The 288,358-nt window shown below is 41.6% G+C and overlaps 9 protein-coding genes, 1 long non-coding RNA gene and 1 other non-coding gene across 28 annotated transcripts; 8 read left to right on the plus strand and 3 right to left on the minus strand.

The window, feature by feature from the left end:
- Positions 1-29,718: 29,718 nt before the first annotated feature.
- On the minus strand, positions 29,719-54,877 carry LOC124139747 (endoribonuclease LACTB2-like). 2 transcript variants are annotated; one of them, XM_046507059.2, is made up of 7 exons: positions 54,722-54,877; positions 52,077-52,240; positions 45,760-45,883; positions 44,367-44,469; positions 38,731-38,955; positions 33,827-33,908; positions 29,719-30,181 (listed from the first exon to the last, which is right to left on the minus strand). In XM_046507059.2, exons 1-7 carry the CDS (start codon positions 54,841-54,843, stop codon positions 30,123-30,125), a joined length of 879 nt encoding a protein of 292 aa, XP_046363015.1. In that variant the 5' UTR covers positions 54,844-54,877; the 3' UTR covers positions 29,719-30,122. The 2 variants fall into 2 exon arrangements, with proteins under 2 accessions (XP_046363015.1, XP_046363016.2); XM_046507060.2 differs by lacking the exons at positions 29,719-30,181; positions 33,827-33,908 and adding an exon at positions 36,903-36,956.
- Positions 54,878-55,071: 194 nt separating this feature from the next.
- LOC124139748 (serine/threonine-protein kinase 3-like) lies at positions 55,072-89,618 on the plus strand. 15 transcript variants are annotated; one of them, XM_048400691.1, is made up of 15 exons: positions 55,084-55,196; positions 58,351-58,434; positions 64,059-64,239; positions 66,021-66,083; positions 68,941-69,105; positions 70,450-70,555; positions 71,017-71,078; positions 71,632-71,769; positions 72,010-72,120; positions 74,169-74,250; positions 80,800-80,925; positions 81,827-82,029; positions 82,339-85,346; positions 85,492-88,910; positions 88,962-89,618. In XM_048400691.1, exons 1-13 carry the CDS (start codon positions 55,183-55,185, stop codon positions 82,495-82,497), a joined length of 1,494 nt encoding a protein of 497 aa, XP_048256648.1. In that variant the 5' UTR covers positions 55,084-55,182; the 3' UTR covers positions 82,498-85,346; positions 85,492-88,910; positions 88,962-89,618. The 15 variants fall into 15 exon arrangements, with proteins under 15 accessions (XP_048256659.1, XP_048256648.1, XP_048256646.1 ...); XM_048400689.1 differs by having other exon boundaries at positions 85,492-88,553; positions 88,758-89,618; XM_048400692.1 differs by having other exon boundaries at positions 85,492-88,349; positions 88,401-89,618.
- Positions 89,619-91,977: 2,359 nt separating this feature from the next.
- LOC124139749 (vasopressin V1b receptor-like) lies at positions 91,978-104,420 on the plus strand. Its single transcript, XM_048400703.1, has 2 exons — positions 91,978-92,068; positions 101,049-104,420. Exon 2 carries the CDS (start codon positions 101,060-101,062, stop codon positions 102,362-102,364), a length of 1,305 nt encoding a protein of 434 aa, XP_048256660.1. The 5' UTR covers positions 91,978-92,068; positions 101,049-101,059; the 3' UTR covers positions 102,365-104,420.
- Positions 104,421-122,187: 17,767 nt separating this feature from the next.
- LOC124139750 (homeobox protein dve-1-like) lies at positions 122,188-174,791 on the plus strand. Of its 2 annotated transcripts, XM_048400705.1 has the most exons (6): positions 122,188-122,579; positions 133,983-134,277; positions 165,324-165,533; positions 167,014-167,140; positions 169,005-169,110; positions 170,004-174,791. In XM_048400705.1, the coding sequence occupies exons 1-6, from the start codon at positions 122,496-122,498 to the stop codon at positions 171,525-171,527; spliced, it is 2,346 nt and encodes a 781-aa protein (XP_048256662.1). In that variant the 5' UTR covers positions 122,188-122,495; the 3' UTR covers positions 171,528-174,791. The 2 variants fall into 2 exon arrangements, with proteins under 2 accessions (XP_048256662.1, XP_046363023.2); XM_046507067.2 differs by lacking the exons at positions 122,188-122,579; positions 133,983-134,277 and adding an exon at positions 157,139-158,095.
- Positions 174,792-196,803: 22,012 nt separating this feature from the next.
- Positions 196,804-199,858, minus strand: LOC124139752 (activator of basal transcription 1-like). The gene is made up of 2 exons (XM_046507068.2): positions 199,645-199,858; positions 196,804-197,350 (listed from the first exon to the last, which is right to left on the minus strand). Exons 1-2 carry the CDS (start codon positions 199,832-199,834, stop codon positions 196,821-196,823), a joined length of 720 nt encoding a protein of 239 aa, XP_046363024.2. The 5' UTR covers positions 199,835-199,858; the 3' UTR covers positions 196,804-196,820.
- A 700-nt stretch (positions 199,859-200,558) lies between these two features.
- LOC124139785 (uncharacterized protein ZC84.1-like) lies at positions 200,559-207,044 on the plus strand. The gene is made up of 5 exons (XM_046507111.2): positions 200,559-200,661; positions 203,769-203,822; positions 204,811-204,898; positions 205,292-205,468; positions 206,221-207,044. Exons 1-5 carry the CDS (start codon positions 200,617-200,619, stop codon positions 207,042-207,044), a joined length of 1,188 nt encoding a protein of 395 aa, XP_046363067.2. The 5' UTR covers positions 200,559-200,616.
- A 2,801-nt stretch (positions 207,045-209,845) lies between these two features.
- On the plus strand, positions 209,846-232,508 carry LOC124139753 (endoplasmic reticulum-Golgi intermediate compartment protein 3-like). Its single transcript, XM_046507069.2, has 13 exons — positions 209,846-210,070; positions 211,200-211,358; positions 212,274-212,393; positions 215,588-215,619; positions 217,354-217,427; positions 218,731-218,896; positions 219,147-219,204; positions 220,758-220,789; positions 221,931-222,027; positions 227,782-227,846; positions 228,635-228,771; positions 229,985-230,040; positions 231,218-232,508. Exons 1-13 carry the CDS (start codon positions 209,974-209,976, stop codon positions 231,295-231,297), a joined length of 1,173 nt encoding a protein of 390 aa, XP_046363025.2. The 5' UTR covers positions 209,846-209,973; the 3' UTR covers positions 231,298-232,508.
- Positions 223,352-225,952, minus strand: LOC124139754 (reactive oxygen species modulator 1-like). Its single transcript, XM_046507070.2, has 3 exons — positions 225,825-225,952; positions 224,721-224,894; positions 223,352-223,631 (listed from the first exon to the last, which is right to left on the minus strand). The coding sequence occupies exons 2-3, from the start codon at positions 224,855-224,857 to the stop codon at positions 223,523-223,525; spliced, it is 246 nt and encodes an 81-aa protein (XP_046363026.1). The 5' UTR covers positions 224,858-224,894; positions 225,825-225,952; the 3' UTR covers positions 223,352-223,522.
- Trnap-cgg lies at positions 226,111-226,182 on the plus strand. Its single transcript has one exon. It is a non-coding gene; the product is annotated as a tRNA-Pro (tRNA).
- Positions 232,509-258,754: 26,246 nt separating the features above from the next.
- LOC124139757 lies at positions 258,755-259,951 on the plus strand. The gene is made up of 3 exons (XR_006861812.2): positions 258,755-258,968; positions 259,121-259,232; positions 259,856-259,951. It is a non-coding gene; the product is annotated as an uncharacterized LOC124139757 (long non-coding RNA).
- A 3,519-nt stretch (positions 259,952-263,470) lies between these two features.
- LOC124139756 (vitelline envelope sperm lysin receptor-like) lies at positions 263,471-277,368 on the plus strand. Of its 2 annotated transcripts, none has more exons than XM_046507072.2 (10): positions 263,471-263,578; positions 265,222-265,268; positions 267,398-267,449; positions 268,347-268,528; positions 269,476-269,630; positions 273,863-274,014; positions 274,847-274,934; positions 275,128-275,281; positions 276,506-276,548; positions 277,168-277,368. In XM_046507072.2, the coding sequence occupies exons 2-10, from the start codon at positions 265,233-265,235 to the stop codon at positions 277,317-277,319; spliced, it is 1,014 nt and encodes a 337-aa protein (XP_046363028.1). In that variant the 5' UTR covers positions 263,471-263,578; positions 265,222-265,232; the 3' UTR covers positions 277,320-277,368. The 2 variants fall into 2 exon arrangements, with proteins under 2 accessions (XP_046363028.1, XP_046363029.1); XM_046507073.2 differs by lacking the exon at positions 263,471-263,578 and adding an exon at positions 263,695-263,714.
- The last annotated feature ends 10,990 nt before the right edge of the window (positions 277,369-288,358 follow it).

The raw sequence follows: 288,358 nt of genomic DNA on the forward strand, positions 1-288,358 counted from the left end.
GTTCCCTGTCTGACTGACCGCGTGCGTTTCTGATGCATGTCACCTATTTTCGTGATACCGATACGGCGTGGTAAATCTACTGAACTGTGTCATATTTCGTTGTGAAATTTGATATATACTCTGACTGTAAGGGATTTCAACCAGTAATCTAAACTGTTTCTGATATGATCTATGAGAACAACGGTGTTTTCTATCTGAACTGACTGAATACTATTCTGTGTGTAATTGAATCTACGGAAAGCCATTACGCCATATTGCTTGATTACTGTTTTAGACTGATCATGGCAGAAGGTAATCAGGCTGCACTCCAAGTTGTTCACATACCAGTTAACATTCCACTGCCTACTAGATTAGATCTGAAAGGTTATCTGTCTAGAAATTTCAAGAAATTCAAACGAATGTGGGAAAATTATGAGCTTGCTTCTCGCACTAGGACTGATAGTGAGGAATGTCGATCGGCTACCCTATTGACATGTATTGGTCCAGATGTCTTAGACATTGTAGATGGATTAGAATTTGAAAATGAAGCAGATAGACAGAAGGTGGACAAAATACTGGAACAACTTGAACATTATTGTATAGGGGAAACAAATGAAACTTGGGAAAGATACAATTTCAACAGAAGGGACCAGGAACAATCCGAGTCCATTGATTCTTATGTTGCAGTATTAAGAAATCTTGCAAAGAGTTGCAACTTTGGGGATTTAGCGGAGTCATTGACCCGTGACAGGATGGTAATGGGCATCCGCGATAATGCAACGAGAAAGAGATTGTTACAAGCTTCAAAACTGTCTTTAAAGGACTGCATAGATATTTGTAGGTCGCATGAAAGTGCGACGAGACGTCTGAAATCACTATCGCAAGCTGAAGATGTTCAGTTTGTAAGTCAAAGGAAACCCAACAAGTCACAGAAACCTAATGCTAAGCAACCGATCAAAACATCTGAACTGCTCAAATGTAAGTTCTGTGGAAAGAGGCATGAGTTTCAAAAGAAAGAATGTCCGGCATGGGGTAAGACTTGTGCAAAATGCAAAAAGAGAAATCACTTTGCTGCTTTGTGTCCTGGAAAGAGCAAAGACAGGGTTCACATGGTGGATAGTGATACTGAAGATAGTGAGTCTGAAGAGTTTGTAATGTCTGTAACTTCTGACTGTGTCAATTCTGTACAAGTTGATGAAATGAACTTGGTCAATCAGAATTACCCCAAAAGGATATTTGCAACATTGGTTGTGAATAGAGAGGAAGTTGAATTTCAACTTGACTGTGGGTCAACTGTTAACATTCTGCCTTCTTCTGTGCATACTCAAGTGTTCAGGGATGACAACTTCAGTAAATTGGACGCTAATCTGATTTCCAAACTGCGAATGTACAACGGTGCTGAGACAAAACCTCTTGGGAAGATGCGTGTGTCACTACAAAACCCCAAGAATGGCCGCAGGTACAGTGTTGAGTTTCTAATTGTGTCTGAGAAGGGTTGCAAACCAATATTAAGGGCACGAGCTGTTCAACAGATGCAACTGATCACTGTGAACTTTGACAATATTCTGTTGATGGAATCACCCGAGGTGAATCTAACTGCTGACTCTTCACTAGAGCCTGGGAAACTGGAAATGACTGATATCAAACAAAATTATCAGGATTTGTTTGATGGTGAGGGAACTCTGGAAGGCTTTCTACACTTGGAGGTTGACAACACTGTAACCCCAGTACAGTTACCATGTCGCAAGATTCATGTTGCTGTACAATCTCAGCTGAAATCTGAACTGGAAAGAATGACGGAGCAGAAGATTATTACACCTGTTGACATACCAACAGACTGGGTGTCAGCTTTAGTGGTGGTGCAGAAACCGAGGACAAACAAAATCAGGATCTGTATCGACCCGAAACCGTTAAACAAGGCACTTAAGAGAAACCATTATCCGATAATGACTATAGATGATGTGTTGCCTAAGTTGGCCAAGGCCAAATGTTTCTCTTTGGTGGATGCCAAAAATGGGTTCTGGCATGTTCAGTTGGATGAACAGAGCAGTTACCTGACAACGTTTGAAACTCCCTGGGGAAAGTACCGTTGGCTCCGTATGCCATTTGGCCTCTCACCAGCTCCTGAAGAGTTCCAACGATGACTGAATGATGCCATATCTGGACTGGATGGTGTTCGTGCGATTCATGACGATATCTTAGTTTACGGCGTGGGAGAAACTGATCAGGATGCTGAGGTCGATCACGACAAGAAATTGATCGCCCTTTTTAATTGTTGTCGAGCGAAGGACATCAAACTGAATGAGTCTAAACTGAAGTTGAAACTGCCAAAAGTGCCCTACCTGGGTCATGTACTCACTGCTGATGGACTCCAAATTGATGAGACCAAGGTTGAGGCTATCAAGAAAATGCCTTCACCTACTGACAAACAAGGTGTGCAACGCATCTTGGGGATGGTCAACTATGTGCAAAAGTTTGTACCCAATCTCTCTGAAATCACCGCTCCACTGAGAGATCTGCTGAAAGGTGAAGTGAACTTTCGATGGGACAACACTGTACATGGACAGTGCTTGGAGAAGATTAAGCACATTCTGTCAGAACCTCCAGTTCTGAAATATTTTGATAATGAAGCTGTCACATATCTCCAATGTGATGCTTCACAAAGTGGCCTCGGAGCATGTCTTATGCAAGATGGACAACCAGTGGCATATGCATCCAGATCAATGACAAGCACAGAGCAACATTACGCTCAGATAGAAAAGGAAATGCTTGCAATAGTCTTTGGACTGGAACGTTTTGACCAGTATGTGTATGGACGCAAGGTGACCATAGAGACAGATCACAAACCTTTAGAGTCCATCTTGAGAAAGAGCCTCCTGAGCGCACCTAAAAGGCTGCAACGCATGATGCTACGGTTGCAGAAGTACGATTTTACAGTGGTGTACAAGAAAGGAAGCCTGATGTTCATGGCTGACACATTAAGTCGTGCGTACTTACCACATGACAGACAATTGATCACTGACGAAGGCCAAGTGTTGATGATAGACATGAGGAGCCCAACAGCTATTGACATTGAGACAATTCAAATGGTCGAGCATTTATCCATATCTCAACAGAGACTAGCTGAACTGAAACAAGCCACAAGTAAAGATACTTGCATGAGCAAGCTGATGCAGCTCATACAGAAAGGCTGGCCACCGTCAAAGGAAGATGTACAACACTCAGTACGTGAGTACTTTACCTTTCGGGACGAACTCTCTATGCAGAATGGCGTAGTATTCAAGGGCGAGCGTGTTGTTGTACCTGCAAGTATTCGTGGCAACATCATGGAGAGAATTCACTCAAGCCGGTGTGCAAGGGTGTATACGACGAGCAAAAGAACTTGTCTACTGGCCGAACATGGGACAGGAGATATTAGATCTTGTAAGCAAGTGTGAAACCTGCAACACCCTACAACAAGACCAAAGCAGGGAGCCTTTGATCAGTCATCATATTCCTACTCGTCCCTGGGAGAAACTGGGATGCGATTTGTTTGAGTTTGATCAGAAAGACTTTTTGATTACAGTGGACTATTATTCCGACTTCTTTGAAGTTGACAGACTCCACAGCAAGAAAGCTCCTGAAATCAACAAGAAGCTCAAGTCACATCTAGCTAGACATGGGATTCCAAATCAGATTATCTCCGATAACGGTCCACCGTTCAACTCTGAAGCTTTTCGTAAGTTCTCAGACAACTATGAATTTGAGCATGTTACGTCGTCACCTCGTTACCCACAATCCAACGGGAAAGTTGAAAGCGCGGTGAAGATAGCTAAGAAGCTGATGACAAAGTCACTACATGCCCAAACTGATCCTTACTTAGCTCTCCTGGACTGGCGAAATGTTCCGACAGAGGGAATAGGATTTTCTCCGGTACAGCGACTCTTTAGCAGGAGAACAAAGACCAAACTCCCAACAGCAAGTACACTTTTACAACCAAAGACCGTTGATGGTGTGTCAGACAAGATAGCTTGTAAAAAATCTAAACAAGCTTACTACATCAATAGAGGCACCACCGAACTTCCTGCTCTGAAGGAGGGAGATGTGGTAAGAGTCAAGCCTACTAAGTTCGACAAACAGTGGAAGAAAGCTGTTATAGAACAACAGGTGGATGTGAGGTCGTATGAACTGCGTACAGAAGATGGCAGTAACTTGCGCAGAAACAGATGACATTTGAGAAAGTCTCATGAAGCTCCTCCATTGTTTGTGGATACAGATATGGCTGAAAGGAACCGGTTAGAACCAGATCTGTGTGTGGAAAGAACTTCCGCTGAAACTCCTATGAGGAACTGTACTGACAAGCCTGTAGACCAAACATCAAGCAAAACTACAGAGAGAGTTCAGATTCCTGCACAGACAACTAGACAGTCAAGTGAGACAACTGAGAAGAGAACTTCTCGTGGTCGTGTGATCAAACAACCGTCTAGATTCAGAGGTTATCTTACAAATTAAGAACTTTAAAGTAAAGCTGTTTTGCAGTAAAATTGTGTTATGGACTGTAAGCCTTTTTGAAAGGACTAAGAACTGTTTAGTTTTTATGTTATGAACTGTGTGCCTTACTAAGGACGAAATCAATTCATAACTGTTATTGTGTTGAAAGTTTGGGAAGTGTTTCAAATATGCTTTCGGTGTTCAGCAACTGAGCTGTTAAGAACTAAGACTTGTTTTACCATTAGTATTGCATTAATGTTTCAAGACTTTAAAGGTTACCCTTAAAAGGGGAGATGTTACGTATTGATGGCTTGAGAGTTACCTCCCTTACTGTACGCAGATAGGCATGACGTGACGGTGAGCGTTGTCTGATGGCGTTCTGGAGGCTGAGAAGTAAATCCAATGACCAACCACTTCTATCTGTTATAACTTGGTAGTTATGAAGTCTGGTAGCATCAAACACTTAACATGTACCACCCTGAAGACGTGAAAATCAACAAACTCAAGTCTGCTTGCATGTCAGTGACAGCTTCGAACGATCGAAGGGCAAGGTCACCACCGGAATAAGAAAAGACAACCGTGATCTACTCCCAGCGTTTTACGCTAGAGATAGGGAATGTTATTGTTCACATTTGGAATGTCTGGGGCCACAAAATCAGAAGTCAGGCACACTTCCACGGAGTTTTCGAAGGATTTGTATCAGAACTGTTCACTTTTAGTGATCTGGTCGTGCAGTCGTGTACGTTCATTCATGAACAACGCCTCCCGTAACAGCGCCACAAAATACGCTTCGAAGGGGACACTGATGGCACAACCGGATCATCCCAAGTAAGTCTAAATATCTGTCCAGATAGTTTAAACAGACTTCATTTCACCACGCCTATCCTTTTACGTTAAATCAAATTGAAAGTTGCGAAAGTGGTCGGGTGCGTCACGCTCATGGGGACCCTCGCTCTAAATATTGATCGGTAGTCGTACATTGTAAATGGATATAGCTCGATTATATCATGTCTGTAGAAGCTCTAGGCATAACTTATATATAATGCAAACCGAATTTGATGCGTGTGACTATTTTGTTTGGTTTAATAAAGTGTTTGTAAATATCTCTCGTTCTCATTAATTTCTTCAGTTCTGCCTCTTAGTTGCAAAATGAATGCCGTCTCGCGATTTTTGTATGAATGAAAAAAGTAGTCCCGGTGTGACAGAGATCACGGTTATCCAATCAAAACGAAAAAAAACAAGGTCAACCTTGTACGACACACGTGTGACGTACGGATTTAGTATCTTACCACCTGTATCTTCACCACGTGGGTAATAATTATTGTGCATATCTCCACTACGTCTGTATTGGGTCCACCCTCATTCACACTGCATATAAAACTCCCCATCACCTATCTTATCTCGCCCACCCGTCGCTGGTTCTACCACCTCCCGTTACCTAGTGTCATGGTAACGAATGTTCGTCCAGATTAGAAGGCTGGCTTACGGCATCAGTCTGCAACCATTGATTTACTGTGAAGCGCTTTCATCACGTAAATTAAGATGATGTTTATTAAATTAAAGTAACTGTATCAACACGAAGCCGTGTCCACGTAATTCTGTTTCAACATGCAACCTCGTATAAAAAAGCCTTTCCCTACTATTAAAGGTTAATAGCGTCTATATCTATGTGGCGCCGAATGAGACATAGTTGCAATCATTCCAAATATGGATACGATCCAAACCGGTATGTTTCATGCGCATGACTTCAAAAATTTGTCATATAGACCTTGAATACAGACATAAAGACCTTCGAATCCCGGTTAAATCCGATTGTTTCTAGGTTTGTCAGCACCACACCTGTGCTGGTGGGTTTCAACAAAGTGGTAAACGTCTGAGACCTGCATCACTTCGGGCTTTCCTCCCACGTTTAGCTGACACGCCGTGATATGCTGGCATACTGTTCAAAGCGACGTTAAAAAAAACTCACTCACTAAACGGTTATGTGGTCGTGTTAAAGAGCAAACCCGATAGTTGTGGTGCAAGTGGTACAATCCCTACTGCCATTCGTTGTGTGTGTAGCAAGGGGGGGAAGCCTGGTGGTTAGAGCCCAAACACCAAAGCACAGATTTTCGATTCCCGACATGGTTAAAAGGGGTGCCTTCGATTCTTGATATCCCTTGACTTTCTATGGCTGGAATAGTTCTGATGGAGACGTAAAATAGTACTCACATCTTGGAAGAAGAAGAAGAAGCGGAAGAAAAGAAGAATTGATCAGGAGAAAGAAGAAGGAGAAAGAAGAGGAAATAGGAAGATAAAGATGAAGAAATAGAAGATGAAGAAAAAAAGAGAAAGAAGAAGAGTAAGAAAGAAAAAGAAGAAGAAAGATGAGGAAGAAAAAGAAGTTAAAAGAAGCAGAAAAACAGAAGAAAGAAGCAAATAGAAGAAAAAAGTAAAAAGATAAAGAAAAGAAGAATTGATCAGAGAAAGAAGAGGAAATATGAAGATGAAGAAATAGAAGATGAAGAAAAATAGAGAAAGAAGAAGAAAAAGAAAGGAGAAGAAAGAAAGAAGAAAAAGGAAGAAAAAGAAAAGGAGAAGTTGGAAGAAGAGTAAGAAGAAAGATGAGGAAGAAAAAGAAGTTAAAAGAAGAAGAAAAACAGAAGAATGAAGCAAATAGAAGAAAAAGTAAAAAGAAGGAAAAGAAGAATTGATCAGAGAAAGAAGAGGAAAGAAAGAAGAAGAAGAAAAAAGAGGAAGAAGAACGATTCATTTGTATGACTTTTTTCCATGCTGAACATCCTGCTCTCAGCATGATATCAATCAGTACACAGAACCATGGGGGGGCGGTCGGGTAGCCTAGTGGTTAAAGCGTTCGCTCGTCACGCCGAAGACCCGGGTTCGATTCCCGACATGGGTACAATGTGTGAAGCCCATTTCTGGTGTCCCCCCGCCGTGATATTGCTGGAATATTGCTAAAAGCGGCGTAAAAACATACTCAGTCAGTCAGAACCATGTGCTACATTATACCATGTATATCAGCCTACAAGTTAATTATGACTTCTATTACACTCAGCCATCCACATACGTCAGTTTTAAACAGGTCACTAATTACGCCAAGACGCCGGGCCAGCCGCATTGTTCCTCTTTAGATCTACTCGTTCCAGGTACAATCGTAATAGCGAAGTGATGAATCATACATTGATGCCATTACCTGGTAATACAGATATCGATTGTTGATGACCGGTTTCGCGTTTCCCGGGGACTAACTGATTCGAGCTGTGCGATTCTCGAAAAGTTGGACAATGCCAAATACATTCGTTTCGTGGAGAAATAATGCAGTGTTTTAGATAATATGTCTTCCATGGTCTACTGCCAATTTCTAGGTCGCGACGTTGAAGTTAGTGTCATGTGACTCTCTTTACATTTGTAAAGGGGATGTGTTAAATGCTGAACTAGTATAGATTGTACAATTTGAGATCAGAAACAGAGTTTATTTTACAGTAGAACACGAATATAACGAACCCGGATATATCGAACAAACTGATACAACGAACTGTTAAAAAATCCCCGATTTATCTCCTATATAATATCATATAAAATTTACGTATATAACGAACTCTCTACAGCGAACTAACGGATATAGCGAACTGATATCTGATCACCGACAAGCCCATCTATCACTAATTAGTGACGTGTATAGCGAACTGAGAAATCTCACTCAGTGTCAAGTGTCACTGACAATTGGCTGTACGCAATCAGTGGCGAATCAACACAATGGCGGCGAATCAATACAATCATCGATGACGGATCAACCTTGTTAAATGTGCATTGTGTTAATCTTACCTGTACATGTAATCTTGTCTGTAAAACAAACATTAAACATATACATTTTACGAGATTGTGTCCAAGTGACCTAAATTAATAAATCAAATACTTAAAAGCTCCAACGACCTAACTAAGGCAGGCAAACAAATAACCTTCTTGTGGATACCCGCCCACGTAGGAAAATACGGTAATGAAAACGCCGATAAAGCAGCTAAACTATCCCTCAAAATCCCAGAAATAAGCTTAAACTTACCCATCTCAAAATCAGAAATTAAAAGTGTAAACAAGCAAAAAATCACACAAAAATGGCATAACCTATATCTAAACTCAAATAGCCAAATCAAAAAAGTGCTCAGCAAACCACTAACCAAACCAAAAATTCTCCATCCATCCAAAAAAATCGACAGAGTAATCACTAAACTCCAAACAGGACACACCAACCTAAATAACCACTTTAAAAAATTTAAAAAACACACTACAGGTAACTGCCCACACTGCAAACAACCAGAAACCCCAGAACACGCACTCATCCACTGCACACACTACCTAACACATCGAACCGCATTACAAACCACCCTCAATCTAAACAAGGCTCTAACTCTAGAAGCAATACTAAACCCACAAAATAAACCTGAAAACTTCAAGGCCTTAGGCGTATTCTTAATAAAAACGGAACTAATAAAACGCATCTAAAAACTCAATAACCTACCAAATCAAAATCACATAAACAAACAAACATCCACCATACCCAGCTCCCTTAGTTCTCCTCCCCAATCCCATCGGCATCTATTCCAAATCTCAAAATTCCCAAATTCTATATAAGCATCCCCTAAAATCCCCCTCTTGGGTTGCACAGACCACTTTCGCCCCTTTCGGAAACACATGAAATGGCCTGGCCGGGCCCGTGTGCGAAATACGTATCAGTCGGAAAGCGCACGTTAAATCTCCAAAGTAAGTAAGTAACCAAGTGTCAGTTCACGTGCATATGCTATCATGGCGGGCAATAATAAGAGGAAAGCTATAAGTTTAGACACGAAATTGAGAATTATTAATGCTGTTGATGCTGGCATAAAAAACAAGAAAGACATAAGTTGACGAACTTGCAGTGAAATTTGGCCATGAAGATTTCACGTGTAACACTGCAATTATGTGTATTGTGTTTTGTCTTATCCAAGATGGCGGACGTTTCCGAGCGAAAACGTGTATAACGAACTGATTTCTCTGGTCCCTTGTAGTTCGTTATATCCGTGTTCAGACAAACACGACCAACTGATCATCTTGAAATGCCATAAAGGTAATGATACCGTTATAGGAGTAATTAAACACACTGTCCAATACTATTGACGGATGGCCACGAACAATCGACCAGACACCATGTCACATGCCCCTAGTGGGTAGTACGTCGATAGCATGGTGGCGATTTACAGTTGTCACCATTTCAAAAGACCTTAGGCAGTTCAACTGCTGTTGCAGTTTCGAAAGACCTATAAGGCAGTTTTACAGTAGTTGCAGTTTCGAAAGACATATAAGGCAGTTCCACTCATGTTGCAGTTTCGAAAGACCTATAAGGCAGTTCTACTGCTGTTGAAGTTTCAAAAGACCTATAAGGCAGTTCCACTGCTGTTGCAGTTTCGTAAGACCTATAAGGCAGTATCACTGCTATTGCAGTTTTGAAAGACCTATAAGGTAGTTCCACTGCTGTTGCAGTTTCGAAAGACCTATAAGGCAGTATCACTGCTGTTGCAGTTTCTAAAGACCTATAAGGCAGTTCCACTGCTGTTGCAGTTTCGAAAGACCTATAAGGCAGTTCCACTGCTGTTGCAGTTTCGAAAGATCAGAGGCAGTTTGACATTTCTTACAATTCCAGAGATCTAGGGTAGATTTACCATTGTCACTGTTACCACACGTCTACGGTTTGGTTTGCGTTGTTTCAATTTCCAAATATAGTTTATCAATTATTGTTGCCATTAGAGGCCTGAAATAGTTTTGCAGTATCCATAACATCAAAAGAACTTGTATTGTTTCATAAATGTTCAATGATATGGTGTACGTATAGCAGTCCTTCACAAAGGCTAGTACATTAGCTGAACTACACGTGAATAGCCAAATTATTGTGGTCCATTGTGCACGCCAGAAACCTATGATTATGGGTTCGAATCCCGGTTTGCCATGCTTATGTTTCTAGGTTTGTCAGCACCATACCCCTGCTCGTTGGTTTCACAATTTGTCCGTCTGAGACCTGAATCTCTACGGGCTTTCCTCCCACATTTAGCTGACTACCCGTGATATAACTGGAATACAGTCCCAAGCGGCGATAAGACCAAACTCACTCACTCTTATCAAGACCGCCTCCGTGGTAGAGCGTCCGCCCGGAGAGCGGAAGGTCCGGGGTTCGATCCCCGACCGCGTCATACCAAAAGACGTTAAAAGATGGTATTTGTTGTTACCCTGTCTGGCGCTCGGCATTAAAGGGCTAAAACAAGGACTGGTCGGCTCGGAGTCAGTATTATGTGTCTGAGTGGGGTATTCGTGTTAAACTGCGGCATGGTATCTCAGTGGGCTAGCACTATAAATCGGCATCAGTCCGGTCTAGTACAAGCAGACACACACACACACACACACACACACACACGTACATGCACGTCGCTATATAAGTGCAATAATCTTGGAAGCGACGTTAAACCCCATTTCACCTCACCTCACTCTTATCAACATAGCATTACACAACGTCAAATGTACATTAATAGCAACATTCGTGACCAGAGATCTATGACTGGCCATCAATTACGGATGAAGCTATCTACGTTTCGCTAAATAAAGCAGAATGTTAACATTATTAATAGCAAATTAATGGATTCTTTTATTACAAATGGGCGGCTTCCAGAGTCACGCTGCCACGTAGCGTCATGTGTTTGGTCTCCGTGGCTCCGATAATGAGCTTAAATGCAATCCCTTAACATGACACCGATTTAACATTCTGGATCCAAAGTTACTAAACTGGTTCGAGTTACCTACCCATGCGCATGCCATTCCATCATGAGGTTCCATGTCTGCACATTAACCGGAATGGTGTATAGATTTTCTGTGTGTTCGGCCGTCGTCAGATTGATAGCGTTCGCAGTGTACCTGGTTTCATTGACAAATTCCTCCGTGCCTGTCATAAACCTCAGATGTGAGCAAGACGACCCTTGATTGAAAGCATAATCAGAACCGTTTCCACTTTTCCAGCATTTCTACGAAGCAGCATCATGTCTGACAAAGGTAAGTTACAGCTTTTCCTTATTTCTTATCCTGTCACGGGACGGTTCTAACTAGGTTAACGGAACTGTGAGCAATCAGTGCAGTGTTTTTGTAGATGTGTCTTGCTTTTGGTCGATGTTGGTTGCTATAATGTCTCTCCGAGGCGTGTAACGTGTTTATACCAAAGTATCAACAGCTGCAGTTAGAATATAGACAATGACGTAGCAAGCGGAGTTTGATCACATTCAGACTCATTTCGTGAATTCCGTAACCACGATGCAGTGAATTAATGAAATAACGATGGCTTTTTGCGCTAACCAATTTCTCATGACCAATGGCAAATTAAAAATATACCTTAGATTATGATATTGTGTGAGTCACGTACAACTGGTACAGTAATTTGTTGGGCTTTGTATATTCAGGAATGAGACTGATCATGGTGAAGAGAACATGTGCAAAAAGAATTTTGTGCATGCTACCGGCCGGTGGCTAGGTCCGCCTCCGTGTTTATCGGGTCCGCCCGGAGAGCGGAAGGTCAGGGATTCGATCCCCGGTCGCGCCCTGTCAAAAGACGTTAAAAGATGGTACTTGTTGTTACCCCGTCTGGCACTCGGCATTAAGGGGCTTAAACAAGGACTGGTCGGTTCGGAGTCAGTATACTGTGTCCGGGTGGGGTATTCATGTTAAACTGCGGCATCGTATCTCAGTGGGCTAGCACTATAAATTGGCATCAGTCCGGACCAGTACAAGCAGCGTGCATGCACGTCGCTGTATTAGTGCAATAATCTTGAACGCGACGTTAAACCCAATTTCACCTCACCTCACCGTGTCCATCGGGACAAAGCCTGCTTGGATGCTTTATTTGTTCAATGTCAAATCGCAACACCTCCGACGCCCGGGTAATGCGGGAAGCAGTATTTCTGACGAACGCCTGCGATGATGGTGAATTGTTATTTACATACATGTAGTATAAACGCTTTGTGTCAGCTCTAGACTACAGCTTAGACGCTGTTACCAAGACAACGATTACCCTGCGTGTCAGATTAACGTTACAGTGAACCCATTCTTATAGATATGCCACAACTCTTGTAGTCTTGTAGACATGGTCTCTGTTGTATGAATGTCTACATGTTCTCTGTTGTATGAATGTCGACATGTTCTCTGTTGTATGAATGTCGACATGTTCTCTGTTGTATGAATGTCGACATGTTCTCTATTGTATGAACGTCGCCATGGTCTCTGTTGCCCCTCCGCCGCACAGGAATGTCGGTTTCCGTTGTCCCTTGATACCCTGTCGGGGCGGTCGGGTAGCCTAGTGGTTAAAGCATTCGCTCATCAAGCCGAAGACCGGGGCTCGATTCCCGACATGAATACAATGTGTGAAGCCCATTTCTGGTGTCCCCCACCGCGATAATGCTGGAATATTGGTAAAAGCGACGTAAAACCACACTCACTCACTCACTGACACCTTTCCACGCCATGGACGAGGAGTGATGGAACTATGCCTGCGCCTCTCTAGGTCCACACATTTCTGCCAACCTTTGCTGGAGTGCGTAGATGCCACTGCTACAGAAGGCCCCTGCTGGTCATGTAAAAGTCCTCCACACCAAAAACGAAGTAATCAACATTTGCATAATGCTTGCCAGACTATTCTTTCTTGAATTTTTGGAAGAGGTGACAGTGACAATGTGGTGAATACAGAGGATGTTCAATGAGTTAAAAGCCACAGTCATGCATTAAAGACATTGCAGGTGCATTGTCCTTGTGAAACAACACACGTGTTTTCAAAAGTTTAGCCTTGATATTGTCACGCAGTTACCGAAGAAGATTAGCAGAATATTAGCCATTAATGGTGTGATGATGGAACAGGGTTTGGCTTGTTCGAAGTGGGGGGGGGGGGGGGGGGGGATGTTTCTAATGTTTGACTGTTGTTTATTCTCTGGCTGATTGGTGATGAACTCAAGACTCCTCCATAGTTACAAATCGCTCAACAAAATCTGCTGAGTCTGCTTCAAAACGTGAATTCTCACATTTGAAGACACTTGGTGGCAACAAGGTAGTCAATTTGTCCATTTTCACAGTGAAAATACCATGTCTATCTGATGCGTGCAGACATATGCTGCCTGGTTGTGTATTTTGTTCATATTGTACAGTAGACTACGGTTATAACGAACACGCTTATAACGAACTGACGGATACAACGAACTTACTTTCTTGGTCCCGACTATTTGCTGTAGTTATGCTGTATATATGCTTATAACGAACTACGGTTATAACAAACTAAAAATTAGTAGTCCCTTCATAAATGCAAACTGGCAAGCGTGTACTTCGCAGTTACGCTCAGAACGTTTCAACAACCTATCAGATGGTCTTCGCTCCTTGGTTCGTTGCTATGAACATTTGGATGGAATTGTCATAGAAATCATATGTAGAAGATCACGTGCCTTACCCGCCAGGATTCGACCTGTCGTCGTCGTCGTCGTTGTCGTTTTCGTTGTTGTTGTTGTTGTTGTTGTTGTATAGCAACCCCTGAGCTGCCCCTCAAGGCAAATACGACTGGATTAATAAACTAAAAACTGATAGTTATAATAATCAAGCTTCAATCACACTTCGATCATCAGAATCCTATACTGGTGTTTAACTCGACCGACATGTTTCCGTCGTCATTTGTGACAGGGCGTCGGAAGCGGCTTGCAGGCGGACATCAGTGTTCATCTCATCAAACACTGCTTCATAGCATTGTTCGTGGCGTGGTGGACCGCCGCGGGGTGTGTTACCAAGAATGACATCAGGGACTGTCCCACCTGGCGTTAGGTGCCCGTAGCCTGTAATGACGTCACACACCGTAATATGCAGTCTTCTCGTGTTCTACTCAATAATACGAATGTTGACTGTGAGAATGGGCCCCGTGTGCGAGGTAATGTCATAAACCTCCGGTGACGTCATCCCACTGTTCCATATTGTGTTTTGTCCTATAAGCAAGTACAAGCCGGGAGTGACTTTGAACATACGTGGGGAGGTTTTACTTCCAATTAAGACCTGCTTTGAGGTTTCCTTTTTGAACCGAATCAATTAATTGGCATTTTAAAGTTGATTTTCGACTGGTGAAAATTGCATGATGTGAATCGAACCTGTAACCAGTTTAACCCTAAGTTTCCCTACTGGGCAGGTGATGAAGTTAAGCTTCACTGGTTTGTGACAGCGTGCGTTGTCACGTGCACGCACGCACGCACGCACGCAACACACACATACACACACATTCTATCCCAATCCATGCTGACATGGCCCATTCATTTTTGGTATAAATTATGTATGGATGTCGGTAACACTATGTCACATATTTACGATTTTATTACTCTTGCGGGGTTTTTTTCAGAGTTTATTTCTTACAAATATTTCTCCATATATATTATATTTATTGAGTACATGTGAACTGGACACGGTATTACCTCACGGAAGCAATGAACAAGCAGCTTTAACCCTAATATGTCAATACCTTACGTTTGTTACTGCCAAGGAGAATCCGCCGCTTTAGATAGCTGAGGTGCCGCATGTGAAGAAATTTCAAGCAGCATCAAGTAACGTTTATCTATCTGGCCTGATGACATGGAATTATCCTGAAATGCTTTGTTGTATGTTTGTGTAAGCGTTTCCATTTGTAGAGATTTCAAGAATGTTGTCATTGTCCTCAGGATATTAAAATGTTGCACATAAATGGTTGGTCTGACGGCGGTCTGTAAATAATCGAGTCTGGACCAGACAATCCAGTGATTGGGATCGATGACATGCATCAACCAAGTCAGCGAGCCTGACCACCTGATCCTGTTGGTCGCCTCCTACGACAAGCATAGTCGCCTTTTACGGCAAGCATGGGTTGCTGAAGACCTATTCTACCCCGGCCCTTCACAGGTCTGCACGTAAGTGAATGAGAGAGTATGGTTTTAGGCCATTGTTAGCAATATTCACGCTAATCACGGCGGGGGACACCAGAAATGAGCTTCACATTTTGTACCCAAAAGGATGATTCGAACCCGGGTCTTCTGCGGGACGAGCGAACGTTCTACCCACTAAGTTATGCCAAGACCACTATACGACTTGGCATTTAGTTAATAAAAAGACATCTACCTCCCGAGATTTTGGCAAGGTGCGCGCAACATTCATTCAGGGGCAGATAATCCGTGTTTCCGCACTTCCAGTAAGTTATTCTATGTATATGATTTTGCCAGTTTAATAAAGAAAATTAAGAAGATTTGGATTCGTGACGTCATAAACAATGGATGACATAATAGTGTACAGTTTGATAAAAAATTGCTGTTACACTCGACCTGCTAGTGTTGACGTACATCTAAAGAAAAGTAGACCCTCTTCACCATAACGACATTCATCTGTAACAGAACTAGCATACACGGCTAACTAGCATCTCATCAATTCAAGTGGTGATCGCATAGCAACGATTCCGTCCATAAGCGAAGCTACCCTTTTCCGATTTGATGAGATGTGGAACTCTGTGAACAAAGCGATATACATATGCCCAGGGTTGGGGAAACAGTTGGTCATTAGTAATACATTGTCTCCTACACAGATCAATAATCGATACTTAAGTGATTGGGCCAGCCATCACATCGCCTCCCTCCACATTCAGTATGATCATTCCACGTTTGTCATGTCAGGTGTTCGGACGCAGTGTACAGGAGAAAAAGCATTGATTAGCCTCCGGCGGTCGTTGACGAGAGTTATAAACGGTTGTCATGGTATTTCTCTGAAACAAACATTCTCATCAAAGAAACCATTTCATTACCTGCCGTGTGTCGTGTAAATGGATATAACGTTGAAAATGTTCACATACACCGTACTTGTAATGTACATCACTTCAGTTAAGTTCCGTTAAATAAGGCAGGTTTCTGTAACTAACTTAAATGTCTTTTCAAAGTAGAGGCCACGTCCCTAAATTATGCATAGTCACACATTGCATGGTGAAGGATCAGACGTCAGTTAAAAATATTTGAATTTCAATATCAGATTACGATATGAAGTATCCTTGCACGTACGTATCTGTACACCTGCACACCTGCACGCGGGTAAACTGTGACTGTATTGTCGGATGTTGCATGGCCATGGTTGTACTTACAAGAAACGACTCTCTCTCTCTCTCTCTCTCTCTCTCTCTCTCTCTCTCTCTCTCTCTCTCTCTCTCTCTCTCTCATACACACGCATACACACATACGCACACACACATATACACGCGCCCACACACACTCCACCCATACTCTCGTATAGCTTGACAGCACATCTGGATTAATCATTTAAAAGGTGGGATCGTGTATCCTAATTGATTCAGCTTACGACGTCCTTGCAGACGCTGTTGCCATGACAACAACTTATAGGATTTTCCAAACATTGTTAATTAAGAGAATATGGATTTTATACCAGTCAAAGCAAATTAAGAAATAATCGCTTGAAGGCTTCATTTTAGACGTCGCACCTTTTAGGATGAGATGCGGTCATGTCATATATTTTAGTTTGTCGTGGGACGCAGGTGTCCGTCTCTTGACTTTAAGGTTTGTGGTTCGAACCCAACCAAATTTACAAAGTTGCTGATTCCAAAGCGATAGTTGAGTTTGACATTCATAGGGTGACAAGTACGCGCCTACTGCCGACCCGAATACGTACGTGCCTACTACCGCCCCAAATACGTTTGTGCTTACGACCACCCCGAATGCGTATGTGCCTATTATAATCCCGAATACGTTTGTGCCTACCGCCTACCCGAATATGTACGTGCCGACGACTTGAGTCTGATTGTGTGTTGCAACCGTTTTGGTTTGAAATAGGACAATGTTTGTTTCCACCCTTTAATTTTTTTAAATATTGTATTGTGCCATTTTATGCAATCCGAAATATGCTTTTGACGGAATACTGTATTAATCTACAACCCTGGGAACAATAGAAATGTTTAGAAAAAAAGAATTAGTGCCTAATTCTGTTTATTACCCGCTCTTAAAATTTCGCACTAATAACCACAATTTACCAGTCGAGACTGGCCACTGGAATAATGTACCCAGAGAACAACGTCTATGTTCACTCTGTAACTCCCCAGCAATAGCAGATTAATTCCATTATATATTTCGATATCAAGCTTTTGATAACAAAAGACTTTCACTTATTCCTAGAAGATATTTAACTTGGTCAAATGTGTTTTCATTAAAAAGCCTATTTTCAACGACCAAACTAAACGAGCTAAAACGTCTATCAAAATATGTATTATTTGTATTTAGCACTTAGAATGCTAAATCTAAATGTACACAGCCGTCTTGATGTACATATTATATGTATCTCTGTACTTTATGTATGTTCTTGTACCACCGGCGGTGGTCTATGGAGAATAAAGAATCTGAATCTGAATCTGAGAGGGGGTCGGAGAGAGAGAGAGAAATCTATTACTTTGGTTTACTGTATATTTAAACCCTCAACGTGTTAGGAACAGGTATCGCTTGACAATCATACATATTTCATAGTAGATATTTTTGCATTGTTTGTTCATACGTTATTTTCATAAGAACAGTTCACTAAATTCACAACCACTACCCACACAACATGACTGTATGTTTTACCTATGCTATTAACATGAATGTATGTTTCCCTAACAAACTGAGTGTCTGCTTCAGTGGACGGGAACCTCAACAAGGACATGGGAGAGGACTATTTGGTGGCTGCGGACCTGACGCTCTACGCAAACCCTTTGAGGGTCCTCCAGAGCACCACCAAGAAGTCTCCCACGAAGGTCAACGAGAAGACAGACCAGAAGGCGGCCACTTCCAAGGACGAAGAGAAGGGTGGGGACATGATAGCGGCAGATCTCACAAAATACGGAAGTCCACTCGACGACCGGAAGAAATGAACTCATCTGGGCAAATGAGAAAATCGGTTCTGATTGGTTGAAATGTGTACATGTGATGCGTGGCAATTTTCAGGATAGACTGTCACTATGAAAGGAGGGCCTCTGTGTATTTTAAATTGGAAAAAAAACATCGGTCAGATCGCATTTTTCTCAACCCATAGTGTTGAGTACCAACATATCTCAAGCACAGAAGTTAATATGGCCGACCAGTGCACCTTAGATACAGTAACACGTCACACATGCGTGAGGATATATATAGATACCCGCAAGAGGTGTGTTTGAGAGATGGGTTTAGCTGTGTTATGTAATAGAAACAATGTCACCTTCTGTCTTATCACGATTACATATCTTTAAAAAAAAACATTGCGTTATTTAACAAGGGGACGCTCATGAGTTGTTTAAGATAGATAGCCTAAACAAGCCAATGTTGACGTGTTTTAGGCTACATCTTCACGTTTGATTATTTGTGTTGTGTTAGACCGAAGTATTGAAGGCCGATTGTGTTGATTTTGTCACTAACTTTACTTTTCTTATCAATAAAATCCTCTTTCACAAACGGCCATGCGTTCGTGAGCAAATGATCTCAATCATCAGATGATATTGGCGTTGAAAGTTCTGATGATATGCGTAGCAGCCTTTGGGTGCTATTTGTATTTTGACCACACTCTCAGTTTAATCAAATGTTATCTTTTCATTCAAGACTTTAAGTAAATAAGTCCATAAAACTGTCCGATTGTATTTACAATATTTTGAATAATATGAAGATCGTTGAGGTTTAAAAGCACTTTACAATGGTCCATTTCCAGAGAAATGTTCTTCAGTCCAAATCACCGTCATGAACGCGTGCGGGAGTAACTGATGTTGTGTGTAATATCACATCGGGCATCTCCAATTCAAACAGTGTCCTCAAATTGTCCCCCTGTTGTTATCAACCCTAGGTGTTCAGTCAGGCAGGCAAACAATGCTATCCAGCTTACCCTATTTGTGTAAGACCGTCTCCGTGGGGTAGTTGGTAGAGCGTCTGTCCCGAGAACGGTAGATCACAGCAAATTGCCTTAAAAGATGGTACATGTTGTTACCCTGCCTGAGTCAGTATACTGTTTCTGAGTCGATATCCATGTTAGACCGCATCAAGTTATCTCACGGCATTGGCCCGGACAAGTACAAGCACACACACACACGTGCACGCACGCACGCACGCACGCACGCACGCACGCACACACACACACACACACACACCACATTTAGGTGCCACAATCTTCAGTGTTTCCGTCGCTTGACACAATCTTTTATCTTTACACGACGCTTTATATGCGCAATACTGACGCGACGTTAAATTGTGTAAGTCAATGATCAACAGGGACAGTCAACTACTGCAGACCCAACTAATTGGTTATCTCGAGAGACAGGGAATTCAACTTACCAAGTGGTCACTTCGAGGAATACCGTTTTCGATACAACGCGATACAACGATATAGTACTGAGAGTGTGCCTGGTCCTGTATGGTCAAAGTTGGCGGCCTGCACAAGGCAACCGGAAGTTTCGACAGCATGTTATAGGCGTTACGTCGCTCTGAATCATCATTGCTAACGACTTACAACACAGACTGATGTATATAATGCTATCACAGATTTCTTGGATTGAGTGTTTACGGGCAGCTTTGCTCAAGGACATTCCATTTACGTATTGAACACATAATGTTATATGTCATCGGGTGAACCCTTCCTGTATCGATAAGGGATTGGTTTGTATGTGTACGGACGACACGCACCGTCAGTGCTGGAAAGCAATAGTAATGTCAGATGGAAACAACATCTCATCCGGTTAAACACATGAGAGATAGGTCAGTACTGAGGGTGGTGTTTGATTATACACATACACGCATACACGCACACTCGAGCATCGGAGAGTCAAGTCAATGCTAAAGTCAATACACCAAACACCACACACACACACAGGCACACACACCACACACACACACACACACACACACAGATATATCACAGACACGCACACCGCGCACGCAGACACACACCACACACACACACACACACACACACACACACACACACACACACACACCACAAGGACACAAACACCACACAAACATGTACACAATATTTAAGTGCCACCTCATTTAGTTTGGTTCAACGTAGCTTCAAACAATCTTTCAGCTTTACCGAATGCCAGCTTTAGATGGGAGGAAAACCCAACGAACTAACGAGTGCGGGTTTAGTGCTGACAAACCATAGCAATTATGGCACCCCATAGTGACACTGCTCTATATATCGTATTGCGACGCCTCAGACCACTGGACCGATCTTAAAAGGTTTGGGGAAAATGTCAATAGAATTGAGTGCAAAAATAAGAGAAAGGTTCAATGTTCTCTTTGTTTCCAAACAAGCGTCTGTCGTTTCACATGCTACCACTTCACTCCTACGGGTTGTTTCAACAGACACTGTACTGATGGGTTTGGCATTGACCAGTACGTTACCTACATTATTTTCCAGTACAATTGGGAATAGATCAGCGTCTCACGACCAGTACTTAGACTGAGACAATGGCACACAGAGCAGGTGCATGGACAGCGGAATCTCACGTCCCAATTGTCGTGATCATTATTCGCCTGGTTCGGAAACAAGAAACCTAAGTTTAATTTCGGCCAAACGGTTAATCATGACTCACGACCAAGTCAGATAAACCATCACAATTTAGCTGTTTGTAAAACTATCCCTCAATCAATACACATTAAGCCGGTGATTCGCCAAGTACCATTTAGACAGACAGGCATACAGTTTATTCAGTAATGTGGGCATCAAGACCCATAGTGCAATGCAGATTGCTTATTAACATTAATTTTGCCACGTGATGTACATGATTAGAGTTTAAAATCAAGTTAAACAAGTCTCATTATTAAGAAATGTTTTAAGAATACAGAAACAGCATGGATCATATCAGGATTTTCAGAGTTTCGCAGATTTAGCATTAACTGACGGTCTTCAAAAGTACCGGTACCCAGCAACATGGGGGAAAGTTTTTACCTTAAATGGGAATACTTTTCACATATAAGTAAGACATGGTATTCATCCTCTTCTCCGGGTGAACAGTTAGTACAAAAAGAGTTCACAATATCATCGTCTTTGGACCTGCGACATACATTTACATTAAAATTGTGCAAAGAAATTCTAAGTTTACAATAAGCTCTGATTAAATTTTTATCGTTTAAACAAGTTAAATATCTTTCAGTTTGAAACAAAGATTTTTACTTTGCTGTCCTTGCTAAGATAAAGTGATACAGAAATACTTTGGTGCCACTGTTGACAAAGTATATCCTTTAGTTTTTAGTATAATTACGTATGTACATGTTCCATGAAATAGTGCATATGTATTTATAAATATATGTCAGAGTTTGATATTTATTATTTTTTATTTCATATCAAACAAACACCTTGTGCCTATGATGTCGGGGCAGTGGGGTAGCTGTCTTACCGAAGGCCACATGTACTAACATTCCAGAAATATTACGGCGATGGACACCAGAAATGGGCTTCACACATTGTACCCATGTGGGGAAGTGAACTCGGGTCTTCGGCGTGAAGAGCGAACGCTTTAACCACTAGGCTACCCGGCAGTCCCTCTGGTTGTTACAGGCAAGCTGGATATATATAAAACGTTTGAAATATCTGTGACGGATGTATGAGGAGAGATGGCTGGAAACAGCATACAAACAGTCATACTCAAGGTATAGTCAATGTAGTGCTTCAATATCGATCGCTAAAATTTACACTTATATAGCCACCAAACATTACAAACGCTTTTTCCCATAAGCAGTTAAAGCGTCTTATTTCAAGACTTCTTACTTTTCCCCAAGCTAGTAAACATCATGTCAAGAACGATTATTGTGTTTGTGCAGTATAAAATCGACGTAATTACCGAGACCTTAACTTGAGACCGAAATCGACCTTTTCCCTCAGTATCTTTGCAGCTTTAATGGGTTTTGGCAGCATAAACAATTAGCTTCTCTAGATTTTCCGAAGGTAGAAATTTGTTAGCTTATTGTAGATATTGATTTCAGTTTTGGTCTGCCGTGCTTCAATTACCATGACAACCGGTCTCACATTGTTCAGTAAAAGCTCACAGTACCATATAAGGCGTGAATAAAAATGGGTATGAACCTAGAATGTAATAACAGGATTTGTTTGGTCTTCTTCAGATGAAGATTATCATGTTACGAGGTGATTCCAAATTGAAAAACAAAGGTTAACCCAGAAACAGTACATACCGAACTAAACTGTGAAAACTGTAAAGACCACACAAGATCAATGAATTATAACCAACAAATTATATTTAAACACATAAGTAGCAGGCCCTATGATAAACTGGTATGTCAGTGCCCGAATGTCTAGAATTTTGACACTGTCGAATGTTTTGAAACAGGGCTGTCTCCATTCTTGGAAGCTGTTCAATCGAATAAGGCCTCGAATAGCCCTCGTGTCGCTCATATTGGTACAGTCAGCCTTCAAGAAACTGTTCCATTCCGAAACCTCTCGAAAGGTCAAGCCTGCCATGTTCATGTATACACAAAGGTAGACAACTCTGATCATTAACTTCCATTATACATATTTGGGAGATTAATCTACCTGAACCATTTTCAAACTTAATGCATGTACGAGGTGAGGTGAAATGAGCTTAAACTTTTGTTCAAGATTTTTGCTCTTATATATATCAACCAAGTCAGCGAGCCTGACCACCCGATCCCGTTAGGCGCCTCTTACGACAAGCATAGTCGCCTTTTTACGACAAGCAAAGGTTGCTGAAGACCTATTTAATATATAGCGACGTGCAGGTGTGTGTATGGCTGCTTGTACTTCTCCGGACTACTTTAGATTGCGAGCTCACTGAGATATATCGCAGTTTAACATGGACACCCCATTCAGTCATAGTCAAATGACTCGGAGCCTACCAGTCCTTGTTTTATGATGTAAATGCGTAGCGACAGGCAAGTAAAAACCTTTTTTTTTCAAATTGTGGGTATGACGCGACCGGGTATCGAACCGAGAAACGCTCTATCCACTGGGCCGAGGACTGCGACGATGATAGTTTATTTGGCCACTCTTTTGATACAGGACAATGAACACCCTTCAATGGTAAGTTTCGCTAATGTTGTACCATGTAAAATACAGGCACGCAACATATGACCTTCTATACGATAAAAGGTTTACGTTAAATACCACGTGACTTTACGTAAGTACAGAGGGTTTTTTCTTTTCGTTTTTCTAATTCAGTCCTGAGGGTACAGTGTCATCGTATCATAAGAGGCATCAAATTACATGGTATATCGATTAAGTAAGCTAATCCGCCTGTGTTATGGTTTTCCCCATTAAACTCCATTTTTTAGTGAAAGAAATTATTGTTCCGTTTCTTTTTACAAGGAACAACTCGACATGGTAAATGTCTTTCAATAAAATTCTATATGACTTAAAACATGGTTTTATTCCTTTAATATATGCTACGTAAATGTGTCTTTTTGCTTATATCAAAAGAATAAGATTTAATAAGAAGTTGGTTGTACCTTCAAAATAGATATCGTGTTTCGTAATAATAACATGACCGAAAATAACATTCATAAAAGCATTAAATTCGCCCCAGAATTCTTTAACATAAGAACATTCTAAATATACGTGAGCAATGTTTTCATTGTATGAATTGCAAAATGAACATAGATAGTTGTCAACCAAGTTCATCGTTAACAATTCCTTTTTAGTGTATATAATTTTGTGTAAGAATTTGAATTGGATTTTTTGTAGTTAGTTTTGTATCTATTGTAGATTTTCCTCCAATATATTTCATTGTTAAATTCCTGTTCCCACTTCTCACAAATTTCTGGAAAGTTAAATGATGAAATAAAGTTATCATAAAATATGCTAGAACCTTGGCTTGTCTTAAGTAAATCAAGCCATGGAGAAGAAATGTTTAAGTGCATCGTGTTTAGATTTTCTGCATCATGCACAAGATCTTTCCATGGCTTAGTGATGTTTAAGAGCAAACGGTTACGTAGAGGGGAATGCCCGAGTAACTCTCCATTCCTTAAAAATAATGGAGCAGAGGCCCCGCAGGGGCAGAGGCCCATTATTTTTAAGGAATGGAGAGTTACGAGGATATTCCCCTACTTAAAACTCATCCCTACTTTTACACTTTGACAAAATATTTTGTAGTTGAAAATATTTGAAAAATTCAAATGCTGCTTCAAGATAATGTACAGTTGACAAGCAACTCTCCATTCCTGAAAAATAATGGAGCGTTCAAACAACAGAATGACGTCACAGATGTGTTTTAACATCTAATAAAGTACCTTTTATGCCATGCATTACTTTCAGCTCAGGAAATGGAATAAAGTCGTTCGAGTCACATAAATCTTTTTATATGGCAAATACCCCTTGTATACCAATTTCTTAAAATCAAATCCGGAAATTAACATTTATGATTGTACCTCAATGGTGCATTAAAATTTCATTAACAAGCGTCTAATGTGTCTTTCCAAAATGGGTTTGTGATATGGAAGTGTTTTTGAATATTAGCGCCCAAACGGAAAATGTCTTGTAAGCTTTTTTATTTAGAAAATAAATCGTTTGATACAGGCTAACCTAAGTGAGTAAAATAAACATTGTAATATCAACCATTCTAAGGCCACCATCTTCATATTTTCGAGGGGGCACGGGTGGCCCAGTCGTCTAAGGCGCCGCAATTCGCTGTGCAGAGTTGCGTCCCTTGGGCACGCCAGAAACCTATTGTTGTGGGTTCGAATCCCGGTTCACCCCAATTATGTTTCTAGGTTTGTCAGCACCGTACCCGTACTGGTGGGTTTCACCGAAGTGGTAAACGTCTGAGACCTGCATCACTTCGGGCTTTCCTCCCATATTAAGCTGACACGCCGTGATATAACTGGAATACTGTTAAAAGCGGCGTTAAACCCAACTCACTCACCCACTCACTCATATTTTCGAACTCTGTTTACTCCTTATATTTTGTCTTTCTTTCCATTCCATATGAAATTTAAAAAAATGCTATTTAATTCTTTTATAAATTCTTTTTGGGGATTTGGTAAATCAGTTAAAATATGAACAATAGTTGACAAAGCCAAGGTTTGTTATTACGGTTATTTTCCCGATTAATGTCAAGTTGCGTTTCCGCCAGTTTGAAAGAATTCTTTTAATTGTTTCCAGTCTTTTTACTAGTGTTGATAACCCAAAGGGTTTTTTTTCAAATCAGCGTTTAGTTAAATTCCAAGTACATCGAAATGAACGTTTTGCCAGTCAAATGTCAAATCAGAACATAATGTGATTGAACTCCCTGCCATTGAGCCTGACCATATGGCTAACCGTTCGCTAGTACAGTTCACGCCATGCTCCCGGCTCTGCAGCTCACCGTAAATGATGAGATGCACACTTCGCTCCACGGATTAGTGTGCAATTTTGATGCGACTGCTCACCAGGGGAAAACATCGCATTACGCCGCCTTCAGGCTTTTATATACACTGGTGAACAGTGGAATAATGGTCAGCTGGAGATGGGCGTTACCCTCGATCAGGGCCCGGTGTACCAGATACCATAGACGGGTATATGATGGTCCCTGGGTGTACATTTCCTCAATATTCTCCCCTACTCAAGTTACGGCAGCAATGGGGTTGTGTTGCTCTATCTGTGTTGGGGTGTGTATGGTAAAGTGGGTAATAAAGTATCTGAGACGAATCTCTGCCAAGGCTATTAATGATGTGCTTTCACTAGCTGTGACCTTTTGCTCGACAATATACGGTCATTGACCTGTTCCGATTCGTTTTGAAACTGTTCCTTTCCTTGTGACAAGGGACCTTCAGGTGCTGAGACACACGCAGCTCTGTATGCAAGGGACCTTCAGGTGCTGAGACACACACAGCCCTGTATGCAAGGGACCTTCAGGTGCTGAGACACACACAGCCCTGTATGCAAAGGACCTCCAGGTGCTGAGACACACACAGCCCTGTATGCAAGGGACCTTCAGGTGCTGAGACACACCCAGTCCTGTATGCAAGGGACCTTCAGGTGCTGAGACACACACATCCCTGTATGCAAGGGACCTTCAGGTGCTGAGACACATACAGTCCTGTATGCAAGGGACCTTCAGGTGCTGAGACACACACAGCCCTGTATGCATGGGTCCTCCAGGTGCTGAGACACACACATCCCTGTATGCAAGGGACCTTCAGGTGCTGAGACACACACAGCCCTGTATGCAAGGGACCTTCAGGTGCTGAGACACACACAGCCCTGTATGCAAGGGACCTTCAGGTGCTGAGACACACACAGCCCTGTATGCAAGGGACCTTCAGGTGCTGAGACACACACAGCCCTGTATGCAAAGGACCTCCAGGTGCTGAGACACACACAGCCCTGTATGCAAGGGACCTTCAGGTGCTGAGACACACCCAGTCCTGTATGCAAGGGACCTTCAGGTGCTGAGACACACACAGCCCTGTATGCAAGGGACCTTCAGGTGCTGAGACACATACAGTCCTGTATGCAAGGGACCTTCAGGTGCTGAGACACACACAGCCCTGTATGCATGGGTCCTCCAGGTGCTGAGACACACACAGCCCTGTATGCAAGGGACCTTCAGGTGCTGAGACACACACATCCCTGTATGCAAGGGACCTTCAGGTGCTGAGACACACACAGCCCTGTATGCAAGGGACCTTCAGGTGCTGAGACACACACAGCCCTGTATGCAAGGGACCTTCAGGTGCTGAGACACACACAGCCCTGTATGCATGGGTCCTCCAGGTGCTGAGACACACACAACCCTGTATGCAAGGGACCTTCAGGTGCTGAGACACACACAACCCTGAATGCATGGAAGGGACCTTCAGGTGCTGAGACACACACAGCCCTGAATGCAAGGAAGGGACCTTCAGGTGCTGAGGCACACACAGCCCTGTATGCAAGGGAGGGACCTTCAGGTGCTAAGACACACACAGCCCTGTATGCAAGGGACCTTCAGGTGCTAAGACACACACAGTCCTGTATGCAAGGGACCTTCAGGTGCTGAGACACACACAGCCCTGTATGCAAGGGACCTTCAGGTGCTGAGACACACACAGCCCTGTATGCAAGGATCCTCCAGATGCTGAGACACACACAGCCCTGTATGCTTGAACATTAATTGGTACTCCCTGGCAGACACACCTGCATGTATATCAACTATCAAATCCCATTTCAACCATCCAATCCATATTTTAGTCAGGTCTCTGAAGCAGCGTGGGGTATTCGACTATTGGTCAACTCAACTCGAAAGGGTGCACGGGAATCACGCACGCATGAATACGGTGTTAGCGTTGGGCGTCTCAACGTGAGTGATTCCCGTGCACCCTTTCAAGTTGAATTGATTGGTTCAACTGTGTCATATGGCCCTGTGACGCAGGGGTATTATTATGCAGATGGCTGTTTCAATGAATGCTCTTTCCACCCGTGACGAACAGGTCTGGTTGTTGATGAAATATGGTGATAGCTAAATAGACAGATTTTTTATTCATGCACCAATTTCTTTAAATGTAATATCCAGTTATGTATGACTGTTTAATAATCTCATACCAACTTTGACTGGAGTAGGTCCAATAGTTTTTTCAGATATTGTAGTAAACGTCGGTACCTTAAATTAACTTCCAGACTATAGATCAAACGAATGTGGTTGAGTCGACTGCTCAAGTGATAATTTCAAGGACTGAGGGATAAGAAGCAAAAACTACATTTCCAACAGTCACTAGCTTGTCATGACGATGAAGCTCACCAACATACACAGTCTACGAATGTATTGGATCCAGGCCCCTGAAGTACTGTCAAGGATAGATATCTAATCAAAGAATTTAAAAAGATTCATTGTCGGACAAATTTATTCATAAAAAAACTGACATATTCTGTTTGATACTTTTATGAACATTCATGTCTGGATATTTCCTGTGAACATAGTAAACTAACAATCAACTCTCTGATTAGATTAGTAACATAATTGACAATCATTCGCCATTCTGTCTTGTTGTCAAACTAGCAATAGAACAATCAGTGCTCCATTATTGACCAGTTACCATTCACTTTAGTATTAAAGATACACCTTGTTCGAAGAGAGAGCATTTCAGTTATATCACAGCCTGACAGCTAAATATTGGAGAACAAGTCAAAGTAGACATTTGCTGACAATGCAAGGATCATAATTTATGTTGGTTGGTTGGTTGGTTTGTTGTTTAACGCCGCACTCAGCAATATTCCAGCTATATGACGGCGGTCTGTAAATAATCCAGTCTGGACCAGACAATCCAGTGATTAATATCATGAGCATCGATCCACGCAATTGGGATCGATGACATGCATCAACCAAGTCAGTGAGCCTGACCACCAAATCCCGTTTGTCGCCTTTTTCGACAAACAAAGTCGCCTTTGATGGCAAGCATGGGTTGCTGAAGACCTATTCTACCCCGGAATCTTCACGGGTCCATAATTTATGTGAAATCTGTGATTCTAGTCAAAGATTAGCAGATCCTGGCATGGCACTGAGCACAACTTTGTTCGTTTGTTGTTAAACGACACACTCAGCAATATTTCAGCCATATGACGGTGGTCCGTAAATAATCGAGTCTGGACCAGACAATCCAGTGATTGACATCACGAGCATCGATCTAAGCAATTTGGATAGATGACATTCTTCAACCAAGTCAGCGAGTCTGACCACCCGATCCCGTTAGTCGCTTCTGTGCACAGCAGGCCTCTAGCCCACCTCTGCCCCCCTCTCTTCACAACTTGTCAAGCAGTCTTCTGAACTGTGAATATGACAGCCACATTAGGCTTAGGTGTTGATAACAGCCACAAGATCTGAATGAGGTAAAAGTACTCAGCATAATGTTGAATTACCATTGCAGTTTGGTAAGAATTCAAGCCAATCTCATTATAATCATATCTTTGTTCTCACTACTGCTAAACAAAGATCTGAGGACATCCCATTCATCAAACCAATCAGAGCGTCGCGTACCAGATCATGAAAGTGACAGTCGGAATGTGTTTTCTAATCATGCAACCACGAAATATTTAACACGGGGTATTCCGAACGACAATTACGGGTTTTATGGATTATACCCATACAATCTGGGCCATCTATAAGCCATTCCAGAGTGTTCTTCTTATCAGTTTTAATTTTTTTAATCGAGAATACGTCAAAATATGTTTCGAAGCGTAGTCGCCAGTTTGATACTAGTATCGTAAAGCTCGAGAAAGCTGCCTCCTGATTTGCTAATGTTGATTTCTTGTCAGTCATTTCATTGGTCGGTCAAAATTTGCGAGAGGACGTTCTGACGTGACCCGTAATGGGATGTCCTCAGATCTTTGTTAAGCGGTAGCAAAAACTAAGATCTGATTTTAATGAGATTGGAATTAAAGCAAGTCTAGTTGATATCGTCAACAACAAAACTGACATGACATCATTTTATATAATACAGTATCACATTATTGATATTAAGAATAATGTCAATAAACACTGTTTCAAATTGGCTGTATCATGTGTTTTCATTATGGCACCCAGTTTATTATACAGGCAGGGACACTGGACATAATGTAGTGATGACTGAGTCAGGACAATCTTGATATACTGCAGTTCTGATTAAAGACACATATCTCACAGTACACTCATATATAATCATCAGTCATTGTTGTCATAACTTTGTTTCTTTCTGTCTAATCCTCCAGACCATTTTCTCCTCGTCGGTACATTCTGAAACAAGAAACAAAGAGATGAAACAGGAGCAGACATGCACCCTCACCGTCACAATACACCCTCGCTGTCACCAATACACCCTCACCGTCACAATACACCCTCGCTGTCACCAATACTCCCTCACCGTCACAATACACCCTCGCTGTCACCAATACACCCTCACTGTCACCAACACACCCTCAATGTCACCAACACACCCGCACTATCACCAATACACCCTCACTGTCACAACACACCCCCACTATCACCAATACACCCTCACTGTCACAACACACCCCCACTATCACCAATACACCCTCACTGTCACCAACGCACCCCCACTATCACCAATACACCCTCACTGTCACCAACACACCCTCACTGTCACAACACACCCCAACTATCACCAATACACCCTCACTGTCACCAACACATCCTCACTGTCACCAATACACCCTCAATGTCACCAATACACCCTCACTGTCACCAACACACCCTCACTGTCACCAATACACCCTCAATGTCACCAACACACCCCCACTATCACCAATACACCCTCAATGTCACCAACACACCCCCACTATCACCAATACACCCTCACTGTCACAACACACCCCCACTATCACCAATACACCCTCACTGTCACAACACACCCCCACTATCACCAATAAACCCTCAATGTCACCAACACACCCCCACTATCACCAACACATCCTCACTGTCACCAATACACCCTCACTGTCACAACACACCCCCACTATCACCAATACACCCTCACTGTCACCAATACACGCTCACCCTCACAATACACCCTCATTGTCACCAATACACCCTCAATGTCACCAATACACCCTCAATGTCACCAATACACCCTCAATGTCACCAATGCACGCTCACCGTCACCAATACACCCTCAATGTCACCAATACACGCTCACCGTCACAATACACCCTCATTGTCACCAATACACCCTCAATGTCACCAATACACGCTCACCCTCACAATACACCCTCATTGTCACCAATACACCCTCAATGTCACCAATACACCCTCAATGTCACCAATACACCCTCAATGTCACCAATACACGCTCAATGTCACCAATACACCCTCAATGTCACCAATACACGCTCACCATCACAATACACCCTTATTGTCACCAGTACACCCTCACTATCACCAATACACCCTCACTATCACCAACACACTCTCAATGTCACCAACACACCCTCAATGTCACTAATACACCCTCACCGTCACCCTTACATCCTGACTGTCACGCATACACACTCACTGTCACCAATACACCCTCACCGTCACAATATACCCCCACTATCACCAATACACCCTCACTGTCACAATACACCCCCACTATCACCAATACACCCTCACTGTCACCAACACACCCTCAATGTCACCAATACACCCTCAATGTCACCAATACACCCTCAATGTCACCAGTACACCCTCAATGTCACCAATACACCCTCACTGTCACCAACACACCCTCAATGTCACCAATACACCCTCACTGTCACCAATACACCCTCAATGTCACCAGTACACCCCCACTGTCACCAACACACCCTCAATGTCACCAATACACCCTCACTGTCACCAACACACCCTCAATGTCACCGATACACCCTCAATGGCACCCGTACACCCTCACTGTCACCAACACACCCTCAATGTCACCAGTACACCCTCAATGTCACCAATACACCCTCACTGTCACCAACACACCCTCAATGTCACCAATACGCCCTCACTGTCACCAATACACCCTCACTGTCACCAATACACCCTCAATGTCACCAATAAACCCTCACTGTCACTAATACACCCTCACTGTCACTAATACATCCTCACTGTCACCAATACATCCTGACTGTCACGCATACACACTCACTGTCACCAATACACCCTCACCGTCACAATACACCCTCGCTGTCACCAATACACCCTCACTGTCACAATACATCCTAACTGTCACCAACACACCCTCGCTGTCACCAATACACCCTCAATGTCACCAATACACCCTCAATGTCACCAATACACCCTCAATGTCACCAATACACCCTCACTATCACCAATACATCCTAACTGTCACCAACACACCCTCGCTGTCACCAATACAACCTCAATGTCACAATACACCCTCAATGTCACAATACCTCAATGTCACCAATACACCCTCAATGTCACCAATACACCCTCAATGTCACCAACACACCCTCAATGTCACCAGCACACCCTCAACGACACCAATACACCCTCACTGTCACTAATACACCGTCACTGTCACGAACACACCCTCAATGTCACTAATAAACTCCAACGACACCAATACACCCTCACTGTCACTAATAAACCCTCAACGACACCAATACACCCTCACTGTCACTAATACACCCTCACTGTCACGAACACACCCTCACTGTCACAAATACACCCTCAATGTCACCAATACACCCTCACCGTCACCCATACATCCTGACTGTCACGAATACACACTCACTGTCACCAATACACCCTCACCAGCACAATACACCCTCACTGTCACCAATACACCCTCATTGTCACCAGTACACCCCCACTATCACCAATACACCCTCACTGTCACCAACACACCCTCAATGTCACCAATACACCCTCACTGTCACCCTTACACGCTCACTGTCACCCTTACGCCCTCACAGTCACCCTTACACCCTCACTGTCACCCTTACACGCTCACTGTCACCCTTACGCCCTCACAGTCACCCTTACGCCCTCAAGGTCACAGTCACCCTTACGCCCTCACTGTCACCAATACATCTCATTGTCACCAATACACCCTCAATGTCACATATACACCCTCATTGTAACCAATACACCCTCAATGTCACCAATACACCCTCAATGTCACCAATACACCCTCACTGTCACCAACATGTCATCAACATACCTTCAGTCACCAATCCTCATCTGAACCAATGGTATACAGTTGCCGATTGGTTAATAGCCAGGTTCATCATACTGAAGATGGGGCACTATTCCCATCATGGGTACAATTTGAAAGCTGTGACATGGCCAGGATATGGAAAAGGGACATTTAGCTGAACTCACTAAGATACCAAGTGAGTGTATTTCAAGATTTTCAAAGTGTTGTTAACCAAATTTAAAATTAACAAATTCAACTTAGTGTGGTCAAATCTACAGGTAACCCAGCTCCATGTAAGAAACACAACATGTTCATGTCCTAATTGACACGGCTCAAATACAGTCAAGTCTCGTTAATCCAACACTTGTTAATTCGACAATCAGCTTTGGCCGACAGAAATGACGGGAACCGTTTTAATCAATGCTATTTAGACCCGTTAATCTGACAGTCTCGCACTCCGACTCCGACACACCTAATTTGCAACGAATTGTTGAAATCACTCATTAATATATCAGTCTCGTGAATCTGAGACAGTGATCAGCGTACTCCGTGGTCATCATTTTTCATTTTCCTACGTGTTCGTATTGTTATCTATTGTGTAGTTGTCTAATTTTCGATCACAAACGTTTATACTACGTAATTTCGTTTATCCGATTTACTCCTTAATCCGACATAATCATATGCAACCAACGATGTCGGATTAACGGAACTTGACTGTATTGTTCTACACTCACCAACTTTATTTTCAGCCTTGAGCTTCTGCAGGTGCTGAAAAACATTTCCTGCTGCTGCCATGTGTAGGTTCTCGGGGGTGTCCTGAAACAGATAGAAACCCTGTACACCCTAGCATACCTCTACACCCCAGCATACCTCTACACCCAAGCACCCTACACCCTAGCATGCCTCTGCCATGTAAAGGTTCTCGGGGGTGTCCTGAAACAGGTAAAAACCCCGTACACCCTAGCATACCTTTACATCCTAGCATACATCTACACCCCAGCATACCTCTACAACCCAGCAAACCTTTACACCCCAGCATACCTCTACACCCCAGCACCCTACACCCTAGCATGCCTCTGCCATGTGAAGGTTCTCGGGGGTGTCCTGAAACAGGTAGAAACCCTGTACACCCTAGCATACCTCTACATCCTAGCATACCTCTACACCCTAGCATACTTCTACAACCCAGCATACCTCTACACTCCAGCATACCTCTACTTCCTAGCATACCTCTACATCCCAGCATACCTTTACACACAAGCATACCTCTACACCCTAGCATTCCTCTACACCCTAGCATACCTCTACACCCCAGCATACCTTTACACCCCAGCATACCTCTACACCCTAGCACCCTACACCCTAGCATGCCTCTGCCATGTGAAGGTTCTCAGGGGTGTCCTGAAACAGGTAGAAACCCTGTACACCCTAGCATACCTCTACATCCTAGCATACCTCTACACCCCAGCATACCTTTACACCCCAGCATACCTCTACACCCCAGCACCCTACACCCTAGCATGCCTCTGCCATGTGAAGATTCTCGGGGTTGTCCTGAAACAGGTAGAAACCCTGTACACCCTAGCATACCTCTACATCCTAGCATACCTCTACACCCCAGCATACCTTTACACCCCAGCAAACCTCTACACCCCAGCACCCTACACCCTAGCATGCCTCTGTCATGTGAAGGTTGTCGGGGGTGTCCTGAAACAGGTAGAAACCCTGTACACCCTAGCATACCTCTACATCCTAGCATACCTCTACATCCTAGCATACCTCTACACCCTAGCATACCTCTACACCCTAGCATACCTCTACATCCTAGCATACCTCTACATCCTAGCATACCTCTACATCCTAGCATACCTCTACATCCCAGCATACCTCTACATCCTAGCATACCACTACACCCTAGCATACCTCTACACCCCAGCATACCTCTACACCCCAGCACCCTACACCCTAGCATACCTCTACACCCTAGCATACCTCTACATCCTAGCATACCTCTACATCCAAGCATACCTCTACACCCTAGCATACATCTACATCCCAGCATACCTCTACATCCTAGCATACCTCTACACCCCAGCATACCTCTACACCCTAGCATACCTCTACATCCTAGCATACCTCTACACCCCAGCACCCTACACCCTACATCCTAGCATACCTCTACACCCCAGCATACCTCTTCACCCCAGCAGCCTACACCCTAGCATACCTCTACATCCTAGCATACCTCTACACCCCAGCACCCTACACCCTAGTATACCTCTACATCCCAGCATACCTCTACATCCTAGCATACCACTACACCCTAGCATACCTCTACACCCCAGCATACCTCTACACCCCAGCACCCTACACCCTAGCATACCTCTACACCCTAGCATACCTCTACATCCTAGCATACCTCTACACCCCAGCATACCTTTACACCCCAGCATACCTCTACACCCCAGCACCCTACACCCTAGCATGCCTCTGCCATGTGAAGATTCTCGGGGGTGTCCTGAAACAGGTAGAAACCCTGTACACCCTAGCATACCTCTACATCCTAGCATACCTCTACACCCCAGCATACCTCTACACCCCAGCACCCTACACCCTAGCATGCCTCTGTCATGTGAAGGTTGTCGGGGGTGTCCTGAAACAGGTAGAAACCCTGTACACCCTAGCATACCTCTACATCCTAGCATACCTCTACATCCTAGCATACCTCTACACCCTAGCATACCTCTACATCCTAGCATACCTCTACATCCTAGCATACCTCTACATCCTAGCATACCTCTACATCCCAGCATACCTCTACATCCTAGCATACCACTACACCCTAGCATACCTCTACACCCCAGCATACCTCTACACCCCAGCACCCTACACCCTAGCATACCTCTACACCCTAGCATACCTCTACATCCTAGCATACCTCTACATCCAAGCATACCTCTACACCCTAGCATACATCTACATCCCAGCATACCTCTACATCCTAGCATACCTCTACACCCCAGCATACCTCTACACCCTAGCATACCTCTACATCCTAGCATACCTCTACACCCCAGCACCCTACACCCTACATCCTAGCATACCTCTACACCCAAGCATACCTCTTCACCTCAGCAGCCTACACCCTAGCATACCTCTACATCCTAGCATACCTCTACACCCCAGCACCCTACACCCTAGCATACCTCTACATCCTAGCATACCTCTACACCCCAGCATACCTCTACACCCTAGCATACCTCTACACCCAAGCATACCTCTACACCCCAGCATACCTTTACACTCAAGCATACCTCTACACCCCAGCACCCTACACCCTAGCATGCCTCTGCCATGTGAAGGTTCTCATGGGAGTCCTGAAACAGATAGAAACCCTGTACACCCTAGCATACCTCTACAACCCAGCATACCTCTACACCACAGCATACCTCTACACCATAGCATACCTCTACACCCCAGCATACCCCTACACTCCAGCACACCTCTACATCTCAGCAAAGCATGTGCACCCTAGCATATCCTGTACACTCCAGCATACCTCTACACCTCAGCATAACATGTGCACCCTACCATACACTATACACCTCAGCATACCTCTACACCTCAGCATACTTCTACACCCTAGCACCCTACACCCTAGCATACCTCTCCCATGTGGAGGTTCTCGGGGGTGTCCTGAAACAGGTAGATACTATGTACACCCTAGCATACCTCTACATCCTAGCATACCTCTTCCATGTGGAGGTTCTCGGGGGTGTCCTGAAACAGGTAGATACTATGTACACCCTAGCATACCTCTACATCCTAGCATACCTCTTCCATGTGGAGGTTCTCGGGGGTGTCCTGAAACAGGTACATACTATGTACACCCTAGCATACCTCTACACCCTACTAACCTATCGTGTACATTCTCACATATCCAGTACACCGAACTACTTGATGATCTGAATACCTATTTTTCTAGTTGATACATTGACACGTCCAGCCGCTTTTCTCCTGGCAGCAGGACACATACACAGATCTCTTATCTGCGGACTTCAGTAGTCTAGTAAAATCTTACGCCATGCTTGAATGCTGAGAGTTACTTCCCTTTGCTTCCCCTCAAGCGCACACGCTGACATTACACTGATATTTCGAGAAGTAGGCAAAGTCCAGTCGAACCCTACATCATATCACTTCGGGGGAACGACCAGAAGATCGATGACAAACTTGGTCAACTGCACAATGAAAATGTGAAAATTGCGATAAAACATCACCAGACATGATGATTTACCATTTCAGTTACACTTCCTGTTCTGCTAGGCATTGTATTCCCTGCAGAGATAAAGATTACCGTGTGTATTTGTCTCGTAAACTGAGCCAGAAACAGCTATCAGTTGTACACTCATTTTCTGCCGGATCTGCCAGTGATTTGATTAAAAAATACCAATAATATAACTATTATATACAATATAAGGTATTTTGATGGAATGATCAGAAGAAATTGTTTCTGAAACTACTATTTTTCCATCAATGGAAAATTCCAATACTGGGTTACTTTAGTAACAGCTTTACAAATTAATAACTTTTATTATAAAAAATAACCATAAATGTAGCACTTTGCTAATTCGATCGCAAAAGAATATGATGACATGTAATTGTCAAACTATAACAAATATGACTTTTAATGCGTCAAAATATGGCATTTTTGATATATGCTATATATGAGTGTTACAGATATACATACCAAAAAATACTAAAAATGAAGGTCATTTCTACTTGGTGAAAAGATGGAAAATTGTGCAGAAACACACGTACCAACATGACATGCACATGCAACAGCACTTGTTAGGCTAAAATAATGTTGGGTTTTCATTTGAATGCCATCACAATCTTACAGCAAGTGAACAGCTAACACATGCCATGACTTGCAGAAGCTCAACGCAACAAAGCCATTTGCTGACTGTTTTTCAATGGGTTTTTTTTCTAAAATTTGCGAAAAATCAGAAAGAAGCTATAAAAATATTTTTTAGCATGGCTGCATGCACAAAATAATGGTCAAATGTTAAAATCTACTTTAAGTTAATTGTAACGATGATTAACCAAGATCCATGTACTGTAAGATGTGGCCTTATGAAGAGTGATCGGCAAAAGGTTTAAGTTATGAGGTAATAATTTTACTTTCTGATGGACGTCCTTTACAAAATACCCTTTACAATGAACACAATTATGATGCCAATACAAAAAAAAATAATAAATCTTCTGATTGGCTCCAGTAAGATTGCTTCATATTTAACAGAGTAATTTGTACTGGAAAATGGATAAATAGTGAATTTCTCACAGGCCGCCATTTTGTTTTTGTACGATGGAACATTGGGATGTGGTACGATGTTTCTGTTCATTACTTCGCATGAATGTCAACTTATACATATAGTTACTTATATGTCATAAAAGTCCTTTAACAAATCCTGCTATCAATCCTGCTGTTAATTAATGTCTTGTGTGTTTGCAGATACACAAAACACATTTCAAATCTATACCATAGATCATACATGTTTCTGCCAAGTACACAAAAGATGAAACTTAATCTTGTCCCTTTCAATTAATTAATCCATTCTTAATTAAATCTAATACTCACAACATAAATTGCCTTCACAATGGCCATGATGTTGGTGCCAAGGGGAAGTTGTGTCTGGAGATGCCCTAGAATCTGATCCTCTCTCTGCTGTCGGTGTTGAATGTAGCCCCTGACGGTGTCGCATGGGTCAGTGATGACGTAGCCGTGCCCGGGGTAGATGACGCTCGGTGCAAGATTTAGGATGTCATGCAGAGACTGCATGTACTGACTCAGATCCGAGATTGTCTGAAGTATACAATGTCATACTCATCTGTTATAAGGCACAGTATTTCTGTGGCAATGTTTTATTGTCTACACTTCTATTGGATTCTTCAGGTTTGGAAGACAGGTCACTTTGGACCCACAGATCACCTCATCCAGGTTAAGCTATGAATCCAGGGACATAAACATGTAGTCCAAACCAATAACCACCAAAAAATAAGTTACACTCAGGGCGCAAAAAAACCAGCATGTAGTTTGCACTCCAGGCCCAGGGACCCAACATGTAGTTTACTCTTCAGGCCCAGGGGCCCAACATGTAGATTGCACTCCCGGCCCAGGGACCCAACATGTGGTTTACACTTAAGGCCCAGGGACCCAACATGTAGTTTACACTCCAGGCCCAGCGAGACAACATGTAGTTTACACTCCCGGCCCAGGGACCCAACATGTAGATTGCACTCCAGGCCCAGGGGCCCAACATGTAGATTGCACTCCAGGCCCAGGGACCCAACATGTAGATTACACTTCAGGCCCAGGGACCCAACATGTAGATTACACTTCAGGCCCAGGGACCCAACATGTAGATTGCACTCCAGGCCCAGGGACCCAACATGTAGATTACACTCCAGGCCCAGGGACCGAACATGTAGATTGCACTCCAGGCCCAGGGACCCAACATGTAGTTTGCACTCCAGGCCCAGGGACCCAACATGTAGATTACACTTCAGGCCCAGGGACCCAACATGTATATTGCACTCCAGGCCCAGGGACCCAACATGTAGATTACACTTCAGGCCCAGGGACCCAACATGTATATTGCACTCCAGGCCCAGGGACCCAACATGTAGTTTACACTCCCGGCCCAGGGACCCAACATGTAGATTGCACTCCAGGCCCAGGGACCCAACATGTAGTTTGCACTCCAGGCCCATGGACCCAACATGTAGTTTACACTTCAGGCCCAGGGACCCAACATGTAGTTTGCACTCCAGGCCTAGGAACCCAACATGTAGATTGCACTCCAGGCCCATGGACCCAACATGTAGTTTGCACTCCAGGCCCAGGGGCCCAACATGTAGTTTGCACTCCAGGCCCAGGGACCCAACATGTAGATTGCACTCCAGGCCCATGGACCCAACATGTAGATTGCACTCCAGGCCCAGGGACCCAACATGTATATTGCACTCCAGGCCCAGGGACCCAACATGTAGATTGCACTCCAGGCCCATGGACCCAACATGTAGATTGCACTCCAGGCCCAGGGGCCCAACATGTAGTTTGCACTCCAGGCCCAAGGACCCAACATGTAGTTTGCACTCCAGGCCCATGGACCAAACATGTAGTTTGCACTCCAGGCCCAAGGACCCAACATTTAGTCTGCACTCCAGGCCCAGGGGCCCAACATGTAGTTTGCACTCCAGGCCTAGGAACCCAAAATGTAGATTGCACTCCAGGCCCAGGGGCCCAACATGTAGTTTGCACTCCAGGCCCAGGGACCCAACATGTAGATTGCACTCCAGGCCTAGGAACCCAACATGTAGATTGCACTCCAGGCCCAAGGACCCAACATTTAGTTTGCACTCCAGGCTCAGGGGCCCAACATGTAGTTTGCACTCCAGGCCCATGGACCCAACATGTAGTTTGCACTCCAGGCCCAAGGACCCAACATGCACTTTGCACTCCAGGCCCATGGACCAAACATGTAGTTTGCACTCCAGGCCCATGGACCCAACAAGTAGTTTACACTCCAGGCCCTGGATGTCAACATCTAGCTTGCATGTTGGACCTAGGGATGTCAATAACTAGCTTGCATGTTGGACCAAGAGATGTCAACATCTAGCTTGCATGTTGGACCTAGAGATGTCAACATCTAGCTTGCATGTTGGACCTAGGGATGTCAACATCAAGCTTGCATGTTGGACCTAAAGATGCCAACATCCAGCTTGCATGTTAGACCTAGAGATGTCAACATCTAGCTTGCATGTTGGACCTAGAGATGTCAACATCAAGCTTGCATGTTGGACCTAGGGATGTCAACATCAAGCTTGCATGTTGGACCTAGAGATGCCAACATCCAGCTTGCATGTTGGACCTAGAGATGTCAACATCTAGCTTGCATGTTGGACCTAGGGATGTCAACATCAAGCTTGCATGTTGGACCTAGAGATGCCAACATCCAGCTTGCATGTTGGACCTAGAGATGTCAACATCCAGCTTGCATGTTGGACCTAGAGATGTCAACATCTAGCTTGCATGTTGGACCTAGGGATGTCAATAACTAGCTTGCATGTTGGACCAAGAGATGTCAACATCTAGCTTGCATGTTGGACCAAGAGATGTCAACATCTAGCTTGCATGTTGGACCTAGGGATGTCAACATCAAGCTTGCATGTTGGACCAAGAGATGTCAACATCTAGCTTGCATGTTGGACCTAGGGATGTCAACATCTAGCCTGCATATTTGACCTAGGGATGTCAACATCTAGCCTGCATGTTGGACCTAGGGATGTCAACATCTAGCCTGCATGTTGGACCTAGGGATGTCAATAACTAGCTTGCATGTTGGACCAAGAGATGTCAACATCTAGCTTGCATGTTGGACCTAGGGATGTCAACATCAAGCTTGCATGTTGGACCTAGAGATGCCAACATCCAGCTTGCATGTTAGACCTAGAGATGTCAACATCTAGCTTGCATGTTGGATCTAGAGATGTCAACATCAAGCTTGCATGTTGGACCTAGGGATGTCAACATCAAGCTTGCATGTTGGACCTAGAGGTGCCAATATCCAGCTTGCATGTTGGACCTAGAGATGTCTACATCTAGCTTACATGTTGGACCTAGGGATGTCAACATCAAGCTTGCATGTTGGACCTAGAGATGCCAACATCCAGCTTGCATGTTGGACCTAGAGATGTCAACATCAAGCTTGCATGTTGGACCTAGGGATGTCAATAACTAGCTTGCATGTTGGACCAAGAGATGTCAACATCTAGCTTGCATGTTGGACCAAGAGATGTCAACATCTAGCTTGCATGTTGGACCAAGAGATGTCAACATCTAGCTTGCATGTTGGACCTAGGGATGTCAACATCAAGCTTGCATGTTGGACCAAGAGATGTCAACATCTAGCTTGCATGTTGGACCTAGGGATGTCAACATCTAGCCTGCATATTTGACCTAGGGATGTCAACATCTAGCCTGCATGTTGGACCTAGGGATGTCAACATCTAGCCTGCATGTTGGACCTAGGGATGTCAATAACTAGCTTGCATGTTGGACCAAGAGATGTCAACATCTAACTTGCATGTTGGACCTAGAGATGTCAATAACTAGCTTGCATGTTGGACCAAGAGATGTCAGCATCTAGCTTGCATGTTGGACCAAGAGATGTCAACATCTAGCTTGCATGTTGGACCAAGAGATGTCAACATCTAGCTTGCATGTTGGACCTAGGGATGTCAACATCAAGCTTGCATGTTGGACCAAGAGATGTCAACATCTAGCTTGCATGTTGGACCTAGGGATGTCAACATCTAGCCTGCATATTTGACCTAGGGATGTCAACATCTAGCCTGCATGTTGGACCTAGGGATGTCAACATCTAGCCTGCATGTTGGACCTAGGGATGTCAACATCTAGCCTGCATGTTGGACCTAGGGATGTCAATAACTAGCTTGCATGTTGGACCAAGAGATGTCAACATCTAGCTTGCATGTTGGACCAAGAGATGTCAACATCTAGCTTGCATGTTGGACCTAGGGATGTCAACATCAAGCTTGCATGTTGGACCAAGAGATGTCAACATCTAGCTTGCATGTTGGACCTGGGGATGTCAACATCTAGCCTGCATATTTGACCTAGAGATGTCAACATCTAGCCTGCATGTTGGACCTAGAGATGTCAACATCTAGCCTGCATGTTGGACCTAGGGATGTCAATAACTAGCTTGCATGTTGGACCTAGAGATGTCAACATCTAACTTGCATGATGGACCTAGGGATGTCAACATCTAGCCTGCATGTTGGACCTAGGGATGTCAATAACTAGCTTGCACGTTGGACCAAGAGATGTCAACATCTAACTTGCATGTTGGACCTAGGGATGTCAATAACTTGCTTGCATGTTGGACCTAGGGATGTCAACATCTAGCCTGCATGTTGGACCTAGGGATGACAATTACTAGCTTGCATGTTGGACCAAGAGATGTCAACATCTAGCTTGCATGTTGGACCTAGGGATGTCAATAACTAGCTTGCATGTGGGACCAAGAGATGTCAACATCTAGCTTGCATGTTGGACCAAGAGATGTCAACATCTAGCTTGCATGTTGGACCTAGGGATGTCAACATCAAGCTTGCATGTTGGACCTAGGGATGTCAACATCAAGCTTGCATGTTGGACCTAGATATGTCAACATCAAGCTTGCATGTTGGACCTAGGGATGTCAACATCAAGCTTGCATGTTGGACCTAGAGATGTCAACATCAAGCTTGCATGTTGGACCTAGAGATGTCAATAACTAGTTTGCATGTTGGACCTAGAGATGTCTATAACTAGCTTGCATTCTGGACATAGGGATGTCAATAACTAGCTTGCATGTTGGACCTAGGGATGTCAACATCAAGCTTGCATTTCGGACCTAGGTATGTCAATAACTAGCTTGCATGTTGGACCTAGGTATGTCAATAACTAACTTGCATTCTGGACCTAGGGAAACCAACATCTAGCTTGCATGTTGGACCAAGGGAAGCCAACATCTAATTTGCATGTTTGACTTTGCATGCCAACATCTAATTAATGCTATGGACAAAGGGATTTCAACATCTAGCTGGCACTACAGACCCCGGGACTACAACCTCTAGCTTGCATACTGAACTGAGGGATCAAAGTGTTTGTTCTGGTTTGTTTGTTGTTTAACATCACACTCAGCAATATCCCAGATGTATGATGACAGTCTGTAAATAGTCAAAACTGGATCAGACAGTTCAGTGACTGACATCACCAGCATCAGTCTACGCAATTAGGATACGATGACATGTATCAACCAAATCAGCGAGTCCGACCGATCCTATTAGTCGCCTCTTATGACACAAATGAGTTGCTGAGGACCAATTCGAACCTGGATCTTCAAAGGTCCGGGCTGTGGTATTTCAAAATATATGTTGCATACTGGAAGTCAACATCAAAGTTACAGTACAGACCTGGGACCTCAACATCTATCTGTCTACTGTATGCAGCGTGTGAAATGTCACTGTCAGGCTAGCTTAACCATGTTAACGTGCACGTTGACATCCTGTCTCGTAATAATTTAAATTTCTATATTCAAAAAGTGCAGCTATTCACTGACAGGGAAAAGAACTAATAGTCAATTGGTTGCCATGTTTAATTTCATCATATTCAACATTGACTTCAGGACATGTCCACAGCCTTACCGTTGTTGTTCCTCCAAGAATGCTGTCCCCGGAGAACACAGCGTTCTCTTCTTCTAGCAGAAGGATCATATGATCATCTGAGTGCCCTGGATTGTACACAGCCCTGAAACACAACAACTAAGACATCTAAATGCCTGAATGCTACTCCTCTTTGAAATTCAGCAAGACAACATTGGCATCTGAATGACCTGAATGGGATACTGCCCTGAAACAGGGAGACAACCGACATCTGAATCTTCTTCACTCTGAAACACAGCCAGAGAACCACATCTGAATGACCTGAATGGGATACGGCCCTGAAACAGGGAGACAACTGACATCTGAATCTACTTCACTCTGAAACACAGCCAGAAACCCACATCTGAATGACCTGAATGGGATGCTGCCCTGAAACAGGGGGACAACTGACATCTGAATCTTCTTCACTCTGAAACACAGCCAGAGACCCACATCTGAATGACCCCGAGATCATCCTAAAACAGACTGACAACCATGACTTACGAATGGCCTGGACAGCTCATCACCCTCCAGCCATACCACCACACTGAGGTTTTCATCTGTACCCTTACTAGAGTATTCTTATACTTAAACCTGTGAAGATACAGGTTAGAAAAGGTCTTCAGCATCCCATGCTTGCAGTAAAAGGCGAGTATGCTTGTCGTAAGAGGCGACTAACGGGATCGGGTGCTCAGGCTCGGTGACTTGGTTGATGCATGTCATTGTATCCCAATTGCGTAGATCAATGCTCAGGATGTCAATCACTGGATTGTCTGGTCCAGACACAATTATTTACAGACCACCGTCATATAGCTGGAATATGGCTGAGTGCGGCGTTAAACAAAAGCAAAACACACAAAAAATCTTATACTTAATCAGAGCAAACCTGTTATGTGGCATACCTTATCCAGTACATCAATATCTGAACTATCTTGGCAATGTAATACCAATGGCCAATATTGATGGGAAGACCAAGTGTTGTCTTATTTTACATAATTGTCCTTGTTTCCATGTGTCGAGTCGACTGGCTACTAAAGTTCATCATAAGTTCAATCTAAACCTAGTTACTTATCAACATAGAACGTGTTCCTTTTTGTCACTTCTACTGCTACTGTTAGTAACATTTCCGTTTTGTCCCAGTTAAGTACAGGAAGTACACCTTTGGTAGACACCATGTATCCATTTACAGCCCGAATAAAGGCAACAAAACCCTTTCCACATTCATAAGAAATCTCATCTGAAAGCAGAATCGATTGTACGATTCCGACAAAACCTAATTTGTATCCGTGAAACATAATCATGATAATCACGAGCATACATTAAACAGCTAAAATTAGATTCTAGGAAAGGACACAAAATTGGATTCAAGATGCAGTGTTTAGATGCAGTTGTTTACCTCAGTGTTGCTCCATCTGTTTTGAAGACATGCTTGTCAGTGATAAAGTTGTAAGGGATGTGCCCAAGGTCAACATCCGGACCGGACACTCGCTTTATCTTAGACACCCTTGGAATCTCAGCAGCTGTGGATATAGTGAATCCACTTCAATCAAACATTCGTGTATAACATCTAGGTTTCATCAGGGTGGGCGTGGTATGACAACCAACTCAGGTTAACCACCAATACAATGTATGTAAAACATCAACGCAGGCATGAAAACCAACAATGCAGGTATGCTAACCACCCACACAGGTATGTTAATCACCAACATAGGTATGTTAACTGCCAACATATGTATGTTAACTACCCACACAGGAATGTTAACCACCGACAAAGGTACGTTAACTACCCACACAGGTATATTTACCACCAACACAGGTATGTTAACCACCTACACAGGTATGTTAACCACCCACACAGGTATGTTAACCACCTACACAGGTATCTTAACCACCTACACAGGTATGTTAACCACCAACATAGGTATGTTAACCACCTACACAGGTATGTTAACCACCTACACAGGTATGTTAACCACCTACACAGGTATGTTAACCACCTACACAGGTATGTTAACCACCAACATAGATTTGTTAACCACCTACACAGGTATGTTAACCACCTACACAGGTATGTTAACCACCAACATAGGTATGTTAACCACCTACACAGGTATGTTAACCACCTACACAGGTATATAAACCACCTACACAGGTATGTTAACCACCAACACAGGTATTTTAACCACCAACACAGGTATATAAACCACCTACACAGGTATGTTAACTACCCACACAGGTATATTAACCACCAACACAGGTATGTTAACCACCTACACAGGTATGTTAACCACCAACATAGGTATGTTAACCACCTACACAGGTATGTTAACCACCAACACAGGTATATAAACCACCTACACAGGTATGTTAACCACCTACACAGGTATGTTAACCACCAACACAGGTATGTTAACCACCACCACAGGTATAGTAACCACCAACACAGGTATGTTAACCACCAACACAGGTATAGTAACCACCTACACAGGCATGTTAACCACCTACAAAGGTACGTTAACCACCAACACAGGTATTTTAACCACCTACATAGGTATGTTAACCACCAACACAGGTATGTTAACCACAAACATAGCTACGTTAACCACAAACATAGGTATGTTAACCACCTACACAGGTATGTTAACCACAAACATAGGTATCTTAACCACCTACACAGGTATGTTAACCACCTACACAGGTATGTTAACCACCTACACAGGTATGTTAACCACCTACACAGGTATGTTAACCACCAACATAGGTATGTTTACCACCTACAGAGGTATGTTAACCACCAACACAGGTATGTTAACCACCTACACAGGTATGTTAACCACCTACACAGGCAGGTTAACCACCTACACAGGTATGTTAACCACCAACACAGGTATTTTAACCACCTACATAGGTATGTTAACCACCAACACAGGTATGTTAACCACAAACATAGCTACGTTAACCACAAACATAGGTATGTTAACCACCTACACAGGTATGTTAACCACCTACACAGGTATGTTAACCACCAACATAGGTATGTTAACCACCTACACAGGTATGTTACTGTGGCACCTCAGGCTGGGGCCTGGATGATGCACCAAGTCATGATAAGATCTGTATCATCATAGTAAGGTAATGATACAATATGTACCATGATAGTAAACTCCCTATATGATATGTATCATCATAGTAAGGTAATGATACAATATGTATCATGATAGTAAACTCACTATAAGATATGTATCATCATAGTAAGGTAGTGATACAATATGTATCATGATAGTAAACTCCCTATATGATATGTATCATCATAGTAAGGTAATGATACAATATGTATCATGATAGTAAACTCACTATATGATATGTATCATCATAGTAAGGTAATGATACAATATGTATCATGATAGTAAACTCCCTATATGATATGTATCATCATAGTAAGGTAATGATACAATATGTATCATGATTGTAAACTCCCTATATGATATGTATCATCATAGTAAGGTAATGATACAATATGTATCATGATTGTAAACTCCCTATATGATATGTATCATCATAGTAAGGTAGTGATACAATATGTATCATGATAGTAAACTCCCTATATGATATGTATCATCATAGTAAGGTAATGATACAATATGTATCATGATAGTAAACTCACTATATGATATGTATCATCATAGTAAGGTAATGATACAATATGTATCATGATTGTAAACTCCCTATATGATATGTATCATCATAGTAAGGTAATGATACAATATGTATCATGATAGCAAACTCACTATATGATATGTATCATCATAGTAAGGTAGTGATACAATATGTATCATGATAGTAAACTCCCTATATGATATGTATCATCATAGTAAGGTAATGATACAATATGTATCATGATAGTAAACTCCCTATATGATATGTATCATCATAGTAAGGTAGTGATACAATATGTATCATGATAGTAAACTCCCTATATGATATGTATCATCATAGTAAGGTAATGATACAATATGTATCATGATAGTAAACTCACTATATGATATGTATCATCATAGTAAGGTAATGATACAATATGTATCATGATAGTAAACTCCCTATATATGTATCATCATAGTAAGGTAGTGATACAATATGTATCATGATAGTAAACTCCCTATATGATATGTATCATCATAGTAAGGTAATGATACAATCTGTATCATGATAGTAAACTCCCTATATGATATATATCATCATAGTAAGGTAATGATACAATATGTATCATGATACTAAACTCACTATATGATATGTATCATCATAGTAAGGTAATGATACAATATGTATCATGATAGTAAACTCCCTATATGATATGTATCATCATAGTAAGATAATGATACAATATGTATCATGATAGTAAACTCCCTATATGATATGTATCATCATAGTAAGGTAGTGATACAATATGTATCATGATAGTAAACTCCCTATATGATATGTATCATCATAGTAAGGTAGTGATACAATATGTATCATGATAGTAAACTCCCTATATGATATGTATCATCATTGTAAGGTAGTGATACAATATGTATCATGATAGTAAACTCCCTATATGATATGTATCATCATTGTAAGGTAGTGATACAATATGTATCATGATAGTAAACTCCCTATATGATGTGTATCATCATAGTAAGGTAGTGATACAATATGTATCATGATAGTAAACTCCCTATATGATATGTATCATCATAGTAAGGTAATGATACAATATGTATCATGATAGTAAACTCCCTATGTGATATGTATCATCATAGTAAGGTAGTGATACAATATGTGTCATGATTGTAAACTCCCTATATGATATGTATCATCATAGTAAGGTAATGATACAATATGTATCATCATAGTAAACTCCCTATATGATATGTATCATCATAGGAAGGTAATGATACAATATGTATCATGATAGTAAACTCACTATATGATATGTATCATCATAGTAAGGTAATGATACAATATGTATCATGATAGTAAACTCCCTATATGATATGTATCATCATAGTAAGATAGTGATACAATATGTATCATGATAGTAAACTCACTATATGATATGTATCATCATAGTAAGGTAATGATACAATATGTATCATGATAGTAAACTCACTATATGATATGTATCATCATAGTAAGGTAATGATACAATATGTATCATGATTGTAAACTCCCTATATGATATGTATCATCATAGTAAGGTAATGATACAATATGTATCATGATAGTAAACTCACTATATGATATGTATCATCATAGTAAGGTAATGATACAATATGTATCATGATAGTAAACTCACTATATGATATGTATCATCATAGTAAGGTAATGATACAATATGTATCATGATAGTAAACTCACTATATGATATGTATCATCATAGTAAGGTCCCCATAACGTTTGTATCGTGATCATGGTGATGTAGAGATTACGACGCGAGTGACTGTAAGATATCTTTTATCTTACGAGTTGTTTCAACAAGTGAAAGCAAGCATACACTTAAGGTCACCTAATACACCTTAGGTCATCACCATGGAGTAGCCAATCACGGCCCTGGAATTCAATCTCACACATCTGATACCAGTTATCTCAAATGGGTTTCTCACCCCCATGTAAGAAAAAGAAAGAATTTAACAAGCTGACAATCACAGGTTATTTTTAGAAAGTTCAATCTCAAAAAATGTATTTTTTGTGCAGAGAAGTATAAAAACATGAAAACAAATGGCCAAACATAAAAAAAAAACGCCACCAACATACTAGTCGCATACTAGTAAGTTTGTGATGTATCATTACGTATTGATATATCAACCTATGATAAGACAGTATTAATGAAAATGCCTTTACCATAATGCATTGATGTATCAGTGAATTGTCCACCAAACCTTACACCACTGACCAACTCGTTTCCCCCAACTGTACTGAGAAAACAGCAGTTGAGACTGACAGAGAACCCAACTGATTTTACAACTGCTTCAATGTCTTGACAATACTGCATAAACACAGTAGTTAACTTTTCACCTTAATGTAACCTTATTCAACCTTTCATCATGGTTGTTATCCAAGACACTGACAACACAAGGAAGTACACACAAGCTCAGTTGTAGAAAGTAAATAGATACAGGGATTTACTGTACTACCAAACTAAGTTCCCCTGGCAGGCAAATTGGGACAAAAATCATCATTTTGCTCCATATATTGGGTGAGGTGAGGTGAAATAGGGTTTAACGTCGCGTCCAAAGTTATTGCACTTATATAGCCACGTGCATGTACGTGTGTGTGTTTGTGTGGCTGCTTGTACTAGTCCGGACTGATGCCGATTTAAAGTGCTAGCACACTGAGATACCATGCCGCAGTTTAACATGAATATCCCACTCAAACACAGTATACTGACTCCGAGCCGACCAGTCCTTGTTTTAGCCCCTCAATGCCGAGCGCCAGACAGGGTAACAACAAGTACCATCTTTTAACGTCTTTTAGTATGACGCGGCCGGGGATCGAACCCCGGACCTTCCGCTCTCCGGGTGGACGCTCTACCACTAGACCACGGAGCCGGTCTTCCATATATTGGGATTTATTATAGTTCTTATTTGCCTATCCTCAGAGGTATTTTACCAATGTATTCTCAGCATTGTATTCAATTCAATAATTTATATTAAGCTTCAAAGCCTCTTCTTCCTTATAATGTTATTGGCATGTAATCAGTGAAATAAAAGTCTCCACTTCAAGACCATAATAGTTAGAACTGTTTTAATATAAATTGGAACATTTTTAAATTCCCAATAGGAAATGTTTTCTGACATTTGCTGCAGACCTGGGGTCGAATATCGGCCTCTGGGCACGCCTAGATACATCAACATATCTGTAAAACAGGATACACGAGAGGTACCTCCAGGGTATTACCGGATGCAAAATATTGCATCCTGGATGTATACAAATTAAGAATTGATGCAAATAATATTAACTGCAAGTCCCTTTTGATACAGAAGAGTTGGGTTTGCTTCTATGGTCTAGTGGTAGAGCGTCCGCCCAGAGAGCAGAAAGTCTGGGGTTCGACGCCCAGCTGTGTCATACATAAAGGCGTTAAAAGATGGTACTTATTGTTACCCTGTCTGGCGCCTCGGTAATAAGAGGCCAAAACAAGGACTGGTTGACTTTGAGTCAGTATACTCTGTCTGAGTTGGGGATTTATGTTAAACTGCCACATGGTATCTCAGTGGGCTAGCACTAAAAATTGGCATCAGTCTGGACTAGTACAAGCAGACACAGACACAAAGACACTCAAACACACACACATGCATGCACGTCGCTATATAAGTACAATAATCTTGGACACGACGTTAAACCCCCTTTCACCTCACTGCAAAAGTGTTGGATGTTGGAATGATTGAAATCAATTCAGTGTGAAGGTTAGATTTATGGGATATTTCTGTTCTCATTAGAAATACAACAAAATCTTACATCCAAACATTGGACAGTCCCTGTAAGATTTTCTTCACTCGTATTTGTGTCCATTCAAACAAGGAAATCACCATCAATTATAAGCATAAGTTATCGCAGATACTCTGTAATATACTTGTTATTGGTACAGTGGTCACCCTGGGATCCACATTTTAATACCAAGGACCCCCAAATCTGGTACCGTGAGTCCTCATGACTTGCAAATACTCCAAGACTTACACTGAATGACACTCTTGCAAATGTCCTTGACCCCACCCACATGGTCTGGGTGAAAGTGGGTGACCACAATCTCCTGTATGGATGCTGCATAATCCGCTAGAGTTGACTTAAGGAGATTGATGTACTCAGGTACATCAGCATCTCCTGTATCAATCAAGATTTTTCTGCAATTGATTACAATACATGTCAAATAATGAGTGAGTGAGTGAGTGAGTGAGTATGGTTTTACGCCGCTTTTAGCAATATTCCAGCAATATTACGGCGGGGGACACCAGAAATGGGCTTCACAGATTGTACCCATGTCGGGAATCGAACCCGGGTCTTCGGCGTGACGAGTGAACGCTTTAACCACTAGGCTACCCGACTGCCCCTGTCAAATAATGCACTGACATATAATCATATCATAATGTTGCACATGTCAAGCATAATTAAATAGTCATGCTCCTATTTTTTGTATAATGGTAAATGAAGGGTAAGTTGTGTTAGGGTCAGGAAACGTTGCCCTCCTCAACCCTATCCTTAGCCCTTGGATCCTTGAATGAAAATTGTGGTGAACATATTCTATATCGGATCAAAAAATGTTTTATGACCCTAGTATCCTCCGAGGATGGAGAGGTGTAGGACATGCATTCTTATCTGTGTTTACAGCTACAAATTTCTATGGCTAGAGCCATCCAAACAGTGGAGTCGGATCATCGAACATGGCTGAAGGGATCACTGTCAGCAGAGGTACTACAGGTAAGTTCCCCCAGGGTATTTCCTGTTTGTTTTTTTCGTTGTTTAACGCCGCACTCAGCAATATTCCAGCTCTATGAAGGCGGTCTGTAAATAATTGAGTCTGGACCAGACAGTCCAGGGATTGATATCATGAGCAAGTGAGATAGGATGACATGCATTAACCCAGTCAGCGAGCCTGACAACCCAATCTCGTAAGTCACCTCTTACAAGCATGGGTTGCTGAAGACCTATTCTAACCCGGATCTTCACAGGTAGTACCTGTGGTACATTTCAGTATGCAGATATGTACCTTAGCCAAATTCAGAATACAGAGCAGTGCCCGGTACCCTCAACCTGAAACTGAAACTGGTTCACGTTGTCGTTCCAGTTCGCCTGATTACGACTGCATGCTGGATAATGCTGTGCATCGAGGAATATAAGAGTACTGTATGGATGCTTATCTTTCATACTGCACGCTGGAATGCATCACATACAACAGTATGACAGTTCCGATCCAGAAACTGAAGAAAATCTTCCACTGTGGACTGGATTCATCCTAGGGTACTGTTCTGTATTCTGATTTTGGCTAGGGTACATTTCTGCATACAGAACCGTACCCCTACCCAACACTCTATTACCCGGCCTTACCCGGGCACCTGCTTTAGGTCTCAGAGTTGGGAACAATATGGGAATTGTTTTACCACAGAAAACTAACTAGATACATGTATAAAGTGATGTGATCCTGCATACAACGAAGTTGATAGACGCTTTTTCCTTACTAGAACACATAAAAGTCGAATGCTTGCATAGTCAAAAGGAATTGTGAACACTAGCTATACTTGCAGTGTAATCATGGAGTTTTATTGTTTATGTCTATAAACAGTATAAGGTGACTGACCACGGGTCTGGGTAGTTCTGTGGGTACCTGGGTCCTAATTACGACCCACCCGACCTGAGTAACCCGTCCCAGCCCTTCTGAGGTACATATCTGTAGTACCCATGCCATCAATGGGTTAAAGCTACAATGGCACCTCAGCAAAATGTCACCGAGCGAAAACGGCATCTCGCCTCAAGTGAAAACAGCTACCATTGCCTGGCGAAAACGGCACCTTTTTTTCCCCCTTGGTACTGAAATAATCTAAATTAAACTCACATGGTCACTTGCAAACACAAATAATTGTGAAATGTTAATCACCTTAAGACAAGTTTGAATTTGAATTAGCCTCTACTCCAATTTACTCGCTGACTCTGATTGGGAGACACAACTAAACTTATTGTGAAAACATCATATGCTTTGAAGTTTTAAGTAGCTTTACTCAAATTAACTCATGGTCAAGCTGAAACAGTATTTAAGATGCATAACAGGGTGCTGTCAGATCACAATTATTCACAATGGCCTTTTGATGTGTTGCATGCGAGAAGAATGTCAGAAAAAAATCAACATGCTGTATCATGTGACAACTGTGACCAGTGGACCCATCCTTATGTGGTACCGGACTTTCTGTAACCTGTTATGGAGAAATTAGCCGGACTGAAGAAGACTTCTTTTCCCACTTTTTAAGATGCATAGATGCCAATATAGAAGAGGTGATTGGTAACATGAACTTTAATATCAGTTTACAATCCGGCATCGTTTATACATGATATTTGTGGAATGATAAAAGACAATAATAAATAAAGAATAACTGTGGAAAATTATGTATATACTACAACACAAATGGTTCTTATTGTTATTAAAAACAGAGGTGCCGTTTTCGCCCGACAATTAGTAGCCGTTTTCACCAGAGAAATCGCTGACGTTTTGCTGAGTTGCCGTTTTAGCCAGCACCCCCGACAACGACCCCTCCAGCTCGAACGTGCGATATTATGCAATAGCCTAACTAGGCCTATTTAACACTGATGTCATTGGAGAGATTCTCATGACTGACTTGGGACCAGTCCCCACGAGATATGTGTTAGTTCCCTGTAGGCGTCGTCCCCCTGGATTACATCCCAGAATGCGAATAACACGCTGAGAGAGTTGTTCCAACTTTGGCAAAACAGTCGCCATTTTGTTTACATCACATGACCTTTAGACTGTCATCATTGACTGGGCTCCTGTCTAAAAGCACTGACAGTGCTGTGGAACCAGTTTTACTTTTATAACAGTAATACATAGAATATTTCCGGTTTAAATTGTTTTTAAAACATGATGTTTAGTTTCATTTCATTCAGTGTTAGAATTATCATAATTACCATCAATGTACCTTGCGAAAGGAAATAGCGGACTTTACCGAGCGCACATGTTATTTCCGGACAGAAACGGAAGTGCCATACTTTTGTTCAAGATGTCTTGCCGATCGTGATAAGATTGACCAAGTAATCAAGATTGTGATATGACATATCGAAAATGTCGAATCAAAGGTAACTTAACTTTACACCAGAGTAATGAACTATGTGATGTATATTTGGACGGGTAGTTTAAAATAGCTCAGTGAACTAGACGAGGATCTTGTTTTCGTCCTCCTCTGTCAACTTCGAAACTACAAAATATTCCAACATTTTTAGTTTTCATCTTTCATTTCACGTTTTATATTGACATGTTATTCATTTATATAATTGATAACATGTCTAAATATTCAGTTGATTAGGAAACTTACTCGGACTTTGAATGTTTGATAAAGCTTGATCGAGCTTGGAAAAACTGGTCAGCTGACAATTTGCAATTTACATCACAGGGCCAGAACCTTTAATTTCATTAGCTAGGCCTACTAAATTATCTTCAGATAGATTGTTCAATTTATCCTATAACTGTTTTCTTATTGTAAGATATTCAAACACCACAGTATCACTATACTGTATCCCCACATTCGGTTATAGATGATAATCAGCTCTAACACTAAGGAATTTGAAGGCTCATTGATTATGAACTTGGCTCCTTGTAAATTTATGTTGGTATCCTCGAGTTATCAGTTTTCATGCACATCACTTTTGGCTCGCAGTCCGATCTCCAGGTATTGTATGTATACACATGAAGTGATGACAACACATGTTCTGTTTTTGGAGCGACTGTCCCGCGGCCCCAGTAATGATAAAATGTAAAGACAAATCGAAATATTTGAATGGTTACTGCATGCACTATTGACATCTGCTGTTTTAACTTTTCCAAATTGCAAAAGAACTTCTACATCTCAGACTGTCTGCAAATACTTAAAAATAAACACAATTGTGCTTTATCATTGTTTATTATTATTCCCATCTCTGCCTCAACCACTTACCTCCAAATATGGAGTCTTGCAATATGGAAGCCTGAATCAAAACTGCTTTCTGTCTGCTGTAGGCCAGTAGGCTCAGCTAATAATCATGATGTTAGTCTGTATGTTCAGATGAATAACACTAAACATGCTAAAATCAATCGTAAATGCTCAAAAGCTTTTGACACATAACTTTCAATAAGATTTTCAAATACAATATAACAACAGGCAGCTGCAATGGATGGAAGGCAACTGATGGTATAAAAGACACTGCAACCAGTTTCCAGTTTTTGAAAGTACTTTATGATTTGTACCCAGTCTGAGATGTAGAATGCTCTGTAAATCTTACAGACTTAAAATGGACTTAAAATTCATTATAGGTTACAACAGTATTTTTCATATTGCCCACACCTTACATTCTAAGAACCGACAGATCAGAACATGGTGTTATGAGACTGTAGGCAAAATGTGATAGAGGTGTAGCCACTTTGAGAGGACACCTAGCAATACTAACAATTAACATCCCAAAAAAGGTACGGTAGTTCATAGTGCTCATGTATCATGTTTATGATCTTGTGACCATTGTAACTATTATAATCTATCATACCCATGAGAGGCAAAGTGACCCCCACTCCCCTGGCCCTGTATTTCTGGAACCCGTCCCACAGGGAGTTTTGCCATTACCGTATTCGACGTAATAAACGCCAAGGGCACTCTCAAAATTAGAAATAGGGGGCTCTTATTAGAATTACAGCCTGAAATGATACAAAAGAGATGTCTCTGTATATGATATACAACAATTTTTGCCAGGATTTAATTGCCTGTAATTAAGGGTGCATATAGCACACAAATGCGTATTGTACACAAATAAATAATAAATGTCTTGTGTACATTGATCAATCGGAAGGGTGCTAATTGGGATTGTTCACTAGCCAATATATGAGCAAATATCCACGTGGGCACTTATTAGAGCAGGGCGCTTATTACGTCCAATACAGTAAGTATTAAATTCTGCCTGAAGCTTTGTTTTTATTGCCTGAAGTTGTGTATATTATGAATATTGTGTTTGATTGTATGAAATATTATTTTTTTTATGACAATATACATGCAGTGTCCCAAATTAAGAACAAAAGCCAAAGGTCCTTGTCATACCAATATTAACAGTTAAGGACTACATAAATGGACTAAGGAATCCCTACACTGATGTGTATTAACTCGAACAGTACAAAGACCACACCACCACCAACCCCTTAATTTCTGACACTGTCATGCATAAATGACTTGCCTATGTGCAGTTAATCATTGAACAATTGAACAAACCTGTTTCTTTTATCTTTTGTTTTAACATGTCTTTTTCTATTCAGCGAGTTAGTGAAATTAAGTGAAGAAACACTTGCCCGCCAGCCAGATGAAGTGTTTGATCTTATTTGTAAAATTGGAAGGGGGTAAGGACCAAATTTTGGATGTGCTCTCAGGGAATGTGGTCTGCATCATCTTACTCTAGAGTAGAAAGCCCTGCATTGATTGATGAAGGACATCGTGAATATATGGATGCATGTATTCTTGTTTCAGTCACATCTTCGTATTTCAAGATATTTTGGATGTAAGGAATGTATTATTACAGTATTAAACTTCCAAACAGGCTTGTTTAGATATTGGACTATTTTCATTGCCAAATTCAATGGACTGATCAAGATTTGCTAAGTATGTTCACAATGTTCATGACCCCTTGAACTGGGTCTTACTTCAGTAGAGAGTGCACCAGGAATGCTATCTTGCCATGTGATGATCAGGTAACACTCAACTTAATAATCAACTTAAATAATCTGAAAGTTTCTCCAACTAGAAGTGTTTGTTTTATTTTGGCTCTCTACTTGCCCACTATATGCATGATAAACAGTGAATAAAAGCATTTTAAAATGCATGAATTGTTCAAATGATAAAACATGTTCCGAAGTCATTGATGATCATATTTCAAGATACAATCACCTGATGCGCTTCTCTGCTTTTAGTTAGGCTCAGAACAGTCCTGTCAGTAACTTACACCCACAGTCACCATAGAAACGTAAAGAACATCATGACCGCTGTCATGGATATTAAAGGTCATGAGTATGATGAGGAAGTAATTGAATGTCGGTAAAAACCAGAAAACAATTATGATTTTTGTAAATAGTTGATACCAAAATACAGTTTCTATTGCCACTCTTTGGATTCTTTCATGTAAGTTTTGTTGACAGGATTGTTGTGATTGTGACAAGTTCTGGCGCCAGAACTAAGCTGTTGCATGCTGTTCCTCTGCTGTCTGACCTCTCTGTTTAATGTAGTGCACACTTAAACCGATTAAGTGAAGAAAGCCTAACCAGGCCGCCTGAAGAGGTGTTGGACATTTTGGGCAAGCTGGGAGAAGGGTAAGCTTCAAGTCCTGGTGGACTAGAAACATTCTCATAGCAAGTTTGTCAAAACCATAAAAGTCGGGTAATCACCTGGACTTATATATAGTATTAGTATTGGTTAACCAATTCTCCCAAACATGAAATATCAAGATTCAAGATCATATTTTCAGATGTTTTTCAAACACTGACTATTGAGAATGAAATTGTTAGCTATTTCAGCATGTTCAGTTAGCTTAATGTTTTATTTTCAAGTTGTCAATGTTCTGTTTGTGATGAAAGACCATCTAATTTCTTTATTGTAAATGATAACCAAATTGTTCATTCTGTTTATGTGCGAATCTATTTTCATTTTCCTGCTAGTTAAAAAAAATCCATCTTAGGCTTATTAAAATTAAAAAATTGGTTCTGAGGCAATGGCTTTTGAAAATATGGTGCAAGTGAGCAGTGGTTTTTTTTTAGGATTTTTTTAGGGTTATTCAAATAAGTATGTAACCAAATAAACAGTTGTGTACAATCAACCTGGGAAAGGGCCTCCCCACATCATCATGATCATGTACATAAGTGTATTCCGTGATGAGTAAAATACTGGAATACAGTATATAACTATCATTTGACTATCAGTGTGTGCATAATACATGCATACAATGACCTTCGATTTTATTTCACAACATAAAGACGTTATCAGTTGGTTATTGTGAGCCTACAACATGCACACATAATCTGAATCTCAAACATTGTCCGGCATCTAGTACACAAATACCACTGAATTTGTATATCATCATGTGTAGTAATATTTTATGGTACATTTCATGTTTTCATTGACCAAATTTGCGAGGACAACCACATTGTTTATCGTATTGCAGCATTTCACTGCCAGGGTCATGTGTTCGAGAGGCAGAATATTTACCAATTTATATTTCTTTTTAACAATGGAAATAAAAACAAAACATGCGGCAAACTTTATGATGATGGGGGCGGTGCCTGAGAACCATGACTATTATGTTTTTAGCCGTAATTATTCCTGGCACAATGTTTCACCAAGTTATGCAGCAAAAAGGAAGGGCATTGAACTGCATATGGTGTTGTAAATCTTGTGTTTCCCAATACACTGTGCCATAAAAAAGAGGTCTGACAATCATGATCACAAGGTCCTGTTTAGAAACATTTAACATTTCAAGAAAGTTGAAGTATCACACAAATGAATTTGATGGAGGTTAGTCCACATTGGTGTGTTTTTGGTTTCATGGCCTGCTTCACACAAATTTGTACATGTTGAAAGCCGAGACAAAAAAAAAGGATTAAAATTATTGATTGTTATTGTGGGTCTTCATAATTCAGTGATACAATTACTCTGTACTAAATCAAGATCTTGTTTTCTAAATCAACAAGTCACAAAAAAGGTGATCTATCATGACATGGTCTGGGTCAAGTTTGTTGTAGTTTAACCTGAGTAGCATTAAATGACTTTCCTTTCATTTTACCTGTTTGTTTGCTAGTTCGAAATGCCTATATTTACGAACATTTCAGTGCTGCTTGTTTGCTTGCTTTTTTTACCTCACCCCTTTTGTTTCTTTATTTGCAATTTTACTATTTTGTCACATTTTCACATAAGGTAAGTTGTGTATCTTCGATCAATCACTGGATTGTTTGGTCCAGATTTTATTTACATGCTGCCGTCAACCCATGCTTGCAGTGAAAGGCGACTATGCTTGTCGTAAGAGGCAACTAACGGGATCGGGTGGTCAGGCTCGCTGACTTGGTTTATGCATGTCATCGATCTCAATTGCGTGGATCGATGTTCATGATATTAATCACTGGATTGTCTGGTCCAGACTCGATTATTTACAGACCGCCGTCATACCGCTGGAATATTGCTAAGTGCGGCATTAAGCATGTTAAGCAACCAACACACACACTCTTTCCATTGTCTACAAACCATACTGAGGTACCTACTTTGGAATCAGTATTCTAACATACATAGTTATAGTAAAGCATGTTCTGTAATACACTGTTGCCTTCTGTTAATGATCATGATGATTGTCATGCATGTCATCTGACTGCCTGAAATTATCATCATGTGTGTTAGCAGTGCGTTTTATTGTAATTTGTATGCTCTTGATGAATTGATTTCATTCTCACCAGTTTTCAATAAACATCAAATGTAGTCAAAGATACTAAGTTGTAAATTTGATAGCATTCTCAAACATGAACAGTGAACAGTAATTATTACATCATATCATTGCTTATGGCTAATATTATGATCATGATAATAATATTACATCTCAACACCTGATATCTATGATGTTTGTAAAGCAATACCACAATGTTCTTATGTTTATCATGTTTATGTTTATTTTGTATTATCAGACTGATGTTTACATGACACATACCCTGATGCTATTCAGACACGTTTGCCTCCCCCCGTTACAAGTCCCATGACTTGAGTCACCAAGAGGCGTGATGTTGGGGATATCTACGTATCAGCTCTCACGGACATGAATGTCAGTGGGGATACAGGTGGCCCAGTGGTTGAGGGTGCAGCAGTTCACTGCAGAGTTTCGTGCCTTAGTAAAACCCGAATCTGCTGTATAGACGTTTGAATCCCAGATTCCTCCCATATGTGAGCCCTCATTATTGTGGGTTTCACAACAGTGGTAAATGTCAATGACCTGCACAACTTTAGGCTTTCCTCACATATCAGACACACAGTGATATAACTAACACCCTGTTCAAACCGGGTTTAAAATCAATTAGGAGCAATAACATACATTTGTCATGTTCTGGGCATACTGTATAAGCCGTGTCACTCCCCAAGCTTGTCTTTACATGGCACAAGGGATTGTCTGGTCCAGACCCAGTTATTTACAGATCACCATCATAATCTAGAATATTGCTGAGTGAAGTGTTAAACTTCAAGCAAACATGGTGCAAGAGTGTCAGAGTGGGAACTGTCTGAATACTACTATTGTGTTCAGGGATTTATCTAGGATTCTAAACCTTTGGCTGGCAAATTGGGAACAAATCATCATTTCATTTAAACAAGTAGTAGTTCTTATTTTCCTAAATTCTGAGGTATTGAAGCCTCTTCCTCTTTAGGTCAGACCCGTGAAGATCTGGGGTAGAGTAGGTCTTCAGCAACCCATGCTTGCCGTACAAGGCAACTATGCTTGTCCCTCATGAAGATCCAGGGTAGAGTAGGTCTTCAGCAACCCATGCTTGCCGTTCAAGGCAACTATGCTTGTCCCTCGTGAAGATCCAGGGTAGAGTAGGTCTTCAGCAACCCATGCTTGCCGTTCAAGGCAACTAGGCTTGTCCCTCATGAAGATCCAGGGTAGAGTAGGTCTTCAGCAACCCATGCTTGCCGTTCAAGGCAACTATGCTTGTCCTTCATGAAGATCCAGGGTAGAGTAGGTCTTCAGCAACCCATGCTTGCCGTTCAAGGCAACTATGCTTGTCCCTCATGAAGATCCAGGGTAGAGTAGGTCTTCAGCAACCCATGCTTGCCGTTAGAGGTAACTAATGGGAACAGGTTATCAGGCTCGCTGACTTGGCGTTAAACAACAAACAAACATAGTCATGGAATCAGGCCGATCATTGTGTTGCAATTACATGGGAATATGCTGAATAACGAGGGGGCATGTGTGGCCCAGTCGACTTAAGGCGCCACAATTTGCTGTGCAGTTGCGTCCAGTAGGTACACATAAACCTATGATTGTGGTTTAAATCCCAGTACAATCATGCTTCTCGGTGTGTCAGCACCATGCACATGCTTGTAGTCCTCACCAAAGTGGTAAACATCCTAGACCAGCATCACTTCAGGCTTTCCTCCCACATTAAGTTGACATGCCATTATATAACTGGACTACTGTTCACTCACTCACTGAATAACATCAGGAATATTCTCAACCACTGTAGTGTTTACTTAATGGACTAAGTACCTTGGAAACAAACATGCCTTTACTCACATTCTTTGTCAGATAGGTGTTTGTTTTGCTGTTTCATAAGTGTACACTGTTTCTTCTAGAAATACTTCCTTCAACAGTGTTTGAACATTATAAAGAAACAAAGTATTTGCTATATTTGTCAAGTTTCAGTTGTTGTAGAGATATGGGTTGACATGTCTGAGGGTCAGGGTGTTTTGTCTAATTAATTATTATCAAGGACAAGTTTCAGATGAAACCTGGAACATGGCTGATGTATCAGGGGCATCTGGGATTTGTCTGGGTCATGTGTGCTGTGTGCCTGTAGTGTCGAGACCTGATAATAGTGATAAGTGAGTCAAGTGTCTGATGTGTCAGAGACCTGATATTAGTGATATGTGAGTCATGTTTGATGTGTCGAGACCTGATAATAGTGATATGTGACTCGTGTGTCTGATGTGTCGAGACCTGATAAAAATGATATGTGAGTCATGTTTGATGTGTCGGAGACCTGATAATAGTGATATGTGAGATGTGTGTCTGTGTCGAGGCCTGATAATAGTGCTATGTGAGTCAAGTGTCTGATGTGTCGAGACCTGATAATAGTGATATGTGAGTCATGTGTTTCATGTGTCGAGACCTGATAATAGTGATATGTGAGTCATGTGTTTGATGTGTCAAGATCTGATTATAGTGATATGTGAGTCATGTGTTGAGACCTGATAATAGTGATATGTGAGTCATGTGTTTTATGTGCCTGAGACCTGGTTCTGATGTGTCCAAGACTGGTTCTGATAATAGTGCATAGAGTATCTGCCTCATGCATCTCTGTCAAACATTGTCAAGGGCATGTGTCCGACAAGTCCGTGGCATGTTTCAGACAGGTCACAGAGAGTGGAAGGTCCGGTGGTTCGATCCTCAGCTGCAATCCTCAGCCGCGATCCTCAGCCGTATTATACCAAAAGACCAAAAGATGGTACTTGTTACCCTGTTATTCCAGTCAGGGAATGTATACATGGCATGTGTCCCATTATATCGGAGGCATGTGGGCTAAAGGAATGTCATGAGAGGCTAAAGAATGTGTCTGGTTTATATGTGGCATGTAGTGCAACATGTCGGAGGCATGTAGGTGACCAGCCAGGGAATGTCATGAGAGGCTAAAGAATGTGTTCGGTTTATATGTGGCATGTATTGCAACATGTCGAGGCATATAGGCGACCAGCCAGGGAATGTCATGAGAGGCTAAAGAATGTGTCTGGTGTATACGTGGCATGTGTCCCAACATGTCGGAGGCATGTAGGTGACCAATCAGGGAATGTCATGAGAGGCTAAAGAACGTGTCTGGTGTATACGTGGCATGTGTTGCAACATGTCGGAGGAATGTAGGTGACCAGTCAGGGAATGTCATGAGAGGCTAAAGAATGTGTCAGGAGTATACGTGGCATGTGTTGCAACATGTCGGAGGCATGTGGGCGACCAGTCAGGGAATGTCATGAGAGGCTAAAGAATGTGTCCGGTGTATACGTGGCATGTGTTGCAACATGTTGGAGGAATGTAGGTGACCAGTCAGGGAATGTCATGAGAGGCTAAAGAATGTGTCCGGTGATACGTGGCATGTGTCCCAACATGTCGGTGACGTGTCTGACCAGCCCTGGGTATGTGTCAAGGACATTTGTCCAATGTGTGATATGCATGCTATTCTACCCAACTTCTCCCCAGGTCCTATGGCAGTGTATTCAAGTCCCTGCACAAGGAGTCGGGCCAGGTCCTCGCTATCAAGCAGGTCCCGGTGGACACCGACCTCCAGGAGATCATCAAGGAGATCTCCATCATGCAGCAGTGCGACAGCCCCTTCATTGTCAAGTACTACGGTAGCTACTTCAAGAACACAGACTTATGGGTATGTGAAGCAGTAGTCACAGAAGAAGGTGTCAATAGTCAGGTTTGGGGCGGGAAAAAGTTCTGCCTTGCTTCTGTTTTTTGAAAAGGAAATTAAATTTTGGATTCACCTGACAAATCAATTGAGCTTTATTTGTGGCTTGGTGTCCATCTTGCGTCCATCAGGTTGTATTTCAATCCATAACTTTTGCATTTTCCACATCTCTTATGGAGAAAAGGCCTACTGAGCTGAAACTATGTATGAATGATCCCAGTTATTTTGTCTCTAAAAGTTGCTCCAGGATTTTGATTCATTGTTCAACATGGCCACCACAGCAGCCATATTTAGAGTATTAATTGACAATCATTTGTTTAAATATATTGAATTTGGCATAGGTGTAGATAGTAGTGGTGTTTAACATGTGTGTTCGAATTTTGGGGATATGATGAATTTTGACCTTCATTCAACCTTGACTGCATAACAGTTGGTGTCCCCAAAGAGAAATTGCAGAATTTGAAAATGCCTCATATTGTTGCAATGGAAACCAAACTTGTCTGAGAAAAGGAGGAGAGGCTGTTGCTCAACCTACACCTTTTGATATAAGGAGAAAATATGAAACCAAGTTCAAGCAGGCCTAAACTGTCCACAGATGGAAGGCCATTGTTTTAAGAAAACAATTAAATAATGTGTCAGTTACCCCTTGCTTGGCCAAAGCCAAACAAGCCTTTACTTCAATCATCAAGACAAGGGATAGAAAGCTACAGCACATCAAAGAGGGGTCTCTTTCTTGTGACAGACAACTTTAAAAGTACATGACCCTGTGACCTCTGGTAACCCTGACACTGACCTTTGCAGCTGACAGACTTAAGTACTTTTACTGTACTCTTAGATAACAGATACTGCTTATCGATGAAGCTGAAATTTGGCATGCAGGTTCCTTTTTATGAAGAAATCTTATCTTGTTCAAATCAATGTGATTTTATTGGAAGCTGTTTTGTTAATATTTTAAAAATCAAATATGCCACAAAAACAATATGAATCCTTTAGGATTAGGTATACACATGATGAAGCTCATCAAGTCACCAGTGATGTATATGAGAAACCCTGACTTATTATAATTGTTTCTATTATTTATATGGATACTGTAATTACCGTATTCGACATAATAAGCGCCCAGGGAGCTCTCAAAATTAGAAATAGGGGGCTCTTATTAGAATATTATTTTGGTGAAAGAAACAGAGTTGAAAGATAAACTTTGTGGTTAATGCTGACAGCCTGAAGTATTTATGTATGACCAGATGACAGATATATTTTTCCAGAATTTAATTGCCCATAATTAAGGGTGCATATATAACACACGAGTGTGTATTATACGCGAATAAATAAGTCTTGTGTACATTGATCAATCGGAAGGGATGCTAATTGGGATTGTTCACTAACCATTATATTAGCAAATGTATTAGAGCTTATTAGAGCGGGGCACTTATTATGTCGAATACGGTATTGTGAATGTTTGATTGAGCTATATTACTGCCAGTTTCTAATGCTGATATTTTCAGGCATCTATTTAAACTTTTGATAAGTCAACTGGCACTCGTTTGAATTTTGAGAAATTATTTTACAACAGATGAAACAGTGATAGTCTGGCAATTAAATTTTTATCTTAAAATACAGATGCTAAAAACACTGGAATCTCTTTTCACATAAGATGATCTTGACTGCATTTGTATGAGCTTACCACTACAATATTGCGTATGTGATACCGATGAGCAGGGCGTGTGACAATATGTTCTCTCCACCAGATCGTCATGGAGTACTGCGGAGCCGGGTCTGTGTCCGACATAATGAGGTTGCGGAACAAAACTGTAAGTAGTCATGGTTGTTGTCATTCTCAGCAGTGTTAACTACTGAGGTTGCAAGTCCTGCGATCCTGGGGTAGTGGAATAAACTAGTTGGGGAAACAGTTGCTGGCCATGCTGAGGAACTGGGTTTCATTCCCCACATGGGTACAACGTGTGTCCCATGTCTATAAGGTCACCTCCAAATCTTCAGGTCTTTGGCATGGATGCAGAGGTGAAGATGTGTATACCTGTCATTGTGGTAGTAATGTAGTGTCCTCAGAGAGTATGCAGTCTTACACAGGGCTGTGACTGGTAGCATTGCAGACATGCATGGTACACACATGCGATTTAGAATTATAAAAAATTAAAAAGAATTCATTTTCAATGTTTGCTTTATTTCCTGTTAATCAGCTGTTGTTCCTTGTTCCTTGTATCGGTCCATGACCTTCAATATGCTGTCACACTGCATATAGCACTCTCTCATACAGCGGTATACAGGTTGTACAGCAGATACTGCTTGCTCACTCACTCACTCACTCACTCACTCACTCACTCACTCACTCACTCATGGCTGTGGGGGGTTGCATACAAGTTGTGTAGCAGATACTGCTGCCTTGACTCACTCCCTCACTCACTGATGACTGTGGGGAGCAGTGTACAAGTTGTATAGCAGATACTGCTGCCTTGACTCACTCACTCACTCACTGATGACTGTGGGGAGCAGTATACAAGTTGTATAGCAGATACTGCTGCCTTGACTCACTCACTCACTCCTGCCTGTTGGGAGCAGTATACTATATGTATAGCAGATACTGCTGCCTTGACTCACTCACTCACTCACTGATGACTATGGGGAGCAATATACAAGTTGTATAGCAGATACTGTTGCCTTGACTCACTCACTCACTCACTGATGACTGTGGGGAGCAGTATACTATATGTATAGCAGATACTGCTGCCTTGACTCACTCACTCACTCACTCACTCACTCACTCACTCACTGATGACTGTGGGGAGCAGTGTACAAGTTGTATAGCAGATACTGCTGCCTTGACTCACTCACTCACTCACTGATGACTGTGGGGAGCAGTATACAAGTTGTATAGCAGATACTGCTGCCTTGACCCACTCACTCACTCCTGCCTGTTGGGAGCAGCATACAAGTTGTATAGCAGATACTGCTGCCTTGACTCACTCACTCACTCACTCACTGATGACTGTGGGGAGCAGTGTACAAGTTGTATAGCAGATACTGCTGCCTTGACTCCCTCACTTACACATGTCTGTCGGGAGCAGTGTACAAGTTGTATAGCAGATACTGCTGCCTTGACTCACTCACTCACTCACTGATGACTGTGGGGAGCAGTATACAAGTTGTATAGCAGATACTGCTGCCTTGACTCACTCACTCACTCCTGTCTGTGGGGAGCAGTGTACAAGTTGTATAGCAGATACTGTTGTCTTGACTCACTCACTCACTCCTGTCTGTGGGGAGCAGTGTACAAGTTGTATAACAGAAACTGCTGCCTTGACTCACTCACTTACACATGTCTGTCGGGAGCAGTGTACAAGTTGTATAGCAGATACTGTTTTCTTGACTCCCTCACTTACACATGTCTGTCGGGAGCAGTGTACAAGTTGTATAGCAGATACTGCTGCCTTGACTCACTCACTTACTCACTGATGACTGTGGGGAGCAGTATACAAGTTGTATAGCAGATACTGCTGCCTTGACTCACTTACTCACTCCTGCCTGTTGGGAGCAGTATACAAGTTGTATAGCAGATACTGCTGCCTTGACTCACTCACTCACTCACTCACTCACTCACTCACTGATGACTGTGGGGAGCAGTGTACAAGTTGTATAACAGATACTGCTGCCTTGACTCCCTCACTTACACATGTCTGTTGGGAGCAGTATACAAGTTGTATAGCAGATACTGCTGCCTTGACTCACTCACTCACTCACTCACTGATTACTGGGGGGAGCAGTGTACAAGTTGTATAACAGATACTGCTGCCTTGACTCCCTCACTTACACATGTCTGTCGGGAGCAGTATACAAGTTGTATAGCAGATACTGCTGCCTTGACTCACTCACTCACTCACTCACTCACTCACTCACTCACTCACTCACTCACTGATGACTGTGGGGAGCAGTGTACAAGTTGTATAACAGATACTGCTGCCTTGACTCCCTCACTTGCACATGTCTGTCGGGAGCAGTATACAAGTTGTATAGCAGATACTGCTGCCTTGACTCACTCACTCACTCACTCACTCACTGATGACTGTGGGGAGCAGTGTACAAGTTGTATAACAGATACTGCTGCCTTGACTCCCTCACTTACACATGTCTGTCGGGAGCAGTATACAAGTTGTATAGCAGATACTGTTGTCTTGACTCACTCACTCACTCCTGTCTGTCAGGAGCAGTGTACAAGTCGTGCCATGTGTGGAATCCTTGTTAGAACAGATTTCAGCAACCTGTGTTTATCGATATATATCAAGTGGTTAAACATGGTTGATAGCATGTCATTGTACCTTGATAATGTTATTTACTGGCTCTGTGGATATTCTGGGTTAGAATAGATCCTAAGCATCCCTGTTGCATTGGGGAAGAGATGTAGTCATGTTAATGGATCGAGAGTGGTCAGTCTGAGTGACATGGTTGATTGTGTGTCTTCGCACCCTGTGGATTGTCATAATATCCATCACTGGCATGTCAGGTCCAGACTCATATGGCTGGAATATTGCTCGGTGCTGTGTTTAGACAAACAAAATTAAAAAGATTTATTACTGGCCGCCATCATATAGCTGAAATATTGCTGAATGCTAAGCAGCCAACAAACAAATGACTCACTGATGATGTTGTGTGCAGCTGAACGAGGAGGAGATCGCCACGATCCTGGAGTACACTCTAAAGGGCCTGGAGTACCTGCACTCCCGCAGGAAGATACATCGAGATATCAAGGCTGGCAACATCCTGCTCAACACAGAGGGACATGCTAAACTGGCTGACTTCGGGGTGGCTGGACAACTCACAGTGAGTACACCCTGTCATTTTCTTCTTGTGCATGCAATCATGGGAACAGATTCTTCAACTTACACCGTCATGCAGACATACCTGCAGGTTCATATAGGTCTACCTGTGAAGATTCGGGTGGGAATTGCTCTTCAGCAACCCATGCTTGTCGTAAGAGGCGACCAACAGGTTTGGATGGTCAGGCTCGCTGACTTGGTAGTGCATGTCATTGTACAGAGATGCCAACCGTTGGCTTAATAATTATGCTTTTTATCCTAAAATTACACTTTTACACATGTCCTCCTCAAATGATATTTTTGACATTTCTTTTTGTAGAATTACTTTCATGCATAAAATATCATGGAGATCAAATTGTTAACGCACCGATCTCATGATGCATTCTACCATGTTCTACAGTAAACATATTATTGCATGCACACCAATATTTCTTCGGAACTCGAAACACCACATTGTCTCTCTGCAAGTTAATAATGTATTGTCACATGATGGATTTTATAGATGTGTGGAGCTTTGACCACATGTTTCAGCAAGAAGGCAGTATGCTGGACATAGTCTAACACCTGCCACAAGTTTTTCTTGTCGCTTCACTAAAATAACAGAGGGAGCTGGGATAACTTCTATTTTCGAGTAATTTCTCAATGTTGATGTCAAATTTTTCCAATGCGTATGGATTGCTTTCACATTCAATTTCGAGGTTTAATCATATATTAAACCATTTAAACAAAAGCAGAGTAATTTCTTCTGCTTGTTTTGAGCTTTATATCGCCCTATTTTTCAAATACTGACTCTGTCCCCTGCGGCTATATTGCTAGCATCAATGCATGTGTACCCTGGTTTCACTTGCGTCTGGGCATATCAAGAATGTTAACTTTTTGAAGCGAAAACCCGGATCGGGTACAAAAAACATTATGCTTTTTCACATGAAAATACACTTTTTTACCCCAAAATTTCAATTAGGATTCACATCTCTGTATTGTATCCCAATTGCAATCAATGCTCATGATGTCCATCACCAGATTGTCTGGTCAAGATTCAACTGTTTATTCACCGCCGTCATATAGCTGGAATATTGCTGAGTGCGGCATAAACAAACAAAAAATCATATTGGTCTATTGACTGATTTGTCTGCTTGTCTGGATAGGGAAAAATTTAATCTCAATATGATTGTGACCTGACCCAGAATCTGGACATCATAAAACATATAATATAGACAATTTTGACTTCTACTTTTCATAATTAAATTGTCTGAAGTTTATGCTAACGATGTGCAAGCTGTGGTGTTGTCCTCTGTGTGTGAACTGTAGCATAATGCATATATCAACCAACTGCCATATATCTCTTCAGGATACAATGGCCAAGAGGAACACAGTGATTGGGACACCCTATTGGATGGCACCGGAGGTCATACAGGAGATAGGTTATGACTGTGTAGCAGATATATGGAGTTTGGGTGAGTAGCCTGAAGCAGGTTCACAAAACACAAGTCAGACCAGATGTAGAATTCCCATAATGTTTTGGACTAAATGGTATGGAGTTTAGACTAGTTTTCCTGACCTTGAACATGTTAACATATTTGACGCTCCCTTCACTCACAAGATATGATCTGCCAAATGTTAACATATGGTTTCGATGAAGTGGAAGTTTCTTTTTGTGATAGTTTGTCTGAACTAGAGATGTCATATTATCAGGTAAATGCAAAGGAAAATATCACATGATAAATTACCTGTTCACAGGTTCTGAAGAATTGTTTCTTCTTTTCTCAAACCTTAAATTGTGTGAAAATACAGCTGGCTTCGAATATTCATCATGGTGGTAATGGTTCTTTGACCAACAGAATGCAGTGTGTGGTTTTATGTGGTTAAAATGGGAAAGGTAGTGTTACAAGCTGCATGTCTGTGTGGATGTTTTCAGGTATCACTGCCCTGGAGATGGCTGAGGGGAAGCCCCCATATGGAGATATTCACCCAATGAGGGTAAGCAAGTCTGGAGATCACCTGTCCGTCGTGCTGGTCACGTGTAAAGAGTGGTGCAGCTGGAGTGCAGTCTGTGAATTTAGCCACTAATCCAAAGCCCGAGTCAAGTAAAACATCTGTTCGGTCAAGTAATCTCAGCTAATGATTGTCCACGTGATACCACTAAATTCCACTGAAAATGATGCCCATCCTCGAGTGAGTAGACTCAATGGATTTTAGCACAGGCTGACAGTGTGTCATTTTCACAACTGTGTTGAGCTTGGCACAAGTTCATGTTCTTGTTGATGAGTGAGTGAGTGATTATTGCTTCATGCCGCATCAGCAATATTGCAGCTATTCACTGCAGCTCTTGTTGGTCACTTGATATAGGTGATGCATTCATGACTCTGAAGACAAGTGAAGTCCAAAATGTAGTTGTTTATTCCACTGTTTTTCTACTTTTTAGGGCTTTGGGTAACAAGTGTTCATCTGTGCTTAATATACACTGCTTCTATTGTGACGGTGATGTGCCAGGAAATGAATGCAGGTATATGAAGAGTGGTGTTCATTTCAGGCGATCTTCATGATACCCACCAAACCTCCCCCATCGTTCAGGAATCCAGACAAGTGGACCCCCGAGTTTATTGACTTTGTCTCAAAGTGTCTCGTGAAAAACCCTGAAACCAGAATCACAGCATCAGAACTCTTACAGGTATGTGACAGATTACCTCCCTTTGTCTGGTCTTCTCCAAAGTAGTGTGTTTTAGATTATGGCTACTTATGGAGCATTGCTTCGTATTATTGATTACGTCACTTTATTTCCATGATGAGTTCTACATGTGGTACTATTGTCCTACAACCTGCCTTGTTTGAGTATTATTGATGACATCACTGTATTTGGGTAATGAGTTCTTCATGTGGTACTATTCTCCTACAACCGGCCTTGTTTCAGCATGATTTCATCAAGCAGTCCAAGTCTTGTGAGGTTCTGCAGAAGATGATTCAGGAAGCCAAGGAGATACAGGATGCTCATTCCATGGTGACGCTCAATGGGGAGGATTCAGTAAGTCCAGCTCATGATTACCGTTGTCTAATGTAGGGATTCCCCTGGATATTCCAGCAGTGTCTCAGCCGATTATGAATATGTCATGCAGTTATTAACTCAAGATGTTCCAATGTAGTTAGTTTTGATTTCAACTTTCAAAAGGTTTGGGCACAAATTCCTCGGTCTTTCCTACCAACCTCTATTTAGCTTTCTCATTCTTATGTTACTGGTGGTATAACGATACAGTGATACAGTTCTGTATCTCAGTGTGAGGCCCGTGATACAATACAACCCATGTGTCGTGATATATGCGATAAATTTCATTACAAGTTATATTGTTGTAAAAACATGTGAATAATAACTTCAGATCCAGCTTACACAGATTCTGTAGTATTTCCAGGTTGGCTATGGAAGCAAAACATTCACAGTGCCCTCTGTCTATATGTTTCTGCCCTACATTATCCCATCTTTTATCTCTGAAGTTTAAAAACAAATGATTACAGGGTTTTATTCACCTACAACAAGAAAGAATATGAACTTATGAAATATAAGTACTGTATCGAGATACAAATTGTATTGCACCCATAGTATCAGGAGATGCGCCGTATCAACCCCACCATATTGTTACAGATGTAAATATTACATATACTCATTCTGTTTTGTTGCTTTATTGTCTAATGAGGGGCAGTGGGGTAGCCTAGTGGTTAAGGCGATCGCTCGTCACGCTGAAGACCTGGGTTCGATTCCCTACATGGGCACATTGAAGCCCATTTCTGGTGTCCCTTGCCGTGATATTGCTGGAATATTGCTATCAGCGGCATAAAACCATACACACTCACTATTGTCTGATGATGATTTAGCTGGAATATTGCTGACTGCGGTATTCTTGTTTGCTCAAACACCCACCCACCTATGAACAGAGATCCTGTGAGAAATGTAGTGAAGAATAAGTCTGACAAATAGAGTGTTTGTTGGCACATAAGGCCAGGGTGCAGGTCACCAGTTAATCTATAGCCAATTCACCTTTCCTGTACTCAGCAGTTCCGTCAAACCAATCTACAGTAATATTCTTCTGTAGAGGCCATTTATTACACAGTTGCTTCACTTATATCTGGACAATTAGCCTTAGGTATTTAACACTACAGTCAGACATCAACTACAGGACATGACAAATCATTAAAAATCTGACAGCACCACAACACAAACACACTGCAGGGTTAGAAACTAACAGTTTTTGTCCACTAGTCCTTATAATGATAACATATAGTAAAACCCTTAAAATGGGCCAATTTCTACTCGTCCTTAGGATACCTTTACTATTGGGCAGTTTGGTAAGGACTACAGGACTAGTGCCAATTTCTAACGCTGCACTGTAGCCCTTTCACAGAATGGGTTGAATAAAAGGGAGGTAAATTCATATAATTCTGGGTTACCTCCCTTGGTGGTATTATGTTTCGGTGCTGTTGTGTCACTGCTGTAACTCCTTGTAGAGCTGTGTGGAGCTGTCTAGATGTGACTGTGTGTGGAGCTGTCTACATGTGACTGGAGCTGTCTAGATGTGACTGGAGCTGTCTAGATGTGACTGTGTGTGGTGCTGTCTACATGTGACTGTGGAGCTGTCTACATGTGACTGTGGAGCTGTCTAGATGTGACTGTGTGTAGAGTTGTCTAGATGTGACTGTGTGGAGCTGTCTAGATGTGACTGGAGCTGTCTAGATGTGACTGTGTGTAGAGTTGTCTACATGTGACTGTGTAGAGCTGTCTACATGTGACTGTGTAGAGTTGTCTAGATGTGACTGTGTGTAGAGTTGTCTAGATGTGACTGTGTGGAGCTGTCTAGATGTGACTGTGTGTAGAGTTGTCTAGATGTGACTGTGTGGAGCTGTCTACATGTGACTGTGTGGAGCTGTCTAGATGTGACTGTGTAGAGTTGTCTAGATGTGACTGTGTGTAGAGTTGTCTAGATGTGACTGTGTGGAGCTGTCTAGATGTGACTGTGTGTAGAGTTGTCTAGATGTGACTGTGTGGAGCTGTCTACATGTGACTGTGTGGCTTGTGCTTTCCAGGGGGATGAGGATGAAACAGATGGGACGATGGTGAAGAAGACTGAGGATGTCGATGGAACCATGAAGGCACAGAGGGAAACTGGTACAGTGACATGTTATTCAGTAGCAGGCAGCTTATTCATGAAAGCTGTTTGGCGCTAAGCTTGTCGTATAGTGTCTGTGAATACACAATACCTGTTTAGAAGGTGGTCATATGTAACAAATGTCATATCTGGGATAGCACTTTCGAAGTAAAGTACAAATTCTAGTATTGTTGGGGCTTAGAATACTGCCTTTATGTGCTTAAGATAAGGGGCCTCATTCTCAGAGTGTGTGTTCGAATCCTGGATGGGACTCAACCCAAAAAAAGAACTAGAATTTGTACTTTGCTAGAGAGTGTTATCTCAAATATTACACTTGTGTCAGAGGGAATGAAAGATCTTGGCTCAAACATCTGATTCTAGAGGCTGTGTTAGTCATCATAAGTTTATGACCATAATTACTGATATAATCAATGAGAATGTCAAATTGACAAACTTTCTTGTGTTAACTACTTCTAGTTCAATATTTATACATTCAAGGAGGATTGTATAAATGTGTTTATAAGGGAGTAGCCATTCTGACTTGAGAGCTGGATTGACATTGTAAAGGCTTCAGATTGGGCCTTATTCTAGAGCAATGACTATTTGTTTTAAAGTTGACATTGCTTGAATGTCCCTTAAAAGAGGATAAGATATAGAGAATCTCACCCGAGTGTCTTTTGATATCAAATATATCAACATGAGTTGATAAAAGTGGGAAAACTCCGAGGTTTGCCGAGGATTTTTGCCACTTTTATCAACGAGTGTTGATATATTTGATATCAAAAGACACGAGGGTGAGATTTTATTTATCATCCAACATCATTCTTTCAACTTTTTCAATTTGTAGACAGTAATTAGCAGTGTCTTCAGTGTAAAAAGTACTGAAAACAGCTTCAGTAGCGGAGCCATTAGTGATGTCATTTGATTGTGACGTCATGGTAACCAGTGATGTCACAATGGTCTGCAAACCATTGTGATGTAATTTCATTGCAGCGATATCTACAGTGTAGATATCGCTTGATCTCATGCAAGCGATATCTCCTTTGGGAGCCAGTTTTGGATGATAAAACAAAAATATCCTCCTGTCATTGTCAGCAGACAAATCATCCGCCCTCATGGTGTAGTGGTAGAGGTGTAACGATACAGGAGGGTTGCGATACGATACGTATCGCGATACAGGGGTCGCGATACGATACGTATCACTATACAGTGTTTACTGGTACAAGCTAAGCCAAGTTGATGTCTTTCTGCTCTCTAAAAGATGTGACAAGTACAGTTGAAGAAGATATAAGGTGTTTATTTACTGTTATAGCAAAGTGTCAGCAATACAGTATGTTTTACTTAAACAACAAACTGGCTTTGAAACTGTTAAACGTATTTCATGTATTTTCTTGAGTATAGTGCGCACCCATCTGTAATGCGCACCCCCCTCTAGTGGATTCACTATTTTGGAAAAAAAGAAATTTGAATATTATGCGCAGACAAAAATTACACCGTGCCCCTTCAGCGAACTTTGTCGGTATAAATTCGAAATTTGAGATAAAAAATCACCAGACATGTTGATTGACCGTTTAAATTGTAGTTTTCGTTCAGCTAGGCATTGTTTTATATCCAGGGATTAAGATTACCTTGTGTATTTTCTCGTAAACTAAGCTGGACACAGCAATCAGCTGTACACACGTTTTCTTGGAATATACCGGTGATTCGGTCAAGACACACCCAATGATATAACTTTACAGGATTTTAATAGCAAGGATCGGCAAAAGTTGTATCTGAAACTATTTTTTTAGCAGGAATAATATGTTTTAGTCTGTTTTCAGTCGTACAATTGGGTATCTCATACCTCTAGTCGCACGTTAAAAGGAAGCCAGAAGCTGGAATGTAAACAATAAACTTGTTTCCGTACGGTTGCGCACGCACCTCCCGATGACATGCCACAAATCTCTGAGCGCGCCTCTGAGCTGGTCGCTCGAGAAGGACTTTCGCGATAGACTGCTAGTTTGTATTCTACTAGTACTTATCGTGTGTCTACAGTTGTTGTTCTAATACAGTAATAATACTATGTCTTACCTGTAGACTCCTGGAATGTAATCATTGGTAATCCATTGTTTGGGTTCAACACATGTTTCACTTGATTATACACGTGGCAACATGTCGGGCATTTGTGCCTCGTGTCAAGGACAACTGTCTAAAGTAGATCCTCTCAAGTATTGTCCTTCCTGCATAAATAAGGACGGGTTTTCAACGTGTTCGTGGAATAAACGTTGTTAAGAATATGAGCATTTGTCTTCTATCAACTTTAACTTGTATCTTCGTGCGTTGGCGAAGCGGGCTACTGACCAGCGCTACAGGCAGAGGAGGTCATCTGGTGGATCCTTGGACTCTGCACCCCCTACATCTGGCCCTGGGGGTGGCGCGTCGGCCACACCCAAGAAATCAGTTGAAAAAGACCCGCCTCAGTCAACTTATGTTTTTGACAAGACACGGGACTGTTCGCCTGCTGATGATACTACCCGCACGACTGATCTTCGTCAATCGGTTGATCGAGAGCGTCACTCAGCCACCCCCGTTATGACGGGACCGGGTGGTGACGAGGACCACGAGGGGACTACGGTCCGTCTCTCGTCCTACCAACGACGATAGGAACGTCGTGCGGGTCGACAGTGAACACAGATCCCTCTCTAGAAGTCGTTCCCGTTCACGGGACGACAGGTCGAGGGCCTCATCGAGTGACAGTAAACGACACGAGGACGTTCGTCGCCTTCGAGGTCGTCGGGAGTTCGATTCGGACGATAACTACGATGGGGATCATAGTACTTCTACAGTTAGAGATCGTAGCCCTCGTCCCCACGGGGACGTGCGACGCCTTCGAAGGGAGTTTTTGGGAGATCAGCGTCGTAGAGATAATGATCGATCGTGACCCTCGTCTCACTTTCATATCGACCCGGCTTTGATAGGCCAGATGACGGCGGCGGTACTCGCCTTGACGGCGTCGACCGAGAAGGGTTCATCTACGTCGGAGGTCCATGGACCATCGTCCTGTACACCGGTTCCTTCATCTACGCCTACACAATCGACGTCGACGATGGATTGTGACGACAGCGCCGTAGAGATAATGATCGATCGTGACCCTCGTCTCACTTTCATATCGACCCGGCTTTGATAGGCCAGATGACGGCGGCGGTACTCGCCTTGACGGCGTCGACCGAGAAGGGTTCGTCTACGTCGGAGGTCCATGGACCATCGTCCTGTACACCGGTTCCTTCATCTACGCCTACACAATCGATGTCGACGATGGATTGTGACGACAGCGTCGTAGAGATAATGACCGATCGACACCCTCGTCTCACTTTCATATCGCCCCAGCTTTGATAGCCCAGATCACGACGGCGGTACTCACCTCCAGGGCGTCGACCAAGAAGGATTCGACTACGTCAGAGGTCCATGGACCATCGACCAATACACCAGTACCTTCATCTACATCTACACAATCGACGTCGATGATGGATTGTGACGACAGCCTGGCTATGGCTTGGCTATCTCACTTTTCTGCCTGAGTTATCATGACGATGACAAACCGACGTGTGCTGGCTTAAAGGTTGGAGATACGCCGCAGTCTCTTCAGTCTCCCCTCCCAATGTCTTCAGAGCCATGGTTCACGATATGGACCAGAACTTGCCTCTGCTCTGCCGGGGCAGAGTTTCAGCAAACCACCTGTTCGATCGCGTTACCCGATCTATGGCATGCCGTTTTCGTCACCCATGAGTAGGGACTTGGACTGGGGGCTACTCTTCAAGAAACCAGCGCCCTCCAAGATTCTTGTAGTAGACAGGCATTGGGGATCCATGGACACTGCTGTTCGTCTCCAGCTACAACCGCTTGCTATGCTGTCGACAGCGAGCCGGCGGGGGAGGTAGTGAGGTCCCTTTTCCCCGCCGTCACCGTCGTAGGAGCCTACTACCTTTAGACGAGCTACCGGTAGGGGGAAGACTTCATCACACGGATCATGAAGACGGTCGTAGAATGGCTCCGTTGGCAGGCGATCAGGGTCGCCTTCTACCTAGACGAGCCGTCTCCTACGGGCGACAGGCTCACTAAAATACCGGAATTGCAGAAAATTCTACGTGCCTTCATGGTTGAAGATGAGTCACATTAATTCCGCCTGCCGGCCTGGGACCTCGATATCGTTCTGCGCTACCTGTCTAGTTAGACTTACGAGCCTCTCGATCAGGTCGCCTTCGACATTGTCTCCGACTAGAAGTACTGCTCGTATTTTTTAGTTACCTTGTATACTGCGAGTTGCTCTGTAACTAAATTCTGCGCCGACCACACTTCGATCGCAATTCATCTGACGTGTGCAGTTGTCATGTCGCATCGATAATTTGTTGTGTGTCGAAGAGCATTAACCATGCTATTTTTCGTTACCTTGGATACGACGAGTCGTTCTGAACCACTTTATATACCGTCCACACTTCGATCGCAATTCAACTGTCGTGTGCAGTTGTCCTGTCGCTTCGATAGTTACTTGTGGGTCGAAGAGCATTAAACATGCTGTTTTAGTTACCTTGTATACTGCGAGTTGCTCTGTAACTAAACTATACGTCGACCGCTTCGATCGCAGTTCAACTGACGTGTGCAGTTGTCCTGTCGCATCGATAATTAGTAGTGTGTCGAAGAGCATTAAACATGCAGTTTTAGTTACCTTGGATACGACGAGTCGTTCTGAAACTAAATTATATGCCGTCCACACTTCGATTGCAATTCGACTGTCGTGTGCAGTTGCCTTGTCGCATCGATACTTACTTGTGGGTCGAAGAGCATTAAACATGCTGTTTAGTTACCTTGTATACTGCGAGTTGCTCTGTAACTAAACTATACGTCGACCACTTCGATCGCCGTTCAACTGACGCGTGCAGTTGTCCTGTCGCATTGATAATTAGTTGTGTGTCGATGAGCATTAACCATGCTGTGCGTTCGTAATAAACAATTTGTCTCGTCCGTGCATCTGGTCGAATGTTCTATTGTCACTACAGGGGTGAGGAACTTGGTACATTCGACGTGCAAGAGGTCACTTCCGGATTACTTTCCAGACCCTCCTTCCAGTGTTCCGTCGAATTCTACCCATTTGTACGACTGAAAACAGACTAAAACATGGGTTTTTCAGATTAAAAACGATGTTTTATTGGTCTGTTTTCAGTCGTACGTTCCCACCCAGCCATCCCCACTGGGAAGTAATCCAGTCCAGTCCTGCTTGATGGCTTATTCTTCGAGATTTGTGGCATGTCATCGGGAGGTGCGTGCGCAACCGGACGGAAACAAGTTTATTGTTTACATTCCAGCTTCTGGCTTCCTTTTAACGTGCGACTAGAGGTATGAGATACCCAATTGTACGACTGAAAACAGACCAATAAAACATCGTTTTTAATCTGAAAAACCCATATTCCAATATCTTGTTAATTTAGATGCAACTTTTACTAAACATATTTAAAATAATAATTATCCTAAGCGAAGCAGCTGAACGCTATTGCCGGGTATTATTTTTTACATGGAACCAGTCTGACCAGTCACCGTCAAGGCTACCGTGCACATGATCGCGTGATCGCGAGAATTACGTGTTGACATAGAATCGTCCAACAAAAACAAATATGACTTTTAACGAATCAAAGTATGGCATTTATGATATATGTATCCATTCTCTGTCAACTAAAGTTCGTTTCAAGGCGTCAATAGCGGTAATCTGACCGTGGTTGCTGTTAATAACGGTGAGTTGTGAGATCTTCCGATCGCTTCACACACGATTTCGCCAAAATTAATTAAAACAATATTAAAAGGAATTTTGAATAATAATAATAATAATAATTTGCGAACTTCAGTATGGATTTGTTGACATGGTATTTCCGGTGTTACGTGCTCGCGGTAATGTCTTTCAATGGGGGAAAAAACATCAAAACTCATTTAACTCGTGTATAATGCGCACCCCCTTCTACACAGCTGTGTTTTTTGGAAAAAGGTGCGCACTATACTTAAGAAAATACGGTAAGTAAAACTGTGTTATGAAAATATCGTATGTATCGCGATACATGCTTTCCAAATCGATGCATCATATCGTGGGCTGTGCATCGGGATACAATACTGTATGTAGTGGATAGAGCATCTGCCTGTTAAACAAAGTTGGTGAGTTTGATCCGCTGGCTGTGTCATACCTAGAGACGTTAGGAGATGGTACCCCTTGTTACCATGCCAGACATGTGGCATTAGGGGGATAAAACTAGGGCTAGCAATATAACTGTTTTTACATCAGCATAAGTCTGGAGTAATACAAGCAGCCACATTTGTGCGTGTACATGGCAATATGGGTGAAATAATCCTGAACTCACCATTATAGCTACTTCACCTCACATGTGTGTGTAGTCCCATCCCATGTGATATGTATAACACCACATGATGTTTAACACCACAAGGGCAATATGTAGCTATATCGCAACGGTCACCATGGTATATGAAGGGACATGGCCAAAGACACTTCCCACAGTGCCACATAGTGGAAGGTATTGTGTTGTATTTTGTAGACACACTGGTCCCCGGGAGCAACAGCGGCACGGTGGTCGTCAACAGCGAGGCCAACACGTTACAGTCGGAGCTCGGCACCATGGTCATCAACGAAGATACTGAGGATGACGATGGAACAATGAAGAGTAAGAGAAAGAAGTTGCATTTTCACAGTGACTACTGTCTACTGACATGATTGTGATGGTTTACCTACATGATTGTGACAGTCTACTGATATGATTGAAAAAATCTACTGACATGGTTGTGATGGTTTACCAACATGATTGTGACAGTCTACTGATATGATTGAGACAATCTACTGACATGGTTGTGATGGTTTACCAACATGATTGTGACTCTACTGATATGATTGTGACAGTCTACTGATATGATTGAGACAATCTACTGACATGATCGTGACGGTCTACTTGAATGATCCTGTCGGTCTAATTACATGATTGTGAATGTTAAGTAATGTGAATGAGACCGTCTACTGACATGATTGAGAAAATCTACCAACATGATAGTCATGATCTACTGACATAATTGAGACTGTCTACTGACATAATTGTAACAATCCCCTGACATGATCATGACGGTCTACTGACATGATTGAGACTGTCTACTGACATAATTGTAACAATCCCCTGACATGATTGAGACTGTCTACTGACATAATTGTAACAATCCCCTGACATGATTGAGACTGTCTACTGACATAATTGTAACAATCCCCTGACATGATCATGTCGGTCTACTGACATGATTGAGACCGTCTACTTACATAATTGTAACAATCCCCTGACATGATCATGACGGTCTACTGACAAGATTGAGACCATCTAGTGGCATCTACTGACATAATTGTAACAATCCCCTGACATGATTATGACGGTCTACTGACATGATTGAGACCATCTACTGACATAATTGTAACAATCCACTGTCGGGATCATGACGGTCTACTGACATGATTGAGACCATCTACTGACATAATTGTAACAATCCACTGTCATGATCATGACGGTCTTCTGTGTCTATCCCCAGGACATGATACAGCAACTGCGGGGAAGGAAAAGTACCGTCCAGCGTATCTCGACCATTTTGAAAGGAAGGAGCAAGAGGAGAGACAGCGCTCCACCCCGCAGCCGACGTCTGCCCCACAACCTCACCTACAACCCGCCCAGCCAAAACAGATTACCCCACCACACCACTTCCAGAGATCATTCATGGATGGAGACTTTGAGTTTGTGAGTAGGCCTTCTTGATGAAAAATCGTTGTCACAATATCAACCACTGGCTTGTATGGTCCAGACTTGAGTATTTACAGGCTACTGTCGTACGGCTGGAATATGAGTGTAGCGTTATACAACATGAGAGGCCGACAGGGGTCTGTCAAGACAAGCACTTTGTGTTCTTCTTACATTCAAATTGCTGATACGGCAACTGATTATGATTATTTTTAGAACAGTGAAATAACAATGTAATCTTTCTGACCATCAAGACGAAGCAGAAGATATATTTGAAATGATGTGAGATTTGCTGAATGTCTATTTCAGCTACGGAACCTGGCATATGAAGAGCTGGAAGCCCGCCTCGCTGACCTTGACCCTGAGATGGAGAGAGAAATTGACGAGCTCCGTGCTCGCTACCAGGCTAAACGACAGCCTATATTAGAAGCTATTGATGCCAAGAAGAAGAGGCAACAAGTCATCTAACTCACTGTCATATCGAATAAGTATCTCTGGGAAATGTGTGACTGGCAATGTACATAGCAATGGGAACTTTTTGATCTGATAAACTGAACTCTTTATCATATCTTTGTTTACAGTGGTTTCTCTATTTACCTTCGTAGTTGTAGCCCTAACTTTATCTTTGGAATCGGATGTATTGGTGAATTGGCATTTTACTTGTCACAAGTGTACGCGAAATAGTAACTATCATGTTTGTAGATTGCACTGACTTCACACATGACGAGCAGTGCTGCCTCTGAAGCCTTCCTTATTCAGAAACACCAATACACCAGTGTCAGTTTCTACACAGATTGAGATAAGTGTCACCAGACCATGGTACTTCTTCAAATCATGACAGGAAATTATTTTTCCCCTTTCCAAGTAGTCCCTTTTACCTCTATATTCTCATCATGTAGATTGCGTCTGATCTTCATGATTTCAGCATTTGGATACAAACAAGACAATATAGCAATGTCTATAAGTCCAACCCAGAGTGACCTCCCAGTACTTATAGTGTCCAGTACTGGGGTCTCATCCTATTCACAGCACATCGGTATGGACCCAGTGAGTAAGATCACACTGTAGGAATTATTAAAGAGCTCCGAATCTCAAGGACACTCTTAGTCATTTTTTTTTATATTATTACTGACTCATATTAATGTTTCGTATTCAGAAAAATCTTGTAATTTCATACAATTTGTGATCGACACAGGTTAATTTTTTTACTTGCTTTAAGGATTTTTTTCTAGTAGGCCCCCCAAAAATTAAAAATTAAAAAAGCAAAAATTCAGATTAGTTTTTAATTTTTCTCATTCACAACAAGTAGGTTGGTATTAAAAAAAAGAGCTTCTTACACGAAAAATCTTGTTTATTCGTTTGTTTATTAAACATTGATGCAAATTTAATAAAAGTGGGTCTTTGTTATATAAATTTTTTTTTTTTGTCCATTTCGACCAAATTTAGTTTGTGGCACCGTTAAGCAAGTGAAAAAAAGTGTTGCCTAACATTTATCTGGGGGTGACATGATAAAGCAAAAGCAATGTCATGATACAATACAGAATGCGATATGCATATTCACATCCAGTCGCGTGGGAAACTAAATATTTCCAAGCAGGTTTATGAATTGTCATGCATCTAACAGTTTGAAGTTAGTGAGTAAATAAGAAAATATGCAATGTTTTGATGTAGATTAAAGAAAAGAAGCAAAATAAATTATTTTAGCAGGTGTATCGTCATGTATTGAATAAGAAAAAGTGTATCACGTATTGTTTCGTGGCATGGAAACTCTGCACTGATGTATCGTTTCACCCCTACTTATATCATTCTATCTTGCTTCATTAATATCTACAAGATCTATGTACATATTTACATGCCACTTACGCTCTGTAAGTGTATGTTAACTGATTGGATCAGAAAGTTCCCGCTTGATCTGAAGTGTATGTGTGGTATCCTACACAGAGATAAATCATGGTCCTTATTTTCAGAACAAAATTGTATGTATTTATTATGAAAGGACAGCTGTCTGTCAGACAGGCTGTACCAGGTGTGTCATTGTTATTGACCCTTGTACCCTCTCCGTATCGTGTATCAATTGATGTATCACCCACTCCTGTAACTTGTTGGGCTGGAGCGATACACCCCAGTCACAATCTTATTTCAATTATGGTACATAGTTCATGATATGAATCATGCCATGATAGCAGTTATGGTACTTTGTTCCTCAATCGAGTCGTGGTACATGTTGTATCTCTATTTACTTCATGATTTGATACAAGTGATACATTTTGTGCCATGGTACCTTTTTGGATGATATTCTACTCAAAAGAAGGTAAGGAACACCCAATTTTCTTTAACCTTTTTTTCAGTAGTATATAATGCAAGTCACAATGAAAAAACTCATACTTTTTAGAAATTGTGATATCAGTACATGCTCAGATTTAATAAATGTTATATATAATAAATATTGTTGTTTGAGGGTAAAATGTTGATCAATACCAGAGAACATCGGACGTGTAGATATTTAAAAACTTCTTTGAAGCATGCACATCAATTCAGAATGAACATGGTGAAGTATGGTGTCGTTGATATCACAGGGCCTTATTTCAGCTGCAGTAGCCTGGTGGTGTCACTCACTGGCAGCGTCTGACTGCTCTAGTCGGACTCGCCTCTCGGACACACCCATTGATGATACCATTGGCAATGTGCAATCTGCAGTCATAGGTTGAACCATGTTTGATGGATAAGAATGATATTTTGAGCCTTTTAACACATCTTGGCAGGTTCCCAAGAACCAAAAGAATGAAATGGTCATTTCAGTTAACAGTGTTGTTATATTTCCAAACAAGTGTAAATATGTAAGGTGCTACACAAAGACTTCTCTACTTGATAATCATGTGATCCCAAAGAACAGCATGACTGGACTTGAAGTGAAGTCTGTATAACCACATCTAACTATCCTTTTTAATCATTTCATTTTGTCAGAATGTACCATTTACACTACAAAATGGTTATTACAGCTGGTTTTGTCATATGCATTGTCTTGAAGTTGTCAGAAGCTGGCTTCGGCATGGCTTATGTTATCTACAGTCTGGCTCCACAGTGAGGTGCCTGTGTCCACGGTCTGGCTCCACAGTGAGGTGCCTGTGTCCACGGTCTGGCTCCACAGTGAGGTGCCTGTGTCCACGGTCTGGCTCCAGAGTGAGGTGCCTGTGTCCACGGTCTGGCTCCACAGTGAGGTGCCTGTGTCCACGGTCTGGCTCCAGAGTGAGGTGCCTGTGTCCACGGTCTGGCTCCACAGTGAGGTGCCTGTGTCCACGGTCTGGCTCCACAGTGAGGTGCCTGTGTCCACGGTCTGGCTCCAGAGTGAGGTGCCTGTGTCCACGGTCTGGCTCCACAGTGAGGTGCCTGTGTCCACGGTCTGGCTCCAGAGTGAGGTGCCTGTGTCCACGGTCTGGCTCCACGGTCTGGCTCCAGAGTGAGGTGCCTGTGTCCACGGTCTGGCTCCACAGTGAGGTGCCTGTGTCCACGGTCTGGCTCCACAGTGAGGTGCCTGTGTCCACGGTCTGGCTCCACAGTGAGGTGCCTGTGTCCACGGTCTGGCTCCACAGTGAGGTGCCTGTGTCCATGGTCTGGCTCCACAGTGAGGTGCCTGTGTCCACGGTCTGGCTCCACAGTGAGGTGCCTGTGTCCACGGTCTGGCTCCACAGTGAGGTGCCTGTGTCCATGGTCTGGCTCCACAGTGAGGTGCCTGTGTCCACGGTCTGGCTCCACAGTGAGGTGCCTGTGTCCACGGTCTGGCTCCACAGTGAGGTGCCTGTGTCCACGGTCTGGCTCCACAGTGAGGTGCCTGTGTCCACGGTCTGGCTCCACAGTGAGGTGCCTGTGTCCACGGTCTGGCTCCACAGTCTGGCGGCACGTCACAGAGACATGTATAATTTACACTACAGCTTAGTCTGTTACAACATATGTTAAACAGTTAGAGGTAACATTCACTGTGGAGTGTCATGGAGTCTGCTGTAATTCTGTGTTTTGTGAGTTTTAAGCAATGTTCAAGTTTGTTAGATTTATGCCGTTGTTCATTTATCCAGTGTTTCTGCACAGTTTTCACACGTAACACTCCATCGTATAGCTAGGAGTCATTTCTCATTTACAGCTACAAATCGGTACAGCATTAGCAATGTTTGAAGTTTGCCTTTTGACGTGGGACATCTTGTGAGACATTTGATCAGATGTGTTGATGGTGAGATTATTTAGACTTGAGGTGTAACAATGCAGCAATCCTGGGATACAATCATTTTGTTACCTTGAACAAAGGATATATTTGTGATGGTCCTGAGGAACTGGAGTTCTTATATGGGTTTCACTGTATAGTGTGTCATAATGACATTGTGGTACGTAGTGTATCAAAGAGACATTGTGGTACATAGTGTATCATTTGGGTACAAAGAGTATCATTGTGACATTGTGGTACCTGTGTATCATTCTATGTATGGTGTATCACAGTGGCATCTTGATACAGGAAATTGTGACATTGTGGTACCTGCGTATCATTCTATGTTTGGTGTATCACAGTGGCATCTTGATACAGGAAATTGTGAACATTGCTGGAATATATAGGACAAACTTACCTCATTTCAGGGTTTGTTTCTCCACTTATTCCATGCATTTTTATGATTTTCTACAGACTGCATTGACTGAGTAAGATAAGAAAACCCAAGGAACAGTTTCTCGTGAAGAATTGATAAAGTAATTGCTAGTCAATTTTGTTCTGAGGTAGTTCAGTTTATACAGAGCTGTAGTCCTTGACACTAAAAATAGAATCCTAAAATATCATGATGATTAATGAAAGAATATACTTGCCTGTGTGCTAATACTTATAAAGTTAAAACAAACCATTCCGTCGAAAACATCATCATTGCGTTTTGGACACGTGGTTACAATCCGGGTAACTCTGGCAGTCAGGTTTACTTTATTTAGGCTATATTTAGCAGCATGTTCAGCATAAGCGCATTACCAGCAGAAACTGAAATAAAAAATGTGCAGATATGGTATTTAAAGCACGATGGACCAAGTTCACTGCTAAATATAACTGCTCACAGTCACCTAACTGCCGATTCTTGCCTGGACTGTAGCCACGTGGTCAAAGCGCATTGATGATGTTTATCGCATGCAAAATGGATATTTCTTGAAAACTTTGCACTTGGCAATTTTTGTCACTACTGTAAGTAATATTCCTTATCTTTGGAAGGGCTTGTTTCGCTTTATGAGTATTGGCACACATGCAGCGATCTTCTTCAATTCATTTCGTGATTCTATTTCAGGCTCAAGGACTATAGTTCACCCTCCTCCAAGTTAGCTCAGTTTATTTAGAGCTAGATTTATTTCTTTATGACTTCCAGCCCATATGATTCAGGTACCATTCATACATGATTGCACTGCAGCCTTGTGTGTATTGTATCCTGTATTGTTCCACCCCTGGTCCAGACTGTTAGGAAAGGGCAACAGCTCTTGATCCACCCCTGGCCTTAAACTTCAAAAGCAATCAGTAAGACAGTGCTGTTGATCTACCCCAGGTCTAGACTGTTGGGAAGCAGTCAGGTGACAGTGCTGCTCATCCATCCCTGGTCTAGACTGACAGGAAGTAGTCAGGTGACAGTGGTGAAGATCCACCCCAGGTCTAGACTGACAGGAAGTAGTCAGGTGACAGTGGTGAAGGCCCACCCCAGGTCTAGACTGACAGGAAGTAGTCAGGTGACAGTGGTGAAGGCCCACCCCAGGTCTAGACTGACAGGAAGTAGTCAGGTGACAGTGGTGAAGGCCCACCCCAGGTCTAGACTGACAGGAAGTAGTCAGGTGACAGTGGTGAAGGCCCACCCCAGGTCTAGACTGACAGGAAGTAGTCAGGTGACACTGGTGAAGATCCACCCCAGGTCTAGACTGACAGGAAGTAGTCAGGTGACAGTGGTGAAGGCCCACCCCAGGTCTAGACTGACAGGAAGTAGTCAGGTGACAGTGGTGAAGGCCCACCCCAGGTCTAGACTGACAGGAAGTAGTCAGGTGACAGTGGTGAAGGCCCACCCCAGGTCTAGACTGACAGGAAGTAGTCAGGTGACAGTGGTGAAGGCCCACCCCAGGTCTAGACTGACAGGAAGTAGTCAGGTGACAGTGGTGAAGGCCCACCCCAGGTCTAGACTGACAGGAAGTAGTCAGGTGACAGTGGTGAAGGCCCACCCCAGGTCTAGACTGACAGGAAGTAGTCAGGTGACACTGGTGAAGATCCACCCCAGGTCTAGACTGTTGGGAAGTAGTCAGGTGACAGTACTGCTCATCCATCCCTGGTCTAGACTGAGAGGAAGTAGTCAGGTGACAGTGGTGAAGATCCACCCCAGGTCTAGACTGACAGGAAGTAGTCAGGTGACAGTGGTGAAGATCCACCCCAGGTCTAGACTGACAGGAAGAAGTCAGGTGACAGTGGTGAAGATCCACCCCAGGTCTAGACTGACAGGAAGTAGTCAGGTGACAGTGGTGAAGGCCCACCCCAGGTCTAGACTGACTGGAAGTAGTTAGGTGACAGTGGTGAAGATCCACCCAAGGTCTAGACTGACAGGAAGTAGTCAGGTGACAGTGGTGAAGGCCCACCCCAGGTCTAGACTGTTGGGAAGTAGTCAGGTGACAGTGGTGAAGATCCACCCCAGGTCTAGACTGAGAGGAAGTAGTCAGGTGACAGTGGTGAAAATCCACCCCAGGTCTAGACTGACAGGAAGTAGTCAGGTGACACTGGTGAAGATCCACCCCAGGTCTAGACTGACAGGAAGTAAGCAGGTGACAGTGGTGAAGCGCCACCCCAGGTCTAGACTGACAGGAAGTAGTCAGGTGACAGTGGTGAAGATCCACCCCAGGTCTAGACTGTTGGGAAGTAGTCAGGTGACACTGGTGAAGGCCCACCCCAGGTCTAGACTGACAGGAAGTAGTCAGGTGACAGTGGTGAAGGCCCACCACAGGTCTAGACTGACAGGAAGTAGTCAGGTGACAGTGGTGAAGATCCACCCCAGGTCTAGACTGACAGGAAGTAGTCAGGTGACAGTGGTGAAGGCCCACCCCAGGTCTAGACTGACAGGAAGTAGTCAGGTGACAGTGCTGCTCATCCATCCCTGGTCTCTACTGACAGGAACCAGTCAGGGCCATTGATCCCAAGAAGGAAAGTACATGGCATGTTTGACCTCGGCTGTTTGATGTGTTGTTCTCGAGTTAATGATTACCCAGTCACAACTGAGACATTGTCTCACACAACACAAGACATGGCCTGGAAATGGGCTCCAGATCATGGAGTTTAGTCCTCACATAACCCTTCGATTGAGCAGTGTTTGACAGGAAGGTAGCTACAGTGACCTCTCACCTATACAACACATTGTTCATCACATTATACTGTTGTGTGTCATGCTAACACTTTGTGTTGACTAACACTTGTTGATGGAACAGTTCCGCTTGTTGAGAGGTACAGGGTCTTATTGTATAGAAATCAGTGTAGATACATATGAATTGTAACAACATATGAGGGAATGTTGAACTGTATTAACATGTATATTGAAATAAAAACTGAAAATTGACCTGAGTTGTATGTGTATTGGAGGGGAACTATTTTGTCGGGAAGCCTGGTAACCAGTATGCGGTGAATGGCCTGTGTTAACTTGGACAAATGTATTGAGTTGGGCTGGCTATCTTGTACAAACACACTGGTCGGCAGCAACCTATGCTCCTCCTAAGAGGCGACTTGATGGATCGAGTTGTCAGGCTCAGTTAGTGGATGGCTGTGTTTGTACCCAGGTGGGTGGATTGTTGTTCACAATATCAATAACTGGATTGTCTGGTCCAGACTCGATTATTTAAAGACCGTCATATCATATAGCTGGAATATTGCTGAGTGTGGCGTTAAACCACAATCAAACGTAAAAGGAGTTACTAGTAACCTTGTCTGGCATTAGAGGATAAAACAAGAACTGGTTGGCTCGGAGTCGGTATGAGTGGGGTGTCCATGCTGCTTTTAAACTGGCATATGTCCGGACTCGTAGAAGCAGTCACAGATACATGCACGTCTCCATATAAGTGCAATGATCTTGAACGCAGCGTTAAATCCTTAATTCACCTCACCCATCGGGGAAGCATGTAAGTCTGGAGTCCATGTGATCCAATTATTTATAGGACCAGCAACGGGATGGGATCCAACCCGGTCCCTGCACTGTCATCTGTTTGTGAGTGAAGGTGTTTCAAGCTTATCAGTGGCAAACTACTCTTGCCATGTTGACGCCGCCACCGTCTTAGCTGCAATATTGCTGAGTGCCGCGTCAAACAACAAACAAAAGAACATTATGCCAACTCATACCATGTTTAAGAGAAAAGTGCCTTTAACACATGCGTGCATGCAGTTTTATTCGTCAGTGTTAACCAAGGAGTTTAGTCTGAGTTGTTTTGTGCTGCAGTCTAATTTTTCAGCCATATTACTATGGTGTCTGAACCAGGCATGTGGTTGACAGCATGAGCAAAGGCTAACGCGACTGAAGCACGATAACACACTGTTTGGCGCTCGGCATTAAGGGGCTAAACCAAGGACTGGTCAGCTCAGAGTCAGTTTTCTGTGTCTGAGTGGGGTATTCATGTTAAACTGCACCTGGTATCTCAGTGAGCTAGCACTATGAATCGGCATCAGTCCGGACTAGTACAAGCAGCCACACACACACGCAGGTGCTATAGATACTCTGGGGAATCTATTCCTAAACATGAAGCATGGGCTTTCCTGACCTTTTCACACACTTTCATGTTAGATCACTGTTAAATGTGTTTGAAAACCATCGGATCCTCATCTTCCAATATCAATATCCAACATCTGACGTCATTTTATTAACCCAGAGACGCAGTAGCTGCCCCTTTATCGTTCTCAGCCGTGAAGATCCGGGGTAGAAAATGTCTTCAGCACCCCATGCTTGCTGTAAAATGTGGTCAAGCTTGCTGGCTTGGTTGATGCATGTCATCGTATCCCAATTGCGTGGATCGATGCTCATGATGTCAATCACTGGATTGTCTGGTTCAGACTTGATTGTTAACAGACCGCCGACATATAGCTAGAATATTGCTGATTGCGGCATTAAACAACAAACATAATAATCAAATAATCAAAATGGATATCGTAATAAAACGGGTCTTACTTCGCGAAGTGAATCAAATCACGTGAGCTCTACAAATCCTGCAAGCGACCGAAATCTGAATGGCAGTCGATTTCGTTTGCCGATTTTGATTGGACTATGCATTGACTCGTCAGTCCAGCCAAAATAAAACTCCACAATGCCAGCCAAGTTCGGCAAGTAGGGAAACTGGACTTATATAGTCAGATAACTCCCTTGACCCGGGAAGATGTGCAAACTTTTGTAAGAATCCGCTACGCGGATTCATACAGTTTGCACATCGGTTTTTCGATTCATACCTCAATGAACCGAAAAAAATAAACAGTCAATCCTTAAATGGTATATATCACAGTGTACGTTATTGAAGATGGTAGGTTTCACTGTGAGGACACTGGTGGCCCAACCGTTATATAGCTGTGCAGAGTTGCCTCCCTTGGGCACGCCAGAAACGTAGGATCATGGGTTCGAATACCGGTTCGACACAATAATGTTTCACCTCCATATCGCTGCTGGCGTGTTTAAACAAAGTGTTACACGTCTTGAACGTGCATTGTGGGTTTTCACTCACTCACTCACTCACTCTGCACTGCCCCCCCCCCCCGCGAAGAATGATCACCAATGTATTAGCCTGACACAGCTTTTGAGTCACAGCACTCCACACGAATTGTCCGGAAGCTGGTTCATCTGATAGCGCCGACCAACACCACTCACAATGAGGATGCGCAGACCATTGTCTTGTAGTCAACGCTATACAACCCTTGACCCGGAAACCCATGGTATGGACCACGTGACCTGGCACTGTTTACTGAAAGAGCAAGCCCTACGCTTAGCTACAGCTGTATTGTTGAAGCGGAGGGAGGATTTGTTTGTTTGTAACGAGGGTAAGTGTAGGATTTACACAACATTATGAATGATTATAGAATTCTTGATTATAAAATAAGTTTTCTTTTTCACTCTCTGACATATTTCCAATCCTAGTTTTATTTAATTTGTGTTTGTATAAGTGTACATGTTCAGTTCACATTGACATACATGTGTTAATATAATTAATAGCTGTTCATACACATGGCATCATGCAGGTATATAATTTTATATAATATCTAATTTATTCCAATGTATAAAATAATACATTGGAATTATAGCCATGTATACGTGTGTGGAAAGTATGATGAAACTTACTTTTCAGGTTTTGATGTTAACAATTTGTCCGACATTTTCATTTATGTTATATTCAACCTAACAAATCCACATACAATAGAGTGGGTGAGTGAGTATGGTTTTACGCCGCTTTTAGCAATATTCCAGCAATATCACGTCGAGCTTCACACATGATACCCATGTCGGGAATCGAACCCGGGTCTTCGGCGTGACGAGCGAACGCTTTAACCACTAGTTACCCGACCGCCCCCACATACAATAGAAAGAAAGTCAACAATAGTATTTATGTCATATTATAAATGTCAAAATATGCATAACATCAGGTAGCACTGGTTTTTTTGTTTTTACGGTCTGTAAATAATCGAGTCTGGACCAGACAATCCAGTGTTTGACATCATGAGCATCGATCCACGCAATTGGGATCAATGATTTGCATCAACCAAGTCAGCGAGCCTGACCATCCGATCCCGTTAGTCGCCTCTTACGACAAGCATAGACGCCTTTTACGGCAAGCATGGGTTGCTGAAAAGCTATTCTACCCCGGATCTTCTTATTTTTAATCAGTGTCAGTGTACATGCATATGTTTTAAATCATTTAAAAAAAAAGAATTTAAAAAGTTGAAAGAAATCTGATTAATCACTCACAACCATCATATACAAACGCGCAACATCATGTTATGATTCTTGAAGATAATAATTAGTACGTACTAATGCCGGTTTGATAGTGCTATCCCACTGAGATACCAGCTGCTGTTTTGCAATGAATGCCAAGCGCTTGGAAACGCCTTTTAAAGTCTTCTTTTGGTCTGACGCGTCCGGGGTTCGAACCACCACTGTCCGGGCATACACTCTATCCAGCAGACCAGGGAGGCGGCCCTCGGAAACAAGACATTGGACCAAGCAGTTCCCCACCAGCCTGTTAGTCTATACCAGGCCATTTCGGCGTTTTGTTTCAATCTTGCGTGTCTCATGAGACCACACTCATAAATAATCCCTCAATATGGCGGTGGCCTGGAAATAATGGAGTCTGGGTTAGAAAAGGAAACTGTTATGATATTTTGAGCAATACAAATACCTGTAATCACCTGTACCTTGAGCTCCCTATCCTTTCAGCCCCCCCCCCCCCCCCCCCCCCCCCCGTACAAGTATAGGCTGAAGGAGGTGTGTGTGTGTGTGTGGGGGGGGGGGGGGGGGGGGGGGGGGGCATTTTCTCACCCCAAACCCCAACGGGGCGTTTTGTTTCAGTTCAAAAAAAAGATTGCGGATTTTATCATCACTGCATTTGTACAAAGAGTAGAACATGATCACGAACGATGTCGTCCCGGTGGGGTATACGCCACTCAAACTGCCATTTAAACTCATGTGTTTCCCATGAGTTGTGATGCCACCCCATACCATTACACGTCCACCCCCCAACTAACGACACTGAGCAACGCACGCATCGCTAAAGTATTATCCTAGACGCCTTTGCACGACCATCAGAGATGTCCAGCTCCGCCACAGCTGTCTGTGAACAGTATTGTTTCCCAGTCTTGTCTTCTGAACCTTAAGTGCTGTCTACAGCAAGCTGGGTGTGTCAGACGGGGACGTGGAAACAAAACTGGGCGTTCCACTAGACGTCGGGGCCGGGTGTTGAGCTCTCTCAACTGGTTGCGTACGATTTTGCCATAAATTGGTCTCAACTCAGGAATTATTATTAATGTGGCAGTATCAGCCGAACATGATTGTCTTGTTGACGTTAGGTCACACGTGGACGACCGTTCGTGCTAAGTCATGAGATAATGATGTGTTTCGATGAACATTACATGTCTGGCAACTTTGTTTTGCGCCAGCGCCGCCTCCTGGTCTAGTAGTAGAGCGTCCGCCCGGAGAGCGGAAGGTCCGGGGTTCGATCCCCGGCCGCGTCGTACCAAAAGACATTAAAAGATGGTACTTGTTGTTACTCTGTCTGGCGCTCGGCATTAAGGGGCTAAAACAAGGACTGGTCGGCTCGGAGTCAGTATACTGTGTCTGAGTGGGGTCTTCATGTTAAACTGCGGCATTGTATCTCAGAGAGCTAGTACTATAAATCGGCATCAGTCCGGACTAGTACAAGCAGCCACACAAACACACACACGTACATGCACGTCGCTATATAAGTGCAATAATCTTGGACGCGACGTTAAACCCCATTTCACCTCACCTCTTCTTGTTTTGCGCCATTCCTGTTTACAGCATACCCACAGCGCGCACACGTTGATTTTCAATCAGCCGTGATTTTCGGTTAAGCAAAAGTATTTTTTATGAGTACCTGAGAGCTAAACACTAATTGTCTGTTGTTCACATTAAGAATTTACAGGTGTACGAGTATCATGCTCCTAACAAACACGCGACACATCCAAATTGTGCACCTTGTGTTAACATGTATGTTCAAACTGTGAACAACGACCTTAAATCGAGATCTTCATGAATAGGTATTTTTTATGAGTACCTGAGAGCTAAACACTAATTGTCTGTTGTTCACATTAAGAGTTTACGGGTGTACGAGTATCATGCTCCTAACAAACACGCGACACATCCAAATTGTGCACCTTGTGTTAACATGTATGTTCAAACTGTGAACAACGACCTTAAATCGAGATCTTCATGAATAGGTATTTTTTATGAGTACCTGAGAGCTAAACACTAATTGTCTGTTGTTCACATTAAGAGTTTACGGGTGTACGAGTATCATGCTCCTAACAAACACGCGACACATCCAAATTGTGCACCTTGTGTTAACATGTATGTTCAAACTGTGAACAACGACCTTAAATCGAGATCTTCATGAATAGGTATTTATATTTAATTTCTGAATATAGGTATTTTTATTGAACTTTATATAAAGCACAGTTGCTTTTGTCCGTTAGTATATGTTCAAACCGTTCATTGGAATATTTGGGACATTTTCGAACTGAATAGACCCGTGAAGATCCGGGGTATAGAATAGGTCTTCAGTAACCCATGCTTGCCGTACAGGGCGACTCTGCTTGTCGTAAGAGGCGACTAACGGGATCGGGTGGTCAGGCTTGCTGACTTGGTTGATGCATGTCATCGTATCCCAAGTGCGTGGATCGATGCTCAAGATATCACTGGATTGTCTGGTTGATTATTTACAGACCGCCGTCATATAGTTGGAATATTGTTGAGTGCGGCGTTAATCAACAAACAATACAAAAAATCGAGCTGTATAAACAAATTTTACCAAAGTGGTTAACGTCCACGACCTTCATTACGTTGCATTTTCCTCCCACAACAACGTCGCGCCGTGATTAACTGACATGAATTTCGCAACGATGTTAAAACCAACTCGCTCGCTCACTCACATAAGAGTCGCGCCACATCTCCATAATTAATGACTTTAAGAATGTTTGAATTATATTATTGTACATTTCACGGTAGTGGCGTACAGTATTATATATCAGCTACACGGATATGGACTCATGACGATCCGGGGTAGAATAGGTCTTCAGCAACCCATGCTTGCCGTAAAAGGCGACTATGCTTGTCGTAAGAGGCTACTAACCGTGTTCAGGTGGACATGCTCGCTGACTTGGTTGATGCATGTCATCGATCTCAATTGCGTGGATCGATGCTCATGATGTCAATCACTGGATTGTCTTGTCCGAGTCGATTATTTACACTCCGCCGTCATATGGCTGGAATATTGCTTTATGTGGCGTTAAACAACAAACAAATACAAGCATTGCCCTTCACACACACACACACACACACACACACACACACACACACACACACACACCGATTATGTTTCTAGGTTTGTCAGCACCATACCCGTGCTCGTGGGTTTCACCGAAGTGGTAAACGTCTGAGACCTGCATCACTTGGGGCTTTCCTTCCACATTTAGCTGACACGCCGTGATATAACTGCAATATTGTTAAAAGCGGCGTTAAACCCAACTCACTCACTCACTCAGTTCAACGATGACCATTTCACAATGTCATGATTACATTGCTTGATTCGTCACCAATGTCATGTGTTTACTTGTACACATATACAACGCTGATACCAACACTTTATTGACAGGAGATGGGACCTGTCATATTAAGCAACGGGAAAGCGCACTGTCGTTTGTCAAGTGTGTGTATGTGCTAGAGGTAACGCTATAGTTTGTTTGTTTGTTTGTTGTTTAACGCCGCACTCAGCAATATTCCAGCTATATGACGGCAGTCTGTTAATAATCGAGTCTGGACCAGACAATCCAGTGATTTGACAACATGAGCATCGATCCACGCAATTGGGATCGATGACATGCATCAACCAGGTCAGCGAGCCTGACCACCCGATCCCGTTAGTTGCCTCTTCTGACAAGCATAGTCGCCTTTTACGGCAAGCATGGGTTGCTGAAGACCTATTCGACCCCAACCCGCTAAAGGCGCATTTACTGCGTATCCCGGTTTATATAATGACGTCAGATGTTGCATGTAAATATTGAACGATGAGTAAGTCCGATGGTTTCCCTTTCCTGAAAGGGCATATATTTAACATGAATCTAACAAATTTAACAATAATCTAGAATGAAAGTGCGTGAAAATTTCGGGAAAGCGCATGTTTCATGTTTAGGGAGAGATTCCCCTGAGTGGAAATGGTGCGTCGATGTGTATAAATGTCAGCGCGTAAGGGGTATCCTTGTTAGTATTTCTGTCATACAAAACAACAACCACATGTAAGTGCACAGAAACAGAATAGAAAGTTGAAGAACCTATACTGACGAGTCACTGTGAAACGACACCTGGTAAGTTTGTGTGTCTTGTGCCCGTGTACTCTGGTACTACAGTAGCTCTTAGTGACGTCCGTCAGGTGGAGCCAAGTTTCTTGTGTACAAAAACATTGGTTCCCAGCTTACAAATGTATCTGGCATCTATATGTCTGTCATATTTATATATCTGGCATCTTTATATATCTGGCATCTTTATATATTGGACTTAATATATCTGTCATCTTTATATATCTGTCATCTGTATATATCTGTCATCTGTATATATCTGTCATCTTTATATATCTGTCATCTGTATATATCTGTCATCTGTATATATCTATAATCTTTATGCATCTTTTTATCTTTATATATCTGCCATCTTTATATATCTGCCATCTTTATATATCTGGTATCTTTATATATCTGCCATCTTTATATATATCTGTCATCTGTATATATCTATAATCTTTATGCATCTTTTTATCTTTATATATCTGCCATCTTTATATATCTGCCATCTTTATATATATCTGTCATCTGTATATATCTGTCATCTGTATATATCTGTCATCTGTATATATCTGTCATCTGTATATATCTGTCATCTGTATATATCTATAATCTTTAATGCATCTTTTTATCTTTATATATCTGCCATCTTTATATATCTGCCATCTTTATATATATCTGTCATCTGTATATATCTGTCATCTGTATATATCTGTCATCTGTATATATCTGTCATCTGTATATATCTGTCATCTGTATATATCTATAATCTTTAATGCATCTTTTTATCTTTATATATCTGCCATCTTTAAATATCTGCCATCTTTATATATCTGCCATCTGTATATATCTGTCATCTGTATATATCTGTCATCTGTATATATCTGTCATCTGTATATATCTGCCATCTGTATATATCTATAATCTTTATGCATCTTCTTATCTTTCTATATCTGCCATCTTTATTTATATCTGTCATCTGTATATATCTGCCATCTTTATATATATATATATATCTGTCATCTTTATATATCTGCCATCTTTATATATATCTGCCATCTTTTTATATCTGTCATCTGTATATATCTGTCATCTTTCTATATCTGCCATCTGTTTATATCTATAATCTTTATGCATCTTTTTATCTTTATATAACTGCCATCTTTATATATCTGTCATCTTTATATATATCTGTCATCTTTATATATCTGAATGAATGAATGAATGAATGAATGAATGGTTTATTTACACACATACATTACTATCGAGTTTATCCATCAGAGATGAGGAGAATAAATCCGTCATCTACATCTATATATATTTGTCAGTTATATATTTCTATTTATTCAACAAACCTTCAATACAATAAAACAGGAGGACGGCATTGTTTCTAAATGATACTGGATGTCATCTAACCATTTATGAACAACGCGTGTATGCTCAGGAACTCCCAAAACACTGAGACCAACACTTTACTAACGGGGACTTATTACTCATGACGTGAAGCATCGGAAATATCCGCTGTCACTCGGGAGGGAGGTAACGTTAATAGCGCAGTTACTGCGCCTCTGGTTACTGATAAAACAGGCCATGAATATACACATCGGAAGTCGAGGTGGATCGAAAGCCTTGATCTCTAACATATCCAGATTCCCTTTAGTCTAACATCAACGTCCGGCCTTCTTAAAGTCATTTTCAAAAATAGCTTTCTAGTGAAGGGGGAAATAATACTGTAAGAGTCCACAAAAATGTTCATAGAAGAAACAGATTCGCGAAATTCACTGTACTGTGACATCGGGTGTTCGCGAAATAGGTGTGCATGTCGGTGTCGGTGTCGGTGTCGGTGTCGGTGTAGCTACGTTACTTTGTTTCTTTTATACCCGGTGTCATCACATGTCACTTAACTTTGACACCCGAGTTTAGTCCTTATCGAGTGAGTGAGTATGGTTTTACGCCGCTTTTAGCAATATTCCATCAATATCACGGCGGAGGACACCAGAAATGGGCTTCACACATTGTTCCCATGTCTGGAATCGAACCCCGGGTCTTCCGCGTGACGAGCTAACACTTTAACCACTAGGCTACCCGACCGCCCCTTAGTCCTTATCGATGCAACCCTGTCTGTTTCCTGTGGCAGTCATCTAGAATACAATTCTAGGGTATTTCAATACTGGGACAAAGTTTCCATGTAACTTACACACTTACACCAAAAACGTATATGTACCTTTTCACTCTTGACATGTCTTTATTTTGTAATAACAACTTCTCTACAAAATAACTTTAAACAGAAAGGAATAACATTTATTACCCATTTTGTTTATCAGCTGTAGAATTGCGTAAGTTACCTTGCGAAACAAGTCAATCCTTCTTTTCTCCTTTGATATATGTAACAAGTTACTTTACATATAAATTATAAAAGCAATAGAATATGTATACTCATAAGTTAAATTGTCAGTGAATAAAACTACACGTGGACGACATGAAACTTACGCAATTCAATTACAGGTGGTGAACAAAATGTCCCGTTTTCTTTGTACATTGTAAACATTTTTTGCGCAAATTTCACAGTTAGATAAATGCATATCTAAGCTTGGCCAGAACAGCTTTAATGACCGATTCTATAGACTTATATTTTTGGATGCCATTGTCACACGTTTGTGGCCCAGTATTCAAATAATGCACAATTACATTGAGAAGCAGTGTGTGGAAAGTCCCCGCTAATTACATTCCACGCCTCTGGGGATATGTTCATACAGGAAACAGGATCTAAACCTCATGCAACAGTAACGTTTCGTTAGATAGCTTGTAATATCCGCATTGCCTTCATACTCTTTAAACTGGGAGAAACATTCACTATACATCGCGTCACGCCGAAGGCCCGGGTTCGATTCCCCACATGGGTACAATGTGTGAAGCCCATGTCTGGTGTCTCACGCCGTCCCCACATTACTAGAATACTGCTAAAAGCGGTGTTAAGCTCACTCTCTCACTCACTTCTAATGGCTACTACAAATAGCTTCACCCACTGTCTGAGGATGTTGTAAATTGTGTAAGAGCGGGTAGTCCAACATGTCGCATAAAGGTGAGCGTTAACTTGTATATGTCTTGTATGACAAGGGGGGATTTCTAGTTATGGAAACCGGACCACCCGGAATGTCATCGTTCTTGGGTGATTGGGAATCTGAAACGGCAATGGTACCGGAAGAAGGGTAAAATCACATCCCCGCAGTTAGAAAAAGCCGACAGGTGAGGTGAGGTGAGGTGAAATTGGGTTTAACGTCGCGTCCAAGATTATTGCACTTATATAGCGACGTGCATGCACGTGTATGTGTGTGTGTGGCTGCTTGTACTAGTCCGGACTGATGCCGATTTATAGTGCTAGTACACTGAGATACCATGCCGCAGTTTAACATGAATACCCCACTCAGACACAGTATACTGACTCCGAGCCGACCAGTCCTTGTTTTAGCCCCTTAATGCCGAGCGCCAGACAGGGTAACAACAAGTACAATCTTTTAACGTCTTTTTGTATGACGCGGCCCGGGATCGAACCCCGGACCTTCCGCTCTCCGGGCGGACTCCGACAGGACAAAATCGCGGTACATCAATAAACAAATTGTTAGCAAGGTCAAAGAGCTGTCCCCTGTGACCTCGACCTGACGTTTAGGACAATGACAGAACCCTTGTCATTTCCGCACTTCCGGACCGGAAACTATACATCATTCATCGCAGCGAGTAGATTTTCTGCGAAGTATAATATACATACGTATATGCACACTATACGTATCAGTACTGCGTTTAACTATTACAGACGTAGATTGAAAGTATAGATTTGACTTCCAGCTCTTTCAGTGCCTTAAACGTGCCATGTGTTATGAAACAGCCATCATCTTACGCTAATATTTATGTTTATAACTTTCCAGAAATCTTATAGATATGTATTTTGTTTTTACAGCTAGGATCGTCATGGAACTGACTCCAGTTATGCAAGACAATTCAACAATATGGCATCCGAGTTCCACACTTATGCCTATAGACAATATATCCGTGTCAATTACCAGTACAGGTGTTCCATATCCAAACATCGACAAATCAGAGTATCTCGACGGTCTAAGCAATGAGGAGGCAACAAGGCTACTTCCGGTTATGGTGTACCTTGGGATACTGATGATCGTTGGCCTGGTGGGTAACTGTCTGGTCTTATACGTCCACTTCCGGAAGTTCAACCCCAGTACGACTAGGACGTACGTCGTGTCGCTGGCGTTCTTTGACCTCCTTAGCTGCCTCATCTCAGTCCCCGGGGAAATTGTAGACTTGAGGTTTTCCTTCACGTTTGAAGCGGTGGCTCTGTGTAAAGCAGAGCGATTCTGTACCACATTCACCTCTCTGGCATCCGGCTTCACGTTGATGGCGGTGGCTGTCGACCGCTTCAGGCGTATCTGTCATCCTTTGAAACAACAGCTGCAGACAAGTGGGGCCCGGAAGGTCGTACTTGGGGCCTGTCTCCTCTCAGTTCTCTTCTCTTGGCCCGTTATCGCCATCTACGGCAAGAGGTCCGTGGACACGGAGTATCGCCTCATCAAAGGGATTGAGTGTTCGACGGACGATGAGTACAGAGTTACAAAGTATCCGGCAATTTACACAGGATCCCTGTCCCTAATATTCATCATATCCTTTGTTACCATGATAGTTGTCTACACCCTCATAGGGAGGAGGGTGTTCCAGCAGAAGAAATTCAGAAAGGTGTCCACGAGCAAAAGTCTTCAGCGGTCTCGGAGTCTGTCTGGCAGCGACAAGATGCCAGCTTCACCAACATCACCGAGGCCTGCACCGGAAATGGACAGACCCTCCTATGACGAAGGCCCGTCGGAGTATTCCACAGCTTCCATAGATCCCCATGTGAAGGATGTCAGTCTCACCCGGAAGCCCTCTTTCATGAAGCGTTTCCAAAAAGGGGCCCAGGACTCTAGGAGCAGGAAGACGACATTCATGTTGTTCCTCATCACCATGGTGTTCGTGTTGAGTTTCCTCCCCCACCTTGTCCTGAAAGGAGTCCAGGCGGCCAAGAGATCCTTCCCGGGGGATGCGAGCACTGCGGCCCTCATCTTCTACAACATCTTCGTGAGGTCCTACTTCCTCAACAGCATCTCCAACGCCTTCATCTACGGGTTCTGTAGTCCACGCTTTAGAAAAGAATCTAAAGCTCTCCTTCAGGCTTTAATGTGTCATAAGAGATGCGCGTCGCTGTCCATCTCGAAAACCAAGGTGTGAGTGGTTTGTTACCAGGTGCGGACACGGATGGTGGATGTGGGAGACTGAGATGGTTTGAGAACGGGTGGACAACAGGAGTACGCGGGAGGCGTTAGAACTGATGTATAGCGTGGTCATATGTGAGATAATATATATCAGAAACACCGGATATATTAAAAAAAACAATTTGCAGGTTTATGTTGCAGGTGTAAGGACCGATATGCAGGTGTGCATGACAGGTGTTACAACACGTATACAGGTACCTAGGTTTGCTTGACAGGTGTTAGAACACATATACCGGTGTGTCAAGCCAGGTGTTAAGAACAGATATGCCGGTTACGTGGCAAATGTTAGAACATATATGCCGATGTGCGTGACGCCTGTTACAACAAAAAATCAGGTTTGCTTAATATTTGCTAAAACAGATACTAGTGTACAGGTGTGTTTGACAGATTTTAGAACAGATATTCAGGTGTGCGTCACACGTGTTAGAACAGATATTCAGGTGTGCATGACAGGTTTTAGAACAGATATTCAGGTGTGCGTCACACGTGTTAGGACATATATTCAGGTGTGCGCAACACGTGTTAGAACAGATATACAGGTGTGCGCCTAACGTGTTAGAACAGTTATTCAGGTGTGCGCGGCAGGTTTTAGAACAGATAATCAGGTGTGCGTCACGCGTGTTAGAACAGATATTCAGGTGTGCGTCACACGTGTTAGAACAGATATTCAGGTGTGCGTCACAGATGTTAGAACATATATTCAGGTGTACGTGGCAGGTTTTAGAAGAGATATACAGTGCGCGTGGCAGGTGATAGAATATATATATACAGGTGTGCGTGACAGGTACGTTCGGTTCACGTGGACAGTCACAAATGGCATCGGCAGACACCATGATGGTTATTCTGTGAATTCAGTTATCATTATTTTTTCGTGTGTTGGACGTTTTGAACAATGGCTTAACGCTAACCCTGGCTCTGCCTTGCGACCATAAATTCATGCAACCCGGGAGGCTGCTGACGTGAAAAGTAGATGACGCATGATGGCACTTGAGTTACAGACCATCATGCGACAGTGTACAGTATGTGGACAGTGGACTGATAAAATCATGCGGCAGTAGACAGTGTGTGGACAGTGGACTGATAAAATCATGCGGCAGTAGACAGTGTGTGGACAGTGGACTGATAAAATCGTGCGGCGGTGGACAGTGTATGGACCTGTGACTGATAAAATCATGGGGCATCGGAGAGTTTGTGGACAGTGGACTGATAAAATAGTAGGGCAGTGTACAGTGTGTGGACAGTGGACTGATAAAATCATGGGGCAGTGGACAGTGGACTGATAAAATCATAGGGAAGTGTTCAGTGTGTGGAAAGTGGACTGATAAAATCATGCGTCAGTGTATAGTGTGTGGACGGTGGACAAACAAAATCATGCGGCAGCGGACAGTGTGTGGACTGTGGACTGATACATTCGTGTGGCAGTGGACAGTGGACTGATAAAATCATGCGTCAGTAGACAGTGTGTGGATAGTGGACTGATAAAATCATGCGTCAGTAGACAGTATGTGGACTGATAAAATCATGCGTCAGTGGGCAGTGTTTGGACAGTGGACTAATAAAATCATGCGGCAGTGGACAGTGTGTGGACAGTGGACTGATAAAATCATGCGACAGTAGACAGCGTGTGGACAGTGTTCTGAATAACATTCATCGTACTCTGGGTGTGATTCACCATTACCTCTCATTGTACTGTACTCATTGTGGGGCGACCTTGACCTACAAAGGCTTAAGTCCACGACGTAGATGTGCTTCAGCTGTGACTCACTGAATATATAACATCCACACTGCTGGGAGGAAAGGCGGAATTGGACACGCGTATGAAGACATCGTTTAAAAAACACGCAAACACGTCTCCTCTTTAAGATATATCCAGTTTGTTGTCTGAGATGGCTAGCCGTACAGTTTCCTTTTATTTCAGGGCAGGTAGCATTTCCGACGACGTCGTTGTCGTTGTTGACACAGGTACTACAGTATTGTTGTCATGTTGAATTAAAAAAAACATCTTTGTTAAACCATGGTGCGTCGTACTGATGTCGTAAGAGGAAGATGCAGGGGTACTCAGGGGTACTCAGGGGTACTCGGAATGTGAAGTGAATTATACCACACCACACCACGCGGGTCACTGTAGAACAACTAGCGATTGAATGTTGTTTTAAACCACAGCTAGAGATACTGTTCCACGCCGTCGGAGTACGATGACACACACACGCAGCCAGATGACTGGCCCTATCGTCGCTGAAGTCTTTTGCGACATTCACTTGACATCGGCCAGGAATCCCCAGTTATCTTTAAGTGTCATTTGGAAGCTGGGGAATATGAATGAAGACAGGTTGACAAATGAATTTCAACTTATGTTTTCATTACATTGTATTGCAAGAATATATCATTCCTGTTTTTATTCATAGAATGGTGATTCCGGCGATAGCTATTCACCAACGTTGGAACTAGTCCCAATGATTATAAAAAGATGTACATTTTCATTAAAACGAACGTATCGGTCGCCATTATTTGTATTATCAATCAGATTCTTTAATTGAAGCAAAGTTTCCAAATATCCCAATCTTCATTAAGTCAGGGTATGGACTACTTGAAGACATGCAATTTTCAAACATACTACAGAAACCTACATTTCGTTTTCTAACTACCATAGCCGCTGTCACTTTCACGTATCGTAAGTCCTTATATCGCATACGCATTCCGTATGGTTAAAGGTCTCTACGTTACCGTTTCATAATAGATTCCCAATCCAATTAAATAACATGTTTTTACACCGATACGATACCTCTCTGCATGCTTGAAGATCTCACAAATAATCAGGTCGCGTCAAGTAATCTTTCTAATCAGCAAGTCAGTACCTACGCTTTTAAATTTCCAAATTACACTGGAAATTCTGAATGGAAAATGATAAAAGCCAATAAATATTCCAATCGTTTTTAGATTTGGCGGTTCACCAAACTAGACCTTCTCAGTGTCTTACCGATCTTCACACAGAGTGATGATGTATCAGAGTGAAAGATTTATGAAAAATTATGAGATTGAATAAAACGTTTACTAAATATTTCCATGATATTAATTGTGCCTTAGTATTTTCCTCTGATCATTTTGTCTAAATAACACAACCACGCAGGTGTCCGGTTTTATTTGAGAAAGATAATAAAACTATCCTTCAAATACTAAATAATATAATTCAACATAATAATCATACCTAATATAAAAAACATTGAAAGAGTATACATTAACGAGAGTGAAATGATAGTATATCGTGTGCGAAATAGGCATAATGATGAAAGCGTACGTAAAATCACCAATTGGTTTGATAATATTGTTAACACCTACTATAACTTACAAGCTAAACATACCGACACGCCACAAAACAGATGCAGCATAACACAAGGCACACATTAACCTTGACGATTATATTCGTTATTATATTTTCATAGGTAATTTGATGTTAATCCAAGAGATATTCTTCGACCATCCCCTCACTTAAACAAAAAATCCGAAGAACATTTTTTTTTATTTTGTGAGTGAGTTGGGTTTGACGCCGCTTTGAACAGTATTCCAGTTATATCACGGCGTGTCAGCTTAATGTGGGAGGAAAGCCCGAAGTGGTGCAGGTCTCAGACGTTTACCACTTCGGTGAAACCAACAACCACGGGTGTGGTGCTGACAAACCTAGAAACATAATCGGGGCGAACCACAATCATAGGTTTCTAGCGTTCCCAAGGGACGCAACTCTGCACAGCGAATCGCGGCGCCTTATAGACGACTGGGCCACCCGTACCCCCTTTGATTTTTTTGGACGTGGCCAATGTATAACACTCGGTTATCCGGTGTATTGTATCTCCACCTTCTTATAATAAATCCTGGAAACCATTGGATCGTCTTGAGCGCAACTCAAACGGCACGACGCTTATAATACCCCTCCAATCAAATTTCTGTCATGAGCGAGATATATGGTCGTCGCTATTTTACGCAATTTTCGAGACCGCGGTAGCGTACCGCTTTTATCGAGTTGTATAGCTCTTCGTTTATGCTGTGCTAGATTGGAGATATAGGAGCGGTGACGGTGACGTCACTTCCGAAACGAAGCTGTGGTGCTGAATAGGTCCATAGTATTAATCATAATAAAATAGAATAGATATAATACCCTTGTTAATCGAGGATGCCAGTTCGTATGGATGGTGATGGTAGGTGTACTTTAAGAGGCGTTATTTTCCTTGAAATCTCCAATGTTTATAAACAAGGAGTGTCCAGTACAACATGTGACCGCGTGGGCCTAAGGTCAGGTAATTCATACAAGGTTACATCTCGCTCTTGGGGCTTCCGGTTTCCGGCGTCATGTCGAGTGCGCTTGTGACTGTAGCTGGGCTGAATCGAGTTGAACACCGACAGAGACAGAGACACAACTTGTGAGTGGCACTCAGGAACAACATCAGAACATGACTTCTCAATTTCCCAAAAATTAATTGTATACAAAATAAATCAAACTACACGATGTTTATGGATTGCTGGAACTGTGGTGGCATAGGCGCTGGAGATGCCTGGAAATATAAAACAGACACTTGTTTGCTGGCCGGGTGCTATACGTGTGTAGCCTGCATCTGCAAGTGCGAGGCACATCACTCAATACAATGCTGAAATATTTCAGATTGTGATCGTGACACACAGACAGTGTGTGTGTGAGAGAGAGAGAGAGAGAGAGATAGAGAACAAGACAGAGTGGGGGAAGAGATATAGAGAGGCCGGCAGAATTAGAGTGAGAGAGTGATACACAGAGACAGACAAACATACACAGAGACAGACAGACGGGTACAGAGAGACACCGGGAGAGATGTAAAGTGAGAGACACAGAAAGAGAGAGACAGACAGGGAGAGAGCGAGAGACAGAGGAGGAGAGAGACCGAAAGACACACAGAGAAACAGGCGTTTTTCTTTTCAACCATCTACAAACACAACAAAAGTCACGACAGAAACTTGATTCGTCTGTAAAAGCGAAAACACATGACCAATAACTTATCTTACATTTGCTGGTGACACTGGATGTACAGACGTTATAGCTGTTTATAAGCATTTAACATTATCACTTGTTTCTGCATAAGTAACCTTTATTCAGTTTTTAACCAAATACTTCCGATTTGTCGTAAGATCGAAATCCGTTGTGTCATGGTGCAGGTGTGTATGTAGTTGGGCCGCGTGTTAGGGCTGACCTGCTGACACAATCACCAAAACTGTCAGCTGTCGCAATATCCCAGCCCAGCCATCAAGCAAATAGCCGATCCCGTCTGCATTACGAGAACTTATTTGACATGTTTAATCGACAAGATGTTTCAAATTACTTTACTAATCTTTACATAAGACACCTTTTTTTTCTTCTTTTTTTTTGGGGGGGGGGGGGGGAGGGGGGTGACTTGGATCATTCAGGCATACTATCTGTATTGTTCAGTGATAACATTGATGAGAATACAGCTTCACACCGAAGTTTGATACATGAGGTGTGCCTGGTTGTCTCTGGGATAGTACTCTAGTTTATAACTATAGAATATTACCATGAATGAAAACCTGGATGGTAAACATTAGTAAAGCCTATTGGGAGACTTCTTGTCCAGTAGACCCGTGAAGATCCAGGGTAGACTAGGTCTTCAGCAACCCATACTTGCCGTAAAAGGCGACTATGTTTGTCGTAAAAGGCGACTAACGGGATCGGGTGGTCAGACTCTCTGACTTGGTTGATACATGTCATCGATCCCAACTGCGCGGATCGATGCTCATGATATCAATCACTGGATTGTCTGGTCCAGACTCGATTATTTACAGACCGCCGTCATATAGCTGGAATATTGCTGAGTGTGGCGTTAAACAACAAACAAACAAACAAAAACCTGTCCAGTAACACTTATAAGCGGCTAAAACGATTTGTTTGGGTAAAATAATCATGTAATTCAGTTATCTTTAAATGTAATGTATATAGCGATTCTGGATTATCGAGCAACAAGGTTATTGTAGTAAAACAGATAGTTTCTTTTACAGAGCTGCTGCTCCAGACCCGTGTGTGGTAGCACCATACCGGTGTGGCCCTCAAATTTATTCACTGGGCTTGCCCACACCAATTTGAGCAAGCAGTGGGGGGCTACTGACTGAAGCGTTCGTAAAATATATAAATCTGCCAGCACCTCACAGATGTATGATGGATATTTTAAAGGGAGAGTCTGCTATAGACGTTCTTGTTGATCAACTTTGTCCAGAAAACTGATTCCGACGGCTTATGCCTGTATGTTCAAGTGGACAAATTATCAAGTATCAAGTAGTTGCCAATATGAAACGAATAATGTTTGTCTACGATTATAAGGGAAACTATTTTGAAGGTAAACACATAGGCCACTTGAATCCTTTCTTCTGTGAAATGTACGATGCTACGAGTATGTACATCCGAGAGTATTGATAAAGTTCAAGAACTGGTGTCTTTATCATAAACATTTTCATAGTCTAAATAATATATTATATCAATGTTATATGTATATAAATTGTTGTTTGTTGTTTAATAAATTTAAATCCTTACTCAGGAATATTCAGTGTGTAGATAGTATATTATATCAACGAATTGTAATAATCCTAACTCCTTGGTCTGAAATATTCAAGCTTTATGGCTGGTCTGTTAAAATATAGTCTGGACCAGATAATCCAGTGATGAGCATCGATCCACGCAGTTATGAGACAATGACATGCAATGAACCAGGTTACTGAATCTAACCACCCAATCCATTAACTCTTACACCAAGCATAGGTTGCGGGGGACCTTAGACGCGACTTTTATATCAACTGATTATAATAAAGGTAAACAGCCACGGGTCATTAGAAGGCGGCCATTACACCTAAAAACATAATATACAAAGCTTTGGAGAACAACCAATGAGAAAAACATTGTTTAGACGAGCAATTATACCGTAAACATATATCTTACGTCAAGAGAGCTTACAAATGGTATGAACACGGAGTCTGACGCGAGGGACATTCTCCATTCTTTCACGATGGATATATTTTGACTAATTCCGAGTAGGTTATTATGTAGGTTATCATGTATACAACTTATTTAAGAAAAACGGAAGGAATGTGTCAACCCCAGAAACTTGGCTGACGTGAACCCAGTTTTCAGATGACGTAGTAGTATCAATTTGTTACGTCATGAACATTTGTCATATGCAGCCTGGTTCCTTGGGTAGGCTGCGCTAGTTTAGCAGAAGCATAGCCTAACCAGGGACCAGGCTGTTGTCATATCAAGTACGAGCTTCTTCTTTGCTAATAGGTCTTTAGCAACCCATTCTTGCCGTAAAAGGCGACTATGTTTGTCGTAAGATGCGACACAGTCAGTTACAGCGTCTTACATAGCGGACCCTGGCATATCTTCACAGTCAGTTACAGCGTCTAACATAGCGGATCCTAGCATAGCTTCACAACCAGTTGCAGCGTCTAACATAGCGTCTCCTTGCACAGGCCTGCACAGCCAGTTGCAGCGTCTTGAATAGCGGATCCTTGCACAGGCCTGCACAGCGAGTTGCAGCGTCTTATAAAGCGAATCCTTGCACAGGCCTGCACAGCGAGTTGCAGTGTCTTATAAAGCGAATCCTTGCACAGGCCTGCACAGCCAGTTGCAGCGTCTTAAATAGCGGATCCTTGCATAGGCCCGCACAGCCAGTTGCAGCGTCTTAAATAGCGGATCCTTGCACAGGCCTGCACAGCCAGTTGCAGTGTCTTAAATAGCGGATCCTTGCACAGGCCTGCACAGCGAGTTGCAGCGTCTTATAAAGCGAATCCTTGCATAGGCCCGCACAGCCAGTTGCAGCGTCTTACATAGCGAATCCTTGCACAGGCCTGCACAGCGAGTTGCAGCGTCTTAAATAGCGGATCATTGCACAGGCCTGCACAGCGAGTTGCAGCGTCTTATAAAGCGAATCCTTGCACAACACTGCACAGCCAGTTGCAGTGTCGTGTATAGCGTATCCTGACAAATATACGTAAATGCGCAGCAAGTTGCAGTGTCTAACATAGGTCAATAGACTACTCATCTTGTTCCGTCATCGCCACAACCCGATTAACGCGTTACAACCCAATAAACTATAATTGTTTCTGCGAACTGTAACCACGAAGGGAGCATTTGTGTCAAAATAGTCTGCAGTTCATAGAAATAGACAGTAATATACATGTTTGCATAGTCTGTCTTACAGACCCTGATACAAATATATATCAAATACAGCCCATGCAAGTCTATAATGTTTGGCAAGTCTAGATCACTGCAGTATCTGAAAATGAAGAGAGTCACTGGGCTCCTTTTTATTATATTTTTATTAAGATAACTAAACAACTGTTTTTTTATGTACGATATGTTTATTTAAGAGACTAGATTTTAGTCTAATCTTTGCATTACTTCAATGTTATGCCCACATACAAAACAAAATCTGAACTCTAGATTTCAGGATTAGATTGTGAGTTTTGTTTGTTGTTTAACACCGCAATATTCGAGTTGGACCAGACAATCTAGTGATTGATATTATGAACATCAGGGTCAGGATGACACATAATAAACCAAGTCACCGAGCCTGACCACCCGATCCACTATGTCTACAGTTGGAAATGTCTGAAACTCAAATGCGAAATAAAGCCAGTACTTCAGTTCTAGATACCTGAAATTAATCTAAATTAGAATGACTAGTTGATCAATGTGTGTATGAAAGAGGATCGCATGCGCGAACGCACCCACGAACACGCCAAATCAGCCGATGTGTATTCGATGCATACATCATTATACAGGCAATGTGGTCAACGTGCGTTATCAATATATGTACTGACTTCAGATCACGAATAATTGCAACGTATATATATCCGCATAAATTCAGTGTTGCTTTTATTTTGCAGTTTTTCAGGATTCTGAACATTTGACCATTGAATGTTTTCGTCTCGCTATAAGCGTCAAGTGTAATCTATGGAATCCTAGAGGGATATTGTCGCGTGGTCGCCCTCACAAAAACAAGTTAAAAGTGTCAGAATTTACAATCCATCAATCAATAATTCAACCAACCTACAAACCAATCAATCAGTCTTTGTTTTATAACGCCACTCACAGTGGTACATTGCGTGTCACAGATGATAGTGGCCAAGGCAGCTCTTAATTAACATCATCAACATCTTATAACATCTACACTTTGTAAGTTTACTGTTTAATTTTTTTTTCATAGCTAAACTTTTTTACAAACAAAAAGTTGCATTTTATAATTATTTCGTTTCATATAATATTATTTCTTTAATTATAATTCGCGTTCATTTATAAAAACAGCACACTTGAGCAAATATCGAACTCATTTCCAAATGACATTTTACACAGAGGAAATATTACTAGTATATCACTATATGGCAGGTTTATTCATCGACCAACCTCTTCAGGTACTCCAAAAGTGATAGTTCTAAATTTAACTAATACATTTGTTCATGAAAAAACGTTATAAATATAAGTTTCAATCCAAACTCAGGCTTTATACAACAATAAAATTTCCACAATTATTAAATATATCATGAATGAAATCTATCCACTTCCAACGATAGGTATCTTTGAAATACATTTGTTAAATATTATAAATATATTTTGTTATTTATTATTATTGGTGTCAATTATACTTTTTATACCAAAATGCAGTCATGAGGTTCTTTAATGACAACAGAAATCGACAGTCTCCCGGTTTCACCATATAGCATATATGATGGAGTACATATCCTCAGATGTAATACCAATTTCAAAAACATTTTAAGAACGTTTTCAAGTCATGTAAAATAAGTGAAACCCCACACTTCGCATCCGAAGCAAATAATAGGAATTACCATATGATCAAAAACAATCTCCAGTGGGAGATATAAATTTCCAGCTTTAGATAACAATAAAAACATTTCCTTTAACGATTGTTCTCTTAAACGTTTAAAAGCATGAGTAAATTATCTACTTATTTTATTAAATACAATACAATACTCCCTATAAAACGGTCTACAGCTTCAATATTTGCCTTCCTAAACGTAAAATCATACTTTCCTTTCTTACCAGTACCAGCACCATAACCAAATACAGCAATCTAAGTGTTTCTTAAATTAACCTTAAATTTCCATTCATCACAATATTTCAAAAAACATTAGTACAATATTGTAATTCGGGCGGATTTTCTAAAAATATTACAGTATCACCAGTATACAGGAGTAACATTAAATTCAAAACTCCATAGACTGTATCGAAAGAAATACCTTTACAGGTATAAACATTCAGATAGGTCTCAACATCGTTAAGATGTTTCTCAAATAACAACGGCGACACATCCCTACAACCTTAATTGACACTTTTTTCTTGTTTTTGTTTTTTTGTGAAGGCTACACCGCGATAATGTCCCTTCGATGGTTCTATAGTAACCTGTGTCAAAATTAATGAGTTTAGCTGCATTCTGGCCGCTGCTTCTAACATCTGCATGCGGTCAACGCCTGAACATCTGAAACCATGAACTATCTCACCTTAATATTCGTTCACACTAAATGTCAATCTGTTAACCCATACGTATGTAATTATAAGTTGTAATAAATAAGAAATGCGTGTGTACGTATACCACACGCGTCAAGGATGGGCTGACTGTGAAAAACGCATTACTTTCTTGCGTCAGCCGATGGCATATTTGCGTCAACATCTTGAGGATAGTCCATCACCAATAATTTTGAATAGTTATATTTGAAAAGATTCTTCAGCATCGGATCATCTCTTTCCTCCATGATCAACCAACAGCAGCATCTTTCAGCAGTAATATTCAACAGCCATCCACAACAACAACCAGGAGCCACATCCAGCCTGACAGGTACACTATATGAAGTCGCTATTCTCTCTGTGATGACGTGTCTGAGTTTTAAAACCTGTCCGGTTCGCCCCGATTATGTTTCTAGGTTTGTCAGCACCATACACGTGCTCGTGGGTTTCACCGAAGTGGTAAACGTCTGAGACCTGCATCACTTCGGGCTTTCCTCCCACATTAAGCTGACACGCCGTGATATAACTGGAATACTGTTAAGAGCGGCTTAAAACCCAACTCACTCACTCACTCATTCACTCATTCACTCACTCACTCACTCATTCATTCAATTGAAACCTGTCAGTTATACAATGTATATAGTTGCTATTTTTCCTCTGATGATTTGGGAGTTTGAAACCTGTCAGTTATACAATGTATATAGTCGCTGCTTTTCCTGTGATGATTTGGGAGTTCGAAACCTATCAGTTATACAATGTATATAGTTGCTGCTTTTCCTGTGATGATTTGTCTGAGTTTGAAACCTGTCAGTTATACAATGTATATAGTCGCTGCTTTTCCTGTGATGATTTGGGAGTTCGAAACCTATCAGTTATACAATGTATATGGTCGCTGCTTTTCCTGTGATGAGGTGTCTAGGTTTGAAACCTGTCAGTTAAACAATGTATAAAGGCGCTGCTTTTCGTGTGATGAGGTGTCTAGGTTTGAAACCTGTCAGTTATACGATGTATAAAGGCGCTGCTTTTCCTGTGATGAGGTGTCTAGGTTTGAAACCTGTCAGTTATACGATGTATAAAGGCGCTGCTTTTCCTGTGATGATGTGTCTGAGTTTGAAACCTGTCAGTTATACAATGTATATAGTCGCTGCTTTTCCTGTGATGATTTGGGAGTTCGAAACCTATCAGTTATACAATGTATATAGTTGCTGCTTTTCCTGTGATGATGTGTCTGAGTTTGAAACCTGTCAGTTATACAATGTATATAGTCGCTGCTTTTCCTGTGATGATTTGGGAGTTCGAAACCTATCAGTTATACAATGTATATAGGCACTGCTTTTCCTGTGATGAGGTGTCTAGGTTTGAAACCTGTCAGTTATACGATGTATAAAGGCGCTGCTTTTCCTGTGATGAGGTGTCTAGGTTTGAAACTTGTCAGTTATACAATGTATATAGTCGCTGTATTTCCTGTGATGATTTGGGAGTTAGAAACCTGTCAGTTACACAATGTGTATAGTCCCAAATCGATTAGAAACAAAGTGAAATTTTGTGTCATCATAAGTAGTCTGTAATGTTGTCTCCCTTGTATACCCCTGGGGATATGTTTTATAAAACAATCCCAGTCTCTCCTATTTCATTCATATTCTTATTCTTATCTATCGTCCCATGCACGGGATCCAAGGTACATATACTAGAATGGAAACATAATTCCCCGATGATATCTTTTTTTGGAATGAAACATCTTCTCCTCTGAAGCCATCTAGCCGAAAAGGTGCAAACTCAGCATAACAGGATTCACCTTGATCCTTGGTTTGTCATCACAATACCCACTGTTTCACCACGGAGGTGAACGTCTAGGACCTGCATCACTTTGTGGGCCGCCTCCGTAGTCTGGTCGACATAGCATCCGCCCGGAGAGCACAAGGTCGGTATTTCGGTATATCCCCGGCGGAGGCATACCAAAACGTTACCAGATGGTACTTGTTGTTACCCTGCCTGACGCTCGATATTTAGGGGGAAAACAAGGCCTCTTCGGCTCGGAGTCAGTATTCTGTGTCTGGATGGGGTATATTAAACTGCGGCATCGTATCTCAGTGGGCAAGCACTATAAAACTGGCATTAGTTGGGACTAGTACAAGCGGCCACACACACACACAAACGACCATGCACGGTCGCTGTAAGTGAAGTTATATTAGAGACGTTATAAACACCTCACCTCACCTCGCCTCACCTCACCTCACCTCATTCATGTTTGCTCGGGTGTAAGTAATTCCCTTGGGTTACGAAGTTACCGCAACCCTGTTTGCTCGAGTATCGTCTTTATCGAATTGGCAACTGTATTGTGACCTAACATATAATTGTAGAATGTCCCCAGCAACCTATCCTTCGTAAGAGACAACTAACCGGGTCGGGTGGTCAGGCTCGGTGACTTGGTTTGTTACAGACAGACAGACAGACAGATCGACAGACAGACAGACAGACAGACAGACAGATAGTTTAATTTCGTCTCACAGCTGTACATCATTAAAAAAACATGCATAATAAGAGACGTTTATGCATAAAAAATAATAATACAGCGCCACTCATATAAAGTTATGAGAGACGATACACAGAACTATATGATGATACACAGTTAAAAAAACGTTTTAACCATAAAGCAATAGCTTTCTGCGTTGTAATATTAAAAAAAAAAGGTTTTGGCAGTGACATATACCTCATGTTTAAAAAGGACACACAATTTCTCATTGTTTGATAGGTTTAAAACGTTGGACATTTTAGCCGTTATACCCGTAAATAATGTAGATCTTAGATCATCGTATTGTGGACATTCGAATAAAACACGTGTTTCAACTTCAATATCATCATTACAATTAAAGCACACTCTGTCTTCAACCTTTAAATTAATATGTACATGTATGTCTGTTTCGATCCTTAAAGGTGCAATACCACATCTAAATTTTGTACAGGCAGATCGGTAACTCCGGGGCATACAGCTCTTGACATAGTTTTCAAAGTAATAACAACCTTTAAAGATCCTATACGTACGGAGTTTACAGTATGAACATTATCTTTCCATAGAAGTTTCTGCCAGCTTTTTAGATATTTTTCCATAAGGACATCGTGTAGTTTGCTTGAAATATATACTAAGCGGCAAAAGAAAGTATAGGTTGGCAATTTATAATTTTCCTAAAAACAGCGATAACTAGTGGAAAGAGGGTATTGGGAATATGACTGCCAAGGAACAGGTACAAAAAAAAACCTCACCCGAACGCGCCACCTTTGACGGCTCTCGTGCGGTGACAAAAAAAATGGTGAAACAGGTTTTCCGCCTATAGCATAAACTGCACGTGCATGTTAGCTGTATAATATCGGGGGAGGTGTCATGGTGTGGGGCGGTATTTGTGGAGATCAGAAGACTGATTTGGTGATTATACAGGGAAACCTGAACGCTGTGCAGTACAGAGACCAAGTGTTGCAGCCAGTTGTGCTTCCGTTCTTACAAAACCAACAGCAGTGGACATTGTTTCAACACGACAATGCCAGGCCCCATACTGCAAGTCTGACTCTCGGAGGTATCCACCCTGTATCCCCATTAAGAGGCAAATTAGGTGCATATCTACCTACCCCCAGAAAAAAAAACTGATGGCACGGTGGTGTGCTGCATTAACAGCAGATACATCACGGTTACCACATACAGATGCGCCGTAGCAAAGGACAGACTGCACCATAGTGTCATATAACTTAGAAAAACCCTGTTTGCTCGAGTATCGTCTTTATCGAATTGGCAACTGTATTGTGACCTAACATACAATTGTAGAATGTCCCCAGCAACCTATCCTTCGTAAGAGACAACTAACCGGGTCGGGTGGTCAGGCTCGGTGACTTGGTTTGTTACATGTCAAATAGCTGGAATACTGCTGAATGTGGCGTTAAACAACAAACAAACACTACTCAGTGTTTGATGACTTTAGTGAATACCCTGTGTATGCATTGTCCATATGCCTATTGCAATGAAAAGTGTATACATATATAGTCAGTGTGTGATGACTTTGTTTGTGTTTGTTTGTTTCTTGTTTGACACTGCACTCAGGAATATTCCAGCTACATGACGGCGGTCTGTAAGTGATGGAGTCTGGACCTGACAATCCAGTGATCCAGTGTGTAATGGATTTATTGAATACCCTGTGTATATATTGTTCATATGCCTATATTTATTCAGTGTGTTGGTTCTCGTGATACAACAAATTGGCCGCCGTGACATGATTTGACGTTTTTTATGTGACCACGTTCTCACAAAAGTTCAAATTTAAGTTGTTTTTTTTATGATTGTTGAAGCTATGCGGAAACTGTCAGATCTCTCAGACTAACCTAATGTTTCTAGAGTGCACGTTATGAAGTCAGTTGTTTGTTTCTTCTGAGTTTGATACTTAACGCATTTCTTCCTCTATGTGAGAGGCGTGGGGAGGGTGTGGTGACTATATATTGCTTTCACCTGTAACTTGTAACAATCAGAAGCGTTTGGTTGGTTGTTGTTGTTGTTGTTGTTGTTGTTGTTTTTAAAAAAAGCATAGATGTTACTTTCTTCCGGGAGCCGTAGTGAAGGGGTGATGGACGTTTAAGCTTCGTTTAGCACTTTTCACACTATAGCATACCAAAATATGGCTTCAAACATTTTACCCACACTTAGCACTCTATAAGAATCGACTGTAGGTCTTTGCCATGACAAGCATACACATCAACCACTGTGCTACCAAACCGACCCTGTACGAGTTTTTCAGCAACATTATTAATTCTTAATCCTTAATTAATCCTCAAAAGACTACAATTATAAACTATAATTGATACAAGGTATCACAAGAAATCTGAGCCACAGCAACTGTGGGAACCAAGACATTCAAATAGCACTGGATTCGTCCGCTTTTTCATTCAAATCAGTCTAATAATAAACAGTTACCCCAACTTCACTTCCTGTCTAAAAATCACACGCGAAATTAAGGTTTAAACTAAGGTTTAGTCCGACACTGAACAAGTACCCGACCTACACTGAACAAATACACGACCTACACTAAACAAGTACCAGACCTACACTCAACAAGTACCAGACCTACACTCAACAAGTACCAGACCTACACTCAACAAGTACCAGACCTACACTCAACAAGTAACAGACATACACTCAACAAGTAACAGACATACACTCAAAACAAAAAGTACCAGACCTACACTCAACAAGTACCAGACCTACACTAAACAAGTACCAGACATACACTCAACAAGTACCAGACCTACACTAAACAAGTACCAGACATACACTAAACAAGTACCAGACATACACTAAACAAGTACCAGACCTACACTCAACAAGTACCAGACCTACACTAAACAAGTACCAGACCTACACTCAACAAGTACCAGATCTACGCTTAAAAAGTACCCGACATACAAAAAACAAAAGCCCTAGCGTGCAGCCTATTGTCCACCTTTAAGGTTGTTTCTAATTCAGCCATATGAGCCAGTGTCTTGTTTTATATCATCCTTTATTCACCATAATCATAATAATTATAAAACTCCATACTCGTGTATGTTCCAAGCCCGAAACCATTTTCACTCAGGTCAGTGGATCAGCGTGCAATCGATTTTCATTCTCAGCTCCCTGGGGAGTATACAATTCAAGCTGCCTGTGAGGCGCTAGTAGGGAAACTGTCACATTATTGTCTTATCCTATCGGGTACCCATTCACTGTTAGGGCGAACAAGGCAATATTTCGAACAGGCAACACCACATGTAGCATGTGCTTCAGAAGCCCTAGAAACGAACAGGAGTCATGCTGTCGAACACAATCATCCATCCAACTACTCTCTCTGCGGCTTCTGAATTCGCCTGATTTGTGATCTGTGCGCTGTACACAAGCGAGTGAGTGAGGTAGGTTAAGCGCCGCTTTGAAGAGTATTCCAGTTACACCACGGCGCGTCCGCTTACTATGGAAGGAAAGCCCGGAATAATGCCGGATGTGTGTCACTGTGGTGAAACCTACACATAGGTATGACAAACCTAGAAACATAATCGGGGCGAAACGGGATTCGAACTATACACAGGACAATGTACCACCACATATATGTTCATCAGACCCCTAATCTTAGTAGGGGCGGTCGGGTAGTCTAGTGGTTAAAGCGTTCACTCGTCACGCCGAACACCCGGGTTCGATTCCCGACATGGGTACAATGTGTGAAGCCCATATCTGGTGTCCCCCGCCGTGATATTGCTTGAATATTGCTAAAAGCGGCATAAAACCATACTCACTCATCAGACCCCTAACCTTAGTGTGCCAGGATCCTCTTCTCTGGAATCTAAGTACAAAATGCATCCTTACATCAATTCTTGGATCGCCACCAGCATAACCGCGTTCGTTGCTTTCATCTGCGACCTGATCACGTCGAAATAATGTTCAAAGGAGCATAAAACCGCTCTCATTAAAGCATGGGTCGCGAGTGGTCAGATGCTAGAAGTAGAGCCTTTACAGAACAATGTTTTATATTCTAGTCTGTCTTACAGACCCTGATACAAATATATATTAAATACAGCCCATGCAAGTCTATAATGTTTGGCAAGTCTAGATTACTGCAGTATCAGAAATGAAGAGAGTCACTGGGCTCCCTTTTATTATATTTGTATTAAGATAACTGAACAACTTTTTTTTGTTCTGTATGATATGTTCATTTCAGAGACTAGATGTTAGTCTAATTATATTCCAATCTACCGGGGATGGGAGATGGGGGATATTGATGGTTGTCTGTTGTCTGTTGTCTGTTGTCTGTTTGTTTGTTGTTTTACGCCGCGATCAGCAATATTCCAGCTATATAACGGCGGTCTGTAAATAATCGAGTCTGGACCAGACAATCCAGTAATGGATATCATGAGCATCGATCCACGCAATTGGGATACGATGACGTGCATCAACCAAGTCAGCGAGCCTGACCACCCGATCCCGTTAGTCGCCTCTCACATCAAGCATGGGTTGCTGAAGACCTTTCTACCCCGGATCTTCTGTACCTACACATGTTCCTATACAGTTCTTACGTTCTTGCATTTTGGCCTTTGGCATATATGAGAGAGATATCGATTTCGAGTATCCATACCCTAGTTCCGTCGTTAAACAGCAGTTGTTTTAAATCCCACTGTGATGAAAAGGTAAAGTCATGCGTTCATCGTGATGTGTGAGTGAGTGAATGTGGTTTTACGCCGCTTTTAACTTTTAGCACGTGGCTATCCTACCATCCCAAATAATGTGTATACAAATGTGTTAATTGCATCAAAACTTGTGAATCAGATGGGATGGCATTCGCGATTACCCAGGTTATCTTGTTTATTACAACAAATACTCAAGAGCCACCAAAACCTCATTTCTGAAGTGACGTCACCATCTCAACCTCACTTATCAATAACTATATAGCACATAGTTTCTCTCGCTCCTGTGTCTCATTTGATTGGACGGCAGTTTCGAGCGTCGTGTAATTTTAATCGGGTTGAAAACAAAGTGTTGGGTCTGGTTTTTTTAAACAAAATGGCTATATTATACCCCGGATTATCGAGTATGGTGTGATGGTGGGCACGAGGTTGTACGTGTAGGATTATAAGTATATTTTAACAACAGTTTAGTACTACAGCACAGCGTGGGAGCCAAGAACTCAAGATGTTGTTTTTTATGTGGAATCGAACCCGTGTCAATTCGCGATAAGCTAACCGCCATTCCATCAGTAGATGGAATATTGCTGAGTGCGGCGTTAAACAACAAACAAACAAAACATTCCATCAGGCTATCTTATCTACTATGGACAGTCCTATCAAGACCAAATTAATTTGTCGAATAGCGCGGATCAGTAAGTATCATTCCAACAATAGCTATTTAGATTTTGTGTGTTGCTTTTTTGTTTGTTGTTTAATGTCCCACTCGGCAATATTCCAGCTATTTGACGGCTGGCTGAAAAATAATCGAGTCTCGACCAGACAATCCAGTGATTGACATCATGAGCATCGATCCACGCAACCAGTCAGTGGTCGAGTCTGACCACCCGATCCCGTTAGTCGCCTCTAACGACAAGCATAGTCGCCTTTATGGCAAGCATGGATTGCTGAAGACCTGTTCTTACCTGGATCTTCATGGGTAGATATAGTGTGTCAGTGTAATAGGGTACGTACACCTCATCAATTCCTTTACGGTGACAGATTACAATTTTGCTAAAAAACACCTTTTTTGGCAAGAATGTGAGCTGGCTTAAAAAAACATGTGGATTACATTGTAGAAAGATCCATATATTTATTGTAACCGAGATTTTCGATATAATTATTCAAATCCTAAAACTTATTGAAAGCAATATGGTAAGAGGGATACATTCACATGCGTTATAAATATGTCCGTTGTCGTTTGGAGAGAAACTAGGTCACTCATTGTCCCCGGATTAGACAGGAAAACTAACTCTTTTGTTAATCATAATCCGCTTAGCATTACCTGTATCATCTTTTGACAAATCCGCTGTCTGTATTATCCCGTTTTGATGGCGGTGATTATGTCTGGTCCCTGGGACCGTCTTTATTCTGTCAAAATGCATGGATTAAAATACAACCATTATTAAACAATGGAATAAAATTCAACTATTATTATTACAACTTTTTGAGTAAAATATCAATGACGCGGTGCGCCGCATCAGCAGTTTAAAAGGCAATGAAAAGCTGTTCAGTTGATTGCTCGACGGGAAACTAATTACACACTTTACGGCAGAATGAATCAAATTAAGAACTATTCAATTTCTTCAAATTTTACATTCGTCAAAAAATTAAACACTGACAAAGCCTGACACATTATCTGTCATGAGAAAGTAGTTCGACCAGCTGCTGCAAACCTAGATATAGTCAACTGGTGCTGACTACATAATAAGGTAAAATGAGACAGGCAAGGGAGACAACTGCTTACAGTGATGACTGATCCGGTACACAGTTCAGCATGCTAATCTTTGCCCCAATTTCTTGGATCAACGTGAATTGTAACCGTCCGCACTTCCACATACAAAACGCCCACCAAAGGCGGCTATTGAAACAATCTTCCACACACATGGCCGTAATGGTTCGAAATGCATGAACATATATGCTGTTGAAAAATCAGAGCATGGACGAACGCTTTAGAAATGTTTGCAGTTGTTGATTCTGGAACTATGTTTCCTGACGCAGGCACATCACTATTTACATGCGCGAGGAGGCCGCTTAATCCTCTTAGGATATGTAGCTTTATCTGAGAGGGAGGGTAGCACTGCCTTGTAATGTCTTCATGTGCCTCTCGCAGGACCCAAATACGTAACTTAGACACTTATAACCATGACTATTGGGAGGCTAGAAATTACGAGGACATGTCAACTTGTGAGTGTGCGTTTCCCGTGATTTGAGCGACCGAAAACGATAATCCATCCCTGCATATTGTGTCTTAGAGGAACTCTTTGTCAAGCGGCCATTATTTCGGCTGCTGGTGTATTTCAGAAAAAACGCCAGCTTCACCGAGATGGACTTCCATGCGGCGATGGAGACTTTTGCCGAGGCCTGGGTCGCTGCTAACACCCAAACGGCGGTAAATTCAGATCCCCAGGTAAGGCATCCAACTTGTTGAAGTTTTCGGTTTGTGTTTACCTCTTGTGAGAGGCAAGTGACAATGTCATCCTTCAAGCATACGACAATGTTTATTTTTGGTGAAGTTCGTAAACATCATTTTGTTTGTCCCTCAAACAAGCACAGCACCTGTTTGTATTCTTAGACTTGTTTTATTTTAAAGTTAAACACATTAACATTTCCATATAAACTTATTTTCAGATGCATTTAAATCCCTTTAATTAAGGTATCAAACGCACGTATTAAAGATACATGGATTTGAGATGTCCAATATTATACTTGAATATTTTTTTATGAAACAGTATTGAAATTTGAATTAAGTCATTTTTAAATATGCTATGAAAAAGGTTAAATAAACAATTTCCCAGTCCAAAGGTCCATTATGCTTAATCCTGGCTGATCATTTTTGCTACAGCTATCCTTCTAATCTATTTTTCAATCAATAAACAACCAAATGTGACCAATGACTTATAACTAGTAAAAATGATTCTGACAACTGAAGCAGATTTCCGCTACATATTACATATCCTGTATGACATATATATTATGATGTATATGGCGGTATATATATTAAATGTGAATATGCACATGTTGCATGTAATATAGCTGTATGTACAACATGGATCATATTGACATACAGTAACCTGGGTGGTATTAAACAATATAACATCCATTTTGACAGATCAGTGCAATATTCTCACAAGTCTGCTATAGTTATTAGTGCATGATCATGCAGTCGCCCTGCAATCCCCATGTTGATGATGAGATGATCTGCTGTGTGTTATCTGCTTGTAATGTGGTGTATATTGTCACATCTGCTAATTAAAGTTGATAAAGATTTTGTCCCATCTTGTGAATTATGTATACACACCAGTTAATTATGAGGTACCAAATGGAATATTGATTTGAAATGCTCTGAAATTAACCATCAATCGAAAGTTAAAACTATATCAGTCTTTCTTCTTCCCTCTAAGCTTTCGAATCAAACTTGAAAACCTATCTGTTCAGAAAAGTGTACTGCACAACCCCTATGAAGCACTGTGAGCAACTACCAAGTAGATGGATGTTAACATGTGACATGGAGATTATTATTGTTATTATTATTATTAACAGATTAAACTAAATAATATTATCAATGATGATAATGCTTGTCATTTGAAAGTGTCTTATGTTTTAACTTTAAACTACTGTTTAACTTGTGTCCGAGGAAGACAGTTGTCATAACTATTTAATGTGATGTTTTTCGGAAGATATATACTTTCTGACAAGTTATTAGTTGTAATATTTGACTCATTTGAAGTGAACCACGAAAACGGATTTGTCCGTTTCATTGACTTGCTTTTCAACAACAAGAGCATCTCTGTTACAATGGTAGACAGTACTAGACCCCATGTGTTACGTGTTACATCCACATAAACATGAAGTATATAAACTATAGTCTTACGTCAAATCACTTGTCTCTAACTAGCAGCCGATTAGTCGTGTATAACCCCTTGTTATGCATGTGGACATTCAGTTGAGTGGTGATGGTCACTTGTGTACTGGACCGTGTCAGGAGCCCTGGTCAGGTGTGAGGTCGGGTTAACAACGTGTATTAGGACAATGTTGAGACCTTCCTGTGCTTAATTGCTTTTGTGTGCCTGGACATTCACTGATACTGACCTCTACTACAAGACTCCAACACCCATACTGTTGCTGAGTTGTTGGCAGGACTCATTATGAGAGGTTAGACTTACTTTGTATTCATGCCCTGGTGCAGAAACAGGGTAGTTAATACCAGCATAGCATTTCCCATGAACCTCTATTGTAGCTGTGCAGTGGGGTAGCCTTATGGTTAAAGCATTTACTCATAATGCCAAAGGCCTGGGTTTGATTCCCCACATGTGTGAAGCCCATTTCTGGTTCCCCTGCTATGATGTTGCTGGCATATTGTCAACAGGACCTTAAGACCATACTCACTCGAAAGTAAAAAAACAATTAACCATGTCAGTGGATCACATGATTTTGTGCCACGTCGTGTCTCAGGAGGTGGTATACAATACACAAAGTTTTATATAAATAAGACAAACATTCTGATGTTGTTATTAATGACCATGCCTCTACAGTGCTCGCAATGTTTGGGAATTAGTTGTTCTTTTGTTCGAGGGGCGGTCGGGTAGCCTAGTGGATAAAGCGTTCGCTCGTCACGCCGAAGACCCGGGTTTGATTCCCGACATGGGTACAATGTGTGAAGCCCATTTCTGGTGTCCCCGCCGTTATATTGCTGGAATATTGCTAAAAGCGGCGTAAAACCATACTCACTCACTCACTCTTTTGTTTGATGTATGTTGTTTGCCTCATAATCTTGTTGGAAAATGATTCATTTTGGTAGAGATGGTTCAACCGAAAGTATGTTAGATGCCATGCAGGAGTTGTCATTGTCAGTGTGATCATCTGGGGATGCAGCAATTGATCAAGCTGTCAATGCATTGCAATTGTCCTTGGCTGTTGGCAATACATCGATGACAGGGCAAAATATCAAAAGTGGCATCGATACTGCACTGGTCCATCGGTAGTTTGAGTAGATTAAATTACTGATTGTGAACATGTTGCAATCTACTGATGTTTGGAAATTGTATTAGGAGCAAGGCCTTGACATCAGTGTTCAAGTTGAATAGAGCCAGCACGTACTTTTGTTAGAGTAAGTGAGTGAGTTGGGTTGAATGCCGCTTTTAACAGTATTCCAGTTATATCGCGGCGTGTCAGCTTATTATAGGAGGAAAGCCCAAAGTGATGCAGGTCTTAGATGTTTACCACTTCGGTGAAACCCACGGGCACGGGTATGGTACTGACAAACCTAGAAACATAATCGGAGCGAACCGGGACTCGAATCCACAATCATAGGTTTCTGGCATGATCAAGGGACGCCACTCTGCGGCGCCTCAGACGACTGGGCCACCCGTAATCCCCCTAAATTGTTAGAAGGTAGATGTGCTCCTCAGTTAATTGCAATTCCCTGGCATTAGTGCCACAAGTCTTAGTCTCCAACATTAGCCACTTGTCTGAGGCCTGGATCTAGATGTCTTTCAGCGTTATAAGCTTAGCTAATTAAAGTCCATATCTAACACCATTTAAAGGATACAGAAATATAGTATGCAGTAAAAATATGATCCCCTTGTCTGATTTGACAGAGGATATAGAAACAAATTATTCCCTGTCTGAATTGACAGAGGATATAGAAACATATTACCCCCCTGTCTGAATTGACAGATGATATAGAAACATATTACCCCCTGTCTGAATTGACAGAGGGTATAGAAACATATTACCCCCCTGTCTAATTTGACAGAGGATACAGAAATATATTATCCCCCTGTCTAATTTGACAGAGGATATAGAAACATATTACCCCCTGTATGATTTGACAGGATATAGAAACATATTATCCCCCTATCTGATTTGGCAGAGGATGCAGAAACATATTATCCCCTGTCTGAATCGACAGAGGCCCCAGTCCCATTCCTGTCATGGGTACAATGTGTGAAGCCTATTTCTGGTGTTCCCTGTCATGATATGGCTGGAATATTGCTAGAAAGTGGCATAAAACTCCATTCCCTTGCTTGTTTTCTTACTGAATTAGGGTTCTTTATTTATTTATATATGATATGTTTTCTGTCTACAGGGTTTTAGTGCATGTATATCCAGGTTCAATAGTTTGATCGAAGCACATGGCATGATCCCAGAGATAAATTTATCACTACTTACACAAAACCTAATTATTGATGAAACATTTTTGCTGAAACCCTCCAGTGACTTACTTTACCTGCTTGATAAGACATAAACAGTATCAACTGTGAACATTATCAATTAAGTGTAGATACTGTGATGCACTATAATTTCCCAGAACCTGGACCACTTCATTGACATTTTGACAAGACATTTTTTTAAAGAGAACTCTTTATGCTGTATTTTCCCTGTAGGACTGAAATGGGTATTGATTGGTCACAATGACTTTGTGTGATAAGTGGGTGACCAGATTAGATGCCAATATGTGACTGACTGATGATAGTGCATCGTACCTTGATGTGCTACAGATAATGTACGCTATAGACTTGATAATTTGCCTGTTTTTTTTATAATGTTTCTTTTTGATAATGGTGTTTCTTTGGCAAAATGTTGGAGACCCACTGTCACAAAGAGCTATAACAATTTGAATTATCTGGGACACTCTGGTTCTTCTATAAATTAGTTTTACAGACCTGCCGACTTGGCATAAACTAATGAAAATTCTCTTTCTCAGATGTTGTTACAATGTTAGAGTCACAGTGGAAGATAGTTACTATGTAAGAGTCACAGTGGAAGATAGTTACAATGCATGAGTCACAGTGGAAGATAGTTACAATGTAAGAGTCACAGTGGAAGATAGTTACAATGTAAGAGTCACAGTGGAAGATAGTTACAATGCATGAGTCACAGTGGAAGATAGTTACAATGTAAGAGTCACAGTGGAAGATAGTTACAATGTAAGAGTCACAGTGGAAGATAGTTACAATGTTAGAGTCACAGTGGAAGATAGTTACAATGCATGAGTCACAGTGGAAGATAGTTACAATGTAAGAGTCACAGTGGAAGATAGTTACAATGTAAGAGTCATGTAGGATGATAGTTACAATGTAAGAATCACAGTGGAAGATAGTTACAATGTAAGAATCACAGAGGAAGATAGTTACAATGTAAGAGTCACAGTGGAAGATAGTTACCATGTACGAGTCACGGTAGGAGATAGTTACAATGTAAGAGTCACGTAGGATGATAGTTACAATGTAAGAATCACAGTGGAAGATAGTTACAATGTATGAGTCACAGTGGAAAATAGTTACAATGTAAGAATCACAGAGGAAGATAGTTACAATGTATGAGTCACAGTGGAAGATAGTTACAATGTAAGAATCACAGTGGAAGATAGTTACAATGCATGAGTCACAGTGGAAGATAGTTACAATGTACGAGTCACAGTGGAAGATAGTTACAATGTAAGGGTCACATAGGATGATAGTTACAATGTAAGAGTCACATTGGAAGATAGTTACAATGTACGAGTCACAGTGGAAGATAGTTACAATTTTTTGAGTCACAGTGGAAGATAGTTACAATGCATGAGTCACAGTGGAAGATAGTTACAATGTACGAGTCACAGTGGAAGATAGTTACAATGTATGAGTCACAGTAGAAGATAGTTACAATGTAAGAGTCACAGTGGAAGATAGTTACAATATTAGAGTCATAGTGTAAGATAGGTACAATGTAAGAGTCACAGTGGAAGATAGTTACAATGTAAGAGTCACAGTGGAAGATAGTTACAATATTAGAGTCACAGTGTAAGATAGTTACAATGTATGAGTCACAGTGGAAGATAGTTACAATGTAAGAGTCACATAGGATGATAGGTACAATGTAAGAGTCACATTGGAAGATAGTTACAATGTATGAGTCACAGTGGAAGATAGTTACAATGGAAGCATCACACAGGGGCTTTAGGAGAGTTGATGAATGTACTCTAGGTTAACCTGAAAAGCAATCATTGTTGAGGACAAGTACAAGAGATTATATAAAAAGTAAAGATTTGGGTTAAGTTAAGAATAAAAATAATGTTGTCCTTGGTTGTTTGCAATCAGTTTGTGTAATCCCTGTGTAAGCTGTAAGTGCATTTGTGTCTAACAGTCCAGCCTGTCTGTCATGTTGTCCTGGGTCAAAGATCAACAGAAGAATACATTGTCAGACTGGGGATTTTAGCTACAGTGGTTAACTGTTTTGATGAAGAAACATTTGTTGCATCAATCATGGGATTTTTATATGCTTATTTGGCATTTTGAAGAGTTATTTTTAAGTCTGATTGGTGTCATACCAATACACTACTCAACGTTTGCTAAGGACCACACCTTTGATTAAAGATGACTGTTAGCAAGTGTTGGTGTAGTATACAATGACTTGATTTGTATTTACTTTCTTTTTTTGTTTTCACACAAAATAATGCAATCTGAAAAAGGCCATCTCAAAAGAGGAACAATAGAAAGTAAATTTCTCATCCGTGATAAGTAGTATAATGATAATTGTAATATCATCATTATATTGAACGTTTAACAGCAAGGGCATACATACAGGTCAACATTAATATCTTCAACATAATTAAAATAAAAGAATCATAGAAAAACAAACATAACCATTCAAGAGTCTGTACTTTGGAGTTTCTTCACCACAAGAGTACACACAGGGGAGATAACTCTGGATCAGGTTTGCACTTTGTAAACATTCACATTATCACATCCATACCCACACAGGTGTTAAAAAGATGTTACTTGTTGTTACCCTGCCTGGCACTGGGCATTGAGATAAAACAGGGACTAGGTGGCAGAGTATGTATACTGTGTTTTTGTAAGGTACTTCAACCAGGGTGGTGCAGTAGCTAAGGGGTTAAAGCGTTTGCTCGTCACACTGAAAGTCCAGGTTTGATTCCCCACATGGGTACAATGTGTGAAGTTTATTTCTTGTGTCTTTTGTGACATGAAACCTCACTCACTCACTCGCTCGCTCGCTAGTACAAGCAGCTACATACACATGCATGCATTTCATATAAGTACAACTGGTGGTAGCAACATCCCTGTATTATCCATATATTTCTAGATAGTCTGTGAAATGGCAACACATTGTTTAAAAGCATTCCCTAAATATTCCCTTAATTCCTAAATAATTTGTGTTCTCTTTTAGATTGTGCCACCAGTTGTGTAATTTATCGAAGTTTTGATCTGCTTCAATATTATCTCTCCGTCCTTGGATGGCAGCTGTTGCCATATGGATCAGCCTTGGATTAGTATGTATATGATTATTGTGCCACTCTCCACAGCACAGGCTGAAAGGAGCTGAATGCATGAGTTTAAAAAAATATGAAATTTATTGATGTTATGCACAGATGCCCAAACGTTATGAGTGTGTCCATTGGGGATGTTAGTTTTGAGAAGAGATATGCCATTGATTGGTAGGTATTTGTAAGTGCTTGACATTATGAAAGGAATCTCGTATCACTGTGTCACTTGGTATATAGACCTGTTCTGGTACCATATGGTTCAGTGTGATGAAAAGGTAGCCAGCTATAAGCCGTACTGATGTATATCCAGTGGGAGTATCGATAGTTAAGTAAGCCCACACACCTTCATGTAGAGGGAGTATCGATAGTTGGGTAAGCTGTACACACCTTCATGTTGAGGGAGTATGGATAGTAGGGTAAGCTGTACACACCTTCATGTTGAGGGAGTATTGACAGCTGGGTAAGCTGTACACACCTTCATGAAGAGGGAGTATGGATAGTTGGGTAAGCCCACATACCTTCATGTAGAGGGAGTATCAATAGTTGGGCCAGCTGTACACACCTTCATGTAGAGGGAGTATCGATAGTCGGGTAAGCTGTACACACCTTCATGTAGAGGGAGTATCGATAGTTGGGTAAGCTGTACACACCTCCATGTAAAGGGAATATCAATAGTTGGGTAAGCTGTACACACCTTCATGTAGAGGGAGTATTAATAGTTGGGAAGCTGTACACACCTCCATGTAGATGTACTATCGATAGTTGGGTCAGCTGTACACACCTTCATGTAGAGGGAGTATCGATAGCTGGGTAAGCTGTACACACCTTCATGTTGAGGGAGTATTGACAGCTGGGTAAGCTGTACACACCTTCATGAAGAGGGAGTATGGATAGTTGGGTAAGCCCACATACCTTCATGTAGAGGGAGTATCAGTAGTTGGGCCAGCTGTACACACCTTCATGAAGAGGGAGTATTGATAGTTGGGTAAGCTGTACACACCTTCATGTAGAAGGAGTATCAATGGCATGGGGAATGAATGGATGACAGGGGGTATGAAGGATTACAGACTATGCCTTGAGTATTAGTCAAGGATGATTGGCTGACGGCTGTTCCTTTTGAACATTTAATGAAACTTGGGATAAATGACTTTTCTGTAATTAAATCGAATAAAGTAAATACCAGTAAGAATCCTAAAATAACATGGCTGATGTTGTGAGCTACAGGTGAGATGCCTGCTGAGGTGGCAACTCTTCAGTAAGTTTAATAACCCCGACGTATGTCAGTGAAGTGGCCACCCCTCTGTGGGATGGGATACATAGGTGGACCTGTAGTAGGTAATATAACTGATATCATATATAGGATAATAGTTGGTGTGCTAGATGGTTAACCTGAGTAGTATGTTTGTCCATACTAATGTTATTTCTAATATTTACACAGTTGGGGTTTACGTTTTGGGTTCAGTGCCCAGTTATTTCTAGATTGGTGATTTATGATCATGTGATCACAATGGCTCTTCACTAAAGCTACTGCTTAGATGATAACCAAGGGAATATCTGCTGTAGTTTGTTGTTTAACTCAGCAATATTCCAGCTATATGACAGCAATCCAGACAATCCAGTGATTGACATCATGAGCATCGATCAACACATTCATCAAACAAGTCAGCGAGCCTGACCACCCAATCCCGTTAGTTGCCTCTTACGACAAGCATAGTCACACCTACGGCAAGCGTGGGTTGCTGAGAACCTATTCTCTAATCGGATCCTCATGGGTCACATCTGCCATAGGCTTCTACCTCAGTGCTGCAGCAATGTCATGTACAGATTTACTTCCCTTAGATGTGTAAGGATTTGCTGATCATGGGCTTGAATCCTTGCCTCTCCCTATTTATATCTGTCATTTATGTTTCTGTATCAAACCATACCCACCTGTTCATGGTTTTCACCAAACGTCTTCAATCTGCACCACTTTCGGCATTTCTCCTACCTCTGACATTTTGTGATATTACTGAAATACTGTACAAAGCGGCGTTAAATCCATCTGATTGACAACTGCCTCATTGATAGTGTCCACAGTTGGTGTGGACCAGTGATCACTGTAGCTGGTGCAGTGTGATCTCTCCCTGATACCAATGTTTTTTATAACCTTATCAGATACCTGTGCTGACATACCCCACTAAACCTGAGCTCATTAATGCCAGGACATTTATCTCACAAATCATGATCGATAAGTTTCTTATTTCTAAGTGGTTTAATTTCGAAAGGTGGTAGGGTTGATTCAGATTGTATACACTTTACAGGCTACTGGTGGCCCAGTCATCTAAGGCGCTGAGATTTTCAGTGCAGAGTTGCTTCCCTTCAGCATGCCAGGAGCCCATGATCATTTCTTTTTATATCACACAGATTCGTCATTTTGGTTTGTCAGCATCATACCCATGCTTGTGGATTTCACCAAAATGGTCAATGTCAAAGACTGCTTCACCTCGTGACTTCCTCTTGCATCAAGTTTCCATGCCATGATATAACTGAAATACTATTTACAGCAGTGTTAAACCTCACTCACTCATTAGGCAATCTATCGTACACCTTAAGCACATTGGGATGATCTAGTAGATAAGGTACTTTCCAAAGCCTCAAGTTTGATTCCCCACATGACTACAATTTGCAAATCCCAGTTCTCTGCTGAAATATTGCTGAAATATTACTGAATGTGGCATACAACCTATCCCACTGATACGTCTGGGATATTGCTGACGACCACTTCTTTAATCAAACACTACTACAAGTGATTTGTTTGAAGATTAAGAAAATGTGTAGTTATTCCATGATTCAGAATTATCGATTTTCATTAAAACAATTTTTTCTCAATCTAAAAGTTGGCAGTTAATTAGTTTTGATTTTATTCAATCTGTGGTGTAATAACAAGATAGTTTACTTAATGGGCTTGAAGGCTGTAATTTACCTGGGAGATGGATAGACGTGTACATGATAGTTAGTATATATGAGTGGTACTCATGGTGTTTGCCTATCAAGAGTTAGAGTCTTGTGATAGAGCACCTGTTCATGACATCAACAGCCACATGGATTATAACACAATCAACATCCATCTTTCACTTCAAGTTTTAACAAAAGAAAGTTAATCATGTATATCTGTACTTAATGTAGCCCAACTGATGAATTGCTCTTTTTGATAACATTTCAGACTCAAAGAAAATTATAAAAAGACACAAAGCTATAACAAAATGGCTAAAAATTACATAAATTGCTGGAATTTGTCATGTTTGTAAGAAAAGTAAGATCTATGTCACTTTATGATCTGACCTAATCTGTTAGTCGATATGTTGCCTTTGATTTGCCGTCGGAAGCACATGGCTCTACTTAAAGACAAAATCTCTTTAGAGCTGGTATTGAATTCCATTATTGTTTTGAGTGGCAACTGACAGCAGTAATACCTCAGTGACAGAAGACTCCAGCTGTTTCACTCTCACAGCTACCTTGTATTGTAGTTGTGAAGTTGTTGGACCTGGGTCGTGAGGTGATGTGGAATTGGTGACATGGCAGTTCCTGGCAGGTGGTTCAGTCTGAGTGACCTCCCCTCTCTTGACTTAATCACGAAATGGTTTTCTTAATCACATATGAATAAGGATATTCATGATCAAATATTTATGACTGTGAAAATGAAACATCAGTTTAAAGTCTTAAAACATTACACCTATCCGACCCCCACCTCTACCCCTCACCAATTATTCAATACCGATGTATCCTTCTGTAGCTTAAAAGCTGACAATGTAATTAGCTCCTTGAACTCTTAATAACACTATAATATCCAATGATATTATGATATACAGAAACACAATGAAAATGTTTGTTCAATTTTTTGCAATATTTGCCAAATGGCCACAAAATAAAATCATGTTGTTCTGCCGGTATTAAAGCATGAGATAATTAAACACAGTGTCGTTGTACGGCTTCATATCTCATTTGATGTGTTTGGAGATGGACTTCAGCACAAAATTGCACCTTTCAAGTTCAAGTTGATTATGTGTTTTCATTTTGTTTTGAGTATAAGGGGCAGTCGGGAAGACTAGTGGTTAAAGCATTCGCTTGTCACGCTAAAGACCCAGGTTCGATTCCCGACATGGGTACAAAGTGTGAAGCCCATTTCTGGTGTCCCCTGCCGTGATATTGCTGAAATATTGCTAAAAGCAGCGTAAAACCATACTCACTCACTCACTGTTTGAGTATAAAATGTTTGAAAAATACTATTTTAGATTTGTATTTCTGGTGCATTTTTGGCAACAATTCCATCTCAAAAGACATGGTGCTACCTGATCTTTTGACCTTTTTTTACATCTTTGTGCTCATGTTTTATTAGCCATGTGTGTCTTTCATAAGCCATTTTTGGTTTGTCTTCCATAAGCCATTTTTTGTTTGTCTTCCATAAGCCATGTTTGTTTGTCTTCCTTAAGCCATGTATGTTGGTCTCTTAAGTAATATTTTTGTTGTTGTTTTATTTACAATGATTTGTTTGTTTCTTGTCAGGCCCTGAAGCAGACGTCTGTGGAGGACCTTCCTACCCTCCTTCCGAAGGACCAGCTCGTGGAACGTGGCCAGGGCGGGAACAGTAACACTGGGCCTGGGGGCGGTAATACGGTACCTGGGGTCGGCACAACGGTACCCGGGAGCGGCAATATGGTCCCAGGGGGTGGCAATACAGGAACAGGGGCAGTCAACACTGGATCCTCTGGGGCAAGTAATGGACCTATTGGGGGCAATGCCAACAGAGCTGAAAAATCTGCGAGTCCCAAGAAACCAGACACAACACAGGCCAGTGGGGGTGAGTAACCTTGGAAACACTTCTTATATAAACTTAGGGATGAACAAATAATCATGGGTGTCCTGTACCAATGCATCACGTCAATCATAAGGACCTTTTATTTCTACCGAATTGGAAAACATGCTTTGATCATGACGTAAACGATGATTCTGACACAAACGACTAACATTGCACAAACGGTTATCCTGACACAAGCGATGATCATGACACAAGCGGTGATCATGACACGAGAAATGATCATGACACAAGCGATGATCATGACACAAGCGATGATCCAAAATGTGATTGGAGTTCCACTTTTTGACTTTATGGTGAGGTGAACTTGTGACACAAGATGTATACTACTCAAAAGAAGTTAAAATACAACCGATTCTTTCATGTTACTATAGTTAATCTGTGATGCCATGAATGACAACCGGCCGCCATTTCGTAATGTTTCCTGTTATAGAAGCCTCTAATAGTTTGTGATTAAAAATGACCATTTCCTGCGAATGTACCCTTTTTGAATGAATGAAGAATTTGGGGTTTGGTTTGTGGTGAGTTGCTGCTGTGCCAGCTGTGACTCGCCTATATGGAAGCCATGTTGTTTGTAAGGCTGAAAGTTATCATGGATGATCCCAGTAGAAATAGTGTTAGCATATCTCACAAATCCAAATTTGCTCTTTGTGACCACAGTTAGAATAATGAAACTGTCAGCTTGGTCCCTGGACGTGACTGCTCCTGATGTGAACATGAATAATTGAAATGCAGTAACCGTGTAGCATTATTAAGAATGTGTGTTACCATGGTTACATGTGTATGACTAGTTATCTTCTTCACTTTAATACTTTTGATATTCTATATCTAAACGATAGCAATGGTACGTTTTTAATGTCTTCTCTGAGACTGTTAATCCTGGATACATGAAACTGGAATGAGTGAGTGAGTAAGGTTTTACATCGCCTTTTACAGTATTCCAGCGAATACACCAGAAATGAGCTTCACAGTGTGCACCCTCCTATGGAATCCAACCCAGGCGTTCAGTGTGAAGAGTGAATGCTTTAACCATTAGACTATCCCACCTTACTTAGCTGAGGTTTGTGGAGATGGTCTATGTATATGGACATATGCTTATTGGGGTAGCTGTGTTGAAACTCTCATGTGGTTACTTCTTCTTTTTTATAAATGTATGAGGTGTTGTTTCTCCGTGCAGTAGGTAGGTGTTAACTATAAATGTATCACATTTTTCTCCTTTAAAACAATTGGCCTAAATGATCAAGACAGTTCTTTTGTAGTTTAATGTGAATGTCGTTCAATATTGCTCTTTGAATTTTAAAAGAATTGCCGTTTCAACCTGTAACCGGCTGGGTTTCACCCCATGTCAATATTTATGTGACTGTTTTGACGTGTTTAAGCATTCACTACATTGAATGATTGATTTGTGAATGTTTTGTATAATTTTTTTAACGGTTTTTTTTTTTCAAATGTGATCAACATGATCAATCGATATGTTTAAGATGATATTGTCCACAAAAATTCAAGTTGGCTACAGAGCTCAACGTTTGGAGTTTTTGAAACGTTCCAGTATTTACGTATTTTCATGTGTTAAATGTGTTAAGTTCAAATCTACAGCTAACATAGATTTTCTTTGAAATCACTGAATGATTATCTTCCCATTTTTTGCCAGTTATTAGTATTAGCAATACTTTCTTATATGCATCTGAGCGACTTGTGGAGTCCCGGTAAGAATATAGGTCCCCAGGTACATAATGATGATGCTTGTCATGAGAGGTGGCCAAATGGATCGAGTGGTCAGTCTCGATGACTTGTCATTGTATGCCAATATGGTTGCTTGATGTTCATGATGTCAATCACTGGATTGTCTGGTCCAGACTCAAATATTTACAGACCGCCATCTTATGGATGGAATATTTTTTGAGTGTGTCAATCGGCAACAAACAAACTTATTTGTCAGCCATAATCCATGAACACATAGCAACACAAGAAGATTTTTAGATGATCTGATTTCACATTACCAAACTCTGTCGACTGTCGAATGTTCAATGTTGTTCTGGAACTGGTCCCCCCATTCCCCCTCTTCCTCCCCGTAGTTTGATCCATGTTTTTCCTGCATCTGTCATACTCTGATGGATTACTGAGGATTTGTGAGACCTAATCCTTTCATCCCAAACGTATACAGGCTATGTAAGATGGTTATAGCCTTGGGATTAGACTTTGGTGACCTGTTTGTGTTTAGCTAATGGATTAGGAGCAGAATATATTAATTCCCTGTGAGATTAGGATGGGACTCCATTAATTCAGGTCAGGGATTAGACAGGCATTTATCAGGAAGGTCTGACACGTTGCAAATAACCACACGGATCTCTGGTGTTGTTGAGTTTCACTGGGAAGGATTTGGGACTGAAAAAATTTATGTATAGGAAATGTTTGGACAATCTGTCATAAGTAGTATGAATTTCAAAGTGTGAAGTAGTTGTAATCTTGTGACAGAATTGCAAAATTAAAATTCCCTTGGGGATTACAAACATTGTCGTGTTGGAACAATTTGATTTCTTTCCTCTTCATCATTGCAGATCAGATTACAGAGTCAGTATGCTCCCAATTACCTTTTAGCTTGGGAAAAAAATCCTCATTTGGGGATATGGCAACCTATATTCATGTATCGGGAGTTTCATATTAAACAGAGACGAGTCATTATTTGCCTCATCACACACAGAAACAATGGTTACATAAAAAAAATTCATTTTAAGAAATCGTTATGCTGGCATTAAAGCATGGACTTGACTTACAGAATACATTAAATATCTGTCCTGTATCAAAACAGAAAAGAAGATTATTTGAATTAATTGTGCAAAATCTGAACAATGGATGTAATATATCTACATCTTCATGCAATGATGAAACAAATAAATATGTAAATAACTGTAAGGAAACTATTTTTTCTAAATTTTCTTAAACCTGTTTCCATGGAAACACTTCACAAAGATCTATGTCTGTCTAGAAAAGTTTGCAAGTTTGGTAAAGTTTGCAAGTTGCTTGTCTGCAAGGAGACGGCCCAAGATCACAAGATATTACGACACATGCGGGGTGATTTTCTTCTCTTGGTGAAAGAATTTGTTTTTGGAAAGAAATAATCCTACAAAGTCTGAGGCAAATCTTCCCTGTCGAGTAATTATCTGGGTTTTGTCATTCACATCAATATCTGCGAGTAAGCCTGACGGGAAGATAGCAGAGGAATTTATCTGCAGTACTGGACGTCTTGCTACCATTATTTGGGGAATAAAAGACTGGGTATTAAGCTGACATTGAGGAAACGTTGGGATGCTAAATTGGGATTTAAGTGTGTGGAGCAATCATGCCAGGGGATTAATTCTAGGAGGATTAGCCGGCATACCCTAAATGTGTTTGCTTATCGCTCGTCCCTCTGTGTACCTTTAATCTCCCGATTTTAAAGCCCCATTTGCCTAATGCTATTCTGCTGTCAGTCGGAATGACGCGGCAAGCCACTCCAAACGTCCGTCTACAGAATTGCCGGGGATTTGTTTTTTATTAAGCTTGCTCAACAAAAATTGCTGATAAGCCTCTTCCTTCAATGGTCCTATTTTGGAGAGATAGAAATCCCATTTTATCAGGGATTGATTCTCCGAGCTGTTTGTCTCTGGGCCTCTCCTTCGCTGGCAGCTCGCCGCTAAATCCCCCATTTAACATTCAAATTACTCTTCAGCAGAGAAAGTCATGCATGGGACAAGTCTTCATGGCTCAAGTAATCGGTAATCTCCTATGATTGGATTTAACCAAATCGACTTGGTCTCTCAGCCCCGCATTCTATCAGGCTTTGTCACAGGAAAGCCGAGTATTTTCTATATTTGAAACGATGGAATATGTTGGGGCTGTAATCCTCGGAATATCCCGTAGTGATGTGACAGCCTGATTGCAACTGAGAGCTTACGGGACCTCCAACTTGGAAACTTACTTTTTTTATACTCTTTGCAACATGCCATAGATGTTTTTAACAGTAGTGTAATACATGTAACAGTGATTAGAGGAGTTGTCTGACCACAGTCTGGTCACTACTAGCCTAACTATGTCAGTGAGAGACTCACTCACTCACTCACTCACTCACTCACTCACTCACTCACTCACTCACTCACTCACTCCACTCACTCACTCCACTCACTCCACTCACTCACTCACTCCACTCACTCCACTCACTCCACTCACTCCACTCACTCCACTCACCATAATCCATGGTATTGTCTCAGTCAGGGCCTCTGTAGGATCTGCATATATACGTAGGTAAAGAGTGCCACCCATCCTAGTGAATTCCATGGCATTTGTAATTGCAGACCAGGTGCCATGTTTCACCTTGGGAATGTGGAGAATTTTTGTTACTTTTTGTTGTTGGTGTTGTGGCTGATTTTGTCCTGGCTTTAATCAGGTAAAAAATGTCTTTCTATTAAATCAAAAATTAAATATATTATGTAACAAAATGTTTCATCTCACACCTTTTCTTGACCTGCTGTCCAATAGAGGAATTTGGGAGACAGTGGTGTATTGTCTCTGTCACAAAGTTGCCAGTCTGTTTTGAGATTAGCTATTATTATTAATGGGGTAAAAGTCAAAAGTCCTGCTGTGGAGTTAAAGTGTGGAATTGAAAGCAGGGTGATTCTGAACTGTGATTCTCTCTGTTATGGCCAGTGGGAACCGATACAAAAACTAGTCCTGTTCGTGGAAGCAGGACACTCAAAGCAATCAGGGGACATCCCACACAGGTACGATCATCAGGTGTGGCAACAGTTGGAAACAATCCACCCGTATTGAAGCCTCTGTATCACAGTGTTAAGAGGCAGAATGATGGCACTTAACATTTGCTTCAAGCGGTTTGCAATCCCAGGACAGGACTATTAGGACTGAGAGGGATCAGGATCCCACCTAGACCCGACCCCATACTGAGTTGTGAAATGAGCTAACTCCATCAGCTTAGCTCCCCAGTCTGTCAGAAAGGCATTAGCCTTATTATCGCAGCAGGACGGTACCCTCTCAGTATAACACAGCATTCAGGACACATCCATCTGCTTAAGGGAAGCTTTGCAAAATAATCAAAAAGAGCTGATATTTGTACAATTAAATATTTCAAATGGGTTGGCTGTGTTTTTTGTCTTCAGAAAGTTGTCCATGCAGGTTTAGTGTTATAATGAGGCAGCTTGGAAACAGGTTGATTCAGGTGTATAGCCCCTCTGTTAAATGGCATGAAATGAGGATATGACTTCATGAGGGCTTTTCGTTTTCTTTATCTATCCCATTGAGGAATTTCTTTAACTCAACTGCTGGGTTTGAATAAAAGTAACGAAAAATCAAAATGGCAGAGTAGGAACATAATGAGATTCAGTCGGGGCCTGCTGTTTGGGAGATAAAGACTCCCCTGATCCCTAGTGTTTGATAAAGATGACCAAATATTGCAGGGGCCCTGGGATAATAGTCTTACTCCAGGGTACCTCGGCAAATCTGTATTATTTTTCAAAATTTTAACTTTTAATATCACCAAGATGAACGGTTTTCGTATTTTCATGCAGAGAGGAAAATTGAAAACGATTAAGACAGGATATTAAAGGCGGGAATGGCGGGCGTAGCATCGACAATGGTGACAGGTCGCAGTCGGGGATTCAGCTTAAAGTTATTTACTTATATACCTGATTTAAATTGTAGATAACATGATTTCGAATTACAGGACACATTTGTGAAGAAAAAAAGATTGATCATATTAGCTGTATGAGATTGTACTTGCTGGCATGGGAACGAAGGTGTTCTTGGTCCTGATGTAATCATGTGTTTAGTAATCTCCAAGCTGGATTTTGGCCACAAAGATTATCAGCCTGTGGTACAGCTTTTGTCGATATTCTTTCATAAGAGTGAGTTAATATCTAACTTCAAATCGGCAATATTTCAACCATATCATGACGATTTCATAAGAATACTGATATACATTAATGGAACTTGATTAAAAATTGTGTTTTCGTTGTTTGGCAATGTGTTTGCTACTTGCTTTACAGTTGGACAGAAACTGTCTATGGATTGACATCCATTTTCTTTGGCTGAACAATCACAAGGTCAAAGTCAATGATCAAAGACAGACTTCCGTTGAAAAGAACTCTCTATTCAAAGTATCTTGAATTGAGTGTTCAGACTTTTGGCTTGGGTTTGGTTTGTCTCTAAACCCCCCCCAAAATTTTTTTTAAAGAAGTATGGTGTATATTGAGAATAACAGTGGCCAGTGAAATACAAACTCTGCATGAACCCAGGCATTGCACTAGCAGGAAGGACAGAAAATGATGACATTACGGTGGACTCACACAATAAAATTAATTAGTGAGTGAGTGAGTCAGTTTGGTTTTACATCACTTTAAGCAATATTCCAGCAATATCCAGAATTGGCTTCAAACATTATACCCATGTGGGGAATTGAACGCTTTAACCACTAGGCTAATCTAACGCCCCTGAAGTTTTTCAAATGTTGTGGTATGTTAACATTGTTCCTATGTTATGCTTGTTTGAAAACTATTCCTGAATTCCAGAATGTTTAATTTTTGGACTGATAAGTAAGGAAGGTAATATGTTTTTTGTTTATATTTCATATAATAGAAGCTCAAAGTTGGTGCTAATGTTTTGATTTCCATGGAAACATTCCTTGTTTATTTAGACCTGCATAGTCATATGTGTTTCCCCAGGTTCATTTCTGCGCAATGTGTGGATACATGTATGCTCTAGTGGCATGAGGGGGCACGGGTGGCCCAGTCGTCTAAGGCGCCGCGATTCGCTGTGCAGAGTTGCGTCCCTTGGGCACGCCAGAAACCTATGATTGTGGGTTCGAATCCCGGTTCGCCCTGATTATGTTTCTAGGTTTGTCAGCACCATACCCGTGCTCGTGGGTTTCACCGAAGTGGTAAACGTCTGAGACCTGCATCACTTCGGGCTTTCCTTCCACATTAAGCTGACACGCCGTGATATAACTGGAATACTGTTAAAAGCGGCGTAAAACCCAACTCACTCACTCACTCTAGTGGCATGACATGATTCGTTACAGTGTGAGATACACGGGGGACGTCTCGGTCTGTAATGAACAGGCAAGTTGTCATAGGAAAGTTTAAAGAACTCTTTTTGACATTATGCAATATTGTTGATGTATATAGGTTGAGTTTAATCAGGATATCAGCATGGGTTAGAGATACTGAGAAATGATTAGTTTGATAAGCCTCGAGTCTGAGGAAGCGGTTTATGGCTGGGATTTACCATGGCTTTGCATCTGGGGCCTGCCAGGGCTGATTATCTCTAATACAGGAGGAATCTTCCTCGGGGAACGCACTCACGTACCCTCCACAGCCTAATCCGTTACACATGAGTCTCGGCAGCAGCGTGGTTATCTGTCCGTCAGTCTTGCAAGATGAGAGGGGATTGTAGATTAATCGGCCTGGGCCCGCTTCCATCTTAATGCCACTGCATCTGCCTTATCTCCTCGCAGTACAGCTTTTCCTGTCTCCATCTAATCCGCTCCAGATTTAATTTTCACCAGTTATCCTACGTAAAGTAGCTCTCTGCCCTAATCCCCCCATCTGTCTTATTTTCAACCCATTTTCTTGACAAAGAAGATTATTGCGGATCTGTTGTCACTTTTGTGACTGGAGGCTAATCGAGGGGCTACACTTTCCCCAGGAACTGGCAGATACGCCGTGGCTATAAACAGTCCGACCGAGAGAGTGGAGTTAATACCCTACCACTCTAGCTGGAATATCACCCCTATCTACCGTGCCTCCATTGCTTGGCTAACAATTCACCATAAGTTGGGGATCTGTGGAGCTCATCAGATTAAGTCTACTCAGATACATATGTTGTGTCTTTCTTTCTGTGAGTCAAGTTTAACAAATAGCTATGGGTTTTTCATGTTGGTGATATTGGGAAGTAAGGTTGACTGTATTTGGTAGGTATGAAATGTCAGTGAATAAATAATTTCAGTGATTATTGATCAAATGGTAGTGGTAGTTATGTAAGGAGTGGAATGGGTTAACAGAAGGTATACCACAAGTAATAGTGGTAGTGGTAGTTATGTAAGGATTGGGTTAACAGTAGGTGTACAAGTAATATATAGTAGTATTATAGTGGTAGTTATGTAAGGAGTGGGTTAACAGTAGATATACCACAAGTAATAGTGGTAGTGATAGTTATTTAAGGATTGGTTTAACAGTAGGTATACCACAAGTAATAGTGGTAGTGGTAGTTATGTAAGGAGATGGTTAACAGTAGGTATACCACAAGTAATAGTGGTAGTGATATTTATGTAAGGAGTGGGTTAACAGTAGGTATACCACAAGTAATAGTGGCAGTGGTAGTTATGTAAGGATTGGGTTAACAGTAGGTATACCACAAGTAATAGTGGTAGTGATAGTTATTTAAGGATTGGTTTAACAGTAGGTATACCACAAGTAATAGTGGTAGTGATAGTTATGTAAGGAGATGGTTAACAGTAGGTATACCACAAGTAATAGTGGTAGTGATAGTTATGTAAGGAGATGGTTAACAGTAGGTATACCACAAGTAATAGTGGTAGTGATAGTTATGTAAGGAGTGGGTTAACAGTAGATATACCACAAGTAATAGTGGTAGTGATAGTTATGTAAGGATTGGGTTAACGGTAGATAAACCACAAGTAATAGTGGCAGTGGGAGTTATGTAAGGATTGGGTTAACAGTAGGTATACCACAAGTACTAGTGGCAGTGGGAGTTATGTAAGGAGTGGGTTAACAGTAGGTATCCCACAAGTAATAGTGGCAGTGGTAATTATATGTAAGGAGTGGGTTAACAGTAGATATACCACAAGCAGTGATAGAAAGTAACAGTTTCAGTCCACTCGTACTTATTATGATAACATATAGCAAAACCTATAAAAATGGCAAATTTCTACATTTTAGTCCTTATGATACCTTAACTATTGGGCAGTTTGGCAAGGACTACAGGACTAACGCTGCCACAAGTAATAGTGGTAGTGGTAGTTATGTAAGGTACTTATATAACTATGGTAGAGCCACATGTGTCTTTGTTGATAGTGAATTTATCACATGCTGTAATAGCTGATTCACATTAAATAGTACTGAATGTTTGACATTGGGCTAGATTCATCTACCACTTTGTTGCTAGTGGATTTACCATAAAGGATATTAGAGAATTCACCATATTGGAAAATAGTGCATGTTTCACATATTGGTTAATATTGGTTAATAGTTATTAATAATAACATTGGTTAATAGCGATTTTACCACATTTGGTACTACTAGCACACATTGTTGTAACTAAGTTACTCTGTAAACACTTCTACATGGGTGCTTTTCTTCAAGATGCTTCGTTAGGTTCATAGTCTGCTTTCCTGACTGATAATACTTTCTTACAACTACTTAATATAAGAATATCTTATGCCTCGTGGCTGTTGAGTGATGAGTATTATATATCATGCTCTATAAGCCTATTAATATATAGGTAGGTTATCTGGTCGATCCATTGCTGTCTAACTCTAAGATTCAGGTGAGATGGAGTGCCAGTGGTGGTGCGGTAATGAGGACTCCCATATGTACCACTTCCTTACTGTCAGTTATATTCTTTTATGATGCCAGTTCAGTCATATTTTATTTATTTTTGTGGATTTTATAAGTCAGTATGTGACAAAATATAATAAAAAAATAGTTTCCTATTAATGTTCTTGAAATAAATGTGTTAGGAAAATATGAACATAAATATGTTTCATGATATTTTTTCAATAATCAGAATATATGCGCATGTTACTTTGCATTACATCATGCCATTGAGTCCTTTCGCAGCAACTCATTTGGAAGAGGCATTGGGTTCTGTGCTAGTCATAAAGGACCCACCTTACAGAAGTAAATTTAGTTTGTTTTTTTGTTTATATGTTGTTTAACGCCGCACTCAGCAATATTCTAGCTATATGAAGGCATTTGGGCAAGCAATTTGGACATACATCAACCAAGTCAGCGAGCCTGAGCATCTATTCTGTTAGTCGCCTTTTATGGCAAGCATGGGTTGCTGAAGACCTATACTACCCTTGAACTTCACGAGGAAGTAAGTTTAGTACTTGGTTGGATGAGTGAGTGAGTGACAAAAATGTTGCAGGTCTTAGATGTCATCCATTTTGATGAAACGCGTATAGTGCTGAAAATGAAGAATCACAATCAGGACAATCTGGGTTCATACCCACAATCACAGGATTCTGGTATACCTAAGGGGGGCAACTCTGCATAGTGAATTGTGGTGCTTTAGACAGTGCCATTGACATGGCTATCTGTGGGTTCTTGTCCCAATGTTGGTTAGTACTCACACAACCAACCACCAACTTCCCTACAACAGGACCAACCGTTTTCAAGACTGCCATGAGGTTATTGACCTATGTTTGGAGGAACCCTACATCTTTCATTGTTGTAATCAAGGCTAACGTAAAACACATCTCCACATTGTCTAAATAAACCACCCACCAACCAACCCTACTACAGGACCAACTGTTTTGAAGACTGCCATGAGGCTATTGACCTATGTGTGGAAGAACCCCACATCTTTCATTGTTGCAAGCAAGGCTAATGTAAAAGACATCACACATTATCTAAATAAATGGAGCAAACGTCACTCTACCGATGTTCATTTAGATTGTTGCCAAGACCGGCATCATGACCAGGTTGTAACTGACACCTGCACCGATTGCTGTGTTAGACCCTCGCAGACTGAAATAAATGCAGAAGTTGTGGATAAGTACAGGGATTTGAAAGAATCACCCATAACCTTTGGAATATTTGCCAACATGGGAGCTTAACGACCATTGTCGTTGGTAATCCCATCACTGGGAGGATTGCCTCTGTGATAGGCTTGGTGTGTCTTATCTCCTCGGACCGACTTACTCTGGGAATAGTATAATAACACCAGCCCATGCGCACATCCTCCACCTTCAACCGCCAATCACACCCAAAAATATTTGGTTCAGTGATAAATTATCATTCTCAAATCAACCATTAAGAAATATATTTTGAACATTTAAAAATATAGAATGTTAGAGATTTAGTCTCACTAAAACAGGTCAACATATGAGTATATCTACTGTTAGTTTACAACAAAAAATATTGGATTAAGGTTTCCCCATCAGAGATGTTTGGTGTTGTAGATTGAAACAGCTGATTTAACAGCTGCATCACCACAGAAGCTGATCCTTATAAGAAAGTACTTCTTTCTCAGAAGGCAGTTTAAAAAACCCGTGTTAACGTAACATAGGTTCTAAATTAATTTTAGTCCCAAAGTCTGCAGGTAACATAGGTTCTAAATACATTTTAGTGCCAAAGTCTACAGGTAACATAGGTTCTAAATTAATTTTAGTGCCAAAGTCTGCAGGTAACATAGGTTCTAAATTAATTTTAGTGCCAAAGTCTACAGGTAACATAGGTTCTAAATTAATTTTAGTGCCAAAGTCTGCAGGTAACATAGGTTCTAAATTAATTTTAGTGCCAAAGTCTACAGGTAACATAGGTTCTAAATTAATTTTAGTGCCAAAGTCTGCAGGTAACATAGGTTCTAAATTAATTTTAGTCCCAAAGTCTGCAGGTAACATAGGTTCTAAATTAATTTTAGTGCCAAAGTCTGCAGGTAACATAGGTTCTAAATTAATTTTAGTCCCAAAGTCTGCAGGTAACATAGGTTCTTAATTAATTTTAGTGCTAAAGTCTACAGGTAACATAGGTTCTAAATTAATTTTAGTGCCAAAGTCTACAGGTAACGAAGGTTCTAAATACATTTTAGTGCCAATGTCTACAGGTAACATGGGGTCTAAATTAATTTTGGTGCCAATGTCTACAGGTAACATAGCATAATATTGACAAAAAATGGATATGTTTATGTCCAAATTGATTGTCCTTTTGTTGATACTGATGTGTGACACATGTCCTGCTTCAAAGTCACAGTTGCATGTCGGTGTCATTAACAAGACAGGAGGGTAAGCCTTGTGATGTCCCCTGCAGCAGGCTTAAGCTGATACCTGCTGCAGCAGCAAGTTTTAGCCACAAACTGCAAACCAAATTGTAATTCCTCTTCTTACTGATATTTAGTAAACCATTTATCTATGAGTTGTTTTCCTCTTGAAAAAAATTAAATGGATGCTATTCAGTGTAGTAGAGTTTGTGAATTTGACTGAATGGAACAAACATGGAATATGGTATTGGTAATAGATCATGCATACAGCTTTATTCTCCAGGTGGAAACTGTCTCTTGTAATTCATTGATCCACTTATATGCGACTCCTCCCACCTCCTTATCAACCAATACTGGCCCATTTTGGAAATTTGTTTGTATAGACAGCGGCGACAAAACATCAAGATATGCCAATATGGATAACTGGTTCATTTTAATGCTTACAATAAGATTTGAATTAACCTTTATGTGCTTACATCATTATTACATCATATTCAATTTCTCAATGAAAAACACCAGTTTTGGACTGTCGGTAGTTAGCCATTTCAGGACAATGGGTAAGAATGGTCTTTTAAAAAATACCTTCTGTATTTCATACATAAAACAATTATATGGTCCAGAAGTCTGTAAAATATCATGAAACTGTGTACATATCCCTGTGTTAGTTTTTCAGGCGCTTAAGAAATATTCATTGTTTTTCACAAGAACAACTGTAAAACATATCACTCAGTTGTAAAAGATTACTTTATCTTAAAAACAGGCTATCATCTGAATATTTACAATGTCTGTGTGACGCCACACCCCCTGCTATAGCGCGAGTAATCGTGATAAACACGACCATCTGAAAACGTATGATGTCCGCAAACCTATGATCCCACAATACTAATTATCTAGCAACCTAGTGTTTATCAATTACTTAATGTCTATGGGAAACATGTATCTACCGGTAGTATATTCTTGTGTATATTCACTGTATTTCCTGTCCGACCTTAACTGAGAGCACTTCCTTGACCATTCAACAGAGCACGCGGTCAGCAAGGACTGACTGCAGGTGCTAAGACAAATGCAAGTATTTGGGTCTCTAGACAGTTAATTCTTTACAGTAATGGTTCAAGCTGAGCGTTTGATGTACAAAGCAAGTATCCTTTACATTATTAATTGATGACATTATGTTGGTCGATGTTTTCCTTCCTTGATGTGTCAGATGCAACTGTGTAAACAATAGCGTAAGTTTGGGTGATACTGAAAATGTTGAAACCACACCTCACTAAATAATGACACATTATATCCATGACTTTTAACTGTCTTTTAATATTTAATTGATAATTTTGAAGGATGAAATGAACTTATTAGTATCCTGAGTATTACCATTTTTATTAAATTATTTGTTTTAATCAATTACTGATGGGTTTAATCTGCCTGTGTGTAATATCTAGTACCCAGCGAGACCATAAAATATTTATGTCAATGCCTGCTCTTCTGCTTTATAGATAGATATTACATCAGGTTATTCACTCATCTGTGATACACTTATACATCTTTAATACCATTAAATATACTACTCAAAAGAAGTTTAAAAAACACCATTTTGTTCTTATGACTGTAGTAATGTCATCGCAGACAAGTTTACTATAGTAATATGAAAGAATCGGGTGTTCTTAAACTTATTTTGAGAGGTATATTTAACATATCAAAACAACAAATTCCAGATGAATGTATATATTATGTATAATTACAATATGTATGCTCTTTCTTAATAAGGTAAGACTTACGCTTTTGGAGGTTTTATTTGACATATCAATATTTCTTCAAAGAATATATAGTTTCTCCCCAAAGTTTCAGATAGGTTAATGTTCTTTGACGTTGAGTGATATTTGTTCTGATCTGGTAATGATATGGAAGAATGTCCTATCAATAGTTGATAAAACAATGAAAATATCCTAATGCCATCCATCTGTCTCTTGAAAAAATCACTTTCCATTGTGGACCAGGTGGTCCAGGGTGTTTTCATGAATACTAGTACATACTGATGTTTTTTCTCTGATTTCAAGTAATTAGAGTTTTGATTATCATATTTTCCCTGTAGATGAGATATTACTATAAATAAGAACTACAGCGTAAAGCCAAATATATCAATCTGTAATATGTTGCTTATAGATCATTTCATCCGTAGAATGAACTGAGGTTTTTTTCAATGTACGAGCGAAGAGAATTTGAATTTGAAGTAATACAATATTTAGAGTGCATTTTTATGTTTGTAGTAACTAATAAAAGCTTTATTTATTTCAAATAAATATGTCGTGTCTAATTCAAAACATCAGATAATCTTGAAATATACAAGGGCGAATGACTGTTATTCACTGGATCTGCAGTATTTATTGGATTTATTTCTCAATAAACCTTTATACTGTAAAAATCAGAAGATTCACACAAAATGTACATGTGTACCTTGTCAAACGATGTTGATATGTCTTCATGACAAAGTGAACACATTGGAAACACAAGATTCCGGATCTATTGGTAGTGAAGTCCTAAATAATTATTAATACAAGGTGCTCTCAGAGTTAAATGCAGGGGAGTTTTTCCGAAGTTGATTGAAGTTGTCCGAGTGGGCGTGGCTAAGGCCGGAGGTGGAGCAAAGTGGATTGGTTATGTTCATTCAGGAAATGTGAGAATAAAAGTGTCCATTTCCTTCAACAATAAGACTCATATTGATATTGATAAATTCATATTGATGTATATTTTGGGATAGTAAATAGCATGCAAACATCCCAAGTATGTTCATGTTGGAGAATATGAATCGTTTTTCGTCTTATCATCCTTCCAACTTCCGTTCAAGGAATAAATGTATTATATCACATACATTGTCAAAGGGAAACCACTCTCACTCTCAAGAGATTAATAGGTTTAAGACCTTGTAGAATGTTAATAGAGGGGATAATTCCATGAATATATAATGTTTAATATACTATGTCTAATGTATTCATTGTTGCAAATGCATGAAATTTAGTACTTTGAAAGACAGGTCAACAAAGTGTCTGAAAACATCCCAATCAACATCAATTTTACCACTTGAAGTGTTGTAAGGTCATAGTATAAGGCCTTATACTTTTGTTGGTTGGCAAAATGTGCAGCCTAAAATTCAATGTAGGTGGTCGATAAAAATAAAAATAATTTTTGATTTATAGATTAGTACTGCTTAGGCTGATGAATGAAAAACAAACTTGACTCCCATAACCACGGAAGTATGATTGAAAAATGATATGGAAAGATCATTATTATTCACCATTTCTTAGGAACAGCGGTGATAAAGTCAGTTGTTTTTTCTTTGCAGCTAACTGTAACACAGTTGAACAAACATATTCTGTCAGAAGTTATTTTATTTATTTTTTCATTTCATAGGGTTTTTTGTTGGTTGGTCTGGTAAACCAACTAAAATAAATAAGGCCTAATGTCAGCAAGTTCCAATGGGCTCAAGGATGTTACACGGAAGTTACTTCAGCGTTTTGATTAGACCATGTGATCATTTGATTGACTGGTGACAGTCTGACTGCATGTATGAATTATTCATTGAAGATCCCAGTTATGAAATTGAATTACAATGGAAATTAGAGAATCACTTTCTTTTGATTCACGAATAAGTGTACTTCCATTAAAATGTTTAATATCATTGTCTAATCCAGAGGCATGCCAGTGATAATGTCAATGGATATGAAGTTGTAATTCTTTCAAATTATGAGACTTTTTGATAGCCTATGATGGAAACATTTTATTTAAAGGGAGACTGAGCCTAGGCTACTAAGCAGTCCCAGCCAATTAGGTTCAGTCCCTAAACACCACTTTCTGCTTGTAAGCATTTTATGATGCATATCAATTCAGCAGCTAATGATTCTCTAATAACATGGAGACAGTGTGTGAGTTTCTTGCATGGCATTAATCACAATGTCTAGGACTGGCCAAACATTGATGCCACACTGTGGAGAGAAGTCCCCCTTAAGAAACCTCAGAGCAGGTGTCTACAACAGTGGTAGTATGTTGGTTACATGAATATACATGCTTCAGGCAGGATATGCTCACCCTTTCTCAACCCCCTCATCATAATTTTATCGTGATTAATAGATACATGCTCATGATATTGTCGGAATCATACAATACACTAATAGAATAATGTTTTTAACAGAGATTTCATATTATTATGGAAATGTTCCCTTGCTTTTATTTATATCTTCCGTTCTGCATAATTAGGAGTGAGAAACCATGTTTACCATTGTTTACTTTTTGTAAAATCAATTGTGAATCAATTTGTATGTTAATGGAATAAGTCAATATATATCCAACTCATTAGGATATGCAGTATCGTGTGTTGATGGTGTGATATAAGTATATAAGTATATATCCCGCTCACTAAAACATGCAGTATCATGTGTTGATGGTGTGATTTAAGTATATAAGTATACATCCCGCTCACTAAAACATGCAGTATCATAAGTTGATGGTGTGATATAAGTATATATCCTGCTCACTAAAACATGCAGTATCATGTGTTGATGGTGTGATATGAGTATATATCCTACTCACTAAAACATGCAGTATCATAAGTTGATGGTGTGATATAAGTATATATCCTACTCACTAAAACATGCAGTATCATGTGTTGATGGTGTGATATAAGTATACATCCTGCTCACTAAAACATGCAGTATCATAAGTTGATGGTGTGATATAAGTATATATCCTACTCACTAAAACATGCAGTATCATGTGTTGATGGCATGATATAAGTATATATCCTACTCACTAAAACATGCAGTATCATGTGTTGATGGTATGATATAAGTATATATCCTACTCACTAAAACATGCAGTATCATGTGTTGATGGTGTGATATAAGTATATATCCTACTCACTAAAACATGCAGTATCATGTGTTGATGGTATGATATAAGTATATATCCCGCTCACTAGGACATGCTATATCATGTGTTGATGGTGTGATATAAGTATATATCCTACTCACTAAAACATGCAGTATCATGTGTTGATGGTGTGATATAAGTATATAAGTATACATCCTGCTTACTAAAACATGCAGTATCATGTGTTGATGGTGTGATATATTAGTATACATCCTGCTCACTAAAACATGCAGTATCATGTGTTGATGGTGTGATATAAGTATATATCCTACTCACTAAAACATGCAGTATCATGTGTTGATGGTGTGATATAAGTATATATCCTACTCACTAAAACATGCAGTATCATGTGTTGATGGTGTGATATAAGTATACAAGTATACATCCCGCTCACTAAAACATGCAGTATCATGTGTTGATGGTGTGATATAAGTATACAAGTATACATCCTACTCACTAAAACATGCAGTATCATGTGTTGATGGTATGATATAAGTATATATCCTACTCACTAAAACATGCAGTATCATGTGTTGATGGTATGATATAAGTATATATCCTACTCACTAAAACATGCAGTATCATGTGTTGATGGTGTGATATAAGTATATATCCTACTCACTAAAACATGCAGTATCATGTGTTGATGGTATGATATAAGTATATATCCCGCTCACTAGGACATGCTATATCATGTGTTGATGGTGTGATATAAGTATATATCCTACTCACTAAAACATGCAGTATCATGTGTTGATGGTGTGATATAAGTATATAAGTATACATCCTGCTTACTAAAACATGCAGTATCATGTGTTGATGGTGTGATATATTAGTATACATCCTGCTCACTAAAACATGCAGTATCATGTGTTGATGGTGTGATATAAGTATATATCCTACTCACTAAAACATGCAGTATCATGTGTTGATGGTGTGATATAAGTATATATCCTACTCACTAAAACATGCAGTATCATGTGTTGATGGTGTGATATAAGTATACAAGTATACATCCCGCTCACTAAAACATGCAGTATCATAAGTTGATGGTGTGATATAAGTATATACCCTGCTCACTAAAACATGCTATATCATGTGTTGATGTTGTGATACATGTATATATCCTACTCACTAAAACATGCAGTATCATGTCGTTGGTAATTGTTGTAAGTACCATATATCCTGCTCACTAGGACATGTAGTATTAAATGTGTGAATTGATATGTAGATATCTCCTCAGACATGCTGCAGTACCACGATATGTTAATGATATATAGATATACGTATACCTCAGATCTACTTGGACACATTTTTCACGAAGGCCAGTATTTTTAACCTGATAGAGCAGGACATGCTTCTCTTTCAGCAAACAACTAGTGTCAGCACTGATTTTCAGTGATTCATTCAGATAATTTTCATCACTATTTGCCTTTTACGCCTAGTTGAATCTGTTTCAACAGATAATGGAGACTGATTATTCTCTGGCGTTGGCGTTTTGAATTAAGGTACCAGTATATGGCCATTTGAGTAGAAAACAATTTTGACAATTTCATTAACCAGTTGCCTCAAGTTGATTCTCAAAAAGTTGGAGGCAGAACTGGAAAATCATTTGATGAGATCTTAGCGTGCCATATAGTCTATGAGTATAACCTTGGAAAGGTATTTTGTAAAGATTATCGTTGCTAGAATGATTTGTTAGGTAACACCATTGATGAGCCGCTTGGTAGGGTTCTCTGAGTAAGCTTCTGTCTGCACGCAGTAGAGTCTTCTGTACACACCATCACACATTCTCCTACACACCATCACACACCCCTTCACACTGTCACACATTCCTTCACACACTATCACACATTCCCGACACACCATCACACACCCCTACACTCCGTCACACATTCTTCCACACACCATCACACACCCCTACACACCATCACACATTCGTCCACACACCATTACACACCCCTACACACCATCACACATTCTTCCACACACCATCACACATTCTTCCACACACCATCACACACCCCTACACACCATCACACATTCCTCCACACACCATCACACCCCTACACACCATCACACATTCTCTTCACACAATCACACATTCCTCCACACGCCATCACACATTCTCTACACACCATCACACATTCCTCCACACACCATCACACACCCCTACACACTGTCACACCTTCTCTACACACCATCACACATTCCTCCACACACCATCACACATTCCTCCACATACCATCACACACCCCTACACACCATCACACACCCCTACACACCATCACACATTCTCTACACACCATCACAAATTCCTCCACACACCATCACACATTCTCTACACACCATCACACATTCCTCCACACACCATCACACATTCTCTACACACCATCACACATTCCTCCACATACCATCACACACCCCTACACACCATCACACATTCTCTACACACCATCACACATTCTCTACACACCATCACACATTCCTCCACACACCATCACACATTCTCTACACACCATCACACATTCCTCCACACACCATCACACATTCTCTACACACCATCACACATTCCTCCACACACCATCACACACCCCTACACACCATCACACATTCTCTACACACCATCACACATTCTCTACACACCATCACACATTCCTCCACACACCATCACACATTCTCTACACACCATCACACACCCCTACACACCATCACACATTCTTCCACACACCATCACACATTCTTCCACACACCATCACACACTCCTACACACCATCACACATTCTCTACACACCATCACACACCCCTACACACCATCACACATTCTCTACACACCATCACACACCCCTACACACCATCACACATTCTCTACACACCATCACACACTCCTACACACCATCACACATTCTCTACACACCATCACACACCCCTACACACCATCACACATTCTTCCACACACCATCACACATTCTTCCACACACCATCACACACCCCTACACACCATCACACATTCCTCCACACACCATCACACATTCCTCCACACACCATCACACACCCCTACACACCATCACACATTCCTCCACACACCATCACACACCCCTACACACCATCACACATTCCTCCACACACCATCACACATTCCTCCACACACCATCACACACCCCTACACACCATCACACATTCCTCCACACACCATCACACACCCCTACACACCATCACACATTCCTCCACACACCATCACACATTCTTCCACACACCATCACACATTCCTCCACACACCATCACACATTCCTCCACACACCATCACACACCCCTACACACCATCACACATTCCTCCACACACCATCACACATTCTTCCACACACCATCACACATCCCTCCACACACCATCACACATTCTTCCACACACCATCACACACCCCTACACACCATCACACATTCCTCCACACACCATCACACATTCCTCCACACACCATCACAAACCCCTACACACCATCACACATTCTTCCACACACCATCACACATTCTTCCACACACCATCACACACCCCTACACACCATCACACACCCCTACACACCATCACACATTCTTCCACACACCATCACACATTCTTCCACACACCATCACACACCCCTACACACCATCACACTTTCTTCCACACACCATCACACCCCTACACACCATCACACATTCTCTACACACCATCACACATTCCTCCACACACCATCACACATTCTCTACACACCATCACACATTCCTACACACACCATCACACATTCTCTACACACCATCACACATTCCTCCACACACCATCACACACCCCTACACACCATCACACATTCTCTACACACCATCACACATTCTCTACACACCATCACACATTCCTCCACACACCATCACACATTCTCTACACACCATCACACACCCCTACACACCATCACACATTCTTCCACACACCATCACACATTCTTCCACACACCATCACACACTCCTACACACCATCACACATTCTCTACACACCATCACACACCCCTACACATCATCACACATTCTTCCACACACCATCACACATTCTTCCACACACCATCACACACCCCTACACACCATCACACATTCCTCCACACACCATCACACATTCCTCCACACACCATCACACACCCCTACACACCATCACACATTCCTCCACACACCATCACACATTCTTCCACACACCATCACACATTCCTCCACACACCATCACACATTCCTCCACACACCATTACACATTCCTCCACACACTATCACACACCCCTACACACCATCACACATTCCTCCACACACCATCACACATTCTTCCACACACCATCACACATTCTTCCACACACCATCACACATTCTTCCACACACCATCACACACCCCTACACACCATCACACATTCCTCCACACACCATCACACATTCCTCCACACACCATCACAAACCCCTACACACCATCACACATTCCTCCACACACCATCACACATTCTTCCACACACCATCACACACCCCTACACACCATCACACATTCTTCCACACACCATCACACATTCTTCCACACACCATCACACACCCCTACACACCATCACACATTCTTCCACACACCATCACACCCCTACACACCATCACACATTCTCTTCACACAATCACACATTCCTCCACACACCATCACACACCCCTACACACCATCACACATTCTTCCACACACCATCACACACCCCTACACACCATCACACATTCTCTACACACCATAACACATTCCTCCACACACCATCACACATTCTCTACACACCATCACACACCCCTACACACCATCACACATTCTCTACACACCATCACACATTCCTCCACACACCATCACACACACCTATGTATATGACTGAGACTTGAGTACGCAGTCAGTGACACCTTCCTGTGCCACCACCTCTGCATCACAGTACAAACAGCTGCATGCTGGGTGAAGTTTGAAGGATTGATTCAGGTTTTCTAGTGATACTGTTGAAACAATTCATGATCAACTATCAGTGTGTTACCTGGTAGAGACTACACTGGTGGTGCTAACAATGGGCTAAGTTGGACCATTATGACTCGTCATGGACAGGGCAGATGACAAACTGTCACCATTACCAGTGTAAAAAATCTGTAATAACGGAGAATTCCTCTGTTGTTGTCTGCAATATGTGCCCAGGAGTTAAAATGTAATTATGGTGAATTATTGGAACCATATGTTGCAGGTACTTTGTAGAGGTATTGACTGGCTATTGGATCAAAGAATGCCCTGGGCTTTATGGTGTATGATCAATGGGGGAAATAATCACCAGCCTCATTGTTGATTCCTAACTTACTTTTGACAGTTGTATCCTGTGGAAAAAACACACACTAACCACTGTGCCCTGCAAATTCATCTAAAGTACACAGCTTATACATCCTATGTGAAACAATTGGTACAAAGTTAACGTTGTACAGGGATTGGAGTGGATATTTTCCTTTTAGCTGAAACATCTTTGCAATGGAGCATGGATCATTATTTGGGGGTGTTTATGGGAGAAACCATCAGATTTTAACAAACTTTTGGTCACTAAAATTTGCAGATCCGTGGAAGATTCTCATCCCTGTTTATAATTTGTTCTTTTCTTATTTGTTTTGATAATTTAAACAAATAATTGGAAAGAAAATACAGAAAGAAATCAGTTGTGAGACAAACACTTGACATACAAAGTGGAGTAAATCTTGGCATTGATTGTCTTCCAGTGTTGTATGTGGCAGCTTGCGAAGCTGTGGCAATGCTCCATACATCATAAGGAATATCATATCTATATATCAGATTATAATGTAATAAAGATTGTCCAATTTGTGAGGACGTCACAGACGGCCAGCACTGGTACCTGAGCTTGCCAGCAAAGCTGTATGGCGTGCAGCAGGTGGATTATTCTCATTGACAAGCCTAGCTGATCAATCGCAGTCGAATTTTAACTTAATGCCACCGAAGAGGTTTACTGTTGCTTCTTTGAAAGAAGATTTCTCAAGCCAATGGAATCATGAGCATTTGTGACGGAATTCCTGCTGAGTGCTATCCCATCTCCCAGCTGGAAGGACAGATTTAAGATCAAATCTGCACCTAGGTTGTACCTTTATCTAGGTGAATGTTATAGATGTACACTGATGTCTACCTGGACAGCTCCGCAGCTCCATCACATGCATGCTGCTTCAGGTGTGAAGATGCTGTGATTGAACACTGAGGGGACAGCTTGGTGATGCTTCCACTTTCACACTACCTTATGCCATTGTACTTGTTTGGAGATTCTGTTATTGGACATTGAGAAGAACGGCTCTATTACTAATACACAACACTACACTAAATGATTGTAGAGTGAAGATACTGTGATTGAACAGTGAAATGAACAACTCTACCGCAAGAACCACACTACGTGATCATTGTGTGAAGATACTGTGAAAAGAGCAACTCTACCAAACTCAACACTACATGGTCGTAGTGTGAAGATACTGTGATTGAACATTGAGAAGAATAGCTCTACCACAAACATCACACTACATGGTCGTAGTGTGAAGATACTGTGATTGAACATTGAGTAGGACAACTCTAAACAAACATTACACTACATGGTCGTAGTGTGAAGATACTGAGATTGAACATTGAGTAGGACAACTCTAAAACAAACAGCACACTGCTCTCTGTCATGATCATTGTGTGAAGATTATACTGTGACTGAACATTCTTTGAGACAGCTCTACCACAAACACCCTACGGCTGTGTGTCATGATCATAGTGAGAAGATGGACTGTCTGATGTACAGCTATGATAAACTCTACTCCACTATCCGGTTCCCACACCCCTGCTACTTGCCGTCCGACACAGACTCAGGTATATTGCCCATGTGTCTGTCCACTTCTATAAACTGTTCTTTTCTGTTTTGTATAGAAAAGTTCACCATAATTGTAAGTCTGCTGTAGGAAAATAGATGATCCTTGTCACTTGTAGGCTTGATTGTGTGTCATTTTCAAAGTTCATTCATTTATTTTTCTCATTATGATTGCGATATATTCTTGAGTCAACAAAAAGACTAAATGTATGTTCTGCCCTGTGTATGTTTGGCCCTGACTGAACATCCCATGGGATGTTTCATACCCAGAGATATCTAAAGACAGAGGCAAGAAGCTTTTCGTATCAGCATGACTGATGATGATATACCGTATTCAACGTCATAAGCGCCCAGGGCGCTCTCAAAATTAGAAATAGGGGGTGCTTATTAGAATATTATTTTGAGTTGAAAGATCGTAAATTAGTGGTTTATGCTAACAGCCTGAAGTGTTTACATACAACAGATATATTTTTCAAGAATTTAATTGCCCATAATTAAGGGTAATATAACACACGAGTGCGTATTATACACAAATAAATAAGTCCTGTGTACATTGATCAATCGAAAGGGGTGCTGATTGGGATTGTTCACTAGCCAATATATTAGCAAATATCGCCGTGGGCGCTTATTAGAGCGGGGCGCTTATTACGTCGAATACGGTAGGTCTTATAATATTGTTCTTTGTAACACATTTCAAAGAGAAATAACAACATATATTGCGCTGTCTGAACTAATGGGATGGCTTTGTGCTGTCAGTATCCCCTCACCAACTGATATCCTGAGGATGCTGGTGGGACCATCGAGGAGGACAATTTACTGTGGCTGGAGTATTGCGAGAGTTAAAATCTACTATTGTAGTACTATTGTTATATAGGTGCTGCTGTTGCAGTAGTGTTGTGATTATACTGAAATAGCATTTTTAACTATCTTTGTATGGCTACAGCTTTGGCACTAGTATTGCGATAGCTAAAACCCCTATTGTGATACTACATGGAAATATAACCACAGCTATTGCACTAGTATTGCGATAGTTACTCAGGGAGTAACCTTCTCTTATTTGTCAACTTTTTCTGATACAAACAAGGTGTTTCTGGGATCAAAAGGAAGAGAAAAGTAAGTGATAAAATGAATGTTAACTTGTTATTTTGACAAGAGGCGACTAACGGTATCGGGTGGTCAGGCCTGCTGACTTGGTTGATGCATGTCATCGTATCCCAGTTGTGTGGATCAATGCTCATGATATCAATCACTGGATTGTCTGGTCCAGACTCTATTATTTACAGACCGCCGTCATATAGCTGGAATATTGCTGAGTGAGGCATTAAACAACAAACAAACATAAGAGGCAACTAAATGGATCAGGTATTCAGACTTAGTACCTGAAATAGTACTGAGTGGTGCATTAAACAACAAAATCAATACTTTTACATTTCAATCATCGATATGCGTCTACATTAAGACAACGAGATATATGGGAGAAGTTCAAACAGTTTGATTTTCGTTATTTTTTTCAAACCATAACACGTATTAAGAAATGTAGAATGAGTTTGAATAAGCCAGTAAATCTTAGCTTTAGATATCAAATATAGATAGCACATGCTTTTATCCTTGCCTCTAGCATGCTATGCGATAGGTCACAAAAGTCAGAAAAGACATTCATCTACAACAGTCAGAGTATTACAATGTAGAAACGTGTAGGTTTGGTAGGTACAACTGCTTGAATTTGAATGTTAAAGAAACCTAAGTCAGTGGGGTTGTCGTATTTGTTGTCTCCCTCCATACATGCCTGGATGGGAATTCTAGCCACATTTCACCATTCAGACCTTAACCTGGAGAATGTGAATCTAAATGTTAAAGCTAGGCCAATAATGCTGCAACATGACTACGAGTCCTACATGGAAGGGGTGGATCCCCACGACTAAGTCCTTGCCGATCTTCATCGTCACCTATGTTTTCAGCAAATATACTTTGTCAGCGAACGTGCAGTCTCTTCATTTATCTTTGATTTAGGCTAATGCACATGCAAGAATTCCCAAGGGGAAAGTGTCACTACGTTTTCTTACTATATTCTGACAAGAATGCAGGGCTTTCGTTTAAAGGACATGAAAGATTGCAAGACCAAGTTAGGAACGTAGAGCTTCGTCCCTCTTTGATAGATAGACTAATCTCCCCTAACCGTGGTGTATCTAAAATAAATATTTGTTTTGCAATGGTTTTGGAAAGTTTTTGAAGCTGGTGAAATGAGAAATAGATCCCCGGAATTAAGGTGGATAAGACCCTGCAAATTTGGAGGCTTCTGAGGATAAAATGTAATAATTGTGGAATTAGTGGAGGGCTTTGTCGTACGCCTCATTACTGACGGTCTTAGCCAGGATTACCTCGCTATTTCAAATATCAACGATAACCGCCACTGATTCAAATCCTATTACCTTACAAAGAGCCTACTCTGGCATTTTCTATAAAAAACTGTTCTAAACTTCAGTTCAGGATTTTTTTCTCCACTCATTTATCAGAATGAGAAATTGCTGTGCGACAACTTTTCTTATGATGTGTTATTTTCTCCTAATCCTAATGTTATCTATTTCTCATTATTATTATGCAGCCACAACTAGGATTAACACAATGAGTAGAACTGCTGGCGTAAGTCTGGCGTAGGCACCGCTGATCATAGTACTGGCGGGATAGGACAGGAAGAGGGCCCTGTAGGAAGACGGCTGTAGAAGGACCACAAGTGTCTTGCTCTTCTTAGATTGAAATACATTCTACATATCGTCATAGTCATAATCATATATTTGCATGATATTATTGTAAGGGGAGAACAAGTATTAAACCTCTTAAAAATGAGCCTGCTCATGGTGTTTAAGAGTAAAAAATACCTGGGATGAAACACTAATTAATGAAAGTATGAATATTTCATTTGTTTCGGTGTGAATTTTTGTGTTTTTGAATTTTGGGAAAGAATCAAGTTTTATTCTGAATTATTGGGTTATCTATTTTTCAGTGTCTATTCAGCCCTGAAAGTATAGAATTTGGCTCAATGTGTTTTGGAGTAATTACATTGGTCTGTCCTGGAGTTAATTGATGTGTAGATTCAGAATTGTTGGACTCAAGGAGGTTATGATTAGTTCTTAATGACACAGGATGTTAATTGTTTCTTCAATTGGATTTCTATTGTATATGTGAACTGTTGCAGACCAGGAAGCAAACATTGTTTGATGTGATCAAAATACGAAACACATACCATGTTTGAAGTTACTGCACTTACACGTCAGACTTTTGTTGGAGAAATGGCATATGTGATAAGTTAATTTACAATTAGGTCAGACTTATTTATGTTTGTATTGGTGATCTTACCCTAAGTAGTTATTAAATAATAAATTAAAAAATTTAAGAGACTGTTTTTAATTGAAAAAGTGTTTTTTTAAACATATTTTCATTTGATTTTTATCATTTTATTTGAAGAAATTGACATCAAATGTACTGAAATAATTTTATATTGGTATTATGACTAGATAAATCAGTAAAATAAGAATGTAAATTGTTCAGGTCATTAAAGCTCTCAGTGCTTCTGTGGTACCTATGCGACAGAGTGTGTCACAAGCCATGCTGCTACTGTCAAACCCATTCAACAGGCATATAGCATGATGGTTATTTTGTTCATAGACAAATAGCAACAAAGATGGAACATGTTTCATTTTAAACAAAAAAGATTCTGGCGTGTTTCTACAGACGCAAAGCAAGCGTTTAATGCTTAAGAGACACAGGTAACAACTGTGGACAGACAAATTAACACAGGGAATACAAGCAGCAGATTACAGTGTTTGTCATTCATTAGCATTAACTGAGGACGTGCCCTGTTTGATGCAGGGTCAGTTGAATGATTGTATACAGCCAGGTCGGTGCTGAACGTGCTCCGCGGGCAGACTCCTGACGAGACACTCTTTGTTGTGGCTTGATCCACAGGTAATGAAGGGTAAACTCTCCTTTAACAGTTAGATTGATCAGCATAGCTTGTACTCCGGCCTTTGTTGTTGCCGATGACGCTTCCTCTTGCAGTAAAATGGAGAAATTTCATTTTGTTTCATTTTGCAGTTCCTTAGACTAGATGTATACTTTGATGACTGATATAGTTGAGTGCAGGTGTGTGTCAAGCAGTATTGTGGTGTTGGTCAATGTGTAGGATATGTCATTATGGAGAGGTAGATTACCGGGGAACGACAGGCTAGAAATGTATCCTCCTGTCTGCTTGTCGCCATTTTACAGACACTTTGGATACAAAACTGGAAATACTTTTGGTCAGTACATGTTTTGTTTCTTAAATACTGCTTTTGATATTTTTTATATATATTTTTTTTTAATATATTGGTTTTTTTTAACTATGTCAGTCGGCAACTTCAGTCACTGGTCTGAAGCCCGAGTCTTGTAAAATTATGTTCGGTCTAGTTAGATCAGCTAATAAAATACCATCTGATAACATTAAAATGTACTGAAGAGGAGTCAGTTTCGTACTAGGAGACTAAATTGTTGGCAGGGACTACTACATGTGATAAGAGATGTTTATGGCTCCGATTTGAATAAGTATATTGGAAGATTTGAAAGTTGTGATCAGCAATATTACAGCCATATCACGTCTACATCATGTCTACATCACAGCCATATCACATCTACTAGTACTACTACTGACCCATGAAGATCTGGGGTAGAATAGGTTTTCAGCAACACATGTTTGCCGTAAAGGGTGACTTTGCTTGTCATAAGAGGTGACTAACAGGAATGGGTAGCCATGCTCGCTTTCTTGGTTGATGCTTGTCATCGTATCCCAATTACGTGGATCGATGCTTATGATGTCAGTCACTGGATTGTCTGGTCCAGACTCGATTATTTACAGACTGCCGTCACATAGCTGGAATATTGCTGAGTGTGGCATTAAACAACGAACAAACAAACTACTACTACTACTACTACTACTACTACTACTACTACTACTACTACTACTACTAGCGCCTTAAAGCCAGCATTAGTTCAGACTAATACAAGCTCCCACGCAAACAAGCACACACACACACGTCACTACATACGTACAATAATCTTGAAGGCGACATTAAGCATCATTTTACCTCCCATACGGTTAAGGTGACAGAAATGCTGTTAAGAATTTTATTTGACTCATTCCCTCGATCCCTCACAGCCTGCCATGCTATAGCATGATTCACATGGTATCAGCCAGACTAGATAGAAAAATGTTTATTACAGTTAATCTTTCATTTTCTCAGCTTGTAGAATTTATGACATACGTATTTCACACATAAAGGTGATGTCTCAATGACGTCTTTTTGTTCTTCCTTGAACTTTACTGAGATACAATGTGTAAACATGAAGTAGGAGATGTAGGATTATTTGTGACTTGGTACCGGACTGATGCCATGGACATCGACGGAGAAACAGGGGAGTAATTAGATAAAAATTGGCACAAAACTGTCCATGTAGAGTGTGTTGTGAGTCTGTATGTAGAGTGTTTAGTGAGTCTGTATGTAGAGTGTGTAGTGAGTCTGTATGTAGAGTGTGTAGTGAGTCTGTATGTGGTGTGTATGTGGTGTGTAGTGAGTGTATGTAGAGTGTGTAGTGAGTCTGTATGTAGAGTGTGTTGTGAGTCTGTATGTAGAGTGTGTAGTGAGTCTGTATGTAGAGTGTGTAGTGAGTCTGTATGTAGAGTGTTGTGAGTCTGTATGTAGAGTGTGTAGTGAGTCTGTATGTAGAGTGTGTAGTGAGTCTGTATGTAGAGTGTGTAGTGAGTCTGTATGTAGAGTGTGTAGTGAGTCTGTATGTAGTGTGTAGTGAGTGTATGTAGAGTGTGTTGTGAGTCTGTATGTAGAGTGTGTAGTGAGTCTGTATGTAGAGTGTGTAGTGAGTCTGTATGTAGAGTGTGTAGTGAGTCTGTATGTAGAGTGTGTTGTGAGTCTGTATGTAGAGTGTGTAGTGAGTCTGTATGTAGAGTGTGTAGTGAGTGTATGTAGAGTGTCTAGTGCGTCTCTGTAGAGTTTATTGTGAGTCTGTGTCAAGTGTGTTGTTAGTCTGCATTGAGTTTGGTATAAATATTCTAAGTTGATTTGTGTAATTTTTGTGTTTGGATATCCATGTCAGTGTTTCTGTATGCTGTTTGGTGGATCTACTTGTAAGGTGTCAGGGTATGACTACCACACACAGTCACCATAATTGTGGCACTGTATGATACATGAAGTCATCATTTCAAACTTTCATGATCCTTGCTCATACTGCTGGTATTGTTATGGCAGATTTAGCATTTTCTTCCATGACAGGCAGGAAGGTGATTCTAGTCTGAGCAGATAGCAGGCCGAGCTAATTGCTAATCTTCATTATTATTTCTTTTTGATAATTGATATAGCATTGGGACTTGTGTAGATGTATCATGATTCATATTGTCAGGTGTAAATGTATCTATACATCAGTGAATTGGGACTACTTTGTCCAAAAAACAAGGCACAAGAAAAAATATTGGTTTTGGGTACAGTAAACTACGGTTATTACAAACTCAAAGGGACCACTAAATTTAGTTTGTTATAATCGTAGTTCGTTATAAGCACATTTACAGCATATATACAGCAAATGGAACGGACCCCCCCAAAAACAGTTTGTTATATCCATCAGTTCGTTATAAGCGTGTTCGTTATAAACGTAGTTAACAGTATGTCGAAGGTACAGTTCCTGACTTACAATGTTGAAGTGTATTTGTCACTGCCCATATATAACTTCCATTTATACTGTTTCATTTTTAGCTTTTGACGATTTCTGTCGGACAATGCATTGGAGTTGGCATCTGCATCAAAGCAGCATCCTACCATGTATACTTAGAGAATAACCTGTTAGCAACAGAGAATTGATCATTATCTGTCCCGGGTGAAATAATTACGTAAGTTCCAAGCAATTAAGAGGATCTTCGACGTTAATTCACGAGACACAAATAATCCATAATTGCGAGTTGCATACAGTGGGTTATTCTTCCTATCACCCATAGCCCTTCATGGAGGGGAGTGTACAAGTGGAGATGATAGAAAGATCAAGCAAGATCTCTGGAAATGTTAACATTGACTATTTGACAGAACTGTTGCTTCTAATCAACACAGAAATGATCTTCCATGTGTCTTCTTATGTCTGCTAAGTCAGAGCCTGTACAGTCTGCTTTGCTCTATGTTTGAGTAATTTTTTTTGCAGGGTCCGGAAAGTCACTACCAATTCACTGTCTAGTGGAACAGATATCAGGTGTGCCGTCTTTTACTGGGGTGACAAGTTCCACATGCACCGGGAGTCAGGTTGAGCTGGATAGCTATGCCATCCTGCCCTGCTCAACACTGCTGGGTGATCTGGTCCGCACTGCACTACTCAAGCTTGGCTACTCTGCTACAGATGCCATGAATGCAAAAGGTATGTACACCATATCACTCACTGAACCACCCACACCTGTGTCTTGTCCCAGACCACCTGTATGTCACCCTTAATCCTACCCCACCCCACACACTACCACCTCTAATCACACCACACCCCACCACACTACCACCCCTATTCCCATTCCCACTCCATACCCTGCCACCAAACACCATACACTCCACCCCTAATCCCCCCACACACTGCCACCCCTAATCCCACCCCAAACCACACACTGCCACCCCTAATCCCATCCCACAGCAAGCACTACCACCCTTAATCCTACCCTACCCCACACACTACCACCCCTAATCCCACCCAATACCAGACACTCCACCCCTAATCACAACCCACCCCATCACACCCCACACACTACCACCCCTATTCCCATTCCCACTCCTATTCCCATTCCCACTCCATACCCTGCCACCCAACACCATCCACTCCACCCCTAATCCCCCCACACACTGCCACCCCTAATCCCACCCCAAACCACACATTGCCACCCCTAATCCCATCCCACAGCAAGCACTACCACCCCTAATGCTACCCCACACCACACACTCAACCCCGAATCCCACCCCACACCACACATTGCCAACCCTAATCCCACCCCACACCACACATTGCCACACCTTAATACCACCCCATCCCACCCCTCCCCATCCCACCACACACACTGCCACCCCACACCACACATACTGCCACCCCTAATCCCACCCCACAAACACACCATACACTTCCTGCCCTAAATCCACCTCACACTATTCTCTACCCCACCCCATACCAGTCTCCACCCCACCCACAATTGTTTCTTTCCCCACCCCATACCACACACCCTACTCCCATCCCAAACCTGCCTCACCCCCAAAACCCTCCGCCCCTACCCCACCATTCTCCACAATACACGTGAACCTATGATCTATAACAATCCTGCCTTTTTATTAAATATAATGTAAGCTTGATTTATTAATCATTGATATTTAGTGCTAATCAGCATCATGAACATGTCAGATTTTTGCAATAACAACCAAATGTTCTTGAGGATGTTCAGAACCCTGAGTAACCACAGACCACTATCGCAGGGTAGACTTGGCACAACACTGTATACCTGGTCTGTCTCACAGCCTCTGAACCATATTATTTTCCCTTCCACCCAGCCCGTACTGTATTGACATAGCCCTAAATGAAGAAGCAACCCTAGACTTTGCACAGGTTTGGAATCTCCCATCTCACTTGGGTCCTTTTCAATATATATATGTAGCTGCTTGTTTCTATCAAAATAAAATATTTTCGAAGCCTAAGTTTAGTCTACTATATACTCTACTTTCCTGTCGTGCTTTTCTTGTACATCATCTGGTGATGGCCAGCTTAATCCCCTGCAGAATGGTCGTCACTCAGTTACCAGAGAATTTTCTTGTCATGTAATGGCAGACTCCCATTATAGTCTCTCATTGTCCCATACCTGTTTACTTTTCAGGTGCCATTCAGATCAAGAACTGGAAACCACTAACATTTGATGCCATTACCGACGGTCCCCAGTCCACTGTGGATGATATTCTCAGTGAACTCACAAATGTTGCCACTCTCAGAATTCGCTTAGCAAGGTAGGACTTTAGAGTTATCTCCCTTGGGTGTGGTTGTGGTTGTGTGGGTCTGTTTGTGTAGGAATGTAGGAATTCAAGATGATTGTTAAATATCTGAGCAAAGATAGTGTGAATATTACATATACCTGTGATTCAGAAATGCTTAGATGAGCATGAAAGGTGTATGAATCATGCAGTTTTGCAGACGATTTTAAGATTTGCAATACTGATTGTTCGTCATCATGCCATGACGGTGGAATAGGTGCTCATGATGTCATCCAATGGTTTACCTACTCCAGACTTGATAATTTACAGTGACTCACTCACCCCAGATAACTGTTAACTCTGCCAGCTATTGATCAGTATCTATAACATCATATAACAAGCCACCCGTGAAGGGTCGATCCGGGTAGAGAATAGGTCTTTAGCAATCCAAGCTTGCTGTAAAAGTTGACTATGCTTGTCGTAAGAGGCGACTAACGGGATCGAGAAGTCAGGCTTGCTGACTTGTTAATGCATGTCATCGATCCAAGTTGCGTAGATCCATGCTCATGATATCAATCACTGGATTGTCTGGTCCAGACTCAATAATTTACAGACCACAGTCATATAGCTGGAATATTGCTGAGTGCAGCATTAAACAACAAACAAATAAACAAAATCATATAACAAGCTCTGGCTACTCTGTGTTCCTTGTGGAAACTGGAGTTAATGATGTCGTCACGAATCTACATTTACTGACTCGGAAGTTGAGCACATTGAAGGATTAGATCACTTCTAGCATAAATCCCTGGAGTAAACTGTAAATCTGTATTGACAACATGGTGATGCCTAGATGCCAGCAGTCAGCCTGCACTCTACTGCTGTAGTGTCTCCAGTATTAGTTGTGTCTGTCACGAGACAGGGACAAGTATCGGGGAAGTACTGGATGGTGGAACTATATTTTAGACACACCAGCTACAATAATCACTGACAAAAATGCAATGACAGCAAGGATTTTTTTTTTTGAGTAAGTGATCTCCATTGTTATATTATTTCAAACACTTAACCCAGAATTTGGTTAGTAGGACAAAAAAAAAAATACAATGCATTTTACAGGGTTTATGAAATTGTTTAAGGCATTTCATTGTCATTTTAAGCGAGCTTTAGCATCAGTTGTATAGAAAAAACCTTCTCATTCTGATTTTTTTTATTCATCTGAATTTTCAAATTTAAATGTCAGTGGATCCATGAACCAAACAAAAAAATGTATGGCCTCACATGAAGAGTTACAAAGAAACTAATGCATTCCTGGCATGTTTTTTATTGTGTACGTGAAATTAACTTTTTGAAAGATAACCCTTCGTAGTCCCTTTATAACATTAACCTAGACTTGAAAGTGGACCAGGACCGTCAATCTTTGTTTTTTGCTTTCCTTAAACACTAAATAAGTATCTGGTAGCGACGTGCTGCTTAGTATTTCATTTGTACCGATCTCACAAGGACTGTCATAATTTGTGAATTCCTCCCAATATATCCTTGCCAAAATTTGGAACCTTGGGAGGGAGGTTCAGAAGGGGTCAGTATTTTTGTACATGGGCTATGAGGAGATTCATCTGAAATGATCAGGATGGCTCAGTTATTTTTCACCAGATTTTCATGAAAACCACAACACTCCCAATCACCTTGCCCCGACCATCCTCCACAGATCATGATTGTTTCTACCTGTCGTAGGTACCAGCTGCAAATGTTAAAAAAATGGGTACAGATTCAAACTCTCCCCTTACTCCCCCCTCCAGGATCCCAGTCACCCTGGACTTCTTCCTCTCCAGTTGTACATGGCGTATGTCCGATGTTTGTCCGCTGCGGTAGTTTTGCGTGTTGACCGATTTGTTTCGTCTTGCAGTCCACCCAAAGCAAGCACGGCCGAGGAAATAAAAGATAAGCTCCTGCAGCTCCTGCTGTCTCACTCACAGGGGCTGCTAAATGAGGCGGGATGCCCCATCGAGAAGGTAGGGACCAACACACTCAACTTTCATACGTTTTCATATGAAGAGTACTTTATTTTGCTATGGTACTGGTGTTTTTTCAGCATCATATCAAGTTTGAACTACGGGAATAATAGGAAATATGCTCAGTTTCCTTACCATATGCTGTGTAGTATATTTAGGTGAAACTACGTTGAATCGGAATGCATACCTTCTCGGAAATGTATGGTGCAACTTTCACAGTTTTACCTTTTACATCTGTGCATCTAACATTACATCAGGCGAGAAAATAAATTTCCTAATTTATAAACGCCACATCCTTGATCCTATCATGTCAGAAAAAAACATGTCTGGCACAGCTGAATGTATCTGTCCTGAGAGCCTGCCGGTGTTCACTAGTGACCCTCTTCTGTATTAGTATAATGTTATCGCCCAAAACAATCAATCTTGAAAGCAGTAATAGGGATATGGTATTTGTCTGACCTTGTTTTAGCCACAATGGACATTGTTTTATTCTGAAAAGGAAGTATTTAAATCAGATTTAGGATACGACTTCATTCTCAATATTTACACTGAAGGATGATGAACTTAACATCAGAGCTGAAAATAAAGTATAAATGTCTTGTTTATGGGCAGCTTTCCATTTTTTGGCACATGCTTGTTTAAGTATTCAAAAATGCCCCCATAGTTTGCTGACAAGGAATGATGCAGGTGACATACTGTTTTGAATCTGCTAAACCCAACTCTCTCACTGATGCCTCTGCTTCCAAGTTCCTACAACGAGAAAGCCAATTCGTTCAAATGTAAACAATTTGTAAATGTATTTCAAATAATTCAAAGCTTTATCAGGATATACTTAAATATGGATAAAATAGTGAATCTGTAACAATGTATTCAGCATTAATCTTCTTTTCCAGACACTACTGTCGTCACTGTCCCGTGGCGAGAAACCTGACAGCCTATCAGATGAAGTACTGAGTGCATTTGACAAGTGGTACCGGGACCAGTTGACGAGAAGGCAGCGCCCGCCTCCATTGATGCAGCAACAGCAACAGCAACAGCAGCAGCAGCAGCAGCAGAAGTCTGTTGACAGTGACAAGTTGATGGAGCCAGTCAAACCGGCCAGTCCCGTCATCCCATCATCCGAGTCCAAGGAGAACCATACAACGTCACCGCTGTTCAATCACTGCCGGACACGCATCCGCACATCGTTTGACCCGGAACACGAGATCCCGAGGCTTCAGAAGTGGTTCCAGGACAACCAGCATCCATCAAGGGAGCAGATGATTCAGTACATGAATGAACTCAACTCCCTAGATTCAAGGAAGGGCAGGAGACCCCTTGACCTTACCAACATCATTTATTGGTTCAAGAATGCCCGAGCTGCTCAGAGAAGGGCGTCAAAAGCTATGGATGATTCTTTTGAGAATGAGGAAAACGGTGATGTGGCTCCCTCAAGTATCCCCTATCTTCCAAATAAAAATGCTGTGTATATGATTCCGTTTCCTTTCAATTCCCACATCATGCCCTCAGATGGACAAGCCGATGAACCCTGTGACCTCTCGGTTGCTAAGAAACGAGAGGAAGAGGTCCCAGAACCCCAGGAGAAATCACAGCCAGTACAAGACAGTATTGTACCAATGAAGTCGTTCAATGGTAATAACATGAATATGGCACACAGTCCTTACGAGGCGACCATTAAACGTGAAACGCCTGATTCTTGTCAGAATGAGCCTGAGACTGAAGTTAAGAGTGACATGAGCTATCCTTGTATGAATGGCTCTGTGCAGAGTAGTGTGGAGAGTAGTCAGAAACAGGAACTGGAAGTGGACACCTACAACAACAACCATGACGACGACAAGATAGAGGACATGGACCAGGATGATGTCGATGACGACGAGTACGAGTCTGGTGACGACATGTCAGAAGTGAGCGTCTCTGGTGACGAGCCTATCTCTATGTTGAAGAAGGAGCATGAAAGTGAACACGACTACCGCAACGCGATGATGATGCCAGTGTCGGTTGCCAACTCGAGCGCAGCCAATATGGCTGCTCTCTCTCTTGCCCAGATGGCCCAGCCACTACATGTGCCCCAGTTACCTCCCCCTCTCATGACCTACTACCCGGTGAATGCACGCTTTTACTCCCCCCAGTCAAACTCTTTACCTCATGGCCCCCCGCCCCACAACTCGCCCCACAAGCATCATGAGACAAGGAAGCGTCGCACGCGGGTCTTCATCGACCCCCTCACAGAGATCCCCAAACTGGAGAAGTGGTTCCTTGAGGACACGCATCCCTCGGCGTACATGATTGATAAATACTGTGAGGAACTGAACAGATCCGAGTATCGGGCCAAGTTCCCTCGTCTCGAACCCAAGAATGTCCAGCTGTGGTTTAAGAACCACCGGGCCAAAGTTAAACGTATGCGTCTTAGTGCATGATTTGGACAGTATTGTGTTCTTCCATCCTATTGGTCAAAAGACCAGTCTCACTTGAGATTATTCTATTCGTCAAGAGGCCAGTCTCTCTTGAGATTATGACGTTGAACGTGCAGTCAATCTGACATCTAACCATTCTTCCAGCCACCTCCATGCTGTGATGAACACCGATCCCTGTGACTTGAACTGCAGCCCTGTAATATCTTTTGTGTAAAAGAACTGAAATCAATTTAGTTATGAAATTCTTGATAAATGATGAATGTGAAGTCATTATTTAATTGGATCTAATTATGTAGTAAACCTGTTTTTTGTTTTAAATTTGAGGATGTCTAACTGTAGATACCTCTTATATTTATTTGAAACGAATGATTTTTATCTTGTTTTGACCAATCAGAATCAAGTGCTCTTTGCTGTCACTGAATTTCCAGTATATACTTGAGATGAAGCTTCAGCTCTAAGATGTTTGGCTCATGGCATGCTTACTTGGCAGATTGATTGTAGGTTTAACGTGATGTGAGTTGTCTCCCCTTGTTGTTGACTGGGAGATGGGGTGGAATATAAGTGTTAGCAATAAATACTACATGCTGGAGGCAGCAGATGTTATAGCAGATATATGATCCATGCTATGGTTTGCTTCCATTGTTATTGTCTGTTGGTATGATCGCACAAGTAACATGAATAATGATATTATAGTCGAACTGATGATGTTGCTGTCAGTGATATTATTCTACTTAATCTCTCATTTGATTTGTGTGTTGGTATCTGAACAGGGTCAGTGTATTTACTATAGATTGTGCCAAACAGCTCATGAGATAATGTTACTGTGACCAGTGCCTCGTGTAATACAACCATTGATTCTGTGCTAAATATCAGGCGACATAAAAAAAATAATATAAATCTCTATTTCCACGTAAATAATATAATATCGATAGTGACCCATCTGCACTGGCAATATGGTCCATTTAAAAATCATCTGCCTTAACTGGCATGGATATGTGAAAGCGAGATTCATTTACTGAGTAATTTAGGGTACTGCCCTCAATCATGTTTCACAGAAGTGCTTGGATGTCATAACTTCCATTGTTTCACGGGACTTCCGACAGTGTTTCAGTCTGACAGTCATAAGCCTAGTACTTAGATATACAGCAGTCATACTGCAACAACTATCATCAATCTCCTAGTTTAACATAGACTTGTGAACTCATGCTGCTCTGCGGAACAGGGGCCCTGTTGGTTTAAGTATTTCATGTCTGAATTATTTTTTAATTCTTGCGCCACCCAACTCCCATTCTGTTTCTGGGTAAAAGTTCTCTAGACTAATATAAGGAGTTGACAATTTGGTCGAAACTAATTAAGTGTGTTTGTTTCCATTAAGTCCATAAAATGTTCATTTTGTACCCACTCCAAGCACTGTCCACGTACATCCGCACTGTGTCATGTCTGCAACATATCTCATCGTACACTTAAACTGATCAGTACTCATCAAGAGGAGAATTACTTAACATCTCACCAGATGTTACATGTGTTAATTTTGTTCTTACATTTATAACATTTGATACCTACGTTTGGTAACTAAATATTTGTGTGTGAATGGTGTATGTGTCTGAGTGTGTGAGTGCGTGCGTGTCACCATCTCACTGCAAGTATCATCGTTTTGCTCCAGGAACCATTGTGTTGGAGTCATCCTGCTACTTCCTCGTCGTCCCACCCATCTTTCTATAATGTTTTGTGTCTTGAATGTACCTATTGTCTAGCTTGTAATGTTAAACAATTTGAGCTGTAAAGATACGAGTTTGAAATATTTCTGTTTCGACTTGCATCCCCTGGTTTGAAGTTGAATGTCAGTGTATGAAATATCTCCAATATGACTGACTATCACACCTCAATAGCACTATCCCCATAACTATATTACCACTTCAAAAGGAAAGCGCTCAAAAGGAAAATACGAAACTAAAATTAGTTAGGGAGATGTGGGCTAGGGATGAAGATCTGGCATCAGTTTGGAACTGTTGAGGGTAGCTGGGTGGACTTCTATGGTGTGGTTCTCTATTGGATGTCGGAGTGCAATAACAATATCATCAGCATATTATCGGTACTCACCACCTGTTATTTTGGTTGGATCACTAGATCTGTTGTTTGTTGCTGTTATTTTGTATTATGTTAAATTAGATTTTGTACTCTACGCAAGCTTTTTGACTATCAGAAACGATATGACTCAGAAAACTACCATTAGAAATTATTACAGTATTGGACCAAATACTAACCTTGACTATCAGGAAACAGTAGGACTGGCCAGGGCAGTTAGAAATAAAAACATCTGTCCAAATACTGACCTATCTGAGATGGGACATTACAGATTTTCTTCACATAAGCATTAGGGAATAACAACTCTTCATCATGTTTGTGTCTTACGTACGCAATCAGAGATCAAAGACCCTTGCTTTTTAAAGTTTCCAGTCATTACAATGTTTTTGTGGTAACTTCTGCAAATCCATATTTTTTTCTTAAACAAACAAAGCCAAATTTGAAATGTGTGTCACCACTGACAGGCCGATATTGATTGCAGAGGTAAGCCTCTCTTTGATACGTGAAAGATCAATGGTAGCTTTTATGTCTGTAGTTCTGGGATTGACGAACAATGCCGCACTGCAGATCTTCTCAGAGGATTAGGTTAAGCCGAGGATAATCACCAGGGAAAATTGTGTATTGATTTCCCTGGCCGTGCTAAGCTTTAATCTGCTAGATTACATGCCCAGTAAGGAGTGACATGTTCACCACACAGCAATCAATATCGAGAGAGGAGGCACGCACACATGGAAGGTTTGGGCTCTCATATCCTGGAGACACAGCCAGTTATTACTTTGTATTGTAGGGGATTTGGGCAAACAAAGACTTTGTTATTTTAAACATGTTGAATTATATCATTTATTTGAAAGGAAATTTATTTTACTGTGGTTAAATTCATAACTTTGTAAATATATATGTCAATTTGGGAAAGACCTCTTTTATTCCCTCATAACGGAAATGGATTCTATATTGTATGCATAGTTACATGCATTTCTGGACCCTTTTATTGTACATAAGTCGTATGGACTATTAACTCACAGTTGCCTGTGAGATACGGTTCTTGAAGCTGTGGAAATGTGCAGTCTTTATACAATGTCTCTCTAAAATCTGTCTGAGGGTGCCCACCACCCTGTATCATGTCTCGGCAATGCTCAGTAGATTCATCCTACCAGGCAGTATTACCTTGGGGGTGGGGCAGAAAGAGGAGGGCGGGGGGGGGGGGGGGGGAAATAGAGAATGTGTAGGAGTGGGGACTAGGTATATATGAGAATGGGATGGGAACATGAGAATGTGTAGGGTGGGGCTGGGGTGAGAATGGGTAGAGGTGCGGTGGGAATGTGTAAGGGTAGGGATGGGAACATGAGAATGTATAGGGGTGGGGCTGGGAATGTGTAGGGTGGGGCTGGGAATGTTTAGAGGTAGGGGTGGGAACATGAGATTGTGGGTGGGTGGGGCTGGGAATGTGTAGAGGTAGGGGTGGGAACATGAGATTGTGTGGGGGTGGGGCTGGGAATGTGTAGAGGTAGGGGTGGGAACATGAGATTGTGTGGGGGTGGGGCTGGGAATGTTTAGAGGTAGGGGTGGGAACATGAGATTGTGTGGGGGTGGGGCTGGGAATGTGTAGAGGTAGGGGTGGGAACATGAGATTGTGTGGGGGTGGGGCTGGGAATGTGTAAAGGTAGGGGTGGGAACATGAGATTGTGAAGGGGTGGGGCTCGGAACATGAAAATGTGTAGGGTGGGGCTGGGAATGTTTAGAGGTGGGGATATAGTGTGGTATCTTTTGGGATAGGGTGAAATATGAGGAAGCATTGGGGGGAGGGCTAAGGAATAGATAGGGGTGGGAATGTGAGGATGCAAAGGGAACTCAAGGATGTATAGTGCTATGACATTGTGTCCCATTCAGTAGACATCAGATGTTGCAGCCATTCAGAACACTGTACACACACTGCATCGTGTTACTGTTGACAACATTTGAAGTAGCCCCAATCTAACAGTGTTTCATTTCATTCAGTGAACTTGTGCAATCCTACTGTCCGCTGATTGTCTGAGGTAAAGTACTTGTGGGGTACAGACAGTGCCTCCTGGACACTGACCAGTCTAGGGGTCCAGGCTGAACTCCCCCTATACTTAATGTCTCTTTATGTTGGTCAAAGGTAGATAACTCCTTTATGAAGTCCTCATCATTTTAGCACCTTTTTGTTATTATTTTCACACTTTGTTAAAGTTTTATACAAATATAAGAATGAAAAATAAATGCTATGTCTGTGAGTTGTACCACAAATATTCTATACATCATGTTGACAAGATGTTTTACTCATAAACAATGCGGCAAGCAGAGCTGTAGTTTCTGTGATGTCCTCATTGCTTCATGTTTGCTTGTATGTACATTCTATTACTTGATGGAAGTCGGAGCCTCTCGTCTGAAGGTGTATATTTCTCTGGCATGACATACATCTGTATCACTGTCCTTGTAAGCTTACTGCAATATTTTGCACCCATATCGTCACGTCATAATTTATTATTGTGCATGCATATTATCATTATTATTATTATTGTCTGCATTATGTAATCTAAGCATATTATTATTATTATCATATTTTGTGTTTTGATTCTAGTCAAATGTAAACTACACAACACTTCCCTCTATTGAGAATTGTCATTTTAAGATTTCCCTTGTGCAAGAAAATTATCCACTCATCAAAATTTTGCAAGTTCAACTCCAAAGTGCTATTAGAAAGTGTTTGATCTTGTACTGGTAGAGTTTGGTGAGTTAATTGTTGGCTGAATTTGAGAGGTGGGACCCTGTGACCTCTGTTCAACTACTCTAGTCTGTCATACCGCAAACCACGTCAGCTATATACACTGAATATTAAACATTTTATTGCATTTTCACAAACAAAGTATCAAATTGAAGGGAAGCTGAATGAGATTGTCCGTGTTTGGTATAAATGGAATTTTCCCAGAAGCATAAATATCAGAAAATATCTTCAGATTCTCATGACATTTATGTAATTGTCTTAGGAATGTCTCCCCTGTGTGTCCAGCATAGTACTCTTCTTGCAAAACATAATATTTTCATTGTTGCGTTTTTTATATGCTCCTAGGTTTGTGATGAATATACTCATTTTCACATGAATATACTGCATAAAGAAAGAAAACTCCAGTTTTAGCTGTTGGTTGGTGATAATCTGAGTAACTTAATGCTTTCTGAAATATGGTATGTTCTCTCTACTTGTTACTGGTCGTTGATATTCAAACAGTGGATAATCACTGAGATGGCTTTAGCCTATTTAATACAACTGTTGTTTATTTTCCTGTGTGGCTACAAGCTAAGATAGTGCAGAACGTCTCAATGATAAACGATGTTGCAAGTTACGTCTCGGTGATTGTCCGGTAAATAATGTTGCAAGTGACCATTCACTGATTGGTAAACAATGTTGCAAGTTACATCTCACTGATTGTCTGGTGAAGAAATTGTTGCAAGTGACATCTCTTTGATTGTCTGGTAAACAATGTTGCTAGTTACATCTCTTTGATTGTCTGGTAAACAATGTTGCTAGTTACATCTCACTGATTGTCTGGTGAAGAAATTGTTGCAAGTGACATCTCTTTGATTGTCTGGTAAACAATGTTGCAAGGAAAATCTCTCTGATTGTAAAGGATGTTGCAAGTTACGTCTCACTGATTGTCTATTGGACATGGTCAACATGATCAGTTGGGTTCCCTTAATATTTCATGATTTTTTATTTAAGATATTCACATTCAGTATTGAAACCCTAATTCTCCTTCCATTAAAAGTTTCTTGCAACTGGCCTGCAATCGACAGTCTCACCTGTCTGTATCTACTCATTTGTGTCTCTTATTTAAGTTGTCTACAACTGTAGCTAGCCTGCACAGTGTCTTTCCCTCACTTTCATTGGACAATCAGGCCAGGTGGACATGGAAGATACGCAATGTACATAAAGTTCTATACAACCATGTCACTGTACTGAGAAGTGTACTCATGAATATGCAATAAAATGGTATTGATATATGTTACATCAGATCCTGTTGTTTGTCAGTCTCATAGAGAAAGGAGGGAGGTATTGAAAGAGTATGAGTTTATTGACATCTAATGTTGTTTGTTGGTGTAGTACTGTCCCCATGCCACACAGTGACCACCACACCCTCAATTTGATAGGATGCTTCAGTGTCTGAGTTGGGGTTAACAGTGTTTTTAACCATATTCCAGTCATATCAATTCGTGTCAGCTTAGTGTTGGAGGAAATCCTGAAGTGATGCAGGTCTCAGACATTTATCACTTTCGAAAAAAACCACGAGCATGAGCATGTAGCTGACAAACCTAGAAACATAATTGGGGCGAACCGGGAATCAAACCCACCACCCAGGATGTCATCTAGATGATTCTGTTGCTACATTCTAGTGGCAGTAAAAGTGTAGATTTGAAACTGGTTTTAAACCAACCCGATTATGTTTCTTGGCTTGTTAGCACCATACCCATTGGTTTCATCAAGTGCTAAACATCTGAGACCTGCATAACTTTGGGCTTTCCTCCTACTTTAAGCTGACACATCATGATATACCTAGAATTCTGTTAAAAGTGACATCAAATCCAACTCACTCACTCACTCATCAACCTCAATGCAGGGTTTAAATCCCACATGGGTACATGTTATGACCTGTATTGTGTTTAGGGCTGGGACGAGTCAAAATTTACGACCTGGGTACTCAATGCCCTATTACCCTACCCTACCCTCTGTAGGTCTTAAGAGTTGGGATGTAACGTCTAATTGGGAATTGTGCATAGTCAGAAAGAAATGCGAACATGAGTGACTTTTATTGTTTTTGTATTTAAACACTATATTACGTCACTAACCACAGGTCCGGGTAGTCCTGTGGGTACCCGGGTCCTACTGAGGACCCTCCAGACCCAGGCAACCGAGCTACCTGACCCAGCCCAAATTGTGGTGTCCCACACCTTGTCATTGCAGGAATATTGATGACAGGCATCAAGCCATACTTACAGATCCCATTATCTAACAGGGGGCATGGGTGCTTCAGTCGTCTAAGGCACCGTGATTCGTTGTGCAGAGTTGCGTCCCTTGGACACGCCAGAAACCTGTGGCTGTGGGTTCGAATCCTGGTTCGCCCCGATTATGTTTCTAGGTTTGTCAGCACCATACACGTGCTCGTGGGTTTCACCAAAGTGGTAAATGTCTGAGACCTGCATCAATTCGGGCTTTCCTCACACATTAAGCTGACACGCCGTGATATAACTGGAATACTGTTAAAAGCGGCGTCAAACCCAACTCACTCACTCACCCATTATCTAACAACTCACTGTAATTACATCAGCTGGAGAGTATGGACTGTGGCATCTGTTCCATGGTCACATTTGTTATTGTTGTATCTCAGTCAAAATCATGATTGCGTGATTATTGCAATAAGCAGTCTTGCTAGTTTGCAGCAACATGATCACTTTAGAAGTGGCATCTGGCATTGCCAATTATCTGGAACTGTGTCCTTTGGTCAGAAGTGATCTCAAGATGACTAGCAAAGACCCATCTTAGATTGTCTTTTCCTGATGAGAACTTCAACAAATATAAATGGATTTTGATGCAAAACAATAACAGCCCAACTTCACAAATCAGACCAATCAAGTTAATATGTTAATAGTAACACTGTTCCTTGGTTTTAGTTTAAAAATATAAAACCTCAACCGTTAGCTTTTTCCAAGGTCAAGGTTTGATATTTCTAACCAAAACCAAGGAGGAATGTTCTAACTAACTTATGAGCCGTCTTAATGCTAAAAATACTGGAAAACATAGAGATACGAAGGCTGGCTGAAAAGTTCTAAGCCTAACTGTGAAAGACCCGTACCAAGTCGATGGTTTTCATTTATTTCTCCACATAGCCCCCTTCCAGGTTTACACACTTTTGCCAGCGATGCTGCAAGGCCTGGATGCCGGTCAAGAAGAAATTTTCTTCAGCCACCCTAAAAAAGTCATTCACAGCGGAAATGACGTCATCATTACTAGGAAATTGGCGATCGGCTAGTTCCTTTTTCATTTTGGGAAACAGGTGGAAGTCTGACGGGGCCAAATCGGGTGAATAAGGGGGATGGTCAATGAGTTTGAAGCCACAATCATGGATCGCTGACATGGCAACCACCGATTTGTGAACAGGAGCTTTGTCTTGGTGGAACAGGACTCCTTTAATTCTTATTTCGCGTCGCTTAGCTTTGATAGCTTCACGCAACTGTCTCAGTAGGTCAGCATAATCGTATCTTCCATTGATAGTCTGGCCTTTATCAAGATAGTCAATCAGCAGAATACCCTTGGAATCCCAAAAGACTGAAGCCATCACCTTTCCAGCAGAGGGAACCGAATTGGCTTTTGGGGGGCTGGTGATTCCTGATGCTTCCATTGTTTAGACTGAATTATGGTTTCTGGTTGATCGTGATGAATCCAGGTCTCATCCATGGTTACAAATCGAGCCAAAAATCACCGGGATCTGCTTCAAAACGGCATAAATTGTCACGGGACGTCAGGAATCTGACCCGTTTCTGATCCGCTGTCAAGAGCTTTGGCACCCATCTTGCAGAAACTTTTGTCATTCCCAACTCGTTGGTGATAATGTGCTCAACCCTCTCATGAGAGATGCCCACAACACTGGCAATATGTCGAGTGGTCAATTGTCGATCAGCCATCACCATGTCATGCACCCGGGTAATGTTTTCCGGAATGATTGCTGTTGAAGGCCTTCCTGGACGCGGGTCATCGTCAAGGCTCTCTCTGCCATGCTTGAATTCTGCAGCCCACTTCTTTACAGTGGAAAAGGAAGGGGCATCATCCCCTAAAGTGGAGACCATGTCAGCATGTTTCATTTGCAGGTACTTGATGACTGCCCTATAGACAGTTTTGTCCATTTCTGTTGATTTCAATGGGTAGGTTCACAAGATGGTCTGGTACAAAGACAATAATAACACTACAGTTGCAGTTCTTATGTCTATGATTCATTAAATGATTGTACTTGGTGGCAAAAGTTTGTTTCAATCCGATTGAGATATCCCACTTAGGCTTAGAACTTTTCAGCCAGCCCTCGTACCTTAGAGTGACACAATACAGTTGTCGCAGTATAAAAAGAAATCGTTGACAGAGGGTGAGAGAAAGACCACATACATCATGCAGACAACTGAAGTCATGTCATGGAAGATTGAACACCCTTTATCACCTGCCCCAGTGGCTCATTTGGAAAACAGTGGGTTACAATACTAAACTTGATATGTGAGATTGCAGGTTTGATTCACATCATGGAATTTTCAGGTAAAAATAATTGACCAGTCAAAAAAGAACAGTAAATGCATGTTAAAAGGCTGTTTATACAATTGAACTGTTAAACCTAGGTCCTGCAATTGAAATGTTTATAGCTCCTAGCAGGTCTTACAATTCATTCTCAGCAGGTCTTACTTAAAAGTAGTACCTCTCATAAGGTTATAACAATACTACAGGCAAAATTGGCAGTAGGTATGTAGCAAGGTCACTGGTACCATGACAATGACAAAACCTGGTCAGAAACTGATTTACAAATGACAATTTGGAATATATTTAATGGATTTTGAACATACGAGGGGCGTTCAATAAGTTTTGCAACTTCAATATAAGACCAAGTCGCAGAATATCTTTTGCACTTTTATTTTTCACTATAATCTTCATTCACGTCAAGACACTTATTCCATTTGTCCTTCAAGCTTTTAATCCCACTTTTATAGAAATCCACAGATTGGCACTCTAACCACGCCTCTGTGGCAGCCTTTATGTCCTGTCATCCTGGAAGCGTCTTCCACATAGGGCAGATTTCATTTGTCGGAACAGGAAATAGTCACTGGGGCCTAAGTCTGGGTTCGAACAGTTAAATCACCGACCCTACAGCCCAGACTTAGCCCCCAGTGACTATTTCCTGTTGTAAGATAGTAAGATGGTTCTTAATACAAGACAACAAGCACATTTGGTCAAGGTTATTAACTTCGCATAGCACTGACTATTTAAAATATCCAGGTGACAACCTCAAGAAATACTGATGACTTTTACCCATTGTAACAGTAGGATAACCCTCACACATGCCCACAGTTGACAACTGTTCCATGGTTCCTGGCCACTGAATCTGTACCCATATAGAACATCTGCAGCTGACTGAAATATCTCAGGCATTGTTCAAAAAACGATTTCCCAGATAACGTTTACGTTAACACGGACATCACATGTTTCAAGACCATCATTGAGATATTCAAAATTATTTCAATAATCTCATAAATTCTGATACCCCGATGTTTTTTTCAAGTTGTTATCAGTGTTCGAAATACCTGCCTGCCCGACCGTCCGAGACGGGTTGATTACAACTCGAGCTGCCAGATTTTCAAATCCCCCTGCCCGACGGTCGGGTTATATTTCATATGTGAAAATATTCCAAATATTTCCTGATGATAAGCATTAATTCACATGTAAAGATGAATGATAAAATGAAACCAAAAAGAAATCCCGTTAGCTTATCCTGAGAAACATATGATTATAGTGGGCAGGCAGGTTTTGGTCAGGGCTGGCAAGTATTTCAGCTAGCCAGTCCTGTTGTCTGGCTGAAATTTTTGGGAGTTTCATACCCTGTTGTTATGCTGTGGTAATATCACATCATGCTCAATATACACCTGCTTACAACAGAATTGGAAATTCATTTTTAACAAATGGCTACCAAAGCAGTACATATTGCTTAGGGAACAATGTTCATGCCAAACCTTGAACCTCATTGAAGGTTTCAAAGTGTTGTCTACTGGGAATTTGAAGTGAGACCCTCCTCATCACACGTGCCTGTGACATCAGCTGAATATTTAACGAAGCTCATATAATATGCTAAGACACCCCGGGCTAACCATAGTTACATGTGTATTTTCTAAAAGCTTTTAGGGAAGCTTGAAAGCTCTCACATGTGTAAAAGTCAAACATTGATGATAATTAACCACTTCTTGGGAAGCATTGTTCGTCTATCTGTGAACTTCTCCGAAGGCATGAACATTTGCCACCATAGTATGATTCAGATTTGATAATGTCATTGAAACAAACAATAATAAAGTTCAAATTGTGAATACCTGTAATTTTCAAGAAAAGTCTTCAAAAGCCAAGAGAGGTGACACTTGGGTGAGAGATGAAGAACTACAGGAGTTTATAGATATTAGAACCATCATAACAGCCTCAGAATAACAGAAAATATAACCTTTTGATGTGTTAAGAACAATTTATCATCCAAAACTGGCTCCCACAGGAGATATCGCTTGGGTGAGATCAAGCGATATCTACACTGTAGATATCGCTGCAATGACATTGCATCACAATGCTTTGCAGACCATTGTGACGTCACTGTAACCATGACGTCACAATCAAATGACATCACTAATGGCTCTACTACTAAAGCTGTTAGCAGTACTTTTTTCACTTTAGACACTGCTTATTACTGTCTACAAACTAAAAAAGTTGGAAGAATGATGTTGGATGATAAATAAAATCTCATCCTCGTGTCTATTGATATCAAATATATCAACACGAGTTGATAAAAGTGGGAAAACTCCGAGGCTTGCCTCGCGAGTTTTCCCACTTTTATCAACTCGTGTTGATATATTTGATATAAAAAAAACACTTGGGTGAGATTCTCTATATGCGGTGCAGTACATGGAACTGTCTCATCTTGAAGGAATGTATTGTGAAACTGAGTCATCAGCAAAAGAAGAAATTGCAGGATATTGACAACTTTCATAAAAATGAAAGTAATAAAAATGTATAACAATTTCCTACCTGACTATTTATGTAAACACAACAAGTCATTACACACTTCAGAATAGTACCAATTTACAAAATATGAACTGTCATGCAAAAAGGAATATTCCGGAAACATTTAAACTCATGCATAACCGAGAGCATATACTTTCACTTCTAACTTAAGAAAATTTCAAAATTTGATGAAAGGACTATACATTTTGACTTGACCTTTGGGTATAGATCTTGTCCATTGTAGTCTAAAAGCTGTCTGCAGTGACCCTGATGCTGACAAATTACATTGTTTTATCTGTGACAAGTCTAACTGTTCCTGTGCCCACCAAACCAAACATGCACATCACTACTTCTTCATGTGTGCTAAATGTGAAGTTAGAAACAGCATGCTCTATTTTACGCATGGATATACATGGGTAACTATTTTGAATGGAAAGGATTCTTTAAGTTACTCACTAAATGGGAATACCAATGATGACTTCATCATGGATGCAGAAATTTGAAATATCTTAATGACATATCATAAAGAAGTTGACTGATAACTCAAGAGCTATCTTGTATGAATATTGTGTCTGTGCCCAAATTTATCCCATTCAGTGAGAGAGTGAGTGAGTATGGTTTCAACCGCTTTTAGCAATATTCCAGCAATATCACGGCGGGGGACACCAGAAATGGGCTTCACACATTGTACCCATGTCGGGAATCTAACCCGGGTCTTAAGCGTGACGAGCGAACGCTTTGACCACTAGGCTACCCGACCGCCCCTATCCCATTCAATGACCTTATCAGGGAGTTTTCACACCTCCTACCTCACTGACACTTACATTAGAGGATGGGTGGTAAAACTTGGTGACTTGGTTGCCAGCATGACTTTGTTCCACAACAACCTTGGCCATTTATCATGATACTAGGGGGCGGTCGGGTAGCCTAGTGGTTAAAGCATTCGCTCGTCACGCCGAATACCTGGTTCGATTCCCGACATGGGTACAATGTGCGAAGCCCATTTCTGGTGTCCCCCACCCTGATATTGCTGAAATATTGCTAAAAGCGGCGTAAAACCATGCTCTCACTCACTCACTCACTCATGATACTGATCACCGGATTGTCAGGTCCAGACTTGATTGTCTGCCAGGAGTATTGCTTTGCAACAAACAAACAATGAACATTGTATGAGTGGCAGGTGCAACCAGCAGAGGACAGGCCTTCCCTGTTTGCCAACACCTGGTGTCATCACTGATTTTCTGTGATACATTCATATATATTCATCACTATTTTGCCTTTTATGCCCAATCTGATTATTCAGATTTAGAACATTGTTGAAAAGCCTACTTGTTTTATATGTGTCTAATAACCCTCTCTTTATAGAAAAAATAAATTTGAGTAGGCTTAAGTTTATCTTTATCGATATTTGATATCAATAAAAAACAACAACTTTCTTGTACTTTTTTTGGGTTTCTTTAAATGGTTGATTACAACTCCAGGTGAGCTACAGTACCATGGCTCTAATTGATACACATATGGAGTTGTTGACTTTTATCAAAATTCTTACAAATCCCAACTGACAATAAAAAAAGGCAATCTTCTAGTCTAGAAGTAGTGTTCCGTTTCAACTATTTAGAAATTCAGGTACTGCAACTAGCTGTGCCCACAACAATACAGCCATGCTGAGAGCGCCTGCAAGGCGATCTGAAAGATGGCGTCGGACTTATCAGCACCCAGTTGACTCGAGTAGACTATGTCTGTCGTAGAGAAGCGTTGGGCGCCCTAATCTCTGCTCCTAGTCACTAAATCATTCCCAGCAGAAACTCCGTTCCGTAATCCGTTACCATGGCAACAAAAACTTAATCCAATCTTTCCCTAAATTGACCCGGGTTCCGTAACGTGACGGTGTAATGACATATTAGTTTTAATCAAATCCGTGATGAAAGCTTGATCTGACTGAATCAGACAGCGTTCCAATCTAATTATCACTTAATCTATTCCGTGGTGCCCGCTTGACTCACCTAACCCAACATAATCCTTGCCAAGCTTCTGACGTGTGCAGATAAGCGAGGAGAATCGCGCTTTATTTTTCTACCCATTCCCTGTATCTAGTATTCAAATGTCAAGTATTATTGTGCTGGCAAAGCCAGGATCAATGTTACCGAGAAGATTCCAATTAAATCCGGTTTAAATCTCGATGAACCTTCTCCAGGAAATATTGTTCTGAACAGTCTTGACACATTTCACAGGAATACTCGTTGGTTTAGTTAACAAAGTTAAAGGTCTACATAACTACAGCCTGCATGTCTGTGTCTTTGTGCCCTTGGCTTGAGAGAATGCGTGGTTACAGCATAATCAAATGAGTCCGCTCTAACTGCGCATGTCATTATTTTGGACATGCGTGATCTTCAATGATCTACGCGTGTCCCACCATCCTTTACAATCGATTCCATGGGGAGACCGGGTGGCGCGGGTGGCCACGTCGTCCAAGGCGCTGCAACTTCCTGTGCAGAGTTGGATCTCTTGGACCAGAAGCCTGTGATCATGGGTTCGAATCCGGATTCGCCCCATTTGTGTTTCTAGGTCTGTCTGCACCATACCCGTGTTCGTGGGTTTCACCGAAGTGGTAAACGTCTAAGACCGGCACCATGTCAGGCTTTCCTCCTACATTAAGCTGACACGCCGCGATATAACTGGAATATGGTTAAAAGCAGCGTTAAACCTAACTCACACACTGAAGCTTCCTATCAAATTAGGGTAGGGTGGTCACTGTGTGGTTTGCTACAGACGGTACTGATTGCTATCACAAAAAGTAATTACAATATACTTGTTTACTCTACCCAGACTTGATTATAAATAAACGCCTTTATTTCAAACTGGTTTGTAAAACAACACTCGCTCATCGTCAATCAGCATATCCCAGCCCTATCACTGTTTTCTTGTCTGTGTGTCGCGGCATCCATTGCTTCCTGTCCTCGGCTAATTTTACAAAAGCACATATCCCCCGCAATCAGGGTTTAATAGCTATGATATAATATCTCGTGAAGGGTATTATTAGCTGTAATATGTCGTCCTCTGTAATCAGTGTATTTCGTTCTAAGGACGGACTGTTTAATATTCTGTTGGGGGCCAAGGATTTTTGTTAATTTTGTTGGGTTTTTTTCTCTTCTCTGCTTTCTGACATTTCTTTTCTCTCAAAGAGGAAGTCAAACAAGTTTTATTTTTTAATACAACACATCCGTTACGGGACAGTCATAACCAGTATATCTAGTGAACACGTTTTTTCTGTCGCAAAACCCAAGGCTAATTATTCTTTCAAGCATTTTCTAGAATGAAAGATCTGTTTCAAAATCAATCCCAGTCATGCTGATTGTCTGAAACTTTGGCACGAGCGGAGCGTTTAATTCTACGCCATTTACTTAATTCAGACGACTTCATTCCTTGTCTTCAAACAGTCGGCTGTCTAGCCAATGAAATGTACGCCTTGGTAAAAAATTGCATAAATCTATTTCAAGCTGATCGATACTGGACCTGTACGTAAACAACCAGTATCGCATCGTTGAAGAGATGCTGAAGGGTGCGTCGCTGAAGCACGACCTTTACACATGATTGGTTGGTTGGTTGGTTTGTTGTGTAACGCCGCACTCAGCAATATTCCAGCTATATGACAGCGGTCTGAAAATAATCGAGTCTGGACCGGACAATCCAGTGATTAATATCATGAGCATCGATCCACGCACTTGGCATCGATGACATGCATCAACCAAGTCAGCGAGCCTGACCACCCGATCCCGTTAGTCGCCTTTTTACGACAAACATAGTCGCCTTTTACGGCAAGCATGAGTTGCTGAAGACCTATTCTACCCCGGATCTTTACACATGATAATGCACGCTGAAACCATTAGCTATCATGTTTCCCGTTCGTCACGTGTGGCGATGGGGTAGCCCTGTGGTTAAAGCGTTCGCTTGCCTCGCCGAAGACCCTGGTTCGATTTCCCACATGGGTACAATGCGTGAAGCCCATTTTTGGTGTTCCCTGTCGTGGTATTACTGGAATATTTCTGAAATTGCGTAAACCCATTCGTACTCGGTATGACCAGGTATTTCAAATTCGGTATTTGGCCTCCTGACCCAGGGTACAAGGTCAAGTTTATATATATTTCAGACATGTATGTGATATCACATGAGTGAGTGGCTTGGGTTTGACGCCGCTGTGAACTGTTACATGTGGGAAGAAAGCCCGAAGTGATGTAGGTCTCAGACGTTCACCATTTTGGTGAAACCTGCGATCAAGGTATGGTGATTACAAACCTAAAACCATAATCAAGGCTAACCGGGATTCGAACCCTGGATCATGGGTTTCCGGCGCGCCTAAGGGACGCAACTGCACAAAAAATGGTATCGCAACAGCAACAGGTCTTTTGATATCAATATTTGTATAGAGTTTAGCAGGCTGATCATATTTAGCAACTGATAACAGGAGGTAAATATTGGGTTCTTCAAGTTGAGCACATGTCACATGAAGACGATCTTCGCGAGGCAAGGGAGTTAACTGACTATAAAAGTTTCTACCGTTGCCGAACTCGGCTGGAATTATGGAGTCTTGTTTTGTCTGGACTAACGAGTCTATGCATAGTCCAAAGAAGCGTACCCGCGTAACTGCCGTGCAGATATCGGTCGATTGCAGGATTTGCAAAGGAAACTCGGCGTCAACCGATATTTTCCAAATCTTTTCATGTTTGTAATCAAGGTGCTCAAGTGATTTGATGCACTTCCCGAAGTAAGACCCGTTTTATTACAATATAGATTTTGATTATCGATCAGATCGTCTTTACTGGGCGCCCCCATTTTGTTTGAAGCAAATGCAAGTGATATGAGAGGTGGAATCTCATTGGTCAGTAGGAGGGACATCGAAGGACATAACTCGTAATAGCCACTGGTGGCGCTACGATCAGTCCCAGAAATTCCAGCCTAGTTCGGCAAGGGTGCAAACTCGACTTTTACAGTCAGTTAACTCCCTTGCCGAGGGAAGATACATGAAGACGTGATGTGTGTGTGCGCGCGTGCGTGCGTGTGTGCGTGTGTGTGTGTGTGTGTGTGTGTATCCCTTTCAACAACACATGTTACAGTGATACATAATGGGCTTGAATAATCAACTCTCTTTCATTTCCGAAAACACAAGGCAAAGAAAGAGGTGGTATTCATTGTTAACCCTGAGAAATAATGCATGCTTCGATATAATTCTATCCAGTCAAATAGTATGTGGTACATTCTGTCACGTTACGGAACTGCTCAACTGGGTCAAGAGCTAACTAATGACATGGCATGTGATAATATATCTATATTGGTCTAATATACAAGGTCAGTTGGAGGGCGATATAGGATGTAGACACTAACTTATATCATGTTACAAGTGTACTCGTGACCGACCAAACAAACCTTCAGCCAACTAAGGCAAAATATTGTTTCGAAGATTTCGAGTCTAGAAAAACTAACAACAGTTACTTAAATAGTTCACTAGCGGCAGGGTTGTGGTTTTTTTCTGGGTTTTCTTTGTCACTCAATATTCCAGCTGTATGAGGGCGAATTGTAAATAATTCACCGGTGATTGATATTGTGAGCCACGATACACGTCATCGCGATGGCAGGCAATCAGTGAAGTCATATAAAACAACCAGAGAGATTAAACTGTGAGGATGATATGAAGGACCAAACGTGTTTAGTTTGTCAGTATTCACAAGCATTGTTTAATAGAGATCATTATATTGTCGGCCATTGTTTGACATAGTTCCTTGTTTTGCCCGTACTAACAACCATTGTTTGATATAGTTCATTGTTTTGTCCGTATTACCATCCATTGTTTGACATAGATCCTTGTTTTGCCCATACCCAACTATTGCTTGACGTAGGTCCTTGTTTTGCCCGTACTCTCAACCATTGTTTGACATAGTTCCTTGTTTTGCCCGTATTCTCAACCATTGTTTGACATAGTTCCTTGTTTTGCCCGTACTCTCAACCATTGTTTGACATAGTTCCTTGTTTTGCCCGTATTCTCAACCATTGTTTGACATAGATCCTTGTTTTGCCCGTACTCTCAACCATTGTTTGACATAGTTCCTTGTTTTGCCCGTACTCTCAACCATTGTTTGACATAGTTCCTTGTTTTGCCCGTACTCTCAACCATTGTTTGACATAGTTCCTTGTTTTGCCCATACCCAACCATTGTTTGACATAGTTCCTTGTTTTGCCCGTACTCTCAACCATTGTTTGACATAGTTCCTTGTTTTGCCCGTACTCTCAACCATTGTTTGACATAGTTCCTTGTTTTGCCCGTACTCTCAACCATTGTTTGACATAGTTCCTTGTTTTGCCCGTATTCTCAACCATTGTTTGACATAGTTCCTTGTTTTGCCCGTATTCTCAACCATTGTTTGACATAGTTCCTTGTTTTGCCCATACTCTCAACCATTGTTTGACATAGTTCCTTGTTTTGCCCGTATTCCCAACCATTGTTTGACATAGTTCCTTGTTTTGCCCGTACTCTCAACCATTGTTTGACATAGTTCCTTGTTTTGCACGTACTCTCAACCATTGTTTGATATAAATTCTTGGTTTGCCCGTTCCCCAACCATTTTATGATACATTACCTTGGTTTGCCCGTACTCCCAACAAATGTTTGATATTGTTTCTTGTTTTGACAGAGGTCCCGACCCGAGAACGACAAAGGACTGGAACGATCATAATGTGCGCTGCGCTGTTCTTTCGCTCTTAAAGGACATCAACCAATCAACCCTTGCCAAATTGTCTCCCCTTTGTCAGTCAATGATTTCAAACATAGCTAACGGGAAATACATCAACAAGTTAAGCAGCGACAAGTGCAAGGAGTTTGGCGAGTGGTATCAACGTTACACTAAGCAGGCTGCAGGTAAATATAAGACGTCAACGCCAGAGAACAACAAGTCTCGATTACCCGACGAAACAGATTCCGCTGGGCACAAAGGGCAAAATAGCAGTGAAAATTATTACAGTAAAGTACGGTTATAACGAACTCAAAGGGACTACTAGTTTTAGTTCGTTTTAACCGTAGTTCGTTATAAGCATATATACAGCATAACTATAGCAAATAGTCGGGAAAAGTAGTTCGTTATATCCGCCAGTTCGTTATAAGCGTGTTCGTTATAACCGTAGTTTACTGTATTTGAATGGATCACTGAAACGACAGTGACGACACCGGGTATTCGGAAAAAGGTGAACATGTCCTGCTCGAAAGGGGGCACCCAACACTCACGAATTTGCATAAAAATGTGTTAATTGTCTGACACCGCACAGCAGTACTCCTGCCAGGCAATCAAGTGATGGACCAGAAATCCAGTTGCACGATGTCGCATTTACTGATTTTGATGAAACTAAAAACGATATGGTCAGTTTGAACTATTATACTTGTCTTCTGTGAACAAGTGCAGAGCTTCTACTGCTTATAAGAAAAGAAACAAAACGTTTAAGAAATACATATAGTTTCTTTTCGCAACTCAGTGAGGGGCGTGTTTTTATGTCTCGGCCAAAACATTTCTTTTGTAGTTGACTCGGTATAATTGATAAATGCTACTGAGCTTATGGTGAAACTCGGGGACTACAGTTTTTAGAAACATTGACCCAGTTCAAGTAAATTCAAAACGTCAATACTGAAAAATAACCAGTCTCGATTACCCGACGATATACACGCTGCCACAAATCAACACATAGTGATTGTCCCTGTCCCTTGTAAAAATAGTGTTCTTATTTACAGATTTCCCATCTCTGGACACGAAGGGTGTCCCAAAGGACACTCGGTTGACGTTTCATCCAGATCTGGAAATTCCTCTTCTAAAGACCTGGTTCAAATCCTGCAAAACTCCTTCCGCCGAGAAACTACGTTTTTATGCAAACGAACTCAACAAGGGCCACACACGCCAGGAGAGACCCAAAATTACCCCAGCTAGGTTGAAAATCTGGTGGAAAAATGAGAAACAGAAAGTGAGGAGACTTCAAAGAGAGCACTCACAGTTGCCAGGGCAACCCGAGTACGAGCAAACGACACGGTTGCCAGGGAGACCTGACTACGAACAGGAGTCACAGTTGCCTGGGCGAGGGTCTCGGTCGGTGATGTTGTCCGGCATGGGGTCGTTGCCAGACAAACCCGACCTAGATGGCGGCGGGGAGGCGCGTGACCTTGTATTCACAGGCGAACTGACCTCCATGCAAACAGACGAGCTGCCTTCATGTTCCTTCCCGGATATGTTGTGATGTTGTTTTCAACTTACATGTATTTTCTTATAATGAACCAAAATATGGTGACGCATTAGGGAGGTTGTTCTCGTGAATTTTAAAACAGTGATGTGTGTTCAAGATCAGTTCCAGATGGTAGGGAGGATACGGGTATCCCAGAAGACTCGCTACCGCAATTTTCTGTGCAGAGTTGCGTCCCCTATAGCCGTACCAGGATCCGTTGATGGTTTCGATTCACCGATATTCCACGATAATGACCCTTGATCTGTCGGGAAAATACCCGTGCTCATTGAATTCACCATTGTGTTGTGTCTACGAACTGTGTCCCTTCGGGTTTTCCTCCCACATTAAGCTGATCTGAACGTCAGAATAGTTCAAGACCTGTGAAGATCCGGGGTAGAATAGGCCTTCAGCAACCCATGCTTGTTGTAAGACGCGACTAACGGGGTTGGGTTGATGCATGTCATTGTATCCCAGTTGCGTGGATCGATGCTGATGATGTCAATCACTGGATTGTCTGGTCCAGACTCCATTATTTACAGACCGCCGTCATATAGCTGGAATATTTCTAAGTCCGGCGTTAAACAACAAACAAACAATACAGTTTAAAGCAGCGTTAAACTCGAAAAGACATGTTTACGTATGTTTGTTTGTTTCAACAGCAATCAGAGGGTAACTGATTGAATTATAGTTTACAGCATCACAAAGGACCCGTGAAGATCCGGGTTATAGAATAGGTCTTCAGCAACCCTTGCTTGCCATAAAAGGCGACTATGCTTGTCCTGATCGGGTGGTCAGGCTCGCTGAATTGGTTGATGCATGTCATTGTATCCCAATTGCTTGATGTCAATCACTGGATTGTCTGGTCCAGGCTCGATTATTTACAGACCGCCGTCATATTGCTGAAATATTGCTGAGTGCGGCGTTAAACAATAAACAAACAAACAAACAAACATCATCACAAACCCTGTTTCCTCTGCCTGACAGTTTCCTGGACACTGTGACATACTGACTTCGCATTCCACCATATAAGAGGGGATGAAATGTGGCTCAAATAAAATATTCTACTCAACTTCTTAGAGGGATAACCAATTTATATTGACAATCAGTTTTGTCTCATGGTAAGGATGGAAAATATTCTTATCGAAAGTGGAGTGGTAGATATAAAATACATGTGTCTGTTGTATAGTATTTTTACCAAATAGTATTTTAGGATTCATTTCACAACATGTTCCATGTCATATTTATGTAGTTTTGTATGGACATGATACACAATGACAAGTTCAATATTGCAGTGCACTAGTGCCCATTAATGAGGATCTGATGGTTACAATGGTTGAAGATCCGGGGCAGAATAGGTCTTCCATTATCCATGCTTGCCGTAAATGGTGACTATGCTTGTCGTAAGAGGCGACTAATGGGATCGGATAGTCAGGCTCGCTAACTTGGTTGATTGATGCTCGTGATGTCAATCACTGGATTGGCTGGACCAAACTCGATTATTTACAGACCGTTGTCATGCAGCTGGACTTTTGCTTGTTAAACAACAAACCAGCAAACCATGATGCCTGGTCCATACCTTTCACAGGCTGCCGAGATGTAGATTGAAAGTGGCTGACTGCGGGCTAAAACAATATTCATTCACTCCTTACCAGAACAAGTCAGTATCACAAAGTATGCCATAAAAAGGTCTTTTCAGCATTGTGTTACTTTCTCATTTATTTAAGAGAAGTAGTTGAAGCTCACGTAAAATACACTCATTGTGGCTGCAGTAGAATCGCCAGATTGTCGTTTTCATTTTCGAGTGAGTTAGATTTAACGCCGCTTTTAACAGTATTCCAGTTACAACACGGCGCGTCAGCTTAGTGTAGGAGGAAAGTGATGCAGGTCTCATACGTTTACCACTTCGGTGAAACCCACGAGCACGGGTATGGTGCTGACAAACATAGAAACATAATCGGGCCGAACCGGGAATCGAACCCACAGTCATAGGTTTCTGGCGTGCCCAAGGGACGCAACTCTGCACAGCAAATCGCGGCGCCTTAGACGAAGGGTTGCAGAAGGGACTGTGCGTGATGGTAGCAGCTAACCCCGTTGGTTGACTCCAAAACTGTGCAATTGCGTGGATCGATGCTCATGATATTAATCACTGGATTTTCTGGTCCAGACTCGATTATTTACAGACGGCCGTCATATAGCTGGAATATTGCTGATTGCGGCGTAAAACAACCAACCAACAAACAAACAAACAAAGACTGTGTGCATTCTACAGTTGTAAGAAAGTTGCACTTTTATGTCACTTCATATGGTTAACAAGGGAGATTCTTGAAGAGTGTTATCATTTTCGGGTCTGCATTCGGGCATCCTCGGGAAGAGTTCAGTTTTGTAAGAGGCCTTTCTCTGTGTATGCATGCAGGGCTATGACGACTAAACAGTAGATATACGAATGTCGTGTGTCTATGTTAAACTATCGGAGGTATGACAGTGGTATCGCCACGTTGATTTGGGAACCCTCGGGTTTGGGGGTATGTGAGTATAAGTGAATGCATATGGCATTCTGCTACACGTGCATTTTGCCGAACACCTATCCAGCGTTAGTATTTGGTACAAAATTGGGATATAATGCTCAAATCAAACAGAAAAAAATACCCCGATTGCATTTGTAATGTTTAAATACGATTAAACTTCGAAATTGAATTTCAAAGCAATTCACAAACATCGAAAATGGACATTTGAAGTTCCAATCTCATTAAAATCAGGTCTTAGTTCTCGCTATGCTAAACAAAGTTGTTTAGCGGTAGCGAAAACTAAGATCTGATTTTAATTAGATTGTTGAAGTTCCAAAATGGGGCTTGTCCCGGAATAACACGAGTTGGGCACGAATGGCGGCATTCGTGACCAACTGGTAGGCTTACGGAAATATGCGAGTGGTGACGAATGCTCTTTGCAGTTGCCAGCATCAATCATTGCTCTGTCAATCGCATCCATATCAATTCACCTTCGAACTCAAATTTCCGCGTTGGATCAGTTAAAAAATATGTGTCCCTCCGATATTGACTGAATACACTGGTTCCACTGTTGGTACGCGCCGCAAGCGCTTTTAGCTTAGGTAGACAGAATCCCAGTCAAAGAACGGAATCAAAGGCTTATGTCGAATGACGTCACACGTCTTATCATGACGTAATGTCCCTTATTACGTGATTCTTGGCCAATGTCACGCTGCCCTTTGTTTGGGCCTCGTGAATATAATTTGTTATATCAACTGTCATCCTTGTTTTTAATAAGGGATGTCGTGTTAGGGACAAATTCTCTCCATTTTAGCTCTACGAATAAGGCTATTTCGCAGGGCATTATCGTTTGCATAATCCGTCAGTCCATTCTCGAGTCCGTTGGGCAGGTAATGGCAGACCTCGGGCTTCTGAAAATGTTTGTTTGGTTTTTGGTTTTGGTTTTTGGTTTTGTTGTTGTTTTGTTTTGGTGTTTTTGTGTGTGTGTGTTTTTGGGGGGGTGTTGTTGTTGTGGTTTTTTGGTTGTTGTTTTTTTGGAGGGGGGTAGGGGGTGGGGGGGGGGGGGGGGGGCAATCCAGTGATTATCATCATGAGTATCGATGTACGCAATTGGGATACGATGACATGCATCAACCAAGTGAGCGAGTCTGACCACTCGATCCCGTTAGTCACCTCATGCCACAAGCATAGGTTGCTGAAGATCAATTATACCCCGGATCTTAAGGGGTCGACCAACAATATGAGTGAGTGAGTGCGTTGGGTTTAACGCCGCTTTTAACAGTATTCCAGTTATATCATGACTTGTCAGCTTAATGTGGGTGGAAAACCGGACGTTTACCACTTCGGTGAAACACATGTGCACGGTATGGTGCTGACATACCTAGAAACATAATCGGGGTGAACCGGGATTCGAACCAACAATCATACGTTTCAAGCGTGCCCAAGGGATGCAACTCTGCACAGCGAATTGCGGCGCCATTGACGACTGGATCACCCTTGCCTACAATATGAGCTGACATTAGATGATAATGAGTTCTTACACGTCTTCCACCCATCCCCAAAAAAATTACAATATAAACACAAATCTCTAATTTCATATGTGCACTTCCTAAATTATAAAGATAGCTACGAAACATAGCTCACTCTCAATACGTATCTTAGCTATAGTGTATTGCAAAAACGCAGATTGTTTCGCAGACTGATTTTATCAACCCACTGTGTTATTATATTGATATTAAAATTGATATTAAAAAATATCATAATTTTCAAAATAACACATACCAAATTGTGAGTGGTATTGGTGTATGGTATGGTTCATTGCATTGATTCAGCTTTAAGCCATTTCGCTTTGCCTCGAAGTTAAATAAATATCTGAAGCAATTTAGTCACTAAATTAAATTAAAAACAGAGAAAATTGTGACCGAACTTTGATTGAATGACGTGGAGATCTAACTTTAGTTACTTCAGGATGATGTCATTGCATTGAACATGATGTTGAAAGAATGAAAACCAGGTAATTTCATACGTTTCTCTTTTTGTTGAAAGTTGGGACTGAAAAAATTAGGGAGCACTGACTGGTAAGTTTTAGAGCTGCCAGTCCACCAGGACTCGCAGTTTCAAAAGCTAGTGGGAATCACATCTATACTAGTCACCACTTACAAAAAGCATAGGTTGCTGGGGACTTATCTTCTCACCTCTGATAACAAAATATAAGTGAGAGTACATCTTGCAACATTTCAGTAGGTTGCAAGTTATCACTCAGTGGTTAATTGCATGAGCAGCAAAGTCACGAGCAACAATCAGCCATGTCACAAGCAACTATCAGCAAAGTTACAAGCAACAATCAGCCATGTCACAAGCAACAATCAGCAATGTCAAGCAACAACCAGCAATGTCACAAGCAACAATCAGCAAAGTCACAAGCAACAATCAGCATCAAAGTCGCAACATTTTGACCATCCAATCCTCATTTTCAGCCACAGCTGTACCTGTAAGCATGGTATACTGGTGAACTGGCTGTGCCAGGATCCGCTGGTGGTGAGTGGTAATGTCACTTACATACTCTTACCATACCTTCTATCATGAACATTAACTCAAACCATCAACATCAGTTTCAGTGACGAGACGAGACAACAGCAGACATGTTTTATTCTTGTTTTATTCATCCTCATCTTTCATCTTCCCCCCACCTGAGAACAAACTGGAAAGGAATGACTTGCTTGACCCAGCAGCTTTTGCACTAAGTCGTTCTGGCTTCTTTTCACTTCCAAGTTTTTGTTTCTTTGCCAAAATCTCATCTTCAGTGTCTCTCAGTTTGAATTTAAAATTCTGCACCTCAAACGTCTCTCCCTGTTTCCGTTTCCTCTGCTCAATGTCTTTCAACATTCTACTCTTTTCGAAATTCTGTTTATGGAAGTCAGCTTCACGTTTCACCTGAGAGATCTCTGTCCTCATTCTTTGTTCATGGGCTGCCTTCTCATAGGCCAGTCTTTCATTGAGATGTGCCCATTTGAATTTAGACAAATATTTGATGTTCCAGATTTCTTCAAACCATGGATGTTTCCTTTTGCCTCCTATCTGCTGGTTGTTTAGGTTGGCTGCCACTTTCTTCGCCTTCCTCTTGTCCTCGAACTCCACCCAACCTTCACTGAAACACCTCACTTTCTTCCCTCGCTTGTGGGCTTTGGCTATAAAAGAAGACAATAAATATAACTAACTGTGACAGTTATACATTATACATGATACATTATTCTCAAAATTGCAAAGAAACTGCAAGATTATCTTCTAGTACCCAGTAGGATGAGATGGTAATGTGACTGTTTACCTTCTAGTGCCTCATGGGCAGATTGGAATGAAAACTGAGTGCACACTGATTCACTGACTGGGGTAATAATGTAGCACGTCGAGCATGTGATGTGTGGATTTGGTGCATTATAAATATGCAAACATTATTATTACCTGACCTACATAATCCAGATTATCACTTTTCATATTAAAGAATCCAAACCATGGCCTGGTTACAAAACAAAGGAATCCAATGAGTACTCAAATTACATTGCACAAACTGCAAAATGTCATGGGTTTGTGGTCATCTGCGATACAAATTACTTCAATATCAGACGATGGTTGAATATTGCAAAAAACTCATGAATGTACTACTAATTTGATTTCCACAAGTCACAACGATTCATATCATTAGTTGAAGAAAACAGACACTACTCACTACTACACCAGAAAACAGTCCTATGTATTCACTGGTGAATACATGGAAAGTGGTGTTAACAAAATATATGAAGTGTTGATGTTGGGTGTGAGATAAAACGGCACCTAAACAAAACGTCACCAATTTCTCTGGCTAAAACGGCACCGCATTTGGCGAAAACAGTGTCTGTGTCAAGCGAAAATGGCAGCTCTATTTTTAATTACGATAAGAACAATTTATGGAGTTTTCTATCTTCATCACATGTTTACAATATCAGCCCATGTACCACCGAACATTGTGATAGAAGCTGACTCAGCTTATTTCTCGATAACGGGCCACAGGAAGTCCGGTACCACAAACACGATGGGTCCACTGGTCACAGTTGTCACATGATACAGCATGTTGATTTTTTTCTGACATTCTTCTCGTATGCAACACATCGAAAGGCCATTGTGAATAATTGTGATCTGACATCACCATGTTAGGCCTCTTAAATATAGTTTCAGCTTGACATTGAGTTAAATTGAGTAAAGGTACTTAAACTTCAATCATATAGTGTTTTCACAATAAGTTAGTCGGCAAGTAAATTGGAGTAGGGGGCTAATTTCTAAGGTAAACTTGTTTTAACATTTCACAATTATTTTTGTTTGTAAGAGACGATGTGAGTTAATTTAATTTATTTTACTTCAAAGCATGTTATGTTTTCACACCAAGTTGAGTTGGGTATAGGGTAAGTTGAAATTTTGTTGGTGTAGAGGCTAATTTCAAATGTAACATTTCACAATTATTGGTGTTTGCAAGTAATCATGTAAGTTTAATTTCATTTATTTGACCAAGGCAAAAAAAAATAAGGTGCCATTTTCTCCAGGCAATAGTAGTCGTTTTCGCTTGAGGCGAGGTGACGTTTTCGCCAATCGGTAACGTTTTACTGAGGTGCCGTAAGTATAGCTATAACCCTTGATGATGTCTGGTCATAAACTGGTCACAATTGTTTTGTTTATTTTCCATATCTCATTTATATTCCTCCATTTCCTGTCTTTAATAGGTCTAACAAATTTTAAAAGTTTAAAAATCTACTTTCCTCAAGAAGTATTACATTTTTAGTGTGTTCCTCTATTCATTATGTGTAATTATGTATTGATCATGCACTGAATGTACCTTGGACTTACATATCTAATGTGGAGTGTATTGACCCTTTGCCAAGGCTTTGTAGTTTTGTCCATTGAGGTTCTTGTCCCCCAAACTCACTATACAACAAAATTGTGCACATATACAGTGGCATACAGTACATAGCCAGTTAGGCAATGTTTACTTCCTTTGATGTGCAATGATACACTAATCTACGATAACAGGGATACCGATCCTATACTTCATATTTTCAGCATGAACAATAATGAATTGTCTGTCACATGATGTGTATGGTGTTGGGTTAAGAAAAGGTCCTGGGTATAAAATTTGAGACTGAAGTGACATGATCACAATCCACCACAGACGTTCATGGTAGATTTGCAAATCAATGTACCATATACCTTTTATTTTGTGTACGAAATTTCTCATTTCTAGGGTACAAATTCGTTTGGGGTATGCTACATACACACACCATAACGTACATAAATGGTTTCGTGGCTAAATAGCTTATTTGAATCAAAGTCTGAAGCAAATCGAGCGGTACTTTGAAAAAAAATGCTACTTTCTAGTTTCTAGAATGCCAATCAACATCGATCAAAAAACATGTCGAAGTATGATTGTGATCGAATACTGAACAAGCATAATACTTACTGTCTGGCTGTAAGAAAATCTTTCCTATTTCCCCATACTGGCAAAAAATACTTCGGATCGTTGTAACGTTCATCATCATTGGGATTCTACTAAGGAATATTATGCCAGGTTCTTTGGGTTTCTTCGTTTTTGACTTTGGTTTTGGTTCAGATTCATCTGAAACGTGAACGTGTTCCTCGTCGGACGCCATCTTGAGAGCCAAGAGGTCCTTACAGCGTTTATACCACTGTTACCTTAACAGCGAAAAGTAGCACGCGCTGCACTGGAGCATTGCATTTAAAATCCGGAAAATCATAATATGTTGTTTTCCAGGCACTTGTAAATTTTGAAAACTTTTCATTGTGAATTGTGTATATATGATGTATATATGACTCCGTCATGTAAGTCACCCCGCTAAAACGCACATTTACTACTATTTAAAAGAAGTGTTATTGTGTAGAGAGGTCATAGGAAACTACACCATCGATTCGTGTCAATTATTTTCAAAATAGGTGTAATTTATATGTCTGAAAGGGAATTTAATTGTGAACTAAATATATGTTCCTCTTCGTGGGGTTTCACATTACACACTGCTTGGAATAAATCGGGATATAAACCTGGTTTAGCACCGTGTTGTTGGATTATATATAGCCGACTTCGTACCTACAGAGGAATATGTGTTAAACACACACACATGATCCGTGAATGCCGACCCAACAGAACATACACCCTCACCCCTTAAACAACGCCCCCTGATGTAAGATGTCATTAACCCCGTCACCCCTCTACCGGCACGGTTAGCGTGATCCACCCCCTCCTGCACTCCAGTATGGTAATAAAACATTTAAAACGACTATTTTCCATTTATCAAATCACCAGTCAGTTTAATACCAGTACAAGTCACACCTATTTATACTATCCAGACAGTCGTTCCACGTGTGTCGTGGGGTAGTACTTCAGACCCGGGTTGCTTCTGCGCGCTACCCTAACACGATGAACAGAGTGGAGGAGGACACGCACTGGCTAAAGTTTGGTTTCGTAAGTTGGTTCTGATACCCTGTCTGCTTTTTGTTAAATGTCCAATCTGGACTGGATTGAGGATTTATTTAGTTAAGGCAGTTACCTCGATGGGTTAAAATAGTGCAAGAATGGTAATGATGGTGATACTAGACTTATTCACAGCATTATTGATCATGTTTTACTTGTTTGTATGAACAATGAGTTGTTTCATACTTCCCAAGCATATGCGTTAACCCAATACACGCAGAGTACATGTAATTACATTTGTTCAAGATACATCTCTATTCCTAATAATCAAGCAGATGTACGAAGCCTTTTAGGGCCATTTGGTTTTGTTTCTTTTTCTTCTTGAAATTTCAAGATGCTAAGTTGAAATTTCAAGATATATACTAAGTTGAAATTTCAAGATAATGATTTTGAAATTTCAAGATAATAAGTTGAAACTTTAAGATTTTAACTGGAAATTTCAACATTTCAACATTTCAACATTTTTAGCATCTTAAATTTTCAAGGAAAAAAATATATAATAAAATGGCCCTGAAAGGCTTCCGTACAGATGTTACACATCATTCCTAGAGTGTCACGGACAAAGCTGTCTTTGGCTTGTCTCAGCTTGGTGTCTACAGCGACATGTGTCCTCTATCTGCTGGGTTCACGGTGATGTACCATGCGTGTACAGGTGATGGAGATGAGTCGCATGCCCTATGCCCTGCATCTTCGTGCACCTCATTGACATTTCCGTATAATTACTCTTGGAAGTACCACGGCTGAAATATTGAGAAAAATCCTTCAAGAGTTCGAAATCGGACTTGCTTGCCGCCCCCCCCCCCCCCCCCCCCCCCCCCCCCTCTCCTTTGGTTTAAGGTAACGCTAAATACAATCAAACCTTTTCATTAGAAAACCTGTTTCGATGACGTCATACTTTTGTATTTTACTTCGACCACACAACTTTGTCTGACGGAGGATTTAGCAGTACACTGTAAAACATGTGTCTAGAATGTAAACACAGACAAGACATGCTTTGATCTAAACATGATTAGGAATGTGTTTAATTTCTAAACAGAATACACATTTGGTGTGTTCTCCCTAAACGCATTTAGGTCTAAACACATGAAATTAGCTATCTCACAGCCTAAACACCACCTAAACACCACCTAAACACAAGATCCAGTACTCTGAACAAGTTCAGAATTTAAACACATTAAAACATGTTTAGAATTTAAACACCTTAAAACATGTTTAGAGTTTAAACATGTTTGAACATCTTCAGATTTTAAACATGTTTAGAATTTAAACACGTATAAACATGTTTCGAAGTTAAGCATGTTTAAAGTTAAAACGCTTTTAAAATTTAAAACATGTTTTTAAAAAGTGGATATAATTAGGCAATAAGTAAAAAAATGTATAAGATGTACAATATATATTGAAATTTGACGTGAAAATCATATTCACAGGCACTTGCATTGCACATATACCTGCAGGACTTACAACGAACTTGCTACATGTACAATGTTAACATACAAATGTACAATTCAACCAAGTTCGGCTAACGGTGACTAGGAACATTGACAGCAGTGACATCAGCAGTCTTCCGCATCACAGGTGGTAGTGTGAAGTTTAATTGTTGGTTGGTTGGTTGTTTTACGCCGCACTCAGCAATATTCCAGCTATATGACGGCGGTCTGTAAATAATGTAGTCTGTACCAGACAATCCAGTGATTGATATCATGAGCATTGATCCACGCAATTGGGATCGATGACATGCATCAACCAAGTCAGCGAGCCTGACCACCCGATCCCGTTAGTCGCCTCTAACGACAAGCATAGTCGCCTTTTACGGCAAGCATGGGTTGCTGAAGTCTTATTCTACTCCGGATCTTCACGGGTGGTAGTGTGAAGGACTACTAATCAAGACGTTGCAGTTTCGAACCAATCCAGGTTTAAAATTCCTTGTTTTCGTCAATGAATTGTTGCTGTATGCGTAATAGTATTTCTCTCATAGAAGAAACTGACAATAAAAGTATGTCTGATTACTGATTTCTACAATAGACCCTTAACTTAGTTTAGTTAACACCACCCTCCCTGCCCCGAATTAATCCATTTATACAGCTAAAATAGTGTTTTTTACATTTGTGAGTTAGAAAACAGCTGTTGACTGCGTGTGTTCGACCGTACTCAGCGTCTGTACATGGGTAGAGGAATCCATGCACAGCGTACATTAAAATGGCATCCATGACTACATACCGGCGACACATCCTGAATACATGTCTCATAAATTGTACCTAGGTCTATAGGAGTATACAATTACACAAGGAACATCTACTGTAGACAAAGTGAAGGAATGTGTCCGGTGTCGCTGGGGGATTAGAAGGGAACCTGTTTGGCCAACGTCGCCGCTGTTTAACGCTCGGGTTGTCAGTCATGTTGTTGGACAGAGGATAATGTGCTTCAGAGAAATGTACATGTTATTACTTCACCGTTAAAACTGCTGTTACTGTTATGGCCCTCAGAAGACGTCTATGTGTCATTAGAATAATCTTTATTGTTAAATTTGGGGCACGGGGGGCCCAGTCGTCTAAGGCGCTGCAATTCGCTGTGCAGAGTTGCGTCCCTTTGGCAGGGCAGAAACCTTTGATTGTGGGTTCGAATCCAGGTTCGACCCGACTATGGTTCTATGTTTGTCAACACCATACCTGCGCTCGTCGGTTTCACCAAAGTGGTAAACATCCTAGACCTGCATCACTTCGGGCTGTCCTCTTATAGTAAGCTGACACGCCGTGAAATAACTGGAATACCGTTCAAAGCGGTGTTGAAACCAATTCACCCACTGCTGTTAAATTGACCAAGGCCATAGCCTTGTGTTAGCAGAAATATAAATGTCCGATGTTACACCTGAGGATTTCAGCCCAGTGATAATACAGCCATTGTACGGTTGCGTTCCAACCGCTTACGGCCAACACATAGTTTTGGAGCTTTCCCCAAAAAACTTAGGTGACACACTACATGTGTAAAATTGGAATAAACAAAATCTTAAAAGCGACATTAATCATCAGTCATTATCCACATTTAAATTATTCGTTCTCAACAGTGCTTAACTATGTATTCAACACTTTGAATTATTACAGATTCTGATGGTGTTGCTGTTGGATGACGTCAGAGCTGACCCGGATCCTTGTAAGGTTGGCATCAGTCAGTGTTAATATCCATATAGCTCTCTCTCTTTGTAGTCAGGCGCGTACAGCTGGACACCTGATAGGACTGTATGAGCATGATTCACTCAATCATGTGCTGTATTTCCTTGGAAGGTGTTACCATAGGCAACTAAGGTTATTTCCAGATATTACGATTGCCACCAGCTATATAGCTGATTTCAGAGTCCGGCATAAAAAACAATGGGTTATCTTCGCTCCTGTGTTATCATTCATGGACCTGCCTCGAGATTATATTCGCACCTTGATTACGCGTTGTAGTATTCCTACTACTACCGAACTACTTCGTCCTACCTTATAAAAGGTCGATATTTTGCCGTTGTATTGCTAATGAGTGAGTGAGTGAGTTGGGTTTAACGCCGCTTTTAGCAGTAGTCCAGTCATATCACGGTGTCAGCTTAATGTGGAAGGAAATCCCGATGTGATGCAGGTCTCAGACGTTTACCACTTCGGTGAAACCCACGAGCACGGGTATGGTGCTGACAAACCTAGAAACAGAATCGGGGCGAACCGGGATTCGAACCCACAATCATAGGTTTCTGGCGCGCCCAAGGGACGCAACTCTGCACAGCGAATCGCGGCGCCTTAGACGACTGGGCCACCCGTGCCGTATTGCTAATATATTCGTGGAAGCGTAGAAATATATTTCTTTGAGAGGCATTTAGATGTTGGAGTACTTGGTAAGGATATGATATATGGATGAACAACTTCTTAATTACAATTAGGAGCGACGTTTCGTTGTAGGTTCTAACACCGTTACACTTCACTTGTTTGATAACGGTACTGTGATAACGGTGTTAGAACCTACACCAAAACGTCGCTCCTAATTGTAAAAAAGAAGTTGTTCATCTATATATCTTATCCTTACGTAGAAATGTATGTTTAATGTCGCACAACTATGTCTCACCTGTATTTAAACACCCTCCGTAATATTTTCCATGTCATGGCGGTGTTCCAGGTGCTGTCTTGCAGGGAGGGGACTGTTTGTAAACTTGTGGAAGTATGCGCACCACTGTGCGCAGTTGTTCCAGTCTGTACGACTCCAGGTGAGTTATTGACAATAACAAGATCAAAAGATAACGATGGGAAACTTTCAATGGTCGACCGTGTACCTTGTTACACATGTTAGAAGCCACAATGGCAATGCCAATACAATAGCACAAAATCTATTCTAACAAAGACCCAGGCAAGTACTAGACATATGTCTATGCTTTCTGAAAGATAGTCATCAAGTCATACTAAAAGGCTGGAAGACCTAAAGTAACACGTGGCCTTATACGTCAAATGGGGAATTCCCTTTCTGCTCACGTCACCTTTATGATTAAACGTATATTTAACTAATCAAACGATATATTTGTTTCACAAAGCCTACAACCAAGACGCTTCGTAAAATAAGTTCCATAACCAGAAATTTTATCTTTGCTCGACAAATGGTTCAGCTCCAGCAAGGACCAGCAACCCATGTGCCGAAGGCAGTCCCCTGATCACTACATTCGGCCAGGACAAGGTTTGCACGGAGGGGGTTGCTGGCTGCCCCGGGGGACTGGGGTGTGTTGGAGAGTCTGTCGGCAGCCAGGGGCGGTGCTGCCCCACCGGTGGACTACAGTCAGTCAGCAGTGAGTAATACAAAACTAGAAACAATGCCAACGTGGTACTGAATTCACGTAAAACAACCCAAAGGCAGTCAGCAATATTACAGCTATATCACATCTTCCTGAGGCAAGGGAGTTACTGACTGAGTCCAGTTGATTCCCTTGCCTCGGAAAGATGGCTATATCACGGCTGCCTGTAAATAATAATTTCTTGGAAACGTGACTTTTACACTCTGTTAAACCCCTTGCCTCGGGAAGTTGGTAAATAATGCAGCCAGGGCTACGAACAACGACCCTAGCCGTCGAGCTTTTACGATGACACACTACGATACAATCACACATTGTAACCATCAGATCCTCAAAAATGGAGTGTTACGACAACAGGGAGTACTGTGCCTCCAAATGGAATCTCCAAACGGAAGGACTGAGTATGGTTTACCCCGTTTTAAAGCAACCTGTGCCTTTGACGCGACGAGCGTTTCAACCATAAGACTACCCCACCGCCCCTGTAAATTTGCTATCGCCCCGGCCACGAAAAACGTCTTAAACTGTCATTTGCACTTGTAAAACAATGTAACTTAGTACACATTCTATATTCTAAACAGCCACAACTGGAAAGCTTTGTGTTGCAATACCCACCAGCCATGACAGATTAACTATAGTCATATGAAAAATCGGGTGTTCTTTAACTTCTTTTAAGTAGTACATATGTAGCATGATATTGGACATAAACTGTATACCTTTGTCTAACGGTCACTTATCTCAATTCATTAAAGCTAGGAAGCCCGGTTCATGTCCTGCGTCAACTGGGAACGGCATCTGTTTCAACTTCTGCGGCCGAGACATCGACTGTGTAGACGGTCAGAAGTGCTGCTTCAATGGTTGTGGCCACGCATGTGTCGACCCTCAACGTGAAACGTCACAAGTACAAGCTCCTCACAGCAACATGGCACCCTTGACGTCAAACCCCTCGTCATCGCCTGCCACTCCTGGGACCTGTCCTACAGTGAAGACGTTTGGCGCTTGTGTCCGAATGTGTCGGTCTGACAGCGAGTGTTCTAATGGCACAAAGTGTTGCAGTAACGGGTGCGGTTGGACTTGTCAGTCCCCACTTCTCCCACCAAAGCCAGGCACGTGCCCGCGAGACTACAACAACGAACCCTGCTTCTCACGCGACCAATGTCAGCACGACTCCAGCTGTACCGGAAGTTGGAAGTGTTGCACGACAAACTGCGGGAGACAGTGTCGAGAGCCCAACAGCACCCCAGCCCCCCGCCCTGGAGTGTGTCCCGCCATCAACAGAGGTCCAGCTTTCGCCGTTAGCTGCAGTGTCCGCTTTGATCTGTGTCTGGTGGACGTGCAGTGTCCAGGGACGATGAAGTGTTGTGAGTCTGCTTGTGGCAGGAAGTGCCAGACTGCCCTGCCCCACGTGGCGGGCGGTAAGCGTGGCCAGTGTCCTGCCCCTGAGGACAACCCGAGTGGGTACGGGGCCACCCTGTGTGTCAGCTTCTGTTCCGTGGATTCGGACTGCCCCGTGACCCAGAAGTGTTGTCTGAGGAGCGACGCTTGCAGCCACATCTGCACCAAGCCCATCGCCTGACATCTACAACCCCGCAATGTCCTTTTGCTATCCTCTACTCTGTTGTCATTCGTCACCACTCGCATGTTTCCGTAACCTACATTCAGGTTATCCCGGTATTTGCTCTGTGAATTATATGCATTTCTATTGAATATACACTAACAGTTTAAGCAGAAAAAGGGCCCCCGGTCGATCCTCAAATCATTCGTAGCGATACGACAGGCGTATTTAAGTCTATGTAACTTTTGACTTCAGCTAGTCGTAGCGCTCTGAAGGCATAATTATGTGGATCGGGGCCAGGCATATATAGCAGTACAGTGACGCCCTGTGACTCAAAGTCCTCGGAAACAGGCCGCGTTATCCATAGTTCGAGGCGTTACTTAGAGCATAGAATAGATGAGGGTACATCGATGTCCCACGCTAATCAGTTGCAGTGTGTATTTTTTAATAATCCAGTTATGAAATAAGTAACGTGTGGTAATCGTAGTTAGAATGGAGACGATCGAGTATTTTACATATTGTGCTACATGTTTAGCAATGACAAGCCTCGTGAAGTAGAACCGCGTTTAATATTCAGGAAACCTAATTCACAAGTGGTGGGAACGTACAAAGGGACATAACCCTGTCGCCACGAGCCTAATTCACGACATGGCTCTTCTGCACTGAGTAACAGTGTTTCGCGATTTTAATTACCTTAACGTCTCGGGCCAGTTGTCACTACTATACAAGTGATTCAAGTAATTTAAACCCAACTTTTCTTCTCATTTATGCGTACTGTCCATATATATAATTGTCTTACAAAAATGTATACATGTACGTTGTACTAAGGTCCTTTCATGAGTTCTAAGTGTAATAAAACTTTTCAACCACGATGTGAATTCATACTGCGTTGTTATTTAAACTACGGAGGTGGTGTCGATATCAGAGCAGAGCTCGAGATGATGAAATATTCTTCAACAAAACATACCAGGTTTATCAATCATGTCAGAAGTGCTGTCTACATATATCTGCTACTTTTTATATTACATCTTTTTGCAAATGTCAAATAAACAGTTCCAGCACCAATGCGACAAACCATTGTATATTTGTATAAGCCATCTCTCAGCATATGCTTACTCCACCATCTATAGAAAGCTAAAATTTGAATTCCAGCCATTTGTAAATAAGCTCATCCCTTGGGTTTTGTGTTCGATACTTGGTTGGCCCATTTGGGCTTATATTTGAAAACATGGAGACCGGGGGGATATTTCATCTTCTGATGACTCTTGTTTAGATTCGCCTAAATATGAAGTGTAACTGGACAAATAAACCATACTCTAAAATAGGTGCATTCAGAGATCCAGATAAGCTGCGTATCTGCGTAAAATACCCATCAGAAATGCAGAAATACGCAGTAAAATAATATCCAAGCGTATCAAATACGCAACGAACATTATAGATACGCTACAAAAATAAAACTTGTGCGTATATTCGAAATATTGTGAAGTAACCCTGCGTATTCGATTGGCAAATCAGCAACTTATTTTGAAATTATAAACGGGCATTCCGTCAACCTTGCCAAACTCCACGATGACAGTTACATCATGATCATTTGCCATCACACTTTCTTTTGGAAGTATCGTGGTATTTAAGAGTCCTATAAAGCTCTCGAACCCACACAACACCAGTTTGCAGGGACTAGATGAATAGTGTTTTTAAATATTTAACTTAAATACCCGCATGTGTAAAAACTAGTGGGTAACAGAAATTTGAATACCCAGATAGAATAGCTGATACGCAGTGATTTTAAAATGCATGGGTAAAATACCCACAACACCAAAAGCTTATCTGGAGCTCTGTGCATTATATAAAATTAATGCATTACGCACATGCACACACTTCGATTCTGAAGTACAGTGTATCAGGGTAACACAATAGACCAATAGACCAGAGACCATAGAAAGACTTATAGGTATTAACATCGAATAGCACAACCTTGTATAGATCTACTCCACGGAGAGAAGCGAATCAATATCGAGTGCACACTGATCCATTGACCGGGGCTAATATGTAACAGCCCCACTGACTATCACTGGTTGGAGATTATAGCAACTTTACAAGTCAATTATGATTAACATTAGAGAGATAGTATAATTATTTTACAAATGTTATCAAAATGACTACGTTTTATTCGGATATGATTCCGAATGCATATTTCAATCGTTTTCGTCTTTTTGGGATGGGGGTGCTGTGGTTGATGGGATGTTTTCGAGAAAAAATAGTGAGTATGGTTTTACGCCGCTTAAAATTAGCAATATCACGGCGAAATATTTATTTTAACAAAAATAGAACATCCAGCATTCATTTATCAAAAGAACAAAAGGCGTGATAGGACATTAAGTATAACGTGGCGTTCTGACCAGCAGTAGTGAACAAGGAAAAGAATGCCTACTCTTTGTTGGATCAACAAGTAAAGATATCTTTGAACAATTAATTATTCATGGAGAGTCTGAGTCAGATGAAACAAATAGCTAGGCTACATCTGACGTGGACATTATTGGACCATTTAGCTCGATGTTTGATTATGATCCCTTTGATTTAGAAATGGACATTCGTGCTCCGACTACAAAACAATAAAATAAAGGCTTTGAAGAAAATGCTGAAAATATCCACGAAGATTCGATCTTGGCAGTCATCAAACTGTTGAAGAACCGAAAAATGACAGCTGTTTACAAGACGCTGCGCATGCGTTCCACGAAGCGGAAACCGAAACGAGCAACAAGTCTTAACTGGTTCTAACGTAGCCACACGCAGTGAACAATGCACTGTTGTAGATAACATCTAGACAGGGGCCCAGTCAACAGTCGAAGCCCGACACGCTGCTTGTTTTCATTCGCCAGCAGCGTAGAAGTCGCAACAACGATCAGCATCTCACTGACAATCAAGCAGCTCGCCGAAACGACAACTAAATATGCAGAGTCCGAGTGTGTTAGAACGGCTGCGGCAGTTTGATGCATATCCAAAGACACTGGAAGATTTCCGGGTGAAAACGTTTGGCGGAGCAGCAGGTGTGCGAAATTTGAGGGTCTCGAAGCAAACCGGGTGTATCTTATCGCATCAGTTGTTATGAAAGTCATACGTGTGTCAAATAAGTTCTGACCTTTCACGTCTCATCATATCTTATGTGTTAGAACTAATTGTAAAGCAATTATGAACGTCTATCCTATGTTATATTCTGCCCTAGCGTAAAGTAGAGATGGGTACCCCTATCTCTCCAAACCACCCAGGAATTTGAACCCTTGTGACAATACATGTATTAGAATATGGGTAGGTAGTGGATTTTGTTCTTGATGGTCGTGCATTTTATATAAGACCACATCGATCTAAGCCAAAATTCATCCAACTCAAAGATAGTAAAGGTTTGCATGTAGTACACATTTGTAATCATTCTTGTCTTACCCTTGAAACAAAAGTTATAATAAGACAAATATCGATATCATGTAATCCTTTCCCTCCATGCGGGTGTCTACATCCAAGACAAGATAAGCAGGGTCTAGTTATTAGCGAAATTATCATAAAGGGATAGAAACAAGATGTAGAATGACCATTCACTTAATTCAGCGTAATCATAAACTCCAAATAGTCTGATGGATGAGTCTAAGAAATTTCCAATTCGGTTAAACAGCTGCCAGTCCAGATTTTGTAACACGGAACCGAACAATAAAGACATATAACTTCAGATTCAACCATGCATCGTTGATCTATACATGGAATATTTATAGCTAGTTTTCTGTTATATATTCATATATTATCAAAATGCCACTCACAGTATAAGTTCATATCTTAGTTTGACTAAATCTATGAAATTCAGCTTGATTATTGGACATGCATGTTGTAAAAGTTGACCGTCCATGACGAAAACAGCCCATATCGGACTGCAGGGTAGATCGGTATGTCAAACATTGCTAAGCTCAGATCAGATACAGTGTGAATCAGTACCAGTACTTGCCATGATAAAGTGTAATCTTTGCCCTATGTATCCATGTATGTTTGAAGGATACTAAAAGAAAATTGTCAATCTTATTAATGTTTTGGTTTTAGATCACTATCGGAAATAATAATGCCTAAAAACCTGCATTTCAAATCATTATGCTATCATTGGCATATTTCTGCAATGTTATGTGGCTTTTTTTTCAGTGACTCTGTCCAGTGCAGTGCTGATGTTTATACTGTTTGTGTCAGAGTTCAACTATTATCTCACAAAAGAAGTGCAGCCGGAACTATTTGTGGACACTTCAAGAGGCCAGAAAATTCGAATAAACGTTGATATTACATTTTCCAAGCTGCCATGTGCTTGTAAGTTATCCCTTGTGATTTAATATTTGAATGGACTGTTTATTTTCGATTTTTTTCTATGACAGTTATTAAAGTATGTAAACATGATTTAGGGAAGACATATTACATTGTGTATAAATGTTTTCTGATAAATTGGGTTTCCATGTATATTAAGATGTTTTGGTTTAGCCTAATTTGATTGATGGAATACATCTGTGTGAGAGAGAGAGTCAAAACTGATACATCTTGTGATGCCATCAGTGATATGTCTCAAGTTTTCTTTTCATGCCTATCATATATTCATATACAGTAAACTACGGTTATAATGAACTCAAAGGGACCTCTATTTTTAGTTCGTTATAACCGTAGTTCGTTTTAAGCATATATACAGCATAACTACAGCAAATAGTCGGGACAAAAAAGTAAGTTCGTTATAAGCATGTTCGTTATAAACGTAGTTTACTGTATATGTATACATATATACATATGTATACGGGGCAGATTATCATTGATATATGAGTCATGTTTGCACATGAGTGTTTTGCGTGAGTGGACAGTCAGTTCAATTGTTATAAGACGTCTTGCTTGAAATGGTTTTCTTATGACGGATTCATGCTGGCAGAGGAAGAAACCAGTATCGAAACACCCTAGTGCCGAATCATTTTAAATTATTTTTACAAAATCGATAAGGTTCCTTGTGTAAAGGCTCTGAATCCAAAGTGAGGAAGCGTGAAAATATTCCGGATTTTATCAACTCCGGCAAACAATAGGATGGTGCAGAAGGTAGAACGAGGAACCAAATAAGAAAAGTACCGATATGCAATCCCTGCGACAACGATGCGATTTCAAAGGAGAATTGATAAAAACATTCCCGAGAAATCACAAGATTTTTTCTTCCAATATGATCCCTGAGGCTGCATTGATGTGATGTTCCAGATTTGAGTATTGATGCCATGGATGTGTCTGGTGAACAACAGATTGATGTAGACCACAACCTGTTCAAGCAGCGTCTGGATACTGATGGGACAGCTGTCAGTGATAAGCCAGAAAAACAGGGTGAGTGATTGGGCAAGTGGGAGGGAAAGCCTGTCAATGATAGGCCAGAAAAAACATGTTGAGTATTATAGCAGGTCGGAAAGCCTGTTGGTGATAAGCCAGAAAAACAGGGTGAGTTCTATAGCAGGTGGGAAAGCCTGTCCATGCTAGGCCAGAAAAACAGGGTGAGTTCTATAGCAGGTGGGAAAGCCTGTCATTGATAAGCCAGAAAAACAGGGTGAGTGCTAGAGCAAGTGGGAGGGAAAGCCTGTCCATGATAGGCCAGATAAACAGGGTGAGTGCTAGAGCAGGTTGGAAAGCCTGTCCATGCTAGGCCAGAAAAACAGGGTGAGTTCTATAGCAGGTGGGAAAGCCTGTCATTGATAAGCCAGAAAAACAGGGTGAGTGCTAGAGCAAGTGGGAGGGAAAGCCTGTCCATGATAGGCCAGAAAAATAGGGTGAGTTCTATAGCAGGTGGAAAAGCCTGTCCATGCTAGGCCAGAAACACAAGGTGAGTTCTATAGCAGGTGGGAAAGCCTGTCATTGATAAGCCAGAAAAACAGGGTGAGTGCTAGAGCAAGTAGGAGGGAAAGCCTGTCCATGATAGGCCAGAAAAACAGGGTGAGTTCTATAGCAGGTGGGAAAGCCTGTCCATGCTAGGCCAGAAAAACAGGGTGAGTTCTATAGCAGGTGGGTAAAACCTTTTGGTGATAACCCAGAAAGTCTGAGCAAGGCCAACTAATGGTCTATGACGTGATCAACATCCCATGTCACTGTGGTGTAATAACACTACTCAACCAAGTCACAGATACTTGGCACCCCATGACAAGCATGAGGTACTGGGGACCCTTTCCGATCTGGGGACTCCATAGAGCTGCTAAACCAAGTTGGTAAGGATGTGGGTTAGTGGCCAGAAGTGAGATACCAAGTAACTAGTGGATAAAGTAGGAAAGCTGGTCAGATATGAATTAAACTACAGTAGAACATGAGTATAACGAACTACAACGGACCAGAGACTTCAGTTCGTTATATCCGTTGTTCGTTATACACATTTACGCTCGGATACTTCCGCCATCTTGTATAAAACAAATCACAATACTCGTAACTGCAGCATTGACTTGTAGTCGCAGTGATCACTTCATAGCATTCAATTGATAACATTTCATAACATTTCTTTAAGTTTAACAAGGTTTATCCATAACCGTCGATTGTGTTGATTTGCCACGATTGTGTTGATTGACCTCAGATTGCGTACAGCCAATTGTCAGCGACACTTGACACTGATTGACACTATCACTAATAAGTGGTAGATGGGCTTATCGGTGATCAAATATCAGGTCGTTGTATCCGTTAGTTTGCTGTAGAGAATTTGTTATATACGTAAACTTGATATGATATTATGTAGGAGATAAATCAGGGATTTTTTAACAGTTTGTTGTATCCGTTTGTTCGCTCTATCCATGTTCGTTATATCCATGTTCTACTGTAGGTAAAGACTAGATGCCTCGAATGTAATGTACCTGTAGAGGAAACCTGTTGGCATGTAACGGATAATGTCATTTGGAATATAGTTTAAACACTTACAAACCTTCTAATCTCAGTCCTTGTTAAGATGATGATGATGTTTGTTGTTTGACGCTGCACTCAGCAATATGACGGCGGTCTGTAAATAATCTAGTCTGGACCAGACAATCCAGTGATTGACGTCATAAGCATCAATCCATGCAATTGGGATACGATGACATGCATCAACCAAGTCAGCAAGCCAGACAACCGGAAACCGTTAGTCGCCTCTTACAACAAGCATAGTCACCTTTTCCGGCAGGCATGGGTTGCTGAAGACCTATTCTACCCCGGATCTTCACAGGTTGTTAAGTGCATCAGAGTTTTATGAACACCACAGTCAAAAGAATCAAAACAAGGCACAAATGAGGAAACTACTATAAATAAGCAGTCCAACAGGTGTTTGGTTAATCTCTATAGGACATCTGTTATTTGTAGACATGGCCTGAATTGATTGATTGATTGATAGAAACATGGTTGCCATGCAGGTTTCTACAGGTTTGTTCCAGTAACACTTATGTGTCACTTATTGCATACTTTATCCTGTAAGCTGTCCTGTGCATATGTTTTGTAAATTCCGGCCAGAAACTTTCAACATAAAGTCACGTGGTACAGATAGTCTGTAATTGTGAGTTGGAGATAAGTTATTCTTTATATTACCCATAGTCTTTTTCTCTGAGAAAATGTAGAAAAATGTGGGTTTCCTTATCCGAAGCGAAGACATTGGCTCAGATGACCTACATCTTCCCGAGGCAAGGGAGTTAACTGACTAAAAGTCCAGTTTCCACCCTTGCCAAACTATGCTGGAATTCTGGAGTTACATTTTGGCTTGGCTGGACGAATGAGTCTGTGCATAGTCTTATCAAAATCGTGAAACAAACTAGATATCCAGTTTGTAAACAGCATGGATTTCAACAAGCAGATGTCTGTCGACTGCAGGATTTGCAAAGCATGTGTACCGCCAACTGGGCATGGACAAATATTTTGCAAATCTTTTCATGTTTTAAATCAAAATGCTCAAATGATTTAATGCACTTCGCGTGGTGAGATCCTTTTATTACAATGTAGATCTTGATCATCAATCAGATCGTCTTGACTGGGCACCGCCACTTTGTTCGAAGCAATGCAAGTGATACGAGAGGTGGAATCTGATTGGTCCATAGGAGGGACATAGAAGGGACATAACTCGTAATAGCCACTGCTGGTTCTATGTTCGAGACTGGATATTCCAGTGTAGTTTGGCAAAGATGGAAACTGGACTGTTATAGTCAGTTTACGCCCTTGCCTCGGGAAGATTGGCGACCTATTGTTGAAACAACATCGCATGATATCACTTGTTTGTGTCATGGATGACCCCATGTTCAATTATTTACAACAATGTGTTCATACGACGTTGCTACGGGCTTCGTCGCAAACAATGAAATAACTGGAATGAACCAGCCAGTCAGCATGAAGCAAAAGTTATACTGCTCAGTTTGAATTATGGGAAATAATTGCACCGCTATCCATGCCCTTGGGTGATGTGTCACTCCTCTAGATATTGACATAGTTTTGTATCAGCACAATGGCTTGTTTCTATGCTTGCCCCTTGTGTTGTATTTAACCTGTTTCCTGAGCTTATTCACTGATAGCTTTGTCTGTTTCTTTTGCAGAATTGGGAGATGCTTCTAAAGATTTAGTTGCTGTAAGTATGGTGGTTATTTAAGAATAGACTTCAATATTTTTTGTTTATAGAGTTGTAAACGTAACTACCGGTGTGCACACTGCATTAATCTGCATAGCATAGCTGTTTTACACATTATGGGCACATCGTGTTTAACATTTCTAACTCCATAAATGCAAAAACATATTGAAGTCAAGTCATATAATAAACATGTGAAGAATAATGACATCACGGACTGCTTATTTTATCATTTCAACAATACAAAAGCAGCCACATCAATCAACACAATAATGCAACTCAAGCCCTGTCCACTCTATTATCAACCAATCAAGAAATAGTAGTTTGTAATTTGGTGTGGCCCACTTTGTAGAGGGTTTATGGAAATGTTAAAATACATTGCTTGGTAAGACAATCAAATGCCACGAAATTACTTGCAATTTTCTTTTCCATAGAAACATATAGAGAAGTATGTACATTAAGAAGAGATATTTCTAATGTGTACCAAATAATGACAAAACTAACAATCAGCCAAGTGCTACCACCAGGACAACAGTGTCTTTATTCTTATCACAATGTGCTGCACATGATTTCCAAATTTGAGACAAATTTTGAACATGTTGAAAGGAATTATGGACTTGGATAGATATACAAACAAATACCTTGATATTGTATTTGTGGCCTTTATTTATTTGTGAAATATATTGGATATATAAATAACAAAACAAACTTAACAAGCTTAACATTATGACCCTTTTGTGGGTGCGCTGTTTCATTAACATGCTTTGTTTTGTGTCTCAAGGTATAAAGTTGGTGTTTTCACTTTTAACTTGACTTTTGACATAGACAAAAAAAAACAAGCAGTGTTGTCAAAATGACCCAGTATACATCAAACTTGAACATGTATCTTAAATGTTTGAGAAATGTTTTTGCATGGCTCACATATATTTTGTTCGGGTAGTCTTGGCATCTTTTATTATAAGGACAAAACGTCAACATGTAAGATATACATGTATGTAGTGTTGTTCAGAAAGTCACTCAAATAGATGCGTGTTCAACAATGTGAAATGGATCATGAAGGACGTGTCACTCCTACATGTTGTTTTGGCCAGCAGAAATTCCCATGACATTATTGGAAAAAAAACCCCTTCTGTTCTCTCTCCAACACAAGTGAGTTCTCTGTCAGAGTTACGATAGGTATGGTAACTTTATCTGCAACATGCTGTAAATCTTAATGAGTCTCCAGATTAATACCACTGCTGACCCCCTAGCCAAAAATGCAAATCCAAATCCATGCTACTCCCCCTCCCCAACCCCAATGGAATGATACATATCTGTACCTTAATCCAATCTACCTGTGAAGATCCGGGATGGTATAGGCCTTCAGTAACCCATGCTTGCCGTAAAAGGTGACTATGCTTGTCGGGATCAAGTGGTCAGGCTCGCTGACTTGGTTGATGCATGTCATCGATTCCCAATTGCATGGATCGATGCTCATGATGTTAATCATTGGATTGTCTGGTCCAGATTTTATTATTTACAGACCGCCGTCATATAGCTGGAAAATTGCGGAGTGCAGCGTTAGACTACAAACAAACCTTAATCCAGTCAAATAGCAGCATTTATAAGCACTGAGAAAATCTAGACCCTGATTGTAGGAGACAATGATTTGCTGTAGGAGTTCCTGTGACCTACCGTCTCTTTGTGTTCTCATCAGCATCTTTTGATGCCAATAAAATAGATGGTGATATATTTCAGAATGTTACAAAGCCGAAGGAACTTGATCCCAGCCGCTGTGAAAGTTGTTACGGAGCAGAAACTGATGACAAAAAGTAAGTACTGGGTAATGGAACATCCCTACAGTCAAGGTCTATGTGTTCTACATCTATGATAGAAAGAAGATTTGTTTGGTGTGGCAATTTCTTTTCTTTAACCATTTGCAATCCAAACAGTATTAATATCTTCTTCAAAGTCATTAAACTTTACTGTATTTTATAGGGCAATATAAAAATTGGCAAGATGTCAGCAACACATTTGACAGAACAGCAGTTGCCAATCCATGAATATCCTGGGTATTAGACTATTACGGTTATATATGCCTTCTCTAATGATAAGGGGTGGTGGGTTAGCCCAGTAAGTTAAAGCGTTCACATGTCATGCGTTAGACCTGGTTTGATTCCCCACATGGGCCCAATGTGTGAAGCTTTTTTTGTGGTGTACCCTGTCGTGATATAGCTGGACTATTGCTAAAAGTGGCATAAAACCATACTCACTCACTCACTCCTTAATGATGAGTACCCTGGATTCGCTACCCTAGCTTTGTTTAGCAAGTCATGTCCTCATCTTCCTTTCTCTTGTCCTTAACTTGTTGGGCACACAGATGACCCAGTCGTCTAAGGCTGTTTTGTGGGCACACAGGTGACTCTAAGGCGGTTTTGTAGGGGACTGTTGTCAGCAATGTCCAATCAGACTTAAACAAAGCTGTGGTAGCAAAGGGGTATTTGTCATTGTAGACTGGAGATGCAGTAAACAGGATCCCAAAGACATAATTTATCCAGTCTCTAGTAATTCATGTCATACTTTATACCAGGGCTGGGCCGAGTCCAAATTTACTACCCGGGTACCCACCCCCTTACTACCCGACCCTACCCGGTACCCACTGTAGGTCTCAAGAGAAAGGTACAAAATGTCTATTCGAATTTTTTTTATCATAGCCCTGGCAAAACGTATTTAGATACATGTATTAAACAATCTGATCATGCATACGCTGAAGTTGACTTAAGTTATTTCTTGATTCAACCATGTGAAAATTCAGAAAGAATGGGTGCATAGTCAGAAATCATTATCGACTTGTACTGTAACCACTGACCTGTACTGTATAGAGTATTTGTCATTGAACAATGTATCACGTGACTAACCACGGGTTTGGGTAGTCCTGTGGGTACCCGGGTCCTACTCAGTACCCACCCGACCCAGGAAAGGCCATTATAGGAGTGCTATGTTTGTCCAGGCTTTAAGTAAATGTGATTCAGAGGAGTTCTATTTTTATTTCTTACTCTTTTTCACATGAAACAAAATTCAGCACTGCACTATCCCTTTAGCAATGATTATGACATGTCGGATGTTCCTCTCTAGGTGCTGTAACAATTGTGAAGATGTGAGAGAAGCTTACAGGAAAAAGGGTTGGGCTTTCAACAACCCTTCAGGCATCGAGCAGTGCAAGCGGGAAGGATGGTCCGAGAAAATGTCTGCACAAAAAAATGAAGGTTGCAGAGTCTTTGGTTACCTGGAAGTTAATAAGGTAAATAATCACTCAGTAATGGACAGCTGGATATGATCTTTGGAAATCTAAACAATTGTCAAAAGGCTTGTGACCATGAAAATTAGAAACCTTAAGGTAATTGACCAATGGTGTGCTTGTTGTCAGATTCCTATGTTGCTGATTACAGACATGTTTTGCCCCAGGTCAAGGTCAAGGTCAAATTTTGTTTCTAGTGATGTTAAGTCATCATACCCTGCATCTGTCTAACTGCCTCCGTTGTGTTTCTCAGGTAGCAGGCAACTTCCACTTTGCCCCGGGGAAGAGCTTCCAGCAGCATCATGTGCATGGTGAGGAAACAAACGGCAACACGTATTGTGTTTCTACATTAGGGCTGGGAGGGTTAACTCAGGTACTCGGGTTGGGTGGGTCCTGAGTAGGACCCCGGGTACCCACAGTACTACCTGGACTCGTGGCTGGTCACGTGACATATTGTTTAATGACAAAAACTTCCTGGAGCTCAGTGGTTACACTTCAAGTCGCTTATGTTGGCATTTCTTTATGATGATGCACACATTCCTTTTGACTTGTATATGTTTGAGTAAAGATAAAGCTTCAGTCAACTTCAGTGTATGCACGATTTGATCATTTCATAAGAGACCATATATCTATTATATAGTCTCTGGTTTCAAACATGCATCTAAACAGTTTTTGCTAGGGCTACAGTTAAACTATTCCCAATTAGCCATTGTGTTCCGAACTCTTGAGACCTACAGTGGGTACCCGGGTAAGGTCGGGTAATAGGGAGTTAGGTACCCGGGTAGTAAATTTGGACTAGTCCCAGCCGTAATCTACCATCTTCCCGAGGCAAGAGAGTTAACTAACTTTAAAAGTCCAGTTTCCACCCTTGCCGAACTAGGCTGGAATTACTGGGCTCAATCGTAGCGCCACCAGTGGCTATTACAAGTTATGTCCTTTCTATGCCTCTCCTATTGACCAATCAGATTCAACCTCTCGAATCACTTGCATTTTCTTCAAACAAAACGGTGGCGCCCAGTCAAGACGATCTGATTGATAATCAAGATATATATTGTGATAAAACGAGTCTTACTTCGCAAAGTGCATCAAATCATCAAAGTTGGACTTGTCCTAGCCGTAATCTACATCCCTGGAGATTAGTATTGGTTAGCAGGAGAAATTCAGAAATAACTTAACTGGCTTTACCATATATTTTTTTAATCCACAGGGATTGCCATTTGAATAACTATATCTTCAAGTCGAAAAGTGAATTATTACCGTTATGGCTCTAGTTAGATTCTTCTTCAGAATATTTCAAGTACTTTTGGCCTAAAAGAATAACTTAGGTCGTTGGATAATTTTACAGTAAATACATTGTATCTTTTTGATGCGTGGGTTTCTTATCACGTTTACTTGCACATATTTCGTGCCATTGCGAGACACACGTGCAGATTTCACACCGTTGTGAAACCCATGTGCTGAGGTCACCAGTTTCATTGAACCTAGTTCACGACTGCAGGCGATATTTCATCTCTGATACAGGTTATGTATTTGAGAGTTTTTATTAGTTATTTAATTAAAAACATTGTCTATGCGATGAGTCGGTTTGTAAGTTGGACAAACCATGTCTCTTTGAGATTACTAGAGATTGTAAACCCTCACATTCGGGAACATCCCCTCGTGAGGGTTTACAATCTCTAGTAATCCCTCGCAGACATGGTTTCTCCTACACATATAAGATGTCTGATAATCAGAGGAGTGGTCATGACTCAAGCTTTAGAAAAATGATTTTGCTCAAGACATTAACATAAGCCACATTTTAAATTAATAAACATGTTGCTGTTTCAGTGTATTTCTGATGTAATAGTGTCATGTTTACTTTCAGTACACGACTTGCAGGCATTCGGTGGACAGAAGGTAAGTTAAAACAATCTTTGTCTTCTACAGACACCCTGTGATCATTTTGAGAGCTGACAACATATGAATCAGGTTGTCAATGTGGCAAGTACTTTGCAGAGAGAGACAGGGCCACTAGTCCAGTGGCCTAGTGTCCCAGAAGCTTCATTAATTTCTAGACAGAATTATTGGGCTACGCTTGGTGTCCGGCACTTGTCAGCAATGGGACTATCAGGGGAGATAACTTTGTGGAGCAGATAACAAGCGGACCCCAACACTTTCTACCCCTGGCATAGTTTGTCCAGGTCTTACAGGTTGCTGTTATTATTCATTCACTCCTCTAGTCATGCTCTTGATCCCTGTGGGGATTCCAGGAATGAGTCCCCAGTATAATATGGGGAATCCCGACATGGGCACAATGTGTGAAGCCCATTCCTGGTGTCCCCCGCTGTGATATTGCTGGAATATTGCTAAAAGCAGCGTAAAACCATACTCACTCTAGAGGATTGTTTGTTTGTTGTTTAACACCACACTGAGCAATATTCCAGCTATATGAAGGCAGTCTGTAATAATCGAGTCCCGATCAGACAATCCAGTGATTGATATCATGAGCATCGACCCATGCAATTGGGATTCGATGACGTGCATCAACCAAGTCGGTGAGTCTGACCACCCGATCCCGTCAGTCGCCTCTTTCGACAAGCATAGTCACCTGTTATGGCAAGCATGGGTTCCTGAAGACTCAAGAGGATTGGATGGTGGGGATCAGGGACTTTGCTGATTGTCATTGTGCCATGATGATGTCTCTGGTTTGTCTGGGCTGCCATGATCTAGCTTGAGTCATAAAACAATATTCACTCACTCCTGCTCTCAGTGAAGTAATTTTAATTTGGGATAACAATCACAACCTCTTTAGGTCATGTGAATGATTCAGAGAATAGGAGACCTTAGTTACTGACTTTGACTCAAGTATTAAGGTCAAAATATGATGCTACAATCAGTTAAATGTTGATGCCCTCAGAAACTATATACTACTCAAAAGACATTACAAGAACAACCGATTCTTTTGTATTGCTGAAATTTGACAGAATAATTTTAGTAATATAAAAGAATCGGGTGATCTTTTACTTCTTTTGAGTAGTATATATTCTGAATGTTTCAGTTCAACATTACTCATCGTATCAAGCACCTGTCATTTGGCACCGACTACCCTGGAATTATCAACCCTCTTGACGAAACATATGAAGCAGCTGAGGCGGGTAAGATGGGTTACCTCCCTTCCATTATATCCATTATATATATTGTAAGGTAGGCTTTGTGGTTGAAGGATTTGTTCATCATGCTGACAACCTAGGTTTGATTCCTAACCCAGATACATTTTATGAAGCCCATTCTTGTCCCTCACTATGAAGTTGAATATTGCTGAAAGACGCATAAAACAATATTCAATTACACTCTCTTATATCAACATAGGGGACAGAGCTTGTAAACTTGTTCAGTCTTGGGAGATTCATGTTACAGTGCTTAAGACTTAATTTAAGGAACACTTTGTTGCACTTCAGACTTACCAGTTTTCCATGCTTTATGATTTTCACATTATGAGTGACACATTATGACTGAGTGACTGTGGGTTTCTTAGCAGTGTCCTGTCCTCATTTATCAGCGTGACAAGTGAAAATACTATGCTGCCCTACAAGGCTGTTGTACTACCAGCATTAACTGCAGATCAGGATTTTGGTGTGTGCGCACATAAGTAACGAACTGACTTGGCCAAGGACGCAGTAAACATGTCAGGGTGTCTGGATCCGCCAGAGAACTGGCAGTGGCAACACACAGCAGTGACCTCAATTCAATCAGGAGCCAAATTTCACATGAATAAAGTTGAGTTGGCTCCTAATATTTTTTAAGGTAAGGTGAATAAATTTCCACTAGTCTCACACAAACAGAACAAGATTATAGGAACAATTATTCCTACAAATCATCCTTAAAGATGAATTTCTTACACCACTTTGAATTCATTCAAGAATTCTTTTATTTTTTAAAGTTTTTCAGTGGTAATAGTCTGTTGTGCTGCTGAACCTGCTGACAGCCATGCCAGTCTTTTCTGTTTGGGTTCTTCAAGATAGTTTCCAGAGAGAATTCAACAACTATTAGCATCTGATACTGCTTCCCTGTGACGTGTGTGTTTAAACATTCTGACCATACTGAGCAGGGTCTAATCTCTCTCCTTAGGGTGAGAATAACTTATTTTTCAGGTCTTTATGTTCGTTGAGACATACACATACTTTTAAGGACCTCTATTACAACACTTATTTTTCCCCTCTGCCTCTTGGGGTATTGACTAAGAAAAGTCCAGAAAACAAGACAAAACAATGGACTGATTAAATAAAAAGAAACAACGATAAACATGACAAATTTCTAGGGAGTATCTTGAGTCAAGATGTTCCATTAAGTTGATGGGCATCATAGCTGGATTTTTTGCACTGCGTCTCTGAATGTTCCGAGAACAACCCTTGCATATTTATGTCAGTCTGATTTTTTCACCAACACCATGAAATCAAAGCAACAACACTATTTCTGATATTCTATTACAAATATATTTATTAACACACAATGATGATGACATTATAGACACGCTGCATTCATGTGTAAAGCTCGCCTTGGAGGTCAGAGCGTCACATGTCAGCTCTGTGTGGCTGTTGTCAACTCAAGAATGCTTCTGTAAATAAGTCTACCGTGAAACACACATTCCTGTCAACACCGGATACCAGTGCCTATTCCCATGAACGTCCCAAATGTCCCTCCTCCCTGCACCATCGTCTTCCCCACCTGCTGCACCAACTCCCGGCCACGCATTCCATACCTGCAACAACATTAACATTGGCAGTCCATGTATCTGCAAGAGGCCTCAGTCTAGTAAGAATGTTCTGTTCCTATGTTAACTCGAAATACTACTCAAAACATACCTTTATTTTAACACCTCCTTCTATTACTGTCATGCACAGATATGTTCCAACAACTGTAAGTCATTATGTAATAATTGCCACAAGTTAGAGCTTTATCAGTTTTACAAATATCCTGACACTTCCTCCTGCCATTGCTTTTTTCAACTACATAAAAGAATGGGTTGGTACATTGTCCTCAACAAATTCAAGGCTTTTTCAAGGCACTTTAGTCAAATTCAGTGCAAATAAATAACCAAGACACGGAAACAGATCTTGTGATTTAATACATTGTATCAGTTACCAAGCTTTAATGTACTTGTTATCCTGCTGATATTCTAAGCAATTTTGTGTATAACTAGTAGAAACAATTATGGTAGTTATGGTGTATTTCAAGGTCTTTTCATGTTTATGATGTATGGCCAGACTTTCTTGATGTTATGTTTTACAGATTTATTCCAGCTTTTCCTGCAGGTGGCCTCTTTAGTCACTGATTGTAGACATGGAATTTACATAAAATTATAACTTTTTATATTGTATAAGAGGATTAATATTACTGGCCGAAGAAATATTAAGAATAAGTATTTTTTATGTTTAATTTATTTCTAAGACCGGCTGCTTTTCAGTAGGGGTGAGGGGCCTGTGAAATGAAAAATAAAAAATGTGTGGCCTAATGATATAATGTATCTTAGCCTCTTTGGCCAGACATTTTTAAGACTTTACCATGTTTACGGTGTTTGCAACTCCAAAAGAATTGAAATATGGGCCAAAATTGTCAAGAACTATGTTTCCAATACTGAGGTTCAAATTGTTACAGCACATGCCAAGATCAGCAGTACTGACTAGCCATGTCCTGTTCAAGATAATACGTTACACCATATCGTAAATCTACAACACTGTACAGCCTAGTGGAGAGTTTTATGCAGAGGTCTCCGGGTTCAATGCCCTTGCTGGCTCAATATAACTTGTACAGTTAATGACTGTAAAATTACCCAGACAAAACAACTAACCTGAGAGCTGAGAATCCCCCAAACAGAGCTCCTGAAGCCATGCCAACGCAGAATCCCATCATGAAGCCCATTTTGACCCGGTCCCAGCAACTGGGGCCATGCCCCATCGAATAACCACTTGGTGGAGGAGCTGGCATTGTCAGGGGGTCAGATACGCACTTTACTATAAGAACACTGAAAAATAATAATGGTTCACGTGGTAGTAAATATTACTGCTGATCAAAAGTTTTGATGCAAACTTCATCATTCTCTCACAAATGATGTAATTTGGAATAAATAATCTTATTAAACTGTCACCTCTACAATTTATAAATCAGGCCAAATTGTAGTGGTATGTGATAGATTAGTCCAAGACAAATCCCCTGTTTTTTATTGTGGTCCGTTGACATGTTAGATGATTATTTCAATTTACCACACGACTACCATATGTGACACCCCCATATGTATTTATGGTTATGTCTGGAGTTTAAATAAATAGAACATAGAACAGAATGACACTTGACCAAAGCTGAAATATATCCCGTTTTCGGCGATGTACGAAAAGTGCGCGGTAATATTATACATGACTTGGCTGGGTAATATTTTCGTAGTTTTCTAACATGTATCATATTTTGCCGACGACCCCGCCCCTATTTTGTATGTGACATTCCCACCCCCCTTCGCAGTGTTTCTATCCCCCAAAAGAATAAAAAGGACCAATCCCTTATGTTGTAGGCTTATGCAATGCCTGACACTCCTCCGTAGTAGACTAGTCCAAATTCGTTCTCTTTTGCACGTGCGATAAGCTAATATGGCACTTCCAGGATGCACCCTTTTGAATTGATACGGAAGGTGACATTCCTGGGATTTGGTGACGTACTTACATCAAATCTCATTTCAGAGAAGTTAAATGGGCATAACAGAGGATGTTGCATTCTCGTTAGATCATTAAACACGAACTTTTGAAGCCTGACCTTGCCGATTAGCTTGTTACCTATGACCCATTTGACTATAACGATTACCAGCCGATTACGTGACAAAGGGGATCACAGTCTATCAAAGAACGTCACCAAAACCTAAGGGATTCCTATACAAACTAGCAATACGATGTCTGCATGTGCGTACCTCTTCGCTATGTGAAAATTTACAGCGGCCTGGGCATCGCGCACCAGTAGTTATGCAGCGGAAACCATTTTGTATCCCATAAGCACTTTCGTCATTTCCGGTTTACGTGTTGTGCCCTTTGAAATGCGTTTACTGAAGATTACCTATGCTTCTGATCATTAAAATCGTGTGAACGTAATATATTTATGCTTATTTCATCAACGTATTTTCGCGTGATTGCGAAGTCGAGTCCGGAAAAGGGGTAATTTGAATCTAGTCAAAAACAATTCCAGCAATTTAGCGTACTGGCCAAGTGGTCTAGGGGTATGATTCTCGCTTCGGGTGCGAGAGGTCCCGGGTTCGACTCCCGGCTTGGCCCCAATTAGTTTTGGTATTAGATTTCAATATATGCAATGTCACTGAAATAAACAGCGTGGATGTGAACAAACAGGACTCACGAGATCCAATCAATGAAATTCAAACAGTCAGATATACAAAGAAAACAATGTTAACATAAGTTTAATATTTGTTGGTGTGCAACATGCATATTTTATAGTGGCATCCACTTTTGCCTTCTCTTTGTCATGCTACAGTTGCCTCAGTTATTTGTCAGAATAGCAGACAGCCCTCAAAGATGTGATTCAATTGTTCCACGGTGCAAAGTTATGCTTCCACTCTGCATCTTTTTCACATCTGAAATAATAGATGAATGTATTATATAAGAATTTATATGATATCAGGTAACATGAAACATGAATGCCTCGTATGTAGTAATTATGCATGTGCACTTATTTTCAAGTAATTGTGAGGTGGGGTTGGGGAAGCTTAGTCGTTAAAGCGTTCACTTGTCACGCTGAAAACCAGGGGTTTATTGCCCGAATTGGTAAAATGTTTAAATCCCATTTCTGGACTCCTCCAGTGATATTGCTGTAATATTGCTAAAAGCCGTGTAAAATAACATACTCACCCACTCACATAATTATGATATAGGGCTGGTGATGATCAATGAGCCTGTAATTCAGGGTGTACCTTCTCTGAATTCTGGAATAGGAATCGTAAGTGGGTACCTAATTGATCGAGGCGACTATGCTTGTCGTAAGAGGCGACTAACGGGATCGGGTGGTCAGACTTGCTGACTTGGTTGATGCATGTCATCGATCCCCATTGTGTAGATCGATGCTCATGATATAAATCACTGGATAGTCTGGTCCAGACGCGTTTACTTTACAGACCGCATCATATAGCTGGAATATTGCTGAGTGCAACGTTAAACAACAAACCAACCAACCAACCTAATTGATCGGGTGGTCCAGCTCGGTGAGTTGGTTCATATCCTGTCATCATGCCCACACCACATTGAACATCAGTCACTGGAATGTCTGGTCCAGTTATTTACATGCTGCTGTCATATAGCAGGAACATTGCTGAGTGTGACATTAAACAACAAACGGGTTGCAATGGCATAAGTGTAGGCATTATTCCACACCTGAATACTTTTCTGTAGGAAAAAGTAAAGGTAGGCAAATATGAATGGAACCTTTTTCAGGAACCCTTTTGGAAAGTTTAGTATCAGATTCTTTCTATGCATCTCTATAGCCTTACCCTCAATAATATCCTCAATGAAGTGTGTATAATTGGCACATGAAGCATTGATTGGTCACCGCAAAGCATGATAGGCTTTGTATGGAGAAACACTGAAAATATACACTTTATGAACCGGTAATGGAAAAATATTGACATACAATGGGGTAGGCTCTTTCAACAATCTCATTAAAATCAGATCTTAGTTCTCGTTATCGCTAAACAAAGGTTTGTTTAGCGGCAGCGAGAACTTAGATCTGATTTTAATGAGATTGGCTCTTTCAATAAAATTGCAGTTAACAATTTTTGTGGGGTCAGTAGATCAGAATAATTCACATTATTACTATCTGTGTAGATAAATAATCAGTTCCTAATCAACACATTCTTTTGTTTACAGAACAGATGATGTTCCAATATTTTGTTAAAGTCGTGCCAACCACCTACACCCAAATCAGTGGCCAGGTACGTGTATCAGGTTTTCTCTGAATGAATTCATGTACATGTGATAAAAGGAAACAATTTGTGATGGTTGATTCGGGAGCATTCTGCTGATAATTTCTGTACTTTCACATTTTGTTTTGTGTTGACAAGCTGTTTCTTGAAATTAGCTGGTAGAATTATTACTGCAAGAATAAATTATTTTGGCAAAGGTCACCTTTAGGATCATGTCTTTCATGATGATAAGTAAAACGATCAAAGAGACATACCGTATGTCACTGTGTATTTTTCTGCGGAAGACAAACATGTTCTTATTGCAATGTAGGGATTGTGTATGCGCTGGTGACATGATTCATTTCGAGTCACTTTATAGATGGGGTATATAAATTAGCATCGATTTTGAAGGCTTGTACAGTTGGGTCGTCTTATACATGGGCTGGTTATCATTAAATATGTATTTATAAATGGAACAATTATTCAAGTAAATTGAGTTGGATCAATATTGATGGTTCAGACTATGTGGTGGTCAACAGAAACGAGGGACAGCTTTGCCATATATTATTTAAGAAACTGCAACTGGGTTTGTTACATGACTTGGTAAGGAGATCTACTAATAAATCTAAAGCAGAATGTTGCAAATGTCAGAGATTAGGGATTTGAACAAAAGTATTTAGGCTTGGTTGTGATTTTAATCATTCATACTCCTCATAATATTTGGTATTCAAGACAAAGGTATAAAATTATTATACATTCATGGAACTTTCTAGCCTTTGTAGAGTTGTATAGCCTGTTTGTACTTGCTATTGCTTCAGACCCTACACACCAATCAGTTCTCAGTGACCAAACATTCCAAGACAGTGGCTGCGGGATCAGGGGAGAGTGGTCTTCCGGGCGTCTTCTTCATGTATGAGCTCTCGCCCATGATGGTTAAATATACAGAAAAACAGAGGTGAGTGCACTTAACTATTGGCTACTCCCAGCTGTGTTGCTGGATTGTTAGCTGACCAGGCTGAAGACATCTTTTCCTCAAGGACCTCTGAACCAATGAGGCGTTTGAATCCAGTTTTCAATATGGCCACCATGGCAGCCATATTGAAAAAGCTACTTATGGCTATATTTATCAAATTTGTTACATGTTTCGTAAGTAGTGGGGCTCCACATATATCTTCTGTTTTTGCTATATTTAGAAATTTTGACCTTGATTTGGACTTTGCACTTTGATCATACCGTAAGCTGAAACTTCATATGGCAATTAGTCAGCCTCTTTCTTTCAAAATAAAATAAAGTTTGATATATGTGTAGTTGGTAGTGGGGCTCTACGCATATGTTCCATTGTTCGCAATATTTTTAATTTTAACATTGGTTTGGTTTGGTTTGAACTGTTGAGTACATATCAAGGTGATTTTTGTCATGTTTAGGTCACTCCTTTTCAAGTCATACAATGTGTGAACATTTTTCAGAATTCATGTTTCTTATGTGTAAAGCAAGAGGCAGTAGTTTCAAGAACAAATTATTGTTTCATGTAGACATACTACACATGTATATGTTTTTTTATGATATGTCGTCTGATGCATTGAAGGAGTGTTCAACAACAGTAGTGCTGTGGCTTGTTACCTCAGTGACACAAGTTTGGGTCCCCACATTGTCTGAAGTGTCGTCTAGATTTTGCTAAAAGCAGGGTAAAACCATACTCATTGAGACATGTGTAAATATTTTCACCACAGAATTGCAGGAGTCCTTAGCATGTGAAATACTGGCTGTTGTTGATAGGATGGGACACTCCCTATCTGTCAGCATACAAGAGTTGTCTCCCCTGGACAGCTAGCATTTGTATATCACTTGCTTGATAACAACGGTGTTAGAACCTACACCGAAACGTCGCTTTTAATTGTAATAAAGAAGTTGTTCATCCATAAATTCTTATCCTTACTTAGCTAGCATTTCACTTATTCTCAATTGATTTGAATACAAGAACATTTGAATATGTGTGTGAGTTGTGGTTGTACCGGTGATTGTGAATGCCATGCAATGGGCCCCCCATCCCTCCAGCAGTAACTGGAACTATTTAAATATGAAGGTGCCTCTGTATTATGCTGATTCCACTGCCATATAGCTCTTGGATTGCTGACTATTGTACTGATCACTACTCTTCTAACTTTCAGGTCCTTCATGCATTTTCTGACGGGTGTCTGTGCAATTATAGGAGGAGTATTTACAGGTATATACACTAGGCCACCAAGTAAAACTACTCCGGCTGTAGGGGTCATTGTAAGACCCTTGATATATCTACACCTGTTTAGAGGCTGATATTTAAACCCAAGTCTGCAGCAAAAGTCAGTAAAAAGTCCCATATTGATGGTATGGCTTTGTAGAGATGACTTTCATTTCACTTAACAGAGGAAGAGGATTTAATGCTTAGTTTTACACTATTGCCTTAAATTAAAGGTTAAAACTCAATATTAGAATACCTGGAAAAAAAGAACTTTGAAAACTCCCCAATTTTAAGCAATATAACCATTCTTCCCTATTTGCCTGCCAAGGGCAACTTTGTTGATGCATGTCATCGTATCCCAATTGCATGGATCCATCCTCGTGATGTCAATCACTGAATTGTCTGGTCCATTCTCGATTATTTACAAACCGCCATCATATAGCTGGAATATTGCTGAGAGTGGTGTTAAACAACAACAAAACAAACCCATTTCTTGTTTCATGGATGCATGGACCTAAAGTCGTTGCTCACCATATGAATCTCTGGTTTGCCTAGTCGAGAATCGATCATTTACTGGTAATTAACAGCACGCTGTCATATTATTAAGCAGGTATTTCCTCACAATCTCCCCTGGGTATTCTGAGGTGGTCCCCAGTACTGGTACACCATGCTTGTAATGAGAGCGGACTAATCTGCCGGTCATAATGTGTGAGGGCTGATTGTGTGTCATTGTTCCCTGGCAGCATGTGCCATGCCCCCCGTAAAAGGCGACTATGCTTGTCGTAAAAGGCGACTATGCTTGTCGTAAAAGGCGACTATGCTTGCCGTAAAAGACGACTATGCTTGCCGTAAAAGGCGACTATGCGACTATGCTTGTCGTAAGAGGCGACGAACGGGATCGGGTGGTCAGGCTCGCTGACTTGGTTGATGCATGTCATCGATCCCAATTGCGTGGATAGATGCTCATGATGTTAATCACTGGATTGTCTGGTCCAGACTCGATTATTTACAGACCGCCATCATATAGCTGGAATATTGCTGAGTGCGGCATTAAACAACAAACAAACAAACAAACAAACCTGGCAGTGCTGTCAACCATTGGTTTACCCTGCAAAGTATATCATTTACAGGCTGCCTGGTATAGCTGGAATATTGCAACATTGATTGTCTCTCTGCTTTACAGTTGCCGGCCTTATAGACGGGATGATCTACCATTCTGCCAGAGCCATCCAGAAAAAGATTGACCTTGGAAAGGCTTCCTGATTTAAGCGAAATATTTTAACTGCTGACTAATTGCTCTCAGACTACTTGGCATCCTACCACAGAGTCCCATCCATGGGTACATATTGCAGGGGGAAGTACACTTTATAAGGATTTAGGTCTCAGATTAAGGAAACATTTAAATTCAAATTACTGCACGACCCAATGCATTGAGGTCAGTATAAACATTGATCTTATCTGAAGTGTTCATACTTTCTTAATTATGAGATGAAAATATAGCTTCAAATTACCAGAAAACCCATTGCATTGGTAGTATTAAGAATTGATCTTTATGTTAAATGTTCATAGGCGCTGCAATTTATCCCATCAGTTGGTAAATATTTTTTTGTACTCGGATTCAGAAGTCTTGTGTGTCACCATGTATTTATCTTAAAGGGTGCGTGGTTCAGCTGGTTTGCGGTCCAGGCAAGTTTGCATCAGCAGATTCTTTACTCCGATCTAATACATCAGACTAGCAATAAATGTCCCTCATCAAGGACATGCAGGGACCAGTTACAGCTAAGACCCGGATTTGGTGTGTCATTAGACGTGGACGAGGGGCTTCTTTGTGAGGAATTAAGGGACACAAATCGGGAAAATTGCTAGTCCCAGCAAGTTTAAGTGGTATAGTTTGTACCCCAGTCAACTCTTTTTTTAATGTATATCAAGCACTCATTATTGTTCTAATTTCACACACAGGGGCGAAACGGTGGCCTGGTGTTAAAAGGGTTGTCACGCAAAGACCAGGTTCAATTCCCCCATACTGGCCCCCCTTTCCTGATATTTCTGGAATATTGCTTAAAGCCTGGTAAAACTATTGATTCACACATAAATAGAGGTATTGTGGGAATTGGGAAAGTGGCATTAAGCATAGTCCTTCTTTTACTATAGCAATCAGCTTGGTCATAGTGTCTGCTAAATAGTGACATGGTGATGCCCACACTGTTGATGCACCTGGTCAGACTGGCTGCAGGCTGCTGATGTCGACAAGATGATGTGCAAAACGGGATCATGATACTGGTATTAATTAACTGGTTGTGAAGAATCTATCATCTGTTCAACCCCCCTACCCTTACTGTCCCTGTCTATCACTGATGATATTATAACTGGACAACGTCTCCGGGGAGTGACCCTAGGTAGTCTCAGAGCAGACCATTATGTATTTACTATCTATTTTTGTTGGTATTTTGTTTCTAATAAAACGTTGAAAACTATCTGGATTGAGATTTGTCTGATTTATCATTCAGTAAATGTATATCATTGACGAATTGATGAGAGGTGTATGACGCGGAATATTGTCCTCTGGGAGATTCAGTTGTATCCAGTGGCTTGTTATATCGGGATGTGGCGATCAGCATGTTCGCTTGTAGATGAGAAAATCTGTATTTGATGCTTGTTGCGAGGCTGACGGATGATAATCGGGTGGTTACAATAGATGACATGCCTTCTTGGAAACAGTTCAACATTTTTTTTTTTTATAAAACTGCACATGTGCCTGCCTGATGGATACACTATTTCCTTATTGCTATTTAAATAAATAAAAATATTACCGCTTACCCAGCTATTTGCAAATAGTCGAGTCCGAACCAGACAGTCCAGTGATTGACATCATGAGCATTGATCTACGCAGTTGGGATATAATGATGTACATCAACCGAATCAGCGCCGCCTCTTACCCGTTAGTCGCCACTTACAAGAATGGGTTGCTGTAGAGCAATTCTATTTTCACGCCGTTTAATAGTTCGGGAGACCTTCGTAGAGGGCGGGGGATTGGCTGGCATATTCGTCTAAGCTGCCATAATCTACTGTGCAGAGTTGTGTCCCCCATCCCCGAAAGCCCTGGTGCGTTTGAATCCCATATTCGCCATGACTGTCTCTTGGTTTGTCAGCACCATATCCGTGCTCGTGGGTTTTACAAAAAAACAAACGCGCAAGACCTGCACCACTTCGTGCGTTGTACCCACGCTGAAACGCCTTGATGTAAATAAGATAATGTTAAGCGCGGCGATAACCCAAGTAACTCACTTGAGCGGTCATTTAAGCTGTACCATTTGTATATACTGAAGTTTCATGACTAAATGCTTTTATACCTCTCTCACAGGAAACCACGACACCAAGCCCTTCATTAGTCACCTATGTCAGCAAGAACAACGTTAAAAGTTCTGGTCATAAATAGGTACACCGTTAACATTTGAATGTATTGAGTACATTACTTTCCACGTTTACAGGCTGCATTTGAGCACAATACACAACGAGGCAGCATTTATTTCTGCCGGCATCAAAGTGACTAGGTATTATCTGTTGATGCTAATGTGAGGTGAGGTTAAATTAGGTTTAACGTCGCGTCCAAGATTATTGCACTTATATGGCGACGTGCATGCACGCGTGTGTGGCTGCTTGTACCAGTCCGGACTGATGCAGATTTATAGTGCTAGCCCACTGAGATACCATACCGCAGTTTAACATGAATACCCCACTCAGACACAGTATACTGACTCTGAGTCGACTAGTCCTTGATTTAGCCCCTTAATGCCGAGTGCCAGACAGGGTAACAAGAAGTACCATCATTTAACGTCTTTTGGTATGACGCGGCCGGGCGGACGCTGTACCACAAGACCACGGAGGCGGTCGTTGATGCTAATGGAAAAGAATTATTGGCTTCCGCGCTGTATCTCAAACTGAACCGGACATGGTGTCTATTTTAAGGGGCGATGTACCTTCATTTGTCACTGTTAAGAGGTAGGCAGCTGGTTTCAAGAGGGGAAGAAAGAGCTTTGAAGATAATCCAAGATCAGGAAGCACCTTCGACTGCAACCACTTGATACTATACACATTAAATGATTTTGGATGATCGACGACTCACCACAGCGCTAGTACAGTAGGCAACTGCCCCATGGGAGTTGAGAACATTCTAAGGAATAAACTGGGCATGGGCGGATACAGAGGGGGAGTGCGGGGGTGCGCAACCCCCCCCCCCCTTTTTTTTTATTTCGAAAAAAATCTTTATTTCTGACCAGAAACGCCCCATGTTCATCATCTCTTGGGGGCATTTGCGTCGTTTTGAAGCAGACCAAGCTGTTTGTGTTGAGCGATAGACAACAATTAGATCTGACTCTCAGTTCTAAGGTTTGGTTCCATCCTGACGCCTTGAAAGATGTGGCTGCAATGCGCTACTGTACTATCGAACTTCTACCAGAACATCTGAAAAAGGCCCAGGGCACACATTATACCACCACAATGTATGCCTTTCATTCTAGGCGCTTACCTGCAGGCGTAGAATTTAGCGCAACAGAAACACACTCATTATTATTATATACGATATGAATACCTCAATACAACGAACCATTAGGCCTCGATTTACACATAGTAAATATTTTACCCCGATACGAAACCTCTCTGCGTGAAGATCTTTGACACCCAAAAAAGAGGTCGCTTCAGATGAACTTTCTAATCAACCAATCGGCGTCGAGGCTTCTATATTCTCGGTACGAGTGAGCGCCTAACAATGACTGCATGCGCGTTTTAGGGTACCCATGACGCATTTCTTTTCAGATTTGATGTTGTTTTTTGTAAAACATGAGGATCAGTAAAGCATTCAGACAAGCATATACTGGTATATGATTTTCTATCTCGAAAACGAATGTAACGGGGGAGTTCCGAAATTCAAATAAGGTAAAGCCGCTCTAAGATATATTTTATACACCCTTTATTTCCTAAGCGCCATAGTAATTGACTAATGCCGATTTTGAAGTGCTAGTTCACTGACATACCATGCCGCAGTTTAACATGAATACCCCTCTCAGACACAGTATACTAACTCCAAGCTGACTAGTCCTTCTGCAAAGCCCTTTAATGCCGAGCGCCAGGCAGGGTAACAAGTACTATCTTTTAACGTCTATTGGTACAACGCGGGCGTGGATCGAACCCCCGACCTTCCGCTCTCTGGGCAAACGCTCTACGACTAGAATATGGAGGCGGTCTGACAGTAAGGGCAATATACGATGTACACGGCACATCAAATGTCGATACAAGTTGCATCAAAGACAATGACGTGAATGTCAGCAATGTTCCAGCTATATCATGGCGGGATATACATATTCGAGTCTGGACCAGACAATCCAATGGTTGATATGATCAACATCCCACTGCCTGTATCGACATTCGATCCCCATTTATCTTCCACAAAGATATAATCGATAAAGGTTCTCGCCCTTTGTTCTATCAGAAAATAGTAGTTTACTATTTATCTTCACACCACATCGCTTCCTCTATGCAGACATACGGAAGCGTAGTGGGGCCACGGTGAATTTGTTTTTGTCTAAGTATATCCTACGTAGGACTTAGTATCTTCTACGCAGAACTTAGTATCTTCTACGTAGGACTTAGTATGGACTAGGATAACTATCTCCTACGGACTTAGTATCTCCTACGTAGGACTTACTATCTCTTAAGTAGGACTTAGTATGGCCTAGAATCACTATCTCCTACGTAGGACTAGAAATGGGCTTCACACATTGTACCCATGTCGGGAATCGAACCAATGAGCGAACGCTTCAACCACTAGGCTACCCAACCGCCCCTGATAATATGCAGTGGTAATATTGTATTGTTTAATGAAAACGAACGCGACAGTATATATTTTTCTGTTTATTCCGAGACAACAAATAGGGTATTTATTATTCAGCCCGGTTCTCTGGGTATGCCAGCGCAGCATACCCAGGGAACCAGGCTAGGTTTTATCAAACATTTGTACCAGTTCCACGAATAGTGAGTGAGTTGGATTTTACGGCGCTTTTAGAAATATTCCAGCAATGTCCCTGCACTGGATACCATACACTGTACTCATCCATTGATAAAGTAAATTGAAGTATGGTGCTGCTCTCACAATTAGCATGCATTGTGCCTACTCGTAGGACATCGTATTATCTCAGTGAGTGAGTGAGTATTGTTTAACGCCGCTTTTAACAGTATTCCAGTTATATCACGGCGTATCAGCTTAATGTGGGAGGCAAGCACGAAGTAATGCAGGTCTCAGACGTTTACCACTTCTGTGAAACCCACGAGCACGGGTATGGTGCTGACAAACCTAGAAACATAATCGGGCCAAATCGGGATTCGAACCCACAATCATAGGTTTCTGGTGTGCCCAAGGGACGCAACTCTGCACAGCGAATCGCGGCGCCTTAGACCCGTGCCCCCTGCTATCACAGTGTATACTCGTAGGTCATCGTGGTATCATTGCTCCAAACGTGGTAAAACGTTGGAAAACATGGTATTGGAGAATGACTTTATCATCTACATCCAAGATGGCCGCCAGCAGCCACCTCAGAAAAATGCCTCGTTATAATAACTACAACATCTACTTCCAACAAATCAGATCAAATAGCTTTTTGCTTAGTTGGAAGCAGTTTGAACAAAGCAACACGCTTCACGAGAACGTGTTAAGCACAGCCTATTCCTGATATTTAATGATCATTTTCCGCTGTTTCATTAATTGGCTGCACTAAACAGCTCGATTGTTTTCCTCTACAATATAAATAAACCGAGACAAGACCGGAATATGTAATGTGACCACACCATGCATAAGTTTGTGTAACCATTTCAGAATCCAGACACAACTATGTGATTAGTCAAACTGTACATGACTCCAAAAGCACTGAGCATTTGTCTATGTTTGTCTGGTCACTCTGATGGCGTATGAGTAAGTGAGTTAGGTTTAACGCCGCTTTTAACAGTATTCCAGTTATATCGCGGCGTGTCAGCTTAATGTGGGAGGAAAGCCCGAAGTGATGCAGGTCTCAGACGTTTACCACTTCGGTGAAACCCACGAGCACGGGTATGGTGCTGACAAACCTAGAAACATAATCTGGGCAAACCGGGATTCGAACCCACAATCATAGGTTTCTGGCGTGCCCAAGGGACGCAACTCTGCACAGCGATTCGCGGCGCCTTAGACGACTGGGCCACCCGTGCCCCCTGATGACGTATGCATTGTGACGTACCGTATATGATATACCGGTACTGAAGAGCAAGTTCATAAAATTGTTAAATAAAAGATATTTAATACATGTGAAATTAAATAATAAAAGCTGTTAGATAATAAATATTTAATATATATGAAATTTAATAATAAGAGCTGCACTTTTATTCTTTACGTCCTATTCAGCTGGTGCAGAAAGGTTGGATAAATTTCAACATACCTATGACACTATCGGCATTTCAAGTTTCCCATTGAAAAATCCCTAACAAATAGAACAACGATTAAACATCTCTCAATCATTCCTGGATAAAAAGCGTCTTGTTTCTTGTGCAAAGTCAATCATGGCATATTATGTCCGATACAGTGACTCTAGAGCACACAGCGTTGTTTCTTGCCGTGACATCTAGTTACGGCCAAAGAGACATTATATTCGAGACTATTCTCCATACATCCCTGTGATATCCACTCTGATGTCGGGGCTTAGGGTCAGGTGCTTGGACTCGCACTGTCTGAAGAACGTGAAGCTCCTTCCCTGGGCGGCCCGCCATTGACTTATGATGTTGTAAACGGCGGCGTCATCAACCATCACGCGGTCACAGTCGGAGTTGCCGTCCTCGATGTACATGGACCGAAACGAAGCAAATGGGTAGTAGGCGGTATTCTTGTACCGGATGTTGGACACTGTGAGGGTCGTCTTGTCCATGTCCACGTTAAGGTCAAGTCGGGCAAACCCACCGTCATAGTAGTGCAAGGTCAGGGACACATCGTCAGTCACAGACGGGAGGAAGTCCACACGGGATATAGGAGACGCCGGTCGGAAAGAAGTGGGGTCCGTTGGACCCAGAATCACGGACGAACCGAACGGAATCCAGTCTAAACCGGAAGGAGGGAGCTGAAGCAGACGGCCGTTTCCGTCTTGATATAACACAAATACCTGTGCAAATCCTTTCGCCCATGGCACTGGGCGCGAGATCCTGAAATAGTCGACATCTGCCCACGATTTTCCGCTGTCAATGTGTCGCACTTTCATTTTTTCAGGCTCACGCCACCAAAAGTCAACATCTATACCTTCTATTATGAGGTCGTCACTTTTGTAGATAAAGAATGGCCTATCGGGCTTCATATAGCGTCTCTCCATGCGGAACTCTTCCACGTGCAGCTCAACCGGGAATAGAGCAAGGAAGGTCAACGACACATAGTTCTTCCGGTACTCGGACCATGTGAAATCTGGAAAGTTCCAAACCATCTCCCTCTGTCCAGGAAGTAGATATTTGATGTCCAATAGAGTCACGTCCCTGTTTTTCCCAGTGTATGTAGCGTTAAGTAACATTGCAAATTTGACTGGACGGATTTTCAACACCAAAAATGACCCTATCTCGGAGTCAATGTGACCCCGGGAAGGACCATCAAGGTCAAACTTAGCCTCCAAACCGGATGTTCTCATTATTGACTTGCTGTTACCAAATAGCTTCAACTCTGCTCCTTTGGTATACAACCTTCCAGTTTTCGTAGACAATTGGAAATCCTTAAAACTCCAGTGAACAGGTGGTAGAAAAGGGCAGTTGTTCTCATCCGGCTCCCGCCTGTTGGAAAATGAAGGGTACATCGGTAGAGTGGCTGTCAGAGTGTAGTTCGCGATGTTCGCCATGTACAGAGGGACGTGGACGTTGTCCTCCTCGGCACACTTGGTTCCGTAGCTGCGTTGGGAGACGGTGGCGTTCCTGGCGTAGAGATTGGGTTTGCCCATCTTCTTCATAACAGATTCCGCCTGACAGCGTAGCTTACACTCAAATACATCTTGAGTGAGGAGATTGTCTGAAATCTCTAATTTCACGACGTCGATCTCTATACCATCTTTTGAGCTACATTGTATTTTCATAGTGTGAACTCCGTGATAAAGGCTGATTGCTTTCCCAACCTGGCCACTATTCCTGAACACGTTCCAGAAATGACCAAAATGGCTCTCCTTTTTCGACATGAATGATCCAACGACAGTACGATCAATTTTGATGGAGCAACTGTCTTGAAGTCCGTCATTCGAGAAGAGCACACCCGTGACAGTTACCCGATTAAAGTCATTTCGTAAGCAGAATGCCAATGAAATGCTCTCGTCATCACCCAGGTACAATGTCTTCCCTGACGTAGAGTTTGAGCGGGCGCGGATTGTATGTTCTCCCTTTGAATTAGCAGCATGAAGAAGAAGAATCTTGCCCTGACATAGCAACCCAGTGCTGAGCAACAAACACAACGCGGGCACAAAACTGGACATCGTGCTTCAACAGTGTTGGATACGAGCCGTGACACAAGTTGTCTCAGCTATGCCGGACTGCCGTTGGATGAAGATGCGACTCTTTGCCTAGGCATATAAGACGGTCTGTATCGTTTCATCTTTAATCACACATATAATTACACAATTGCCTCTCCGAGGCCGCACTAAACAAAGCTATTCTCAGTCTCTCAAGCCGGATCACCTGGAAACCGCCACTTGGCTTACTTGTTATTTGTAGATGGATACGTGTTTTTTCCCCTGTACAGGGCGGCTGATTAGGCTTCAGCGACTGGTGGGAGTTTTCCAATTACTTGTGTTGTATCGCGTGTTTTTTTCTTCAGCGTCGTTCACCTTAAAAGAGCAATAAGCTAACAGAAACAGTTCCTTCAGTCTAATTAATCTCACCAACCTGTGAGACGTAAAGACAAGTTGTTTATCAGTCGGCTTTGTAGGGGAGATTAAAATGATTTACTCATGACGTCATGGGAGCGCCGTCCCCCTTTCGCCATCCAATTGTCAGTGAATGCCGGCCGATAGGTGAATAACGTAATAGTGAAGCGACAAATATTTCAATTTGGACCACCCCTTCGAAGCACTGTAGAATTTCAAAGATCCCCTTTCAAAGTAAACTTTCAAATTGAAACTGGATTAACTGACGTTTTCTATATAGTACTCAATCACAATCCCACATCCTCTTCCACCGAGCCAGTCCCGCAACTACCGCCTGTATTGCCCAACACACACATTCTGATAATGTTACCGTATTCGACACAATAAGCTCCCAGGGCGCTCTCAAAATTAGAAATAAGGGGCTCTTATTAGTATAAAAGTTTGGTGAAAAAAAAGAGTCAAAAGATCGTAAATTTCGTGGTTTATGCTGACAGCCTGAAATGATAGAAAAAAAGTCTGTGCGTATTATACACGACAGATATATTTTTTCCAGAATTTAATTCCCCATGATATGGGGTGCATACAACACACGATTGCGTATTATACACGAATAAATAAGTCTTGGGATTGTTCACTGGCCAATATATAAATATCGCTGTGGGCGCTTATTAGAACGGGGCGCTTATTACGTCGAATACGGTATTCTGAAATACGTTTTCGTGTCTCTGGAAACTCCCTTGAGACACAACTTCTTGTCCGTACAATAGAGACGGAGAGGCATATTTATGTTTTAGGCATTTAATTTGTATTTAGGCTACTGTAATGGAAGATTTCGTAATTTACTGTGTATTACGTGACATTTAGCGGAAATAATGGTCGCCAAAGGGATTGATGACATTAAAACGTGTCAATCGACACATATGTAACGTGAAACCTCGTCAACTGCTGGTGTAGTTCGGACAAGCTGATGTTCGATATTAAACCATAGTGACAGAGATAATCTTACTTTTATCTCCATATTTCAAATAAATCGACATGAGTCGATAAAAATGTTTGCCGAATCACTCCGCTTGTCTGGGACTAACTCGATAACTCGATATGATTGTGGTGTATTTTTTTATCTCATCGTACGCATAAGTAAATAATTTCAGGTTCATATTATGAATTTATTTTATTCATATATAAATCAATATATTTCAGGGTTAAAATCCGAACTGAATCGTCAGTACGATCACGTGTTATTTCCCGTGGTGTTAGATGTACTTTATATGGCTAATCGCAGTTGACTTAAAAAGTGTTGTTCATGTTGTAGTTTTTGCACCAAAGTTGTAACTGAACAAGTGTTCCTTCATTACTATGCATTGATGAGGTTGACGGATATGCTGACTTCAAAGTAGAGACTAAACCCCAGCAGTCATGCTCTTCCATACTGTTCATCACACAAATACCTGCGTTATTATGTACGGTAAAAAAAATAATCACAATTTTGTAAAAAAAACAACAAACTTTTAAACGAGTTAATTGGGTTATTTCATGATGAACCTGGACGGTAATTCTATGTCAAACATTTGCCGCCTAACGGCAGTGGCGTTAAGTTTCTTTGTTGTGTTTTGGCTGTCAATGATTACCCGGTAATCGAGCGTCGCATGTTCGTGTTGCACAAGTGAATCTTTGTGTCAACAATCTAACCCAAGGGAGGTAACCCTGGATTAGACGGACGATGTTCTAGAGTGAGAGGGTTCGTGTGATGTTGACTCATGAATACTCTGCTTGTTTGTGATGCGACTCTGTATGTCCAAGGGTGAATGTGTATCTACTAAACTGAATTAACAAGTGTCCCTATCATCTGACGCAGGGGTCGTGTGGCAGGTGCTCGGTACTACTGACCACAATCACACAGCACGATCATGTCATCAGTTACTGTGTTACCAATGCCAGCGTATAGCCAGAGGAGCGGCCGGTGTCAAGGAAATGGATGTGGTTGGGAATACAACTGATAGCTCGTTAATTGTTTACATATGTGCCACAATTATAATAGTTAACAAGTTAGCCTACTAGCTATGTTTGAAATGTTACTCTATTGGTGTTGATAGTTTTGATAATGAAAAAAGTCGAGGGGTTAAAGAGACGGCTAACATAAAACCATAGGTAAATAAATTAACAATTTTAATCCCATACCATAACATACTGCGCGGATTTTTGTATTTAGCGGGACGGTAATTTAGGACCGATGGGAGGGTTTTACAAACATTAGTTTAGGAATCAATATGTTAGATGAACGTACTTCAGTTTATTTGATTGATTTTAGTTACTGATGTGTTGTTTATAAATCGATTCAGTTAATATATACGTGTGACGCGTCAGTCATCTAACAGTCTATAGCGGCTTTTAATTTATAGAGGCATTTATACACTGACGATCAAAAGAAACTACACCAAAATCTAATTTATTATATTTTTTATTCGCAATTTTTAGGTGCAATAAAGTTTCCAAATCATGTAAAACCAATCAACAGACACGTTGGGAACAATGCACGGCTCGTCGTGCTCAAGGGTCGGTATCATTTGGAGGTGGCAGCGTAGTGATGTTGACCGACATTTGTGGTCAGGAAAAGATGGAACATGTCATGTTGACCGCGAATCACAGCACAGCGTTACATCGTCAAGGAACTGCGTCCAGCTGTGCTTCCCTTCCCACGGATCTTCATCACTCATGGATGTCAACAATTTCCAAGTATCAACAGTAAGGGCGAGGTGTTTTAGCGCATGCATATATCAGAACTGGTCAATGTTTCAACATGGGAATGTTAAGGCTTCTGGTTAGAATCACAGTTTAGAGGGAGCCAGAAAGAATTCAGCAACGGAATTTTTCGTAACGTCTTAAAACAGCAATGTATTCGAAATCATATTTACGATAGGGTGTCTTTAATCCAATTATATTTTGTGTCTGATTTCCATTATAAGTTTTGATCAGTTCATCTTAAATGTAGAATAACTGTAACTTTAATTGTGTCTAAAATTGCGTACAATCGCTAGCGACTGACGTGGTGATGTAAATCCTGCTGGGGCCCATACATATGTACTGTAAGTACCTGTGGTCCCTTGTGTGGTCATCTACCCCCAGTTGCTGGCGGTGTATCGCACCCGTGGTCCCCTGTGTGGTCATCTACCCTCAGTTGCTGGCGGTGTATCGCACCTGTGGTCCCTTGTGTGGTCATCTACCCCCAGTTGCTGGCGGTGTATCGCACCTGTGGTCCCTTGTGTGGTCATCTACCCCCAGTTGCTGGCGGTGTATCGCACCTGTGGTCCCTTGTGTGGTCATCTTCCCCCAGTTGCTGGCGATGTATCGCACCTGTGGTCCCTTGTGTGGTCATCTACCCTCAGTCCTGGCGATGTATCGCACCTGTGGTCCCTTGTGTGGTCATCTACCCCCAGTTGCTGGCGGTGTATCGCACCTGTGGTCCCTTGTGTGGTCATCTACCCCCAGTTGCTGGCGGTGTATCGCACCTGTGGTCCCCTGTGTGGTCATCTACCCCCAGTTGCTGGCGGTGTATCGCACCTGTGGTCCCCTGTGTGGTCATCTACCCTCAGTTGCTGGCGGTGTATCGCACCTGTGGTCCCTTGTGTGGTCATCTACCCCCAGTTGCTGGCGGTGTATCGCACCCGTGGTCCCTTGTGTGGTCATCTACCCTCAGTTGCTGGCGGTGTATCGCACCTGTGGTCCCTTGTGTGGTCATCTACCCCCAGTTGCTGGCGGTGTATTGCACCTGTGGTCCCTTGTGTGGTCATCTACCCTCAGTTGCTGGCGGTGTATCGCACCTGTGGTCCCTTGTGTGGTCATCTACTCTCAGTTGCTGGCGGTGTATCGCACCTGTGGTCCCTTGTGTGGTCATCTACCCCCAGTTGCTGGCGGTGTATCGCACCTGTGGTCCCTTGTGTGGTCATCTTCCCCCAGTTGCTGGCGGTGTATCGCACCTGTGGTCCCTTGTGTGGTCATCTACCCCCAGTTGCTGGCGGTGTATCGCACCTGTGGTCCCTTGTGTCGTCATCTACCCTCAGTTGCTGGCGGTGTATCGCACCTGTGGTCCCTTGTGTGGTCATCTACCCTCAGTTGCTGGCGGTGTATCGCACCTGTGGTCCCTTGTGTGGTCATCTACCCCCAGTTGCTGGCGGTGTATCGCACCTGTGGTCCCTTGTGTTGTCATCTACCCCCAGTTGCTGGCGGTGTATCGCACCTGTGGTCCCTTGTGTGGTCATCTACCCTCAGTTGCTGGCGGTGTATCGCACCTGTGGTCCCTTGTGTGGTCATCTACCCTCAGTCCTGGCGGTGTATCGCACCTGTGGTCCCTTGTGTGGTCATCTACCCTCAGTTGCTGGCGGTGTATCGTACCTGTGGTCCCTTGTGTGGTCATCTACCCCCAGTTGCTGGCGGTGTATCGCACCTGTGGTCCCTTGTGTGGTCATCTACCCCCAGTTGCTGGCGGTGTATCGCACCTGTGGTCCCTTGTGTGGTCATCTACCCTCAGTCCTGGCGGTGTATCGCACCTGTGGTCCCTTGTGTGGTCATCTACCCTCAGTCCTGGCGGTGTATCGCACCTGTGGTCCCTTGTGTGGTCATCTACCATCAGTTGCTGGCGATGTATCGCCCGCTTTATGTTGTACTATTATACATAGTGATATCTTTTTATTGTTATTTATTAGCTTTTACTATTAATCTGTAATATTCTAGTTATTTTACTGTCCTTCGTTGACAGTCTTTTTATTTATTTAATGTATATATAACATATAACAATTGATAGTCACGATATGGCTGACGATGTTACTTTATAGTGAGTGAGTATGGTTTTGCGCCGCTTTTAGCAATATTCCAGCAATATCACGGCGGGGGACACAAGAAATGGGCTTCACACATTGTACCCATGTACAATGCCACGTGCCATGTACATGGAAGGAAGATCGATAATTTATACATATATTCTTAATTTGATTAATTTTAATAAGCATTTGTTTATCAGACGTAGTTTAGTTGATTTTCAATATCCACCAGACACTGTATATAACAATGTGTTTGTTCAGTCATGCAAATTGTGAGTGATTTTTTTAATGAGCGACAGGTTAACATCGTGTCGGCAATATCTCACCAGCCATGTCGCGACTACACGCATTCAGAGTGGGCGGGGCTACTTCCGGTATTACTGAGTCAACAACGGAACATTGAACTCTGTGTGTCTGGTGTACTTGAATACCAAGTGCACACGTTACATACACTTGGCATGAATCGGAATTCTGTTCGTGATGGTAGTCACATGTTCTGTTTTAATTATGTTCGTGATGGTAGTCACATGTTCTGGTTTGATTATATTCGTGATGGTAGTCACATATTCTGCATTAATTATGTTCGTGATGGTAGTCACATGTTCTGTTTTAATTATGTTCGTGATGGTAGTCACATGTTCTGCTTTGATTATGTTCGTGATGGTAGTCACATGTTCTGCTTTGATTATGTTCGTGATATAATTCACATGTTCTGCTTTGAATATGTTCGTGATGGTAGTCACATGTTCTGCTTTAATTTTGTTCGTGATGGTAGTCACATGTTCTGCTTTGAATATGTTCGTGATGGTAGTCACATGTTCTGCTTTAATTATGTTCGTGATGGTAGTCACATGTTCTGCTTTGACTACGTTCATGATGGTAGACACATTTCTGCTTTAATTATGTTCCTGATGGTAGTCACATGTTCTGCTTTGAATATGTTCGTGATGGTAGTCACATGTTCTGCTTTAATTATGTTCGTGATGGTAGTCACATGTTCTGCTTTGACTACGTTCATGATGGTAGACGCATTTCTGCTTTAATTATGTTCATGATGGTATTCACATGTTCTGCTTTAATTATGTTCGTGATGGTATTCACATGTTCTGCTTTAATCCTGTACATGATGGTAGTCACATGTTCTGCTTTGATTATGTTCATGATGGTAGTCACATGTTCTGCTTTAATTACGTTCGTGATGGTATTCACATGTTCTGCTTTAATCCTGTACATGATGGTAGTCACATGTTCTGCTTTAATTATGTTCATGATGGTAGTCACATGTTCTGCTTTAATTACGTTCGTGATGGTATTCACATGTTCTGCTTTAATCCTGTTCATGATGGTAGTCACATGTTCTGCTTTGATTATGTTCGTGATGGTAGTCACATGTTCTGCTTTGATTATGTTCGTGATGTTATTCACATGTTCTGCTTTGATTATATTCGTGATGGTAGTCACATGTTCTGCTTTAATTATGTTCATGATGGTAGTCACATGTTCTGCTTTAATTATGTTCATGATGGTAGTCACATGTTCTGCCATAATTATGTTCGTGATGGTAGTCACATGTTCTACCATAATTATGTTCGTGATGGTAGTCACATGTTCTGCTTTGATTATGTTCGTGATGGTAGTAAAATGTTCTGCTTTGATTATGTTCGTGATGGTAGTCACATGTTCTGCCATAATTATGTTCGTGATGGTAGTCACATGTTCTGCTTTGATTATGTTCGTGATGTAATTCACATGTTCTGCTTTGAATATGTTCGTGATGGTAGTCACATGTTCTGCTTTAATTATGTTCGTGATGGTAGTCACATGTTCTGCTTTGATTATGTTCGTGATGGTAGTCACATGTTTTGCTTTGAATATGTTCGTGATGGTAGTCACATGTTCTGCTTTAATTATGTTCGTGATGGTAGTCACATGTTCTGCTTTAATTATGTTTGTGATGGTAGTCACATGTTCTGCTTTAATTATGTTCGTGATGGTAGTCACATGTTCTGCTTTAATTATGTTCGTGATGGTAGTCACATGTTCTGCTTTGATTATGTTCGTGATGTTATTCACATGTTCTGCTTTGATTATATTCGTGATGGTAGTCACATGTTCTGCTTTAATTATGTTCATGATGGTAGTCACATGTTCTGCCATAATTATGTTCGTGATGGTAGTCACATGTTCTACCATAATTATGTTCGTGATGGTAGTCACATGTTCTGCTTTGATTATGTTCGTGATGGTAGTAAAATGTTCTGCTTTGATTATGTTCGTGATGGTAGTCACATGTTCTGCCATAATTATGTTCGTGATGGTAGTCACATGTTCTGCTTTGATTATGTTCGTGATGTAATTCACATGTTCTGCTTTGAATATGTTCATGATGGTAGTCACATGTTCTGCTTTAATTACGTTCGTGATGGTAGTCACATGTTCTGCTTTGATTATGTTCGTGATGTAATTCACATGCTTTGCTTTGAATATGTTCGTGATGGTAGTCACATGTTCTGCTTTAATTATGTTCATGATGGTAGACACATTTCTGCTTTAATTATGTTCATGATGGTATTCACATATTCTGCTTTGATTATGTTCGTGATGTAATTCACATGTTCTGCTTTGAATATGTTCGTGATGGTAGTCACATGTTCTGCTTTAATTATGTTCGTGATGGTAGTCACATGTTCTGCTTTGATTATGTTCGTGATGGTAGTCACATGTGTTGCTTTGATTATGTTCGTGATGTAATTCACATGTTCTGCTTTGAATATGTTCGTGATGGTAGTCACATGTTCTGCTTTGATTATGTTCGTGATGGTAGTCACATGTTCTGCTTTGACTACGTTCATGATGGTAGACACATTTCTGCTTTGATTATGTTCATGATGGTAGTCACATGTTCTGCTTTAATTATGTTCGTGATGGTAGTCACATGTTCTGCTTTGACTACGTTCATGATGGTAGCCACATGTTCTGCTTTGATTATGTTCGTGATGGTAGTCACATGTTCTGCTTTGATTATGTTCGTGATGTTATTCACATGTTCTGCTTTGATTATATTCGTGATGGTAGTCACATGTTCTGCTTTAATTATGTTCATGATGGTAGTCACATGTTCTGCCATAATTATGTTCGTGATGGTAGTCACATGTTCTGCTTTGATTATGTTCGTGATGGTAGTCACATGTTCTGCTTTAATTATGTTCATGATGGTAGTCACATGTTCTGCTTTAATTATGTTCGTGATGGTAGTCACATGTTCTACCATAATTATGTTCGTGATGGTAGTCTCATGTTCTGCTTTGATTATGTTTGTGATGGTAGTAAAATGTTCTGCTTTGATTATGTTCGTGATGGTAGTCACATGTTCTGCCATAATTATGTTCGTGATGGTAGTCACATGTTCTGCTTTGATTATGTTCGTGATGTAATTCAGAAATTCTGCTTTGAATATGTTCGTGATGGTAGTCACATGTTCTGCTTTAATTATGTTCGTGATGGTAGTCACATGTTCTGCTTTGATTATGTTCGTGATGTAATTCACATGTTTTGCTTTGAATATGTTCGTGATGGTAGTCACATGTTCTGCTTTAATTATGTTCGTGATGGTAGTCACATGTTCTGCTTCAATCCTGTACATGATGGTAGTCACATGTTCTGCTTTGATGATGTTCGTGATGTTATTCACATGTTCTGCTTTGATTATATTCGTGATGGTAGTCACATGTTCTGCTTTAAATATGTTCGTGATGGTAGTCACATGTTCTGCCATAATAAGGTTCGTGATGGTAGTCACATGTTCTGCTTTGATTATGTTCGTGATGGTAGTCACATGTTCTGCTTTAAATATGTTCGTGATGGTAGTCACATGTTCTGCTTTAATTATGTTTGTGATGGTATTCACATGTTCTGCTTTAATTATGTTATGGTAGTCACATGTTCTGCTTTAATTATGTTCGTGATGGTAGTCACATGTTCTGCTTTGATTATGTTCATGATGGTAGTCACATGTTCTGCTTTAATTATGTTCATGATTGTAGTCACATCTTCTGCTTTGACTACGTTCATGATGGCAGACACATTTCTGCTTTAATTATGTTCATGATGGTAGTCACATGTTCTGCTTTAATTATGTTCGTGATGGTAGTCACATGTTCTGCTTTAATTATGTTCATGATGGTAGTCACATGTTCTACTTTAATTATGTTCATGATGGTAGTCATATTTGTTCTTTAATCCTGTTCATGATGGTAGTCACATGTTCTGCTTTAATTATGTTCATGATGGTAGTCACATGTTCTGCTTTAATTATGTTTGTGATGGTAGTCACATGTTCTGCTTTAATTATGTTCGTGATGGTAGTCACATGTTCTGCTTTAATTATGTTCATGATGGTAGTCACATGTTCTACTTTAATTATGTTCATGATGGTAGTCATATTTCTTCTTTAATCCTGTTCATGATGGTAGTCACATGTTCTGCTTTAATTATGTTCATGATGGTAGTCACATGTTTTGCTTTAATTATGTTTGTGATGGTAGTCACATGTTCTGCTTTAATTATGTTCATGATGGTAGTCACATGTTCTGCTTTAATTATGTTCATGATGGTAGTCACATGTTCTGCTTTGATTATGTTCATGATGGTAGTCACATGTTCTGCTTTAATTATGTTCATGATGGTAGTCACATCTTCTGCTTTGACTACGTTCATGATGGTAGAGACATTTCTTCTTTAATTATGTTCATGATGGTAGTCACATCTTCTGCTTTAATTATGTTCGTGATGGTAGTCACATGTTCTGCTTTAATTATGTTCGTGATGGTAGTCACATGTTCTGCTTTAATTTTGTTCGTGATGGTAGTCACATGTTCTGCTTTAATTATGTTTGTGATGGTAGTCACATGTTCTGCTTTAATTGTGTTCATGATGGTAGTCACATGTTCTGCTTTAATTATGTTCGTGATGGTAGTGTTCTTCCGAATGTGTTCATGACAAAAGTGTTTTGCTGGTATCATGTATGTTGCCAGTGGTCTTGTGTCAGTCTGGTCACGAGGTTGTTCTGTCGGAAGTGTTCATATCAATAGCGCTTTTCTGATATGATTCATGTTGCCAGTGGGCTTGTGTCAGTCTGGTCATGAGAGTGTTCTGTCGGAAGTGTTCATATCAATAGCGCTTTTCTGGTATGATTCATGTTGCCAGTGGTCTTGTGTCAGTCTGGTCATGAGAGTGTTCTGTCGGAAGTGTTCATAACAATGATTGCATGGTTTGATGCTCATGATATCAATCACCTTTTTGTAATTGTCTGGTTTAGACTCTAGTAATTTCTGATCGCCGTCATTTAGCCGGAATATTGCTGAGTGCGGTGTCAGTGAGGAATTTGGTTCAAATAAAGATTCGGTGATCAAGCAACGTACCTGGTGTTGAATTGGTACACCCTATTTACTCCCGTGCATTTCGCAGAGAAAGGGGCCAAATCATGTAATAGGATATCCCACCCTTATTTCTCCAACAACATAACTCTGCCCTGCTTACAGCCAGTGCATGCGACGGCCCATTAGAGTGAGTGAGTGAGTACGGTTTTACGCCGCTTTTAGCAATATTCCAGCAATATCACGGCGGGGGACACCAGAAATGGGCTACACACATTTTACCCATGTCGGGAATCGAACCCGGGTCTTCGGCGTGACGAGCAAACGCTTCAACCACTAGGCTACCCGACCGCCCCCGGCCCATTAGAGTAGGAGTGTGTTCTGACCAGATGACCACACCAGCTAGCCACAGCATGTACACTGCATGTGACCAGCTCTCCAAGGTTCACATTTATTATTGAAGGAAATATATAACATCATACACAGGTAAACGATAACTTAATAATTTTGTGGAAACATTTGTTAAACATTATCGCTACCACAAATAATGTTAGCATTTAATTTCAACTGAAAGTCACGTTTCACTTTACATGTATATATTCCGTATCTAACGTGGTATGGAGCAAAGCTATCACGAGGTCAATAAAGTAAACACTATTTCAATACAAAACAGAGCTCTTAATGCCAAAAAAAATGAATACAAGAAGAATCATCAGATGACATATCGCCCCAGTTCAGTTGAGAAATGGAGTTTGGCTACTTTCACCCCACTTTTGGTTCATTGATACCTTCAGGTCTGTGGTGAAAAAATTTAATGTTGTTCAGTATTTTTCAATATCCCAAATCATCAAAAGGCACCAGTTCACCACAAGACTGATCTGTAAAGCAAGTTTCCAACTTGTCATGAAAACAAAACAAAATTAACTGAAATAAATAAATATCCGAACATCAAAAGGCACCAGTTCACAACTAGACTGATCTGTACAGCAAGTTTCAACAAGAAATATTCAACGGTGTAGGTGTTCTGCTCCGGAAACGGACAAGAGTCATCCGAAGATGACAAATCCCCCCAGCCCCCACAATAGCAAATGGAACCACTTCAGCCTCTGGTTAATACATGTACCATGTTTGTATCAAAATGAAAAATCTTTCACAGTTTTCATGTCTGCTCCGGAAATCGACAAACGGAGGGACAGACATGCTGATCACTTTATCACCCTGTTTTATATTGTATCAGACTTGCTGTTGTAAACAGACGAGTGAGTGAGTGAGTTGGGGTTAACGCCGCTTTGAACCGTATTCCAGTTATATCACGGCTTAACGTGAAGAAAACCCGAACTGATGCAGATCTCAGACGTTTATCACCTTAGTGAAACCCACGTGCACGGTTATTGTGCTGACAAACCTAGAAACATAATCGGGGCGAACCGTGATTCGAAACCATAATCCTAGGTTTCTGGCGTACCCAACTCTGTACAGCGATTTGCGGCGCCTTAGACGATTGGATGTAAACAGCTGAAGGCAGAGGGTTAACACAATAGAGACAAGAGGAAATGTTTTACTGACGAATGTATTTAAGCATCATGGCAAATACAATACAGTTATGAATATCCGAGGTAGATAACCGAGTTATGGAAGATGGGATGACGTGCTATTCCGTACTGCAACAGTCAAGTGAATGATACATTTACATAAGTTAAGTGATTTGAAGTAAAACACAACGAAAAGCAAGACGGTGATTTCAAGAACAAACGACACATGATGTTCTTTTCACACAACACGATGACAATATGTTCGGTAATTCTCGGTAGTCTCCGTATGCACTCATCTGAAGCCGACGAATTCCGAATGCGCCTCACTATAAATACTTGGCTCGTTTCCCGCTGCACATGCACTTCATCCTGAACCTGGCGGTGTCGAAGAGGCAGTAGCCCCCACACTCCTCACTGCAGCGTGTATAGCACACTTCCATCTTAAAGGGGTTGTGCTCAGCTGGTGTCCATCGGCGGCTTGGTTTCTGGAATAGGATGCCGCCATCACCTGTAACGTAACACATACACTCAACACTGAGATCAAACTGCCACATTCAGCAGTTAAATGTATGGGGGAAAATTTCGGAAAATTGCCCGTGAAGATCCGGGGTAGAATAGACCCTCACTACCAATGCTTGCGGTAAAAGGCGATTATGCGTGTGGTAATAGGCGACTAACGGGATCGGGTGGTCAGGCTTAGTGGTTTATACATGTCATGGTATCCCAATTGCGTGGATCGATGCCCATGATTTCAATCACTGGGTTGTCCGGTCCAGACGTGGTTATTTACAGACAGCTGGAATATTACTGAGTGCGGCGTTAAACAACAAGCAAACAAACAAACACAATTGCAACGATGCGCAAAGCGAATGGACAATTTCTGGTAACAATCCGGACAATCTTGTCAGATCAACAGCGTTCTCCTACGTGTATTCGATCGGAAGCTCGAATCGTTTTGTTGTGTGGACAAACACATAAGAAAGAAAAGGCATGTGGAATTTAGCTGTCATCACAGGTGCTTGAAACGCAAGCATCTGCAGCTAAAGACATCTGCTTACATCCAGTGTCCCAGTACTATTCAAAAGAACATGGATGTCGCGCGGTCAACACACGTCACATTGTAAAAAGAAATTACAATCGGCGTAGAGAAGAATTCTCGTGTATATTTGATTCACCACCAGTTCAATCTCATTAAAATCAGATCTTAGTTCTCGCTATCGCTAAACAAAGCATTAAAATCAGATCTTAGTTCTCGCTATCGCTAAACAAAGCATTAAAATCAGATCTTAGTTCTCGCTATCGCTAAACAAAGATCCGGGTCACGTAAGAACGACCTTTCATCCGACCAATCGAAGCGTCGCTTACCAGATAATGAAAGTTGCAGTCGGAATGTGTTTTCTAATCATGCAACCTCGAAAAAGTTAACACGGGGTATTCCGAACGAAAGTTACGGCCCGTACAACTGTTTCCGTCAAAATTATCGTCTATCTCTCGCTTCCGTGGGATAAACATTTGAACGGGGGAGGCGTTGCACAGTACGTGGGAAGCACTACCATACAATCTCAACCATATATTAGACATTCCGGAATGTTCGTTTGTTCAGTTTTCAAAATTTTAATCGAGAACTGTGCTTACATATCTTTCAAGCGTAGTCAAAATAGAGGTCGCCAGGTAGAAACGAGTGCCGTAAAACTCGAGAAAGCTGCTTTCTAATTGGCTGATGTCGACTTCTTGTTAGTCGTTCTGACGTGACCCGTAATGGGATGTCCTCAGATCTTAGTTTAGCGGAAGCGAGAACTTAGGTCTGATTTTAATGAGATTGCCACCAGTCAGTTCGCTGTCTTAATATGTCACTTCATGGCGGGCGGAGCCGATTCAGATGAAAAAGATGATGGTAAACTTATTATACCATTAGGCATGTACAAGTGTTGCGAGGAAACAATGGGTGGCTGACAGGTGCCATTGACGTAGCGTATTTAGAAGCGTGATGTTTGTCTGTATGGTGCAAATTCCATTCAGCGATACAAATTCTGAGGGATTTTGGCTTGCAATAGAAAAAAATCACCACAAATTGAGTTTCCGTGGGTGCAATCTCTCAAAAAACAGCTTTGATTGTTTTCACCTAAGTTTCATTTAGCTACTGTATATTTTTATAGAGATATTTACAGTGAACGTTGTTAAACTCGTCTTCGACCGAACTTCCCTTTCACATATAGGGCAGGTCATGGTTACCCTTTAGGTGAATACCTGATATCATCATTGATTTTCAGTGATCCATTCACGTTTTCCACTGAAGATCTGGGTTAGAATAGGTCTTCGGCAACCCATGCTTGTCTTCAGAGGCGACTATTCTTATTGTAAGTGGCGACTAACGGGATTGGGTGGCCAGACTCGCTGACTTGTTTGATGTATGTCATCGTATTCCAATTGCGTGATATCAAGATGCTCAATGTTAATCCCTGGATTGTCTGTCCAGACTCGATTATTTTAAGACCGCCGTCCCATAGCTTGAGTATTGCTGAGTGCGGTGATAAACAACAAACAAACAAACAAGCACATCTCGGAGACTGATGATGTATTTATTGACCGGCCAGTCGATACGGGGGGTGTCATGGTATTCATATTAAACAAACATAATTTGAAAAAATACTGGAATACAATAATTGAAGCAGAGTATAAGTGTGGTGGCACGGGATCAAACAGCTGTATGTGTTGAAGCAGAGTATTAGTGTGGTGGCTCGGGGTCAAACAGCTGTGCGTCTTGAAGCAAAGCATAAGTGTGGTGGCACGGGGTGAAACAGCTGTATGTCTTGAAGCAGAGCATTAGTGTGGTGGCACGGGGTGAAACAGCTGTATGTCTTGAAGCAGAGCATTAGTGTGGTGGCACGGGGTGAAACAGCTGATTATCTTGAAGCAGAGCATTTGTGTGGTGGCAGGGGTCAAGCATCTGTATGTCTTGAAGCAGTGTGGTGGCACACGGTCAAACAGCTGCATGTGTTGAAGCAGAGTATTAGTGTGGTGGCACGTGGTCAAACAGCTGCATGTGTTGAAGCAAAGCATTAGTGTGGTGGCACGGGGTCAAACAGCTGCATGTGTTGAAGCAGAGTATCAGTGTGGTGGCACGTGGTCAAACAGTTGTGTGTCTTGAAGCAGGGTTTAAGTGTGGTGGCACGGGATCAAACAGCTGTATGTGTTGAAGCAGAGTATTAGTGTGGTGGCTCGGGGTCAAACAGCTGTGCGTCTTGAAGCAAAGCATAAGTGTGGTGACACGGGGTCAAACAGCTGTATGTCTTGAAGCAGAGCATTAGTGTGGTGGCACGGGGTCAAACAGCTGATTATCTTGAAGCAGAGTATTTGTGTGGTGGCAGGTGTCAAGCATCTGAATGTCTTGAAGCAGTGTGGTGGCACACGGTCAAACAGCTGTGTGTCTTGAAGCAGAGTATCAGTGTGGTGGCACGGGGTCAAACAGCTGTATATGTTGAAGCAGTGTGATGGCACGTGGTCAAACAGCTGCATGTATTGAAGCAGAGGATTAATGTGGTGGCACGGGGCCAAGCATCTGTATGTCTTGAAGCAGTGTGGTGGCACGTGGTCAAACAGTTGTGTGTCTTGAAGCAGGGTTTAAGTGTGGTTGCACGTGGTCAAACAGCTGTGTGTGTTGAAGCAGAGTATTAGTGTGGTGGCACGGGGTCAAACAGCTGCATGTGTTGAAGCAGAGTATTAGTGTGGTGGCACGTGGTCAAACAGCTGTGTGTCTTGAAGCAGAGTATTAGCGTGGTGGCACGTGGTCAAACAGCTGTGTATCTTGAAGCAGAGTGGTAGCACACGGTCAAACAGCTGTGTGTCTTGAAGCAGAGCATTAGTGTGGTGGCACGGGGTCAAACAGCTGTATATCTTGAAGCAGAGTATTTGTTTGGTGGCTCGTGGTCAAACAGTTGTGTATCTTGAAGCAAAGTATTGTGTGGTGGCTCGTGGTCAAACAGTTGTGTATCTTGAAGCAAAGTATTTGTGTGGTGGCTCGGGGTCAAACAGCTGTTTGTCTGGAAGCAGAGTATTAGTTTGGTGGCAAGGGGTCAAGTATCTGTATGTCTTGAAGCAGTGTGGTGGCACACGGTCAAACAGCTCTGTGTCTTGAAGCAGAGCATTTGTGTGGTGGCACACGGTCAAACAGCTGTATGTGATGAAGCAGAGTATTAGTGTGGTGACACGCGGTCAAACAGCAGTATATCTTGAAGCAGTGTGGTGGCACGTGGTCAAACAGCTGCATGTGTTGAAGCAGAGTATTAGTGTGGTGCCACGTGGTAAAACAGCTGTGTGTCTTGAAGAAGAGTATAAGTGTGGTGGCCAAACGTGGTCAAACAGCTGTATGTCTTGAAGCAGAGTATTCGTGTGGTGGCACCTGGTCAAACAGCTGCATGTGTTGAAGCAGAGTATCAGTGTGGTGGCACGCGGTCAAACAGCAGTATATCTTGAAGCAGTGTGGTGGCACGGGGTCAAACAGCTGCATGTGTTGAATCAGAGTATCAGTGTGGTGGCACGCGGTCAAACAGCAGTATATCTTGAAGCAGTGTGGTTGCACGTGGTCAAACAGCTGCATGTGTTCAAGCAGATTTTTAGTGTGGTGGCACGTGGTCAAACAGCTGTATATCTTGAAGCAGTGTTGTGGCACGTGGTCAAACAGCTACGGGTCTTGAAGTAGAGCATTAGTGTGGTGGCACGTGGTCAAGCAGTTGTATTTGATGAAGTATAATGGTGGCACGGGGTCACGTGTCACACATATGACGTCGGTCGCGGAGAATAGTGTTCGGCAGCTTGACTCCTGGTCGTTTCAGTATTGATATCATGTATTGTGTCTGTCGCCTTTGCTAGAAATATGCCTATGTTCACCCAGCAGTGATTGGTACCCGCTAGGATGAGAAATGCGACTGCTAACCTTCAAGCGCCTCACAAGTCCTGGGTTTTTTTACTCCCCAGGGAGCAGAGAATACAATTCGAGCGCACACTGATCCAGTTATCGGGGTAAAGATAAGATATATCATGGTATAAGCGCATCTGATAGGTCATAAATTGATAAGTGCGCTATACAAATTCATAACATAATATAATATAATAAGATATAATTAGATATACTGACGGTCCCTGAGCAATTCCCTGAGCGCAACCGACATTCCGGGGAGACATGTAACATGACTGCTATGAACTCTTTTACACAAAATGATGAAAGTGTGGCTCATTTTGCGTGTGATTCGTAGTAGTAGTATCTAACATAGGACTCCGTGAGGTTGTCTCTGTGGGATCTCCAATGTGGACAAAGAGTTTCTCCCTCAGACCGGAAGTATTTCATTTCTGTTTTGTTTGATTTTTTGTTTGTTGTTTAACGCTTCACTCAATATTCCAGCTATATCACGGCGGTCTGTAAATAATCGAGTCTGGGCCAGACAATCTAGTGATTAACAACATGAACATCGATCCCCGCAATTGGGATACGATGACATGCATCAACCAAGTCAGCGAGCCTGACCACCCGATCCCGTTAGTCGCCTTTCACGACAAGCACAGGTTGTTGAAGACCTGTTCTATCCCGTATCTTCACGGGTCAGTATTTAAAACATACTTCCATGATTGACATACGGAGATTTCCTCGGGAAGATCTCCAGTGACGACTGAGAGCTTCTCCGACAAACTAGTAATATTAAAAATGGGATTACATGGTGGACAAATAAAGGTTGTTTCAGGAGATCTCCGGTGACGACAGAGAGCTTCTCCCATAAACAAGTAATATTTAAAATAGGATTCCATGATGGACAAACAAAGGTTGTTTTGGGAGATCTCCGGTGACTAAAGAGAGCTTCTACCAAAAAATAGTAATATTTAAAATGGGATTACATGGTGGACAAACAAAGGTTGTTTTGGAAGATCTCCGGTGACTATAGAGAGCATATACCAAAAAAATCGTAATATTTAAAATGGGATTACATGGTGGACAAACAAAGGTTGTTTCGGGAGATCTCCGGTGACGACAGAGAGCTTCTCCCACAAACTAGTAATATTTAAAATAGGAGTCCATGGTTTGACGAACAAAGGTTGTTTTGGGAGATCTCCAGTGACGACAGAGAGCTTCTCCCACAAACTAGTAATATTTAAAATAGGATTCCATGGTTTGACGAACAAAGGTTGTTTTGGGAGATCTCCGTTGACGACAGAGAGCTTCTCCCCCAAACTAGTAATATCAAAAATAGGATTCCATGATGGACATACGGAGATTGTCTTTGGAGGATCTCCATTGACGACTGAAAATCTCTCCATCAGCTGATGGCGACTGTAAATACGTTTGTGAAGCTGGCGTGGTCTCTTTGATATCCCTAAGGATAAGACAACATAATTGCGGCTGCAAATACAATCATTCACCGACGACGCTACCAAACCCAAGAGACACTGCTCAAACATGAGTAGACTTGACGTGAGCTGATCTTGAGTAAATTCACATACGGTTTGAATTGTCTTTACAGTTACAGAATACAGACACGCCTTGCATTGAATAGCTCGACACTTCTACTCTGTGTTCAGTGCTTAGACAGCTTGGTCGTCAAACATCCAGTGCCTTCAATTTCAATCACAGCGACTAAAACACCAAGTGCCTGTATGCACTACAAAGGGATGATGGTGTATAACGTATTACTACCGTATTTCCTCTAGAAGACGCCCCAAAAGCGTATGTTTTTGAAAATCATTTTTGACTTGGGGCCGTATTCAAAAAGTCTTAAAGTACTTAAGAAGTCTGAGAAACTTCAAGATTTCCTCGTCTGTCCGATTATTTTGCATATCTTTTCGCGGCGGGATTGATCGTGATGACAGACACGTGATGCCAAATCTTAACTGATGAGACAAAAGAGTTACTCTTATTTTTCAGATTACATTTCCAAGTAGTAGGTTTATGAATTCACTGTTAAGAGATTATTTTAGCCAAGGGTGTTTCACGAAAAATCTTAATAACATTCTTAGAATCTTTATGATTATTGACCTTGGTGTCTGTTTGACACCCGACCTGTGTTTCTTAACGGCTACATAAACGGATTCATTTTCTTTTTTCCAGTGCCCAGCGGATGTGTATTAGAGGAAATACGACAGGCAATATTTCTTGATTCAGTTGGATGTCATCACAACTGTACCAATACGTCAGTATCAGAGACCATCAAAGCGCACGCACGCACGCACGCACGTAGACATACACTAGCGCCAGTACCTCGACTTTCACCCTACAAATTAAACACTAATGTGACGTGATGAAGCGGACTGAGAACGGAGAGATGCCCGGTAGGTTTAATCAAACTGACGACACCTTCAACTCCCTCAGGCCCATCTCTTTAAAATATGGCTACTTCTTTTCTTGTTGCCGAGCCGTTCTTGAAACTGCGACAACATGTTTGATGCATTTTGTAACGAAATATTGTTTATCTATGTTAAAGGATCGTGTACCACGCGGATCATGATAACAACAAAAACAGCAATAACAGCGGGCGTCCAACCAAGTGACCCGGGGTCAGGTCTCGTGACGCGACAGACCTGGGAGGCACAAAGGTATGCATAAGAAAGACAAGACACGACATAAATATCAGGCAAACTGACGAATTTTGAATATTACACAGATACAGATAGTCGTGTGAGTGAGTGAGTGAGTTGGGTTCACGCCGCTTTTAACGGTATTCCAGTTATATCACGGCATGTCAGCTTAATGTGGGAGGAAAGCCCGAAGTGATGCAGGTCTTAGACGTTTACCACTTCGGTGAAACCCACGAGCACGGGTATGGTGCTGACAAACCTAGAAACATAATCGGGTCGAACCGGGATTCGAACCCACAATCATAGGTTTCTGGCGTGCCCAAGGGACGCAACTCCGCGGCGCCTCAGACGACTAGGCCACCCGTGCCCCCTTACAAATAGTCGAACCTCGTTGTGTCGAACATAGATGTGTCGAATTCCCGGTGGTTTCGAACTCGCCTTTCGGTCCCTGCGAATTCCTTTTATATTTATCATCATTAATACGCGGATCTGTCTAATTGGATGTGTCGAATAACCGACATTCCCAAATATCCAAATTAATCATACACTTTCAACTCTAAAATGCGGCAACCGACACAAAGATCTATGAAACCAAACTATACTCCATGTGGTAATCTTTTAATAACATGTTTGTTTTTCAGAAATTCACTTTGCTTGTTGTCTCGAACCCCGAATACACAACGTTCGACTGTATATAGCTCCGGTGAAATAACAACACTACAAGAGTACTGATGTTCTGACAGTGAATGGCTCCGCGTGAGTACAATGTTAACGATGTTGGGATTTTGTATCGAGATTAGATATTTTGTTAGCTACAGCTACAAAACCTGTCCTTGTGTTATCTCCTTAGTGCCGTGTGCCAAGTAGAGTAACAACAAGTACCATCACTTAACGCGTTTTGGTATAACGCGGCCGGGAATCGAACCACCGACCTTCCGGTGTCCAGACTGACGCTTTATCTAGAGACCACGGCGGCGGTCGAACGTGTAAGATGTTGCACAGTTCCTATTTACTTACCTGTGTTGAGCAGGGAGAGGAGGAGACAGACGGCGGAGACGTGGGTCACCTTCATGTCAGTAACAGTCACTGTCTGTAACAGAGTATGTGAGTTTGGTTAAATGCAGCTCAAAGAACAGGGGGAGATGTTTTCCTATGCGACATCTCTGCGCGAATCTGGAGGACCCCTCCATTGGAGGTCGCGTCAAGAGAACTTTCTGATCGGCCAATCACCGTATAGGCTTCTAAATTCTCAGTACCAGTGAGCGAATGCAGTTCGCGCTATTGCATTATGGATATTTTATAATCCTGTCGTTTTCGAGCGTCATGGCATCACCCCAAACGTCGAGGGTATATTTTTGTTCAGTGGCAGTTTTCTTTTGCAAATAGTGAAATTTCCGAATCGAGGTGAAACCGTATCATTTTAAAAAGCTACCGTCTGACTGGTTCAAAAACTCACGCATCCATTTAAATCCATGCTCGCTACCGCTACACAAAGATGAGGACATCCATTACAGGTCACGTCAGTACGACCTTTCGCGAACTTTAACCGACCAATGTAACTGTAATAATTATCTAGATACGTGCTGATTGGTTGATTTGAAAGTCCACTTTACAGGACATACAATGGATGATTTGTCAGATCTTGAGGAAAACAGAGGTATCAAATCGTCGTAAAAGATCTGATTTGAATTAAATTCATTTTTGATGGTGAACCAAAAACGACAAGAAACAATATTAGTTTTTGGTTCACTTTAAGTGTATATTTGTGTCGAATGCCTCAAACTAAATCTGTTGCAAGAACCGACTAAACTGGGAACCAGGTAGCTACACCGTGTAACCTGGACGATAGCTTCATCGACACATCACAATTGCTAATGCTGTCAACCATTTGTGTTGTTTCGATAACTTAAAGCCACTGTTATATCACTGTACATCTGCTGCTTGTGGACAAACATCACCCACTTTACTCAATGGGTTCCACATGACAAAGTAGTAAAACAACTGACATAATGTCTCATGTCTGAAAAGCTACATCGCGCTTCCAGTTTGGTAGGGCGGTGGGGTAGCCTATTGGTTAAAGCTTTCGCTCGTCACGCCAAAAACCCAGGTTCGATTCCCTACATGGGTACAATGTGTGAAGCCCATTTTTGGTGTCCCCTGCCGTGATATTGCTGGAATATTTCTAAGCGTGGCGTAAAACTATACATACTTACTTACTCACTCCAGTTTGACCATCTTCCCGACGCAAGGGAGTTAACTGACTATAAAAGTCCTTGCCGAAAGAGGCTGGAATTTCTTGGCTCGATCGTAGCGCCACCAGTGGCTATTACCAGTTTTGTCCTTTCTATGTCCCTCCTATTGACCAATCAGATTCCACCTCTCATATCACTTGCATTTGCTTCAAACAAAATAAATCCGGTCTTCATCAAATCAGGTGAGCACCTTCATTAAAAACATGAAACGTTTTGGGAAATATCTGTTGACGCCGAGTTGGCGGTACACATGATTTGCTGTTACTTCTCGATGAAGATTTCGTTACGCGATTTTAATGGAACAATGCATAGACTCGTTAGTCCAGCCAACATACAACTCCATAATTCAACCCTAGTTCGGCAAGGGTGGCAACTGGACTTTAATAGTCAGCTTTACATGCTAGTTTAGTAAACTGCAATGTGTACAGAGGGGACAGACATGATCCGACATGATCCGACATGCATTCTCAACTAAGTGGCAGATAATCCTCGGAGGTACGATAATCAACTTGACCATGCATGTGTCTGTCAATAATCATATTTCGCCTTATTAGTTGTTCGTAAGAGGAAGAGATCGGCGATGTTAATTTCACCAAGGAGTAAATCACTTGTGTGTAACTAAATTACCGCTGTTGATTAGCAGGTGGTGCTAATGATGGCGCCCGTTGTCCGGGGACCTCCGTGTTGTCAAACACTGCCAGACATGCAGAACATCTCAATGTCAGGCCAAGTCACGTGGTTGCACATGTCTTGCAGCGTCTGTGAGGTTGTGCGGACATCTGGAGCACCATGCCAAGGAGTATGCACCACATTCAGACAATCCAGTGATTGATATGATGAGCATCGATCCACGCAATTGGGAAACAACATGCATCAACCAAGTCAGCGACCCTGACCACCCGATCACGTTAGCCGCCTCTAACGACAAGCATAGTCGCCTTTTACAGCAAGCATGGGTTGCTGAAGACCTATTCTAGCCCGGATCTTAACGGGTACACTACGATGTAAATACCCCCGAAACAATATTACATTGTTTATTGAATCACCAGGACAGAATCATATTTCAGACTAAATGTACAAAGTGCTGTAAAGACAGTACATCTTCTCTAATTATACGAAAATCGGATGGTGCCACTTTGGTAGCATTTTTCAAATCGAATTTTTTCGTTATTTCAATTATTTTCTCGTTGCTTTGAGTTTTTTCTCGTTATTTCGAAAACGCGTTATTTCAAGTTTTTTCTCGTTATGTTCTCGTTTTTTTCAATTATTATCTCCGATTTTTTTCCGCATCGGAAAGGTTTGATATAAAATAGAAGACAAATATATGCATACATTGTGTATTGACTTTTGAATAACTAGTACCGCTATTGTTTTGTTTCTATATCGAAAGGGAACTTAAATGAGTACGTGTTTTTAAATATTTAATAAGATCATGAATCAGACTGGTCAATCGTCACATTTTCAGTATTCACTTTGCCCTCTTGTTTAAAGCCAGGCGCAAATAGACCTGTAATGGTCCAAGTCGAACAAAAACCCAAATACCATACCATGGTCACCACATAAAGCAAACTAACAAATAAAAGGTACACGAGATGCATAAAAAAAAAGGGGGGGGGGGGGGGGGGGGGGGGGGGTAGTGGAACTTATAGAGAATACATGTCTCCTTACAGTGTCTTAATTGTGAGGGGCCACGTCTAAGGCGCCGCGATTCGCTGTGCAGAGTTGCGTTCTTGGGCACGCCAGAAACCTATGATTGTGGGTTCGAATCCCGGTTCGATCCGATTATGTTTCTAGGTTTGTCAGTACCATACCCGTGCGCGTGGGTTTCACCGAAGTAGTAAACCTGCATCACTTTGGGCTTTCCTCCCACATTAAGCTTACACGCCGCGATATAACTGGAATACTTTTAAAAGCGGCGTTAAACCCAACTCACTCACTTAATTGTGAGGGCTACCACAGATTCGTGACTTCGGAAAATCGAACTTTGCCTGAGGACTGATTTAAACGGACATGTTCTCTGCACGTGAAACAGCAGTCTCGTGCAGCACGTGATCTGCGAGCAGACGTGAGAGTGAGTTGACACCCGACAGACAAGGACGAGCTACGACGGTGGTGAGTTGTTTCTCACGGTTGAAGTTACAAGTTCTTTTATACCAACAATTGATAAAGACGTTCATAACGTTAATTCCACCGAACGTGACATCAGGGTGGTTGATATTTATCATTTATTTGAAGACCTGTCTAAGTGGTGATTGTCTATGTCTTTAGAGACCCATGTGCATGCTAACGTTTGCCGTTCACCCATTGACTTCATTACTGATATTTATGTCATGGCAGTAAAAATAAAGAAAATATTTCCATCCGACAAAATCCTCTTCACATTTGGCCTGGGTTAGGTTAACTCTACATATTTGCTTTTCAATACTTTTAGCCTGGGGTAATGAATTTAAAAAAATAAGGGGTTATGGGCGGAAGTTTTTCCAAGATAAATGCCACTGTTTGTGAGAATACAATTTGTGACGTGTATGTGTAGATTCATCTAAGAACCATTCACAGAAGTTTTATTTTCAAGAGAATAAACGGCGCATAATGTGCCATTGTGAAAACGTTTGCTTGCTTGACAACGGTACAAGGATCTGTACCGAAACGTGGCCTTTACAGTAAATGAATAACTTATCCCTAATTTGTGTCTACATTGTTCGCAAGTATAGTTATTATCACGCCAGATACATTTGATAAATTAAAGGAGATAAGTTATATTTAAGAGCTCGATTTGCCTAAATGATTATTTAAGACGACGAAAATGACAGTGTTTACTATGGATATGACCCATCGGCCATGACAGGTGGTTCGTCTTTCTTAGGCTTACACTATACCTTTTATGTAGATACATGAACGTGCTCTTTATAAGGCAGACAGAATATTGCCTCGGCCACTGCTTAACGACTTACATTCTCTGAAAGAAGCCGACGAACAGTTCGAGGTTTTCCGCCAATGAAAACCAGTCAATAGGGCATTCGCCACCACTCGCCCCTTTCCTAACCTGCAAGAAGACTTGTCCCGGAATAACACGAGTCGGTCACGAATGTCAATAGGGAAGACACCGGCCCAGTCGACTAATTTGCAAACTGTGACCCAATTTGCTTTTCCCTCGGGTTCAGGAGTATACCCGTGAAGATCCGGGTTAGAATAGGTCTTCAGCAACCCATGCGGTAAGAGACGACCAACGAGATCGGATGGTCAGGTTTACTGACTTGGTTGATGCATGTAATCGTATCCCAATTGCGTGGATCGACGCTCGTGACATCAATCACTCGATTGTCTGATCCAGACTCGATTATACACAGACCGCCGTTTTATAGATGGAATATTGCTATGTGCGGCGTTAAAAAACAAACATCCAAACAAAGTTTAGGAGTACTCTCAGTACTAAAAGTTCTTCATGAGTAACTGAAGAAATTCTTCGATATAAAAGTACCTTTTATTTCTTAGAAGCATTAAGCACTATAAGATGTTTTATGAATACGCCTTAGGATCATATTATTTCGGGTTCGAATCAAAGATTTGCTGCGGGTTATGATCTTGGTTTCTCAACACCATGCCCTATCTCGTGGGCTTAAACAAAATGGTAAACGTTCCAGACCTTCAGCACATTGGCTGACAGTAAATCGACACGCTGTGACAACTGTTCAGAGCTGCGTTAAAGTCAACTGACTTGTCTTCAGTGTTATCAATATGCTTTGCTATTGTTTCAGGGCGTTACACGATGGCCCGTTATTTGGTGCTGCTCCTTGTGATTGCTGTAAGTACAGAACTCACCAATGCATACTACTCAACTCTTGATAGGCATATTCCTATTTCTTGATGCCCCAATTCGATGTTAAAAGCCATGTTAAATGTATTCTTCCATCACCTAATTATGGCTGCCTACTTTAAAGAGTCTTCTCATTCGCGAATCTCTGCTGAAATGGCAGTATTTAGACTTGTCTTTTGTACTTCGGTAAAAGAAATATGCATGAAGAAAATGCCCGCATCGGCATATATATCTGTGACAAGGTCAAATTGAAAAGCTGCACGAAACAAGAGCTGTCAAATGTATCGTTTACCCACTCAATGGCTCCACACTCGTATAGACGGTAAATGATACATATCACAGCTATTACAGGAATAAATATATCCCTTAATGGAATCGGTTCTCAAACGTCGCGGGGATTACCACTTGGGATTCACGCGACACGCGACAATGCACTCAAGCAATCAGCTTCAGAAGTGGTGGAAGCATTATCCATAGTGTTTCTCATCTCATTGTCACCGTCTGTGAGCCGGCGGATGTAAATTATAACATTTAAACAAATGACTGCTTTTGGTTGAGAATATTACTGACAAGTTGTCTAAGATTTGTGCAAAAGCTGTCCACGATTTGATGTTACTAAGTGCAACGTATGCTGTATCCGTGTTGAGATTAAGAGATGGAAAGCAGACAGTTTGAAAAAGGAAGAAACCGCAAAAAACGTAACGGTTACTGCTTAGATATTACGGTAACATGCAGCCCGGGGCTTTCTTTTTATACGAAATTTGAAATTCAGGGATTTGTTTCGAGCTGGACGATGTATTTCCAAGCGGCAAATGGGTGTTTGAATTTGTGGGGTATTTTTAGGTGAAAAGCACATAAATACAGATGGTCTTATAAGCTGTGGCCATGGCCTTGGTTGAAACAAGCACTTTGATCCACGTCCCAAGGCAAGGGCTAAGGCCCCAGAACCATCCATGAGACGTCCATACACTACACAACATGGTTTGCACATGTATAACATCTACTTGAATGGGCTTCCCATTTGGCTTCCGGGACAGAATAGGTGAAGTACCCCGTGCTGCAAGAGCCCACAAATTGAGGATTGGGTACTTACAAAAAGCGTCCTTAGCGCTAGATAAGCGTAGACATTAGGTATAGACGTGACACGGACGCCTTATACCAAAGATAGCCTTATACCAAAGATAGCCCTGTAATGAGTGTTTCGTCATACCCCGACAGTGGATCGTAGCTTATTCTGGTCTACCTGGCCCACACGCATTGATGTACAGGTCACGTGACGAAGCTGGGATAGTGCTGATTTAGGGTATACATTCACTTATTCTAACTTTAATCTAACCTTCGTCCGGAAACAAATAAGAAGTCGCAATTGTCAGTGCCAGAATTTTCTAAGGTTAGATGTAAGATGTTAGATGTAAGGTTCATCAAGCCATAGGTTTTGGAGCCTGTTGAAAGGACGATAAGGAACAAACATATGTTAATCCAAGGTATAATTTGGCGGCGTCTTGGTTTCGTCGCCCGATATGGAAATCGACTGGAAGGTCTGCTTCCAATGAGTTTATTTTACCAGCAGTCATATTTCAGGTAAACACGCAATGCGATTCTTACAGAAGTTAACTTTCGTGTGATCGAAGGTAGGTAGGGGGGGATACGTCTAGACCGCAACACTTGTGATGAATCGAATAGTTTGAAAGCCATTTGTCCATTTCTCTGTTAGGATTCCGAGGAAGAATAGATCATTAACCCTTTCTATAAGAGCCGTTTAAAAACGAGGATTGGCTGGTCGAATTGTGTGGCCTGGTTGAATAAGTGTAAACCCCATGAATATCCGGCTCAGAATAGGTCTCAAGCAATCCATGCTTGCCGTAAAAGGCAACTGTGCTTGTCATTAGAGGCGACTAACGGGATCGAGCAGTCAAGATCGCTGACTCCGTTGATGCATAATGATAATCACTAGATTGTCTGGTCCAGACTCGATTATTTACAGACCGCCGTCATATAGCTGGAATATTGCTGAGTGCGGTGTTAAACAACAAACAAATAAAAAAAACACTAATAGTTATATAACGGTGAGTATTGTTTGCTGAGGAAGTTCGCAATTGTTAATGTTTTCATTCCAGACTGGGACCTATGGGGAAAATGCCGTTTTTCCAAAAGGATACATAATGGAAGGTGCGTAGAAATAAGTAGGTCTTGACTCAACTGCCAGATAGGCAGTGGGGAATCCGGCTTAGAATTGGACCCAGTATCCCATGATTGTAGTAAGAGGCGACTTAATGGATCTGGAGGTCAGGTTCGGTGAAATGGTTGATGGGTGTCATCGTACCACGGCAGCGTTGATCATTGTTCACTATCAATGACTTGATTGTCTGGTCCAGACTTGTATTATTTACAGCACGCTGTCACATAGCTGCGTTGTAAATCCAAACACCGCCAAATGCACCTCCAAGTGGCATCACTCCCAAAACACGTCTAGGTAGCAACACTGGCTATACACACCTTCATGGGACCCGTAAAGATCCGGGTAGAGAATTTACATATATAAGGTCTTCAGCAACCCAAGCTTTCCGTAAGAAGCGACTATGCTTGTCTTAAGAGGTGACTAACGGGATCGGGTGGTCAGGCTTTGTGACATGGTTGATGCATATAATCGTATCCCAAATGCGTAAATCGATGCTCATGATATCAATCACTGGATCATCTGGTCCAGACTCGATTATTTAGACTGCCGTTTTATAGAACAGTGCTGTGTGCGGCGTTGAACACCTACATTGCAACACTGTTTATGCACCGCCACGTGGCGACTCGCCCTGATCACATTTACGTCACAACCCACTCTACACACCGGCTATATATGTAATGTGTTTTTCTGTGTAGCATCAGTGTCAAGCCCTCATCTCTGCTCATACTGTCACCCAGGGGTTTGCTTTGAGATTTGGTCGGTACAGTTCATACAATTGTCAGGTGACTCCCGATGTGACCTATGTTAGTGTCATGATGAATGCATGTGATACACATGTGGTTACTTAGTGATTTGTGTCGTGAAGGTCATTCCTTGTATTTCTTTAGTCCTGCCCAGCTGTGGAAACAGCACCTCCGACAGCCCCTCCATCTCCGTCGTCACCGACCTGAAGGCCCAGGCCCGAGCCGAATGTGCCAACGGGGTGTTCTACTTCAACAACATCGACAAAGCCAAACTCACCCTCCAGGTGTCGTTCAAGGGGAAGAACTCTGGCTTGTGCGAGTTTGTGGTGAGAGCATCTCTCGAGGCGCTGTGGCTTGCAAACGCAATTATAGATATTACGGCAGAGATATGAGAGATACAAGAACTCGATTTGTCCTGAATTATTATTTATGATTACGAAACTGGCCGTGGATGTGGATGACACTAAAGGTAGGCCAGTATTAGGCACGTAATATTTGTGTTTGTGACCGACAGCGTCATGATTTCAATTAAAATGCTCGACAGTGAGGATCAGGTGGATACATTGACCGAGTTGATGAGAAGTAGATGGGGCACCTACTGTGATTTTTCTACGTTCTGTGTTATCTTACCCGGGTGACAGGGTGGGATACTCATACTATGACACTAAGTATGCATGTCCCAGGGCCAATTACAGGTCTCGGTGATAGTCGACTGTCGACAATACTGGGTTCAAGTAAACCATGAAAGTTTTCATTTTAGCGCTCCTGTTGTACAGTCACATGTCTTGCCCTCACGAAGGGTACAGGTACCCTCTGCACACTGTATAACCACGTCCTGTCCTACCCGTGAAGATCCTGGGTAGAATAGGTCTTCAGCAACCTATGCTTGCGGTAAAAGGCGACGATGCTTGTTGTAAGAGGCGACTGACGGGATCGGGTGGTCATGCTCACTGACTTGGTTGATTTGCATGTCATCGTATCCCCATTGCGTGGATCGATGTTCATGTCAATCACTGGATTGTTTGGTCCAGACTCGATTATTTGTAGACCGCCGTCAAATAGCTGGAATATTGCTGAGTGTGGCGTTAAACAACAAACAAACGAGCAAACAAAACGTCCTGTCCTTAAGGTGCGTGCTTGCAGGTATCCCTGTATAACCACCATGTGTTAGTTTCCCACATAGATACGGTGTGAAGATCCTTTTGAGAGCCTCCCGCCGGGATATTGCTGGAATATTTGTTTAACCATACTGAACCACGTGTTGCTGTTACAGAAACGTGCCGGTACCCCGGTGTACGTGGTGAAGGTGATCGTGGTGTTCGGAGAGAAGGGTCGCATGCTGGCACTGGATGACCAAGTAGTCACCGTCACGTGTACATATGAATCGAAGAAAACGAAGGAAACTGGAGCCCATAATGTCCACGGAGCGTGAGTATCACAGATGCAGGATTCAGCGCGGTGGCGATTCAGTCACACTACCGTCGACCCGTGAAGATCCGGGGTAGTACAGGTCTTCAGCAACCCATGCTTGCCATAAAAGGCGACTATGCTTTTCGTAAGAGGCGACTGACGGGATCGGATGGTCAGGCTTGCTGACTTCTTTGATTGACTCGGTTGATTGTATCCCAACTGCAAGGATCGATGCTCATGTCAGTCACTGGATTGTCTGGACCGGAGTCGATTATTTACAGACCGCCGTCATATAGCTGGGATATTGCTGAGTGCGGCGTTAAACCACGAACACATTAGCGTCTCTGCACTAAGACAGTCAAATGCAGATCGGGTGGCCTTAGTTCCTGCTGCGCAAAACGGCGATAGGTTGTGACACGAGAACCCGGGATAGATATCGCCCATCAGACCATATGTTCTGTCACATCGTTACATGATCCCGTCTGCGTCGTTAAACCCAATTTACAGAAGAACATTGACTAAAGACAGGCTTGCGTGCTATATACAACCAGTACCCAAGTGGAGCTTAACAGTAAATGTTTGCTGTAAATTAACCTTGTGGGCTTGGCACTTGGCCCACTAAGCGATTGTAGAGTACGACTACCACAACTCTCGTTCTTTAACATACATTTACATCGTAGCGCGAAGATTGCTTTGAGCAAGTGAGCCCTTGCTGCAGTGCAGCTAATACCGATGTGGCATAGGCCTGGCTTATGTGTATACAGTGCAGCTGATACGATGTGGCCTAGGCCTGGCTTGTGCATACAGTGCAACTAATACCGATGTGGCCTAGGCCTAGCATGTGTGGCAGCAGTGCAGCTGATACCGATGTGGCATAGGCCTGGCTTATGTGTATACAGTGCAGCTGATACGATGTGGTCTAGGCCTGGCTTGTGTATACAGTGCAGCTTATACGATGTGGCCTAGGCCTGGCTTGTGTATACAGTGCAGCTAATACCGATGTGGTCTAGGCCTGGCTTGTGTATACAATGCAGCTTATACGATGTGGCCGAGGCCTGGCTTGTACATACAGTGCAGCTGATACGATGTGGTCTAGACCTGGCTTGTGTATACAGTGCAGCTGATACGATGTGGTCTAGGCCTGGCTTGTGTATACAGTGCAGCTGATACGATGTGGCCGAGGCCTGGCTTGTACATACAGTGCAGCTGATACGATGTGGCCTAGGCCTGGCTTGTGTATATAGTGCAGCTGATACGATGTGGTCTAGGCCTGGCTTGTGTATACAGTGCAGCTCATACCGATGTGGCCTAGGCCTGGTTTGTGTATGCAGTGCAGCTGATACGATGTGGCCTAGTCCTGGCTTGTGGATAGAGTGCAGCTGATACGATGTGGCCTAGTCCTGGCTTGTGTATAGAGTGCAGCTGATACGATGTGGCCTAGGCCTGGCTTGTGTATAGTGCAGCTGATACGATGTGGCATAGGCCTGGCTTGTGTATACAGTGCAGCTAATACTGATGTGGTCTAGGCCTGGCTTGTGTATACAGTGCAGCTTATACGATGTGGCCGAGGCCTGGCTTGTGTATACAGTGCAGCTGATACGATGTGGTCTAGGCCTGGCTTGTGTATACAGTGCAGCTGAAACGATGTGGCCGAGGCCTGGCTTGTGTATGCAGTATAAAGCTAATACCGATGTGGCCTAGGCCTGGCTTGTGTATACAGTGCAGCTTATACGATGTGGTCTAGGCCTTGCTTGTGTATGCAATGCAGCTGATACGATGTGGCCGAGGCCTGGCTTGTACATACAGTGCAGCTGATACGATGTGGTCTAGGCCTTGCTTGTGTATGCAGTGTGAAGCTAATACCGATGTGGCCTAGGCCTGGCTTGTGTATACAGTGCAGCTGATACGATGTGGCCGAGGCCTGGCTTGTTTATACAGTGCAGCTAATACCGATGTGGCCTAGGCCTGGCTTGTGTATATAGTTCAGCTTATACGATGTGGTCTAGGCCTGGCTTGTACATACAGTGCAGCTGATACGATGTGGTCTAGGCCTGGCTTGTACATACAGTGCAGCTGATACGATGTGGTCGAGGCCTGGCTTGTGTATACAGTGCAGCTAATACCGATGTGGCATAGGCCTGGCTTGTGTATATAGTGCAGCTTATACGATGTGGCCGAGGCCTGGCTTGTACATACAGTGCAGCTGATACGATGTTGTCTAGGCCTGGCTTGTGTATGCAGTGCAGCTGATACGATGTGGTCTAGGCCTGGCTTGTACATACAGTGCAGCTGATACGATGTGGCCTAGTCCTGGCTTGTGTATAGAGTGCAGCTGATACGATGTGGCCTAGTCCTGGATTGTGTATAGTGCAGCTGATACGATGTGGCCTAGGCCTGGCTTGTGTATGCAGTGCAGCTAATACCGATGTGGCCTAGGCCTGGCTTGTGTATATAGTGCAGCTGATACGATGTGGTCTAGGCCTGGCTTGTGTATACAGTGCAGCTGATACGATGTGGTCTAGGCCTGGCTTGTGTATGCAGTGCAGCTAATACGGATGTGGCCTAGTCCTGGCTTGTGTATACAGTGCAGCTGATACGATGTGGTCTAGGCCTGGCTTGTGTATACAGTGCAGCTGATACGATGTGGTCTAGGCCTGGCTTGTGTATATAGTGCAGCTTATTCGATGTGGCCGAGGCCTGGCTTGTGTATGCAGTGCAGCTGATACGATGTGGTCTAGGCCTGGCTTGTGTATACAGTGCAGCTGATACGATGTGACCGAGGCCTGGCTTGTGTATGCAGTGCAGCTGATACGATGTGGTCTAGGCCTGGCTTGTGTATAGAGTGCAGCTGATACGATGTGGCCGAGGCCTGGCTTGTGTATGCAGTGCAGCTGATACGATGTGGTTTAGGCCTGGCTTGTACATACAGTGCAGCTGATACGATGTGGCCTAGTTCTGGCTTGTGTATGCAGTGCAGCTGATACGATGTGGCCTAGTCCTGGCTTGTGTATAGAGTGCAGCTGATACGATGTGGCCTAGTCATGGATTGTGTATAGTGCAGCTGATACGATGTGGCCTAGGCCTGGCTTGTGTATACAATGCAGCTGATACGATGTGGTCTAGGCCTGGCTTGTGTATACAATGCAGCTGATACGATGTGGCCGAGGCCTGGCTTGTGTATGCAGTGTAAAGCTAATACCGATGTGGCCTAGGCCTGGCTTGTGTATACAGTGCAGCTGATACGATGTGGTCTAGGCCTGGCTTGTGTATGCAGTGCAGCTGATACGATGTGGTCTAGGCCTGGCTTGTGTATACAGTGCAGCTAATACTGATGTGGTCCAGGCCTGGCTTGTGTATAGAGTGCAGCTGATACGATGTGGCCTAGTCCTGGATTGTGTATAGTGCAGCTGATACGATGTGGCCGAGGCCTGGCTTGTGCATACAGTGCAGCTAATACTGATGTGGTCTAGGCTTCGTATCAGTGTGGCAGCAGTGCAGCTAATACCGATGTGGCATAGGCCTGGCTTGTGTATACAGTGCAGCTGATACGATGTGGTCTAGGCCTGGCTTGTGTATGCAGTGCAGCTGATACGATGTGGTCTAGGCCTGGCTTGTGTATGCAGTGTAAAGCTAATACCGATGTGGTCTAGGCCTGGCTTGTGTATACAGTGCAGCTGATACGATGTGGCCTAGGCCTGGCTTGTGTATACAGTGCAGCTAATACTGATGTGGTCTAGGCCTGGCTTGTGTATAGAGTGCAGCTGATACGATGTGGCCTAGTCCTGGATTGTGTATAGTGCAGCTGATACGATGTGGCCGAGGCCTGGCTTGTGCATACAGTGCAGCTAATACTGATGTGGTCTAGGCTTCGTATCAGTGTGGCAGCAGTGCAGCTAATACCGATGTGGCATAGGCCTGGCTTGTGTATACAGTGCAGCTGATACGATGTGGCCGAGGCCTGGCTTGTTCATACAGTGCAGCTGATACGATGTGGCCGAGGCCTGGCTTGTGCATACAGTGCAGCTAATACCGATGTTGTCTAGGCCTGGCTTGTGTATACAGTGTGAAGCTAATACGATGTGGCCTAGGCCTGGCTTGTGTATACAGTGCAGCTGATACGATGTGGCCTAGGCCTGGCTTGTGTATACAGTGTAAAGCTTATACCAGGAAAACCTGGGACGGACTTGTGTTCCCTGTTAGAAGTACCGGTGGAGTGAGTCTGGGCCTGACTTAAGTGCGTCGTGTTGCAGCCTGATAGCTCCCCCCGAGCTGCAGGAGCACCAGGGAAAACTGAGCACCACCTCCACACTGACGCTCGAGCTCACCGACATCCTCGGCAACAACATCACCGGGCAAACTATTGACCTTGGAAGGAAGGTTCAACTGAAAGCAACGACAGACGGTGGGCATACTGTAACGAACCTTTTCTCACTAAATCATACACCCAACAGGAAGCTATTCTCAAAAAGGACCCGTGAAGATCCAGAGTAGAATAGGTCTTCAGCAACCAATGCTTTAGGTAAAAGAACTATGCTTGTCGTAAGAGGCGCTGACTTGGCTCATGCATGTAATCGTATCCCAATTGCGTTGATCGATGCTCATGTCAATCACTCGATGGTCTGGTCCAGGCTCGATTTACAGACCGCCGTCATATAGCTGGAATATTGCTGAGTGCGGCGTTTAACAATAAAAAACCCAAATCAAACACTATTTAAACTGTCTGATTCGCTTAGTGCGAAGCAGGACTTGACAAAAGCTGGAGGAAATATGATTATTTGCACACAGACCAACAAAACTGATGAGATGCCCTTTGAATATTGTAGACGAGTATGTGTGTCCGGCTTTGGCTTTATACCACGGATCGGGATGGTACGGGTGGTCAAGTCGTCTAAGGTGTCGCGATTCGCTGTGCAGAGTTGCGTCCCTTGGGCACGCCAGAAACCTATGATTGTGGGTTCGAATCCCGGTTCGCCCCGATTATGATTCTAGGTTTGTCAGAACCATACCCGTGCTCGTGGGTTCAACCGAAGTGGTAAACGACTAAGACCTGCACCACTGCGGGCTTTCCTCCCACATTAAGCTGACACGCCGTGATATAACTGTTATACCGTTGAAAGCGACGTTAAACTCAACTCGCTCACTCGCTATTGAATATGGAAAGGTTTTTGTCGCTTTTATTTCACTACGTATGGCGGTCGTATACCAATGTATGTTTGTCTTGTCGTAACCTCCAGGAGGTACAAAAGAGAAGGGTCTGCATCCTGTGTCGTGTGACGCTATCGGGACCAACACCAACAAAAGATACGCCATTCTCAGGGGAGGGTAAGTATGATATGGACAGGAGGTACTAGGTCCTAACCAAACGGCGCTGCCGCTTTACAAAATCGATAACGGTAAACATGCAAACAAAATATTATCAACTCTTTGAAAATATGGCATTCATTCCGAATGTAAATACTTTTATATGGGCCTACATCCGACGTCTGTTTGAACCATGCAAATTGTGTGTGTGCAGGTGCGGGGACGGTATTGTCTTCAACAAGAGCGCTGGCTTCATCGTGGACGGCCTTATTGCCCGCAGCCCATACTTCAAGTCCTTTCATCTTGGGGACGACGCTGAATTTAGTTTCGAATGCAACTTCACACTTTGTGAAAAGAAATGTGATGGGGTAAGTATGCGGCGTGTAGCAGATACCTGCGTAAAGGAAGTGTTAGTCTATGCCTCCTGTTGACGCACGGATCAACATAGGAATGAAATGCCCTACTACTGAATAAATAGATTGAAACTTGCATTCATTGAAGGTGGTTTGTCTGATTAAGGTCAGACAAAGTAAGTTGGTAGGTCCAGCCGCTGAGACCCCCCACCCTAATTCACTTCACTGACACGCACACACACCTGATAACCCTTCCTCTTTTGTGACAATCCGTGCCGTACTTCTGCATAGACTTCTCCCTCCTAACAAGCCGATCTCTTGGACATCTCTTATTCTTGATGTACCTACAAACTAATCCTAAAGTTGTCCCCGATACCCATCAAGCCCTGACCAAGTGTGCCAGATCTTCATATCGAGATAGCCGAGGCGTACAGTCGCCTTATTCAAGTTTACATGGCGTAAACTGGACACATCTATCATAACTCTTTCGGAAAGGTTTCCTTATTCTTCTTATATGGGTTCCTGTGGTTCAGAAAGGGTCAGTCATACCTCGTCCTTTAGATCTTGATATAATATTTTCGTGGCGTTTTTTTTAATAATTAGGCTTCCCTATTTATTCTGCCCACCCAACATAACTTCCAATGTGTTGTATCTACATGTATATATCCTCACTTAATTATTAATTACCATTACCTATCCATGCTGAGTACATGGATGTTAGACCCATGAATGCCTGGGGTAGAATAGGTCTTCAGCAACACATGCTTGCTGTAAAAGGCGACTAACGGGATCGGGTGGTCAGACTCGCTGACTTGGTTGATGCATGTAATCGTATCCCAATTGTGTGGATGGATGCTCATGTCAGTCATTGGATTTTCTGGTCCAGACTCGATTATTTACAGACCGACCTCATATAGCTGGAATATTGCCGAGTGCGGCGTTAAACAACAAACGTGGATGTTCCAAGGTCATTTAATAGATTACTGTTCCACCATCACCTAACCATGCTTGTATGTGTTTCCACATTACCAACATTTGCTTGATATATAAGCCGAAACATTAGGCCCAGTACCCCAAGGACGGGTTCGGGGATGTCTTCATATGACAAGGTTGATGGTCATAATGCGGGGCGTCGGTGCACTACTACCAGTGGCCTGGGACTGGGTTAATAGCTGGACGCCTGCTGAAGTTGCACTATTTCTATCTACACCGTAACGCATAGCTTTTCTTCTGCTTCAGAGTTCGTGCACAAGCGAGAGAAGGCGACGGGAGTCCCACAACGGTAGGTCGGATCTCTAACAATGGCAGTCTTGGTAACCGCATCACTCGTACATCAATATGGTTTATAAAAGTGTCGATTTGTGCAGTATCATCAACTCGCGAGTGAAAGTCGGTAACGATTGTGGCGGCGAGAATATTGCAGTTGCATGACCCCTTCAAGGCACAATACCCATTATAACTTCACAACTTCACCATGTCCATAGTATACTACTAGCGATGCCATCGTGGCATGACGTCTAGGGATGCCGCAAGTAGCAATCTAATCTAATCTAATCTAATCTAATCTATACATAATCGGAACAGGCAGAGGGCATATTCTTAACAAGTCATTGACGACCTATTACTATACCTATATGAATAATATGGTTAATGTTCATGCCGAGTGCGGTCTTAAACAATAAACAAAACATAAATAAAACATGATATAGTAAATATAGTAAAATGAAAGATTCAGGCGGTCCTTAACTTTTTCGTAGTACATCAAAGTGACTTGGGAATGGCATTTAGGAACTGTGACGTATGCACCTAGTCATGCAGCATTTACATTAATTCCTAGAGTTTTTCAAGATATGTTCAACGTTACAAACGTGACATTTCTGTATTTCTCTTGCATCTGACAGGCCGATTGAACCACGCGTTTGACGACTACATCCAGATAGCTACCATCTCCACACACTTCGGACATGCTGATGTGGCCAGTGACAAGGCCAGTGACAAGGCCAGTGACAGGGCCAGTGACGACGTTGAAGGTGTCGTTGAAAGCGATAGTTAACGTGGATCACGATGTAAAGAGTGGAGAATAAACCATTGCGCTTGTGCAAGGTTGGGTGTTTCTTTCTTGGCTCCCCACATGGGTTTTGGTAGCTGGGAGGTCATTCCTAAAGTACTCACGGAAATGAAAAAACCCTGTTTTTCTCAATTTAAAAATCGACACAAAGTGTTACGTAGCTGTAAATACGAAATAACAAAACAACTCGAAAAGTACTAGTCTGGATTTGCTAGTTTGATCTCGGTGAACAATACAAAATGTACTTTACAGGAGGTAATTTGTCGGCACTTTCAACATTCCAAAATAAAACTAAGTACTAATTGACATAGCAGAAACAGACTATAGGCATTGTGCACCTGTTCTCACCTGTCGTCAAGGTGTCATAGGTCACCTTGATCTACTTACACCTGGTTCTGCCCTGTTTCACAATAGTCTGTTTTATTCACATTTTTACACACTTTTACGTGTAAAAAGGCATAAAAACATTTGATACGCTGTATTTGTGCCACGGCCCAATTAGTACTAATTTAGTTGTTTGAATATTTACATATTTTGTATATTAACTGCATTTATTTAAGATCTGAGGTCGAAAAAACAGTTTTTTTCATTTCCGTGAGTACTTTAGTAACTGGTATTCATCCGCGAACTTAAAATCATCTTGAATCGGCATAAACCCGCTACACACACCCATCTCCTCTTTGAGCATGCATCTTGACCGCCGCAGTAGCCCAGTGGCTAGAGCGTCTGTCTTGGGAGCGTCCGTAGTTCGATGCCAGGCCGCGTCGTTTCAAAAGACTAAAACAGGTGATACTAGTTACCCTGCCTGGCGGCGGGTTTTATCAGTTGGCTAGCATGTTAAGCCGCTGTTAGCCTTACAAGCGCATGTGGACCACCTACCCTACACCACGTTCGTCCACCTCATCACTCACATAAGAAGTCTATTCGGTATCAAAGGCCACATGGCCAAGAGTACAACACAAAGATAAAACGTTCACACATCTGAGCATGGTTTTGAGGATGATTATGGAAAGGTTATGGGTCATGACTCTACATTCACAATTGCATTTGCCACTTGCAATTATCTATACTCTCATTGATTCCTTGTACTTGCATTTCAGTGAACTCAGTTTACTCACGTTAATTTTCATTTTGATATAGTGAACACAATTTACGTAGTTCATTAATCCTGAGTTCGCTCTTTTGGCTCTGATTCCTGTTCTTGTATAAACCGGTGACTGTTAATCCCATACACTGGCCTGCTGTGTGGATAAACAGAACAAAGTACCGTGTGGTATACGTGTATGCTCGCTGGCTGAGATGTCTACATCAACCAGGCAGTAAGTATTACAGGTCATACAATGGATATGAAATCTCCCAAAACAAAGTTGATGCTTTACTTCCGACGAAAGTTGTCTGGAAACTGCTCTAGTTACGACTGTGGTTATATCCCATTAGTCAGACGTCCCATTAGTTAGACGTCCCAATTGTATAAACTGTATAAAATTTATCAAATGTAAAGTGTCATTAAATGTTAAGTATAATATTAAAGTATCTGTTTAAAGCTGCTTCGCTTTGTTTGTCAGATCTTATCTGGACTATTCCATTTTAAAGTCTGGGGTAACAAGCATAAGGATTAGAGTGCACTCAACCGATTAAAGTGTTGTTATAAGCTGTCTAACTATTGGGACGTCTAACTAATGGGAGGACACCACGACTGTACAAGTTTTTCTCCGTTTACGACACGTGTTCACACATAAGCCGAACACGGGAAGTGTCCTCTGAGCAAACCTACAACCCATGAGTGCCAGGTTCGATCTGACTGGGCCATGCATCCTCAGGATGTGACACCTGATGTATTCTAACACTGAGATTACTATGGGTCGGTTTATACTTTTGGGAATGCAGTATCTCATCGGATAACGAACACATCCGTGTCTGCAGAGAGAATGAACAGCTTTCTCGGTTAAATACTCGCAGCTTAATCAAGGAACGGTAACTACCGGTTGACAGGTTCCCCACAATCGGCTACACTGACCCATTATCGCTGACATTAACATAAGTGCGAAGATATATTTTCCTAATGAAGTCTTTCGCCTGATGGGTTTAAAGGCACAGCTGTTCGCCTAACGTGGCGTGGTTTGCTGCAGGCGTGAGAGGAAATCACTTACAATTACATCTGCCTTTTCCCTTGCAAAACATTTGAAAAAAGTCTCAAGAGAATTATTGGAAGATTGCATTATGGACGCTCTTGCATATGACTCCCGTGGAGATTCCCTGGAAGAGCTATCTAGATTCTGGTTAAGTGCTTGTTAGAGCCGACTAAAAATAAGTATCGGTGTGTTTCACCAACGTGTTGAACGTCTGAAACGTGCATCACTGCGGGATTTCGTCCCACATCAACCGGACAGGGCGGGATATAACTGGAACATTGTACGAAGCGGCGTCACTCCAACTTACTGCACGCACGGAAAGGTTACGAGCGTAATTCAAAACGACATTGGGGCGGTCGGGTAGTCTGGTGGTTAAAACGTTCGCTCGTCACGCTGAAAACCCGGGTTCGATTCCCGACATGGGTACAATGTGTGAAGCCCATTTCTGGTGTCCCCCGCCGTGATATTGCTGGAATATTGCTAAAAGCGGCGTAAAATCAAACTCACTCACTCAAAACGACATTAAGCAATAATCTGAAGTTGGTCTAAATAGGCTAACTCACAAGAAGGCTAAGTTCTCACGCGTTTTTTTTTCAAATTTGTGTAATTTATTCCTGTTAATGCTGTTCAACTGACATTTTATCATTTTCCCTGTCTCCATCTTGTGGTTATCTGTTGCGTGGATTGATGCTCATGATATCAGTCACTGGATTGTCTGGTTCAGACTCGAGTATTTACAGACCGCCGTCATTCAGCTGGAATATTATCGAGTGCGGCGTTAAACAACAAACTCAGTGTAGCTGCCTATATAAGGCTAATTTGTGTCAGTAACAGCGGGACCGGATCTGCTATACATGCCGAGACCAGCTGTGAGGTATTCTAACAAATGTTTATTGTCGACTTGCCATTACTTTCGAGCGATATGGGTTTCGGAACGCCATTTAAGACGCATTACAAAACAGCAAAGCCAACGTTGATATGCTAGCCTGCCATGACACTGAAGGAAAAACATGTTTCAATAACTTCGCAATTATCGTGCCTGTTGGAGACGGTGTTCTACAGAAATCGGAGAACATGTTGCAGGATTGCAGTGAATGGAGTTCTGTACAGGACACCGGCTTATACTCGCCTAAAAAGGAAACGCCAATACCACACATGTTGGTTAATATATGAAGAATTACTCGTATTCAAGAGTTATTTGATTGGTTCGGTGCACAAACGAACATATTGGTATGGGTAACCGACGCTCATGAACGCAGCAAATGTGATGTCAAAGAGCAATGACTCGAGATGCAGCATTTGTCTCGTGCGGAAAAATAGCATGTAAAGTTTGTAAATCACGTGCAGCATATCGTGAAGACTTGTAACGATACTGGTAACACAATTAGAGTATATTAATGTGCAAGTATAGGTTAGACCACGAGGACCTAGTGTCTAATCGTTGAAATGGTTGGTTGGTTTGTTGTTTTACACCGCACTCAGCAATATTCCAGCTGTATGACGGCGGTCTGTAAATAATCGAATCTGGACCAGAAAATCAAGTGATTGGTACCATGATCATCGATCCACGCATTTGGGATCGATGACCACCCGATCCCGTTAGTCGCCTCTTACGACAAGCATAGTCGCCTTTTACGGCAAGCATGGGTGGCCGAAGACCTATTCTACCCCGGATCTCCTCGTGGTTTAATTACCCATTTCAACGATTAGACACTGGGGTCTTAAACCATGTCACACATTTACAGCACCTAAATGCTTACGTGAAATATGTCCCCCCCCCCCCCCCCCCCCCCGAGAGAGAGAGAGAGAGAGAGATATGACGCTGCATTTGTTATGTCAACACCGATCCCATGATGCATATTGCGTTCGTTTTATAGCCATAACCATGGTACACGACTTGTTTACATAACTGGCAATAGCCACTAGTTGCGCTACGATCAACCCCAGTAATTACAGCTGATGTCAACAGTGTGGAAACCTTACTTTTCCAGTCAGCTAACTCCCTTGCCTATGGAAGGTGAAGTGATTGGGCTGGCTGTAATAACAAGTATTCACCTGATGATGAAGGAGCAAGAAGTAGCTCTGCAACGTCGTGACAAACAATAAAAGAAGTTGCTATCCATAAGAAATGCCATGCATTCTTTGTTAAACTTCTAAATGCCTACCAAAGACTTAGTCCTGTTTTAATATTTTTGTTTGCTCAACTGAGGGCAAGCTTCGTTTCGAGAGCATAACTCATAAACAGTTAAATAACTTCAAGACACTTTGTAAACACGAGACAAATGCTGAGCCGGTGCATTGTGAATAATTTTCTTTGGCTTTTCCAAAGAAAAACGTGGGATTTGTTTTCGCCATGTAACTTTGGAAAATTACTAGGATATTAGGGACCATTCGCTGAAATCTAAGATAATTTTATTACAATTATGAGCTAGCATGAATGGCGAGGAATATGGATGTCTTCGTCTTATTCAGTCAGTTGCATACCATCTTGGGCAGAAACGGAGTAACATTGCATGATTTCACTGTAAACCGCATAACGACCGATCCCGACGCATATAATTCGTCCAATACGGCACACGTGATTTAGAGAAATTAAGTATACAATTTAATGTCAAGCAACATTTGTATATAAAATGAGGATCGCGGCAGCCGCCAAATTGTAATGTGATAGTCTAGTGAATTAATGAAACAGTTAAGCCAGTTTCAATACCGATTCCTCCCAGTGCAGGCCGAGGTGACCCACGGGATTAGGGGGATCCAAGTCATGAAGCTAGATCTATACCCTACTTTCTGATCTAGTGTATTCTGTTTTCTGAACTCTAATTTGATAAAGGATTGAATGGTTGCTTCTAAAAGTCACACGGAAGCTGTTTCTGAGACTGCGACTTGTATCGTAAAATCATACTTGTACACAAATGGATTAATCATAATATCTTAGCTCATCTTATCTTATCTTAGCTTAAAAATAATAGCTCGTACTGCCAGGTTTAATTCAAGGCATTCAAAGGCTATTTTTCTGATAACTCGAATTGTATTTACTGTCGGTACATTTAAATAGCGCGCATACAAATTCAACACTTCAATTAAATATTGGGATGTGTTCGAGTGCATTGTTTCCAACGCATATTTGATCGAGGCTGGAAACCCATGGTAGCATATCATTCTCACTTCCATGAGTATATATCAGTCTATAAGTTACTTCACATAAGTTCAGAGAAGCAATGTTTGAAACAACTCGTCTACTTACACAAGAGCCCCGTGAAGAATCGGGGTAGAATAGGTCTTCACCAGCCCATGCTTGCCGTAAAAGGCGACTATGCATGTCGTAAGAGACGACTAACGGGATCGGGTGGTCAGGCTCGCTGACTTGGTTGATGCATGTCGCTGTATCCCAATTGCGTGGATTGATGCTCATGATATTAATCTCTGGATTGTCTGGTCCAGATTCGATTATTTACAGACCGCCGTCATATAGCTGGAATATTGCTGAGTGCAGCGTTAAACAAACTTACACTGGAAATAAGACCCGTGGTGTACACCTTTAATTATGGTTCAATTTCAATTCGTTCCTGTTCCTACCGATTCGTGTCAAGTACACTCACGTTAACAAATCAAGTTTTCCAAGAACCAAACTAATGACAAGACACTTCAGCAACGTTGATTATTAAAAACAGCCGGAAAAATGCCACCTATTCCAGACCATTTTCAATTTCAGGTCACCTAATTTCATCACGTCAACATTTCTCAATATGTTATATCATAATTTGATTACAAAAACGAGGTTTGGGTTTTCTGAGATATGAAACTCATTTACATCTATATTGCTACTCCAAAGTTGATGCATAAAATAGAGAGAAACACATTTTAATCATTACTAAATCTCGGTAAAGAACTATTGTGCATGAAGATAGTGAAGGGGAAAGTAAGGCAGTACTCACGTGTATGGCGGCGCACTACGGTGTGTATGCTGCTCTGTGTCTGGCGATTGCGTGCTGTGTGGGGACACTTTGGTCAATACTGGCACCCACACTGAAGTCTCCTGCCAGGCACTGTAGCTCCACTCAGCTCCTGGCTCCAGGGATCATCCAGATGTGTGGCATCCAACTACAATGGTCGTGCGCGTGGGGAGTGCTGTCGAGGCACTGATGTCGACGCTTCGTTGACATCAGCATGTTTAGCGTTATTCTGCTTCAGCAATATCACGACGTGTTGGCGCCTGGACTGACATTTAATCCCAGAAGAAAAGTTTATTTTAAAACATATGTCTACAAAATAAAACAATACAAATCCTTATAGTACCTAGACCAATACCTTAATTTCAGGGCTGAGGCAATCTAGACTTGCAAAATCATTCTAGACTTGAATTGGACTCCTTTTTTTAATATATTCTCCATGCTCAGGGAGACAGACTTAATTACCGGAAATGCTAGTAAAATGCTTTTTGCCCATTAAAGGATATATTTTGTACTGTGTTGCCATTGTAAATAGAATAACTGCCGATCTATCTACCTGTAGTTTGAATAAATTCAGTCAAAGGAGCCTTGTCGACAATTTTACAGGAGACAAATATGAACGAAAACAGCTAGTTCAGAGATTCATTCTGAGTCCATTTAGGGACGTTTGAAACGGACTATAGAAATATGCGTATGCGACTCCGTTGTAGTAACAATGTCGTCATAAAACATCTAATAAAACAAAAACAAGTCAATCAGCCTTAATGTTAAAGTGTTGGCTCGTCACGCCGAAGACCTGGGTTCGATTCCTGACATGGGTACAATGTGTGAAGCCCATTTCTGGTGTCCCCCGCCTTGATATTGCTGGATTATTGCTAAAAGCGGCGTAAAACCATACTCACTCACTCACTCACTCAATTAGAAAACAATTCTTGGTGTGCTTCCCAGTAAATAACAAAATGACGCTGCATTTGTTTGTCAACACTGCTCCAATGATGCATGTTACATTACACTTGTATAGCCATGGAGTCTGTAGTTGGAAATGTATACAAGTTCCTTACTTCACTTGGGAGAGATCGGGGGAAAAACATTTATTATCTTAGATATGGATGTATTGCCGAACTGCCCAAGCTCTGGAGCTTGTCGTGCCAACAAGTCAACTGTATGACAAATAAAACAAAGACGGTAGGGGTTGTCTCAAAAACAAAAACCGGGACGTACAGGGATATCAGACAGCTTTGACACAGGGGTGAGTGTGATACATTCGTACAGTTACAGGCTTTTTCAGCAGAAGGTGCCCCCGACTTGTAGAATTTGGGAGGGAATTAAAAAACAAAATTACTATTTCCCGGACTACGTTAATTATTGCTCTCCACGAGATGGGATTTCGATACACAGCACTTGTTGAGGACCGAGCAGTTTTTAAGGAAACATTTTCCATGTTGTCCAATAGGTCATTATCTCCGCACCATTCACGACTGTCTCAGTCAGGGCTTCCAGATAATTTACTTTGATGAAACCTTGATGAATAAGATTACTTCCACTGATTTACATGCATCTTCCCGAGGCAAGAGAGTTAACTGACTTTAAAAGTTCAGTTTCCACCCTTGCCGAACTAGGCTGGAATTCCTGGGCTCGATCGTGGCACCACCAGTGGCTATTACCAGTTATGTCCCTTCTAAGGCTCTCCTATTGACCAATCAGATTCCACCTCTCGTATCACTTGCGTTTGCTTCACACAAAATGGTGGCGCCCAGTCAGGACGATCTCATCGATAATCAAGATCTATATTGTGACAAAACGGGTCTTAAATCGCGAAATGCATCAAATCACGTGAGCACCTTGATTAAAAACATGAAAACATTTGGAAAATATCTGCTGACAACGAGTTGGCGGTGCACATGCTTTGCAAATCCTGCAATCGATCGAAATCTGCACGACAGTTTACGAACCGGATTTCGATTTCGGTGTGCGATTTTTGATTGGACTATGCATCGACTCGTTAGTCCAGCCAAAATGTAACTCCATAATACCAGCCAAGTTCGGTAAGGTTGGTTGGTTTGTTGTTTAACGCCGCACTTAGCAATATTCCAGCTATACGACGGCGGTCTGTATATAATCGAGTCTGGACAAGACAATCCAGTGATTGATACCATGAGCATCGATCCACGCAATTGGGATCGATGACATGCATCAACCAAGTCAGCGAGCCTGACCACCCGATTCCGTTAGTCGCCTTACGGCAAGCATAATCGCCTTTTACGGCAATCATGGGTTGCTGAAGACCTATTCTACACCGGAATCTTCACGGGTAGTTCGGTAAGGGTGGAAACTGGACTTATATAGTCAGTTAACTCTCTTGCCTCGGGAAGATGACTAACATGTGGCTACCGCCCGATGGACGAAAAGCACCCATGGTACCATCAGGTGAAGGTAATCGTCCTTGATGCAGGGACACCTGTTCCGAAACGTTTGAAACATGTTGAGATCCGTCAGCAAACAGTTTGCGCCTTGCCTCATATTGTTTCTTTTATATGTATTCTGTGCAGACACCGGCGAGGCCTGGTATCCGGCAGTAGGCGCACATCACGAGAAGCCCCGTAACTGCAAGGTGTATCATTCCTGACCAGATGGATGCCTTGTTCTGCATACCGCCATAGCTGGACGAAGAGACACAGAGATACATGAAACATCACGTCTCCTTTTGCATACTGCCATATTTAGACCAAGATTGACAGAGATATAGAAAACATCAGGTCATCTCGTGTTCTGCGGGGCGTTCGGGTAGCCTAGTGGTTAAAGCGTTCGCTCGCCACGCCGAAGACCCGGGTTCGATTCCTGACATTGGTACAATGTGTAAAGCCCATTTCTGGTGTCCCCCGCCGTGATATTGCTGGAATATTGCTAAAAGCGGCGTAAAACCATACTCACTCACTCACTCGTGTTCTGCGTTCCATCAAATTCTTAAGATGAGAGGTCACGCCCTCCATATCGCCATGTATAGCTAGGCAGTGAAGTCGACACTTACGCTTTAATAGTATTAGTACCGTATCCATTGGATGTGTTCTTATTTGTCGGTTAAACGGTGCAGCTTTATTGGATTTTCATACACATTTATACTCCCGATTTTACAACTACTTAATCCAAGACATAGATCTTTAAACAATTTACGGAATGGGGCAGTGATTCTAGGTTTGGTGAACTTCGTGTTGACCAACCTGTTAGTCCTGCACCATGACTGGAATATATTTATTTTATGAAACAAAAACACACTCTAGAAACGTATACAAAAGCAAGTCTAGCCAGCTCTTGCTAGCTCTATTCCACATATGAAATCACATCGGGAAAGTTTTTTTAATTATTTTTAGAGTCAAGAAGGGTATTGTGTAACTTGTTTGATAGGCATTACTTAGAAGTTGGCGGATGACAAGATAGACCCAATTTTATGGATAACAACTTCTTTAATACTGGAAAAAGCGATGTTTCGGTATAGATCCTTATACCATTGTCTTGCTTGACAACGGTATACGGATCTATACCGAAACGTCGCTTTTTACAGTATTAAAGAAGTTGTTATCCATAAAATTGGGTCTATCTTGGGTATTGTGTAATATAAGATTTCAGACTAAATGTTAGTCTACCAACCCGTCTAAGATGCCAGATATGCTCAGAACTCCCATGGATATCCACCGCTCGCCGCTCAGCTGCATCAACAACTGTACTGTCTTCTTACTTTTCAGCATTGCATTAGGTTTATACGATTTGTAACTTCTATACAGGTAAACAAGGAATAAGTTCGCCAGCCCAAGATACTAGCTACATGTGTACCATACCCTGTTAGTCAGTTCCCTGTTTGTCAGGGCCGTCTAAGTCAGTATCCCGTTTGCCAAGTCCTATTAGTCAAGACATTTCAAGTCAGTATGTTTTGTCACCAAGTCCCCTGTTGTCCCCTGTTAGTCATTTTTTAAGTCAGTATTCTGCGCACCCAGTCCGCTATTGTACACTATGGGCCCGGATATTTTTAGTCAGCATCTCATTCAACCAGCCGCTATTTTGCCATGTATAAGGGATATAAGAAGATGATTTTCTATGGTCGTTAGACAAGGCAATGAGACTAGGCGTAAGATACCATCATGTCTTTATGTATCAATTTTCACGTTGCATTGGACTTTTTAGTGCACAATTCATGTTCATTTAAGTATTTTATTTCAGAAGCATATTGTTTCTGAACTCACTACAGAATGTGTTAGAGATGTATACTTAACTTTATACAGTATCTAATGAACAAAGGAGTAAGTATGTTGTGACCATCTCAGTGCGTAGGAGTATCAAAGTAAACGTTATTTATTACTCAAAACATTCCGCGTGCTGAAGCAGAACCTTCAGAAGCACTCGTAAAATCAAAACAAAAATAGTATCACCTCCAAGCCAAATTGTATCGATGTTCATCGTAATTATCGTTGTCACGCAATACCGTAACGTTTGCGGGTGACTAAAAGAAGACTAGGTGTAAATGCGACTGTACAGACACAGATACTTATACCAGTGGCGGGACTTGAACCCGGCTGGTCAGGAACTCTTTCACTGGATGACAATTATAGCAGTTCGAATACATCGTAGCTGGTTATTCCACAACACTTTACGTTAAATCCAGTAGTAATAAAATGTTAGGTACTGAATGGCCGATTATGCCCCAGTTTACTAACCGTTGTATTATGCTCCTGTACTGTTGATTGATTGGTTTGTTGTTTAACGACGCACTCAGCAATATTCCAGCTATATGACGGCGGTCTGTAAATAATCGAGTCTGGACCAGACAATCCAGTGATTAATACCATGAGCATCGATCCACGCAATTTGGATCGATGACATGCATCAACCAAGTCAGCGAGCCTGACCACCCGATCCCGTTAGTCGCCTTTTACGACAAACATAATCG

The sequence above is a fragment of the Haliotis rufescens genome, unplaced genomic scaffold, assembly GCF_023055435.1.
Source record: "Haliotis rufescens isolate VD_foot unplaced genomic scaffold, xgHalRufe1.0.p SCAF_1, whole genome shotgun sequence".
Taxonomy (NCBI): Eukaryota; Metazoa; Mollusca; class Gastropoda; order Lepetellida; family Haliotidae; genus Haliotis; species Haliotis rufescens.

Excerpts from the sequence above, each read along its gene's own strand:
- LOC124139747 (XM_046507059.2), bottom strand. The coding sequence starts at position 54,843 with ATGGCGACTGTTTTGCCAAAGTTGGAACAACTCTCTCAGCGTGTTATT. Across the intron at positions 38,956-44,366 it reads TTCTTGGAGGAACAACAACG|ACAATCTCGGATCTGAGTCA; the intron begins GTAAGGCTGTGG and ends TGTATACTTCAG. Across the intron at positions 30,182-33,826 it reads CAAGGCTGAAAATAAAGTTG|AATGTACCGACGAGGAGAAA; the intron begins GTGAGTGTAGAA and ends TTCTTGTTTCAG.
- LOC124139748 (XM_048400688.1), top strand. Across the intron at positions 71,079-71,631 it reads GAGATATTCACCCAATGAGG|GCGATCTTCATGATACCCAC; the intron begins GTAAGCAAGTCT and ends TGTTCATTTCAG. Across the intron at positions 82,030-82,338 it reads TGGATGGAGACTTTGAGTTT|CTACGGAACCTGGCATATGA; the intron begins GTGAGTAGGCCT and ends TGTCTATTTCAG.
- LOC124139749 (XM_048400703.1), top strand. The coding sequence starts at position 101,060 with ATGGAACTGACTCCAGTTATGCAAGACAATTCAACAATATGGCATCCG.
- LOC124139750 (XM_048400705.1), top strand. The coding sequence starts at position 122,496 with ATGGACTTCCATGCGGCGATGGAGACTTTTGCCGAGGCCTGGGTCGCT. Across the intron at positions 134,278-165,323 it reads CACAACACAGGCCAGTGGGG|GGTCCGGAAAGTCACTACCA; the intron begins GTGAGTAACCTT and ends TTTTTTTTGCAG. Across the intron at positions 165,534-167,013 it reads AGATGCCATGAATGCAAAAG|GTGCCATTCAGATCAAGAAC; the intron begins GTATGTACACCA and ends TTTACTTTTCAG.
- LOC124139752 (XM_046507068.2), bottom strand. The coding sequence starts at position 199,834 with ATGGCGTCCGACGAGGAACACGTTCACGTTTCAGATGAATCTGAACCA. Across the intron at positions 197,351-199,644 it reads GATTTTCTTACAGCCAGACA|CCAAAGCCCACAAGCGAGGG; the intron begins GTAAGTATTATG and ends CTTCTTTTATAG.
- LOC124139785 (XM_046507111.2), top strand. The coding sequence starts at position 200,617 with ATGAACAGAGTGGAGGAGGACACGCACTGGCTAAAGTTTGGTTTC. Across the intron at positions 203,823-204,810 it reads CTGACCCGGATCCTTGTAAG|GTGCTGTCTTGCAGGGAGGG; the intron begins GTTGGCATCAGT and ends GCGGTGTTCCAG. Across the intron at positions 205,469-206,220 it reads TGGACTACAGTCAGTCAGCA|CTAGGAAGCCCGGTTCATGT; the intron begins GTGAGTAATACA and ends AATTCATTAAAG.
- LOC124139753 (XM_046507069.2), top strand. The coding sequence starts at position 209,974 with ATGCAGAGTCCGAGTGTGTTAGAACGGCTGCGGCAGTTTGATGCATAT. Across the intron at positions 210,071-211,199 it reads AACGTTTGGCGGAGCAGCAG|TGACTCTGTCCAGTGCAGTG; the intron begins GTGTGCGAAATT and ends CTTTTTTTTCAG. Across the intron at positions 222,028-227,781 it reads ATATGAAGCAGCTGAGGCGG|AACAGATGATGTTCCAATAT; the intron begins GTAAGATGGGTT and ends TTTTGTTTACAG.
- LOC124139754 (XM_046507070.2), bottom strand. The coding sequence starts at position 224,857 with ATGCCAGCTCCTCCACCAAGTGGTTATTCGATGGGGCATGGCCCCAGT. Across the intron at positions 223,632-224,720 it reads GGGGGATTCTCAGCTCTCAG|GTATGGAATGCGTGGCCGGG; the intron begins GTTAGTTGTTTT and ends ATGTTGTTGCAG.
- LOC124139756 (XM_046507072.2), top strand. The coding sequence starts at position 265,233 with ATGGCCCGTTATTTGGTGCTGCTCCTTGTGATTGCT. Across the intron at positions 268,529-269,475 it reads CTGGCTTGTGCGAGTTTGTG|AAACGTGCCGGTACCCCGGT; the intron begins GTGAGAGCATCT and ends TTGCTGTTACAG. Across the intron at positions 274,015-274,846 it reads ACTGAAAGCAACGACAGACG|GAGGTACAAAAGAGAAGGGT; the intron begins GTGGGCATACTG and ends CGTAACCTCCAG.